Source organism: Felis catus, chromosome C2, assembly GCF_018350175.1.
Source record: "Felis catus isolate Fca126 chromosome C2, F.catus_Fca126_mat1.0, whole genome shotgun sequence".
NCBI classification, from domain to species: domain Eukaryota; kingdom Metazoa; phylum Chordata; class Mammalia; order Carnivora; family Felidae; genus Felis; species Felis catus.
In genome coordinates, this window is record NC_058376.1 from 155,640,753 (window position 1) to 155,918,913 (window position 278,161).

At 46.1% G+C, this 278,161-nt stretch overlaps 5 long non-coding RNA genes and 1 pseudogene across 8 annotated transcripts; 1 reads left to right on the plus strand and 5 right to left on the minus strand.

Annotated features, from left to right (window-relative positions):
- Nucleotides 1-28,376: 28,376 nt before the first annotated feature.
- Nucleotides 28,377-230,529, minus strand: LOC111562325. 2 transcript variants are annotated; one of them, XR_002745522.2, is made up of 5 exons: nt 229,576-230,529; nt 156,554-156,736; nt 117,713-117,901; nt 113,842-113,922; nt 28,377-28,592 (listed from the first exon to the last, which is right to left on the minus strand). It is a non-coding gene; the product is annotated as an uncharacterized LOC111562325 (long non-coding RNA). The 2 variants fall into 2 exon arrangements; XR_006585696.1 differs by lacking the exon at nt 28,377-28,592 and adding an exon at nt 110,529-112,277 and having other exon boundaries at nt 229,576-230,528.
- On the minus strand, nt 45,377-47,567 carry LOC111562326. Its single transcript, XR_002745524.2, has 3 exons — nt 47,404-47,567; nt 46,951-47,042; nt 45,377-45,511 (listed from the first exon to the last, which is right to left on the minus strand). It is a non-coding gene; the product is annotated as an uncharacterized LOC111562326 (long non-coding RNA).
- On the minus strand, nt 87,707-87,830 carry LOC111556496 (annotated as a pseudogene).
- On the plus strand, nt 227,393-229,492 carry LOC123380193. The gene is made up of 3 exons (XR_006585697.1): nt 227,393-227,832; nt 228,059-228,161; nt 228,589-229,492. It is a non-coding gene; the product is annotated as an uncharacterized LOC123380193 (long non-coding RNA).
- A 2,173-nt stretch (nt 230,530-232,702) lies between the features above and the next one.
- Nucleotides 232,703-243,378, minus strand: LOC123380194. Its single transcript, XR_006585698.1, has 3 exons — nt 243,275-243,378; nt 242,709-242,769; nt 232,703-233,907 (listed from the first exon to the last, which is right to left on the minus strand). It is a non-coding gene; the product is annotated as an uncharacterized LOC123380194 (long non-coding RNA).
- Nucleotides 243,379-249,423: 6,045 nt separating this feature from the next.
- On the minus strand, nt 249,424-258,562 carry LOC109491608. 3 transcript variants are annotated; one of them, XR_002145100.3, is made up of 4 exons: nt 256,878-258,562; nt 256,597-256,727; nt 250,700-250,807; nt 249,424-250,115 (listed from the first exon to the last, which is right to left on the minus strand). It is a non-coding gene; the product is annotated as an uncharacterized LOC109491608 (long non-coding RNA). The 3 variants fall into 3 exon arrangements; XR_006585700.1 differs by having other exon boundaries at nt 256,859-258,562; XR_006585699.1 differs by lacking the exons at nt 256,597-256,727; nt 256,878-258,562 and adding an exon at nt 256,315-256,504.
- Between the last annotated feature and the right edge of the window lie 19,599 nt (nt 258,563-278,161).

Consider the following 278,161-nt stretch of genomic DNA (forward strand, 5'->3'; position numbering starts at 1 on the left):
GCCCAGAAAATTTGTCTGTGGTTGCAGACCATTTTGCTCCTTATGTGGCAGATTTGGGCAGAGCCGGTGAGAATAATGAATGCATCTGCACGTCCAGTGTGTTGGGTGGATAGAGATTCGGACCCAGAGTGAATTAGAGACGTTGGAAACCCAAGACAGAGGCACGACCCAGCTCACTCAAGCTTTGTCAGTCACTGTTTACATCACGCTCGCCCATAAAAGAGATAATGACAATATTTCCACATATTTCTAAGCTGCTGCTCTCTGGGGAAGTCTAAACGTTCATAGTGGCCTTGTAAATAAGTTCCAGATCTTGAGCAGACAATGAAAGAAACATGAAACTGGCATTTCCCCAATCACTAGATCAGCCTCCCTGTGCCTCCAGCAAGGGAGCACCTGTAAGGCTACCTAGAAGCAATGAGCCACAGGGACAGCTGTGGAGCCCACACAGCCACTGGTCCTGCTCTCGTCCTGCCCGCTTATTTTGCCTTGAAAGCCTGCTGTAAGTCCCCTGGGGAAAGCTGTACCCACCCCTACCCCCCGCCCCCCAAAATCATGTCCTAGAGTGTTCCAGAAGAAAAAAGACTGCTCTTCCCCTTCTGCCTCACCGAGGCCCTTCTTCAATGACACCAGAAGAGAAGCATCTCCTCACCCTACCAAGGTCCCAGTTAGCAGAATACAGGATGAACATATTCGATTCCATTGACACTCTGTGTGCTAGGCTTTAGAAAACAATTTTGACATCTGTGGAGCACTCTAGAGTTTACAGATACCTTCACACCCCTCACCACAGTGAGTGCTTTCAACAAGACTCTGGGAGAAGCAAAGTGGGTATCACTCTCCCATCTTATAAGCGAGTAGAGAAGGCTCACAGTTAAGGCAGCACAGTGGCCAAGGTCAGTGGGAAAGGCTGGCAGCAGGATACTAACTGGAGGTCCCTGAATGGAGGTCCATCTGAACAGACTATATTGCCTTATCTTTCATTATGAAGAAAAAGAACTCTGATGTCAGATGGACCTGACTTTGCCCCTCAGGCAAACTTATGAATTCCTCCAAGTCAATTCACTAATCTCTAAAATTGATTTATTGTCCCTGCAAAGGCTATTATGATTCAGGGAGATGGAACACTGCAGGCACCAGGCACGGAGCCGGCCACGCGTTCTGGAAATGTTAACTCCCGTTGCACCTCTTCCCTCTGTCTGTGCCAGCTTCAGGACCTGCACTGGTATCTCCACCAGAATGGTCGCTCTGACGGCAGCGACGTGCCCACTACGTACCCGGCGCCACGCCAAGTGCATTCCAGACGCCCCTCTATTTAACCCTCACCACAACCCTATGAAGTAGCACTATTATCTACCTCATCAGGAAGCCCGGAAAAAAGACCAATTCTCAGAGCCGTCTCGAGGGTGGAGGGTCCCTCTCTGGCCTGTGCGACTCTACTGTCCCAGTCTCAGCCCCAAAGGTACACTGCCTGCACACGCAGGTCTCCTACTGAGCACAGTCCCCTCTGCTGGCCTCAGAGATCTGCCCTCCCCTCTCTGCTCGCGCGCCCTGGTCCTCACTTGTCATGAACCACCGTGTAACTAGACCACCAAACAGCTTCCAGGACCTGGGCCCCGGTCCTGTTCTCAGGGCTCTCATCAAGGGGCCGTCAGATTTAGCAGATAAAAATTCAGAACACCCTGTTGGGTTTGAATTTCAGAAAAGCAACAAACTATTTTGATATAAGTATGTCCCAAATATGGAATGCCGGCTGACTTGCACGGGACCCGTTTATACTTAAAAAAAAGAAAAATTTTCGACTGCTTATCTGAAATTCCAACTTAACTGGGTGTCCTGTGTTTTATCCGGCACACCTAGGCACCTCCCATACCACAGGAGACTCTGGCTATCCTGTGTGCCCAATGTCTGTCAACACTCTCCCTCAACCACACTGCGAGGGTCTGTCACATCAGATTTTAGGGGGCCAGGCCTCCAGTATTCACATCTTTGTAGAGTTCCCTTTTCTTGAATCTGGACCACCCTATGACTTTAGCAAGAACATAGTGACTGATTCTGAAGCCCAAGCCTTCAGAAGTTTCTGGGTTTGCACCCTTGCAGGCTCTAGGCTCTCATGGAAGAATTCTTCCCACCCTGCTGGAGAGACAGCATGGAGAGGCCGTATCATGGAGAGAGAGGGGCCCCCAAACTACATGAAGGAAAACCAAGGATAGCAAGAACCAAAGCTAAACATGTGGTCCTCGTGAAGCCATTCCATGCAGGCCCCAGCTGTTTGAACAATCCTTGGCCAGGTGACAGATATGTGAGTGAAGAAGGCATTCCAGCCCCGGCAGACTCAAGTGAAATGGTGATATTCAGTCTCCACTGTGCCCTGTCCAAATTCCACACACCCTCGTAACCATGAGAAAGTAACGCTACTTTCTAAGTTCTGGGCTGGTTTGTTACGCGGCAACAGATAACCGAAACACATTCCAAAGCATTCTCTTCCATAAAGTTTAGGGGTCAACATAAGCACCTGGTTCAGTCCACTTATTACCATGGATTCCCCCCAACCCAATCTTTCAAGCTCTGATTCTAGATCCAAGCTCCGCCTGTAGCTGTAACTTCGAAGGCTGCTGGAACCCCCATTTTCCGGTTACAGCTGTGAACTCAGATGTGACAGGGCACAGTGGGCAGTGATCCTGTTGTGAGGCATAGCGGAAGCAAGCCAGCACCAGCCCACACCCCGCGAGGCATTAGCAGAGCAAGGCTGAGAGAAGATTGCCTGGCACCCGCCTGTTCTCAGCTGGGGCTCCTGCCAATCCCATTAGTTTTGTGCTTACGTAATCACAAAGTCCACCTACATACCTTTCAAAAGAAAAATTCCAGGAACTGTGGGCCATAATATCCAGCTGAATTATTACCCGGGTTGGTTCACTGAGGGGAAGGTTGATAAAAAAAAACCGTGAGAAAAAGTGCTAGCAGCATGGACGGGAAAACACAAGACCTTCTCATATTGATTCATGGTTTAAAAAATAATAATGCCTTTATTTGACCTCTCAAATTGGCGAAGCCATATCCTCTGCCTTATGTTTAACGTCCAAAATACTGATTAGGCCTGATTTTAGTGGAAGATTTCTGTATAGAATATTAAGAAGAGGAATTCATAATTCTCCAGAATTAGGGTTGATGTCACGGGGCCCTTAAAATACGTATATCATTAGAAAATGTATCTAGGGTAAAAACCTTTTGACAAAATTAGTTAACACTGTTGGAAAGGAAACCTCAGAGGGAAGACTCTCAAAAGAGAAAGCATTGGCTCGAAGTCTTTGCATTAAGCCACAATATAGGTACTAGAGAGTAAGAAATTAACTCAAGATACGGCAAGTTCTTTTTAAGGAATCAAAATCTCCCTTCATTCTGATTTAATTGATTTCTCCAGAGTAGAGTTCTCATAAAGGAAACTGCCCTGTGGCTGGAGCCTTTAATTGAAGGTATATTCATTTAAGTGCCTCTTATTTGCCAAGCACCACGGTGTTGGGGATTTCACAATAAGTAGCACATGTTCCTGGTCCTCGACGGGCTCACTGCCCCCCCCCCCACAAGAGCCACAGGTGAAAGCGACTCTCCAGGCAGACAGCTGACAGATGCCACATGTGAAGAGAAAAGGGAGGAAGGGGGCAGTCGGCAAAACCATCATAGAGTTACAAGGCCAATTCTGCACTAGGCCAGAGACCTCTCAGACATACGCAATTCCCTTGATTCAATTCAGGACCCTGACTCTCCATGTGACCTTGGAGTCTGAGTCTGTGAGGGGGCCCATTGGCTAGCTTTATCTAAATGCTGATTATTTCCCACGGCATTGAGTTCATGGTGTCAGAACTGGATTCAAATCACTAGCTTTGGTCATATTACCACTTTTTGAGACTTGGCTTCCTCCCCTGTAAAGTGGGGATAATGCCATTTACTTCACAAGTTTTTTGTCAAGGGCAGGACAATTTATATCAGGTTCCTCAGAAGCAGAATTCAAGCCTAGGATTCATGGACAAGTGACTTATGAAGAAAATGGTCCCAGGGAGTCCAGCAAGGGAGTGGAGGAGGAAGCAGGACAGGAGGAGGAAGAAGTCAAGTGAGATGCCATCTTGGGGAGAGACCTGCCAAAGGTTACCTCAGCCTGACTCCACAGAGAAGATCTGGAATATGAGTTATGTGCCAGAGTTTGTCCCCACTGGAGGCAAGGGAGCGGGACATTCCTGTTCCTGGTTCTGTCAGTCACCAGCTAAGAGCCGCCACAGGGCTGGAAGGGAACCCTACACTTTCAGGCACTTCCAACTCTGCACACTTGAGCCAAGCAAGTCCCACACGGGGCACAGTCTTCCAAAGAACAGTCTGAGAGGCCCCCTGTTGGGAAGAAAACCCCCACTGAAGCTGGGGGATAGACACACAAACATGGCGGAAGGTACCCAAGGAGCCCGGGTGCAGAGCCAGTAACATCCACTTCAGTCTGTTCTTCCAGACACAATAGTTATTCAGTAAACGGCCCTTTCCCTTTTTCCCTGAAGTGAGGGGGAACCATCTCCACTTTTTGCACATTGCAGTCAAGGTAAGTCCATGGCTTTCTCTTATTTGCAACTCAGAATCATGTTTTACGGCAATAAATGGAGATTTCCAGGGGATTTTGCAGGCAAATCCACCCAGGTCCAAGGAGAGAAAGGGAGCGTGAATCAGTGACACACTCTCGTGGGCTCTTGCCCTTCAATCCCTCAGTTTCTTCTCTGGAAATTCGCTAGTTGAACCAAAGAGTCTCTCCCATGGCTGTTTTGCCTGCAGGACAGAAAGTAGCTAATGAGGAGAGAGGGGAGGCAGCGTGGGCACAACCCAGGCACTCATGGGTTCCCTGCCCCAGGGAGAGGCACTGGTTTGGGTACCACATCCTGCAGTGGCTGGGCTTCCACACGGCCAGGTGCCCTTTATCTCCCACTCCGTCCAGAGCCACTGGCTGGCCCCATCTACTTCTCGTAGGGGTAACTGCTTCCCCAAAGCGAGGCCAGACCTCTCATAACTTGGGAGGGGTTGGTACCCAAAGGAATGATGGCATATAGTTAGTTCAAAGGAGCCCTGTGTCCTAAACAAGGAAGGGAGGGAGGGGTCGACACAGATCAGGCTTCACCAAAGGGGCCTGAGGAGAACCGAGGTCTACTGAGAGTCCAGATTGGGCCAGGATCTCTATTGCTTGGGGTTTGAAAACTCATGTTAGTAGCCGTAACCAAACATCTTACAAGAGAACAATTTTTGTTAGGAAAATATTTTGATAGGACTACATTGTCAGGGGAGGTTAAGACACGAAGAGCTTGGTCCATAAGAAGGCAAGGAAATTAAGAAATCATTCAGTCATTCTACCTGGGAAGTTAAGCGTTTGGAGAGAAGAGATGGGAAGGATTTGGAAAAGAGAGAGAGGGGATAAGACACAAAGCTGAGTCTACTCCTCTCCAGGACTAATGTCAGTCCTTTCCGTCTCTTAACCTTCAGGCTCCTCTCACTGGGATGGTCTTGCCCCGAAGCCTGTAAGCATGACCCCTCCCAAGACACTCCTGCCCTGCCCCACCTGCAGCCACAGCCTCCTGTGTCCGATGCATTCCCATTACAGCAATCTGAGCCCATCCTGCCTGGCCAGGGCCCAAGCTGCCCATGGCTTCTAAGCAACATCAGGAACCCCACCGTCCATGGCCCCGCACAGTCAAGCGGGCTACTAGTCTTGTTTGTCACTCTGGACACCTGATGATAAACAGGGCACCTGCCTCTTGCCATTCACATCACACATCTGTAGAGGCCTGTCTTGTCTTCCTTGCAACAGTACCTTGAGAAATGACCCATGTCCAAGCCCTCCTAAAGACAAGCATCCTGTCCCTGTCTTCCTGCTCTACTACTGATATTTATTTTCTGCTCTGCCTTTGCTTTCAAAAGAGGTGTTTATAAAATGTTTCTAATCCCCAAAACTCTAGGTAATTGAAAGCATGAACTGTATTGTTTTCATCTCTGCCCTGCCACAGCCCTCATGCCATCAGCCAGTGGCACTGCTCCCAGGGCAAGCCATGGTCTCTGCCCCGTTCTGAGCAAGTGGGCTCATGGATCAAACTGACATCTTCTTAAATTATAATTCCACCTGCTGGTGAGAATGTGGGGAAACGGGCACGATCATACACAACTCGTATCAAGTACATTAATTCACCTTCTCTAGAGGTACTTGGCAATAATTATCAAGAGCCCTAGTGTGCATGCCCTTTGATCTCATCATTCCACTGTGGGAAATGCCCCTACAGGAAAGCGCAAAGTTTCATGCACGAGGAAATTCTCATAGGAAATATTTATGATAGTGAAACCTGGAAATAGCCTCCAAGTCCAATGATAGATAAATAAGTTGTATTATGTACAAATGAAATATTTTATAGACATTATGAACCAATGTTTAAAGAATAATTATTATGAGAAAGAATGAAATCCTGCCATTGGCAGCAATGTGGATGGAACTGGAAGGTATTACGCTAAGTGAAACAAGTCAGTCAGAGAAGGACAGATGTGGATCTTGAGAAACTTAACAGAAGACCATGGGGGAAGGGAAGGGGAAAAAAAAATAGTTACAAACGGAGAGGGAGAGAGGCAAACCACAAGAGACTCTTAAATACAGAGAACAAACTGAGGGTGGATGGGGGGGTGGGGGAGAGGGGAAAGTGGGTGATGGGCATTGAGGAGGGCACCTGTGGGGATGAGCACTGGGCATTGTATGGAAGCGATGAACCACGGGAATCTACCCCAAAACCAAGAGCACAATGTATACACTGTATGTTAGCCAATTTGACAATGAATTATATTTTTAAAAAAAGAATAATTATTAGTGTAGGAAAATGTTCATGTATATATGTAAATATTAATATATTTGTATACATGTAATAATTATAATTTTATTTCTCCAAAATGACACAAATTTATAAAGATACCAAGACATGACACTGTGAACTTTTTTATTGTTTCGTAATTAGAAAAAATAAATATTATGCATTTTTGTATCAAAAAAGTAAGCCTTTGGGTCAAGGTCATCAAAAGGCGGATATAGTATTTACTTGATGCCAATTACTGAGAAGGTCCTACTTGGTCAGGCAGTGTGCTAGCTAGAAGCTGGAAACTCTACAATTAATAGAGCTCCCTTTCTTTTTTCCCCCCAGCTTTACTGAGGTATAACTGACAAATAAAAAATGTATATATTTTAAGTGTACAATGTGATGATTTGATACACATGTGAAATGATTACCACATTTAAGCTAATTACTACACCAATCACCTCACATAGTGAACTGTGCGTGCGTGCGTGTGTGTGTGTGTGTGTGTGTGTGCGTGTGTGTGTGTGTTGAGAACACTTAAGATTACTCTCTCAGCGAATTTCAAGTGTAAGACACAGTGTTACCAACTATGGTCACTACCCCTCCCATCAGACTCCCAGAATTTACTCACCTTCCAACTGAAAGGTTGTATCCTTTGACCAATACCTGCGCTCCTTCCTCCCACCCCACTCACAAGACCCTGGTAACCATCATTCTACTCTCTGCTTCCGTGAGTTAAAATTTTTAGATGCCACATATAAGTGATGCCATACAGTATTTGTCTTTGGCTTATTTCACTTAGCATAATGTGCTCAAGTTTCATCCAGAGTGTCACAAATGACAGAATTCCCTTCTTTTTTATAGTTATTCCATTGTGAGATATATATATCTCACATTTTCTTTATTCATTCATCCTTTGATGGACACAGGTTGTTTCTATGTCTTGGTTAGTGTGAACAATGTGGCAATGAATGTGCGAGGGCAGATGTCTCTTTGAGATTTGGTTTTCCTTGACATACACACCCAGAAGTAGAGTGGCTGGATCATATGATAGTTCTATTTTTAGAATTATCCACAGCCTCACCAACACTTATGTTTTACCTTTTTTTTTTAATAGAAGTTAGTTAACATATACTGTAATAATGGTTTCAGGAGTAGAGCCCAGTGATTCATGACTAACATGTAACATCCAGTGTTCATCCCAACACGTGTCCTTCTTAATGCCCATCACCCATTTAGCCCTCCCCCCACCTCCATCAACCCTCAGTTTGTTCTTGTATTTAAGAGTCTCTTAGGGGCGCCTGGGTGGCGCAGTCGGTTAAGCATCCGACTTCAGCCAGGTCACGATCTCGCGGTCTGTGAGTTCGAGCCCCAAGTCAGGCTCTGGGCTGATGGCTCGGAGCCTGGAGCCTGTTTCTGATTCTGTGTCTCCCTCTCTCTCTGCCCCTCCCCCGTTCATTCTCTGTCCCAAAAATAAATAAAAACGTTGAGAAAAGACATTTACAAAAAAAAAAGAGTCTCTTATGGTTCGCCTCCCTCTCTGTTTTATCATACTTTTCCTTCCTTCCCCCTATGTTCATTTGTTTTGTTTCTTAAAGTCCACATTTGAGTGAAATCATGTGATATTTGTCTTTGTCTGACTTATTTCACTTAGAATAATACATTCCAGCCTTTTTGATAATAGCCATCCTAACAGGTCTGAGGTGGTATCTCATTGTGTTTTTGATTTGCACTTCCGTGATGATAAGTTGCTATTGAGTTGTATGAGTTACTTACAAATTTTAGATATTAGCCCCTTATCAGATATATGGTTTGCAAATATCTTCTTCCACTCTGCAAGGATGAAAAGGTTGCCTTTTCATTTTGAGAATTATTTCCTTTGCTATTCAGAAGCTTTTTAGTTTGACGTATTCCCACTTATTTGTTTTTGCTTAATAGAACCCACTCTCTACTTAATAAAGTACACTCTGTGCACCAGAGGTTGATTTGTCATCTGACAATGACCGTAAGGTGTGGTTAGCATGGTGGGAGCACACATGAGGGAATTCCGACTTGCTGGGGGAAGTATTAGAAAAGCTTCACAGAGGACGGATACTCCTTCAAGTATCTTCACTCGCTCCTTCATTTGTTTGACCAACAACTATGTTTCGAACATCAACGATGTCCCAGGAACTGTGCTGGATGTTGAAATACAAAGACGAACAAGCTCATGGCTCCTCCCCTCGAGGACGTCACCATCCAGTGTAGGACTGAAGGCCTTGACGGGTGAAGGAGCATTTACCTCCTTGCAAGTGACCTGGTGACCACCAGTACCCCTGCCCATCCCATGATTGCAGCTTGAGTATCCAGGCTTCCTTCTTCATATCCAAATCTCCCCTCCCCCGTGTCCCATATATGTAACTAGTGGCTCCTGTCAATGACAGCTCTGTTCCCTCAGGTCCCATTTAAAATCCCTCATCCCTAACTCTGAACATCCCTTTGAGTCTACTCTAGAGCTTCCAGGCACGCCTTCCCTGTACCCTCATTCTACCTTCTGTGAGAGTCACTCCTCACAGTCCTGCTGAGAGCATGGTGGGCTACAAAGCCTCACCCCCGGTTATGTCTGATGGATGGGAAAGGACCCTAGAGACAAGCTGAGCCAATCAGGTTCTCCCTTCCAGGAGTCTAGAATAGAACACGCAGGCTGTGAGCAGTCTCCTTTGACTACTCGTGGATGGCACTATCCAGCAGGGTCTGAAATGGCCTTTTTTGGCCCGAGGCACTGGGTGTTAGAGGAATCAGGCCCAGGGGAAGAGAGCAGTCGTGCCCAGAGAGCATGGCACCTTGTAGAGAACTACACAGTGAGCTGCTATGTTGCCATCTCCTGAATTTGGATTCTGGAAAATGTCTCCCCTGTTGTCCTCTGTTTTTAAAAAGCTTGTCTGAATGTGTTTCTCCTTCCTACAAAAGATGCTCTTTGATTAAAATGATCTCCAAGAGGAGGTTTCCCGAAACCCTTAGAGGACTGCAGAAACTTACCGGAGAAACCCTTCAGTTGTATCAAGGCTGGGTCAGGCTCTGAGCCTTGCACAAGGCACGTGCTCAATAAATAATTGTTAGCTGAATGACTGTAGGAGTGAAGAGCTGCCCCAGAGGGTCTTCTCCAGCTACCTGAGAGTTCTCATTTACCTGTCTGACATCCACAGCACTATGAGGAAAGTGGTCACATGGGCTCATGCACAGCTTGGATTCTTGCCTCGAACTTATTCCAGTAATCACTGAACACCTGCTTCTTTGGCAGTCCGGGCTGCACTGAGCCATGCCAGTGGATATTAAAGTTCTTCTCTGTTCCCAGTCTCTAGTGAATGATGGCTTTTGTGACAAGGAAAATGCTCAGTGTTCTCTTGAGTCCCATCGGCAGCCCGAACTGTAAGGACTGGAGCACAGAATCAAGCACAGAGAGCCCACAAGTGAAGATTTAGCTCCTGGTTAACAGGAACAGGCTTCACAAGTAGTTTTGGAAATGAGGTCAAACCCATTTGTTTCCAGATGGTCCCAGACTACAAAAAAAAAAAAAAAAATTCAAAGGGTAATGGAAAATTTTCAGGCATCATATGGCCATTCATCATTGCTAACCAGCACCTTGATTCCCAACATGTTGGATGTATCTGTCATGGAAGCTGGCTGTCCCATAGAAGTGGACTTTATTTTTTGAAAGGAAAGTGATCCCTTTCTATTAGAGGATTCATAAGCCATTATCTCCATTTCCAGAGTAATTACTCCTTTCCTGTTGTTGTCAAACCATATATATATATATATATATATATATATATATATATATATATAGGCATCCTTTTTCTCCTTCGTATTATTCATTTACAATATTTATTGAGCACCTACTATTTGTCAAGCTCTTTTTCCGGACATGAAGGTAGAGGAGTGAGGAAAAGCAAAGTCCCTTATTTTCACAGAACATATATTCTAGTTGGCATCCAGAAGAAGAAAGAAGAAACAAACAACAACAAAAGAAGTAAACGTTTATGATTAGGGAGAAAAATAATTCAGAAGTATGGACATACAAAGTTCCCCGAGTAAGAGGGAGTTGCTACCTCATATAGGGTATTCAAGGAAGACCTCGCTGAAATTGTGACAGCTGGAGGGCATCTGAAGGAAGTGTGGAAGTCGACCCTACATGTATCTGGGTAAAGAACCTCCTGGGCAGAGGCAACAGCAAGTGCGAAGGCCCTGACGCAAGAGCTGCTTGTATGTTTCCGAAAAAGGAAGGAGTGAAGAGAAGAGGATAGAACATGGAGTCGTAGATGTGTATGCAAACACAGTACCTTCTATAGACTGTGAATTCTAAAAATCAAGGACATGTCTTGTTCATCTTTAGACCCTCCCTAGCTCTTCCTGCAGCTACTGGCATGTAAGAGTGTTTTAATAAATGTTAGTTGTGGTTATAAATGAATGCACAGTTTACTTACGCTCTGTGTCGTGTCTAGTGCACTCCTTTAATTATTAGGAAGTAAAGACGTTTAATTTAACTTGTATTTCCTTTAATACTGAACTAGGTTTAATTCCTGAGGCAGTAGATATAGCTCTATTTAGATGATGAGTGGCTGGCTGGCTGGATGGCTGGTTGGATGGATAGATGGACCAACAGACTTAGATATACAGATGTCAGATTTGAGCAAAACCCTGGAACCTAGGCATGATGATACAACTGTGCACATGACCACGATCCAGTGAGCTTCTCAGTTTACCCTCGACCTATTTGCAATTTTATCCATCAAGTGATGCAGACTGAGGAGTGTGAATTGCCAACCTAAGGAGGTGAGATTATGCTTTGCTAAAAGCACCGCTATCTCAAGCTCAAGAATGTTGTGCTGTTGTCACAAATATAAGCCCAGTTCTGGGCATCTTTATCTCCCTGACCTTGAAAGGTTATCACTCTGACTCAGTAATTCTGACTTGTCTCCTGATTGTATCTCTTGTCTTTATTTTCTACCTTCCTGGATGATTTATAGGTAGCTTCAGCCTGTGTGTTCCAGCCTAACACTAACAGGTAGGGCTCAGCTGACATAATCATGCATAGACCCACTCCCCCCACCCCTGCCATAAATGCATACAGATCATTGGGACCCACCAGATTCCTGACCAAGGTTTCTTCCCTTGTTTCTTTTGTCTTGATGCTGGTCAAGCCTAAGGCCCTCCTTAACTAATATGGGACCAAATTAAGAGCCAAATGAATAAATGATTGAGCAAGCTGAGGTCCTGCCACGTCTTGCAAGGAGAAAATAGAGATGGTTAGAAATTGTTGAGATGAAGTTGAACAAGTTTTATGTTGGTTTTCACGTTTTTATTTCAATACTTCAAGAAGAAGACAGTTAGCTCTTTGTACATAAATAAAGTCATTTCCTTCTATGAAATTGGTGAACACATTTACCCATGTAGTTATTATGACAGCTCAAAGGGCATTAATTGACATGTTGTGCTAAACTGTGAGTTCTAATAAGGACGTCAGAAATGAATATGGTACACTGTCCTTCCAAGATACTCTGGAAATACTTCATCGATTTCACATACGATAAAATCCTAATCTGTATCCTTCACCAAGCCTTCATTCACGCCATTCTGTGTATCATGGAAGCTCCTTACAAACCATGACTGGTGTCCAAATACAAGACTTAAGTAAAATTTCTCTGGACTTTGAGTGCTAGGGAAGGTGTGTGTCTTCTACCTAACTGGTCTGACATTTTGTCTGACAGTGAGAACTATACAAACTAGATGAACTGGATTCCATTTGGGTTTGGTTTTCTTTTGTCTGTTTGCCTCTTGTTTGTTCACCTTGTCTTTTAAGAAGTTCAAAGCCTGAGCATTAAACTCTATTTCATTACCTCTCATCCCAGTGTCCTGGCATAATTACCCAGTCCCTGCTGACAGAACATGATTTCTGATCTTCATTTAGCTTTATTTCAGCTTTCCCATTTTTATAAGCTTTACACTCATGTTCAGGGAAGTTTGATGGCTCCATGAGAGACAGGAAAAATATGTATTTATGGTTAGGAAGCAAAGAGTTATGCGATGCATCACACTAAAAGTCATGGAGACTCCATGAGTCACGGAGACCGGAGTTCAAATACCAACTTTAACAATTACTCAGAGTGTGAACCTGATTCAGCAGATTGCTTAAATTTTCTGAACCTTAGTTTCTTCACCTGATAAATAGGGTGATGATAGTAAAATACTGTAAGGATTAAATAAGGTTGCACACAGAAAATGCTTAGAATCTGATCCAGCGCTTTGAAAATGTCCAATAAATGATATTCCCAGGTGAACAAATAGAAGCCATTGAGAAGCAACTCTGATTTACACAATGTATGGAAGTGTTTCTTGAATGTGGGAGAAGAGCTCAAATTTCACACTTTGTAACTACTTTATATGGCTTTAAATCCCAGCTCCATAAGCTACTATCTACAATCTCAGGTAACTTCTTTATGCCTAGTTTCCTAACATTAAATTAAAATAGAAACAATGTCCACCTCACAGGGTTATTTGAAGGAGGGAACACAGTATGGATGCTTGAAAAAGTGTCCGGCATACACTAAGCACTCAATAAATACTACTACAAGTGTTACAACTAGAAGAAGAAGAAGCAGCAGCAGCAGCAGCAGCAGCAGTAGTAATTAGTAGTAGCAGTAGCAGCTGACTCCTAGATTCAAACTAAAATTTCAGAAACATCTACTCCATTTTGACCCCAAGAAACACTGAAAACAATAAACATAGAAAACTGACTTGGCCTGGAAACACAGAGATATTTCTCCTGGGATTGTTTTCAGTTGCACATTGGGAGCTTTTCTGATAACAGCATGAGAGACAAATATTTGTGTGGAAATCCATGTGCAACCTAAGCCCAGAAAGGTGCACACTGCAATTCCTCTATGATGATGGAGATGCCTCTCTCTTCTATCTATCTCTTCTAGAGCCAAGAACGAAGTGAACTGAAGAAGCCCAAAGCTCCTTATTATTGAATCCTTGTGTTCTCATTTCACTTCCCTCCTTGCAACATGTTTTCATATTGAGCCACCATTTCTTTTGATCCTTGGGGTGAGCCAAAAATGAGAGCTGGATGGGTGCAATTATTATCAATAATAAAGTGAGTAATACAATGAATTGACTCTCTCAGAGCACCCAACTGGTGACTGGCATGGCTTCAAAGCCAACTATCTCCTTTCCTCAAACTATGCACATTGCCCTAAGTCGGACATCCACACCCGAGCACTTTCATCTGTAAGAAATCATTCCACAGGGATCACCGGCACATCTATAGAGAAGACTCCAGATGCTTTAGCCTCAGCTTCCGCTTTCCTCCAGAAAGGTGCCTCACTCTGCACCTCTCAGAAAAGGGGCACTTTGGGGGAACAGGGTGCCTCTTTCCTTCTGTTCCTTGTGCATCTTGTTTCCGCACATGGCCCTGCCATCCCTAAGCTGTCCACTAAGCACCCACCACCAGCAATAAATGAGGTACATCATCACCCCGGGTACTTAAAATGGAAGACCGAATGAATTCAAAAACAGTTGAATCTAGGTAGGGCTGCTGAAAAACCCTTTAGAAGAAGTTGCCAAATCATTTTACTTTGTTGAAATCTCTTTTCTCTCTATTTAAACCCTTCTGAGTTCTAAGAGAAATGTAATTAAAACCATGACTTTCTCTGTTCTAATGAACAGCTTCTGCTGTCTAAGAAAAGAGGAGAGCCTCAATAAGATGCCTGTGGCTATTCTAGCCCTTGGGAGGAGGGAAGGGCCTCTGGCGCCATCCAGACCCAGATTGTTTGGAAACTGACCATGCACGTAGGTTGGGATCTGGGCTGGTTATTAAGCTACTGTCTCTCAGTGCCACCCACCCTTCTGTTTCCTGGTTTATCATTCTGAGGCTTGACTCCACAGACAAAATCCTCCTTTGCCATCTGGCTTCCTGTGAGGATCTGCCAATAAAGGGCATGAAAGGGAGACTGCAAGCCTGGAGGAAGAAGAAGGGATTTGCTCCTTGCCGCTTGCTTCCTGTGCCGCCAGTCACCTCAGCAATGGCTCTCCAGCCCAGGAGCAGTAGCTGGTTCCAGATCCCTGTTTTCCATATTCCTGCACATCTGATCCAAGCTTCTGGGTTTTAATAACCCCACCTCTTCTCTTTGCTCCGCCAGCCCTAAGGGTGGTAGATGGTTTCCGCAGTCGCTTCATCTTTCTTCAGTTACAGTCCTCCAAATGCCAGTTCAGCAGTTCAGTTCCCTAAGTTAAATGATCTCTGTTGAAATAACTAGTATGGTTGGCTCCTCTCTTCCTGGTGAGGCACTGCATTCTGCAATGCAGCTACAGATCAAATTGGTGAAATCTAGTACCTTCCATGATTTCACTGGGGGCGTCAGTAGGTGGTCCATGAATAAAGGACTCAGTAAACAACTTGGGGAAATGCTGGCCTGAACAAAGATAGCTTCACTTAACTACAGGATTTCCCAGAGCTTTTGACAACCTAATAGATTTGTGAATCCCAAAGACAGAGTTACAGAATCAGGGAATGATGTAAGTGTATAAATCCCTTTCTGAGGATACAAAAATGTCCACTAAATGGTGGTCAAACAGAAAGAATGACTAATTTTGTTAAGGCAGAATCACCAGGTAGGAAGGGATAGGTACAGACTGACAAATATCTAACAACTGGCTTTCCAGGAAACGTGGAAGAGGAGGAAAGAAGCCCTGCCATGTAGCACTTGCTGATTTTTACAATGTGAATACTCCCACCATGCTGATTTCACGTTACCAACGTGCCATTACTCAATGCAGACTTGGGAGGAGACATGCAATGGGCTTTCAGTGTAGCATGCCAGGAACTGGGTAGGACCCAGTCCCAGATCTCTGAGCTTCTATACCCTGACCCCTGAGGGGAAAGACCGAGCCACTTAGAGGGGTGATTTGGAGTGAAGTCCGCAGCTGATCCTTGGTACCAGTCTGAAGTTTCAGAAAGTATGTATTCTGCTCTCTTTGTGATGCCATTTCTTCCTAGGAATCTCATTTCACCTTGTCCTTCTGCTGAAATTCCTTCAACTTCTACCAAAGATATGCTCTTAAGAGATAAATCAAGGAGGGGCACCTGGTGGCTCGGTTGGTTGGGCATCTGACTCTTGAGGTTGGCTCAAGTCATGATCCCAGGGTCATAGGATCAAGCCCCACATCAGGCTCCACACTAACCATACAGCCTGCTTAAGATTCTCTCTCTCCCTCTGCCCTTCTCCCCTACTCCTGCTCTCTGAAAGAAAGAAAGAAAGAAAGAAAGAAAGAAAGAAAGAAAGAAAGAAAGAAAGAAAGAAAGAGATGGGGAGGGAGGGAAGAAGAGAGAGAGGAAGGGAGGAAGGGAGGGAGGGAGGGAGGGAGGAAGAATTTAAGAACATAAACTTATCTACGCCACTGGGCCAAATGCCTGATGTCCTGGAGTCACATTTTGTTAGGAAGTGAAAAGGGAAGAAAACCTGAGGACAGTGCTTCCTGGGACAGGCATCAGAAAGAAGAAAGTAGAAGGAAGGGAACTAACCTCTATCAGGTGTCTGCTTTTTGCTAGATAAGAGGTTCAGAGGTCCCTGAACTTGGAAGGAATAAAATTCACCTTTTTTTTTAAACTATTCCTTAACTAATATCTAGCATTTTCTTCATTTCCAAATGTAGGCTGCAAACCCACAATATGGCTTTGTCAACAACAGAGGTCACAGATATTTTCTTTTTTAAATAATTTTATGTTTTTAACATTTATTTATTTTTGAGACAGACAGAGACAGAGTGCGAGCAAGGGAGAAGCAGAGAGAAAGAAGGAGACACAGAATCCAAAACAGGTTCCAGGCTCTGAGCTGTCATCACAGAGCCTGACGCGGGGCTCGAACTTGTGAACCGTGAGATCATGACCTGAGCCGAAGTTGGACGCTCAACCGACTGAGCCACCCAGGCACCCCGACAGATATTTTCATGTATTCGTTTGGCAGATACATTAAAATACTATTTATGTGTTTCACTACTAGTTATAGTACTTATAGATCGGCTTGATATTTTCATTTTTAACATTAACAAAGAAATACGTATGGTATTCTATCACAAACTTGCTTTAAAAGTTTTTTGGTAACTGTAATATAATTGGCTTCCTTTATAGTTCTATGTATTTCGTTTTACGAATTTAAAGTGATTGTCCTGAGAAGTCCATTAGGGCTTTATGAGAGCACCAAAAGTATACACAGTCACAAAAGGTTGCCAAAGTATTTTAAGTATGTTATTCCACTTAAACCCCAAAATGATGCAGATAGGTTTTCTTGTTCCCCTTCCACTGATGGGAATACTGAGTGTCAGAGAGGTTAAATGACAATCCCAAGCTTATTCTGTCATTACCTGGAAGAACCAGCAACTGAACCTCACAAAAATCAAGATGAAAAAAATAAAAACAAAAAATGTGCTGTATAGTTTCTATTTTTTAACATTTGACTAGTTCCATTTGAAAAATACAAATCAATAAGGAAAAGACAAATGTCCCAATAAAACTATTTGTGATTAAAAATGACACATCACGTTGTCCTTACCTATCTGTCTGACAATGGGCACTTAGCTTGTTTCCATGTCTAGACTATTGTAAATAATGGGGCAATGAACCTAGGGGTGCAGCTCTCTCTTCCAGATACCGATTTCATTGCCTTCAGATCATACCCAGAAGTGGGTCTGCTGGATCATAGGGTAGTTCAATTTTTAATTTTTTGAGGAACCCCCATATTGTTTTCCATAGTGACTGCACCCATTTGCATTCTGAATTCTGACTATTCTGAATTCTTCGCCAGACAGTTCACAGATCTCCATTTCTTAGGGTCTGTGTGTAGATCTTTATTAGTTTCCTTTGGTTGTGTCATGTTTGGTTGTCGTGATGATTCCTGATTCCTTGCGTTGGCCTCTGTGCACTTGAGTGAGCAGTCTCCTCGTCCAGCCTTTACAAGTTCACTTTGGCAGGGACAGTCCTTCACCATAGCTCAACTTGGGGTCTTGGACGGGTCGGCTGGTAGTGTCTGTGTGAGGGCTGGGCTTGCTGTCAGGGTTTCTAGTTGGGTGAGGCCACTGCCTGTGCTCTGAGGTTAGCTGGGGGTTCCGCTGGCTGGGCTCCCCAGTCAGGTGGGGCCACCAGCTGGGCTCTGCAATCGCCTCTGGTCAGACGAGGTCACAGGCTGTGTTCCCTAGCAGAGTGATGCCACAGTTGGACTATGTGTTTGGGAAGTCTACGGGCTGGGCTCCACATCACTCCGGGTCAGGTGTGGTCTCAGGGTGTGCTCCCCAACTGGATGGTACTGTTGGCTGGACTCCACATTCAGGCAGAGCTAAAGGCAGGGCTTCACAGTTCGACGCCCCTTCCAACTAGCTGTGCTCTGCAATCAGGTGGGACGATAGACTGTGTCCTGAAGTTGGTGGGGGCCACAGGCCAGGCTTTGTGATCAGACAGACCCATATCCGCGCTCTGCTTTTGAGCAAGGTTGCTGTCAGGGTGCCCCGGTCGAGAGGTGCCTCTAGCTAAGCCTGCTATTAGGTGGGACTAGAGACTTTGCTACGTAACTGAGTGGTCACTGTCTGGGCTATCCACCCAGGGGAGGCCTCAGGCTGTGTTCAGCAATCAGGCAAGGCCATGGGCTAGGCTCTATTGTGAGGCAGAGCTGAAGGCTGGGCTCCGTGGCCAGGTGGTACCATAGGCCATGTTCACATGTGTGGCCAGAGGCTACGTTCATCAGCTGGGCAGGGCTGCTGGCTTGGCTCTCCACCCAAGTGGGATTATGGGATGAGCTCTGTGGCTACCCAGGTTCCCTGTCCAGCATTCCTGGTCGGTTGGGACTTGCGTCTATACTCAGTATTTGGATGGGGTTAAGAATCTGGTTCCTTGCCCAAGTAGGACTGCAGAGCGGATTCCTTAGATGGTCAGGCTCATTGACTGGGGATCCAAGTCAGGCAGAACTGTCAAGCAAGTTCCCTGACCAGATGGGGGCACCAGCTCAGCTCTGTAGATGGGCAGAGGCACTAGATGGGATCTCTGTTCAGGTGCCGTGGCAAGCAGGAATGCAGTCTGCCAACATCTGGGCATTGGTTGCTGTAAGTCCCAGCCTCCTCCTCCATCACTATCTGACCCCCGGTGGTCAAGATTCCCCCAGTGATCCTGCAGAATCTCCCAGGGATCCCCATGAGGCGAGATCCAAGTGGGCCTCTCCAGAAGTGTCCCACAATGCTGGGGTGGCTGGATGTCCACTGGGGGTCTCGTTCCCGCAAAAGCTATAGGCCTGGAGAGGCCCTCTTGGTATGTGGCTGTGCTGTCCTGGGGGACGGGCAATGCAGTCAGAGTGCAGACGCTCCTCTTGTCCTCCGAATGCAGTCATTCCCACTCCCAGTCTCTGAGATCCGGGGGTTCTGGGATTTTCACAATGGTGGCTCGCCTATGGATGATGGCTACGGAGGCTTCTCATGGAAGGGACAAAGGTCAGGAATGACCTATGTTGCCATCTTGATGGTGTCGCTCCTCTACAGGAAACTAAAAATCTTCCATCATGATACTGCAGCGCATCCTTCCCTGATTTATAACTGCCTGGAGATGAGGCTGTTCAGACAGTCCGATGCATTTATTCAACAAATGAATATGGACCGTGTTGCCTTGTCAATATTCTGTAACTTGCCTGTGTTAGTTGGTTATTTTCCTCATCATCCTTAAAAGAAATATCAAGAGATTGAGGCTCAGATTATTCTTCTGTGGTTTGATAAATTTTTCCAAGGAGTTACATTCAAACATGTTTGCTGCTTAACACATTACGACATATAGTTTGCATACAAACACACGTGTGCACGTATATATGATCACGTGGAAATGCTTTATGTGGCCTCATTTCAATCATTCAAGGTATCAAGCATTATGTTACAGACAGGAAATATCCACATTGGACTCTTGGTTGTGAGACTGACATTCACTGAGTAAAAATGAATTTGGGTTTTACTAAATAAAAAAAAAAATTGCTTTATAAAGAACCATAGTTAGGATACACTTAACCACAAACTATTTACCACTTAAATTAGGGTTTCAAAATGACCAGAACTGTGACAGAGAAAAGCCCACAGGAAGAGGTCACGCCTGGAGGCTTTTTGTTTTTGTTTTATTGGTTTTTAAAGGGACATTTTTAAAGCGATTTAAAATACAGATTTTAGAAACGATGCGGTTACTGACGCTGACAAGGTCCAGAGTTTTCCACGGGTGCGGTGGCTGGAAAGGTGAGTAAGGACCGTAAGCTGCAACCGAGGAAATGACAATCGGAAGATCTCCAGAAAGCCAGAGGATAAGGTGTTGGAAGTTTTGCACAGAGGGTTGCTGACGTTACACATAATATTTGGGGTTAGAAGAACCAGCTCGTGGCTCCAGCTCTGCCTTTCGGCTGCTTACCCCTTTTCCTCAGCTATAGGACAGCAACAGCGGTGGTAATGACGGTGACGGCTGACAATGAAGTTGATGATACTGGCGGTGACGGCAAGGGTGATGAGTCACTCACCTACTTACAGCCCCAGGATTTACTAAAGATCATTTATGTGAGTGCATTTGAAAACTATAAAGCTCGATATAAATGTAAGGTATTGCTTTCATGGCTTGAGAAGAAGTGACTTCTGGGTCACAGTATCAGCCAGGATTCAACCAGAGAAACAGAACCAGTGGGAAATATATACTAAGAGATTTACTGCAAGAAATCACCTCATGAAATTATGGGGAACAGCCACAGATGGGGCCAGAGGAGAGGCAGGCAGCACCCTCAGGCATGAGCTGAAGAAGCCTACAGGCAGAATTTCTTCTTCTGGAAGACTCAGTCCTGCTCTTAAGGCCGTTCCGCTGGTTGAACCAGGCCCATCCAGGTTGCTTGAGTAAAGCTCCAGAACCGTTTCTCAGTGAACAGGAACAAAACTGCCCCCTACCTATCTAGCTCACTGATAGTGCACGTGAGTTGGTCACCTCCCCTGAGGCTGTGAGTGATTATAATTGGTGTGATTACACTACAGTTCCTTAAAAATGATCCTCATTTAAACACGGTTTTAAAATGTGTCACTACCTCCAGTCCGTCATCCAAGTGGACACCTTCCCAGGATCCTGGAACTAGGTTCCGTTCCCTTGCTTTCCCCTTGGCGTTCAGAGCAGAACAACTGCGTTGAGGTCTCGGGGTTTCCTGAACCAATTCAGCTTCTTAATACTGACATTTAAATCAAACACCTTCAGTACGTGGCTGAGCCGTCTCCTTCATGAAGGAGAAAAATACCCAACACATATCATGAGCTTCACATAAACGAAGATTTGAAAGATTCACATCACAGGTGAACAATTTCCAAAATAAAGATTTCTTCTGCACGTAATAACGGTGCTTTGGAATTTTGTCAAAATTGTATCTTACCAGGATGTTCTCTGGGCCAAGAAAAGTAATTGCAAATTCACCACAGCAGAGTGAGACAAATTCAGCGATTCAGCGTCAGAAAATACTTTTGCTGTTTGCAGAGGATGGCATCTGGGAGGATCCTGGGTTCAGCGGTAGTTAGAGTCAGGCATTAACAGCCCTTTACAGGCAGAGCTAAAATAATGCTACAGCTGATGACAGAGACAGCTTGGTGAATTCTCGAGAAGGCCAGTCTCCCCAAATAGAACTTCATTAACCTGCCCAATTTCCACTGGGTCAGATCACATCACCTATTTTCTACTCATCAACTCCCAGCCAGCCAACCTACTGAATATCATGAAATGTTTAAATATCTCCCTTGCTTGTGTCCTATAATTTAACTCCATCTTTCCCCTCTCTCTCCTTTCCTTATATACCTCATCCCCAATGAAAGAGCAGTTGGTCCTAAATATTTTAATCAACAACAGTCTTTGGATGCCAACTATGTGCCAGGTCCTTTAATAATAGGCTGAGATTACAGCCTATATGAAAGGTCAAATAGAGCTGAGCAGGGGGTGGAAAAGCTTCTTGGAGACGAAGACACTTGAATTCCTCCTTGAAGATGAGGAGGTGCCTTCCACACATAGCTGATGTTCAATGAGTATTTACTGCGTGTCCTAAACTGGGGAAGCACTTCGTGTGTTTTGGGAAAGAAGCATAATTACCCTCACTTAGAGCGATTTGTTTTTAGGTCACGTCTAGTATGGAGTGACACCGACAGTCGCTAGAGTCCACGAAAGACCTCACAGTGTGGATGTAGGTAAAAGCAGGGATGAGGAGCGTTGTCCAGGCCAAGCAGCAAACAGCAACCAAGAAGAAGCAGAGCACCGAAGAGCACGGTCAACTGGCAAGCAGTGCTGAACATCTTAGGAGTCCTGTTCCCTTGAAAGTCAGGAGTAAAAATTCAGCAAACCTTTCAGCCCTTTCGAAACCGTGCAATGTACCTGTGATTCAACTGAGCTGATATTTCCCATTCCTGTGGTTTTTCTCAGACCTTCCAACAGCCTGGTAACCCCAGAGTAGACATATCCATATCATTTTATGGAAGCCAGCCTCCAGGAAACAATCCTTAAGAAGAGACACAGTGTTTTATGGATATTTTGTGTCCCCTGAGTACTAAGCCCAGAGATGGAAACATAACACACTCAATACATGCTACTTAATTGATGAACTTTTTGGCCAATACTTTGCTGCTGGGATTTAACACCATATCTGACTTCCAAGGAAAGATCACTTGGAAACATTACCTAGCCAAATGAAGATAACCAGATATTAAGTTCAATGCATAGAATTAGGATGTAGAAGAGTTAGGTTTTGATTTTAGATAATTTGCTCTTTTCCAAAAAGTACCCTAGTGATAAAACCAAAATTCTACCTCCCAAGTCGGATTTAAATCCAACCACTAATTAAATTGATTTTCTTTATTCTTACCCCCATTTATTCGTTGGTTCCTAGCACTAAGGAGTCATGATGAGTAGGAGTCATGAGGAGTAGGGATGAGCAGAGGCCATTAAGCTGATGCAAAGTCACGAAGGTTAAAGAACATTTCGGAACTACGACAGGAGCAAATCTCTTCGGAGAAGTGGAAGGCAGATGAGGTGAGTAGATACTATCAAATAAAGAATCTGCTGTGAAGCTCAGAACATGACCAGCATGAAAACAGTTAAAACATTTTTTTTTCCACAATACTTAACCTTGTACCTTAATAAAGTTCAGAAATATTAGAAAATCATTTTGACTGCGGTAGGCTCTAAATAAGGGTGTCACAAAAATTTCCCCCAGAAAAACTTAGGGAGCTATATTAGTTTGCTGGGGCCGCCATAACAAAATACTGCACACTGGGCGACTTAAATGTATTTTCTTACAGTTCTGGAGACTAGAAGTCCAAGATCAAGGTATTGGCAGGTTTGGTTTCTCATGAGGCCTTCCTCCTTGATTTGCAGGTAGCCACCTTCTCACTATCTTCACATGGCTTCTTCCTGTGAATTCATGTGCCCCTTGTGTCTCTTTATTTTCTTACAAGGACACTAGTGCCATAAAGTCATGCCCTTCTCGGGACAGCCTGTATCTGGTGACTGAGAGAGGGAGGTGTAAAGGCCCAGCCATTTCAGCCCAACACGGGGTATTTGTGAGTAGCACTCAATCCAGAGCATCCAGCCTGCCATGTTGGCTGAGGCTTGTCAGGCCTGCAAATCATGCAAAGCAGCTTCAGCTCTCAGTCAGCCTAATCCTGCCCTCCGCGGTGTTGATCTTTAATAAATATCTTGCTCTCCAAACTCCATCTCCACTTCTCAAGGACCCAACCTACCACAAGTAGCTTTCAAAGCTCTGCAAGAAAATACGCTTAAATAGCAATTTTATGTCCAGCCAAATTGTCACTCAAACGTGAAGGCTGAGTATTGAATCATGCAAGATTCATAGAGTTACCTCCTCATGTCCCCTTTCTGGGAAAGAAAAATTAGAAGAAAATATGCTTGAGGAGACAAAAAAAAAAAAAAAAAAAAAAAGGCCAAGAAAATGGAAACCATGAAAACAGTAGGTCCAAAGCCACAAACACATTAAACAGGAAAACCAGACCAGAGATACAACTGTGCAACAGGCCGTGAAAAGTAAAAGGTCCCAACCAGAACATTAAGCTAGAGTATCAGGAGAAAACTCTTCACAAAAAGGTAGATTCATATTCGACAGGTAATGCGATCAAGTGAGAAAAAACTTTGTAAAGTGGTGATGGGATTGTGTTTCAATAAGAAAAAGAAAAGAAAATTAGAAACTTTAGACACAACATCTGTATGAATAAAATACATACATAAAGCCCATTTAAAATGTCATTGTTTTGAGAAGCTGAAGTAAGTGAAAAGTTCTTAACACTTTGAAAGCTTATTTTGAAAAGCCCAAATCTACACGACACAGGATTCATGTCATTTCCTCCTCCCAGAAGGCCACTCTGCTTGATCTTGGGGTGAATAATATGTAATCATAACATTGCTAATGACCCGTAGAGATGCTTGAATTTTCAATTCAATCTACGGGCAAAGCAAGGAAGGCTTAAGCATATTTATAAAATAGAATGAAAAAGTAATAAGCCTTGACGATATTTAACGATGTAGTTGGGAGATCATGAGAATTGCAAGGAGGAAAAGTGAAAGGAAGTTCAGGGCTTCTAATTTCATCTTCTATCTCTCAGAACGGTGAGTCCAATTTGTGTAAATGTGATGGATCAAGATGAAGCACTTGAAGTATACTTTTAAAAATTATTCACGTGCCCACAGAAGAGCCCACCCAATAACAAAAGAGTGGGATGAGAGGAGGGAATGTGGCGGGGAGGGGGGCAGTGACACAGGTCTTTTTTTTCTTTTTGATCATGCAGAACAGAGAGTCTGCAGCTAATGTTTAAAATTAATCATTGGAGAAATAAAAGTGTCACATTCTATTGAGAATTTTGAAGATAACTGTTGGAAGAATCAAAAGCAAGAAGAACCTACCTGCGGACGTGAGTCAGAGGAACGCAGGGACGGGTTAAGGAACGGGTGCTTTTCACTGTATGCCTTTCTGCACCGTTTGAATTTGACTCTCCACATGCAGAAATATTTCACCTGGCTTCTGCTCTCCCTCTGCCCCCTCCGTCAGCCCCTCCCGATTCATGACTGTCTACCTGAACTCAGGTTTCCTTCACCTTCGAAACACAGTTTCCTCTTTACGTCTACCTGTTCCACACAGCAGAACCCTCGGACTCAGGAATAAGGTGGCTCAGCCCTCCATCGTTCCGTTTTCTGGGCACTGGCCTCTGCCTGATGGGAGGGGGACAGGTGGTAAAGTCTTATCTCCCCAGCTGGCTTGACTAACTTCCTCCGTGTACCTAGAAATTCCAGCAGCATTGAACATGCACGGGTCAATGCAGATTTTTTGAGTGCCCTGAGCCACTCACTAGCCATGTGACCTTAAGCAGGCCACTTGACCTCGCGCGGTCTCCATTTTCTCATCTGTGAAATGAATGCATCTAAGGCCCAAATTCTGAAAGTCAACCAGGTTTTGGAGTCTCCAAGGTTTGGAGTCTCCAACCAAGGCTGGGATTCTAGAAGGCTGCCTGGCCCAGCTCCACATCCTAACAGCCCCCAAGCTCATGGTCCAGCAGTGCAGCCCTAGAAATCCAGGAAGGAAACCACCCCGCTTCCTCCACCCCTGGCAGGTCCGGGATTCTTCCTAAATCTGACCCAAAACACATGATGACGCCTCTGGCCAGTTCTCTCCTGATCCTCACCTCATGTCCAGATTTTCTCTTTACCTGCTTCCTAGGACTCTGTTCCCCAGGCTGTCCCTCCTTCCCCGGCCACTATGTAACAAGACGCGGGTGCCAATGCACTTTTGTCCCATGCCATGGGCCAGTAACAGGGTCACCCCTAAATTAAATTAAATTAAATTAAATTAAATTAAATTAAATTAAATTAAATTAAATTAAATTAAAGGTATTTTTCAAGCCATGAGAACTGTAATAAAACACCCATCGAAAGAAACCCACAAGTGATGTGCTCAATGCATAATCTGTATCATCTTTAAAGGTCAAAAATCAGTTCTCGGTGAGGAAAGGAACGACCCGTGTGGAACTAAATCTCCACCAGCCAACGAGGACCAGGAAAAGGGGGCTGGCATGCCATCAAGGAGTAATTTGGCCCAGAGAGCTCACTGCCCTGGCAAATGAGAATTAGAGTCTAATTATCCCATTGGCAGGTTTTAGAAATTTTTAAAATAATACTCTCTACAACTGTCACAGTGTCAAAACAATTATTTGCCTGCTTGAGCAGGTGTCAGGCATTGTAAAGTGTATACGTCCTTGTAAAATTAAATGAGAAACTTTCAGAAATTGGTGTAAGCTGGGGCCCCTGATTATAGCATATGCAGATACCTGAAGTCAGGAAGTGGAGAGAGAAGAACTCTGATTTTCCTTTCGCTTCTTCTTTTCCCCAAGGCACTGAATTCTAAGCACACACACAGTAAAGGCAGAATGTGCCACTTGAACTTCAGGGAGGGATTCCTAGCCCTTTTGCCTATCATTCTTGCCTTGGAGCCGCCGACGGTCCTTAAACATGTATCCATTTGGTCTGCACGGTCTGTAGGCTTCGCCTGCATGGTCTCCCTTGGTCCCCTCCACAGCAGCCCTGCACGTTTAGCCAGGCAGCGTCTTTGCCCCGTTTTACAGACGCAAAGCCGGTGGTGTTTCAAGTCTCCTAATCCCAAGACACCCGTTCTTTCTCCCACACGCCTCCCTGTGCGACTGCCTTTCTTCCTGGCCCAGTAAGTAAACCTTCGCTAGAACTACCTCAGGCCTCACCCTCCCATTGCTGTTTCTTGGCCTCTGAGACTCTCAGACAGATGGGTAGGAAACAAAACGGGCGCCACCACCGGCACGATGCCCCTTGAGCTAGTCACAAATAACAGACGCTGAATTACTGGTGAGTGATTGGTTGACTGAAATAATAACACCAGGAGGGGTAACCCCCACCCCCCAAACTGAAGGAGCAGTCAACTCAACCAGGGTTCATTAGTAGTCGACTACAGACGAGGCATGTGCGCATTCAGGTATGTTGCACACGAAATAAAGCAAGATTTCTGCCCTAGGGACTCTGGCGCTCGAAAAGACAGGAACGGTACTTTCTAAATATAATGGCGGCTCTCGCGAAGGTACGACACGCTAAAATGTCAAAGGGGAGAGGGAAATATTCACAGCTTGTTGCCAAGGGACTCCTCCTCTTCTCCATGGCTATCGAGTACCCCCCACGTTTGCGACAACCTTCGCAATTCTACAAGAACAGAAGTGACCCCCGCCCTGGGTCGCCACAACCCTCAGAGGCATCTTTAGGTTCCAAAGGCAAGGAGTGTGGATCGATCACAGATTAGTGGGTGCAGGGGGCACCCTACCGGAGCCTCTTCACCCGGCGGTACCATCATCCCCCAGCCACCGGGAGTGTCGGCTGTCAGTGAGCTCCAGCTGGCCCCTCGCGTCAGAAAATTGCCCTCGGCAGATGAGAGCCTCCTGGCCTGAGGAGCCATGTCATCACCCCCAGGGACGGCCCACAACAGATGACTCGGAAGGGTTCAGTCGGCTTCTTGGCCTCAAGGTGGGGACCGCTCAGTGGCGTGGTTTATGCTCCAGACTCCCCCGTGGATCAGGCCAAGGCTGAGTTTCCTGAGACCACAAACTTACTCGCCCTTCCCTTTTCCCGCCTGCCCCCCTGCCTCCTCCAGGCTTCTCCTGATAGCCTCCCTTTCATAAATCCCAGGTATCCAAGTCACGGTCTCGGGTTCTGCTTCTTAGATCTAAGACACTTACCTGCTCTTTTGGAGCCCCATTTCTTCACCTGTGAAACCCTGGCAATTCATCACAAGTGGTGGCGAAAACTGGGGAGGTGATGTCACGCACGTGCCTTGCAAATTCCTGGGCTCCGTAAATCACAACAAGGATTTTTCCTCTTTAGTCACATTTAGGAGAATCTCGGGTCTCTGGGATAACGGGACAAAGAGGCCCCGGGCAGCATCGGCTGGCCACAGGGACTGAAGAACCAGAAGTAACCAGAAGTTTGTAAATGTGGGAGAAGCCGGACCGCCCAGAGTGCCGGGACCGGTCAGGAACTTGCACCAGCAAAGTGCATTTTGTCCCCAGTTCACCACAGTGGGGGGGTGGGCGGGCAGGGAACCGTCGAGGACCCGGCGTGGGGGGAGCAGGTGGCAGGGGCGGCAGGGTGCCCCTGGAGGAGTCCCAATTCAGCACGTCTGCAGGTCAGCTGTGCCGTTCACCTTTGAAGCACAAGGGCAAGTGGATTGCGCACCGGATGAAACGGCTTTCTCTGAACTATTGCTTCCTGACTCCACCGTTTCATCTGCCCCGGCTGCGGCCTCCCTCCACCTTCTCCTTTCAGCCTGGCTTCCCACCATCGCTGCGGGGCGAGCCCGAGCCGAGGAGGGCACCTGGCTTTTGTGGCAGCGCTTCAAAGCTGGAGGCCAGGTGTGTTTCTAGGATTTAATTAAGCTGGAAATGAAATCCAGCCCCGGAGTGGCTCGTCGCCTTTATTATCACATTTCTTACCGCTTGTCAGGCCACGGCGGCGCTGGGTCTTGAAAAGGAACGGGCGGGGCTGCTTCCCAGGCACGGGCTCGGTGAATCCATTTCACGCGGCATTTCGGGTCCCTTCTTCCCTTTCGGCAGGATGGCAAAAAACTCCCAGCATTCCCCGAGCCTCCTGGGGGAAAGAATCACCTTTAAAGGAACAAAAGGAAAACGCGGTTTGAAATCGCACGTTATTTCAAATATATTGTCGATTATACTATAATATAATATGGGCCAGCCATAAAAATGTAGAGAATTAAAAACACAGAGAATTAAAAAATCACACGTAACCTTGCCAGCTAGGTAGATATAGCCGCCGTGAATATCGAATATCATGGTCTCCTTCCTGCCAAGTGCTGGTGCGTGTTCAGGGCTTAGCGTGGAGGCAGTGAGAGACAGAAAGGAGTCCTTTCTTGAGGATGGGAAGAATGTGATCACACAGGGGTTGCGATTCACTGTATAATCCCTCTTTATTATTTATGTATATAGTCACTAACGTTAATTCATACAGGACACGAATTCACTGAGACGAGAGCCCCCCCCCCCTCCTTTTGCAAGCAAACTAGAACCAAGGAAAACAAACAAGAAAACACAAGACTTCAAAGAATTTCCGGGCTCAGCAATGCCACAGACTATCGCACTGCAGTCATGTTTTCTGCGCCTAATAAAATATTCTGTAGTCGCTCAGATTAATCAAATGAGATGAGGGGATTTGCACACTGCTGAGCACTGAGAAAGGGGCTTAACGGTCTCCCAAAGTAATATCATTTGACATCCGGAGCTGTTAGACTGCATCAGTAGAGGGTATTCACTCCGTGGCCTGATTTGTGTTCGGCGGGTGGCAGTCCCCTTGGCGTCCCCTTAGTGCGGCGAGGGCTGGCAGCCACAGGGCACTGACCTTTCTCACTCTGGATATGTGATTGCTTTCACACTGATCACACAGAAACACTTAGCAAATCTCAGACTGTTAACTCCATCTCACATCGGCAATGCTGGCATTTTATGATTATCATCCAGCTGAAAACTCACTAAGAGGGGGAAGCCGCGCCGAATTAATGACTTCCGAGGTAGCGATGTAGTCAGTTTCCATGCAACTAGTAAGCACCACTTGGGCCCAGGGCGAAAGTCACAAAATCACGGACTGTCGAGCAAAAAACGGAACTTCAAGAACTTCTCATCCAGCACCCTCATTTTACGAGTAAAGGAAACCAGGGATCAAAGAGGAGGAGGGATTTTTTTTTTTTTTTTGCAAGGTCACAGAGCTAGCAGGGAGCAGTGGCTTTCCACCTGCATGTTAGTAGCATCAGATCGTAAATGGAATACTGCATGTATAACTACAACATGCATGAAACATCTAAGAGAGCAGCACCATGACTGAAACAGGTTGGCATCCAAAGCTTTGCCCTTCCTTTGCCATCTCAGTTATGAGATGTCTTGGAAAGCCCTGAATCTCCAGGAAGCATAAATTAAAACCACCTTCCCTTAGCATTCTGGCTCCAGGAACATTTCTTGCACCTCCAAATATTCTTTATATAAACAAATAATCTGTGTTAGACGGATAAATAATTTACATTGTAAAAGTGTGATCTCATAGTCTCATTTGCAAAAGGAAGACATTAATGATATCTGCAACAGCAAGGGAAATATCCATCAGAAGTTGAACAGACAATGAAAATGAGTAGACACTGTAATAACCGCTCCCAGCATCAATGCTAGCCATGGTCCACTGTAGATGCTGTGTGGTTTTGGAGGAACTAGCCTCAGCCCCAGCCCCAACCCCAGGAACCGTTCGGGACTGGCCTTAAACCAATTAGCTGTGGGTAACCACTGAACTGGTAAACGTCAACAGTTGACTCAGATCCACTGAGTAAGAACAAACACTGACTTTGACTTGGGCAAAGCAAACAAAGTTTACAAATTGAAGGATACAAAAGGAAGTCACGGTGGCAAAAACAAACGGGTGGTTGCCAGAGGAGAGGGTGGGGGTGGGGGGTGAAATAGATGAAGGGAATTAAGAAGTACCAATTTCCAGTTATAAAATAAATAAGTCACGGAGATGAAAAGTACAGCAGAGGAAATACAGTCAATAATGTGGTAAAAACACTGTGTGGAGACAGATGGTAACTATACTTATTGGGCTGAGCATTACATAATGTATAGAACTGTTGAATCACTGTGTTGTACACCTGAAATTAATATAACATTGTATGTCAACCACGCTCCAGTAAAAAAAAATTAAACAATATAGCAGAGAGGTCGACAATATTCTCCAAAGAACTTGTAAGCTTCCAGGTTACGATAATTCTAAACAATAGCCCCAAGAGTTACAGATCATAAATTTGAGAGTAAGGTCGCATCAGACATCTAGACAGCCAACTTCCCCCTCCATAAATAAGACTGGAACTGTTCTGCAGTTCACCTAGTCTGAAGAAGTTTTGGGACTTCTTCATCTGGATCAGTTACACACCATGACTTTCAAGATTATATAACTGAAGGGTATGACCCAGAGCAATGCACTTGGACGCAAATATAACTCTATTAGTAATTCTCAGTCTTCCCAGGCTAACGTAACCCCATCTGCTGGATGTCTGAACCAAGGACTGGCAAATCAAAACGGGGCTCAGTAACCCTATCCTTAGGAGTCAGGCCTACTCGCCATTAAACCAGTTATATTCTTGCAGTGTAATTATACCTCATGGCCGGAGTGATTGGTTCAATGGTAGGCATGTGCCCTAATTGGCCCAATTAGAGGAATGTTCTCCTGAAGAACATTTTGCTTGACAGTTTAGGTACAGAGAGTCTTTCCCGGGGATATTACCCGACAAGCATTAGTTGCCTCTCATCCTGTCTGCCTTCCTAGAGCCACAAAGGGATCCACCTACTCTGTGCCATGGCCTGTGTGAGGCAGCGGGCTAAACAGAATGTCTGCTCTCTAGGAAGTCACCTCTTACCAAATATCGACAGCAGCAATGAAGTTAGAGGGGTCTGCGAGTTATTTTTCAATACCTCAAAAGGTCCAAGAGAAAAAAATAATCACACCTTTAACCAGAATAAGACTTAACTCTGTGGGGGGCTCTGATTACTTGTGAATGGGGTAACACTGGTTATTCCAAAATGATAAATTCTGACTGAAAGTTAGAAACGGAAAAATGTGGTGAGCACAGCATAATATACAGAACTGTCGATTCACTATGCTGCATACCTTCTGAAACTAATGGAACATTATACATCAAGGACAGATAGATAATAAATAGATAGATGATAGAGATATATACATATGTATACATCTATATATATATACATATATATTCTTTAAATATTGAAAAAAAGAAATGGAAAAATAAATTTAAAGCTAATTAATTGTGTTTTTATGGTGGGAAATCCTCCAATAGAGAGAGATTTTGTAGTGAAAAAAAAGGATAAGGAGAAAGAGGGGGAGGAGGAGGAAGGAAGGAAGGGAGGGAGGGAGGGAGGGAGGGAGGGAAGGGAGGAAGGAAGGGAGGGAGGGAGGGAAGGAAGGAAGGAAGGAAGGAAGGAAGGAAGGAAGGAAGGAAGGGAGGGAGGGAGGAAGGGAGAAAGGAAGGGAGGAAGGAAGGAAGGAAGGGAGGAAGGAAGGAAGGGAGGGAGGAAGGAAGGAAGGGAGGGAGGGGGGAAGGAGGGAAGGAAGGAAAGGAGGGAGGGAGGGAGGGAGGGAGGGAGGAAGGAAGGAAGGAAGGAAGGAAGGAAGGAAGGAAGGAAGGAAGGAAGGAATTACATGGGACAGGGTGGTATATCAACCTATAAATCAATCACTTGTACACTTGCTCAGGTGTCCTAAACTTCATTCTTCTGAACTACTTCATTCTCACCTCTCCTGACTTGCAAGAAAAGCCACCTTGAAAATACCCAGAAACGAGATGCTAATAAAGATGAATAAATAGCTTCATTTTCCCTCTACTTCACAACACAAGAACAACATCATTTGAAATATATATATATATACTGAGCTCTCGGAGGAGGTGCTGCATTAGTTTCCTGGAGCTGCCACAATAAATTATCCCAAACTGGGTGACTTAAAACAACAGAAGTTTCTTCTCACGCTTCGGGAAGCCTGAAGTCTGAAATCAAGGTGTCAGTGGGGCTCACCTGCAGGGAGGAATCCTTCAGGGCCCTCCAGCTCCTGGTGGCTCCTAGAGTTCCTTGGCCTGTGGCAGCCTAACCCCAATCTCTCTATGTGTCCTCACACGGCCTTCACTGTGTATCTCTCTGTGTCAAATCTCCCTGTCTTTTCTCTTGTAAGAATACTTGTGAGACATAATCACTCTAATTCCAGGATGGTTTCATCTGAAGGTCTTTAACTCAATTCCATCTTCAAAGATCCTTTTTCAGATAAGGTCACACCACAAGTACCAGGGCTTTGGACTTGGATATACCTTTTTAAGGGACACTACTCAAGGTACCAGGTGGGTGAACGCATACTCCTGATGCTTTGACGTCCGTATTTCTGACTGCATGAGGAAATCATCACCCAAACCCACACCAGCCCCTCAAAAGCAGTACCACTGAAACTAAACTCATTCTTCTTCCTCCCCCAATGTGTTTAGCTCCCTGAATCTCATTGAATCGGTTGCTATCCTCCACTTTACACGTTCAATTTCTCTCGCAATCACTTCCTTCACTATCCTACAGCCACCATTTCAGGTGGTGGTATCCCTTCCGTGCACCAACTTAAAGTTGGCCTCCCTGACTCTGGCTGCACCATCCCCTGCCCCTACTCCAACTTCCTCACCACTAAGGATGAATTTCCTAAAATAACAATCTGTTCAAAACCCAACAGGGGCTTTCCCCATTTATCGCTTCTCAAACATCACAGGTGCTACAAGGAGCATTTCAGCTGCTCAGATGCCACCCCACTGCAAGAAAGACTCTGTAATCCCCCCAAGTAGAAGTTTCCTCTTCTCTGAATTCCCATAGTTGCTCCTCTTCACCTGATGTTATTTTAATAGTTGGTCATTTGGGGCAGCAATCTACAGTTCTTTCCATCAGAGACTCACCTTTGCATCCCTAGCAATGGCCACACATCGAGTCATTTGTTGGCCACTTCCTGGATTTATCTCCATCCCTGCTGCTCTAAGAACTAATGTTCACTCTTGGATTGGGCCCTGGCATGATTCTGCCTTCTCCACCCCACCATAGTGGACCAGACATGGACAAAGTTGGGAGAATCAGATGTTCTTCCTTGGACTAAAAATTGAGGCTGAGACATTACAGTTCCTCCAGGAATTGCTTGTTTAAACAAAAGAGGAATTTCTTTTCATTCACGTTCACACCAGTGTGGTCAGTGGACCTGTTTGTCACCAGTCCACCACAAAGTGAGTACAGAAATTGAGATTACGCATTTAAAAACTTTTGTAAGAATTTGACAGTCATTGGATATCTTTGACTTTAATAACTTAAAATGTAAGAACTGTGTATTTTGCATTTATTTTCATTTTCTAATACTTGATCCTTAATGACCTTGTTGAAATAAGTTGACTCACAAAAACTTACCAAAAAGTCAGTGTTTCCATGTACCCTGTGTCCTGTGTCCCCCAATTATAGCATCTTATTTAACCATAGTACGTTGTCCAAACCAGGAAATCAACTCTACTGTTTCATTTGTATTATATTCTACAAATACCCACGTTTGACACATTAGAATGTTTAAAAAAAAAAAAAAACTGGCTATTCACCACAGATAATTTGGAGGAAGCTTGTTTACATAACCTTTTACAAAAATAATTAAAGGTAGCAACAGAAAATGCCAAAAAGAGTGGAAATGCCACAGGCTTGAAACCAACCGATTTGATCAAGCCCCCACCTACCCCCAGTGTAGCTGTGGAAAAATTCCATACCTAGAAAGGGGGTTAATAATTACTAAGTAGAATACGGAGAGAGTAGATATTCTGTATCACAGAACCACAAGGATCAGAGGCATTTTTAAAACATTTTCAAACATAAGCCAGTGTTGTTTCTACACTACTAAAATTATATTTATGTCCAACTTATGTGTGCATCGTATTAATTCATAGATTGTGTCCCAATGTAGCACAATGATTAAGAACCCTTTATTTTACAAGTTCTAGATAATTTTCAAACCCCTTCCACCTGCATTATAAACCTCTTTCATTTTTATAAAGGTGGTTCTCCCAGTTTTACCCACGAAGCTTAGGAATGTGGAGAGGCCTGTGCTGAGCCAAACAGCCAGGATGAGAGTCGAGGGAGGAACTCAGGCCCTCCTTCCCGGAACAAGCTACTTTTCACTCCACCCCTGATGCCCTCTCAACCCTTCAGTAACCCGATAACCCGAGGGAAGAAAAAGATAATTTGCGCAGATCTTACAAGCTACATTGCTAACTTCAAGAGCTAGTTACAAAAAAATACTCAGTGTTTTATGAGAGTCACATATGCTTTCTTTTCATTTATATGTAACTGTGTCCTTTCTTTCCCTTTCCCAAAAGTGGCACCATAGAGGTTGCTAAGCAATCGTCCCTGACAGGGTCTCAGTGCCTGTCAATAAAACGGAATATTCTCCCATTCTCTCTTCCATTTTAGTGCTGAGGAGGGTGTCAATCAAAGAACATCAGTAAATGCTGGCTTTTGAGAGAAGGCAGAGAGGCCCTGACAGGCAGGGAATAAAAGATGACTATTTTTAAACTAACAAGTCCTTTCTTAAAGTAAGGCAGTTGAGTAAGAGGCAGACAAGTTTCACTACTCCACTTTTCTGGGAGGGGAAAGGGCTTCTTCAGGTCGGGCCACCGTCTTGATTTGAGAGGGATGTCTTGTTTGTCTGGAGAGCAATTTTCAAAAAACAAAGTGCCACCTCCCTTTGTAAGTAAATCAAAGAGAAAATACCACCCAACACCTGCGTATCTGAAAATAACATTTTTGACAAAGGCTCAGAGATTCAGAAGATTCTCAAAAGCTTGGCCATAAAATTTAACTAAAGAAGACCTTCAGAGAACAGAGAACTGAACTGTGGTGTGAGTGTAATGAAATCGGATCCAATGTGTCAATCTATATTAGTACGCAATATATCTATCTATCCAAGTCATTGTGTATATTCCTCCACAATGGCTACCATCCAGGTACACGCCATCACACTATACAAAGACAAATACACAGAGATTAAGACAAAGGGGCATTGGCGCCCCTACAGTACGTCCAACTACTTTGACACAGAATTGACACCGCAGATAGACGCGCAAGGTAGAGCATCTAGGTAAGCCAGAGAAAATGTGTCTTATGTTCAAGATTGAAATAATCAATCAAACCACCGTACTACCTGCCACCTCCCTAAAAAAGGAGCCTTCAAATGGTCTTACCCAACTGACCTAAGGTCAGAACATATAGCTCTATTACTTTAGAACGTGTCAACTTGCTCTTGAGCCCCTACCTGAATCATTTTTCTGAACAGACTCATTAACCTTTGCTCAAACATATGCATATGTTCCTAGCAGGTGGCAGAATTCTTTAATCCCTGGTAATATCAAGATAATTCTAGCACAAATACAGAAATGTCAGTGTTGCTAACCTTTTTAATTACACAGCCATATTATCTTCCTGTGACATAGGAAATGACACGCTGCAAAGTTCTACTTCAAACAGCCTGTGCTGAAAGCAAACGCATGTAAGGAAGATAGTAGCAGTGAACTCAACGCAAAAGCCCATGACGGTAAAATGGTGAGATAATTGACTTGGTAAGTCCTTGAGAACAGAGGTGGTAGGAAAGAGCGAACCCAGTGACAAGTGTTGAATTCCCTGCCAAAGTAGCACAGAAAAGCTTCTGATTTCCCACACTGGACCAAGCCAGGAAGTGTGACACCAGCCACTGGGAATAAGAAGCACAGAACACACTTTTATAATCTTTCCCTTGAGATGTTTAGGAGACCTGCTGGCTTACATATTTTTCTGAATGAGAAACAATGCATTCTCTATAACAGTTGTGGCTGGTTATTAGTTTTTAATCTTCCTGGCAGTAAGCACACGGAAAGTGCTTAATCCCTTAAACCCTAATTCCCTTCCAGCCTACTCTCCAGGCTCTTGATTCAGAAAGAAATTCAATGAATAGCCATAATCTTGGGACCTAGGTTTAGATGGCACCTTGGCCTTAAATTGGGACTTAAATTGGGAACCCTGAGGCTACCTTGTTTGATTGCCAGTCCCTTCCCATCTCCTCCCTGTCAGAGAATTGTAGTCATGCCTGTTCTCTCTCCTGAAATGTAATCAGTGCGGAGCAGTAGAAGAAGTCATCAATCCAAGTCTGGGCTCTATCCCTTCACTGAGCCTCAGATATCTCCTCTGTAAGACGGGGCTAATAACACCCACATACTAGAGTTGTTTAATTAAAGAAATTAATAATAAAAAGAAAAGAATAAAAAAATAAAATGCCTGGCCCAATATTTGCCACATAATAGGTATTTAACAAATGCTGGCCTACTGCCCTCCATTATCATCTTTGTATCCACAATACCGACATGTATATACTGGAAAGTGCTCTTAATTTTAAGAAATTATCTTCATATGGGGCGCCCGGGGGGCTCAGTTGGTTAAGCATCCAACTTCAGCTTGGGTCATGATCTCAGGTTTGTGAGTTTGAGCCCCATGTCCGGCCCTGTGTTGACAGCTCAGAGCCTGGAGCTTGTTTCCGATTCTGGGTCTCCCTCTCTCTCTGCCCCTCCCCTGCTCTCTGTCATGTGCTCTTTCTCTCTCTCAATAAATAATAAACGTTAAAAATTTTTTTTAATTTTCTTCCTATTTATTCCCATCACTACTCAACCCATCCCCCAACCATTTCTGCCTTCAGCATGGCAGACAATAACCCAGAAAATGTACTAGAGTGCTGCTAAGCAGCTAGGTGACACTGGAAGATAATAATAAAAGGAATACATAAATAACCTTGTCCTTGACATTCAAAGATGGTGAAAGTGATGGTATAATGTCATGTGAGTGAAAAATATCAAATCTCGTGGAATGCTTATACCTCCCAGGCTACCCCCAAATAAAGACTATTCTCCATGTCGTGGCTTAGCCGTTCTCTGCAATCCTCACTGACCCTGTATCATGACTTGCAGTTTTTTTTTTTTTTAATTTTTTTAATGTTTATTTATTTCTGAGACAGAGAGAGACAGGGCATGAGTAGGGGAGGGGCAGAAAGAGAGGGAGACACGGAATCGGAAGCAGGCTCCAGGCTCTGAGCGGTCAGCACAGAGCCCGACGCGGGGCCCGAACTCACGCGAGATCACGCGAGATCATGACCTGGGCTGAAGTCGGACACGTAACCGACTGAGCCACCCAGGCGCCCCGATGGCTTCCGGTTTTAAAAAGGGCCAGCCTACTACCCACAGTTATTCACCAGCACTCCATGGCTATGTCCACGGAGAAGCAAGTGGAGACATCAAGATGGCGTGAAACGGCGGGGGCAAGGCCGTCCCCACATATACCAGGCCACACAGAATGTCACAGCACCTGCCTCACTGTCCCTCACGGCAACTGTATCGTCTGAGCAACGCAGACTTAGAAACATAGCCCTACCTTCGGGTGTCAGAAGCAGCAGCCAGAATTTAAGGTGAAGATTGCGTAAGCTTTCTCACACCTCCTCACATTTTCAATTGCTCCTAAGTGTGTGGGTGAAACGGTGTATTTTAAAACTTGCAGCTCTGTTTCCCTTTGCCCCTGACCTACGCTTCTGAAGGACTGGTGTGCCTACCCTAATCTCAAAATTAAGTCAGAATTCTGGTATACATACCTCTTGTGCAAATCTTACAAAAGTGAGAATTAATGAGGCTGCACAAATCCCATCGTCAGTGCGATCAGGACACATATAATCTATAGACTCAAAAATCTACGAAAGGGCTCCCAAAGCAGTCGGGACGAGGCCGCGGCTGTGCCAGGGGTAACAGGGAGAAGCGTGCGGGGCCCTATAAAGGCCCAGCCACCGGATCGCAGGAAACGCCAGCCAAGGATAGACTTCCTGAAGATGGGGCGCTCATCCTGAAGCAGGCCAGCTCTCTTGTTCATAAAATGAGTATAGGAACCGGGTAAAGCGGGCAGCAGGGAAAAGTTTTCCAGGACTCGGTTTGATTTGGAAAGAGGAAATAAGGTGAGACTCCAAAAAACGAAGCAACGCAGAGACGAGCTCTACTTTCCGGAAGTAGTCGGTCTCTGGGAGTCAAAGCCAGCAAGCCCCTTCGAGGGTGAAATCTGGAAGGCTTCTCTGGGCATACTGCTCCCCCTCCCACCGTCACCAAAGAACAACCCCTTAAGGAGCTCATCCAGGAGAATGAAACCGATTAAAGTACGAGCAATAAAGAGATATAGGAAAATATCGGTGCAAATTTAATAGAAGAAAAACAGAAATTCTTACCAGAAAAAGGGTGCCAGGGGGGCAGATTGAAATCCAAACCAAGTGTTTTGCCAGAAATTATCTTCAATATGAATGACATAAATACCTCCTGGAATGAGGACCTCAATGCAGAAATGCAGAAGTTCAAGGGAAAGATGGTGAAGCACCAGGAACATTGCTGTTCCCGGGAATTCTTGCTAACGACAAGAGGACCAAAAGACTAATTGCTAAGACATAAATAAACCAGGGGTCACCATATTAATACTAGGTACGTTAGAACTAAGGCTCCAAAGCATTTAATGAAACAAAGAAGGGTGCTTGGTAAGGCTAAATTTCCTGTTCAAATGGAAAATTTTCAATTTATGAACATCTACAGACCCGATAATTTATCAGCAATATTCATAAAGCAGAAATCTCATCAGCCAAAGCAGAAATCTCATCAGCCATGAAAAGAAATAGAGATACTTTAGTGATTAGAGACAAAGTCATTTTTCTTAGCCCTTGACATCAGTCATTAGACAAAACAAACAAACAAAATACAGAACAAGGGCAAGGGTACAGAAGATCTAAATAACATTGGCCCAAAGCTGATGAAGTGGAAATCGTCCTGGTCCTGATTGACATGTATCAGCTTTATTCCTCTGACATAAAAGCGCATTTTATTTCAGTTCCCATGAAATAGTCATAAAAATTGGCCCTGTATTAGGCCACAAATAAAACCTCACTAGATTCCAAAGATAAAAATGGAACAGATAGCTTTTTCCCATCACAATGGAATTAAACTAGAATCTGATTACAAAAGAAGACAAAATGGTCATTCCACCCCTAAATATTATTTCTTTTCTTAAACTGTTCTGGAATCAAAGATTCCAGATGCATTGATGCATTGATGCATTGATGAGGAAAACTATAGTCATCAAAAATTAATAAAAATCAGCTAAAACAGTTTCAGACAATAAATTAATAACCTTAACCATCTATTCAACCAAAAATAGAATAAAATCATTAATCATATATTCCATTTTTATATGATAGTAAAAAAGGGTAGCCTGGGTGGCTCAGTCATTTAGGCATCAGAGTCTTGGTTTCGGCTCCGGTCATGATCTTGAAGTTTATGGGACTGAGCCCCACGTCAGCTCTGTGCTGACAGCATGAAGTCTGCTTGGGATTCTCTCCCTCTTTCTCTGCCCCTCCCCTGCTTGCTCTCTGTCTCTCTCTCTCTGTCTCTGTCTCTGTCTCTCTCCCCAAATAAACATTAAAAAAAAAAAAAAAGAAAAGGAAATGATAGTAAAATAAACCAAGGAAAAAATAAGAAAGCTAATAACAGAAATCAATGAATTAAAAACTAGGAAAAATTTTGAACCAATAAAGTAAAAGATGATTCTTTGGCAGGGAGGGGAGGATAGTAAAAACATATAAATAATTCTCTATTTTATTTTTTTAAGGAGGTATAAATATAAAAAGGAAAAACAACAAGATGCATAGAAAATTAAAGAATCACAGAGAGTGCCTTATTAAATTCCATACAAACAAACTTGAAAATCTACATAAAATAATTTTCTAGGGAAATAGAATTTACCAAAACTGACCCCAGAAAAAAATCAAAAATTTAAACATATTTATTTCCATAAAGGAAATAGAAAAGTTGAACTCAGGGGCACTTGGGTGGCTCAGGTGGTTAAGCGCCAACTTTGGCTCGGGTCATGATCTCAAGGTTCTTGAGTTTGAGGCCTACATCAGGCTCTCTCCTGTGAGCATGGATTCTGCTTTGGAACCTCTGTCTGTTTCCCTCTCTCTGCCCCCCCTGCCCCCCTCCCCCCCCCCCCCGCTCGTGCATGCTCGCTCGCTCTCTCTGTCAAAAATAAATATTAAAAAAAATTTTTTTTTAAATTTTTTTTTCAACGTTTATTCATTTTTGGGACAGAGAGAGACAGAGCATGAATGGGGAAGGGGCAGAGAGAGAGGGAGACACAGAATCGGAAAGAGGCTCCAAGCTCCGAGCCATCAGCCCAGAGCCTGACACGGGGCTCGAACTCACGGACCGCAAGATCGTGACCTGGCTGAAGTCGGACGCTCAACTGACTGCGCCACCCAGGCGCCCCAAAAAATTTTTTTAAAAAAAGAAAAATTGAACTCACTCTATGGTCAAAAATCCAGAAGTTTAATAACATCCTCAAACACTGTTGGACATTACTGGTGGGACTGTAACCCTGGTGTTAGACAACATTACAACATATTTCAAAAATAAAAATACATACACACTTTGACCCTCATATTCCTTTTCTCAAAAATTACCTCACAGATATACCTACACAATGTTTGAATTGAAATATGCATAAGGTTAATAATGAAGGTTTGGAGACAACAAATGTCCTTCAATAGAGATTGACTGGGTAGTTCATCCTAAGGATGGAATGTCCTATAGTGGTAAAAAAAAAAAAATAGAAAGTTCTCTATGTATTGATATGGAAACATTACTTAGATATGTTGCTCAATAAGAAAATAAGATAAAGAGAAGTAGTAAAAATCTACGTGTAAAAAGGTAAGGTGTGTTTTTGTTTCCTTGCATATGGATAAGAAAATTCTTAAAGAGAACAGGAGAAACTAATAACAGTCATAACGCATGAGTAACTGAAAAGGGAAAATAGGGAATAAATTTCACTGTTTGTCTTTATTATTTTTAATAAACAAAAAATATTTTAAACAAAAAAATAAATTTGGTTCATTTAGTAAAATTGGATTGTATACTTGAAGCCCCAGATCCTTATAACAAATCACTCCAATAAAATAATTTTCCTAATATTGTGTAAATCTGGGTTTTCTTTATAGTATCCCATCATAGACCAAAATTTGTTCTAAAACAAAGAGCAATTTTCCAACCAAGCTACGGAAGTAAATTATATTTGAGACAGTTATGTAGGCATTCACACATTTACATCATTTTCTCAAAGGCAATGTTTTTTCAAAAATCATAGAAATTTGCGATTTGGTACTTTAACCTTGATATATCTTCATTAAAAACTTTTCATTTTTTAAAGTGTTTGTCACTAATGCTTGTTTATATTTTTAAACTCTGAATTGTCTAACGAGAGTTCTCTGCAAAAGAAATCTGAAATTGTACAGAATACTTGCCAAGTTAAGAGGGTGAAATTATGGAAATCACTAGACTTGGAATCAGAAAATATGGGCTTGAATCTCAATATAAATTCTTAACTTTCCTTTCAGAGCCAACAGCCTAAGTGAATTGAGCTATTGCAGCTTCCTAGAGTCTTTATTGCCTCTCCTCCCAAGCCAAACCTCACCCTCGCACATGCTATTGTCCTCAAGACCTAGGGGACAAGAGGTGTGCTGTCCATTGGCTTGTTTACCTCAAAGCAAGATGTCTCCACCTTGTCACTACCGATATTTTGAGTCTGATCATTCATTATTGAGGGAGCTGGCCTGTGCACTGTACGATGTTTAGCAGAATCCCTGGCTTCTACTCACTACATCTCCAGTTGGGATAACAAAAAATGTCACCAGATATTATCAAACGTGCCCGGTGTAATAAAAGAGTGAGATTCTCGTGGGTAAAGTCTCTCCCCAAACCTCTCACTAACACAGATGAAGAGCCAGAATCAAGTTCTAGTTCTGCCACTTACTGGCTAAGTGACCTTGAACAAGTCATTTCATCTCTCTGAACCTGTTTACTCAACTGTAAAAACCTTGTAGCAATATCTGCTCCCGGGAGTGAGAAGTAAATGACATGTCATGCCAACACCTAGAAAGTACCCGTCCCTAAATAATCTACCCAGAAATATAGTGACATCTACCCCTGCAGCTTATTCTTCTTTGTGTTAACACCATCTGAAAAGTGAACCTCCGGTATAGCTCCCCCCCCCCCCAAGTAATTGCTGTCTGAACAACTGCGTTACTTAAACTGGGTAATGGGCATTTTGTTTGCATTCTATTTGTTTAACCATACAGGTATATATGGTTCACATTAAATCACTAGAGAGTAGTGACATATGCAGCTTTGTTGAGGTTCACCCTAAACTTCTGCCCACTTAAAAGAGCAGAATACCAAAATTTGAAAGGAGAGAACAGAAAATGCAGCAGCTTTAATGAGGAGTTGGAGATAATATAACCACACTGAAGTAACTTGCTGTCCTAGTTCACTCCTCTCACCCCTTCCCCCACATGTTAAAAAAGCAAATTAAAGGGGCGCCTGGGTGGCTCAGTCAGCTGAGCGTCCGACTTCGGCTCAGGTCATGATCTCACAGTTTGTGAGTTCAAGCCCTGCATCAGGCTCTGTGCTGACTGCTTGCTCAGAGCCTGGAGTCTGCTTCAGATTCTGTGTCTCCTTCTCTCTCTGCCCCTCCCCCGCTCATGCTTTGTCTCACTCTGTTTCTCAAAAATAAATCAATGTAAAAAAAATTTTTTAAAAAAGCAAATTAAAGACCCAAATAAAATCATCCCCACTGAAAAATGAGAAATCATTAGACATGAAACAGCATTGGCCATTGCTTAATATTCCAATAAAAATTTGAAGAGCAGAAAACTGGTATAATACAATTCAGAACAAGAATCACTTTAGAAAACCTTTCAAACACATTGCTCTTTATTTCTAAATAAAGAGAACAAAAACTCCTCAAATAAAAAAAATTGAAGAGAGAAGAAAATATAAGAACAAAAAGAGAGAGCTGTCAGGTCTCAGGAAAGAAAGAGATAATGGCTTAGCACTTGATAGAATGGAACATTCATGATCCTTCCAGTAAGGTAGTTTCATTGACTCTCAGTACTACCATCTACTAGTTGTGTGAACCCCGAGCAAAGTGAAATCCCTCTCTGACCTGTTTCCTGGATATAAAATAAAAACAAAATCTACTTCACTGGGTTATTATACGAATTAAGAAACAATAACCTAGCCTAGTAATAGGCTCACAGGGCGCACTCAATAAATGTCCCTCCTTGTATTCCTCTGTTCATCTCTGTTGGTCCCTTCCTTTGTCCCTCTCCATCTGTCTGTCAGACTCTCATTTTTTTTCTTTGTTGCTCATAAAAATATATACCGAACTCTTGGTTACCTGTGATAATGAGAAGAAGATGAATAAGAAAAATTGAAATCTACAAATTATTCAAAAGATTCCCTGAACCATTCATTTCAATCAACTTTCCCAACCAGAATTTTTCCACAGTTCATAATAGAATCTAGACTAATGTACCAAATTCAGATATTCTACAAAGCCAATAAGAGAAGGAAGCAAAGAAAGTATATAATATACAAATGTAAGCCCATACATTTGGCTAATGGGGAAAATCTCCCTTATTCTAAAATAATTGGGCAAACATGATATGTTTGTACTGGCTCAATCAAAACTAATAATATAATGGGATAAGTAAAGCCAAGAATGGAATAGAAAACATCCTGATACATCGCTCTGGAAAATGGACTCTTGACTTCATTGTTTGGGTCATTCCTTCTTTGTTATGCTCTAGACCAGGACTATCTTGCAATCTAGGAAATCCTACTGATTCTGCAAGGAAGGAAATGTTCTATATCTGGGTTGTCCATTATGGTGGCCCAATAACCACATATGGTTACTGAGCACCAGAAAGGTTACTAGTATAACTAAGGAACTGGGTTTTTAAAATTTCATTTAATTTTGATTAATGCAGACACAAATGTAAATAGCCTCATGGGGCTAGTGGCTACCATATTGAAAGGGTAGATCTGGGCTAATTAAGTCATATAATCTGGTAAGTGGAAATAATTTCATTTAGACTTATTTGGGGGGCACCTGGCTGGCTCAGTCAGTAGAGCAAGTGATTAAGAATCTCAGGGTCATGAGTTCAACCCCCACGCTGGGCATGGAACCTACTTAAAAAAAAAATAGACCCATTTTCTTCATCTTAACAAGTCTCTTCTCATTAATGGTGATTCTCCTTCTGATAGTGACCAGGTTGTAATGGTGGAAGATCTCATTTTCCATTACTCTCTCTGCTCCTGCACTTACTACCATAGGGGGATAAATACACTCAAATGTCCAAAGAGGGAGTTATTGTCAATAAGCAAGTCTAGACTATTGACTGAGCAACTTGCCCAATAAATTTAAACTCCTCTCCATGCTTTGTACCATATGATAGAAGATATTCTCAGGCACATTCTCTCCACAGCCCCAACAGGGGATGTCCCAGGCTGTCTCTCATACCGTTCCTCAGCATAGGCTCATGACTCACCCCAGAATACAAATCTTGAGGGAGGCATTATTATCCCACCCAAGTTCATAGGTTTTGGGGTCTAGAAAGAAATATTTGGGGGTCACCTGGGTGGCTTAGTTGGTTAAACATCCGATTTCAGCTCAGGTCATGATCTCGTGGTTCATGAGTTCGAGCCCCACATCAGGCTCTGTGCTGACAGCTCGGAGCCTGAAGCCTGCTTCAGATTCTGTGTCTCCTTCTCTCTCTACCCCTCCCCTGCTCACGCTCTGTCTTTCTCTCTCTCTCTCTCTCAAAAATAAATCAAAACATTAAAATTTTTTTTAAAAAAAGAAAGAAAGATTTGGATTTCAAAAGAAGAAATTAACTGCAATCCTTTATGCATTATATCTTTATTTCTCAGCTATGATTTTAATAACTATTGGACAGCTGTAGATTCTAGAATGTTCTCCTGGAAAGTACTTGAACACAGGCGTCTATGCTTCCATATAAGTGTAGAGCTGTAACCCTGCAAAGGCAGCCAAATTAAAAATAAGAACAATACCTTCTTGGGAATCTTGAGGACTCTTCCAAGGACTCATGCCTAAAGGGAACATCTTACCTCTCCTAGAGGGTAAATAACACTGATGAACTTCCCTGACCTAAGTTAATGCTACCCTACACAGCTCTTGACCTCCAAGATGTTACCACAATACTTCTGAATAGTAGATGTGCCGCCCCCTGGGCACAGAGCACATATGGCTCTCGGTTGTCATCACTCTGTGTTAGAGTATTTCATCATGGGATTTAAAGCAAATGTCCCTTAAAGCAAGAAACCATCTTATTATGTTTATTCATAATGCCTAGCAGTCACCTCATACATAGTTAGTGCTCATTAGGTATCTGTCAGTTATATAAAGATAAACACACCATAATTGGGATATATGGAACTCCAACCATGCCACATTACCCTTGAATCATTTGAAAAAACAAATTTTTAAATATGTTTAAAAATAGTGATGCTTAATTTACATGAGCCCTTCAAATTATTGTCATCCTTAAATGAAAATATTTCAGAACCGTAGCTTCTCTCCCAGGAAATATTTCTTTTAGTGAGTTCTCTTGCTCAAAATAAACCTCAATAGCCATCCCTTCCTATATACTTCATTTCTTCTTTGATTAATTCTTATTTACAGAAATCTTTTCCCAAATTCATCTAATATTAATTTTCTCTCCCTATAATCCAATCGCTAGCTAATGATTTTCCTAATTCCACTTCATTGCTGAATGTCAGGTCAGACTAAGTCAGCTCTATTGAGAAGGGTTATATGTGCCTGTAGCTGGTCTATAAGGTGGCTATAGGAAATTAACTTCAAACCTTGGAATAAGTGTGACATCGGAGATTTACATTGATGGAAGAGATTGGCCTTGGGTTTCCCACATTCAGAGCAGTCAAGTTCAGGGCTTCATGGGGATCCAATTAAGGTAACTAGAGTACATAATTTTTAACTCTTATTTAAACAACTTAATTAGTGAATCTAAAAAAAGGAATAAGATCTATATGGAGTCTAGGAAAAGTGGCACTAATGAACAAGAATCTAGCAGATGAGAAAGTTCTGGTCACTAAACATAGAATAATCTCATTTGTAGCCTAGAGAAAATACTCCCCTATGGTCATTCAATTTCATTCCTTCTGAGTCTACTCATTATTACACCCCCCAGTTACAAAGATATATAGCCATTATCTCAGCGCCAAGAAAAACGTTCTTGGGCATCAGGCACCATTCTACGGTCACAGGAAATGAAATCTTACTTTGTAAATTAATAAATAGTATAGAGTCAGTTCCCTGAACCTCATCAAATCTGAGGGAGTGGCAAGTTTGGTTTCTGGGATCGCCCACTACTGTTCTGACTCTGCAAACCCTCTGTAGGAAGTCAGCCAGCCCCTCTTGAGTATCTTCAACTCACCATCTCTGTTCTCAACATTCTATCCGAAAACACCTTGGAAAGTCCCATTCTTTTCACCACACTTGCAAATATTTTCTTGTCTGTCCAAGACGCTAGAAAAGCAATGAAAGATGGCCATTTGCCAACTGCCAATAAATACAATGCTGAAACTCCTCATGTCTTATTTTGGGGATAACTGTTCTACATTCAAATAACTCTCCATTTGACTTTGAAGCAAAACATCTTCTGAATCAAATGCATAAGCCCTACAGGCACCTGCCTGATGGAAAGTGAATACATTCTGGGGCTAAACAGACATGGTTTGAATTCTAGACCCATTTGCATTCACTTGCTATATGAGATTAGACGAATCCTTAATCTCTCCTTTCCTCAATGTCTTAATCTGTAAAAATAATAATACTTACATCATAAAATTATGATAAGTATTCAAGGAGAGAACTTCTATTTAAGTACCTGGAACATAATGGTTATTATTCATTTCCGTTTCCTCAAGCAACCTTCTCTGGCTGATGGCTTCAGTAGCCAGTAGCATCTGCAGAACCTGTAACATCTTACTGAAAGGAGTTCCATTCTAAAATTCTGTTCTAGAATTATTATTCTAGCAGTTTTTCCTGGAACTGCAAGCCATAAGTTGATTGTCTGGTGTCTAACCTTAATGATATCCTTATTATCAGCTGGCACTCCAAAAACATGGGTTTTATTTTTTTTTATCGTTTATTCATTTTTTGATAGAGAGAGACAGAGCATGCGTGGGGGAGGGGCAGAAAGAGAGGGAGACACAGAATCCGAAGCAAGCTCCAGGCTCTGAACTGACAGCACAGAGCCCGACGCAGGGCTCTAACCCACGGATCGCGAGATCATGACCTGAGCTGAAGTCGGACACTTAACCGACTAAGCCACCTAGGTGCCCCTATTTTTATTTATAACTAAAGCTTTCTTCTACATTCCTTTAAGAGCACTTAAATTTATTACATGCATAGCCTATATTTACACATCTAATACAGGGCCTAGCATAAAGCTAATTTTCCTTCTTTCCAATAATTACTTATAATAAGGTTGTTAATATCAAGAACAGTTGTAATTTGTGTTATATATATATACATGGTGAGGTCCAAGAGGAAGCAGCAAATTTGACCATCCATCTATATGTATTAGAATACTTCCCCTAGTGGCTGCTCCACCTGAAATCTGTTCTCTAGCTCCAATCCTGGATGGTCTATGCCCAGGCTTTGGAATCCAACTCTCGCTCTTGACTTATAGCCTGTGTCCTTGAACAGAAAAGATCGCAGACTGTAAAATGCATAATAATGCAGACTTGCAGATAAGCACACAAGTCTAAGATCTGGAGAAAAACTGGGACAGAATGGAAAGAAATTATATTCTGGGAAAACAAGCACATTTCTTGCATTAATTTTAGATTTCATCCAGCTTTGACCTATCCCTGCTGCCAGCTATGTTATTTCTGAGCAAAGCACCAGGATTTGTGCAGAAGGCCACTAAATATTTTATAAGGCAATAACAATGTTAGAAGTCCAAAGTATTCTTTTAGAAATCTGGGGGGGGGGGGCGGAAAAGTCAGACCTAAAGATTATATTTCACAGTAATTTGGTTAAATCAATCTTGTTCCAATATCTGAAACAGATTGTAAATAGAAACAATCACAAATAATGCACAAGAGACTCAGCTGAACTTGTCCAGACTCCCAGTTCCATTGTCCATAACGATAAATATGCCTCTCCACAACGTCTGGAAACTCAAAAGTCCATTTTCTCCTGTTTCTGTTGCCTCTGAATCCCTCGCTGTTTTGAAATCCATAGCACCGTGACCTCCTTTACCAGTTTCCAAAGGAAAGCCTGGTGGTAGACTTGGGCTACACATGGAGACACATTACCTCCCAGAGCTCACAGATTCCTGGTTTCACTCCCAAGCACGTCTAGAACAACCAATGAAACAATGTCTCCCATTAAGCACACGAAACAGATTTAGAACACACCCTGGCCCCTTGGGGTAGAGGAAGAAGGGGTAACTAGTTCTGCCCTAAGCTCTTGTAAAAATGCTTTCCCTTAAAGATACCTTTCATTTTCTCCAGAGAATTCCAGTGAATTTTATTTCCCCAGTTCATTACACTATGACATTCAAAATGGCAGTCTTGGACAGAGTTGGAAACTAACATTTGTGAGCGTTTATTGTGTGCCAATCACTTTGTGTTTATCTTCTACACTCCTCACAAAGCCAACCCTGTGCAGTCTGCATCATACAAAATAGGAAACTTAGGTTCAAAGAGTTTCCATCACACTCCAGTTCTCAACATAAGCAAGTGATGGAACTGGAGTCTAACTCAACTCAGACTGATGGCAAAACCCAACTTGCCCCTAAAGTCCAACTGCCTTCATACCTAATCTCCTATCAAAAACCATCCACTCAACCAGTTCCAGATTAACACCTCAAGTTGTGGAAATACACCAAGGAGTAGGAAAGGTAGCAGGGGAGGTCCAACCCATATCAAGAGATAGCTCCATTCACTCTTCTTTTCTTTCCCAGTAAAGAAACCTCATCTTCCAAAGTGCTTCCTCTGAGCAACATTGCTACTGTCCTGTGAAAAGTTTCCAGGTGACTCCAGCAAGCAATGTCAAGAAAAGAAAAGCCCATATTTTACTGATCTGCAGTTAACAAAAAGCAAGGGAGTCTTTTTGGATCTTCTGCTTAGAGAAAAAGGAGAAGTAGAGGAAGGGGAGGAGGAAGAGGAAGAATGAGGAAGAGAAGGAGGAGGAGGAAAACGAGAAGAAGGAGAAGGAGGCTGGAGGGGGGAGAACAGGAAGGGGAGAGAGGGAGGAGGGGAGGAGGAGGGGAAGATGGAGAGGAGGGGGAGGAGTCGATGCAGGACAAAAGAGAAGGGGGAGGGAAGAAGAAAGAGAGGAAGAAGGAAGAGAGCTTTATCTATGTAAATACCCTTTTATGTCCCTTTTATGTCCTCCATTTTAGAAAATCTAACTGGGGCGCCTAGGTGGCTCAGTTGGTTAAGCATCCGACTTCGGCTCAGGTCATGATCTCGGCTCAGGTCATGATCTCGCACTTCGTGAGTTCAAGCCCCACGTCGGGCTCTGTGCTGACAGCTCAGAGCCTGCAGCCTGCTTCAAATTCTGTGTCTCCCTCTCTCTCTGCGCCTCCCCTGCTCACGGTCTGTCTCTCTCTGTCTCTCAATAATAAATAAATGTTTAAAAAAAATTTTTTTAAGAAAAAAAAGAAAATCTAACCGACTAGCTGCCCCGACCATTTTTATTTCACATTTATGCTGACATTTCCTAATTGCAAAAACCATAGGGGATATATTTACAAATACAACAGTAAGGGAAGGCAAAACCTTTCATGTCTGGCATAATCTACTTTCCAAAGCATCTTTAAACGTTTCTTTCCTGGAGGAGATGTTTGCTTTAACCCTGCACAATGTCTGAGAAAGAAAAACCCTAACTTCCTTTTGAAAGCATCAAATCTCAAGATCCCATTTTCTGTGGAATTTCCCTGTGTGTTATGCATATTTTCCCGTGTGTGTGTGTGTGTGTGTGTGTTTATGGATCTGTTGGGGGCAGGCAGAACAGACCTAAAGAATAAGGGACAACCTGTTAGCAAAGTCCCTGGGATGTACAAAACAAGAAAAACATCAACCAACAGCCAGCTTAAATCACTTAAGCACTATCCTCAGGTGATACAGTATGATTTGTACAATAAAAGTATGTAAAAGTATAAACACCCATCAACAAGGGAAGCAATAAATTACAGTGCAATCACACAGTGAATCTTGTGCAATCAGTACAAATAAATTAGAGCTATATATAGGCATGGAACAATGTCAACGATATTTGGTAAAAAGAAAAATACATATATGATGTGACAGCATGATACATATGTCTACGAGTTTTATTATAATTAAACATTTATAACTGGGTCATGTGATTCATGCTCAATAAAGGAGGTTTGGGAGGTGTTAGCAGCAATTGTCTCTGATGTCTGGGACTACAGATGTCTTGGTTTCTTCCGTTGGCTCATCTGTATTTTCAGTTCCTACTGTAATGAATATGCATTGTTCCTTTAAAAATATATATTGTGTTGCTGGAAGGGAGGTAGGGGGATAGGCTAAATGGGTGATGGGTAGTGAGGAGTGGACTTGTGAGGAGCACTGGGTGTTCTATATAAGTGGTGAATCACTAAATTCTGCTCCGGAAACCAATACGTGCTGCACTATAAGCTAACTAATGAATTTAAATAACATCGTGGATGATGAAAAATTTTTAAATATAACAAGAGATGTTTCTGGCAAACCCAAGTGTCTGCGGACTGAGATCCCCACAGTAGGTAGAAGCCCTCCTCAGGGTTGTCAGATCAAGCCCATTAGGGGCAGTGTCACCTCGACACGCATGGCTTATGCTCCTGCACAGCCAATGACAAGCATGAGCTCCAACGGGCAGGGGAGCAGCGGGCTGGAACTCACATTATCTTAGGGGCTCCCATGGCAGTTTTGTCACCAGAATGAAGCTTGACTTCCGGGACAAGAAGAAGTACACATCCTTTCCGCAGTATTCGGGTACCTAGTGCCGAATAGCAAACATCCTGCAAATTTAGTGACTTAAACAGCAGGCATGTTATTAGGCTCATGGATGCTGTGGGTCAGGAGTTTGAGCAGAATAGAGCAGGGATGGTTTGTCTCTGCTGCGCCGTGTCCAGAGTCTCGGCTGAGAAGACTCAAATGGCCGGGGACCAACTCATCCGGAGTTTCCTTCACTTACACGTCTGGTACCTGAACCAGAATGGCTCAAAGTCTGGGCTCCACGTGCACACCCACACGTGGAAGCACCCACATGTGGCCTCTCCGTACGACTTGGGCTTCTTGCAGCAGGGTGACCGGGCTGCACAGAGGAGTGTCACAAGAATGAGCCTCCCCAGAGAGCCAGCAAAATCCGCATGGCCTTTTATGACCTAGTCTTGGGGCTCACGTGGTGTCATTTCCATCATACTATTGGTCAAATAATGGCTAGACTATCTAGATTCAAGGCGGAAGGACATGGATGCCACCTCTTGATGGGAAGAGGGTCAACAAATTTGTGGCCGTTTTTCAAAACCCACACGTGGATTAATCACGCCTCTGCTCTGTAACAGCCACTGGAACTGGAGCTGGAAATAGGAAAAGTAGACACAGCGCTATACTGGGAATCAGAAGGGCTAGGTACCTCCCTGCCCTGTCTCTCCAATGACTCAGCATCTCAGTAAGAAATTCCATTTGTCCCTCAGCAAGATGGGAATAGTAGGGTTAGGGTGAGCCATATAAAATCACCTACACTCAACTATTTCTGACCTAAAAGACATTTCAATCGGTTCTGCCTGATGCTTGATCTAATGCTACATTGAAATGTAAGACCAAACCATGATAAGATATGAAATGCTCCTGAAGGAGAACTATTTCATGCTTATTTGTTTAGCTTTCTTGCACAGGATTTCGTAATATTTCTACTAAATTTAAAAAGAAATTGATATCCCCTGCTGGCATATTTCTTAATGTTGTTTTTTTAATGTGCATTTGTTTTTGAGAGACAGAGAGAAAGACAGTGAGGGAGAGAAAATAAGTGGGGGAGGGGCAGAGAGAGAGGGGGACAGAGGATCCAAAACAGGCTCTGTGATGACAGCAAGGAGCCTGACGTGGGGCTCAAACTCACAAACCATGAGATCATGACCTGAGCCAAGGTTGGGTGAATAACCAACTGAGCCACCCAGGCGCCCCTTTGCAGGCTTATTTTTTTTATTAAAAATTAATGCCTAGGGGCGCCTGGGTGGCTCAGTCGGTTAAGCGTCCGACTTCGGCTCAGGTCACGATCTCACGGTCCGTGAGTTCAAGCCCCGCGTCAGGCTCTGGGCTGATGGCTCGGAGCCTGGAGCCTGTTTCGGATTCTGTGTCTCCCTCTCTCTCCGTCCCTCCCCCGTTCATGCTCTGTCTCTCTCTGTCTCAAAAATAAATAAACGTTAAAAAAATTCTTAAAAATTAATGCCTAGTCCATTACCAGAGTATATGTCCTGTGAATATGGTTCTACTCTAATACATCCTGGTAACTATCTTTTCTAAAACCTTCTCAGGGTTTCATCTATGGTATTATAATTGATACTTACCTTTTTATTAACAAAATTCTGGATCCTTACCAATTTTACATCATATTTGAGGGGTTTTTTAATTTTTTTAATGTTTATTTATTTTTGAGAGAGAGAGAGAGAGAGTGAACAGGGGAGGGGCAGAGAGAGAAGGAGACACAGAATCTGAAACAGGCTCCAGGCTCTGAGCTGTCAGCACACAGCCCGACGCGGGGCTGGAACCCACGAACCATGAGATCATGACCTGAGCCAAGTCGGATGCCCAACCAACTGAGCCACCCAGGGGCCCCAACAACTGTCTTCATTTTAAAACTGAAAGTCCCATGACCTCCCTCAATCCCAAGAAAATAGAGCCCGTTCATCACCCACTGACTAGTCAACCTTGGGTGAATCATTTCTCCTTTATAAAATGCAATTTCTTCAGCTGCAAAATGATTTAAAACAATTTTTTTTTTTAAAAAACCTGATTTGTATACTTGCTGTGAGAACAATGGAAATAATGTTTCAAAGCACACTGTTTCATGTCTACAGGCCTTTTGTTACCTGACCCAAGGGCATCCAGACAGCTGCCCGGCCCTCGGTCTTGGTCAATAGCCTTTGTTATAAAAATTCCATAAATAATTCCGTGAGCGATGTTGTTCTCCCTTCTTTTCCAAAAGGGCTCTGTATGTCCACCGAAAGGCAGAGGAATCTAGAAGACCCCTGTATCTCAGGAAAGGTGACCCAGAAAAGGTGAGTTGGAGGAGCCCTGTATCTAAAAAATGTTTCCAGTGAGGACTTACTGTGCATTTCTCTTGCCAGATAAGAGTCTCATTAGCCATCCTTTTATTATTAGAACTGAATCTCCCTTTCCGCCCACCCCAAACGAAAAAGCAATAGCTGGAGAGGAAGGGGGGGGAGGGAAAGTAGGAAAGCTCTGTTTTCAGCAACTTTTGAAAATATTTTCCTTGCAAGAGTATCAGACACTTTGCCTTTCCCTAATGCAAATTAGCAATGGAGAAAAAAAGAAAATGCTTTCAGACTATTACACTAATAAAGAAGACATCAAGCCTCTGCAGTCGGAAAGCTGAGCAAGAATAATAATGAAATTTTTCCAGCCTATCGTCTAATTAAAAGTTGCCAAAATTAGCATATGTGCCCCTCCTCCCTCACTGTCCTCCAGCTCCCACTGCGCCTCTCTCCTTCCTTCGCCCCACGCGCTGCCCCACCTTCTCTCTCTCTCTCTCTCTCTCTCTCTCTCTCTCTCTCTCACCTGGAGACAGTAACCATATGCGGCCCCGATGAACGGAGAAAATGAAAATTACCTTCCTAGAGGAAGGAAAGTGCATTTGACATCCCCCTTGTTCCAGGACGCGAGAGATTCTGATACAATTACCTCCAAGAGGCTGCGGGCAGATGGCGCGCTCGGCAGCCCCGTGTCCTCGGCCAGCGGGACACTGCCGAGATGCTCTCCGTGACATTTTGCTCAAGATGTTTCCAGCACGCGAAGCCCGGAGCTGGCAACCGGCAAAGGAGCCTGCGGAGCGTTCGTGAGCCTGAAACGATGGCCAGCTCACACCCGTGCTCTGGGGGCCGCGCCCCCATCCCGGGGCCCGGCCCGCAGGCAGAGATCGGGGACGTGATCGATGGCCCCGCACCGTATGGACAAGCTCAAGAGGAAGCGTACGGCGGGAGGGGACGCCGAGGAGAAGTGGGTGAAGAGTGTGCCGGGCCTGACTCTGGCCCTGGCGGAGCCACTTTTTCGTCTGCGGGAGCCATGGCAGGAAGTCAGTGCGAGCTGCTGACTGCCAGACAGGTGCCGGGGTCATTAGCAAAGGAGAAGGGGGGCCGGAAGGCAGTGTGGCCCCGCCAGGGAGAGATGACTCTCCCTCTTGACTTTGCATCTGGGCAACAACCACTTTCCAGGAATTTCTGTCTACAGCCGCCAGGGTAACACATTAGCTGCTGTGACAAACAGCCCCAAACCCCGGTGGCCTCTGGTAATAGGGGCCCATTTCGCTCCCCTGGGTTTATTTCAGTCCCCGCTGCCCTGGGTGCCTCTTTTCAGAGAGGATCCCGCCTCCTTCTCTCAAACACACGGCCTCTGAGAACAGCCTGGGAGGGAAACCAAGAGCACGGACAACTGCACAGAAGGATTCGCGCCAGGCCCGGAAGCGTCCTTTGAATGTGAGGACACTGGGAATTTGCTGACCTTGGTGAGGGTAAGTGAGGTCGAGCATGAGAAGCCAGATAGAAGTGTGCTTAGTCTCCGTGATTAGTGCTCTAAAAAGACAACTAAGACTTCATTAATGTGTCCCTACTAACGAGGAATTTCCGATAATTGAAGCAAAACTGAACTTACTTTTGTCAGCACGTCTCACAGATGCAATTAGGGTGTAAATTATGCAGAATGGGGGTGCTGGCATATCTAAGAGGCTGTGCCATTTTTAGCCAACCTCAGGATTCCCCCCCAACAGGAGATCCTCTGAGCCCAGGTCCAAGTCTTGGTGTACGATGTTTGCACGTGGGGAGAGTTAAGTGAGGTCGAGCCTGGGCTCAAGAATGGCCTTAAAGGGGCAGCAAGCCCCGGAAGGGAGAGCTCAGCCACAGCGGAAGGGAGGAAGGAGGATGGGCAGAGGCGTGGCCCGCTGGGCTGACAACTGCCATGGCAAGCATCAGTGGGCCATCTTCACTCACGTGTCCACCGATTTGAGTGACCACAGCCCAGGGACCTCATTCTCTCCCACAAGCTGCCTCCAAGGGTCTCTACCCAGCACTTGGAGTTGCTGAGGGAAGTAAAGAGTCAGAGGCCAAGGCTGGCAACTGACTGGGGCAAAGGGCAGATTAGATCTGACTTCCGCCATCTCAGAAGCTTATCTATATACCAGAAATTAATAAATCTACTTAAAATCTTGGGGCACCTGGGTGGCTCAGTTGGTTAAGCATCCAACTCTTGGTTTGGACTCAGGTCATGATCTCATGGTTCATGAGTTCAGGCCCTGGACTGGGTTCTGCACCCTGCTTGGGATTCTCTCTCTCTTCCCCACTCACATTCATATTCTCTCTCTCTCTCTCTCTCTCTCTCTCTCTCTCTCAAAATAAATAAACTTTTAAAAATCTATTTAAAATCTCTTCTAGATATAAATTATGTAAGTCATATGTAAATTATATAAAGTGATTTCCTTTAATGTCTTTATACATTCAACCAACATTCATTAAGCACAAACCAACCATGTGTCTCACTCTGTGACAGGTGCCAAGTAAATATTCCCCTGGTTTCTTCCAAGAGTTCACAGCCTGGGACCTTATTGCAGGCTGCACTGAGTCATGTCATTTCACTAAAGAAGGAGTAAAACAGGGAAATGTGTGCTGCCTCTCATTGCAATAGGAGATAAACCACTATTAATCACTGTGTCAAGAGAAGCAAAGCAAATTTCTCAAGGTCACACAGCTAGGAAACGGCAGAGGCAAAATTCACATGGAAAGTAGAAGTCAACTTGCTGAAATCCATTTCACCTTAGACTTCATGCCTCATCAGACACGCCTCCCCACTGTTAAGTTTGCTGCATTTTATTTTTGGTTTCTGGAGTTTTTCAGTCCATACGTACTCCACACAGGGCCATAATTTGAAAAGTTCACTCCCTTTGCCAGAATGTCATAAAAGCTAACAAGATCATGTCTTTCAGTGCTTTGATCATATAGAAGACAAACTCAAGCAGAAGTTCATATTGTTATAGTGATTAGAGTGATTATAATTAATACGAGACAAACTAATGATAAGAACGTGATGTATTTATAATGTCTAATTAGAGCCATTTTATCATTATTTTCTTCCTATGCCTAATGATCATGATCATCATTATTAATAACGATCATAACCACAGGAAGACAATAACAACAATGCCGACGAACGGTTCAGTGCCGGCTCGGTGTTCTCAGAGAACAGTACTCCTCCAACAGTCTCTTGCCGGTCAGAATGACTTTTTTAGTTATGTTTAATTATAAATGACAAGCAGCATTACTTTTACAGAAGGAAGAAAAGGCAACTTGGGCCACCATCACAACACTGGGATGGCACCTCCCTCTTCTCCGGCTGACCAAGGTCAGCAAACACGTACTCAGCCATAAACCCCAACCCAACCTCTAAGCTGGCACCAAGGTTCCTCCATCAAGAAGCTATATGGCAGGAAGGGCTGTGTCCCCGCTTGCCCAGTGGGTCTGGTTCCTGGGACCACGAAGAAGGTACTATTCTGTTTTCATCCAGACTTGCAGTAGGACCCAGTTTGGTGGATAAATTTTTAGTTTAGACACTCAAGTGTGAACTTGACAGGGCTAAGGGATGCCTGGACAGTAGCTGTATATATATATATATATATATATATATATATACACACGCACACACACACACACACACACACACACACATACACACACACACACACACATACATATGTATATCATTCGTTCTGTTCCTCTGGAGAATGCTGGCTAATATACCTAGCATACCTTGGACACCCAAAGGAAGAGATGCTTCAGGTTCAATCCACCTATGCCTGAGATGTGTCCAAATATGTCAGATCCCGGAAAATACTAGGTAAGGCTTGGGTATATTTGCCGAGTTCTACCTGAACCCCACAACGGAAAGCACACTCCCAAAGAGAAACACGGTGCTTCTTTCACTGGCAGATGCTACGTGCATTGTCCACCTTGGGCAACACCAAGGCCACGGTGCTCTAGCTGAAGAATTCCCTAGCGCGTATCACTTATGAAAGATGGGCATCCCTTCTTATTCCTGCCCTCCTCTACAGCTGCCCCACTTGTGCTGCTGGAAGCCATTCTCTCTCCCTTTGCTGAACAGCTACCCCCACCCCACACCTCCCACCAAAAAGACAGAACAAGTGTGAACATTAAAATAATCGCTAGCCTCTAGCTCTCCAATGACATGGTCACCAAAAAGCAGGCTACAGAGAAGGACAGTAAGACCATCTATGACAGGAGAGGGCAGCAGAGGGTGGAGAGAGAGAGAGAGAGAGAGAGAATGGCAGCCACGTCCACAAGAGGAGGAGTGTCAACACAAACACCCAGAGAGGCCCTTATTCCTGTGGTCCAAACATACTAAACAGAACACAGTGACCTTACAAATCCTGGAGGTATACAGACATGAAACCATACGTATTCATGGACTCAGAAAGATGCCATTGAAATTCATTCATTCATTCATCCCTTCAGCAAATATGCATTGAAAGTACCAGGCTGTGGGCTAGACTGTGAATATAAAGCAGTAGACGAAACACACAGCGCAGTCCCCAAGAAGCTCACAGCCTAGACAAGACAGGCAATAAATAAACAAGTTATAAACTGTGGTCAGCCCTCTGAGGGAAGGGGGTTGAGACTCAACCATATAGAACAACAAGCGATCCGGGTGTTAAGAGTTTAACTGGTTCAGGTCCATCGGGCATCATGACAGACATTTGAGTCCTGTTTGTGTTGTTCCCAAATAGCAAGACTCTTAAGTACAACGTTTGCAGCAAACATCAAGTGATGCTCAGTGTACAAAACCAGCATCAGTATCAGCCAAAGTGAGCACCAAGCTGACTCTAACACTTTGGACTTTGTGGGGACTTTGCCGGTGCTCTCTAGCAGAACTGGTTTGAAGAAACAGGGAGCTGTCACAGCTCTCACTCCTCCCAGAATCTTCTTATGCTGATGAGGAGGCCAAAACTGTGCCACATGCAGCAGTCTTGTGCAATTTTAACCTCAAATTAACCCCAGAGCTTTGTTAACAGTGTAGAAGAGATGCACAGGTAGAGGCCATAATGGGGAATAAGTAGGCAGCCATCAACATTCCTGGGATTCAGGAGATGGGCAAAGCATGGCTCTATTTTCCCTCCAATTTGCTCTTCATCCCCCACATAATTCACCTTATATGAACACCCAAGATGTCCTCTCTCTAATGTCCCTTCTCCTTCCTGTTTCCGTTTCTACCCTCCAGCCCTCTATTCTCACCCCCAGGGTCTTGGGTTTACCCTTGTAGACCACAGGGCAATGCATAGTGTCATTTGTAAGAGGAGGCTTAAAGCTTCCAGTCTTCAAACTGGAAAAGCTACAAGCTCCTTCTCATGATACTGTTGACCCTCTCCTTCGACAGAGCTTGTATGTACTCCTAGGAGTCACTGCCTCTTTGCCAAGAACGGGGCGAGGGGAGAGGAAACTTACCCTGCCACACTTGATTCTGCAGAACTATCTACGATTTTTTTTAATGAAATTCATCACTAATGGGTGCTTCCACACCTAAGACTGTGCACCTTCCCATTCCCCAAAGGCTGGGGCCCACATATTCTTAAGTTTGCTTCCTTTTTTTGTTTTCTCATTATGGTTCAAGATTAGAGATTTAATACTCAGTTTTGTTTTAGGTCTAGAAATACGCTTTTGAATATGCGTATTTACATGAAGATGATTCCAGAGTATCTAGAATGAGGAAGTCTTTGATAGATTAGCAGGGGAAACATTTTTAGCCCAGAAATATTATACCCCAGTTACTGCCACTAAATTTTAAGCTACCTTGAGAGCAGGAATTTGATTCCTCTTCTTTTTTTTTTTTTTAATATAATTTATGTCAAATTGGCTAACATACAGTGTGTAAAGTGTGCTCTTGGTTTTGGGGATAGATTCCCATGGTTCATCACTTACATACAATACGCAGTGCTCATCCCAACAAGTGCCCTCCTCAATGACCCCACCCATTTCCCCCTCTCCCCCACCCCCCATCTACCCTCAGTTTATTCTCTGTATTTAAGAGTCTCTTATGGTTTGCCTCTCTCCCTCTCTGTTTGTAACTATTTTCCCCCTTCCCTTCCCCCATGGTCTTCTGTTAAGCTTCTTAAGATCCACATATGAGTGAAAACATGATATCTGTCCTTCTCTGACTTATTTCACTCAGCATAATACCTTTCTAAGCAGGCTCTTCCCAGAATGCTCTGAAAAGTGTGGACCAGCCATATACTGTCCTTATTCTCCTGAGTGTCAGGGTTCAACTCCCAGATACAGTCAGAAAAAAAAGTAAACTTAATGGGGGACTTGGAAACCAGCATCTATGCCATTCTGAAATCCAAGTGCTATTCTGAAAGAAAGAAACTGTTGAGTTCTTTCAAAGAAAGTAAGGAAGATATGAAAGAAAGATACAAGAAGCCACTGTCCATCCAACTCGCCATTGACTTTCCAACTCATCATTGACAAAGACCTTCTGCTTGGAACCTTCCCATATCTTCCCCCATTAAATACCTAGCAATAACTTTAGGCTTAGCTAAAAGGTTGTTTTGTACAGGAAGCCTTCCCTTATTTATTTTCTTCATTAACAATAATATAATAGTAACATATATTGAGTGTTTATTCTAATGCCAGGATTGTGTGTATTTTTCCCCATACAATTCTCAAAAACATATTATCAATATTATTATCTTTATCATTATCCTTATGTATTATTTTTGTTGCCATTATTATTAAACTCATTTTTCAGATGAATCCTATGAAGATAATTTTTGTAAGGTCACACAATCTGAGAATTATGGAGCCACAACCCTTTGCTATCCATTATAACACTTGACCATCTGCCATCTGTAATAGCTACTTGAGTAGATGGTTATTGAAATTTCTATAGGACTCTATGCCCTCGACTTTGATTCTGCCCCCCATTCTATTATCCAATTAATAACACCCCCACTTCCTGTCCTTACCCCAAGGGAAGCCTGTAATACAGTAAATGCTCAACAAGTATGGTTTTGACTTGAACTAAACTAGTTAAGGGGCACCTAGGTGGCTCAGTCGGTTGAGCGTCCGACTTCGGCTCAGGTCATGATCTCGCAGTCTGTGAGTTCGAGCCCCGTGTCGGGCTCTGTGCTAACAGCTCAGAGCCTGGAGCCTGCTTCTGATTCTGTGTCTCCCTCTCTCTCTGCCCCTCCCCTGCTCATGCTCTGTCTCTGTCAAAAATAAATAAACATTAAAAAAAATTAAACTAGTTGAGCAACAAGAGGCAGGATGCAGATAAAGTGATGGACGCAATCCTAACATAAGTTTAGTCATTACTTTGAAAGTGTGGTCTTGGGTGAGTCACATCGTTTGTCATTCCACTGAAAAGGAAAAGAAGCCTGCTGGCTAAACAGGTGGTAATTCCAGGATCAGAAATGAGACATACTAGCCACACACCCTGAGGAGACATCCTCAAACAGATAAGAAAAGCCTAGAATGGCATCTAACTGGCTGCAGAAAAGTGTCTGTGACACCATTGGCATCGGTTCCGTTGTCCCGCTCTCCCACCAGAAAGGCTGCCGTGCACAGCAGATCTCCAGCTGCCGTATTTAAGAATAAATTTCTACATCTGTTTTCTGTTGCTATGGAATAAATCACATAAACTTTAAACAACAGTCATTTTATTATCTCAGTTTCTGTGGGTCAGGAGTCCACGCATGGCTTAGCTGGCTTCTCTGATCAAGGTCTCAAGGTTGAAATCAAGATGTGGACCAGGGCTGTGATTTCATCTGGGAGCTCAACAAGATACGAATCTGCTTCCAGATTCCCTTTGGGTTGTTGACGGAAGCCGTTTCCTTGAGGCTTTCGTGGCAGTTTGTTCAAAGCCAACAGTGGAGAGAGAGACTCTCTTGCTTGGAGCCTCTGACTTCAAAGAAGGCCTAAGCCCTGTTTTGAGAGGCCCACGCAGTGAGGTCAGGCTCACCCGTAATAATCTTTCCCACGATAAACTCAGTCGGCTGACAGGACCTCAATCACCTCTGCAAAATTCCTTCACCCTTGCCATTTATACGGCTACTTTGTAGTCGCACAATTATGGGAGGGATTCCGTTGGAAGTGAGACACAAGTTCCGCCCACACTCAAAAGGAAGAAATCATATAGGGCATAACACCAGGAAATCATAAGGGCTATCTTGGAATTTTGCCTACCGCGACTTAACCTCCATCTTCCCCCAGAATAACTTCTGTTGCCTCAGAATTAAAGAATTCAGGCTCAAGTTTGAGACAGGCCAATATAACCTTATTTCCCTCAGGAAATTCAACTTCCAAGTTAAGGTGCCTTCTAAATGATTGACTCTATCACCCACATACTAATTCTCCCCTATGTTAACCATCGAGACACAAAAATGTGTATTTGGAGTCCTTACGTTCTTTTCTTTAACTTTTCTTTTTAGATGTTCCCATTATTTCTCAATAATGATTTGGGTCATACTCCAGATTTCCTTTCCCTCCCCCCTGTTGTCTCCAACACAATAACAATAATGACAATGACAGCAGTGGTAGTGACAGGGTCAGACAGTTCTGACAGAAGGGAATCGCTCCCCCCCCCCCCTCAAGACTTCCACAATCACACATCTGTCAGGGGCTGATGGGAAAACAAACCAAATTAAGTTTAATGTCAAGTTGCATCACCTCCTACTTGTGAACTCTCTATTTCTTTGTCTCAGAATCCCTTGAACGTGATGGACAACAGCGAACCTCTGATTAGCATATTTACCATTGCCAGTGCAGGTAAATGAATCTTCCCTCACCAGGATTTCAGATTCCAGTCAGATTCTCAATTCCATCTGGCGAGTCGTTCTCATTATTATGCAAATGTCAGCTTTACCTGAAGGCAAGAGCTTTCTTCTTAATATTTAAATTCCATCTCATTTTCATTGATCTCTAAACAACAGCTCAGCTAGTCTTTAAACTTTCCTTGGAGAACTTTTTAGGGGTGAGATGTCCCTGGAGATTGCTCGGTTCCCTTTTTAAAATAGATTGGCATTGTTTGGAAAGAGGTGGATGGAAGTGGCCAGGAGGACTATTGCCCCTTCTCTGCTTCCAGAACAGGGGTTTTGAGTGACTTTGGATGAAGTTTCGTGCAGGATGCCCTGCGGCTAGGGCAAGGCACTCAGGGAGAAATCAACTGGCAGAGATGAGACAAAGTCGACACGCCAGGCCAGCCTCTACTTTAAAGAAGACACAGGAACCAACGAGAGAAAGCAACACAGTAGGCAAACAGTCCACATGAGACAAGTAAGAGGAACCAAGGGCCTGGCAGTCAATGGACTAAACCCTGGGAATTCAGGCCAGCAGGTGAGCAGGCTCTGGGAACTGGGGAACTGGGGAACTGGGGGCAGGACGATGGATGCTGGTTTCCTCCGGCACGGAGACCCTGGCGTTCAGAGTTCATTGCCACATCAGGTACCAGTTACCAGACTGGGGCCTGACATGGCAATTTAGCGGCTAAGAGATCCCAATCATTCTCTCCACCAATTATTTTCTCCTTTGTCCAAGTCCTCCTCGGAAAGGTGGTACCCTCAGCAAGTACGTCATCAACGTGGCAACCTTTAGTTGTACCCATGTGGACACCTGACCAAAGCCAAACCTATCAGTCTCTCCAGCAGGAAATGTGGAATTAGGGTTCAGAGACTAATCGGTGTCCCTCCCTCCCTCCCTCTGTCTACCTACCTACCTTTCTTTCTATCTATCTATCTATCTATCTATCTATCTATCCCTTTCTCCCCTTCTCTTCTCTTTCTCAGTGTTTAAAGGAGAAGTCAGTCCAGACGCAGACCAACGAGTCCATTTTATAGTCTGTGCCCCTGCTCCACGAAAAAATCTGCAGAATGAGAGCGAAGTAAACACAGGGAGAAAAACGTGAAGGATGGGAAAGGTGACTTGCAAACACGGGTCACTAAGTCTCCAGTTTCTGACCGATTCTAATATCTGAAAGCCAGAGGTAGAAACCACGACGAGGTAAGGAGACAGTGCTCGCCGCGGCGGACGATAGCCAGGATCCTCTCCACACAAGAAAAGGACACCCAACACCGCTCCACCTTTCCCCTTTCACATACGAACTGGCCCGGGCATCATGGCCCAGTGCCTCAGAGAGGTTCGGTGGCCGCTTCCAAAAGTCATCAGTCATCGGTTCCTTCCCTTCTACTTCGTCCATAGCTCTTGAAAACACTGATGTGTTTTTGAAAACTGGCCCAAAGACTAAAAGATAAAGCTTCCTTATCATTTCCTCATGTATCTCGAATACAAAGGTCCATATTTTAGGCTTTTCTTCAGAAGAAAGAAGCGTTTTCAAACGCTCGGCCTATGCTGGACATTTTTGTCGAACAAAATGCCAAACCCTCACTTTCTCCTACGTATCACTAAAAAGTATGAATACAGGAAGGAGGAGGAGACGGACGAGAAGTAGGATGATATGGGGGCAACTGGGTGGCTTAGCAAGTTAAGCGTCCAGCTTTTGATTTTGACTCAGGTCATGACCCCACGGTTCAGGGGATTCAGCCTCGTGTCTCACTCCATCTGACAGACAGAGCCGGCTTGGGATTCTCTCTCTCTCTCTCTCTCTGCCCCTCCCCTGCTTGTGCACACGCATGCGCTTTCTCTGTCTCTAAAAAATAAACAAACTTAAAAAAAAAAAGACAAGAAACAGGAAGCTATGGCGTAGGGAGGAAAAGGAAAAACTTCTCACTCTCCACATGCACTGTTCTTGATACTTGAGCTGTGTTACCATTTTAATCCTCTCAGCGGCCTCATGAGGTAAGTACCGAACTCCAGAAGGATTATCGTGAGGTGGACAAGCACAGGTTCTGGCCTAGGTTTGATTCACAGCTCTGCCATTTATTTAACAATCTTTGTTTCCGTTTCCTCCTCTGAAAAATGGGATGACGGTAACAGGTGAGACTTACGTGGGCTAGTACGTAAGAGTGGGCGCCCTACGACACCTTCGATGATCGCTATTACTGCCACTTTACAGATGAAGACAGAAGGGTTGAGTTCCTTGCCCAGAGTCACACAGCTAGTCAGGGACAGAGTCCAAAGTCCGCTGTATAACCATTCTGTTCCATAACTTCCATATCGCTTTTGCTCTCTCGGTGCTCTGTTTTGGGAAAGTGGGAGGCCATCAACTGCTCAAAAAAGAGAAGGAGAAGAGAACTGAGGTAAATACGACCACCCCGACTCCCACTGTAAGGCCCTGCCTCATTTTCCCGAGGAAGTCACCCGACATCACCGAGAATGGAAAACAGAAGCCCAAAGTCTACCTTCAACGAGCTAGAATAGACTTTCGAAACTCTGAATCGTGCTGAGAGAAGGAGCTGTCAAATCCAGCGAAGGAGTTCACGAGGACGGAAGCAGGTGCAGATCTCAGACGGAACTGGCAGAGCGCAGTTGTCCACACAAGATGGCTCCTCCAGACAGAAAAACAATCTCTCATCTGGAGCTACACAAAAGGACCAGTGAGCTGTCAGAGGACATTTTCTAGGACCCATTTAGCACCAAGTGTTGCACGGGAAAGGAGCTCAGTGAAGAAACACACAGACTCGGCAGCAGGCAGACTGTGACCGGTACAGATAGACTCGCAATTGCAAACGGCCATGCATCGCTTCTTTTTTCTGGAGATAACGAAAGGCTAAAATAACTCATCCGCTCTCAGGTGCCTACAACCCTGTATCATAATGTCCTTCCTCATCCAAACCTAATGGAAAAAAATAGGTCCGCGATTAATTTGTTTTATTCAAAGATGACCTAATAAAAAAGAATCAACACAGATGTGTATAAAAAAAGACCATACGAAAATAAAAGATACAAATTTTTTAAAAATGAAATGAAACACTGACCAGAAAAAAAAATACAAAAACTGTTGACAAATAACAGGGAAAAAATTACTAATATCACTAAGCGTTTAAACATTAGAAACAACAAAAAGCAGGAGGAGAAAAGATAGGGGGAAATCTTCATGACATTGAATTTGGCAAGGATTTCTTCAGCATGACACTGAATAGCACAGGCAACAAAAGAAAAGTAGATAAATGGGACTACGTCAAAATTTAAAACTTAGGTGCATCAAAGAAAACAACCTGCAAAAGACAATCCATGAAATGGGAGAAAATATTTGCAAATCATCCATCTGATGATGTGTTAATATCCAGAATATATAAAGAACTTCTACAGGCTTTCGGCAGGACCTGCCATCTTACCGTAATTTGCGGAGATGACCAACACAAAGGGAAAGAGGAGAGACACCTTCTCTATGTTCTCCAGGCCCTTTAGGAAATACGGCGTTGTTCCATTGGCCACATACGTGTGAATCTACAATAAAGGTGATATTGCAGACATCCACGGAATAAGCACCGTTCAAAAAGGAACGTCCCATAAATGTCATCATAGCAAAATTGGAAATGTCTACAATGTCACCCAGCATGTTGTTGGCATTGTTGTAAACAGAAAAATGAAGGGCAAGATTCTTGCCAAGAGAATTAATGTATGTATTAAGCATATTAAGCACTCTGAGAGCCAAGATAGCTCCCTGAAGTGTGAGGGGAAATGGTCCAAAAAAGAAGGAAGTCAAAGAGAAAGGTACTTGGGTTCGACTGAGGTGCCAGCCTGCTCCACCCAGAGAAGCAGTTTGCAGGAACAAATGGAAAGGAGCCTGAGCTATTGGAACCCATCCCGTATGAATTCATGGCATGACAGGTGTCAAGTAAATAGTCTCCAAACTATTAAAGAGAGAGAAAGAGAGAGAGAGGGAGAGACAACCCCTATAATTCAACAACAACAAAACAACCTGATTAAAAAATGGGCAAAGGACTTGAATAGACATTTCTACAAAGAGGATACACAAACAGGCAAGAGACACACGAAGGATCAACATCACTAATCACAGGGAAAAATACCTCAAGAGAGACAACATTCGCACCCATGAGATGACAATGAGATAACATTTTGTACCCATTGGGATAGCTGCAGTTAAAAAAAAAAAAGTGTTGACAAGGGTGTGGAGAAATTGGAACCTTGTTGGTAGGAATGTAAAATGGTGCAGCAGCTTTGGAAAACGATATGGCAGGGCCTCAAAAATTTAAAAACAGAATTACTATATGATCCATCAATTCAGTTTCCGGGTATGTACCCAAAAGAAACGGAAGCAAGGCCCCAGAGACATGTTTGCACAGCACACCCGTGTTCACAGCAACGTCATTCACAAGAGCCACAAAGTGGAAGCCGCTAAAGGGTCCAGCAGTGGATGAGCGGGCAAGCGAAATGTGGTCTGGACATGCGGAATATTCATCCTTTAAACGGAAGGAAATTCTGACACGTGCTACAACATGCGTGAACCTTCAGGACATTATGTTCTGTGAAATAAGCCAGTCGCAAAAGGACAAATACCGTATGATTCCACTTAAATAAAGTACCAAAAGTAATAAAAGTTAGGGACAGAATGTAGAATGGTAGCCGCCAGGAGCTGGGGGGGGGGGGGGGGAGGGAGGATGGGGAGTTGTTTAATGGATATAGAGATTCAATTTTATGAGATAAAAAGAGTTTTGGAGATTGGTAGGACCACAGTGTGAATGTACTTAGCACTACTGAACTGTATATTTAAAAATTATTAAAATGTTAATTTTTTTGTTACATGTATTTTACCACAACTAAAAATAATTCAATTAGAAAAATCTTTTTATAATCTTAAAGCTCAAAGCTGAGTTACAATGTTTCTGCCATGATATGTAATAGCAGAGAGCAGGAAACAAAGCATGTGGTAAGAGAGCCCAGGGAATACGTGGAAAGTGATCACAAATATGAAGTCTATATTGAAAGGGCCACAAAGGAGAAATGATATGCAACGCAGAAAGCAACAAGCAGGACGAGATGACAAAAATGACCAAAACAAACAAAATTTTAAAGGATTCAAGAGAAAGGTGATATGGAAGACATAATGGTAACCCCACGCATGTGTAATTCCAATATTTACTCTGATGCAGAGAGCCAAGTAACTGGAATTCAAAAAAATTAAAGATCTATTTTTAGAAAATTTAACACCAATAAAAGAAGAATGAACTTACGTATTGAAAGTGCCACTACTGGGGCTCCTGGGTGGCTGAGTTGGTTGAGCGTCCGACTTCGGCTCAGGTCATGATCTCGCGTGATCTCGCGTGAGTTCGGGCCCCGCGTCGGGCTCTGTGCTGACAGCTCAGAGACTGGAGCCTGTTTCAGATTCTGTGCCTCCCTCTCTTTCTGCCCCAACCCCTTGCATTCTGTCTCTGTCTCTCTCAAAAACAAATAAACATTAAAAAAAATTAAAAACCAAAGAAAGTACCCACTATGTCCATGAGAAAATTGTTACAGAACGGCCCACACCAAGACATCTCCTGGTATAGCTACTACACTTGAAAAAAAATAAAAGATATTTTGAGCAGCTAGGCCAAAGTGCCAGCCACCTTAAAGTGAAGAAAAATTCTGATGCTTCAAACTACCAACACAAAATAAAGGCAGACCATGGCAAAATGAATTTGATCAAGTCCTCAGAGAAAGTCCGACCCAGGAATGCTATATCCAGCCTTACTGCTGTGTAAGGATAGAGGCAACCACAAGTATTTCTCAAACGCACAAGAACTCAAGGAATGAATTCCCATGAACCTCCTGGAGAAACTACAAGAGGTCAGAGTTCAACCAGCCAAGAGATGACAAGGGAAACTACTGTAAAAGGGCTGACAACAGACATTGATCCGTTTCGCGAAGCTCTGAGAACGATGGGGACTAGAATGGAATGTACGTGTTATACGATACTGTAGAAATCATACTACTAGCAAAAATTGGGAGGAGTTGGGGGAAGACAAAGGTGGAAGGTCATGTAGGGAAGCTGACTTTGTCATCTTTTCTAGGCTGGGGTCAAAATACAACGTTTCAGTCTGATAAAGCAATTGGGAGTAAGATACGTATACTGAAGGGTATGAATGTGAGCCCTGGAAATTTCACAAGCAAGAGAAACTGGGTACGGGATGGGGGAAGGGTGGAGAGAGAGAAGAGAGATGGAAGCAAAAGCGATTGCAGCTCAAAGCCAGCAGTTTCTCTGAATGAAGACAAGTGTGAAATTACCAACGAAACATAGAAGAAATTCAAACGGACCACAACCTTTCCAAATCATCAGAAGGTACACACGGACCACCACCCCCCCACCACACACATACAAGCAAAACTGATCATACAGTCAAATACTATGAAAAAGCAAACAAAATTCGAAGGCCTAATGCCAAATATGATAACAGAAGTAGCATGCAACTTCTTTTTAACAATGAATGTAAAGCATCTAAAAATCTATTAAAAGACCATATTCGTGTATTGGGTCATGAAATAAAAAAAACAACCACAATAATGCCAGAGACGCATCTGCGACAGCCTAACTGAGAAAGGTTGAGAATGCAAGGCTGCCAGAGCTTTGCAGGCAAATGCAAACCACAAGACAGCGGAGGCTCTGAAACTCACTCTCAGGCCATAGGAGGAGGCATCAAAAACAAGGAAAAATAAACAGAAGCACATTAACAGGAGACCTTATTCCACGTCTGTCAACCCGTGACTTGAAGCGAAAAAGATATAGGCAACATATTTAAAAACCCTAAAGACAAATCAATCACATAGGACGAATCGATAGGCTAAACTCTATACTTTAAGAGACAAAAATGCACAACCTTTGCAGGCATTTGATGGGCTCAAACCAAAAGCTTTGCGAACGACTGATCTTTGCAGCCTCGGAACAGACTAAGGAATTAGGTCTGGAAGATGCTGGCAGCAGATATCTGAATCCCACTTGTGGGTCCCTCGGCAAAGAGGAATAGAGTGGGAGAAGCACCTCCCGGGACATGTGCCCGCCTCCACCCTTCACCTGCTGCTATTCCGTCTGGCCCGAGTAGCCTCTTGACCCCACAGATGCTACCAGTTCACCCATAGCCCCGGCCACTCCAGACAGTGCCCAAGTTAGTGGGTACACCACAGCCCTTCCCCCCAGAATGGTTCAACCTGCTGTAGACACCACACCCTAGCACCCGTACGGATTCAGGTCAGAGCCAGACAGGATTCCATAGTCAGTTTGTTTGTTTGTTTCCTTGCTGGTCTTTTTTTTAAAAACATTTATTCATTTTGAGAGAGAGAGAGAGAGCAAGCAGGGGAGGGGCAGAGAGAGACAGGGAGACAAAGAGTCAGGCTCCACACTGTCAGCACAGAGCCTGACGCAGGACTCAAACTCACGAACCGGGAGATCATGACCTGAGCTGAAATCAAGAGTCTGACACTTAATGGACTGAGCCACCTAGGCGCCCCTTTCCTTGCTTTTTTTTGTTTGTTTGCTTCTGGCTTTTTTTTATGTTTATTATTTATTTTTGAGAGAGAGACAGACAGAGGCAGAGTGCAAGCGGGGAGGGGCAGAGAGAGAGGGAGACACGGAATCCGCAGCAGAGCCCAACGCGGGGTTCAAACCCACGAACTGGGAGATCACGACCTGAGCCAAAGTCAGACGCTCTCCCGACTGAGCCGTTCAGGAGCCCCTCCTTGCTCGTCTTTGATGAGGGAAGCAGTTACGGGGGTAGACGACAGATTTTGGATTTGGACCACAGTGTTTAAACCACAGCTCGGTCACTTACAAGCTTTGGGAGCTTGAGTAAGTGCCACGGCCTCTCTGGACTTCAGTTTCAGAAGTCACCAGGCAAAGAGACATGTCATAAGACGGGGGTACTTAGCAGGGCCGCTGTCAAGGTTGAAGATAATGAGCGTCAAGTATCTGCTACAGCACCTGACGAGTGGCACCTGGTCAGCGAGTGGTGGCTGCTTCGTCATTACCATTCCCCTCAAATCTTGCCCCGGGAGCCCTCCTGCTAGACGCAGGACATGAACCCACGTCCTCTCGGGTCATAATAATGCCCGTTGGCATCAGAGAAGGATGAGAAGTGATGAAATGGCAAGTCTCCTCTGCCCCTCCGTGGTTTATATCACAGCCCAGACGGCGCATGCTACCAACAGAGGCTTCACATACATGCACATACACACACACACACACACACACACACACACCCCTTTCTAGGGCACTTTGGTCCAGGAAACCCTGAAACCTTTCTTTGTTCATTTAATGTGTGTGACCAGGGCCTCTCATGACTACATGGATGCACCTCTGAAAGACCACAGAATATGGGGGGTGGGGGGGGCTCTCTCCTGGGAGTCTCTCATCATTAAATCTCCCCCCCCCACCATCTTTTTGTGCTTTTTACCAGCCCAACTCCACGAGGTGTTATTATCTCCATCTGCCCTTGCAAACTTCCATCTCAAGAAGCCTGTCTGATGGTTAGCCATGCAGCTTGGGTGATAGCCTTGGCAAATAAACACAAGCAGAAAATTTTACCCGACAAACTAGAGGTTACTCAAATGCTCACTATCTGCAAAAGCCAATTATCTCCTTTTACAGTTTCTTGGTCTGTTTGCGAAGGGATAGAAATATGGATGGATAAGGACATTGTATCTGGGACATGAACGACAAGAGCAATGAACGTTTAGTGATCACCTACTATACCTTAGGTGCTCTACATAAGTCGTCCCAGCGACTCCTCCCGCTAACCCTAGAGACTATGAGAAATTTCATCCCGGCAAGTACACATGGGGAAACTGAGGCTCAGAGAAGCTATATAATATGCGCAGTTAGTTGTTGCGCAGTGGGCAGCAAAGCTTGCCTTCTGTTGACCACAGAGCCCAGCTCTTCAATTCCAGGCCTTGGGCACCGTAGTCGTCTGTTGGAGTCTGAGTCCCTATCCCCTAAAACAAGGTTAGGTGCTGTTATGAGCCATGTAAATGTGTCCCCTGAAAATTCCTGTTGGAATCCTACCCCGCAATGGGATGGTCCTCGGAGCTGGGGCTTTGGGAAGGTGTTTAGACTGAGAAGTCATGAGGGCGGAGTCCCCATGATGGGAACGGCGTCATAAGAAAAGGAAGAGATTATAGCTCCATCTCTCCTGGCCACGTGTGGATACGGTGCAAGGCAGCTGCCTACAAGCCGGGAAGTGAGCTCTCACGAGGACCCGGCCGTGCTGACGCCTTGCTCTCAGACTTCCCAGCCTCCAGAACTGCGAGAGAAAAACGCCTGTTGGGTCAACCACCCAGTCTATGGTATTTTGTTACAGCGGCCAGAGCTAAGGCAGCCGTCTACTTAAGTGTCTGCATCTCCAGGAACAGAGTATAAGCTGTGTTCCTGGTCACAGGCAAGGTCTGGGACAGGTGGGGAACAAACTCTAGGACAAAAGTGGGCATGCTCCTCCCTACATGGAAGGGTTATTCCAAAACAGAGGAAGACTAAGCAAGCCAATTCCCGAGAAAAGACAGAGTCATCTGCAAGACGTCAGGGAATTGAGACAAACGCCAGAGTGACTTTATAAGGAAAGAGACCTATTCCCAATTCTCGTCCTCAGAGGCAATTAGTTTCCTCCAACTTCCACTTAGGTAAGTTGTTGTCACACGCAGATCTTTAGACCCTCATTTCTACCACCACTATCTTCTTTATTTTTTTTTTAATGTTTTTATGTATTTTTGAGACAGGGAGAGACAGAGCATGAACAGGGGAGGGGCAGAGAGAGGGGGAGACACAGAATCGGAAGCGGGCTCCAGGCTCTGAGCTGTCAGCACAGAGCCCGACGCGGGGCTAGAACTCACGGACCACGAGATCGTGACCTGAGCCGAAGTCGGCCGCTTAACCCACTGAGCCACCCAGGCGCCCCTATTTTTTTTTATTTTTTTTAATGTTTTTATTTATTTTTGAGACAGAGAGAGACAGAGCGTGAGCAGGGGAGGGGCAGAGAGAGAGGGAGACACAGATTCCGAAGCAGGCTCCAGGCTCTGAGCTGTCGGCACAGAGCCGGACGCGGGGCTTGAACTCACGGAGTGTGGGATCATGACCTGGGCTGAAGTCGGACGCTCAACCGACTGAGCCACCCAGGTGCCCCCACCATCTTCTTTAAAAAAAAAAAAAAATGCTTTTACGGGAGCCCTTTGCTCACGCCCGTATTCCTACCTGCAGTCTCACGCCGCTACATAAGGAAGCAGAAAGCCCGATCCGCCCGTGTCCACAGCTTGGGAGGAAGGCAGGCAGCCTGCTGGCACCACCACCTGCTACATCCAGTGCCTCTGAATTCCGATCTGGCCTGGCAGCTGAGGCCCCTCTCTCCGGCCCTCTGGTCCTCAGATTGAGTTCACGTTCCGCGCCCGCAGGCTACAAGGCAGTCTTTCTTCAAAAGCCAACGTTGTACAACAGCACGAAGCCTTCCCGTTTCTTCTGCACCGACTCTGGGGATTCCCTCCTCTGAAGTGCAGTCCTGAGGGCTTCCCTTTCCTCCAGGCCTCACTGCGCTCCGGGCTGCAGGCCAGGGTACCCACCGGCCTAGGGCCTCAGTCCTCCCTCTGAAGTTGAGGGTTTCTCTGTGACCATGCCAGCTTTGGGTTTCTGGACTTTCCATAACCCTCGGGATGGCTCTCTGTAACAGTTCCCGCCACTGAATAATGTCCAACCGGATTGTCAGTCTCAGGTTCATAATAACAGTTCCCTTTGTTACATCACTCTGATTTTCCAACAGTAACAATAATAATAATAGCATTAATGAGAGCTGATGTGTAAGTGCCAGACAAGTAGCTAGGATCACATGTGCGTTAGCTCAGTGAATCTTCACTGAGAAAATGAAGTTCAGAGACATTAAGAAACTTCTCCAGGACCACAAAGGTAGTAAGAGAGGAAGAGAGCTAGAATCCTAAATTAAATCTGCCTGGCCCCCAATTTTTTTTTAATGTTTATTTATTTTTGAGACAGAGAGACAGAGAGAGACAGAGTGCGAGTGTGGGTGGGGCAGAGACAGAGAAAGACCGAGAATCCAAGCAAGCTCTGAGCTGTCAGCACAGAGTCTGACGCGGGGCTCAAACTCATGGAAGTGTGAGATCATGGCCTGAGCTGAAGTCGCACGCTTAACCAACTGAGCCACGCAGGCACTCAGCCTGGCCCCCAATTTTTAAATACGAGTAATAAAATAGTATAGGTATATAATGTTAAAAAAGAAAGAAAGGAGGAAAACCTTTTCCCCCATTAAATCCTCCATTAAACCTTCAAAAGAGAATACCACACAAGTTGTGGTTTTCCCAATCTTTGGGGCTTCTCTTAATCACTAGCCTCCCAGAAATTCATTTCTCAGCCCAGCAAGTCAACAGCAAGGTGTGTGCCCTATTGTTATCATTTATATCACCATACTAGAATTAACTGTTCCTATGTCTGGATTCCAAACGAGACTCTGGGCTCTTCAAGATGAGCCTCCACACCCACAGGGTCTGGTTTATAAAGGCCCTCGATAAGGTCTATAAAATTGCCATAACAGCAGGTTCTGCCATGCTATCTGTGCTATGACATGGTTCCCAGGACTTTAAGGTTCATGGTCCACTCCCTTGCTCAACCCAGGAAAGGGTTGGGGATGAGCAGGATGCCTCTGCCGACAGCAAGTTACAACCTTGATAAGGGAAGTCAGCTTTCACCTCCCGCAGCTGTGTGGAAACTTACAACAGACGACGACCATCTCAGGCATGAGGGAGGAAGGAAATCTCGAGTTCAAAGAAGGCCCAGTGACACCAACGCTTTGCCGGCCCTCCAGGTGGGACTGGGCCTCAGCCACCAGGCTTTACACAGAGAGCACTGACACTAAGTAGAAGACGGGCCACAGGCAGAATTTCAGGGAAAAGTACTGTGATCTGTTGAGTTTGGAGCTGAAACCATGGCTTCTCCAAGCCATCCTCTGGATCTTGTTGGCCATCGGAGTCCCTGATCTACAAGGGAGGGAACAGTAGCTGGTGAAGAGGCAAAATATCAAGACTTGTCAGTGCATAAAACAGAGGGGGAGGGGATCATTTCAACAGGATCCACAAGGGAGTATTTCCTGAAGAAGCCAAAGCATCGGACTTTATCTGAATCTTGAAGACAAGCCTGTGAGGTTGCTCCTTCTGGCCTCCACAGCAAGCCTTCCTGTGGAACACACCCCGGGAGATCCAGTGTCAGGAGACCAATGCGTTTTGAATCCTGTACGCCTACCATTTAGAAGGGGTGTCAGGGCCCATCGTCACTACTTAGAGAATTCTGAGGCTGTTTATGAGCTCGGGGGCTGAGATGAGAATTGGCTCACAAGGTCAGAGACGTTTCTAGAGTGAAGGGTCAAAAAGAACTTTGACATCCTAAGTGTTACTCCAGAGTCAACGTAGAGGGGGAAAAATGTGGGAATTGAAATAATTGGTGCTTTGTTCCTTCTTCAAATGGAATTGGCCTTCTTTCAAATTTCCATGAGTTTATAAGTTGAAAGATCGAGTCCAACTCCCCATATTACAAATAAGAGAACTGATCCCCTGAGGAATCACATCACCTCTTCGCCACCCTATGGCTCAGCCCAGCTCTCCACTGAGGCTGGAACCAGGCCTATTTCCCAATTCAAAGACCCTTCTTCCACATCACAAGTCTCCTTCCAACATGAATATCAAACTCAGAAGGAGGTGGTCACAAGCTGCAACCTGCTGAGGTAGAAATTAATCAATCATTTGGAGACAGGGGCTGTGCAGGGTCCCTAGGCAAGGCCTCACCTCTCCACCCCAGGCTCATATGCCACTTCCTTTTGCCAGGGCAGCTCCTGGACTGCTGGGTGTCCTTCTGCTCGGGACACTGAGCAAACTAGGTCGAGTACCCAGCAACCTTTCTTAAGCTTTGAAGGTCATCTCAATGCTCAGCATTTTCTCATCTTTTCAAGTAAGTGGTGAAAATGGAGATTTTTCAATATGGCATCCTGGGCTGATTCCCTGGGAGCCGCGTCCGCACAGCCCCATGTATTGCCAGCGTATGTTTCTCCTTGTAGAGTGGATGCCAAATTAAGATTACATTTGGGAATCAATTTTCACAAAGAATTAAGGACGCCAAGCAGTAGCTTGTTAGAAAAATGTACTAGGGAGGAGTATGGGCAGAGGTCCTGCTCACAATAGCACCACACAAACTAGAAGTGTAAGGAGCACCTGTCCTGCTAGCACAAGAGCATAGAAGTTTAAGGAGTGCAATTAAGGAGAAAGGGTCTTCAAAAACCACTAAAGGAATCCTGAAAATGTCACCAGGTGATCACTTACTGATGGATGGGAAAGTGAAATACTGCATAAATACCAAATTCATTTAACATATATTTAACATAATCCCCTTAAAAATTCTGACGCTACTTTTTGTGGGCAAATTATGTTTTTAGAGATAGAGGGAGCGAGCAGGGGAAGGGCAGAGAGAGAAGGAGAGAGAGAAAATCCCAAACAGGCACCACACTGTCAGTGCAGAGCCTGACGTGGGGCTTGAACTCACAAACCATGAGATCGTGACCTGAGCGGAAATCAAGAGTCAAGACGATTAACCGACGGAGCCACGCAGGTGCCCCCGTGGGCAAATTTCATACCCCACGAACGTGTCTACATTTTACATCTCAGTACCTATGAATATGTTGCCTTACGTGGTAAAAGAGACTTTGCGGAGGTGACCAAGGGTGAATACCCTGCAATGGGGGGAAACTATCCTGGATTATCCAGAGCTTGATCTATTCACCAGGGTCGTTAAAATTGGAGAATATTTTCTGGCTCCTCAGAGGGAAAAACAGAGGGAAACAACATTTGTTACCTTTGGCAATGGAAGAGGGACCCATGAGCCAAGGAATACAGGTAGCCCCTAGAAGCTGGAAAGGACAAGGAAGTGAATTCTCTCCTGAGACCCTCCACAAAGGAATCACAGCCCTACTGCACTCTGATTTTGGTCAGGTGAGCCCAGCATCAAACTTCTACCCTGCAGAACTATAAGGTAACTAATCTGCATGGAGGTAAGCGATTAAGTTTGGGGTGCTATTTTATAGCAGCAAAAGAAAACTGATATACTATTTTTAAATCTAACCAAATTATGAAATTGTAAAATATTATTAAATTGGCCTAAGTTGCAAAATATAGGGGCGCCTGGGTGGCTCAGTCGGTTGGGTGTCCGACTTTGGCTCAGGTCATGATTTCACAGTTCGTGAGTTTGAGCCCCGTGTCAGGCTCTGTGCTGACAGCTCAGAGCCTGGGGCCTGCTTCAGATTCTGTCTCTCCCTCTCTCTCTGCCCCTCCCCTGTTCACACTGTGTCTCTCTGTCTCTTGAAAATAAATAAACATTAAAAAAAATTAAAAAAGAAAAAAGAAAAATATAGGGGCAAAAATGGGGGGGGAATTTTAAATGTTCTCAAATTATAAAAATTGAAAGTGAGTGGAGGAGACCATCCTGTCAGGTATTGAAATACATCTGGCACCACAAAAAATAAAAGTGAAAACCAAATAAATGCTCCAGATATAGACTCTATCACATTAAATATTTTTATACACCCAAAGGACGCATTTCTATACAATGGAGAAAGGAAAACAAATTTAAGAAATAGCTTAGAGATATCTGATCAGCAAATTTAAAAAAAAATTAGTTTATATCCGCAACTTATACCATAAGTCAAAATAAATTCTGCATCACTAAAAAAGTAAATATTTTAAAATCCTATAAAATATGGCAAAAAATAAAATAAAATATAAAATTTACATATATACAGGAATTAAAACTTTCTAAGCTTTCATCGATGGGAAAAATTCAGATATAATGCAATAAAAGATTATAACTTCTAAAATAATATAATAAAACTTAAGAGAAAAAGGATTAAAACGTGTTTAAAGGAAGATAAACGGTTACTATCTATGTTATATCAGATGCACACGATCATCAAGTAAGATGCCCGATAGATGAATGAGCAAAGAATATGATCTGATCATCTATGCAGGAGGAATTGAAATTAGTAAACAAACATTTGAAAATGCTCTACCTTGCTGTGATCAAAGACAAACAAATTAAAATATTCATCAAGTACCATTTTATACCTATTATATTATCAAAAATGATAATACCCAAGGCTAAGCAGGTCCTGATGAAGTTAGTACACTTATACACTGTTGATTGCAATTTAAATAGATTCTGTCTGTAAATTTAGCTATATATATACCAAAGGATAAAATACTAATTTTCTTGAATCCAGTAATTTCCATCACTAGGAATTTATGCTGAGGAAATAATCCAGAGAGGGAAATATTTGTGTAGGAAGGCATTTGTTTACTCCGGTAAAGAACAAAGGATAACTCAAATAGTTAAGAGAACTTACACTTTATGGAACATCAGACATTGGATGACAAGAAGGCTATGTAGCAATATGGGGAAAAAAAGGCTAATGCAAAGTACTGAATTAAAGGTGAAAAAAATATTAGGTTGAATCGCATCAATTACCATTTTCATTGGAAAACTGTAAAATATTGAAAACTCCACATGGTTCAACCTAATAGTTCTGTCATGGGTACAGATAGGTAAACATAGTGCTTTCTAGAGACCGGAGCTATGAGGAAACACAAAAAGAAAAACAGGTGAAGGGATGGTAGTTTTCAAGGACAAACGTTTTAGCCTCTGTTGGTTTTCATGCTGTGGTAATATTATTTGAAAAATCAATTTTAATGTTAAAACATTAAAGACACGATTCCAATACAGATGGAGATATCTCCGGAAATAAGTTAAAAGACATCATTCCAATATATCTTCCATTTCAAATTCTTTAATTTGCTGTACAAGAATTGAGGTATTAAGTGTTCAACTAAGGTAAGAATTTGTTTTGAAAAACCCTGGTGAAAAGATGTCAGCATTAGTAATAAGGCAACATAGGAGAGCACCAGGTTTTAGAGTCAAACCCCATTTATTAGCTATAAGACGTTGGAAAAATTACTTTACCTCATTTAACCTCAGTTCCCTTACCTGTCAAATGGGGACAGTAATGGTATTTACGGCAAGGCTGTCATAAAGATTGCTTGAGATGATGAATATCAAATGCCTCTTTGAGTCTCTGGCAAATAGTAAGCATTCAACAAATCTGAGCGAGTACATCATTATTAATGAACCAGCATAAATCTTTAAACAACGACTAAAGTTAGACAAGAATATTCACAGGAGGGTACTTCTATATACATTAGGTTGGAAATTATTCCGACCTCATTTTTTTTCTCTTGTCTTTTCTAAACACATTCTTAATCAAAACGGACCAGCCCACACTAGGCTATATGTAGAGTTATCTCCAAAATTAAAATGTAGAATACAGATTTGGGAGTGAGCGCAAATGTAAGCTAGAAACAAGGTTTCCTTCTCTATCTTAACCTGTAAAACAAGAAGACAAAGTGGTCCCGGGCCGTAAAAGTACTCGGAATCATCACCTGTGGATGTGCTTTCTCGTTCTCTGGTGCAGTAAGATCCTGAAGGCCATACGTGACACTGGTCCTTCTCTGTCTGTGCAGCATGTATTCCCTTGGGGGACTGCCCCTCCCACATATGGGGGGATCTGTCAACCACATGACATCCACCTCCTCCATCACAGGGGCAGTAGGCACCCAAGCTGAACAGCGAAATTCCCTCTTCGCAAACATCTCCTGAAAAGAAAGTCTCTCTCCTGAAATACTGAGTGAGAAGGTTCTAGGGTTCGGCCTTGAACTGGCAGGACCATGTCGGCTGACTTCAATGGGCCTGTACTACTCTGTCCAGCTACCCCTTCCAGGGTCAACACACTCCTCTCCCCAGCTGCCAGAAGTGTTGGTGGCCGGTGACTCAGAACTGGGTCTTTCACTGGGACTTGCTTTCTGCCACAAGGAAATACATCATCAAGTTACGCTCCCTCCCAGAGAGTGACCCTAGCCACTACCATGGAGTTAGTGCTGTGACCTCTGATGGAGGAATAGAAAGCCATAGACTCTTTGCTTCCATGTGGCCGCAACTCTGACGGGTTCCAGAGCTTCTTACAGAATTAGCTGTAATTAGCTAATTACAGAATTAGCTCAGGATTAGCTGAGGCTTCGGTTGCAACCACTTCAGGGTTCATGCCCAATCACATCCTTCTCACTTCCCCACAGGTGTAATACCCAAGGGCTCTCCCCAGTAAACTCCCCATTCAAGAGTCTGTTTCCCGGGAACCCAAGCTAAGGCATTTGGCACTTGAACAGAGCCTGTCCCATAATGGTACCAAGAAGAGACAAGAAATAGAGAAATTCGCCAACGTCACTCAGCATTGTTGAATGTGCATTCAGCAGTGAACACCTCGATAGTGCTACACCTAAAGCTAGCCCGCTTCTTGGTCTTCCAAGATACGTGAGTCAATATACTCCACGTTTCAGTTTAACTGGCTAAAACTGGGTCTTAATCTCATATGACTGAAGGAGTCCTGACTAGTCTCATTATCTGCAATACTTAACACAGTCCTACGTACATGCACAGCGAGGAACAATGTTTGTTGAATTTAACTTCTGCACGGCTTTACGGGGTTTCATATAATGATGGCCTCATAAGGTGTTCTACCGAAAAGAAAAGTGGGAAAAGGGATTGTATCATAAAACAAGCTCGGTAAGGGGCGCCTGGGTGGCTCAGTGGGTGAAGCGTCCGACTTCAGCTCAGGTCATGATCTCAGGGTCGGTGAGTTCGAGCCCCGCATCGGGCTCTGTGCTGATGGTTCAGAACCTGGAGCCTACCTTGGATTCCGTGGCCTCCTTCTCTCTGTGCCCCTCCCCCACTCATGCTCTGTCTCACTCTGCCTCTCAAAAGTAAATAAATATTTAAAAGAACTTAAAACAACCTTGGTGCTACATACCATATGTACCCCCAGATTTCATATATATATATATACACACATATATATATATATGTGTGTGTGTGTCTGCATATTAAACATTCTGACCAATGTTGCAATAAGTTCTTTAAATTATAAATAAAACCTTTTAAACTTCCTTTTAGGCAGAGTTTACTTGGCCACAGAACATCGTGAGCACAGGTAGAGCACCCAAATAGGCTTAGTTTTGCTTACAGTTTGGAGACCACCAAATTTCAAACTTCCTCAGTTTGTTCACCGGCCCTCTTGTGTCCTGGGAAGTAGCACAACTTGCACAATATTTATTACCAGTGACAGAGGAAGAGAGCAGCCTTGACCTTCTTCGAACTGATTGTTTATTCCAGCGACCGTATCCAAGACTCTGACAAGCCTTACTCCTCCTACAGTACATTCCTTACAGTCTATAATTCATACAAAAGGAGGCTGAGCCTGGAGGTTTGATCATTTTCCCCCAAAAAACTTCTTTTAAGCCTGGTTCTCCTGCCTCCAGATGCCCAAATAATGTCAAACATGCCATTCCTTGACAATTCCTTAAAGCCCTACACCCAGATGTCCAAATAGAAACGTCAGTCTTGACGACATCGCTGTCATCACCTCTGAACCTCAAACACAAATCATTTCTTTTATCGGATGGCCCAGAGACTCAGGGTGCCCTGAGTTGGAAGATATACTAGTTCGCTGGTGGGAAGCAATAAACGAGGTATCCCTGGGCTCGTTTGCATCATAAGCCCAAAACGAGCCTAGGACACTCAACTCTGTACATGTGCCCCCTGGGAAATTACTCTGGGTTATCGGAGAAGGAAAGACAGAAGCATGCAAAGATTAAAGGTGAAAATGAAACACAAGCCTGTCTGACTTCACCATTGTGGTCTTTCTACTTCACGCTACTTCTTGGATACCTGCAAATCCACGAAAGCAGCGCCCTGGGGAAGAATTGGAGAACGGAAGACCCAGCCAGGGTCTAAAGCCCAATCTCTAATGCGTGGGGCTAGAGCTACTCCCTCCGGAAATGCCAGTTCAGGACAAAGCACTTTATTGGCCCAGAATTGCTGCCATAAAAGTCAGCCTGTGTTAAACACCCGAAGGCTGAGCCACACCCTCGCTGAGTGATCAGTTGGCTTCCGTTTGATACCCTAGGTGTGAGGCTGCTTTGCTGGACTGAAAGACACCAAGGCTGGAGACGGGATGAAGAATCTGGAGTTGATACAGGGCCGAGGTGGACAGAAGGCTCTCGGGGGCACTGAAAGCTTGGAGAAATGACTGTCCGTGGCTTCAGCTATTCACATGACTCCCAGCTGCAGTGGTTCTGATAAGCAAATTTACAAAACTGTGATTCTGTCCCTTCTTTGGTAATCTATCAATTTACCTGCCCTTTCAACATCCCATGTCAGATACTCCTTTCTAACCAACAGCTTCAGGCCAAGTCACTTTTCCCCCTTAGCGACAGTGAATGGAATCAATTCAAAGGTAGCCATCCCATTGGCTGGCCACGAACCGATAAATTTCCTAGATAATGTGAACTGAGACACAGGGACTGTTGCAAGTCAGGTGTTGGCACTGCAGCATGTGCTGAGGGCAGACGCGTGACGCAAAGCTGGATGCCAGCCAAAGCTATGGAGCTTCAGAGAGTGAGGGCCTCGCAGAGAAAGCGGGTATAGAAGAGGAGGACGGAGAAGATGTGCAGATAGGAGCAGACAAGGAAGAATGAAGCCCCAGAGATAGACAAAGAGAACGACTGCCTGACAGCTCTCTGATATTCTGCAGAGCCTGCCTGTACTGCATACGGTTTGGGTATCATTTCCAGAAGCCTCAACATAAATCCTGTTTACACAAATTAGCCCAAGTGGGGGGGTTCCTGTGGCTGACAAACGATCACCTCACTCAATGTAAACATATCCATGTGTTTAAAAACCGTTGGTTGAGTGCCAGCCAGGCATGATCGTGCTAAGCGTTGTAGCTCCCCAGGTGAGGCAGTGGGCCCCCTCTCCTGGGAATCCAAGATCAAAAATAGGTCCTTACTTTAGAACAAGTGTATACCATGTGTGCTGGGGACCTAAGAGAAGCGGTGTGCAATCTGCCTTAAGGGAGGGGAGCAAGAAAGGCTTCCCAGAAGAAGGACATGATGTCAGGCTGCTGAGCCAGAAGGACAGGAAAACATTTGCTAGGTGGGCAAGGAGAGCATCCCAGGAAGAATGAAGAACATCAACAAAAACAAAGGCACAAGCAAGTCGGGCCACACATGAGCACCATGGGAAGGGCCTTTGCTGTGTCGGGAACAAAGAGAGGAAGGAGACGGGACAAACAGGAAGAGAGGACTCTGAACCTGTTAGCAACAATCAGCAAGAAAAGAATGCAAAGGAGTGTACGATTTTACCTTTCGCCCAAACAGGAGACTGTTGAAACTTTGAGAAGGAAACGATACGCGTACAAGTATTTTAGAGCAACGACTCCAATAGTGAAAGGGAATTAGGAGGCAGTGTTGGTGGTGTCAGAAGCACAAATTCGAAGCTGTTACAGTATTTTGAGCAAAAGAATTCCTTTACTAAGATGGGGAAGGTGGGGTTCAAGAGAAGGGTGCACATACGTGCGATATTGAGATAGAAGCTAAAGGACTTTAGTGCCTAAGTGTGGTGGGAAATGAAACAATCAAGGATGATTCTCAGATTTCTAGTGGAGTGACTGGGTGGACACAGAAAGCATCACTAGATTTAGTGAGATGGAGGTCCCTGGGGATCCCAACCAGACCTATTATGGTGGGGACCAGATTAGTCGGCTGAGAAGTGTGGGTGGGAGGTGGAAAATGGAGACAGCAAGCACCCAAAATGCCCCAGAGAAGTTCGTACACGAAGGAGAGAGGAGAAATGGGTCTGTGGTTGCAGACAGAAGTGGGTTCGAAGATCATTTGAGGAAGCTTGTTTCTTGTTTTCATTTTTTAGTGGGAGACATTTGAGCATTTTCAATGTTACTAAGAAGGATTCACAGGAGAGGGAGAATTTAGGGTTCAGGAGCAGGAAGGGACAAAGGCCAGTGTGTGACTCCAGAGACAAAGAGAAAGGGTGAGATTTGTGAGTCAAGATACTGTCCTTAAATGGATCTGGATCTGGGAGTGAGTGTGGCTACAGATGCGAATTTAGAAATGACGGCAAAAGCATGGTGGACAGAGGCAGGTGTCACCCATGGGAGCACGAAGAACAAGAAGAGAATAGAGACCACGGCCAAACACGGAGAGATGTCCATGTCTAAGGAGTGGACAAAAGAAAGGAGGCCCCTTGGGAGACTGCGAAACAATGCCCAGAGGGGTCCTGGAAAAGAGGGAGGATCTATAGTCATGAACCCTCCCCCCCCCCTTGTGTCTGGGTCACCAAAATAGCCTTCCGACTGATTTCCCAACTACTTAATCCCTGACCCAGTGTCCCTGCCAGGACCACGGCAGGGGTGATCAGAGCAAACGTCAGGAGCAGTAGACATGGAACGTTATCTTTGATGGGTAGAAACATAACAAGCCACCTGAGCCTCCATTTACCCCACCAGCTGCCTGCTGTGTGACTTTGGGCAAGCCTTCTGTTTCTTTCCGTTTCACCTCTCCCATGTATAAAATAAGGACAACAACATTTTCTTTAACAACCTCACGGGTTGTCCTAAAAATTACATGAGTTACTGGCTGTGAGAACGTTCTAAGCTCTGCAAAATCACAACACAGGCACGAAGAGTTATTATTAATCTTGCTTCACGGCTCATCTTTTCTCAAATAGTTCTACTGGCTCCCTGTCTTGGCTTCCAGCAGTGTAATGGATGGTTCTGTCACCACCCAAACACTATTGCCCTTTCCTTTTTGGGTCGTTCCAAATCTGAGTCACAGTTAAGCAAATGCAATGCGTTTTGCAGGTAGAGTTGGCAAGATGTGCTCCATTTGCTTTTGGCCCAGTCCTTTAATTGCGCTTGGAAGTAAACAGCAGATTACAGAAGGAAGAGGACAGTGGGATTTGGAAAAAGAGAGAAAAACAGAAACTGAAGTGGGTTTGGCTGGGAAGTAGGGAGTATGTCACACAAACTTAATTGGGAATATGTGCAGTTGCCTAAAGGCATTCAGAGCTTGAGCCTCCTTGCTAAGGACACTCGTATGCCTAGGTTTCACTGCCTTCCATGATGTGACCCCATCATGGGTCACCGTTGCTTTCCTGCACTCATCATAAGTCTCCCCACTGTCCACCAGCATGCCTATTTCTGCCTCCACACCTTCCCCCATTAGATGCCTCCCAAGAACAGCCTCTTAGCCTGCCCCAACTATGCCAGCCCAAGCCTCTCCTTACTCAGGAAACCTGACCTCCTTTTCTGAATTTTTCCAGAACCTAGAATCCAAACCACATTTTAGTGCATCGCTGGAGCCTCCCTGACGGCCATTATCTCATGTGCACTGGTCTTTTCTAACATGGACATTAAACAACCACTATGTTCGGGCTGCTTTTATTCAAGATGCATACATTTCCCAGTTTATACATAAGGAAATGAAGTCTCATGGAGCTAAACTGCCCAAAGTTGGCAGGTGTTGAGGCCTCCTGGGTATGACAGTAAAGTTCAGCCTCGTATTTCTCCTGACTTTGTCTTCCCCGTGGTGCCTCCCACAGCACCGGTTCCTGAGGAGCTCTGGGCATCTGGGAAAGAAGATGCCAACATATAAGAAGCTGCTGAGAGGGAGATAAGAGGACCCTAAAAATCGATACCTTGTTTCCCCAACATCTCTTGATTACAGAGGATACCAACCACATTGCAGTCATAATACTAAACCAGAGTCCCAAATAGCTTTGGGGGAAATGAGGATGTCCTTTTCCCATTCACCATTAAGTAATGTTTGATTTTCTATATTTCTCATGTGACTTTAATCAGAGCGTGCAAATGTGTGCAGACTGATTTTCACAACCTTTTAAACAGAATAATACTTTCTGTATCCCAGCACCTTAGCCCACCGGAGTGTTATTTGTGTTACTGTGAACTAAGATGCGGATTCACCACAATTAGCCATCACCATGGTAATTTTATGCCTTTTGTGTTCAGTTTCTGTTGCATATGCTCATCAAGGAGATTGAAGCTTTACTGATGAAGCAAAATTCATGACCTGCCTTTGGATGTAAGTGCATCAGATTTAAAGAAATGTTTTCAAATCCTGATGGCATCCCGTGTCTGGCTTACTTTTGAGAGAGAATTAAAATGTGCTGTCTTTTACTCCTTCGTCTTTGAGCTGGGACTGGCAGATTCTCTGGCAAAAACATCATGGTTTCAGGGGGAACATAAGCCCCTAAGAGCTTTCAAACCCTCCAGGGGATCCCTTCCGTTTGCTTGAATGATCGCAATTACCACAAGGTTCAACTGAACCTTGTTTCTTACATCAAGTATGAGGACAAGGGTGCAGCTGTCGTAGACCATCTGCAGTGATGACCCGCCAGTATACATGTGCTACTCCTCCCTGCAAGGAATCGATTTCCCTTACCCTTACATCTGGCCCTGGGACTTGTCTCGACTAATAGAATACGGCAAACACGATGTTGTACAAATTCGAATGTCAAGGCCCTAGGAGACCTGACAGTTTCCACCTTTATTCTTGTAGAACCCAGCAGCCATGAAGAAATATGATGAGGGCCCATCTGGAGATGGAGTCCCAGCCAGTCATTCTAGACACCTGAACTGAGGCAAGAAACATGTCAGGGAAGCTATTTTGGACATCCTAGCCCCAGCCAAACTCCCAGCTGAATGCAGACATAGGAGTGACCCCCGCCAACATCATGTAGAGCAGGAAAACCTCCCAGCTGAGCTCAGCCAGGCCACAAAATCAAAAGAATTGTTAAATAGAATGGTGGTTGCCAGAGGATGGGGGAAGGGGGATATGGGGACTTGTTCAATGGGTATAAAGTTACAGTTGGGCAAGAGAAATGAATTAGAGACTTGCCATACAACAAAGGGCCTATGAGTAACAATACAGTGTTGTGCACTTAAAAAATCGTTAGCATGGTAGACCCATGTTAAGTGTTTCCACAACAACAACAAAAAGCAAAGAGATACAAGGAAACTAAACTTTTGGATATATTTATCACCTTGATTGTGGTAGTGATGGTATCTCGGGTGTATTTATGCTGGAACTCATTGAATCATATCATTCAATATGTGTAGTTTTTGATGTATCAAGTATACCTCAATAAAGCTGAGAAAGAAAGAAAGAAAGAAAGAAAGAAAGAAAGAAAGAAAGAAAGAAAGAAAGAAAGAAAGAAAGAAAGAAAGAGGAAGGGGATGGGGATGGGGATGGGGATGGGGAAGGGGAAGGGGAAGGGGAAGGGGAAGGGGAAGGGGAAGGGGAAGGGGAAGGGGAAGGGGAAGGAGAAGGGAAGGGAAGGGAAGGGAAGGGAAGGAAAGGAAAGGAAAGGAAAGGAAAGGAAAGGAAAGGAAAGGAAAGGAAAGGAAAGAAAGGAAAGGTGGTGTTTTAAGCCACTTCATTTGGGGGCGGTTTGTTACACAGCAACAGCTAACTGATACAGCAGCTAAGGGAAGGAAGATGCAACAAGATCCCTGATCATCACTGTTACTGGGCAGAGCATGTACAGCCCCCACTTATTCCTTGCACAAAATTTTCCCCTCCAACCAGACTCACCCACTGCCTCCATAATCTGCTTTGTTCAGCCTGCAAGATACATCTTGGATCTCACTCGTGTGGTTTTCGTTGTGTTGTTGTTGTTTACCCCTTTGCTCCCTCTCTCCTCTGTCCAGTGGGATTAACCCCTCTCCTCCTTTAAGCTCCTTTTAAGCTCTGTAGCTTTCTTAATTATTTCTTGGGTCAGTATATGGTCAAGCTCTGTGTGCACCCATCTGCCTCTTCCATTTGTCCACACTGTTACTTTTAGTTCCACATTTTCAGTTTAAGAGCTGGTGTAGAGTCAGTTCTCAGTCATGATTGCTGAATGAATGAATCAGGGCTTCCCACCTCTGTACCCTTTCCCTCACCTGGCCTCCCTTTGTTTATCAGCATCTTACATTTAATTTCCTCCATGAGAGCTTTCCTGGACCCTATTGCCACAGTGACCTCTTATCCTGGAGCTTATTTTATACGTGTGTAAGACTCATTTATTTCAAGTCATCACGGCGGGGGTATTGGGAAAAGTGTTCAATTAGCAACAATTGCGCCTCGGATAAACCTCGTTGGCTACGATACTGTCACTGCGCAAAGCTATGTAAGACTTCTTTAAAAATTCAACGTTAAAATACTGTTTAACACACCTGGTCCAGTCGCATAACGCTGCCACTTAGCCTTCACGGCCACCGGGCCACAGGGCTCAGCCCTTCTTCCTACAGGGCCGCCTCTGCTCTTCCCACTGCAGGGAACCCTACCGTGTAAGGGAGTTGCTGACCTAACCCATCAGAGACCACATCATTCATTCAGCGTGTCGCCATGTTGCCAGTGCGGGATCCCAGGCTCATTCCTTTCCTCCTGCCTTAGGCCTGGCCCCTGGAGTAAGTCTGCCCCATCCACCTTTTCCTTCCATCAAATAAGCCAGCGATGGATAAGCAGACCACTTGAAGGCTCACACCCCCCTCTCCAGGTACACCTCGGCGAATGGATCCCAAGATTTAGATTTTATAGTGTGGGTAAGGGAGAGAAATGTGGGAGTCCCCACTGGAGACCCAAGTCCCAGTCATATTCTTTATCCAGCTTGCATCCAAGAGCCCTATAGCGGTAAGCAGCTTCTGAGAGGTCCCCGGTGATCTCCACCCCTTGGCGTTTGCACTCCGATGTGATCCCCTCCCAGTGAGGACGGTTGCCCCAATGGTGACTTGGTTCCAGCCAGCAGCACATGGCAGAGGTGATAAGATGCCCCTGATGAGGCTGCGTAAAAGTGTCACATCATCTTGCTAACGGACTGTGCCCTTTGCTGGCTTTGATGACGTAAGCTGCCCTATTGCAGGGGTCCCCGTGACGAGGAACTGAGGGTGACCTCGGGCCAACAGCCGGCAAGGAGCTGAGGCTCTCAGTGTAACCTCATATGAGTAGCTGAATTCGGCCACCGGCCACGTGAATGAGCCACGCAGACCCTTGCCAGCCAAACCTTCAGATGGGAACTGCAGCCCTTTGATCGCAGCCTCACGAAAGACCGTGAAACAGGGGACCCAGGTAAACCATGCCCCAAATCCTGACCCATAGACACCGTGAGATAATAAACGGGTGCTGTATTAGGCCACGAAGCAATATAAAATCAATGCAACCACACTGAGGGTTTGAGGTACCTGCTGAGAAATCAATAAAGCTCTATTTTGATTCCCATTGCATTATTTTGGGGATACTTTCCTTAAAATGGTATGAGGGATACCCTGATGGATATGAGGGATGATAGGGAAGGGAGAATTTGGCCATGCATGGATCCTAATATTTTCAAAATCACTCCCAGTCTAGGACAGTATTATTAGTATCCCCATTTTAAAGTTAAGCAAACTCAGGATCACACAGGTTGGTATTTGCTCAAGTTTCTCACTCCTGCCAGTCCCCTAACTCCGGATACAGTGCTCCTTCCCCTCCGACATAGCTGCAGCCTGGTACTTACTGTTGCTGCAGGATCTTTAAGCAAAGCCCTGCTTTCATTAATTACGCTGGAAGCAGTCCGAGAGCGGGCACTCCCTCGGGCATGTTTCTGTTCTCGGTGGCAGCACACAGGTGGCGTGGGGGGTGACACTAAGGCAGAATGATGCCTGGAGCTGCCCTGGAAGTACCCAACCCGGGCAAGCCTCTCCCGTGCCACCCAGCAGCATCTTTTCTGGGAATATACTTCAGTAGCCATCCAAATAAAGCAGTTCAGAGCTGAGATGTCTGCGAATATGCAGTGACCCAGCTATTTAACATGGATTGTTTTCATGGTATGAATAAAATTGAGTGTTCTGGGAAGTGCCTTTTAAGTGAACGAGGTCTAAGTCCAAGGTTCTAGAAAGCTTTTAGTTTCAATGCAAACTCACGGGAAGGGGGAGGGACACCAGCGTTAAGGAGATGCCCCGCAGAAGGTGAAGGATCCAGACAGCCACAGACAAAGTTCAAAGCCCAAGGGCCAAGGGCAGGGCAGGCATGGTGGCAAGCCAACAGGAAAACGGTAGGTAACTACAGCTGGCCGGCAGGTGCATTCAACTCGAGACAGGCCGCAGGGGAAAGAGGAAGAACCGGGGCGACAAACGTGAACTTGAAACCAGCCGTGTGCGACTCACTAGGACCGCGGGCAAGTCCCTCTGCCTCTCTGGATGCCGAGGCGCGGCTAGTACAGGCCGCACAGAGCCGCCGTGGGGACCGGCGAGAAGGGGTGGCCTGCGTGTTTCGGGAACCAAAAGGACTGTTACCTTCCTAGAATATTGGTAATGAGATAACCGAGGTCAGGGAGGGAGGGCAGGGAACAGGTGACGCACCTGCCCGATCGGCCCGGGGCTGCGCAGGGAGCCGGGCAATCGCGTTTTGGGTACTCCAGAACCCCGAACACCAGGGCGAGGTGAAACCCCCGGGGTTGGGGCAACGTTGGAGGAATGCTGGGACCGTTAGGATGCCGAAGTTGGGGGGAGGGCCCCCGCAGAGACGGGGCCCAGGCTTCCGGGGGAGGGGACGTCCCCTGGCCGGCGCTGGTGTCTCCGAGGGGAGCAGCGAGGCTGGCCCTGAGCACTGACACAGCCACGCTGGGCATTCGGCTGCTGCCGCGGCCCGAGAGGGTGCTGCCGGTGGGGGGAGGCATTGCTGGGGTGCTGCCCTCCGCCCATCGGCAGGGAAATGGCAGCGAGCAGACCCTTCCTCCCTCTTGCGCCCCTGCTGGCAAATCCTGGCAGGGAGCCAGCGGGCAAGGCAGATCCGGGGTTCCAACGCCCAGCATCATCCCACCGAGCGCGGCATACGGGGTTCAGAGCTGGGAGTTGATGGCTTAGTACCTGGCACAGCGGCTGTCGAGCAAAGGTGGGGAAGAGAATGTCTGTGGTAACAGATTTCGTCGAAGGACTTGCCTCTAAGACCAGAATTCTTCCCAAGCTCCAAAGTCCACCTGGGCGCGTGGGAGGAAGAGAATTCCTGCAGGGCCCTATTCTCTTGGCTCCTGCCCTGTGACCCAAGAGGCGGGCAGAGCCATTTCTGTCCCCTCCCCGGCACGGTGACGGCACCCAGGAGCCAGCCGGGGTGGGCAGCCAAGCCGACCCTGGGGCGAGTCTCGGGGCCTCCTCCCGCGGGGCCACGTTGCCAGCTTTGCAAACGTTTAGACAGTTGGGCTGTGAGGAGCACTGGGCAGCTTTAAAAATGGATGTGGGTCATTATTCTTTCATGAGCCACCACAGCCCAACAGCACAAGGCCAAAGGCATGCACGTGGGAGCCGCTGCATGGGTGGGTCTGCTCCAGTGCATTGGAGTCTCTGAAAGAAGGTTTAGAGATGGTCCCGCAAACGCTACACACGGCCGGCCACCAGAGCAGGTGCCATGGTGCAACAATGACCGCGGAGGAGGGTCAGAGAGAGAGAGGGAGCCAGAGATCCAAAGCGGGCCCTGCCCTGCTGATGTGGGGCTCGAACTCACCGGCCGGGAGATCGTGTCCTGAGTCCCCGCCACGCTCAGCCGCTCAACAACTGAACCACGCAGGCTCCCACCCTCCAGCGCTTCTTACTCACCTGCTTTCCCGTTAGCACATTCCAGAGCCTTACTTTCCGCTTTCCCGTCTCCCGCCTTCCATTCTTTTCTCTCTCTCTTCTTTTTCCTTGTCGTGCATTCCTGCTTCCCTCAATCCCCTTTTCCCTTTCTTGTGGGTCCAGTCCCTCTCAGTCTGTCTGTTATTCTTCCTCTATCTTTTCTCTATCTGCATGTGGACCTGTCTGTCCACATTTCTCTGCACGTGCATGCACAAGTGCGTGTGTGTCTGTGCGTGCGTGCACGCACGTGTGCGTTTCCCTAGTGCTTTCTACCCCCTCCGGCTTCTCCGCCTCCCTGTGGTCACCACTTTCAGCTCCAGTCTCTCCGGATGGAAGAACGAAGTGCCTTTTCCCCCTGGTAGAGGGGCAGGGGGTGGGAGGGTAGGGGTCTCAGTTTTATTTCCTTCCTCCCTCTGCCAATGAGAAGAGAGTGGGGCAAAGACGAGTTCAAGTCAGGACCCGAGTATAGAGTCCCAAGCATGTGCTTCACAATGAAACACAGATGCATAATTCAGTCCAACACATATTTGCCATGTGCCAGGCCACACGCTCACTCATTACTAGGGACTTGAAGATGAATCACATGGGGAGTATGTGCCACGGATCCCACGGTCTGGGGAGGGAAACAGCTCGGCGAAAGATGTTGCAAAGGGGCATCTGAGTCGGGCTGGGGAAGGGGTTAGTCAAGAAAGGCTTCCTGGAGGAGGTCAGGCTGAAGTTTGAAGAATGTGTAGGCGTTAACCAGATGGAGAAATGAGAAAAGGGCACCCAAGACAGATGGCATAGCGCAAGCAAGAGCATGGGGGCAACCAACCAACACACAAGCCAACAACCCGGCCAGGGTGTGCAGGGCCCCGCACGCAGCCCGGGGGCTGCTGGACCCAAGAACTGGTGCAGGCGGAAGAGGTGGGAGGTGGCTGCCTGGCGCGAGGCCTCACGAGCCAGGCTGTGGGCATCCCGCCAGCGCCCCTCCCGCTGCCCTCGGCGCGCGGCGCTCCACCGACAGCGGCTTCTTGCACACACCTGCACTCTGCCTGGGGGCAGCCTCTGGCCGATGGAGCCCGCTGGCCCCTATGCAGGGCAGACCACGGCGTCAGATAATTAACACTCCTGGGAGCAAACTCAGCCAAGGACCAGTGGGAGCCTTGGAGAAGAGCTGGGTTCGTCACCCCGTTCGTGGCAATTCTGAGGCCCGTTCTCGGCGTCTCGGGGCCCCTGCGGGATCGGGCTCCCGTCCTCCACGGTGGTCGTCTGCTCACTGGCACACCCCGTATCAGCTGCCTGCCCTTCCCCATGTCGCATCCACAGCCCCTCCATCTCTCCAGTAAACCCCTGACTCGGACTGGTGCAGTCCCCGTGGGCACGAGGGAACCCACTAAGGCCTCTGGGAGGAAGGGCAGTCCCACGTGCATTCTCGGAGGACACCCTGGTGACCGGTTTGGAGGGTAGGTAACAGGCCGCTACAATAACCCGTCCTAGGGATGAGGAGGACCGCCCGGGGGCACCCAGGGCAGGGAGGAGAGTAAGGAAGGGTCAGGTGCAGAACACAGAGAAGAGCTAGGGTTGACGTGTCACAGCCTCTCCTTCAAAGAAGTCAACACGCTTTCATAATGCAGGATGACGGAAACCGAGAAGGCAAGGTCTGCACCGAGGAGGCCCAGAGCAAGCTGCCTTGCATAGAGGGGGCCTGGAAGGAGGAAGCACAACCATCCTAGGGGCGGTAACTCCCAGAAGAGCTGCGAAGAATGAGCTAGATCCCTGCAGGAGGCAGGGGTCGGAGGAATGTGGGGCCAGGTGGGCCTGACTGCTGAGCATCCACGAGCGGCCAGGATGGTTGGGGCATAGAGCAAAGAGTGGGGCGCCCCCGGCGAGGGCAGGAGGCACGTGCCACAGAACCCACTCCCCGGCTGTTCTTGTTCATCTGAGTCCAAACCCGCCCTGGGCTCTACCTGGGCACAAGCAGGGCTGAGTGAGGGGTGAGAGGCAGGAAGCCACAGGCCCGACCCCCAGAGAGGCCTAGGAGACGCCACCGGCTGTGCGTGGGAAGGTGTGTAGGTGGCTGCGATGCCAAACCCTCCCCACATCAGACCTCCCACCTAGCCAGTGGAGCCAACTCCATCCCCCGGTTTGTGGGGATACGGCTGTCAACGGATGTCAGGGAAGTTCCCAGAGCTCTCGATGGAGGTGAGGGCAGCATTCCCAGGAGGAAACCCACAGAGTTTAAAATGTTCAAGCAAACGTACACAACTCCTATCCGCCAAACCCTCCCGCAGGGTGGCTAAAATAGAGCAACACTGATTTATCGATTGGTCTCCCATCATTCCTCTGCTCACCTTCTACGGAGGTGACCTAACGGACCGAGATGGCCAGGAAAGGGAAAAGCAAAGAGAAAGCTAGGTGCCAGGGGGATCGGGGTACAGAGAGCATCCCCCGAAAGAAACTCCATGGGTTCATCGTCTGTCCTCCGTTGGTGTTCTGGCAAACGGCTCCTCATGTTTTCACCCGACTTGGAAGGTTTGCTTCTGAGAAGCAAGGAATTCTGAGGAAGGAAGGAACTAGCATCTGTCGACACCTCCCTGCCCCACACGGTTGCCAGCTCTACAAAACGGGGCTCATTCCTTTGGTCTCGTAGATAAAGAAACTGTCCCAGAGATTTCAAGAACTTGCTTTCGACCAGTGGCGGCCAGAATTCACACTCACACCTGGCTGATTCAAGTATTCAATATTGTTGTTTACCTAGAAGGCCATATTTGACTTACTCTGGGGTTAGAACGCTCTTGACGGTCTTTCCCACCCTGTTCAAAATGGCCGGTGTAAGGGGGAGCCAAGATGGCAGAAGAGCAGGAAGATTTTTTTTTTTTTACCTCTCACGTCCATGAAATACAGCCAGACCAACGCTAAACCATCCTGCACGCCCAGAAAACTGACCTGAGGATTAACACAACAATCTGCACAACCTGAACCACAGAACTCAGCAGATACGCGGCACAGAGAGGTGAACTGGGGGAGAGAGAAGCCCCGGAGGGCAGGGAGCTGTTTGGGGGGGGGGGAGGGTGGAGATGGGGGCGGGGGGGGGGGGGGGCGGTGGAGAGTATGGGGAAAGCACCCCTCCCCAAAAGCAGCTGGAGGGAACGTGGAAAAGTGGAAACAGCTGCAGGGACTGAACTAAAAAGGGAGAAAGGAGACAGGAGAGGGTTTAAGTTCCATTCAGACTCTAAAAACGGGATCGCAGAGTCTGAAACTCCGCGGCTGGATACCTGGTGGTGCTCTGGTGGGAAGGGCGAGTCCCCAGGAGCAGAGTCAGAGTCGAGTCCGGGGGTCTTCGGCCACGCGGGAGAGGCGGTTCCCCTGCCGGGAGGACACCTGGTAGAGGCTGTGTGCCCTCCCCGCCACAGGCAAAGGTGTCAGCGGACCCGGAGAACAACCGCACCCGCTGGTGCTGGAACAAGGCCCCTGGGGGTGAAGCCTGGCGCCACATGTGTGTTGTGATTTCCCGGAATCCCTGAGGCGCTGCTGCTACACGATCGCGTCGACTTTTTCTGGGGCGGCTGCAGTCTCTGGGCGGCGGCGGCAGCCGGGTCCCGCGAGGATTCCTGGGTGCGGCCGGCACCGGCCATTGCTCGGCGAGACCCTCCCGCAGAGGATCTGGGAGGGACAAAGCCGCAATCCCTCAGAAGTGAGGGGTCGGGAGACACAGCCGCGTCTGAGATCAAACTCAGCAGGGAGGTGCCGCCTGGCAACCTGACGGCTTGGTCACGGGCAGTATAAAAGTGGGGAGTGGAGGGAAGCTGGAGACAAATGACGCGTGCGCGATTGCAGGTCGCAGAGAGCCGAGTTCTGCTACTAGAGGCTTGAGTAGCTGGGCAACACCATTTTCACCGCTCCCGCGCATGCGCGTACACACCTACAAGTGCCACAACAACCCACCGGAGTAAGTGAAGCAGCGCCATCTAGTGGAGAACAGAGCTGTTACACTAAGCCCCGCCCAACAGGGCCAACTTTGCGCTTCAAGGAACACAAATCTCTCCACCTGCTTGGTGCGCGGACTATAAAGCGCTTCGTAGTTGGACTTCTAGAGGAAAACAATGTAATCTCAATCGTATTTCAGTCTATTCACTGATCCATCTATTCAATTTTTTTTCTTTTTCCTTTCTTTTCTTTTTCTTGAATACAGAAAGAGAAAAATTTTATTTTTATTTTCCATTTTTATTAAAAATATTTATCTTTGTTTTTTCTACTATATTTTTTACTTTTTGGTAACTTTTTCAAATTCCATTTTACCCCCATCATGTGGTTTTATTCTATTTCATTGTATTCATTTTCTCAAATTTTCAAATGTTATCTGTTTTCCCCCTTTTTTCTCTAATCTATCAAGCTCCTTTCAATAACCAGACCAAAACACACCTAGAATCTAGCATCATTTATTTCATTTGTGTGTGTGTGTGTGTGTGTGTTGGTTTTAATTTTTTAATTTTAATTTTTTTACCTTATCAATTCCTTTTCTCCCTTCAAAATGATGAAATGGAGGAATTCGCCCCAAAACTTTCTTTCAGCAGGAAGAAACAACAGCCAGGGACTTAACCAACACAGATACAAGCAAGATGTCTGAACCACAATTTAGAATCACAATAAGAATACCAGCTGTGGTTGAAAATAGATTAGAATCCCTCTCTGCAGAGATAAAAGAAGTTAAAAACTAGTCAGGATGAAATAAAAAATGCTATAACTGAGACGCAATCTCGAATAGATGCCACGGTGGCAAGGATTGATGAGGCAGAACAGTGAATCAGCAATATAGGGGACAAACTTATGGAGAATAATGAAGCAGAAAAAAAAGAGGCAGACTAAGGCAAACGAGCACAATTTAAGAATTAGAGAAATCAGTGACTCGTTAAAAAGGAACAACATTAGAATCATAGAGGTCCCAGAATATGAAGAGAGAGAAAAAGCAGTAGAAGGGTTATGTGAGCAAATCATAGCAGAAAACGTTCCTAACCTGGGGAAAGACACAGACATCAGAATCCAGGAAGCACAGAGGACTCCCACAAGATTCAACAAGAACAGACAATCAGCAAGGCATATCATAGTCATATTCACAAAATACTCAGGCAAGGAAAGAATCCTGAAAGCAGCAAGGGAAAAAAAGTCATTAACCTACAAGGGAAGACAGATCATGTTTGCAACAGACGTATCCACAGAAACTTGGCAGGCCAGAAAGGAATGGCAGGATATAGTCAATGTGCTGAATTGGAAAAATATGCAGCCAGGCTCTCATTCAAAATGGAAGGAGATATTAAAAGTTTCCCAGACAAACAAAAATTAAAGGAGTTTGTGACCACTAAACCAGCCCTGCAAGAAATTTTAAGGGGGACTCTCTGAGGGGAGAAAAGATGAAAAACAACAACAACAAAAAGTCCAAAGGTAGCAAAGACTAGAAAGGACTAGAGAACACCACCAGAAACTCCAACTCTACAAGAAACGTAATGACAATAAACTCATATCTTTCAGTACTCACTCTAAACGTCTGGACTAAATGTTCCAATCAAAAGACATAGGGTAACAGAATGGATTAGAAAACAAGATCCATCTATATGCTGTTTACAAGAGACCCTTGTAAAGGTGTTAGGTGTCTTAGACCTAAAGACACCTTCAGATTGAAAGTAAGGGGATGAAGAACCATCTATCATGCTAATGGTTGACATAAGAAAGCCGGAATAGCCATACTTATATCAGACAATCTAGACTTTAAAATAAAGACTGTAACAAGAGATGAAGAAGGGCACTATATCACAATTAAGGGGTCTATCCACCAAGAAGACCTAACAGTTGTGAAATTTTATGCTCCAAATGTGGTTGTACCCAACTATGTAAATCAATTAATCACAAACATAAAGAAACTCATTGACAAGAATATCATCATAGTAAGGGACTTCAACACCCACTTACAGCAATGGAGAGATTATCTAAACAGAAGATCAACAAGGAAACAATGGCTTTGAATGACACACAGGACCAGGTGGACTTAACGGGACTTAACAGACTTATTCAGAACATTTCATCCTAAAGCAGTGGAATACACATTCATCTCCAGTGCACATGGAACGTTCCCCAGAATAGATCACATACTGGGACACAAATAAGCCCTTAACAAGTACAAGAAGACTGAGATCATATCGTGCATATTTTCAGACTACAATGCTATGTAACTCCAAATCAACCACAAGAAAAAATTTGGAAAGATAGCAAGTACTTGGAGAATAAAGAACATCCTACTAAATAATGAATGGGTTAACCAAGAAGTTAAAGAGAAAATTAAAAAGTACATGGAAGCCAATGAAAATGACAACACCACAGCCCAAAAGCTCTGGGAAGCAGCAAAGGCAGTCATAAGAGGGAAGTATATAGCAATCCAGGCCTTTCTAAAGAAGGAAGAAAGGTCTCAGATACACAACCTAACCTTACACCTTAAAGAGCTGGAAAAAGAACAGCAAATAAAACCCAAAACCAGCAGAAGACAGGAAATAATAAAGATTAGAGCAGAAATCAATGTTATCAAAACCAAAAAAAAAAAAAAAAAGTAGAACAGACCAATGAAACCAGAAGCTGGTTCCTTGAAAGAATTAACAAAATTGATAAACCTCTAGCCAGTTTGATCAAAAAGAAAAGGAAAAGACCCAAATAAATAAAATCAAGAATGAAAGAGAAGAGATCCCAACCAACACAGCAGAAATACAAACAATAATAAGAGACTATTATGAGTGATTATGCACCAATAAAATGGGCAATCTGGAAGAAATGGACAAATTCCTAGAAATATATACACTGCCAAAACTGAAACAGGAAGAAATAGAAAATTTGAACAGACCCATAACCAGTAAAGAAATTGAATTAGTAATCAAAAATCTCCCCCAAAAAACTAGAGTCCAAAGCCAGATGGCTTTCCAGAGGAATTCTACCAAACATTTAAGGAAGAGTTAACACCTATTCTCTTGAAACTGTTCCAAAAAATAGAAATGGAAGGAAAACTTTCAAACTCTTTCTATGAAGCTAGCATTACCTTGATTCCAAAACCAAAGACCTCACTAAAAAGGAGAACTATAGACCAATTTCCTTGATGAACATGGATGCAAAAGTCCTCAACAAGATATTAGCCAACCAGATCCAACAATACATTTAAAAAAATTATTCACCATGACCAAGTGGGATTTATATCTGGGATGCAGGGCTGGTTCAATATCCGCAAAACAATTAATGTGATTCATCACATCAATAAAAGAAAGGACAAGAACCATATGATCCTCTCAATAGATGCAGAGAAAGCATTTGACAAAATACAACAACATTTCTTGATAAACACTCTCAAGAAAGTAGGGATAGAAGGAGCATACCTCAAGATCATAAAAGCCATATATGAACGACCCAATGCTAATATCGTCCTCAATGGGGAAAAACTGAGAGCTTCCCCCCTAAGGTCAGGAACAAGACAGGGATGTCCACTCTCGCCACAGTTATTCAACATAGTATTCGAAGTCTTAGCCTCTGCAGTCAGACAACACAAAGAAATAAAAGGCATCCAGATCGACCAGGAGGAGGTCAAACTTTCACTCTTCGCAGATGACATGATACTCTATATGGAAAACCCACAAGATTCCACCAAAAAACTGCTAGAACTGATTCATGAGTTCAGCAAAGTTCCAGGATATAAAATCAATGTACAGAAATCTGTTGCATTCCTATACACCAACAATGAAGTGACAGAAAGAGAAATCAAGGAATTGATCCCATCTACAGTTGCACAAAAAAAACATAAAATACCTAGGAATAAATCTAACCAAAGAGGTGAAATATCTATACACTGAAAACTATAGAAAGCTTATGAAAGAAATTGAAGAAGACAAAGAAATGGAAAAAGATTCCACGCTCCTGGATAGGAAGAACAAATATTGTTAAAATGTCGATACTACCCAAAGCAATCTACATATTCAATGCAATCCCTACCAAAGGAACACCAGCATTTTTCACAGAGCTAGAACAAATAACCCTAAGATTTGTATGGAACCAGAAAAGACCCCGAATAGCCAAAGCAATCTTGAAAAAGAAAACCAAAGCAGGAGGCATCACAATCCCAGACTTCAAGCTATACTACAAAGCTGTAATCATCAAGACAGGATGGTACTGGCACAAGAACAGACACTCAGATCGATGGAACAGAACAGAGAACCCAGAAATGGACCCACAAACGTATGGCCAACTAATCTTTGACAAAGCAGGAAAGAATATCCCATGGAATAAAGACAGTCCCTTCGGCAAGTGGTGCTGGGAACATTGGAAAGCAACATGCAGAAGAATGAACCTGGACCACTTTGTTACAGCATACACAAAAATAAACTCAGAATGGATGAAAGACCTCAATATAAGACAGGAAGCCATCAAAATCCTCAAGGAGAAAGGAGGCAAAAACCTCTTTGATCTTGGCCTCAGCAACTTCTTACTCAACACGTCTCCAGAGGCAAGGGAAACAAAAGCAAAAATGAACTACTGGGACCTCATCAAAATAAAAAGCTTCTGCACAGCGATGGAAACAATCAGCAAAACTAAAAGGCAACCGTCAGAATGGGAGAAGATATTTGCAAATGACATATCAGATAAAGGGTTAGTATCCAAAATCTATAAAGAACTTATCAAATGCAACACCCAAAAAACAAATAATCCAGTGAAGAAATGGGCAAAAGACATGAATAGACACTTCTCCAAAGAAGACATCCAGATGGCCAACACATGAAAAAATGCTCAACATCACTCATCATCAAGAAAATACAAAGAAATATCACCTCACACCTGTCAGAATGACTAACAATAACAATTCAGGCAACAACAGATGTTGGCGAGGATGCGGAGAAAGAGGATCTCTTTTGCACTGCTGGTGGGAATGCAAACTGGGGCAGTCACTCTGGAAAACAGTATGGAGGTTCCTCAAAAAATTTAAAATAAAAATACCCTATGACCCAGCAATTACACTACTAGGTATTTATCCAAGGGATACAGGTGTGCTGTTTCAAAGGGGCACATGCACCCCAATGTTTATAGTATCACTATCGACAATAGCCAAAGTATGGAAAGAGCCCAAATGTCCATCGATGGATGAATGGAGAAAGAAGATGTGGTGTATGTATGTGTGTGTGTGTGTGTGTGTGTGTATACATGTATATACATGTACATATACACATATGTGTGTGTGTATATATATACACACACACACATACACACACACACATATACATACAATGGAGCATTACTCGGCAATCAAAAAGAATGAAATCTTGCCATTCGCAACTATGTGGATGGAACTAGGGGATATTATGCTAAGTGAAAGTAGTCAGAGAAAGACAAATATCATATGACTTCACTCATATGAGGATTTTAAGATACAAAACAGATGAACATAAGGGAAGGGAAGCAAAAATAGTATAAAAACAGGGAGGGGGACAAAAACATAAGACTCTTAAGAGGGTTACTAGAGGGGTTGTGGGAGGGAATGGGCCAAATGGGTAAGGGACATTAAGGAATCTACTCCTGAATTCATTATTGCACTGTATGCTAACTAACTTAGATATAAATTAGAAAAATAAATTAAAATTTAAAAAAATATAACCACCCTGTGATCCAATAATTTCACCACTTGGCATTTACCCAAAAAATACAAAAACACTAATCCAAAGGGATACATGCACCCCTATGTTTATAGCAGCATTATCTACAGTAACGAAGCTATGGAAACAGCCCAAGTGCCCAACAATAGATGAATGGATAAAGAAGTTAAGATATGTACATACACACACAATGGAATAATATTCAGCCATAAAAAGGAGTGAAGTCTTGCCATTTGAAATGACATGGTCGGAGCTAAAGAGTATTATGCTGAGTGAAATAAGTCAGTCACAGAAAGACAAATATCGTCTGATTTCACTCATGTGAAGTTTAAGAAACCAAACAAGCACTCAAAAGAAAAGAGAGAGAGACAGAGAGGGGCAAACCAGAAACAGACTCAACTACAGAGAACAAGAAGATGGTTCCCAGAGGGGCAGGGGTGGGGAGGTGGAGAAAAGAGGTGATGGGGAGTAAATAGTGCACTTGTTGTGATGAACACTGGGTGATTATAACAAAAACTTTTTTAAAAAAGGAGTAATGGAAAAGGCAACGTAAAGACATTTGATAAACCTTAAAATATAACATAAAAAATAAATAAAGAAAATGGCTTGTGTAAGGGACACAGGAGTGCTGGTGCACAGGGGCACTTGTACCCCAGTGTTTATAGCAGCACTTTCAACAATAGCCAAATCATGGAAAGAGCCTAAATGCCCATCAACTGATGAATGGATAAAGAAGATGTGGTTTATATATACAATGGAATACTACTTGGCAGTGATAAAGAATAAAATCATTCCATTTGCAACAACTTGGATGGAACTGGAGGGTATTATGCTAAGTGAAATAAGTCAGGCAGAGAAAGACAGATACCATATGTTTTCACTCATATGTGGATCTTGAGAAACTTAACAGAAGACCATGGGGGAGGGGAAGAGGAAAAACATAGTTACAAACCAAGAGGGAGGAAGGTGAACCATAAGAGACTCTTAAATACAGAGAACAAACTGAGGGTTGATGGGGTGGGGGGGAAGGGGGAAAGTGGGTGATGGGCATTGAGGAGGGCACTCGTTGGGATGGACACTGGGTGTTGTATGTAAGTGATGAACCACGGGAATCTACCCCCAAAACCAAGAGCACATTGTACACACTGTATGTTAGCCGATTTGACAATGAATTAGATCAAAAAAATAAAATAAAACACAATGGCCTGTGGAAACCAGCTAATTGTTTAGTGGATATTTACAATTTCAAAAAGTCTTTTGTTTCTGAAAATAAATTTTAAGTCCCTCAAGTGGTATTCCCTCCTTTGAAAGGAAAAACCGATGAGAGATATAGTTAGATATGTATCTAACTATATAGTTAGATAGGGTATCTCCTAAAGTCCCCCAGTAGTAGAATCCTCTAGGAATTTGTTCTAAACTCCTAAGAAAAGTGTGGGCTTTGGACTCAGACTTGGAGGAGGTATTGGCTCTGCTGCTTGATAAGTGCTTGAGACATGGACTCACAAGTCACACACCGGCCACATGTAAACCTAGTACTTCAGAAGGTTTGCTATGAGATTGAAATACAGGCGCCCGGGGGGCTCAGTCGGTTGAGTATCCAACTTCAGCCCAGGTCACGATCTCGCGGTGCGTGAGTTGGAGCCCCACGTCGGGCTCTGTACCGACATCTCGGAGCCTGGAGCCTGCTTCGGAGTCTGTGTCTCCCTCTCTCTCTGCCCCTCCCCTGCTCACGCTCTGTCTCTCTTTCAAAAAATAAATAAAAATGTTAAAAATAATAATAATGAAATTAAAATGTTAAAAAAAAAATACAATGGTCTAATAAGTATGGTGCCTGGCACATAGGTGAAAATCCATCGATCCCGTCCTGGCCTCCTCCTTCCTCCCACACAACTTCGCCCTCCCTGGAAAACATTACCACTTCCATGAGCCAGCGGCCTTAAAGCAAAGACAACATATCTATTTGTCGGCTTGTCCATGAATTTAGGCTCTTGGCTCAATCCTCTGTTCCACTCTGTGCCTAAATGTGTCTAGAAGGTGTTCCCTTAAATTCTCTTTGAGCTGCCTAATACTGGCTGGGTGGCAGAAGGGAAAAGCAGGTGTCAGCCTGGGTGGGCAGGAGGGAGAATCCTCCTTTGCCGAGAATTGTTGTGCGTCCCTGGGGCCACACGAAAGCACACGACCAGGCAATAAGCTCGCTTTGGCTTCTGATAGAAAATGAATCACATAACTTTGCACCCAACGGTAAAATCTAATAGAGAAAGTTTAATTTAAGTAATTGGTCAAATCCTGCTTAAGTAATATAAATAAGCTGCATCAAAGAAGATGAAGTTGTCCACAGAGGTACCCTAGCTGTGGGGAGGGGTGGGGCGGCATGTTGGCTGGGCCCTGGCGAACTGGAGCGTTGGGGTGCACTCCAGAGGGCTGAGCACCCCCCTGGCAGGGGCGCTGCTCAAGGACACAACAAACTCGTCGGGGGAAGCTTTGAGACCCACTGGAACCCAGACAACTTCTTCCCAAAACTAGCCAAAAATTAGGAACCTAGCAGCTTGCGGGCCGTAGTCCAAAAGGGTCACTGTGTCGCATGCGTGGCTGGCTACCCCGCTTTCTCAAACCTCAGACACTCCCAGATTGACTCAAGATCGGGAGATGAGGAAGAGCACTCTATCTTCTATCCCTCCCTTTTCATCAGCAGTACCTAAAGAAATGGGCTTTTCCTGTCCTCAGCATGAGTCAGGCAGACGGCGCAGGGAGGCTAGGGGCTGAGGGCCCCTCTGAGGCCGTCTGCAAATCAAGCTGACCCCAGGCTGCCGCCCACCTTCTCCCGCCATGCCCCAGAGGCAACTCTGGCACCCACGACTTAGGCTTCCGAGCCTATCCCTCAAAACACCTTCTAAATTGTTCTAAAGGAACACCTAGGAAAAGCCAACAACAGAGAACCAGAAGGACACCACCTGGGAACCAGAGAGACCTGAGTTCAGATCTCAGCCCTGGCTTATAACCTGAGGCAGATCACTTCACTTTTGGGTGACGGACTGTCCCCATTTGCCTGGGACCGATGGGGTTCCCGGGATGTAGGACTTTCGGGGCCAAAACCGGAGGAGTCCTCGGAAAACCAGGACGAGTTAGTCACCGTACTTAAACTCAGAGCTTCCGTCTGCTCGTCCGTGAACATGGAATGAGGTCACCGAACCTTCAGGTCGACCGTGAAGACTGGGGCCTCGTGGGTGCCAACAGCACTCTCGGTGAATCCTACGACCTCTTCCAAGAGACGAGGCCTTGCTTGAAAAAGCAAATCAAGAACCATGAAAGAAAAGCCAAATGAGCCGGAAGGCAATAGAGATTGTGGGGGCAGAAAGGAACAGTGCGGACCAGAGAAGAGCAGAGGGGTCGCCGGCAGCCAGAAGGGCCCGTCGTGGCCAGGCCTCCCTCAGCTCTGCGGACCCTGTCAGGTGGGGATTCCCGCCGCTTCCTTTTGAAAGAGACTTAATTGTGGCTGCCACCTGAGTGTGGAGTGCATCTCTGTGCTTGGAGGGCCACTGGGGAAACTGCCCTTGTTCAGTCGTGAACGGGTCCCAGCTAAATGAGGTGCAGGGTCTCAGCGATCAGGAAGGCAGTTTGGTTACCAACACAAGGGGGTGGAGAGGCCCCCTGACCTGGGCTCGGGATGTCAAGAATTTCAGCAGCAGTGCTAGCAGGGATCTGGGAAAGGTCACTGGACCAGCAGTCGAGAGACCAAAGTTACCGTCCTAGCTCTGTCCCCACCATGGCTGTGGGACCTTAAGGAAGTCCTTGGCACTCCCTATGAAGGTTCCCCATCTATGCAATGAAGAGGAGGATACAAAACCGTATCCTATAGAGCGTGCAGGCTTTTTGTGGGAAAGGGGTATTGAATCAGTTTACAGACGCTGAGATAGTTTTGATAATATAAAATAGCCAAAAATCAGAAGCAATCCGGTAAGAGTAGAATAGACAAATCGCGACCGATTCACACAATGGAATACCGACCAGAAATTTTTAAAGGACAAAGGATGGGACATACAGTTGCGTGGAGGAATTTTCCTGACAAAATAAGAGATCAAAGAAGTCTAATACAGAAGGCTGGAGATTGTACGATTCCATTTACATAAAGTTCAAGACCAGGAAAAGGAATGGATGGCGATAGAAGTAAGAACAGTGGTTACTTAGGGTAGGGATGAGGACTGACAGGGAGGTGGCACCAGGGAACGTTCTAGGCCGTCGAAAATGCCCTGTGCCTTGATCCGGGTAGCAGCCACAGGGACATCCACGCATGTGAGAATCGCTGCAACTGTATACTTAACACCAGGGCACTTTAGTCTGTAATACTCCAATTTAAAAGAAAAGTAGAAAAGATCCAACAGATACCTGAATCACTCTGCTGGGCAGAATTCACAGAACTTTGCTCACCGCCCATTCATCCTTCTCCATGACCTCCATTCTTCTTGAAAATCAACGTGCGAGACAGACAGCATCTCAAAGGAGGAGGCCGCGCCGTCTACTATGTAAAAGCAAAATGCACACGAGTAGTCACACGCCAGTTCAAAAGATGCCGCCAGCCCTTGGCTACTAATAGAGATGAAAATCTCTAAATGATCTACTGCCAGGCTTCATCATGCTGATTTGTCCCTGATCCGAGGGGAAGGGAAGCAGAGACTCTACAGCAAGATGGAAAGCGCTGCTAGGTTTGACAGAGGGAAATATGATTAGAATGCACCGAGGCGGAAATAATGACTCGCCTCCCCCAAGGACCAGCCCGCCCTCCCGCCTGTACCCACAACAAGCCTTGCATTGCTAACGACAGGGTGTTGGGAGGCCGGTGGCATCACAAATCCATCCCGACTCATCGCGCAATCAGATAACAGGCAACCTGAAAAGCCCAGAGGCTTCCAGAAGAATGGCTCGCACAGGCACGGAGCACACACATCCCCACACTCCAGGAGCTTCAAGGAATTGTCTCGTTAGATGAAGTGCCCTAGAAAAGCCCAGGGGAGAGAGTGGGGGCGGGGGGGTGGCTTATTGAGAGGGTGCTCTCAGAAGAAACCTGTAGGGAGTGAGGAGCAGAGGGGTCGGGGGAAGAAAGGATGTCGCGGTCTCAGCTTGAGACAAGGTCCAGCCTGACCGCATGGAAAGCTCTAGAGCATGAATCGTGTGCAGCTGGTTAACCATTCACTGCAGACCATGCCATGGCAGGGCTGGGGTGGATGGGTTCCTCCTCTACCAGGTGAGATGGCCACATCAGCAGAGGGAAGTTCTCCAGAAGAGGGGACGCCGCAACACTCACAGAAGCTGGGAAGGTGTGCACCTGTCCAGCGAGGGGATCCACGTGGCATGCCTGCCGACGTTAATTACCCCCTCTGTGCTGACAACCCCAAGTTCACATCTGTAGCCAGGCCTCTCCCCCCAGCTCCAGACTCGTACATCCAATCACCCAAAGGACATTTGCAAGCAACGTCTAACTGGCGTGGCACAACCCGTCTGTCCTACACTGAGCTCCCAGGATTCACTACAAAGCCAACTCCCTTTGCCATCTCTCCTTGTCCGCAAATGCCTGATTCTACTCTTCCAGCTGCTTGCTCTCGATTTCTCTCTTTCCCTCATTCTCCAGTCCAGCAGCAAATCCTTCTGGATCCACCTTCAAAATAGAATCCAGAACGGAACTACTTCTCAGCATTCCCACCACCGCCATCCTGGTCCAAACCACTATCGTGTCTTGCCTGGAATACTGTAGCAGCTTCCTGGATCTCCTTGATCTAACCTTTGTCCCCCTAAGATCTACCTTCAACGCAGCTGCTACAGTGGTTCCTGTTCAGGAAATCGAATAATGGAACGGTACCACTCCTCTGTTCCACTCGTCCCCACCTCATGCAGAGGAAAGCCAAAGCCCTCACTATGACCCCTAAGGACCTGTGTGATCTGATGCCTTACCCCACAGCCTGCTCCCCACCTGCTGCCCCCCCCCAGCCACCCTGCACTCCTGCTTTCCTCAGACACTCCAGGTGGAGCCCCCCACTCCAGGCCTTTGCCCTGCCTAGAATCTTCTCTTACCCAGTGGCCTAACCTCCTACAGGCCTCAACTTAAAAATCACCTTCTCAGAAACAAATTCCCTCATCATCCCAAACTCTCTACACATTTCATATCTCCCTTTCCTGAATTAATTCTTTTATCCTTAGTATTTATCTCTACCTAAAATATTACGTATTTTACTTATATCGTTGCGTATGGTCGGTTTCTCCCAAGAGAATGTAGGCTCCATGAGGGTGGAGATCTTGGGGGCTTTTCCCCCATTACTACCACCCCAGTGCCCAGGGCAGCGCCTGGAGCACAGCAGGCACTCACTAAATGTTGGTTGAGCAGGTGTATGAATGAATAAATGAATGAAGTATAGAAATACATGTGGACATAAATATATGAAATATCTGGAGGAACTATACCAGAATTATAAATAACTTTTATGTCACTTTAACTATCTCTTTCAGGATTTTTCTAAATGTTCTGCAATCAACTTTGATTACGTGATATAACCGTAATGTTTATTTATAAGATTTTTAAAATTTCTCTTCCCAAAAAGACTTCCCTTCTAATACTTCCACGAGTTAACAAGGAAATCCTACTCCCAAAATAGCCCTGGGAGCTGCCAGATATCAGATTACCCCATTTCGCCCTCAGCTCTAGGGAATCCAGAGGGAGAAACGTGAAATGAACAGGTCAGAGATGTCACTGGGGTAGAGAGAGTGACTGCTCTCCTGGGACCTTAAAGGAACCCCAACCTACGTTGGTCTCATCTGGGAACACATCAGAAAAGCAACTTCTTGGTCTCCACCCCATGGTTTGACCTCCAGGTGATTCTGATCTACCCGAAGCTTTGAGGTCGGTACATCCAAGCCATTCAAAGCAGGATCACTGGCGGGAGCAGGGCCGTGGAAAACAATGTGGGGTCAGTAAGAGCGGAGGAGGTGGAGGCGACAGAAAGTAAGTGTCTTCCTAGGTGCAGGCACAGAAAAATAGGACAACCGCCAGAAATGTGATAGATTTGTCAAAGTATGTGATAACACCTCAAGAATTGGACCCGATTCTGTGTTTGCTCACGTTGTATACGCATTGCCCGGCAAGGAGCCCAGAGGCATATTAAATATTTGTTGACTGAATTAAAAGCGAATATATGAATGAATTAGCCATATAAATTATGTAACATAACATGGTTTCATTTGTGCTATGATAGTAAAAATTGCAGATTTTCCCTCAGGATTGGAAATGAGAACCTCAGAAAACCTCCAGTGCCTATCTTACCGAGCAGCTCCCCACCGGGACCCCCCAAGGCCTTGGGACCCCCTCGAACTCTCCAGCCCCAAGACGCCTGTAGCCCAGACTGCCGGATCAAATACAGGCTACTCGGTTAAATTCGAATTTCAGGTAAGTAGCCTATCTTCTTGTATAGTATATCCCGAATATTGCATAGGTCATACTTATGTTCGAAAAATTATTTGTCGTTCATCTAGAATTCAAATTTAACTGGGAACTTTGCATTTTTATTTGCTAGGTCTGGCAACTTCACTGTGGGCTTACCTCTGTCCTTGGAGCAGGCCAAGAAAAGCCTCTTTATAACTGTGATCTGTGCAGAACAGTGAAGGTTACAGCCTCCCGCTGCTCCTTCTTTACCCCCAGAAACACACAGCCTTGTCTTCAAAGGCTCAAGGCTTTGCTCATTTGAACGATGTGTGCATGCACTCCCCCGTGCACATTTGGTCTGTTCCCTTTGCTTTGGCTCTTCGTTCCATCCCTACCTAGAGCCTTCCATCTTCCTTTTAACTCCATCTCGTGCTTTGAGACTCATTAACTCTCCAGGGAAAGCTTTCCTGGAAAACACATAGACACACACACACACACACACACACACACACACACACACGGAGTCCAAACGAAACTCTTCCCTTCGCCTGTGCACACATCTGTTCCAGCAGTTAGCACCCTCAAGAGGGAAACTCCGGTACGTGTGCCTGTCTCCCCGACCAGGCATCCAGAGCCCTGGGGCAGGACTGTGCTTGTTCGTGGCTCTGGGGCCAGCACTCTGTCCAATATCCGGCTTCCAAACAGCGTTTGATAAATAAATGAACAGGTGGGTACACAGCAGCTTCTCAGGAAAAACAAAAATGTCCAGCTCTTTGGAGAGCAATGAAGAACTCATGGGGAAGGGGGGCGTCCTTGCGGGTGTCTGCCTTAGACAATCCAGGGACCTCGCGGCCAGGGAGAGCATACCTGTCCCGGAACGGCAGCCCTGGGCCCAGCAAAGCACTTGGCACACAGGTAAGACTCGGGTCGTTCTCCCCACCCGGTCCGCCTGTGGACAGGAGACCTGACGACCAAACGTGGCCACGCTCATTGGCCGGCAGCTTTGTTGGGCCCTCTCAGCACTGGTCATGAACTACACGTGGCTTTCCTCCCCCCATTTCATACATTCTCCAGCTCACTCTACTAAGTTTAGTCTAAGTTGGCGCCCATTAAACTAGGAACCAAGTTCTCCTCACTCCGCCTCTTCTCATCTCTCAGCCCGAGAGACCATTTCCTTGCTGGAGGGTAACTTGGATTTCCCTCCTAACTGATGCACGGGTCCCGAACACCTGCATCTCACGCTATCCCATGAAGCATCTCCCAATTAGAGCCAAGGAGGACAATGAAAATCAAAGCCTATATGTACATGGAGAATTACACATTCAATGGCAACAACAATACTGGGTCATGGGCTGGGTTGTTAAATCACTGAACATACCCATCCCGTGCAGAAAAACAAGAACGCACTGCTGAGACATTTATGCTGAGATTTAAAATGGCTGGAGCTGAAATAGCCAGAGGCAAGTGTCCCAGGACACCTTTCACCCTGGCTCCAGTGCCCCAACTCAGAGCCAGGAAAGGCGGCTTTTCTTTTCTTTTCTTTTTTACATTTATTTTTGAGAGAGAGAGAGAGAGCTCTCAGCACAAGGTCCAGCATGGGGCTCAAACCCATGCAATGTGAGATTATGACCTAAGCCAAAGTGGGATACTTAACCAACTGAGCCACCCAGGTGCCCCTAAGGGAAGGAGCTTTCAGCACTTGCCAGGTAATACCCAGGGCAAAAATGTGTCCCAAGAGATGATAGAGCGATCTGTGTGGCTTCAGTATGAGGCTAGAGAATGCAGGGGAAATTTGCTTCTTCTTCTAAACTTTGAGTATTAATTCTAGCCTATAGGGAAGAGGAAGGCTCTGTTATATCAGGAAACAGAAACAAGCTTAACTTCTTTTGCATCCACCCTGTGCTTCAAGCTTGGTGTTGATGGGTCTCACTGCTGAGGGCGGCTCCCATTGGGACTGAGGACAACTATTCTGCACTCTTTTTAGATGACAAGTTGGTCCCGAGATTTAAGCGACCTGACAGCCGCTTCTGAGTCACCGTTTCTTCATGACCAGAACCACCTGGCGAGGTCCACCACCTCTCCTGCCCTGGCACTGTCTGCCTTTATCTTTTCCACCGGCTGACGGGTGCAAACCATGCAAGTCCAAAAGTCACTTGATCTACGCTGCAGAACAAGAGGAGGTGAATCTGAGCCACACCATCGGTGGCAAGATGCCTAGCACACAGCCCTCACGGCTCAAGGGTGCCACAGACAGATGAGCTCACGGAGGGGGACCGAAAGGGACCTCAAGGCCTCTGGCTGCCATACAAAAGCTTCTGCCTCTCACCGTTCTCCCATAGATTCTCAAGGATGGGCAGGGCCTAAAATGAGGAGGGACCCACCCAACAGAGGAACTTACAGAAGCCTCCTTCTCTTCCTTACCCGAGTCTTGTTCAGAATGGGCAATGGGGGAGCCTGGGTAAGAGCAGTGCATTTCCTGACTCCCCACATCGGTCAGTCGAGAGGACCCCGGTAGAACTCCTCAAGATCCTTTGGTTTTATGAGTTCTTCCTTTTTCTCTTCTCCTACGGCTTTAAGTCCCCAAAAGGCCACAGCTGCTTAAGAGCATTGCGCATAACACATCCTTATTTGTGGGTCTTGAGAGAGAGAACTCTCTCAAGCCGTGCCCTGCTCTAAAATTGGAAGTCTGTTGCCATTCTGGAGTGCTCCAAAGCAGGCACAGGCCAAGGGCCTTCTCATAGAGGCTTCCTCTTCCAGTGGGAACAAAATAGAAGATAGGTAAAACTAGCTGAGAACTGTAAGCCTCCACGAATGACTCAACCCCCCAAAGACAATTCAGGCAGAGACACTTTTTTCATCCCTAATGAACCATAAAATTGCTTCACATCTCCATTTCACTCTCACTCAGAGGACATGTTCTCCTTTTGTTCCAGATATGGGGGAGGTAGGGTCAGTCTTCTCACAAAACCAGGCTGTGGACTTCAGATGTCAAAGTTTCTGGAGAAGAGAAATGGCCACCGTCTCCTCCTCCGCAGACAACCTCCAGTATCCCTACTCTTAGTACGCTCAGCAGAGTACAAGGTACACGGCCCATTGCCCCCTCCTCACCCCTAGTCCGCCATAATGGTATCCTGCAACTCCCTACAGAGAGTGCGAGAGGAGGCAATGCTCGCCGAGCATTAACCATGTGCCAAGCAGTGCGCCATTGCCTTTACCCCTTTACCTTACTAAACACCACAACAATGCCAAGAAGTAGGACTTCTTGTCCCCTTTTATGATGAGCCAGTGAGTTTCCAGCTGCCTCCAGCTCACAGCAGTGGAGCCAGAAGGTAGTCTGAGGGGACATAAAGAGACCTCTTTCCGGATGGCTCAAGACTTGCTTTGTGATTTTTCTAAAACTCACTTAAACTCCATGTTGGAGCTATTAATATTATTAGTCCTCCTACATTGGAATAATCTTGGCTGTTCGTCCTCTCCCCATCTCCCGTTCCCTCATGCTGTGGTGCTTCTGAATTAGATAATGTCTACAAGGCTCCCCAAGTTCCTTGAAGGGGAGTTTTTGATAAACACGAGTTATTAACCTTCAAAGCACCCAGAGTTTTGGGTGAAGAAGTTATAAAAATTATCATAAAGGCCTGCTGGGGTTTGATCATGAACAGAAGCTTTATTGAGGCTTCAAAAACTTCCTTTTCTTCCAAGGGCAAAGGTGAACCCCCCACCCCCACCCCAGCTCGAATGGACACTCATTCCAACACTAGTCCCTGGCTCTTCCCTCTTCCGATCTAAGGGAAGGTCAAGTGCCTCTCTCCACAGCCTTCTGCAGGGGATTCATGGAGACTCTGAGCAGCAGGTGGCCGAGGCCCCTGTGCAACACAGCTCCATCATCCTCTGGCTCTGTCTCCTGAGGTGCAGCGGCAGTGATGCTGTGACTGCCTGGCGGGAGAGAAGATGCCACCGCTGAGAAGTCGAGACCCAGAAATCTCAGTATTTGAAAGGTGTCTCATTTCTCACCGCTCTGCCCTCCTCACGCTGACAGTGTGATTATCACAGGCAAGCAGGACTCAAGCTATGCCTCTCCTCTGAGACCGCACCATGCTCGGGAGAGGCGAAAGAGAAGGGAGGAGGGAACGAATGGAAACGGCCCACCTCCTTGGCTGGATGTAGACAGCCTGACTGTTCCGGATTATTCCAATGCTGGGCCAGGAGCGGGAATGGAAGGAAGGGTGTGAGGCCCAATGGCAAAGTAGCCATCCCACTAGCGATGACCCCCTACCACAATGCATAGCTCAGCCTTTGGCTTTGCTCTGGGTTCACGGTGCACCAACGTGGACGACACGGGGCCGCTGACATCTCCGTGGACCGCCCGGTGCTCGGGGCTGTGGTGGCTACAAAAGACCCCGGCTACCACCCCCACTTTCAAGGTTCTGTCGAGCCAAACGACAATAAACTTGAGGTGAGGGTAGGACAGAAGGCACCTAACCATCACTCTAAGACTTGATAGGTCTAGACTGCCTGCACTAGCTGCCACAAATCTTATATGCATAAAACCTATGCCCTCCCAGGAAGAATGGCAAAGGGCAATTTGGGGGACTGGGGCATGAACTCCAGAATTCCAGAATGAAGACTCTTGAAAAAAGAGAAAGAATAAAAATGTCTCCTGTCTTTGGAAGAAATATAAATAAGGGGCTCCTGGGTGGCTCAGTCGGTTGAGCGTCCGACTTCGGCTCAGGTCGTGATCTCGCCGTCTGTGAGTTCAGGCCCCGCATCAGGCTCTGTGCTGACGGCTCAGAGCCTGGAGCCTGTTTCAGATTCTGTGTCTGCCTCTCTCTCCTCCACTCATGCTCGCTCTCTCTCTCTCTCTCTCTGTCAAAAATAAATACACATTAAAAAAAAAATTTTTTTTTAATATAAATAAGAGAGGGGACTTTGTCTAGAGGGAAGAGAAATCCAAGTTGAGGGTCCTGGGCTCTTTCCAAATCAGTGGTTTAAGGTTAGCAGAAAGGACCACTTTTGAGGGAAGTATTTGGTTGGGTTGTTTTTTATTTTTAAGTTGATTTATTTATTTTTGAGAGAAAGAGACAAATACAGAGAGAGAATCCCAAGTCAGCAAACTCACAAACCGTGAGATCATGACCTAAGCCGAAATCAAGAGTTGGATGCTCAACCAACTGAGCCCCCCGGGTGCCCTGAAGGCAGTATTTGTAAATGTCCCCCAATCCCAACCCAGAGCAACTTCACCCAAGTTCCTCGAGCAAGAGAACACTGTGAGAAAATCTAGTGATCCAAGGCTTTCCCTTTAAAAGCTACAACACAGAAGGAGAGCAAATTCTTTGCCGCCCATAGCCCACCCAGGCCTTCTATGGTCCCCACCAAATGAGGTCCCCGGGCCCTGTCCGGGAGATCTGTGTTCACAGTGGCTACAAGAGAGCTGTTCTGGCCTTCGATGCACGTGCTGCTGCTTTAGAGACAGAGGAAATGGGTGCCCAAGTCATTCTACCTGAGAAGGTTCCAGCGAGGAGAGGTTCACAGATCACGGTCGCTAAGCTGTGTGTCGTGCTCCCTCGATTGTGCCGTGTGGCTGCAAAAACAAATAGCACATTTTCGTGACCATTATGATTACTATCCATCTTTGACTAGGCGTGCGAAAACCTAAGAATTCTGTAATCACACGCATGTGGACCCAAATACCTATATGCCTTGAGCGAGGTAATTAGCCTCAGTTTCCTCATTAATAAAATGGGGTGGCAACTGCATCGACTTCATGGTACCATGGTGAGGTCTGACTTTGTGCATGGCTGGTAAAGCACCCAGCATAGTGCCTGGCACAGGGTGAGCAGTCAATACAGACGAGTAGCTCTAATTGGTGACTAAGCAGCAAGCAAGATAATACTAACGGTATAAAAGGAATCTAGAAGAAGGAGAAAGGGGGTGGTTGAAACATCTTCCTTTTCTCAGCTGAGGGCAGCTTTTGCAGGTAAGAAGAAAAGGAGGACCCCAAATCAGAAAGCCTGATAGCCCAGCTACGTGGAAGATGAGCCAGGTTAGAATAGAAAGCGGTAAGCGGCAGGAGAAATGGAGCTGCCTTGCAAAAACAACCTTGAACTTCGGGCAGGATTGGATCAGCTACAAAGGCCACGGGAGGCCCCCGCTGATGTCCAGACTCTGGGCCCTCTGGATTCATCAGTGGGTGGTGGTACACGTCCTGGGATGGAGAAGTTCACTTCTGGGCCACCACCCATTAAAATATATATATATTGTATATTTATATTATTTATATTATATATATATATATATATATATTATATATATGATATATATAATATATATATATAATTTTAGAGAGAAAGATAGAGAAAGAGACAAATACAGAGAGAGAGTCCCAAGTCAGCACGGAACCCGACATGGGCTCAAACTCACAAACCATGAGATCGTGACCTGAGCCGAAATCAAGAGTTGGATGCTCCACCAACTGAGCCCCCCTGAAGGTGCCCTGAAGGCAGTATTTGTCAATGTCCCCCGGTCCCATCCCAGAGCAACTTCACCCAAGTTCCTTGAGCGAGAGGACCACCCCTCCAGCCCCACTCCGGTCCTCCTGACCGTGGCTGGAGCCCTCAGAACACAGTGCTAGGCAAGCTCCAACTCATGCAGGGACAGGAGGCCCCCCCCCCAGAGATCTGAAAATCCTCAAGTCATCGCCTGACCCCCAAAATAATTACCAAACTGCCTTTTCTAGAGCGCCAGCCCAGGGAGCGGGCCGTGTGTGTTCTCTGTTCACTGCACGGCTCACCTTGAAACCCCACTCCTGGAGAAACAGCTCATTTTTCTCCACCTCCAATAAAGGAAGCCTCCGCATATTAAGAGAAATGTCCTGCGGACGGGGGTGCTCGGGAGGGGGCCGTCTTGATTAAAGCAAGTTGTTCTGCCAAGAAGTCTTGAATATGCTCTCTTGGTCTGGGGCCGTTAGTGCAGTGCGGAGGCAGCAGGCGACATGAATTGCCTTTTATCTAATTGGAAAACTCCCACCGCGTTTAGAAGTGCTCATTTAGACAGGCAGATCAATAAAAGAAATGGGGAGCGGATGGCCACGGAGATGTTATGGAGACAAGCCGGTCCTCCATACATCTGCCTAATAAAGATGAACTCATCCTGGTTGCGGCAGAAACAGGAACACCCTCGCGGCTCCAGACTGCAGCGGGTCCGTTTGTTTTCAGTGAGCAGACCCTTCTCACGAGCAGCGGGCAAGAGACCTCTTTCCCTTGTCTCTCTATCGGGATTCGAGAGCTCTGGTGGGAGGGAAGGGAGAGGAAGGAAGAGGGAACCTGACTTGGGTTTTTCTAGCATCTACCCCAAAGGGCATTCCCTCAACCCAGACAACAGCGGAATAGAACAGAAGGCAGAGATCCAAGGAAAAGGACAGAAAGAGAGACAAGCGAGGAGAGGGATCGGGCTCCCTGGCCATCGCCTATCATTTCATCCAACACAAGTCTCACTGCACAATAATGTGCACTTACGAGCTTCTGTGTCAGGAACTCCCCGGTTGAAAGAAACCTCTGTTCCCCATGTCTCTCTTGTTCATCGTTGGGTCAGGGGCTCTGAGATCTCTTCCTCGTTCCCACATCACCACCCTCATGACCTCCGAACTGTCCCTGCCTTTGCTCTTGTCCCCACTCTCTCCCCCACCCCCCGTCCCATACACAGGAGGCTTAACTGCTGAGCCCTTGTCTCATTTCAAACCCCAGCCTTTGTTCCAGGCCACAGCATCGAAGCTGATTCCCTTCAAAGGAATCAAACTGCTCTGTGGCTGAAGGGCCAGAAATAGAAGTGGAGTGTGTGTGTGTGTGTGTGTGTGTGTGTGCGCGCGCACATGCACGCACGTGTGCCGGGCTGTAGGTATTTCATTTACACTGGGGAAATTTGAGCAAACTGGGAACCCCGCTTTTGATTCCTGTGTCCCTCCTCCGGCTCCTGCAGAAGTTCCTCTCTGGCCGAGGGCTGTGGGAGGAAACCCGCTGACACTCAGCTTTCATAATGGCCTTTTCTCTTGCACAGCCCTATGGCGAAGGCACAGACTCGTACCTGGGCCATGGGTCGGTTGCCATGGAAATCACTGCAGAGTCACAAATAAGGGGGTATTATGTTCTCTCAGCAGGACCAGAAGAGAACCAGAAGCTAGAGAGAGAAAAAGGAAGAGGGGGACAGAGCTGGAGAGAGAGTGAGAAAGAGAGAGAGAGAGAATAGAAATGCTTGCTGTCAATAGCAAGCTCGAAAGGAAACAAATAAAGCAACGGGGTGCTGTTTGGGAGAAAGCAGGCTTCGGACAGGGTGGGACAAGAATAGGGGAATGACATTGTTTTCTGTAAGGGAAGTCTTTCATTTTCGGGGAGAGGGAGGGAAGCCCATTCTAAGTGAGCCTCCTGTACTGTCCTCTCTTCTGCTGGCTTTATGCTCTCCCTCCTCCTTGGGTAATGGTGGAAAAGGCCTGCAGACGAATGGCTGGGGGGAAGGAGCAGGAGGCAGAAGGGAGGGAGGTGAGCCAAGCCATTTCTCTTTCCCTCTCTGCCCTCAGCAGAAACCCTGAGGCCTGGCAGTCCCTAGGTCTCTAATAAGTTCCATGCCAAGTTTCCACCCTTCCTCCCAGCTTCCACCCAGCCCGCCAAGATCTCAGCACCCTTAAGATTTTTCTCCCAATAGGGACGCCTGGGTGGCTCCGTCTGTTGAGTGTCCGACTTCAGCTCAGGTCATGATCTCACAGTCTGTGAGTTCGAGCCCTGCGTCGGGCTCTGTGCTGACAGCTCAGAGCCTGGAGCCTGCTTTGGATTCTGCCCCTCCCCTGCTCATGCTCTGTCTCTCTCTGTCTCAAAAATAAATTAAAAAAAAAAACAAAGATTTTTCTCCCAATAGAGTGCCTCTGGAGGGAGAGTGGCCACATTGTCTTCCTAAGGTCACTTTTCATTCAAAGCTACGTTGGTTTCCTCCCTGTTGACAAGAATCTGGGAATCAAGACCTTGATCCAGACTCGACAAGCAAATAAAAAGCACCAAGCTTATTTTGACCAAGCCATGAGACTTGATATAGGGCAAAGAATTCTAAAATTCTGTCTTTTCCATTCTTGTTTTTTTTTTTTTCAATAGATGAATATACAGTAAAGCCTCGGTTTGTGAGCATAATTCGTTCCGGAAACATGCTTGTAATCCAAAGCAATTGTGTATCAAAGCAAGTTTACCCGCAAGAAATAATGGAAACTCAGATGATTCGTTCCACAACCCCAAAATATCCATATAAAAATGATTACAATACCATAATATAATACAAAGCAATAAAGAAAATACAAAATATAAAGAAAAATAAACAAATTCACCTGCACTTACCTTCGAAACCCTTCATGGCTGGTGTGAGAGAGACCAGGGAGAGAAGGGTTATTGTGTAGGATGACGTCCACCATCATCAGCGGATGTTGACTGCCGTAGAGTATCAATAAACTCTTGTCATAGACTGTGTTTAATGTAACTGGCAATAAGGCAGCCGAGGCAAGGGGCTATATCCGCAGGCAGCCTGACCTAGAATGAAGCAAAGCATTCCTAAGGTTACTCGTATCTGGAAAAGCAAAGGACTGTCCGTAGGTGCTTTGAAGTGACAAAAATACATGAGTGGGCACCTTCCAACCTCCTGAAAAATCACTGATTCCTGCCAAACACCATGGCCTGAGACCGAGCATCCGGGTATGGGAGATGATCACCCACAATCCCCCAGAGAAAGGGGGAGGGGGGGTGAGAAGACCCGTTGGCTCAGCTGTGATCATGTGACATTTGGCGTCACGTACTACTCGTATCACAGGACATCCCTTGTTTATCAAGCGAAAATTGTTTAGAGATATTTGCTCGTCTTGCCGAACACTCTCAGAGCAAGTTACTTGCAATCCAAGGTTTTACTGTATACAGATTTCAGTGGACACAATGCTTCTGGAGAACACGTAAAAAGTTTCCCATGATCTCCCAGTCCATTATCAAGATAACCAGATTTTCAAAACCACTGCAATTTTACCTGCTTCCTCTGAGCCTCACATCTTATATGGCGGCCACCACCGCTAGCTCTGCCTGGTCTGGTGTCTATGCAAAGCTTCTTTTTAATACAGTTTGGGTAGCACTAAACGTCTTGCCAGTCTAGAATTTTCTCCCACATCAAGTAACATCGATGCCTAAAATCCCGCCTTCGTGTTATCCCTTTCTCTATTCAAAAAATCTGTCTATTCAAAAACCAAATGTGAGGACAATCTTCCCTAACTTCTCAGTATGAATGTGTTTGCAGATTAGCTGAATAAGTGAAACTTGGGATCAATACATACTGACACGCAGTGGGGGCAGGACAGTCATGTCTGTCTCCTTAATAATGGGAAATATTTGATGTGGAACCCAAATGCATGACTTATTGAAAACATGACCCAATCACATGACCCCCAGACACTTGAGGATTACCATAGGTGCTTGAGGGAAAGAGGAGGAGAAAATATCCCGGGTGAATGTTTTCAGCCTTGGACCCCCATCTTGATGAGTTGAGCTAGACCACATGTCCCCATGTCACTCAAAGGTCTTCTTCAGTGCCCTAGATGTAGATTCTTGGCTGATCTGTCCCTTAATCTTCAACCACCAACTCATCTTGACCTTGACAAAGTCGGGGAAATGATACTCTTCCTCCCTATGGTCTTTCCAAGATGGGTATAGTCTCTAACCGGGAGCAGCCTCAGACTCCCCTCACGGTATTATCACCATGGAAGTCCCAAGAGTCGCCAAACAGGTGAAAGAGGTTAAAGGCTTTCTCCCATCTCTCTGAATATTTCCTGACGTGCACAATGGCTCCAGACTAGCCATGGTCCTCACCCAAACCTGTACTTCTTGCCCTCCAGTGTGGAGTGGGAGATAGAGGGGTGGGCCTTGAACTAACTCAAGAGGCTAACTGCAGAGTCCAGGGGATCATCCTGGGAAGGCAGCCAACAGCCAGTCATCCAAGGCCTCCCCAGGTCCCTGGAGTAATGGAAGAGTAGAGAAACCACCTTTTTGATTGGGACTGGTAATAATTTGGTTAATCAAAAACGTGGCTACAGCAGGGAGTCATAAAAAAAATAAAAGAGATGCATAATACTCATAAATAGTTTATTGTAGCTTCAAATATAAATATGCTCATTCTGCTAACTTTTTATGTAGGGCCAAGATATTTCCTCTGAATATCAGAACATTGATAAAAGTTCTGCCTCGGGGCGCCTGGGTGGCTCAGTTGGTTGGGCGTCCGACTTCAGCTCAGGTCATGATCTCATGGTCCATGAGTTGGAGCCCCACGTCGGGCTCTGTGCTGACAGCTCAGAGCCTGGAGCCTGCTTCCGATTCTGTGTCTCCCTCTCTCTGGCCCTCCTCCGCTCACACTCTGTCTCACTCCCTCTCTCAAAAATAAATAAACATTTAAAAAAAAAAAAGTTCTGCCTCATCTTTCTTCAAAAGCCACATTCATAACTCATCATGTACAATTTCTAGCTTCTATTTCTTTAAAGCAAAGTAACAATTTAAAAACAATTATGAGGTGATCTGAATGCAAAAATCCTTCCATGTCTTTCTATTTCTCTGCAATCATCGATGGCCATCTCGCCCATACCTAATTCAACAGCAATTTTTTAACAACTCACATTTATTGAGTCTTTGCAATGCATGCAATGTTGTTTTCATGGAAACAGCCCTCTTTTCGTGCTCAACGTTTATTGGTTTACATGGCACTTAATTAAATTATACAATTACATTAGTTAACGTAGTGGATTGATTTAGTAGGGGTCGGTTAAGAGAGGTTTAACTGCTATTTTTTCTCTGAAGGCAAACTATCAACCTAAGATGTTTGCCTGGAATTGACCTTTAAAGCAAATCACATTTTAAATGTAGAGGTCAATTATCATAGATTGAAAAGTGTGTAATGAATAAGAAAATAGTTTCTAGACACAAAAACCAATTAAGGTAAGGTGGGACCTCTGGCGTGACAGAAGGAGGAGGTCACCAAATCCCCTCGCTGGAAGCAAATGAAATACTGGACAATATTACCAAAACAGCTCTTTCAGAACTCTGGAAAGCAACCAAAGACATCCAACAAACTGGCAAGATTTATTCGTTAAAAAAAAAAATCGGGGGGCACCTGGCTGGCACAGTCAGTTAAGTTTCTGACTCCTGACTTCGGCTTGGGTCATGATCTCGCGGTTCGTGAGTTCAAGCCCCGCATCGGGCTCTGCGTAGAGCCTGCTTGTAATTCTCTCTCTCCCTCTCTTTCTGCCCCTGCCCCACTCGTTCTCTCTTTCTCTCTCTCTCTCAGTAAATAAATAAATATTTTTTTGAATGACTTTGGGTAAGAACGGTAGGAATCCACAGCTCTGTCTGCCTGTGGCTGATCCCATCAACCCACCGTCCCCGCTAGGATCAGTTAGGACAGGAATTCTAATAAGTGGAACAGGCTGTGTGTGACCAGCAGCTCACTGCCAAAAAGGGGTGACCTGACTTGGAGCTAGAGCGGAAAATCTGGTACTCAGTGTGTGACAAGTGTCAACCTCAGTGATGAACAAACAAAGAAGATCAGTCATCACAATAGTCTGAGGTGGGGGTCCTATTTGGAGCAAACATCAGACTAGAGAACCAGCCACAAATTGAATAGGGACACACAAGAAGTGAGACACTCCTGGAAGAACCTGGCAATCTTTCCACCTACGTCTCTGGCTGACCTGGAGCGGGCATGTGCATGTGCAGGAGAGACCAGAAGGCACCTATGGAAAGGGTGCATATATACATATATATGTAAGTGTGCATATATATATGTACATATTTTTTGAGTGAACAAAGACATTAGCAGCCACACACTACAAGGAAGACCTATTTCGTGGGAAAGCTGCTGAAGGCAAACAAAAACCCTCTGGGCGTAAAAATCAGAATCCACGCTTGCTACCATAGCATGCCTACAATTTCAAGTTTTGGACCAAAAATTGTGAGATATAAAAAAATAAAATGAAAAAGTGTGACCCATGTGCAGGAAAAAAGCAGATGAGAGACGTCGTCTCTGAGCGTCCCCAGATGCTGGACGTAGCAGGCAAAAAGTGCAAAGTAGTTATTATAAGCACATCAAAGAATGAAAGGAAATGGTGTTTTCAAAATTGAAGAAAAACTTGATGACAGTAATCCAAAAATCGAGAATCTCAATAAGTGGATAGAAAATATTATTTAAAAGAACCAAAAAAGTTCTGGAGGTAAACACACACACACACACACACACACACACACACACACACACACTAAATAAGAGTAAAAATTCCCTAGAAGGGTAAGCAGCAGTTATGAGACGGAAGAGGAAAGAATTGGTAAATTTGAAGAGAGAGAGATAGCAATTAATCAACCTAAAGAATCTAAAGAGATGGATAAGAAAGACAAAAGAAAAATGAAGTCTCAGAGACCCATGGGACAACATCAAGGACAACAGCACAGGTGTGAAAGGAGTTCCTTTAAAAAGGAGTTCCTTAAACTCAATAAAATAAAACAGAAACAAAAAGGAAGAGGAAGAAGGAAGAAAAGCAGGAGAAAACAGAGAAATGGGTAGAAAACTTTTTTGACAAAATACTGTCCAAAACTTCACAAATGTAATTAAGAGCATTAACCCATAGATCTAAGAAAAATTTAGGAGAAACTCTTCATGACCTTCAGTTAGGCAATGAGTCCTTGGCTATGATATCAAACACACTCTCAAAAAAGGGGAAAAATGATAAATTAGACTTCATTAAAATTTAAAATTTGTCACTTCAAAAAACACCCCTAAGTAGGGGCGCCTGGGTGGCGCAGTCGGTTAAGCGTCCGACTTCAGCCAGGTCACGATCTCGCGGTCCGGGAGTTCGAGCCCCGCGTCAGGCTCTGGGCTGATGGCTCAGAGCCTGGAGCCTGTTTCCGATTCTGTGTCTCCCTCTCTCTCTGCCCCTCCCCCGTTCATGCTCTGTCTCTCTCTGTCCCAAAAAAAAAAAAAAAAAACAACACCCCTAAGTGAATGAAAAGACAGGGCCGGGAGAAAATGTTTGCAAAGCATGCATCCAGATACATAACGTACTCTTAAAGCTCAATAACAAGAAGACAATCCAGTTTAAAAAGCAGGAAAAAGATTTGAAAATACTTCACCAAAGATATGCAAATTGCTAATAATCACATGAAAAAATGCTGGATATTTTTACTCATGGAGTAAATGGAAATGAAAACCACAGTTAAATACCACTACGCGCTCCCTAGAATTTCTACAATCAGAAAAAACAAACAGAGGCGCCTGGGCGACTCAGTCAGTTAAGCGTCTTCTGCTCAGGTCGCGACCTCACGGTTTGCGGGTTCAAGCCCCGGACGGGCCCTGCACGGATAGTTCGGAGCCTGCTTCAGATCCGATCTCTCTCCCTCTTCCACTCGCGCTTTCTCACTCTCAAAAATAAATAAATAAATCTTTGAAAACCAAACAAACAATACCAAGTGTGAGTGAGGACGTGCTGGGACAAGCACCCTCCGGTGATGCTGGTGGTGATGTAAAACGGTACAGCAGTCCTACTCCTAGGAATCTACCCGAGAAAAATAAAAACACGTGTCCACACAAAGACTTACACACAAATGTTCTCAACAGCTAACAAACTGGAAGCATTTCAAATATCCATCAACTAGTAAATAAATAAATTGTGACATACCCGTACCATGGGATTGTATTCAGAAATAAAAAGGACCAAACTATCGACTTGTCCTAATATATGGATAAACCTCAAAATCCTTATGCTGAGTGAAATCAGCCCGACACAGAAGAAATCTCATCACAAGTTTCCATTTACATGAAATGTCCAGGGGCCCCTGGGTGGCTCAGTCGGTCAAGCACCTGACTCTTGGTTTTGACCCAGGTCGTGATCTCGCGGTTCATGGGTTCCAGCCCCATGTCAGTCTCTGTGCTGGCAGTGTGGAGCCTGCTTGGGCTTCTCTCTCTCCCTTACTCTCTGCCCCTTCCTGACTCGTGCTGTCTCTCTCTCTCTCTCTCTCAAATAGAATAAAAACTTTAAAAAAAAAAATGGGACACGAGCTATTTCCCCATGAGGTGTGCAGACAGGAACAGTAAAGAGCCAAACACTATAAGTCCACGGCAGTGCTACAACAATGGCTCTGGGGACACCGAGAAAAAGGGGGAGGGAGCAGGAAGAGGTAGATTAGAAAGCATTACCAAAAAAAGTCATACAGAAGCTGAGGCTCCAAAGGCACCCTTAGTTTTCATTTTATTTATATTTTTTATTTATTTGATTTTATTACCCCAGGCTCAAGTAGGGTTTATTCCAGGCATAAGAGGACAGTTCAACACTAGAAACACCAGCAATGAAACTGACCTCCCTAATAGACTGAAAGGGACAGAATAACATACAATTGACTCCGTTGACATAGGAAAAGAATTTGATAAAGTTCAGCAACTATTTCTGGAAAACGAAGTCTCTTAGCAAACCAGAAAGAGGAGAGACCTCAGAGTAGACCAAAATGCATTTCCCTGAAGACGGGACAAAGAAGAGTCCCAAGTATGCTCGCTATCTCTATTAATGCTTCACATAATACTGGAAGTCTTGAAATACTGGAAGTCAAGGCAGGGAGGAAGTAAGATGTTAAGATCAGCATGAAAGAGACAAAAGCTAAATTCTCTGTGGATGATGTGGTCGCCCGTATAGAAAAAGCAACAGTAACACACTTGACCAAGGTTGCGGGACACAAGGTCAACCTAAAAATGTAAAAATCAGGGGCGCATTGGTGTCTCAGTCAATACAGCACACAACTCTTGATCTCTGAGTTGTGAGTTCGAGCCCCATGTTGGGGGTACGGTTTACTTTTTTAAAAAAGTTTAAAAAATTGTTTACAAAGCCAAAATCATTTCTTTTTTAAATGTTTATATATTTATTGTGAGAGAGAGAGAACAAGTGAGAGAGAGAGAGAGAGAGACAGAAAGAGAGAGACAGAGAGAGAGAGAGAGAGAGAGAGAGAGAGAGAGAGAAAACAAGTGGGGAAGGGCAGGGGGAGAGAGAGAATCCCAAGCTGACTCCATGCTCAGTGCGGACGGTGAGACCATGACCTGAGGCGAAATCAAGAGTCAGATGCTTCACTGACTGAGCCACTCAGGTGCCCCTAAAATCATTTCTTTCTAACTAGCAATCAACTAGACAATAAAATAAAACGTAAGGTAACCTTCACAATAGCAACAAAAAGCATAAAACATCTAGAGAGTTTAACAATTCAATACAGAGGAAATTTTCACGTTTTCATGAAAAATAAAGAGTTACAGAAAAGGAGTGGCATTCCATAGTTTTGAACAGGCTCACATTAGAAGCGTGTCAATTCTCTACCAATCTCTAAACTCTCTATACTCACAATAAAAACTTGACTTGGTTTTTTAAGATACTTACTCACCTCGATTATCTCTATGAAAGAAGTCCATGAGAACACTAAATCAACTTTGAAAAAGAAGAAAAAAGAAAAAAATATTGAGAATTTACCAAAGCTATAATGACCAAATACAGATTAACGTTAGAGAAAAAGTAGACAAACAGAAATGGAACAAGTATATCTCAGGGATGTGTGTGTGTGTGTGTGTGTGTGTGTGTGTGTGTGTATCACTTAATAAAGGTGATATCACACATCAGTGAGAAAAGAAGAGATTGTTTAGGAGGTGGTACTGGTAAAATTGACTTACTATTTTAGAAAAGAAAACTGGGACTCTATGTAACACCACACACAAAGGTAGATTCTATGTGGATAAGTACCTAATTGTTAAGACAAAATTATGAAATGAATTGATGACAATTAGTAGAATGTCTCTGTCACCTAAAAGATAAGCACTTTTGGATGAGCGCTGGGTGTTGTGTGCAAACCAATTTGACAATAAATTTCATATTTAAAAAAAAAAGATAAGGTCTTCTTAAATAACACCCCAAGTGTACAAACCAGAAGGTGAAAAAAAAAAATCATGAATTTGCTTACTTTAAACATTAATTCTCTCTGGTCAACAAAGACTACTGTGGATGAAGTAGACAGCAGATTGGGAGAAGAAACCTGTACTCTCCAAACTGATCAGAAACTAATACATAAAGTATACAGGGAACACTGGCAAGAAAATCAAAAAGTGGGGCACTCGGGTGGCTCAGTCGGTTGAGCGTCCGACTTCGGCTCAGGTCACGATCTCGCGGTCCGTGAGTTCGAGCCCCGCGTCGGGCTCCCTGCTGACAGCTCAGGGCCTGGAGCCTGCTTCCGATTCTGTGTCTCCCTCTCTCTCTGGCCCTCCCCCACTCACGTTCTGTCTCTGTCTCTCTCCCTCTCTCAAGAATAAATAAACATTAAAACAATTTTTTTAAACATCAAAAAGAAACAAAGGAAGGAGGAAAACGATAGCAATCCCAGCAGAGAAATGGACAGAAAGATGAATTCAGTGATTTACACGAACGGAAACTCAAAATACCGTTGTTGAAGTGACGCTCACACTCAGTCATCAGAGAATACAGTTAAAACAACGATAAAATACCATTTTACCTCAGCTGAGATGGGAAAAAAACAGAAATCTGGGTACATTCTCTCACAAAGGTCCTTAATATCAAAATTCTTCGGGGAGCTGGAGGCCATCCGAATGTGCGTCATCGCAAAAGCCAGTAAGGAAGGCAAAGGAAAACATCCCACAAAGTAAAATACAGCGGTGGCAGCGACAGGTAGAATGTAAAATGGCGAATATGGGTGGGTTTTTTAAAAATGGCCTTAGTGGGAAGAAAGCGAAAGACAGAAGGAGATGTATTCCAAAATGCCACTTACATTAACTTGAAATACAAGCGTACGAAACAATAATACAGAGAATATAGGGCTCGGCACCACACGAGAGGATACACTGTAAAATCCTAGAATGGTTTCTTATGGACCAATAGAATTAGAAAAGGCTGAAGAGAATAAAATAAATAAGTGAATGAACGAGAGAGAATGTCTCCAAATAATCTGGGATTTTGCTGTCTTTCCTTCCGTTAAGTGACTTCACAGGCCACTCATAACTTCCCAGGAAAAATTTCACGTCTTTATTTTGAGTCATTACATCATGGATGACGAGCCTGTGCTGAGCGAGGCATCGCCAAATAACAAAACATAAACCTTTCGTTGAAATGTAATTTTCAAGGGTGCCTGGGTGGTTCATTCGGTTAAGCGTTTGGCTCGATTTCTGTTCAGGTCATGACGTCATGGCTCGTGAGATCGAGCCCCGAGTCAGGCTCTGTGCTGACAGCTCACAGCCTGCTTGGATTGTCTCTCTCCTTCTCTCTCTGCCCCTTCCCCACTTACTCGTGCTCCCTCAAAAATAAAAGTAAACATTAAAAAAGAGAGAAAGAGGGGCGCCTGGATGGCTTTGCCGGTTAAGCATCCACCTTCGGCTCAGGTCATGATCTGGCGGTCCATGGGTTCGAGCCCCGCATCGGGCTCTGTTCTGACAGCTCAGCCCGGAGCCTGCTTCGGATTCGGCATCTCCCTCTCTCTTTGCCCCTCCCCCACTCACACTCTGTCTCTCTGTCTCTCAAAAGCAAATAAACATTTAAAAAAAAAAGGTTTTTTTAAAGAAAGAAATGTAATTTTCAGCGTCATGTGAAATAGAATGATGTCTGTCCCTATAGTTTTCACTTAACCTGAAGAATACTTTGAGTTAGGCCTTGAGAATTCTACGAACTTTAGGAGAAAATTAAAAGGAAACCAACACTTTCTTTCCTCATGAGTTTGCTACCCTGATTTTTTTTTCAAGTATTTTTATGCCTATATTTTCAAACTCTGGACCTAGATTTTTTTTTTTTATAACTCGTCTGCAAGTCGAAGATACACATGTACTCCCTACAGTGTGCCTCCCTTGGAATATGCAAAAAGATTAAACAGATTGCAAAATAAAAAACCCCATGTGTGCCAAACACGTGGGTGTATCCACTTCTTGGTTCTGCGTAACCAACGTGATTTTGTCTAAGACACAGTTTCTAACGTGGAGAAAATACAAATGAGAACTTCAAGGACATCCAGTAAACGTTCATCAGTTTACTAGTAGTGAATATTTCTTATGCCTTCTGCTGCCTAGAACGGGAAGACTTTGACTTCTGTGTAGTGCGTGTCAGTCAGGAAGAAAATATACTCTGACCCCATGTGTTAGAAGCTTTGTGACCAGAGGTGGACATCCAGAGAGCACCAGGGGGCCCAGAGCAGAGCGCGGGCCACCCGGCCCTGAGAGTCCCTCAAGCCCACGGTAGCAGGCCGGCCCGCTTCTGTTTACTGACAGCCTCTGCTTGTGTCCTGCCGGGTCTGACTCCCACCCTGTCCGCTTCCCCGAGCATCCCTGCAGCGAAACGATCCCACCAGCTCTCGGCACAGGCACAAGGGTCCCCAGCTGGGGGCAGCTCTCTGATCTCCCCAGAAGCCTCCCAGCCTCTGCAGCTATTGATAGTTCAACTAGGGCGCAGAAGGCTTCTCTTCTGGGATTTAGGATAATTTATGAGGAGCGTTCTAACACGTAAAGTTGCCAGACAAATGTTTAAGGACTTAGTCATCTGTAAGCAGATGAAGAACATCGTTTGAATTCAAAAGGTAAATGTACTTGTGTTGAATGAGTTCTACGCGATCACGAAAGGAAGCTGGGCCGCTCTTGACCAATTATGGGAAAAGCTCCCAAGCTAGAAATTCCAACTCTCGGGGCGCCTGGGTGGCTCAGTCGGTGTAGTGTCTCTTGGTTTCAGCTCAGGTCATGATCCCACAGTTCAGGAGTTCAAGCCCCGCCTCAGGCTCCGTGCGGATGGTGTCGAGCCTGCTCGGGATTCTCTCTGCCCCTCCCCTGCTCGCTCGCTCGCTCTCCCTGCCTCTCTGTCTCTCTCTCAAAATAAATACATACACTTAAAAAAGAAGAAAGCTCAACTTTTGGCAGCATGTCTCATGGTTCAAAGCGTTCCCCAAGATGGGCCCCTCCCCAGCCCTCCTTCCACCACACAGCCGCCAAAGTTGGGCGAGTCGACCACCTCTGGGGGCAGAGAGCCTCCAGCGTGAACGAATCTACCAGGCGTCCAGGCAGACAGCCTTCCCCAGCCTCCCTCACGGACGCTCTGTCCGGCCTTCCACTTGCCAATGTGGTAGAACGCTCATGTCAGCTAAGCCCAAAGAATTCTCAGACCTCAGGAAAGCCGCCAGCTCAGAAAGAAGAAGAGCTGACTATGCAATCGAGCTACGGGTTTTATTTCAGTCCCAGGGTTCTGCTCAGAGCTTGCCTGTTCCCCTGGGCCCTCCGGGGCCAACTGACACAAATCCCGGGACAGCAATGCCCTGGGCCACTTACCAGAGTTACTGCCTCCTCCACCGCCTCCACAAACCTTGGGGGTGAGGCGAATTTCCCAGGGCATCGGGGGTGGGAAAAAAAAAAAGTGCTTTACACTTTCAGATGTCCTTGCCACTCTCCTTCCAAACACTCTCTATGGAAACGAATCGCGTTCATTTGCAAGTGGAAGTTGTGAAAAGCTTGAACTCTTTAAATTGATGGGGCTCCTAGGAAGGAAGGGCGGCAGGCCTGTCTCCCCACCTCACCCCCCCACCCCCCCTCCCCCGGCCCCTCCAGGCTGGCTGTCACAGGACCCTGGCCTCTCCCACCTCTCTCAGTTTATGATTTATGCAAGCATGGAAATTGTTCAAAACTAAAGAAAGAAAAGCCACCCATATACCTACCGTCTAACAATAACTGTCATTAATATTAATAATGATTAATTCAACAACTATTCCTACTATATGTAATATTTCATTCCATGTGCATATTTGCATTTTCACATACTCTATAATATAGATAACCTACTGTGTTGTTTTGGGGGTTTTGGGGGTTTTTTTTCTGTTTTACTCTAAGTGTAGGGGTACCTGGGTGGCTCAGTTGGTTAAGCACCCAACTTCGGCTGAGGTCGTGATCTCGTGGTTCATGAGTTCAAGCCCTGTATCAGGCTCTCTGCTGTCAGTGCAGGGCCTGCTTCGGATCCTCTGTCCTGCTCTCTCTCTCTCTGCCCCTTCCCTGTTCACACTGTCTTCAAAAATAAATAAACATTTTTAAAAAATCTACTCTAAGTATACTCTGTCACCACACCATGTTATCACATTGTTGAGTATATTTCCTATGCTGTACTTGTCATTTCCATGACTTACTTACTGTATAACTAGAAATTTGTGCCCTCAATCCCCATTACCTACTTGGATCCCACTTTGTTTTATGTCAATATTATTTTCTAAGCATCACATATTCTTCAGAATCACAGATTTTAATAGCCACAAAAACCTCATTCTATGAATATAGCATAATAATTAACTTCATTCAATTATACAAACAATATGTGAGTACAGATCTTCAAAAAAAGAAATAAGAATCACCCACCTTGTCAACACCAAGTTAACATATTGGCATTTGCCTCGCTAATTTGTTTTTAAGAATACATAAATAAAAATAAGTAAAGATGAACGTGGACCCTACCTTATCTCTTACTTTGTCATCTAACTTTGGTGAAAAATTGCATCAAACGTTTTTAATGTTGGTGACTACCTTTCTGCTATTATTTTAATCATTATATTTCTCTATATGGCTATACCATGATTTTCTTAGACAGTTAACGTGTCAGTGACTAGCCATTATTAATAATGCTTTGTCTTAATACATAAAACTTTATATACATACCCAATCAGTTCATTAATAAGAACTCTGAGAAGTGATAGGGCCAAAGCAGACTTTATACTGGTTCATTCATACTGACCAATTTTCCTTGCAAAAAATTACTCTCAGAACCACCATCAACAGTTTTTAAGAATGCTCATATCCCACATTTGAAACAACCCTTGACATAACATATTTAACTTTTTCAATCTCATAGCCAAAAGAAAGTATTTCACTACTGAATTTGCATTTGCTTGATTACCATAAAGATTAAGTTTTTTCATACCTCTATTATTGAATTCATCCCATTTGTTATTGTATTGTTCACCTTTTCTCATTGACTTATAGGTTTCTTTTTTCTGTTAAGGATATTCATATCCTGGGGCACCTGGGTGGCTCAGTCAGTTAAGTATACAACTCTTGGTTTCAACTCAGGTCATGATATCATAGTTTATGGGATTGAGTCCCACATCAGGTTCCATGCTGACAACATGGAGTCTGCTTGAGATTTTCTCTCTCTCTCTCTCTCTCTCTCTCTCTCTCTCTCTGCCCCTCCTCTGCTCACATCCTCTCAAACTAAATGTTTAAAAAGGTACTAATATTCTACATTATGTATATGATATTTTTTTAATGTTTATTTATTTTTGAGAGAGAGAAACACAGAGTATGAGCAAGGGAAGTGCAGAGAGAGGGAGGCACGGAATCCGAAGCAGGTTCCAGGTTCTAAGCTGTCAGCACAGAGCCCGATGCAGGGCTCAAACTCCCAAACCATGAGATCATGACCTGAGCCAAAGTCAGACACTTAACCAGATGAGTCAGCCAGGCACCCCATGTGTACTGTAACTATTTAATTTGCCATTTGTCCTCTGATTTTTTTTATTATTTCTATTTTTTTAATATTTCCATACTAAAAAATAAATTTCATTACTTGGATTCTGGAAATACGGTAGACTGAGCTAGCATCTCCTCCCACCGCCAACCAATACAACCACATGGAAATGATAGAGCAAAAGAAAAAAATTAAATACCTCACTTAGATTAAAGGAAAAGAGAAATGCCTTGGAGACAAAAAACAAAGGGGCAGAATAAAATCATGTGCCAATATCTTGGCACTCCAGATGAATGTCAGAATGAACACAGGCACTACAGACCTGTGTCTTAATAGCTCCATAGGAATGGCAGATGTCACTCTGGATCCAAAGAAGGCATGGGGCAAAACTAGAAATCACTCCCTAATACCAGCCCCTGGAAAAGCTATCACCTTCATAAAACAGAAGACTAGCTCAATCAAGGGAAATTCCACTCGGTAATAACTCTTTCAAAACCCAGCACTCAAGGATTTCCCACAGGAAAAAGGAAAGGAAAAGCAAGAAAAATCTGCTGAAGATGAGCTCACAATCCAAAATTACAAACCACGCTCACTACTCACTGGGACAGTGACCTCACGAATACCAAAACTGGGCATCATAGAGCTTGTGAAAAAGACAATCCTAGAGGACTCCTAAATGATTATCCTTAAAATGATTGAAGACATAAACAAAATCGTATGGAAAACAACAGAAAAACGTGGGGAAAGAATTGGCAAATAAACTTCAGAAATTAGCATTTCACTGTGCAAGATCAACACAACATTAAACATAACTGAAAAGGTAATTAATTGGAGAAGAGAGATAAAATGAAGGAGACAAAGAGGTGGAAAATGTCAAATAGAACTTTTAAAAAGGAAAAAAGAAAAGTAATATTTTAAGAGATAATGGATGAGACTCTTCTAGAATTAATGAAAGACGTGAATCTTCAGTTAAAGTGTCATGAGCTCTAAAAATTATACATTTTAAACCTCTACCCCTAGGCCCTACAGTGAAACTCTGGAGCATCAAAGTCAAAAGGGAACATCATAAAAGGGGGTTGTGGAAAAAATAGGTTATCTCTAACAACCACAATGAAACTGACAGCTAACTTCTCACCAGTGACAACAGAAGACAGAACACAACAGACCAAGAGCTTTAAAGGACTCAGGGGAAATACATACCATCCCAGAGTTCCATATGCAGCTCATACGTGACTCAGGGGGAGGGGGAAATAGTCATTATCAGGCAAAGGATGAGGAAGTAAAAATTCACTGTCATGACAGAAATGTCTATTAAAGGTAACAATGCAGGAAAAGGAAAGAGTGGACCCCCGGTCAGGAGTGGGACGTAAGAAGCAAGGAAATTAGTAAATACATAGGCAAAGCTGTGCAAACATTGAATGAAAAATAAAATTAATGACAGCAATAATGACTTATTTGCTTGTGTTTAAGACGCATAGAACTAATGGGGCGCCTGGGCGGCTCAGTCAGTTGAGTATCTGACTTCGGCCCATTTCATCATCTTGCCGTTCATGGGTTCAAGCCCCGCATCAGGCTCTGTGCCGACAGCTCAGAGCCCGGAGCCTGTTTCAGACTCTGTGTCTCCCTCTCTCTCTGCCCCTCCCCTGCTCACCCTCTGTCTTTGTCTCAAAAATAAACATTAAAAAAAATTTTTTTAATAATAAAAAAAAAAGTATGGTTTAGGGGCACCTGGGTGGTTCAGTTGGTTAGGCGTCTGACTTCAGCTCAGGTCATGCTCTCACGGTTTGTGGGTTCGAGCCCCACGTCCAGCTCTGTGCTGACAGCTCAGAGCCTGGAGCCTGCTTCACATTCTGTATCTCCCTCTCTCTCTGCCCCTCCCCCACTTGTGCTCTGTCTCTCTCTGTCTCTCAAAAATAAATACACAGAAACAAAATTTAAAAAAAAACATAGAACTAAAATACTATAAAAAAGAAACATAGGTATGAGAATAGCAAAGATCAGAATTAAACTGTTCTAAAGACCTTGAATTATTCAAGATAAGGCTACTGTTGTGGTTAACCATGCATCTTAAAAATTAAAATCTAACCAATAAAAGAATAGAAATAGAATGAATAAATTTCAAATGCAGCTGAAGCTAAAAAGGGCAATAAAGAATATTTTATTAACCTAAGAGAAAGTAGGAAAGAAAAAACAAGCGCAAAAAAGCATGGTAAATAGGAACCATTACATAAGATGGCAGCTAGAACTTCAAACCCATTCATAATCATGTAAATTAATTGGACTTAATGTATTACTTCAAAGAAAAACACAGAAATTCTCAGATCGCATATTTATAAATGTAGCCATATGTTATTTATCAAAGATTCACCTGAAACATGATGACATATAAACGTTAGAAGCACATGGATGAAAAACGATATTCTGGGCATATCCAATGAAGGGGGGAAAGAGGCTGGTGCAGCAGTGTGAATATCATAAACGGAAGACTAAACCAAAAAATACCGATACAGAGATACATCCTTGCGGACAGAGATATATAACCATTATATAAGAATAAAAGCAGCCACTCACCAGTAAGAATAGTAACTCATACTCACGAAGCCCTCAGTGTGTGTCAGAAACAGTACTAGGTGCTTTTTATACATATTAATTTATTTAATCCTCAGAGTGATCTTCACAGCATAGCCCATTTTACAGATAAGAATACTGAACTACACGACATAAATCACGTTCCAAAGGTCCAGAGCTAGTAAATGGCAAAGCCGTGATTCAAACCCAGGCAGTCTAGCTCCGGTGTCTAAACTCTGTATTTTTTGCTAGCAACACAGCTCCAAAATATATGAAGCACACATTTACAGAATTGCAAAGAAAAATTAGCAAATCCACAATCATAATAGGAATTTTAATATGCATGCCTCAGTATCAAATTAAGCAAATAAAAAATTGGTGAAGATATAGAACACAATTAAAATACTTGATCTAATGACTCTATATAAAATGCTATTTCCAACAATTAGAATATACATAGTCTTTTTAAGCAGCATGAAACATTTATAAAAATAGATCACATAAAAGGTTGTTAAGCAGTTTGCTATAAACCACAGAGAATGAAAGGCATAGAGGTCATGATCTCTGACTGCAATGAAATTAAATTAGAAATCAATAACAAAAAGATAACCCCAAATAACCCACGCACTTGGATTTTTAAAACACACGTTAAGTATGTGAAGGGTCAAGGACAAATCATAATGCACATAATAACATCTTTAGATGGGGCACCTGGGTGGCTCAGTCGGTTAAGCATCCGACTTCGATTCCGGTCATGATCTCATGGCTCGTGAGTTGGAGCCCGACGTCCAGCTCTGTGCTGACAGCTCGGAGCCTGGAGCCTGCTTCAGGTTCTGTCTCTCTCTCTCTCTGCCCCTCCCCCTGCTCACGCTCGCTCACTCGCTCTCGCTCTCTCTCTCTCTCTCTCTCTCTGTGTCAAGAATAAACATTTAAAAAAATAAATAAATTTTTTTAAATCTTTAGAAAAAATGATGACAAAAATACTGCATGTCAAAACACCATTATGGAAGTTGGTTCAAGTAGTATGTAAAAGAGAATTTTATATTCTTAAATGTGTCTATTAGAAATGAAGGAAGATTCCAAATAAATAAGCTTCATTTTGCAACTACAGGCAGAAAAAGAACGACTCTAGAAGATATAAAGAACAGAGAGGGGGCGTGTGCGTGGCTCAGTCAGTTAAGCGTCCACTCTTGATTTCATTAGGGTCATGATCTCAAGGTCATGAGATCCAGTCCCACATCAGGTGTGGAGCCTGCTTGGGATTCTCTCTGTCCCTGTGCCACTCTCCCACTCGTGTCTGCCCCATTCTCACATTCTCTCAAAAAGAAAAAAATGTGGGGGGAGGGTGGGCTGGAAATGATAAAGAAAAACTAATAAAAATAGAAAAACTAGTAAGTTGTTGTTTCTAGAAGTTTCTGTAAAATGAATTCTAAGAAAGAAGAGTGCAGACTACGTCATACACAGGGCTGGGAGACTTTGTCTTCGTCCCCCACTGTGTGATCTTCAGCAGGGTTCCTAGCCTCTCTGGGCTGCAGTTTGCTCATCTATAAAGTCAGTCAGTCAGATCAGCTCAGAAACCTCGCCGTTCCAGGACTCAGTGTCTCCTCTTTCAGAAACCATTTACCACGAGTAATGTATATGGAATTGTAAAGCAAGTGACAGCCAAGGTGTTGCTGGGAGGAGAAATGTTTTTGGTCTCGATGCAGTAACTTCACAATATGGCCAGGAAGTGAGGCGACACATTCTAAGGACCGTTCCTCTCTTGTGCCACCTGAGATTGGGCAAGGAAAATGCTAGAAAATTCCCAGCTGAGCAGGGAAAATTCCCAGTCTGAAGTCCCAAGTGTATGGCAAGGTCAAGACATGGGCAGTAAATAGCAGGCATCCAACACTATTTTTTGAATACGTGAATTAAGATGAAAATGCAACGTGATGCGTGAAAGGAAATACTAATCTAGATTTTAGGATAATGCTGGTTTAATTAATCACTGAGTTCATTTAAAAAAAAAAAAAAGGTGAACTAAGCACATAGAAGCCTAAGTCTTTAAATTCGATTAAATCATGACTGACAATGATGGATATTCTGAGTAACTAGAAAAATAGACTCCATCCTTTCTCATGTGCCTGTGGGTAACAAGGCAGGAAGGAACCACAGAAATTACAGGTGTGGTCAACGCAGTCCCAAATTTCTTGTGACATCTCTCCCTAGAGAATACCTAAAGCATACTAATAGCCCTAAAGGTACCCGGTGCCCCCCGTTTCGCAGATCAGTGCACTGGAGGGTAAAGAGCTCTAAAAAGGCAAATCTATAACCCTGAACTCCTAACGTAATGTTAGCAAGAATCGAAAATGTAGGCACCTACACAGACACAAAGCTGGCCTTCCTGCCCCTTTCAAAAGCACGAGGAGGCTCAAGTCGGCCGGAAATTCTTCAGCTAATGGGGCCCTTACCCAGCATGACTTGCACACGTGTGCTTCTCCAGAGCGGACCGCTCTCCAGCTGCCAGTACTCACCGTGGAGGGTAAGAGAAGCCAAGCTCCTTGTACCCTGAACGTCACTTTCCCCGTGTCCCCTCGTTCCGAGCCAACTAATATTATAATGGAACACTTGGGGTAGGGCCAGAAGAATAAATCTGAGCAACAGTTCTTAGTTTCCTGTTTCAGGCCCAAACCGGAAAGTCAGAAAAATTCTCTCAGGGAGGGAAGGCGGTCTAATTGTGTTGAAGACAGTGTGGCAAGCCTCCCAGAGACTTAACCGTTTAAAAGAACATCTCCAACAGGCCTTGGCCATGCTGAGCTTTCCTGAGCTTTCCTGAGTGCTTCCTTTTTCCTGAGCTTTCCTGAGCGCTCCAGGTGCAAACGAGTCAACTCCTCTGGAATATTAAGCCAAGGCCAAAGCCTTTGCAGGCGTCCCACGGTACGCTGCCCTTTCCGGAAGCCCCAGGACCACCTGCTGCTTGGTGACATGGGTCTTGGCTAAGAAACCTGAGAGGATTCTTCTTCCCTGGTCCCTTTTTCTTTGCCAGCTCCCCAAGAGAGGGGCTCCCCACAGCCAGTGGCGAGCCACCTGCATTTAAACATCGCCGAGCCAACCAACGAAAACAAGACCCAAGATCCAAAGGACCAGGAGAGGACAAGAAAACCCCTTACGTGTTCTTCTCCAATAAAAGCCCGTGAGTCCCCCTTTACCTTCAATTCCCTCAATATCCCTTCAAAATGCCAGAAACTAACTTGAAATCATTTTTACACAGCTCATGTTCTCATGCCAAAAAAAAAAGTTAAGTGTGAAAACATAAAAGAAGAATGTTTCTTTGTGCCTCTCTTGCCTCTTTTGAGGCTTTCCGCCCCCCTCCCCACCCCTTTTATATCCAGATGTGTGTTGGGCAGCTAGAACAGCTCCAGATTCCACAGTCATGTATTTTTAAAGTGTCAGCCTTTAAAGGGAGCTACTGCCAATGGTTGAGTCACGTTGCAGGGATTTAAAATGAAGTGCACTCAAAGAAACGCATGTCGGAGGGTTTTTTTCTTTCCACAACTCCAATTTGTATTTTTCCCCTTCTAATTGAAATTAATTTCCCTTGCTGTTTTGTGTTACAAAACACCTGGATGGGGTTATTATTCTGGAAAGGTAATTATAAAATTAGAAGGCTAACCACGAAGCAGATTTCCTAAATCGCAGGTGGCAATGGTACCAAGCACCGACAACAGGGAAAATACTCGCAAACGTAAGCTCAATTTGCTTGCAGAGAAAACCCCACAGGCCTAGCACCCCAAACCAGGTGACGCCTAAAGGCTTGCACTGTCGAAGAGAATGTGCTGGACACCGTAATACAGCGTCCAGATCCCCCTGTAGGCCTAACCAATGCATTTCTCCACCCGCTTGGAGTGATCTCGGCAGACCACCCTCAGCAGTCACCCCCTCTGTCCATGGCCTTGCCCAAGGTCACGCCTGCTTCTGTGAGCCGCTAGCTCCATTGACTGATTCTCCAGGGTCTTTTCACCCCACTTTGGGACAACTTGAAAGGGTCAGCCCAGCTTCAGAGCTCCCTGTGGAACCATCTTGAGGATTCCATCAAGAATACATCAGGCCCAGCTTTTCCCTCTCCCCAGTCCTGCCTCATTCCCTTCCATTCCCTTCCATAGGTATGGATCCCAAGAGCGCATCCTAAGAAGCCTGCTGCATGCTTAGTCTCAGGGTTGGCTTCCAAGGGAATCCAACCTGCCACAGAGAGTGAAAGAAGTTGGATTTAAAAAAAAAAAAAAATTTGGCCTTGGGTGGCTCAGTCGGTTAAGTGCCTGACTTTGGCTCAGGTCATGATCTCTGAAAGTTAATTTGGCAGCATTTATTAATAGCCTCAAAAACATTCACATTTTTGACCCAATAAATTATATTTTTATTTATAGGATGTGCCTATATCTCATCTAATTCCCAAAATTACTGGAGGTGGCTTAGAAAACTGCTTACTATTCAGCAAACCAAACTACATAAATAACGTGTGGCAAAATAAAGACACAGCTAAGGTGAGTCCAAAAGAGTGGCCATAGGTCAAACAAGATTAAGGCCTTTAAAGGTACCCATCCCCATGTAAGCAATTTAACAAAAGCAATATGAGACCAATCACAAAATATGCATCTGCACTGGAATTAAAATATCTTTTTCCCTAGATTTCCCCAAGCAAAACTCTCCATAGGTATATTAAAAATGAAAAAGTATAGCAATAAAAGTTTGGGACACCTAATTGTGTATTTGAACTGCCTGTTGGGTAATCCAGACTGCAGAGATATTATACCATTGCTGAAGATGAGCTGACTGTTGGCTTTGGGAAGAACTCTGGTTAGTTAAGCAACACTGTCCATAATCAATGAAAAACAAGATGGCGCCTGAGAAGTGGAGCTGCTCATGGGACTGTGCCAGAGAAGAAGCCTCATGAAGAGCTGTGTGTGAGGTGGTATGGGAGAGCTACGGAGAACATACTCCTGTCCCGCCACCTTCTAGAGCATCCCCTCCCCTGGGAGGCTGAGAGTTGTATTCCAAATCCAATTCATAAAAAGGCATTTTAAAAGGCCCAGAATAAGTTGGTCTAAGCACTGGTAGATCTGGTCCAGCGAGATCCAAGGATAAAATGGAGGTCTAAAGGAGCAGAAGGCCTATATACGCTACTTTAACAAAATACCAAGACTGGGTGACTTAAACAACAAACATTATTTCTCACAGCCCTAGAACCTGGAAAGTCTGAGATCAAGGTGCAGACACATTTGGTTCTTGGGAAGGGCCCTCTTCCTGGCTTGCAGATGGCTGCCTTCTCACTGTGTCCCCACATGGCAGAGAGAAAGGGGTCCGGTTTCTCTTTCCCTTCTTATACAGGCACTGAACCCACCATGGGGACTCCACTCCCATAACCTCATCTAATTATAACAACCTCCCGAAGGCCCCACCTCCAAATACCATCACATTGTGAGTTAGGATTTCCACATATGATTTTTGGAGGGACACAAACATTCGGCCCATAACAATATGCTTCAAGCAATCCTCTGAACCTTATTCTCCACACCGGACCTTTGACAGGAGTTGGGCTGCAGAATTTGTGATTATATTCGCTGCCAAATAGCTGGGGGCAAAATGCTGTCTGTTTAGACAGACCCTTGTGCATTGACATCTACCGACATGCAGGAGGGCTTGGGGATTCCAAGGGGCAGAGCCACCTGGCCAAGAAAAGGTACTCTGCGGAAGGAATTTTTCCGGCACAAGGATGAATGGACAATCAAGGTCTTTATATATTTGGCCGTGGAGTTCCCCGTCACTGTGATTCTTAGTCTCAAAAAAGCTTTCCCAGCAGGAATTACAAATTTTTAAACATAGACTTTAAAAAAAAAAATGTTTAAAGCATCACTAAAGCACCTATAACATCTAGAATATCAAATTTTTAGCTCTAGAGATATATCCTTCTAAAAATCATCCTAAATGTCATAAAATAGCGGACATAAAGATATCCACTACAGGTTCTTTATAATAACAGAAGCTACGTGAATGACCTTCAGTAGAGGAACACTTAACAGAGTAAAGTACTGCCACATAATGACTGGTAAATCGAGAAGAGTCAATAACAAATATCGATTAGCAATTATGTTCTAATGTTTGGTAAAAAAGTTACAATGAAAATTGCACTTACTTCAGGGAATATAATTGTGTCTTGAAAGCTGACAAAAAGCCACACACATAAAAATGACTAGAAGGAGGGCACCTTGATGGCTCAGTTGTTTAAGCATCAGATTCTTGATTTTGGCTCAGGTCATGATCTCACAGTTCATGGGTTTGAGCCCCGTGTCGGGCTCTGGGCTGACACTGCAGAGCCTGCTTGGGGTTCATTCTCTCTCTCTCTCTCTGTCTCTCTCTCTCTCTCTCAAAATAAATAAACATTTAAAAAATGACTAGAAGGGGGCGCCTGGGTGGCGCAGTCGGTTAAGCGTCTGACTTCAGCCAGGTCACGATCTCGCAGTCCGTGAGTTCGAGCCCCGCGTCAGGCTCTGGGCTGATGGCTCGGAGCCTGGAGCCTGTTTCCGATTCTGTGTTTCCCTCTCTCTCTGCCCCTCCCCCATTCATGCTCTGTCTCTCTCTGTCCCAAAAATAAATAAACATTCAAAAAAAGAAAATTAAAAAAAAATGACTAGAAGGATATATATAAAAAAGATGATGTTTGATAACAATAATTGTATCATTATTTTTATTTCTTTTTTGGCAAAAAATTATATTATCTTTCTCAAACTTTGGTTGTAAAAATATTTATATGATCAATTTGCAAAGGAGAAAACCAAACAAGATGCGGAGAATATCCAAAAGTCCTGACGGAGTCACAGAATTTCCAAAATGGCATCCAAAGAGGAACACATGGCAGAAATCAGGAATGGATGTGCTGATAGACCAAGGTCAGCCCTGGTGCCTGGACAGGCCACCACCACCATGAGAGAGCCCACACTCAAGTGAGAGCTGGCAAACTGACCAAGACAGGAAGCTTCCTTCCCAAAGAAATTTGATCCAAACTCAGCTGATCCAGGAATCCTATTTCATTTCTTAAGTCGGCATCTGAATGGAACCACTACTGCACGGCAGGCTCACCAAAGCCCCCATCCTTCGGGGACAAAAGTGCAGTAACTCTAGAAGAAAAAATAATGGGGGCTCAGGCTTGGATCTTTCTTGTGATGTAAATACTGGGTACGGTACTAGCTTAAGCTGTCACTAGCCCCTGTGTTGTGTGTGCTCCAGAAGCTTCCAGAATCAAGCTTTGTGAGAGGAGAAGAGGAGATAAAATGTGGACACTGATGGCCTGAGAGTATGGTGAAGAGAGAATCACGAGGCAGATACAGGGTCCTCCTGAGGGGCAGGTGGGTCAGGCCCAGGCTGCTGGGTTCCATCACCCACCTCCTTCCCTCATCACCAGCAGGGGAAGGACAGCCGGGCTCCATCACCCACCTCCGCAAAGACTCTGTGCTGCTCCCTTCAAACCTGGAGGAACATCTACATCAGGAGCAAAGTAAACAGAGGACAACTAAGAAAGCCTCTTGTGATTCTGGAGTGGGTCAGTGAAGGTGACAAGGACCCCTTCCCCAAAGGATTGAGCAGGGCAGGACTAGATCAGGGGGAGGGGAGCACAGCCTTTCCTGGGATCCTACTGTCACAGGCCCACATCCCCGCAGTCAAGCATGAGGACACCTGTAAACTAAGCGGCCATAAACTCAACTGCCCATGAGGACAGGCATCACACTCATTCACTCACCACGGTATCCCCATCGCAGGGCCCAGTGTGGAGTAGGAGCTCTATAACGACTTGTTGGAGAAAAGAATAAGCCTTCAGGGTTGATTATGATGTCCCTGTTCTCCCCTATGGCCCCTATCTTCCCTCCAGAAGCTCTTAGTGTTGGAGAAAATAGGTGATCTTTGCAGAACGTAAGTCTGCCTTTTTGCCCCCAAGGAGAAACCAAGTCTTTGCAAGGGGGGGGGGGGGGTGCAGGTGCATTAGAGAAACTATGGTACTACAATGTAGAGTTACCGGGGCAGGCTGATAGCACGGACCCTGCCCCAAGCCCAACATGGGACCTGCAGCCATCAGAAGACAGCCCCACTCTCAGGGCTGCCCCAGAAAGTGTCCTCGAGGCTCCAGTCTCCCACCGTCTCCCGGGTCATCCCCATAGCCACCAACCAGCACCCCAGTGATGCTCTGTAAAGTTCAGTCAACAAGACTTTGCCTTTTTTTGTGTTTTCCCAATTTTCTGTAATAGGCCAACACCGGTTTTATAATGGGAAAGGCCCACTCTATTTTAAATTGTTTAAAATAAATTCAGGTTTTCTAAGGTGAAAGAGAAACTTTGCTCCAGCCTTGCTGCTCAGAGCTGTGAAACCATGGGTTTATTCTGGCACCACAAACACCCACTCCAAAGTCCCATATGGCTTGTGCGGAAGTAAATGCATTCGACTTCTTTAAAGGGCTGCACACGGTTTCACTCTGCATTTCAAACAGAAATATAAACTTGTCACTCTTTGTGAGGAAAAAAAAAAAAAAAAAACACAACCATCTACCCAGGATCCATGGAGCTAACCTTCCCTTTCCCCTGTGTTTCATCCTTGGGACATGGAAACCATTTTTTAAGGAATGGGCCATCGATTTTCTGAACTCCTTCAATCTTACCCCACAGGGCCATTTACAAACTTGTAAAATGCCTGAGGCTGGCTCTCCGTGTTCTCCTTCTGCACCTGTCGCCCTTAGGATGCCTGCTGCATTCTTACATTGAGCAGGTGCCATTTGCCAACCCCCAGACTAGGCTCTGGGGATGCAGCAGGGAAGAAACCAACCAGAAACTTCCCAGTCCTGATGGAATCTGTGTTAGAAACTAAGGAAATTTCCCAGAGATAAGTCCTCTGGCATATTCAAATATGGTCAGCAGGCAGCTGGGCAAGACCCAGATCCGGCCAAGGAGGTTGGGGGCTTCGTGGAAATCCTCACCCAGAAGACTGTGTCTGCAAGGGAGGAATCTCGGGGCCGGTGGCTTCCACCAGGGCTAGTTTTGGGGGCAGCCGGTCTTGCACACACACACTGCCAGGCGCCTTTCCAGGCCAACTAAGCCCAGATATTAAGTCTCCCCCAAAGCAAGGGTGCCAAGACTTCACTTCTGAAAACAGTCACAATTTCTATATCAAAAGAAGGATCAAAGCATTATGGGAAAAACCAGACCCTTGCTTGACCTCTTAACACTAATTTTATAATTTAATTTTTTTTCTTTTTTTTTATGTTTACTTATCTTGACAGAGAGAGAAACCCAAGCAGGCTCTACGCCGTCAGCATGGCATCCAACCGGGATCAGACCCACCAACTGTGAGATCGTGACCTGAGCCGAAATCAAGAGTCGACCGCTTAACCAACTGACCCACCCAGGTGCTCCTAATTTTTTTTTCTTTTTAATAAACCACATGGGGTTAAGAGCCATAAACATTTTCATTCTCAGGGCCTCCAAGACTACTCTGGCTGGGGCCTTGGCTTCCTATGGCCCTGGCTGCATGATACCCTCTGCTCTGAAGTATACAGCTGGCACCCCCAACCGCTGACATGGAAAACATAACACTTCCGTCTCCACACGTCCAGACCCCCTCCCAGCTTAAGCTTTGTCCTTAGCCTGGCAGGGAGGCTGCGTGTTTTCCAGCCTGCGGTGGGGACTATAAGCCCTTCTCCCCCTCGAAGTCCCTCTTCTAAGGAGCTTATATCCCGGTTGTTTTCATTTGCATGCAAATCTTAAATAAATAGCTTGCCTCGAATAAATTTGGCCTTTAAAATACACACACACACACACACACACACACACACACACACACATTTTCTCTCGGTCTCTCTGCCTCACCCCCTCTTCCTCCTCCAAACACCTTTCTCTCCCTCTTTTTGTCCTTCACACACACACACGTCTCCCCATTCTGAGCCACCTCCACACCTGAGCCATCCCCCTGGGAGAACGGTCCTCAGATGGCCTTGCTGGCCCTCTCCCCTCCCACCCTCAACTAGTCCAATTTCTGTCTTCCTGCGGTTGAACTTCTCAAGCCGTGTGATGCTCTCCTTGAGTCACCACCCACTCACTCCTTACCTCCCGCACGCAGGCTGCCTCCACCGCCCCTGCCCGCCCAAAATCGAGGCCCCCACTGTCTCTACAAAATCACCTTGGTTCAATCCCTAATCTCTCTCTGATGATTCCTATTTTTTTTTAAGTTTATTTATTTATTTGAGAGAGAGCGTGTGAGCATGAGCAGGAGAGGGGCAGAGAGTTGGGGGGGTGGGGAGGAGGGGCGGAGAGAATCCCAAGCAGGCTTCCAACTGTCAGCACAGAGCCCGACATGGGGGTTCAAAGCCACGAACGACGAGATCATGACCTGAGCTGAGATCAAGAGTCAGACGCTCACCGACTGAGCCACCCAGGTGCCCCTCTCTCTCTGATAACTCTGACACTGCCTGTAATAAAGACAATATTAAGGTCCTATATATGGGACTCTTAAGATGTGCCAGGTGGTATGCTAAGGCTTTCGTGTTCATCATCTTATCTAATCTCCAACAGTTCCATGAACTAGCAGTTAAAGGGGCCCACTGCACTGAGAGGTGGGGGGTTCTTCCCCTGAATCTAGAAGCGCCTTGAGCAGTAGAAAACCGAGGAAGCGCAGCTGTGCCAGCCTCCAGGCCTCGGCCGTCACAGCCCAGCAGTCTCAACTTTCCATCGCCTGGAACGCTGGCTCTTGGAAGCATGAACTGCACAATGGAGAAGAACGTCTGGGGAGACGACACGGAGGGGCCCCAAGACGCCATGCAGAGAGGGATGCCCCACCGCTCACAGCCCATCCAGCTATCCCAATGGGTCCCAGGCCTCCCGGAACACAGACGAGCTGTCCCCACTTGGTCCTGCCCAAATGGCAGATTCGCAAGTAGAACCAGTGAGGATTAGCCTCTGGGGACGTAAGCGCTGAGTAGTTTGTCATGCAGCGATGAATGACAGAACACAGGGATTACTGTTATCATCCTTATTTTGGCTGAGAAAACGGAGCCTCCGAGAGGCGAAATTAGTGGCCCAAGGTCACCCAGCTCGTCCTCTCGCGGAGCCCCGTCCCTGGGCACACACTCTCCGGGTTGACCCTTTCCCCCTCATCAGCCTCTCCTCTGCCGGTGTGCTGCACTTCAGGGTGGTGGTCTGGGTGCAGACGAAGCAGGATAGTGCCTGCAAAGTACTTATCCATTGATAAGCAATGGATAAAAGAGCTGCAAATAAATGCTGTTCCGGCCCTTTCCGATTGCACACTGTCCCCTGGCAATCTGCGTCCAGGGACGGACAACGGAGGTGACAGTGCAGGTGCCTGTGCTGACCGCGGCCCCACAGCTACCTCCAGTCCCACTCTCAGCTAGATCTCAGCCCTCTCCTGCCAACAGATCCCTCCGAGGGTGGTCAGGTCTCAGCGCACAGACAAGACTCCACGCTGAAGTCAGGAGCCCCCATTCCCATCAGACGGCAGCCCTTCTGTCTGGCCCATGTCTCCAAGCAGCAGTACCAATCTTCCCATTCCCATGCACAAAAAGGAAGGAAGTGAACTCTCATAGGTGGCCCTGACACCAGCCCCAGGTCTCTTTCGTACCTTATGTGGGGAAGTCCATCCCTCCCTGTCTGTCCATCCATGGCTACCACACTGCCCAGGCCACCTTCACGTCCATCGAGGGTGCCCGGGTCTCCGTGCTCCTCTCTCCGCCTGGTCCAATCCAGACCCTGCACGGTGCCACCCAACTAATCCTCCTAAAGCGTAAGGTTTCAACCTTCTGGCTGTCTTCTGTAGGTTCAAGTTCACAGTCCACAGATTGGCACTGAAGTGACTCCAACATGTGGGCCCCTCCTATCTCACTGCCCACCGTAGCCCCCACCACTCCTACCTCATCCACGAGGCCTGCTATCCACTCTGTACCTCCCCGGTCAACCTACCTTATGACCTCGGGGAACATCTAATGCCTGAAGTCACTCATTTTGCCGTTTGGCTTACACTGTCTTATGTTTTTAATTAACCGGGCCACATGCTCGTGTCTCATCTCTCTGGACAGACTGCAACCCGTGGGTTTCTCAACACAGCATCAGCATCTCCAACAAAAGGACTATGTGGACAGCAGATGGTCAACATTAAATGACATGAAAATAGAACAGTCCGTTCCTAGTCTTGCCCTGACCCCTAGTCTTTCTTACTTAGGGATGTGAAATAAGGTTGCGAACGCACGTGCATCTGGTCCAGACTGGCAATTTCTCAGGTGTTTTGCTGGAGGTGCTGGGTTGATAACGAAGCATGTTTTGGAAAGAAGGATGGTGTGCTTTTGTTCTTCAACCACTGTGTCATCTCAAGGGTAAAGGGGTTGTCATCGGGAACCAAACGCATCAAAAGGCAAACAGAACAGTAGTCAAGGGAACCTCTGTCAGATGTGTTGTAGGTAAGGATCCTAAAAGGCAATTTTGGCCAATCTCCTACGTCCAGAGTATGTGAGCTTGCTGTGTCTCTTCCTAACTCCTTGTTCAGTGTTACAGGGCCGAGAGCTTGAAGTCAGCCACAGTGGGAGTATTTATAGAACAGAAATCGGCAAATGCCCCAAATCAGGACAATTTCATTCAGAAAGCCAGTTGTTAAACAGTTACCAACACAACGTCGACAGCCCAGCATCACTATATGGCACAGCACGGGTGTTGAATGAACGATTCGAAAACAGAATGAATGTGTGAATGAGGGAGGAGGAATATCCTTCCAAGGCAGAGACAACACCTGCAAGTAACTCTATTCCCGGTGGGGTTTCGGTGCACTTGGCCCTTTTGAGGGCAATCACTTCATCCAACGATCAAACCGTCAAAAACCCAAGTCCTCAATTCCACACACAGATACAATATAATCTCATATCCCAGTGAAAACACAGCTACCTGGCGTAACTGTGGAGTAGGCAATCCAGATTCTTTTTAGCAGCCCTTTGGAGGCTGAGGATGTATCCTTGGGTAAAATTTCAAATACCACAGGGGGCCAGGTAAATAAGGCAAATGTGTGGAGGGGCCCCCTGAGAGCCCACTGGAGCCCACATGACCCACACAGAGGCATTCGAAGTCAGACCAGTATTATTAAGTTGATCACTGCACTGACCAAACAGGAAGCATCCATGGGCCTTCCTGAGCCAGCCAGAAACCCCTGGAGCCTTGGCGGCAACTTCAGGCTCTTTGCCTGAAGTTTGCCTGTCATTTCACTTTCTTCAAAGCCCTGCTCTTCCGCAGCCATCACGGCACTGGAGGCTTGCCATATCAGGTCTCCAGGCTTTTCTTCACTTCCTGTTCCTCCACTTTTCTCTCTCTCCTTTTCCCTTGTCTCCCATTGTCTTTTTCATATTCCTCAGCACTTAAGAAAATGAAATCAGAGCCACAGAGCTCTCCCCACTGGTTGGAAACAAGGCAAAGATCCTTGCCACTCCATTTCTATTCAAGATTGTCCTGGGGATTTTAATTAGCTCAAAAGTATAAGAGAGAAAAATAAAAGGCATAAATATTAAGATGGAATGAATAATACCGTATTTAATATGCATTGTTCACAAGTGCTATGATTGTATACCTGAAAAATAATCTATGGACTTTAGAATTACTAAATGAATTTAGCCAGATTACTAGGTTAAAGGTCAATATTCAATTTATTTATTTATGCTAACAATTAAAAAACAAAATTTTCAAAGATACCATTTTAATAGTACCAAAAAATACTAAATATCTAGTAACAAATCAAAAGAAATTTGTGATACCTTTAACAGAAAAGTACAAACATTACTGAGAGAAATTAAAGAAGCCCTAAAGAAATGAGGGCAAATGCCATGCTCATGGATTAATAGCTTCAATATTATAAAAATCTCAATTTACTCCAAAATGGTCTATGGATCAATACAATCCTTATCAGAATCTCAGTGTGTGTGTGTGTGTGTGTGTGTGTGTGTGTGTGTGTGTGTGTGTATGAAAACTGACAAACTGATTCTAAAATTTATGTGAAAAAACAAAGGACCAAAAATTGCCAGGCTAGTCTTGAAGAACGAAGATAGAGAATGTATACACTAGATATCAAGATTTATCATAAAGCTACAATAATGAAGACAGAGAGGTATTTGTACAAGGATAGAAAACAGACCAATGGAACTAGAAACAAACAACAATAAATAGTCTAGAAACAGGTCTATGACAGGTGTGATAGAACAGTGGGGAAAAACCATTTCAATAAATGGTGCTGGGTCAGAGGGATATCCATATGGGGAACAAAATAAACCTTGACCATTATCATAGAGAAAATCTCAGGTGGATTAGAGATGCAAAGGTAAAAGGTAAAACAATGTACATTGATATCTTCTCCATAAAGGATCCCCACACTGGCCTCCATGAGTTAGATGTTCTCCTTCAGTTTCCTTTCCATGCAGCCAACCAAGTGACCGCATGTCATAAACTGAATTATACTGGGCTATGTACAACAGTTCCCCAATGCTCTAGAAATAAAGACTAAAAGACTTAGAATGGCTTATAAAGCTCTGTACGATCTGGCCTCTGCCACATTCTCCAGCCTCATCTGCCTGTTTTCGTCCTCGCTCATTCACCTTATTGCCTGACTTCTTCCATCCCTCAAATACACAAAGCTCTTTTCTACCTCAGGGCCTTTACACCTGCTGTTACCTCTGCCTGGAATGCTCTTCTCTCCATCCTCCTCAACTGTTAGCTTAGTTGATTCTTTTTCCTCCTTTGAATGTCAGCTGAAACACCATTTCCACAAAGGGATCTTCCCCAACTTCCCAGTGTAAAACAGGTAACGCTACTATACTCCTTTATAGCTTCCCCAAATTTTCTTTAATTGTCTTTTGGGTTCTATGTCTGTATTCCTTAGTAGACGACTAGCACCATGAGGACAGGGACTGGGCCCTTTTGGATCACCACTGCGCTCCCAATGCCTTGCACAATGCCAACGTTAACCTACATGCTGAGTATGTATGTGTTAATTAAGTGAATGGGTCATATCATTCTTACTCTGGGATAAGGTAAAAGGTAGAATTGGTGACAATTAGTTACAATTAGTTCAATTTAGTCATAAGGGACAGAAAACACAAAATGATGTCTCAAGACAGATGTTAATTTCGCTCTCATATGAAAGCAGCCCAAAGAGAAGTCTTTTCCAAATCTTACAGCCACATACACATATTTCTCACTCACATAGTAGTAGATTGGCTGCTCTGACTTTGCTCTGTATCTTTTCTTTGGCCAAGACCCCTGTTTGGGACATGCTGTCTTATGACAAAGAAAGAGCAAGAGAACTGGGGAAATGTGCAATGCTTTTAAAGCTTCTGATTGGGAGTGCCTGGATGGCTCAGTCAGTTAAGCATCTGACCCTTGATTTCAGCTCAGGTCATGATCTCATGGTGTAGGATCTAGCCCCTCATTGCTTGGGTTCTCTCTCCCTTTCTCCCTGCCCCTCCCTGCCTCATGTGCTCTCTTTCTCTCTGTCTCTCAAAATAAATAAGTAAACATTAAAATTTTTTTCCTTAGGGTGCCTGGATGGCTCAGTCAGTTAAGCATCCAACTTCGGCTCAGGTCATGATCTCATGGTTCCTGGGTTCGAGCCCCACATCGGGCTCTGTGCTGACAGCTCAGAGCCTGGAGCCTGCTTCGGATCCTGTGTCTCCCTCTCTCTCTGCCCCTCCCCACTCATGCTCGGTCTCTCTCTCTCTCTCTCTCTCTCTCTCTCTCTCTGTCTTTTCTCTCTCTCTCAAAAATAAAATAAACATTAAAAATTTTGTTTTTAATTTTTCTTTAAAGAAAAAGCTTCTGATTGGATGTGCCATACATCCCTCTGCTCATGTCTCATTGGCCAAAACAAGTCACATACTGAGGCCTAAAAATAAAGTGGGGAGGGGCACGTGAGTGGCTCGGTCAGTTGAGCATCTCACTATTGATTTTCGCTGAGGTCATGATCCCCGGCTCATGGGGTCAAGGCCCATGTGAGACTCTGCTCTGACAGTGCGGAGCCTGCTGGGGATTCTCTCTCTCCCCCTCTCTGCCCCTCACGTGTTCACACACATGCACACACTCTCTCCCTCAAAAATACATAAATAAACATTCTCAAAAAAGAAAACACAAAAAGAATTAAAATGGAGTGGGTAGGCCTATAGGCAGGTGTTGCTAATCACACGTCAATGAGTGAGAATAAACGATTCTCCTACAGGTAAGGGGAAGTGAATAATTAAGAGCATTGACCACAGGAAGTTTCATAAAGGCATCAGGGACCTGAGATCCATATCCCTGCAGTGGCACCCTCAGCATATGGTTTCTACCCCACTTTCCAACATGGTTGCATTGTATCAGCTATCACGTCTGCATCTCAATGAGCAAGAATGAGGAAGTGGGGTGGGGGGGAGAGCATAACCTCTCCCCTTCACTTCTACCCCATTGACCAGAACGTGGTCATATTGACAGCTATGGAAGAGGCCAGAAGATGTAATCTTTATTTCTGGGAGTCATATGTCCAATTAAAAACTAAGGGTCTAGAACTAAGGAGGAAGAATTAAGAGCGTATACTGTGGGACAATTACCATCTCTGCTACAGAATCCGTCCCTCTCTTATAGAAATCCCATGGTTTGTGAAAGTAATAACTGTCCTTCTAGCAGGGCCAGCAGAAAGGCCTCCAACTCAGAAAGCCAAACAAATCACATCGTACTCATGAATTTAAGAATAAACATTGGGGTGTCTGGGTGGCTCGGTTGGTTAAGCGTCTGACTCTTGATTTCAGCTCCGGTCATGATCTCACTGTTCATGAGATCGAGCCCCGTGTCGGGCTCTGTGCTGACAGCATGGAGCCTGCTTGGGATTCTCTCTCTCTCTCTCTCTCTCTCTCTCTCTCCTCTCTCTCTCTCTCTCTTTTTGCACCCCCCCCCACTCACACTCTCTCTCAAAACAAACATTTAAAAAATAATAATAAATGCCTATTATGTGCTTGAACTCCTAACAACCAGAGATTCAGACACAAACCCTTCCCTCAAGAAGCTCCCTTTCTTATGATCCTATCTGTCTCAGCTAGCTATCACTGCATAACAAACCACCCCACCACTCCGTGGTTTAAAACACTAAGTGTTTATTATTGCCCTTGAGTTTCTAGGTTGGATAAGTGGTTCTGCAGAGCTGACCGAGCTTAGCTGGTCTCAGCTGTGCTTACTCGTGGTCTGCTGTCAGCTGCTGAGGAAAGCTTTGTTCATCTCTGGAGGCCTTGTCCGAAACATTTGGACCGACTTGGTCCTGATCCACGTTCCCCCTCACCCTCCGGGAGCCTCGCCTGGCAGGATCACACTGGTAGAGGATGGAATCCCAAGGGAGACAGGTGACTGTGCAAGACTTCTCGAGGCCTACGTTCAAAACCAGCAACAGCCACTGCCACCAAATTCTACCAGCAGAGCAAATCACAAGGCCAGCCTAGATTCAGAAGTACGGGAATTAACTTCATCTCTTGATAAGAGGAGTTGCAAAGGCACTTTGTGAAGGGCACTGACACAGACAGACATAGACAAGAGGGAGCATGTGGGAGCAATCTCCCACAGCGCCATATTTCCTCATTTTCAAGGTCTTCTGCCATTGGGACATAATAGGACAAAAAGGCTTGTCTGCCCCTACAGGAACCCACTTTTTCTTTTTTTTAATTTGTCCTACTCTGTATATAAGAGTTATCGGGATTCTCGGGGGAATTATAGAACCACAACAAAAAAATTGGAACCATTGTCGTGTGTAGTGTGACCTCCTATTCAGCAACAAAATACACTGGAGTGGAACTAATGATTTCTTTTGGAAGTCACTTAGATATTTCAACCAAGACCGTTATGTTCCACGAGGGACCAGTTTTCAAGTTCATACATTTTATGCATGCTTATTAAACATATTTTATTCATGTACATATATATAAGTAACCTTATTCAGTATAACAGTACAAATATACAATCAATATAAAAGCCAAAGGAGTAAACAGAAAATCGATCTCTGGTGCTAAACCTTGGCCGAGATGACTATTGATAAGATTCCAGACTAAAGAGAAATGCTTGAGTTCAAGATAGACTTTGTTGCTATAAAAATCCTATTAAAGTTGGCATCCGTAATGAAATATTCATTCCAGTTTCAAGGCTGGGATAATCATTTTTTCCAAAGAAAATGTTTAAACACTAAGATTAGCAGGCCCAGCACAACGGCCATATATATAAACATTCCAGAGAAAACTCTCTACCCTGTTTCTCCCTGGGTCACATCATCATCATTTTTGACAAATAGTCTATTGATTATAAAAGAGAAAGATAATACATAAATTTTAAACCTGTAAAGGGTGAAGTCTGCTTAGAGAAATGACTGGCTTCTGGGCACAAGCAGGATTAGGAGAGCACATTCTAGAAGGAACGAACTGGCCCAGAGGAAGTCGAGAGAATAATCATATTTGCAGGCTAACCTCCAGTACAATGCCCAAAGTGCCCCAAATCAGAAGTCGCTTAAAACATAGACAACTGGAAGTTTGGGGAAAGACTTTACAAGTCACCTACAGTAGCCAGAACTAGGTCCTTGCCTGGACCCCGTCTCCTGGCTGTCCTGATACAGGCTGGAGCATCCACTGCCCCTACCCCCATCCTTCCTTGCAAATGTGAATTAAAATGATGCGTGGTTGATTGTTCCCAGTAATGACCCAGTTTGCTCACATAACCGTCGGGTAGCAGCTCCGCCTCCATGAGGGATGCGAGCCTGGCCACGTGACTTGCTTCAGCAAATGAGACAAAGCAAATGCAATGCAGGCAGAGACTTGCAAAGCGCTTTCTCACGGACACTTGTTCTCTGCTCCTCTTGCCACCAGAGAAACAAGCCCGGCTAGCCTCCTCGGGAAGGAAAGACACCCCCCCCCCACAGTCACCCCCATCGTCCCAGCTAAGAGCCAGCCAATGGCCAGATCTGTTAATAAGACCATACAAAACCACTTAGGGTCCAGCTGGCCCACCAACTAAGCACAGAGTCATGAGCAAACTCAAGAAAGTCAATCAGGGTCAGAAGAACAACAAACTTACAGGACTGTGAGTTAAAAAAAAAAAAAAGGCTATTGTTTTAAGCTAAAAGTTCTGGAGTGGTTTGTTAGGCAGCAAAGGCTACCTGATACGGATGGTTACGTTGTGTCACAGGCCGTCCATCCACGAGGGGACACCCACCACTCCATTGCCCATGCAGCTGGGCAGAGCCGGGAGGGAGGCCTGATCGGGCATTCGCTGTGGATGAAGGGGCCTGGGGGGGCTTCTCCACAAGCCCGGTTGTGACAGAACTCACTGCAGTCACACACGGCTGCTCACCTATGCTCCACTTTAACCTTTTTCGGCCACATCCCGGCTCCCCGGAACACATCTTTATGTCCACCACACCGAGGGGGCCGAGAGGAGTCTCTTTAGCTGCCTGGAGAATTTAATCTTCCAACCACCCCCAGGACCAGCCGTGTCTGACCACCAGGTACACAACAGGAGCCTCCTGCTACTTGCGGCATCAGGCAAGCTCACACTCCGTTGCTTCTTGGCTGACTGAGCTCAGTCCTTGCTGAGCACACGACCGAGGTGGCACTCACAAGCTCTCAGCTCAGCTCAGACCCTCCATGGCACCGAGCCCCCTAGACCCCCTCCGGCCACCAATCCGGCCACTCCTTCTCCCCCAGATCCCTCCTCCGCCAAGCGCACCGGGGGCCAGAACATCTTCCTCACCTGCTCCTGGCCAAGAAACATGTTCGGCGTCTTCACTCACTGTGCTCTTCAAGTTTGTGTCTCTTCCCAGTTCGGTCCTGAACTGACTTCTGCTTGCCCAGCCCGCCTCTCTCGGCCCTAAGCTCCACCTACCTGACCCTGAATTGACTTGGGGTCTTTCTTTGATGCTGACCTAGTACCACTGACCCCGAGCTTGTACTTTCATCCTCATTAGTATGGCCTGAACCTTTTCAACAGGAAGCTTTTAAGAGGACTGACCCACAATACCTCCCAACTCATCTCCTACCACGGCACAAAGGAAAAATGGAAGCGTCTGGCATCCTGGAGTAAACCTGAGGGGTCTGGTGCAGGAGGTGCATCTCTATGGGACCTGAGGCGTTAATCACCGCCTTGTTCCATAAATATAAAAAAACGGAAACATGGAGCATCATGGAAGGTACTAAGTAGGACTGGGTATAAATAAACGTCCAAGACCTTTTAGGCAGGAAATGGCTCTGCTCAATTCCTGATCAAGGCAATTTGGAGATGTTCTTTTCAAATTCCTGATGGCCAACAGTGAGAAAAAATTCTTCACTCGTACAGGGATTCATACAAGTTCACACCTGATGAAGAAAGATGCAAATCTATTTCTTATGATGGTCCAAAACAGTTCCAACGGTTGAAATTCCGTGTTAACAGTCTAAGACCATTCCCTTTTCTTGTATTGGCAAATAAAAGCATTGAGATCTCTTGGGACGATGTGAACGGATTTCACATCCAGTTACACCTCCTCATACCGACCATAAAGGCCCTCTTTGCACCACGCACTCACGTCATCGGCTACAAATAGGCAGAAGTAACTGATGCCTCTGAGGGCAGAGATTCAGGGCCCTGCCTGCATCTATCCCCACCCCTGACCGCCCAAACTCGAACTCTGTACCACGGTTCCTGGGCATCCAGCCCACTATGGCCACCTTCCCCGTGACCACTGAGCTTCCTGCAGGGACCGGGGTTGTGCTTGCGTATCTCACTATACTCTCACCACCAGAACCCCTTCAAAAAACCCAAAGCTACTAACGACCAAAGACAACCCACCCGGGGGATGAGTCACTCCAGACGCTCTGCCAGGCTATCGTGAGGGCACCGTTGACAACCTCTGTGGCACAGCCAGATTCCAGGGGAGCCACCCTGAACCTCTGCTGTGATGGCCTCAGCACATAGTAGACGCGATGTGTTTATGCCCCCCTCTTCCCACTTCCCTTAATGTGGGAGCTGTAGGATTTAAACCTTCTCTATTAACATATGACACCATTGATTCATCAAATTAGCATAAAGGTTAACAGCACAGAGTCTGAGGACAGACACATTTTGGTTTCAAATCCTAGTACCACCATTAAAGTAAGCATTTGACCTTGAAAAAAACAACTTAATCTCTACCCTTAGTTTTCTTGTCTGTAAAATCAACTTAATGATAGTTTCCACATTTTGAGGATTTAATGACCTAAGTATCACACAGCAATTTGCACAATGCCAGGCATATGGTAAGGATTCATTCTATAAAAGTTTGCTATTGCCTTTTCACTGCTGTTAGTAGTCTCATTTTTATTATTTTAATTATTAGCAAAACTGCACAGATAAAGCAGAGAATGAGCTCCTAAAAAAAAAAAAAAAAAAAGGTGAAAGAAGGGAAAGTCACATACCCAAGCCATGCCCCCTTTACCATTGTCCCCAAGGCCTGCTCTGGAAGGCAAGAGAAGCTTCCAGCTGGCCCACACATCCCCCCAGGCGGTGACCTCAAATCTTGCTTTGGGGGACAAGGAAAGGTGATTCAGATCACCTCACCCCCTGCTTAAATCCTCCAATTTCAGCACACTGCAGTTAGGATAAAATCCTGGCCCATTTTCCCTGCTTTATTTTTTTTTCAGTGACCTTATCACCATACACAATCATCTTATTTGTTTCCGTATATAAGGTCTGTCTCTCCCCTCTGGAATGCAAGTCTGAGATTTCCATGCCCTTCCTCTGGCTGTAGCCGAGCACGGGGAATAGAGTTGGCTCACAGGAGGTACTCAGTATGGAAATGTTAAATGAGTGAATATTAATTAATATAAACAATGATCCGCTAAGACTTCTGGAAATTTAGAGTTTACAGGCAGTTTTGCATCTCGTTAATATCATCTCGTCTTTACCTAACGAACGGTCCGTGAATGAATGAATTTGCATGTCCACAAAGGAAAGGAAATTGTCAAAGGCTGAAAAAGCCAAAGTCTGGAGGACTTGTTCCACACGCTGGTTTCATCCCCATTTTAAGGAGGGACCTGGGAACAAGCAAGCCAGCGGTGATCCAATCAGTGGCCTTAGGGGTACTAAGCGAGAATCTGGGAAGCAAGTCCTGGTTCAAGACTGGCCACCAGCCGACTTTGAAACCTCAAGCAAGTTGCACGTCTCCATGAGTCCCCTTCTTCACCCGAAAGCAAGAGCCCTAACCCACATTATTTCTGAAGTGCTTTCCACCACTGAAAAGAAACGGGATGATTCCAACCACTCATAAAATCCCATACCTTGACTGAAAGCTGCTCACTGTTCTCTGAAGGAACCCCCACCCGGCAACCAGGAGCCTGGAGCCCCAGTCTCACTGCCTAACATCGCAGCAGGGCAGGGGCTCCCCAGACGTGCAGAGCCTCCACTCAGAAATGCAGCTCCTATCCCCCCCCCCCCCGCCCCGAGCGCCATGGCCCCCAAATGAATTGATGCGTTTGTCTGTTTGCTTGTTTGGCTTGTATTTCCTTTGTGTGGCTCTAAATAGCACTGAAAAGAAAAGAAAAAAGCCAAAGTCAATGACAAAGTTTTCTTTCTCTCTGGTGGAGTGAAACCGTCTCCCTGTTTTTCAGCTGACCCAGAATGGCTAATTTTGCTGATTTCCTACTGTAACTGCCTCCTCATTTACCACGCAGTGGAGATCTGATTCCTTCCTACTGAGACAAGTAGTTTTCCCTGCTCCTTTGGGTTTTTAGTATTCTTCCAAATTATTCTGATTGATATAGACCTCCATCCATGCTAATTATGCATAGCTTCTCTTATAAAGTGTGGTTCCCATGGCAACAGCGAAGGGAGAACAGGTGTGCGGAAAGCTGTGATGTATTAAATGAGTTACCCTCTGCCTCTGCTAGGCAGATTGCTTTTCTCTGCGTTTATTTATAGCAGGCAGTAATTAATCTGTGTGAATCTCGTTGCTGGGGGGGGTGAGGGCGGGGGCGGGGGTGGGGAGAGGGATAGAGAATGATTAACAACAGTCCTAATTATCCTCATACCTTTGAATCTGAGAATTTCATCACCAGCGGATAATTCCAAACTAGAATTGTTGAACTTTCACTTGAACAGAGACGCTGTTGCGTGATATTTGGGGCTATCATCTGGAGAAGGAAGCCTCCTTGCAGCTGCCGTGGCATGTCACAGAGGGCTCCAAAGCGGCCCCCCGGGCTCTCTCAAATGACCTGTCAAGGTATAATAAAATTAGAGCAGGCCAGTGACCCAGACTCTGAGGACAGCCCAGCCCCACGCGCTCCGCAGCAGAAATGTTACCACGGAGCAGACAGAAAAAAGCAGGGCAGCCTCACGCAGAGCCCAGCATGCTGCTGAACAGAGGAGAGTGCTCGAGAGAGACGGCCGACCTGGGCTCCCGTCCAGTGCCAATACTGACTCTATGACTTGAGGCATCTCCCTGGTCCAAGGCTCAGTTTCCCTACCTGCAAAATGGTGGTGTTAAACCAGAGAATCTCTGACTTTCTCGAGCCCCCAGAAGTTGCAACCTATCTCTCCCGCGGGGGAGCTAAGATTTGCTGCGGTAACCCGAGAGACCCAAAATTGTAACAGCTTAAAAGAAAGCTTTTTTGTCGCTCCCAGTTTGCGTCCATCACTGGCGTCTGGAGGCTCTCTGGTGTCACCATCTCACTCAAGTACCAAGGCTGATGGCATAACCAAGGACAAAGTGCTCTGATGGATCAACAAGTAGCTGGTGGTTGGCCAGGACTGGTCACAGGTCCCCGCTGAACTGCAGGGCGCTGGGCAGTAGGATCTTGCCAGCACTGCGGAAGGCTAGAATTGTTGGAAAGCCGCGTTAATGGTTACAATGTAGCCCTTTGCATCATTGCTGAGAAACTCCATGTGCTTAAAAAAAAATAAAAAGAAAGTCCGTGCTCTGGGTGGACTTCTGGGGTAACAATGACAACTTTGTAAACCATAAGTAAAAATAGGAGTGGGGAAATAGACCAAATAGGAGGGAATATACCAAAATGATCCTACAAGCTAGGGTGGTAGATGGACGAGTGATTTTTTTTCTTTCTTTCTTCTACTTTCAAAATGGTGACAAGGCAGTCAGGTTGTACCTACAATTTAAAAGATTCATTTCTTTGCGGCGCCTGAGTGTCTCAGTTGGTTGAGCATCTCTGACTCTTGATTTCAGCTCAGGTCATGATCTCGCCATTTGTGAGTTCCAGCCCTGCCCTGGGCTCCGTGCTGACAGTGGGGAACCTGCTAGGGATTCTCTCTCTCCCTCTCTGTGACTCCACCAACCCTCGCCCCCCAGTCTCGCTTGTGCTCTCTCGCTCTCTCTCTCTCTCTCAAAATAAATAAAAACTTTAAAAAAAAAAAAAAAGATTAATTTCTTTTAACTCAACATATACGTATTAAAGGCCTATTTAGCATGGGCACAGTGATAGTCACTGTGGGAAATGCAAAAATGATGAAGTCCGGCTCACCAATGGCTGTTTTCAATAACACATGGCGGGGGGGGGGGGGGGGGGGGGCGGGGCCTGGCAGAGAGTTGAGCAAATATACAACACCAAAATTGACCCTCAAGGGTGAGGGTTTAGACAGAGGGGAAAGAATAGTGGAAACGCTTCATAAGTAGACCAGCAAAAACACGAAAGGTGGTCTTTTGAGGGGAAAACAACCAGAAGAGAGGTGATTTGTGGAGAAAGGGGATGGGTTCTATTTGGGTCCTATGGATGCGCAGAAGTCAGAGGAAACGCTAAGCCTGGAGCACACGTTCCGGCTGGATATGCAGACGTGCAACCCGGCCGTGCCCGATGGTAGATGAACCCGGCAAGTGCACGAGGTTCCCAAGGGAGAGGAGGAGACAAAAGAAGATATCCAGGGGTGGCACAGAGAGGAAGCTGAGCATTTAGATTCAGGGATGGGGCCAGGAGAGGGCTCTGTCGTGGGAGTCATAGGAGGTGACCGTTTCATAAAGGGCATCGCAGAGTTTGCATGCTGCACGAAGGTCAATGAAGAAAAGGAACAGGCGCAGCCTTTGGCTGATGCGATTCCAGAACTGCTTGAAAACAACCGAGGCCACTTTAGGAGAGGAGAAGACAAGGAGGGCCAGGTGGAAGCTACGGGAATCACTAGGGGTGACTGGTGTGGACGCAGAAACACCGCATGTGGACAGTTCTTTCCGAAAGTTTGGGACTCGAGGGGAGGCCGTGCCCAAAGAAGGAAGAGATGTGTTTACAACGGGTGGGATAAACCTTGGTGTGTATAAACAGAGAGGGAGGAACCCAGGAGATGAACAGGATGAAAACGCTCGTGGGAACGTATACGTGGGGGGAAACGTACATTTGAAATGCTGGTATTCAAGCAAGTTTGACTTACGAAAACAGCAATTCCACATGGTTCGATTGAAGAAAAAAGCGTTGAAAGCTAACTATTCACTCAGACAAGAGAGCATTATCCAGATGTGTTTGGGACTGGCAATATGACAAACATCTACCCAAGATGTTCCTGTTGGGCTCTGGAGATAATGGACAAATAGCATCCAGTCCTTGTTCTAGAGAAGTTCAGGAAACAGACATGAAACAAATCCTTTTGATTCACCACGACAAATGCCCTGTGTGTGTCACTTCAGATGATGAGGAAGCAGTTCCAGGAAGCCAGGAAGAACCTGGAAGGGTCAAGAGAATGCCCAGCAGGGCATCTGGTCAGTCTGGAGGGACAGACAGCATTACCGTGTGAAGGGTGCTGCCACAGGCCAGCACCTCAGACAGCAGGAGAGCGTGATGAACTCAGGGAACTACAAGATCGTTGACGTCGCTGAAGCCAACAGTACAAGGGGAGACTGTGAAGAAATGAAGGTAGAGAGGGGCGCCTGGGGGGCTCAGTCGGTTGAGCGTCCAACTTCAGCTCAGGTCATGGTCTCACGGTTTGTGGGTTCGAGCCCTACATCGGGCTCTGTGCTGACAGCTCAGAGCCTGGAGCCTGCTTCCGATTCTGTGTCTCCCTCCCTCTCTCTGCCCCTCCCCTACTTGTATTCTCTCTCTCTCTCTCTCTCTCTCTCTCTCTCTCTCTCTCTCTCTCTCTCTCAAAAATAAATAAACTTAAAAAAAATTAAGGTAGAGATTAGGTTGGGTGGAACATGGAGGTCCCGTGAGTCATAGGAAGGAAGTTTGCAATAGACATTCCCCAATACCGTACCCTCAGTGGGTGCCCCAAAGATTCTACTCTCAAAGCCTCCACGGCGTCTGTGACCCTCCACATGTGCAGCCCCAACCAAAGCCACCTGAAAGGGGCTTGGACCGGTGGCAGGAATATGAACTAGTTGGAAGTGTTTCCATCCCTGTGATCTTGGCGGCCAGACCCAGACGGGCCATGTGTGTCCGTGGTGATGGGACGGCACGACATTTAAGAGAAAGACCCGAGAGGCCAGCTGGCTCCCTCCAAGCTACGTTTCTGCCACTCACCGGCTGGGCAAGCAAGACAAAAGAAGCCTGTTGCCTCAACTTCCACACTGGCCAAGTGGGTATGAGGACGCTACCTGCCGCGAAGGGTTGTTTTCAATATTTAAGTGAGGTGATAAACAGAGACACACGTTTCCTGGCGCCAGTAAGTACTTAATAAATGGCGGTTGGCAGCAATGGGCATGGTCATAGTATCACCAGTAGGAAGGGCAAGGGCACGTGACACTGCGCCTCCTGCTTTGGGGGGACACAAGTCCTCATCTCCCTCCATAATAGTGGCCCGTGGACAAGCCACGACACCCCAGGCTTCAATAAAGTACGCAGGATGTGAGCTCCAGTCACAGAAAGCGCGTCCTGCCCACGTGTGTTTGGAATTCTCCCAGGAAGCATGGTCACGGTGCTCCTCCCTCGCCAGATAAGCAAATCACGTCCCTGCTCGCCCGATCCTCCCATTCAATACCGCCTAAATTGCACTGGTCACTCCTGTTTTGGACTCCCGCAAAAATTACACCGAGGAGTGGAAATGAGCTGTCTCCCCCCCTAAATTCACAGAGTGTCCCTAATGGGGCGACACTGCCTCTGTCACCAACAGGCAAGTGGAGAATTTGGACCCGAAGAAAGATCGGTTCGGTACTCCACCCAACAAACCCATGCAGACCCACGCGAAAGTAAAGACCAGAACTGAAAGACTGCCAAGGCTGAAAGGCAACTTTGACCTCGGTTGTCTCGCCTCTGTGCACCCCGAACCCCGAATCTCCTGCTCTTTCTGTAAGACCGATGCTAACCATCGTCAGAGTCTTGCTTTGTAACTAAAACGCACAGCAAGCCAGACAGACAAGCAAGCCCTCTGCAGCTCCCCGCCTGGGATCCCAGCCCCTAGAGGTTCATCAGAGGAAGAATCATTGAGCTTCATGGGGGACGAGGCATATATTATTTCCAACTTTTTCAAAGTCTTTATACAAGTAGTGTTTGCTTACGATAAGACCGCACAGAACCCTAACATTTCCTTTTCTTTTTTTTAGAAAGAGAGAGAACCACAAGCAGAGGAGAGGGAAGGAGGGAGAGAGAGAAAGAGAGAGGGAAGGAGAGACAGAGAAAATCTTAAGCAGGCTCCACACTCAGCACGGAGTCCAATGTGGGGCTCAATCCCATGACCCAGGGATCAGGGGGGACCTGGGATAGGGGGACCCGGTGCCCCCCTATACGTTTTAATGTTTATTTATTTTAATTTTATTTATTTTTGAGTGAGACAGAGCACAAGCAGGGGAAGGGCAGAGAGAGAGAGAGAGAGAGGGAGACACAGAATCCGAAGCAGGCTCCAGGCTCTGAGCGGTCAGCACAGAGACCGATGCGAGGTTCGAACTCACGAGCCGTGAGATCATGGCCTGAGCCAAAGTGGGACGCCTAACCGACTGAGCCACCCAGGCGCCCCAGTAAGAAGCCTCATCTTTGGGCGAAGAAAGCAAAGCCCAGAGAGGTGAAGTGGGTTTTCCAAGGCCACCCAGCTCCTTAGTTGTAGAATTGAGCCCGGCATCCAGATGTCTCCACACTCCTCCAAAAATCTTCTATTCCTCTGCACTGCTTCCCTTAAAGATTGAGCTGCAACTCAGTGCTGTTATCACATACCTACAATTCCTCTGTTACTCTCAAGCTTTGGGGAGTTGGGCAATGGAGCTGATAAGGTTTTGATACCCTAATAATCAAATAACATCAGGTAAAAAGGCACTAGAATCCCGCCACAGCCACAGAGCAACTCCCACGGGGAGGCGACGCTCAGATTGTTTGAATCTCTGACTCTGGTAGCTTTATTCCCATATCTTTTTTTATTTCTGAAATGACTTGGGAAAAAGTAATAAAGAACACTATGGCAATAAAAACAAAAGTAGAAAATAAGGAACCGATACATGCGCCCTCTAAAAAGGAAACTTGACTTCAAAGTTATCCTGCTTTGTGCTTTAAAAAAGGGCGGGGGGGGGGGGGGAGAAAGAAAAGGAGAAAATAAAAGTCACGTACGATTTTAGCGCAGAGTTTTAGCACAGAACGGGGAAACACTGAAAAAAAATATATATCATTCTCAGTGGGTTTCCCAAGCACCAAAAGAAACATCAAAAAATTATTAAATTCCCAATTACTGCCATCCATACATATGTTTTTCACAGCTAGAAAACAAAGTTGGAAATCAACCAGGGCAAGGGAGCAGAAGAGAGATGTACCCGAAGCCTTTACCAACCCACGGCCGCCAGAGGGGCCAAGCAGTTGAAAAGCTGAGCTAACCAGGGAAGATTTCCCACGGGGAAACGCCTGCCTCAGAGAGGTCGTCCGTGGTTACTCAGAGCTCCCTCAGTGAAACAACGGTCTGGGGGCCAGGCTCAGAGCTGGTGGACTCTCCACCAGGGGACCCTTTATTGACCAGAGTGGCTGCCAACATCATCCCTCACTTCCCAAATCACTGACACACGCAGCTTTTGGAAACTCTCAAGGAACACGTTTTGCTTTAGGTCTGTGCCCCCAGTGCCTAGACGGGAACAGGCTTAATAAAGGTTCTGAGGACCCTCAGACAAACAGCCGAGGTTCTGGCAGGCTAAGTGTTTTGTCCAAGACCCGCGTGCTCCTGAGTCTTGACTCCTTGGCCGGTGTTCTCCCTGCCGTTTCCACCTGCCTCTCCCCTTGGCCAAGGTCACACACACCCACGTCACGCACCCACATCACCAGCTTATGTTAAGCACTTATTCTCCTTGAAGCTCCCAGAACAAAAACTAACCCAGGGTGGCTTGCTTGCGATGAGTCTCCTGCTTCTCCCCTTACGATTTCACAATGCTACTCTGCAGCTCCTCCCATGGGGCTGGCCTTGGGACTTGCTCTGACCAAAGGAAAGTGACAGAAGAGGCAATGAGACCTGGCTGCTTCCACCCTCTGTCTGGGAACCTGTGCATGCCACGTGGACAAGCCCAGGTTAGCCTGAAGGCCCTCCACTCCCAACAAATTCAGATTTGGTGGCTCAATTCCGGAATCAGAGAGGCTTCGTGGCTCTCCCAAGGGCAAACAGCAAGTGGAAAGGCAAAACTCGGTAGAGAGCTCGTCCTGACTCCCCTTTAGCACGTCTTCCACTGCAACCTAAACAACAACAAAAATACACTTGAGGTTAAACAGAGCCTCAGATAAAATAAATAAATGAAGCCCCAAACAGGAGACTCTCACAATTAAGTCTCCTCTCGGCACTTGTCAACCCCGCTCCAGGCCATTCACGGTCGTTTGCCAAATTCCCACTGTGACAACCCTCCATTCCTCAAATCCAAGCCCAATCTTATATCCAGAATCAATCTCCTTGGTTTTGTTTTTGTTGTTATTGTTATTTGGGGTTGTTCTTCATTTTCCTGTTATTTCCTGCCATGGATGGTGACAGAAAGACCCAAGCTCAGATCCCAACTCAGCTACTGAACTGGCTGTGGTAACCTTCCTAAGCCAAGGGCAAAATTTCCTGCAATGAAATACACATCCCCTTGACCTAAACTTCCCTACAATTAATTTGCTGCCTAAAAATAGTTTCCACTAAGAAAAGAGAGGGGCGGGGGGGGCGTGTTAGTCTAACCAGCATCTCTGGAGACAGAACCAGTGTGGCTCCACAAGGACAGTTCCTAAAAATGTATCTGCAAGTTACAGGATGTGGTTTTTTCAGATGTGACATGCCACAGGAAAAGCACCGAGAGCCGTTGTGTTTCTGCAACTTATTATACTGTTTAATTAGAATTTGTCTGTCAAAGAAGCCGCCTAAGCTGCAGTTATCAAAAGGGCATAAATATCTCAGCATCAACACTTCTGCCCCAGAATTTAAATAGAACTAAAAAAAAAAAAAAAAAAAGGCACAGGAAAATGCCAGGGTGTGGTGGCTACCTTATCATATGAGCTGGCGAGGTAGACAAAGAGCCACCGGGCGCCCACCAGCCCGGGACAAAGGCACGTCGGCCGATGTACGTCTGGGGAGTTCCACACACCGTCACTAGGGCAATTAGTCTGGTGTTTCACTCTGTTGGCCCCTATTTTTCCTTAAAGTTCATTATCTGATGTATTCAAATTTGCCGAACCTGCTCCAGCCAAGAAAATTCCTAGGTGACAATAACAGATGATCTTTTGCCTATAGTGACGACGTTTTGCCTTTAGTAGCTATAGCAACAATAAGCAACATGGCCACGGATGGCTTGTTGATGCAGCCGTGTCGTTGCTGATCCTCAGACAGGGGAGTGGGTCTTTTCTGTCCCACGGTGCACCACAGCAAGGGCAGCCTAACAACATCTTGTCTTAAGATGACTTAGACATCTTGACAAGGTAGCAAAAGCTGCTACCTTACTGGGTTTGCAGAGCCTAACCCTATTGACCAAGTTTGAATAAGAACACTGGGATATTCTAGGTGGGAAGAGAGCAGGACCCCATCCCCTACAATTGATGCGTCCGATTCAAAGACAGGACTATTCATTAGGATGTCTTCAGGGGCTGCAACCAAGACCCGCAGTAGGGCAATAAGACCCGAGATGAAATTTCCTCTGGAAATGGAGAAGCCAGTCTAGCACAAGAGCCGGAGCGTTCGTAAGGACACGCTGGTCCCCACACAGTTAGCTCCAATAGTGGGCATCCCTCCCTACAAAGAACCAGGCCCATTCATGTGCTTGTTGTCTACAGATGTTTTTGTCTTTGTGTCCCCACAAAGACACAGGTGGATAGTTGTGACAAAGATCATGTAGCCTGAAAGGCTTAAAATATTTACTGCCTGGCCCATTCCAGGGAAAGCATGTTGACTTCTACTTTGGGGAAATGGTGGCTGAGCCTATGATGTGACAGGGGAAGCTATGACTTTGGAGGCCAATCCTGGAGCACCATTAGGCACCTATTAGTATCTGAACTATCAAAGACATGACTGCGGAGGGTCTAAAGTCATACAGCTGCTGAGTGGCAGAGCTGGGGACAAACTCATGTTGTGATCCCAAGTCCGTAAACCGAATGGATATTAACTACCTTTCAGCAGGGAAGGGCTGAGTCCAAATGATTGCTACCAACCCAGGCCTGTATCCTCGGTCTTCCTCTTGGAGGGATGATAGGAGAGTCATCTTTTCTTAAGAATTTGCTCCGTGGAACCCTTTGTACAACTTTCCAGCCTTGCAACCCACGTAGCCTTTTGGGGATGGTTGTGAGAGTCAAATATTTTCAATAATTTTACAAGATAAACCCCAACCAAGATGGCAGGCCAGTTATCGATTGATTACCTCTCAGTTCCAAATTCACCCTTCAATACCTGCTCTGTGGCAATGGATGAGACTTGAAGCATTTCTCCTTCACGGTGAATGCAGGGCTAACGTTTATCAGGACAGGGTGCTGATGGGACATCAAGGCTTCTCTTCCTGATCAGGCTTGCTCTGTTTTGCTTTTCCTAACTCCACTTGTACTTTGTCATCCGTGGTGCACGTGGGTGGGACATCCAACGGCAATCTGCCCCAAATGCGTTTCCAAAGTGGGCAGATCCCCAGGGATCTCAGGCCTCTGCCTCCACCCAGAGATCACCTTCCCACAACCCTCTGGTTGCAGACACTGAGTGGCCCCAGCCTCCGTGCCGCAGGGGCCCCTCCCCAGCCCCCTCTGCACTCCTAGCTCCCAGCCTCAGCTCACACCCCATAGAGTTGGTGCCGTTTGTCCAGTTACTGTGGACGAGTTCCGACTCCTACAACCCAGCAAAGCTCTCGGCCATCCAGGGCACTGCAACCAGACCCTCTTCAGTGAGGTCTAGACGCCCCCCTTCCGTGCTCGTCACTCCGCAGGCACCTTTTAGAGTTCTTTTTCCATCATTACACATACTATCATATCATGGTTTAATAATCGTTTATATTAAACTTCCCCAGTGTTGCAATCACTGAATACAGTTATTGAATGCTGAATACGGCACTGAATACATTTACTGAATACAGTTATTGGCCAGTTGAGAGGGAAAAGTCAGCCAGTGACAGAGATGTGCTACTGTTCTTGTAAAATCACTCTGAGAGACCATGTGTTTTTCTTTGAATATCCCTTAGAATGTGGGTATGTATGTATCAAAAACTATCAATTGAAGAATGAATGAGTGAATGAGTGAATGAATAAACGAATTCACCTATGATTAAGAAATAACATGCAACAGGGGATTAAACGGGTAATCTCGAAAACAGAGGCCAGTCTGACCCAGAAACTCAGGACGTTTTGTTGACACCATAAACCACTCTACACAACATCTCAACCCTGTTTCTAAAATGCGGTATTTTTTTCTAATTTGTAAGAGTATGTAAGGTGTATATAAGCTATGCCTGTCTATATTAGAACACCTACTTCAATTCTTTTCAAATTCAGTACCCTCTGTTCCCATAGCAACCCACAGGCCGTAATAAACAATCAGCTTTTGTTCAAAGAATTCTAAAAAGGAAGCTTTTGATGTTTTTCTTTAATACCCTTATTTTTCCATTATGAATATCTGCTATTTCATAATGCGCACCGCCATGAATTAGGTCACACGAGCTCTAGACGCCTCCGAGAGTCCAGTGTTTCGGTGCTGGGATATACTTCGGTCCAGTTGCATCCGACCCCAACATCCGATGACTGCATACCGAAAGTCTCACTTGAAAGTTGCACACAGCAAATAAGGGAAAGTGAGGGATGCATCGGGCCCTCAGCGAGTGCTAATTACCATCCCCAGAGGCCATTAGCATAGGAACTTCCCTCCAGGTTTTAAACAAGGAAGTGTGATGTCAAGGGGGAGCAAATGGTTCCTCCAGCCATAGCACTGTCACCAGCTAACCAGCCACAGTGCCCATGCGCGTGAAGACTCTGCTGTTAGCAGCACGTGCTTTCTTTTCTTCCCCTGAAATGAAGCAAACTGATGCTTGTTGAGCTCTTACTAGACCCTAGGCACGGTGCTCGTGTTTTACGTAATTCCTTCTAACCTTCACGTGTGCCCAAACTAGATATTATTGTTTTCATCTTGCAGATGGGAAAACAGGGATTCATGAGGTGAAAGAACCACCTGATGAGAGACAAATCTGAACAGCCCTGAGCTCCTTTCCTCCCCATTCTTGGTGGCTTGACAAAGAGCAAGGGCAGCGGGACTGGGTTATCCCAACAGAAGAGTAAGTTGCTACCAGCCCAATGTTGGACTCCACAGGCTCCCCAGTAACACCAAAGAGCCCCCACCGCCCTGTAGTTGCATAAAAATTCTCTCTTCGCCTGGGTGACGGAGTCAGTCGAGCATCTGACTCTTGATCTCGGCTCGGGCCGTGATCTCACGGTTCACGAGATCGAGCCCCGCGTCAAGCTCCGTGCTGACAGCATGGAACCTGCTTGGGATTCTCTCTTTCCCTCACTCTATGCTCCTCCCCTGCTCATGCACACTCTCTCTCTTTCTCTCTCGCTCAAAATAAATATTTTGAAAAAACAAAACAAAAAGAGTAAATTGACGTGGCACTAGACACCTTCCAGAAGGCCTAAAATTTTTAAAGATTGAAAGTATTGTGTGAGAAAGGATCGGCAGTGACTGATAGAGCTAAAGGTATGCCTGACCCATGCCTCAGCAATCCCATTTCTGGGTATGTACTCAAGAGAAATGAAAACACCAGTCTTCAAACACATGTGCGAGAAAAACGATCGCAACCGTGTTCCTAGGAGCCACTTTGGAGACAGCCCAGGTGCCCACGAACAGGAGGATGGATGAACAAATTGTGGCACATCCTTATAACGGAACACGCTCAACAACGAAAAGGAACGATCACCGTGGAGCGCGACACCGTGGAGAAATCTCACTAGCGTTTTGCAGAGCCACAACGCCAGACGCAAAGAGCACCTGCCCTTTGACTCCTTTTGGATGAAATTCTTGAAAAAGACACAACGACTCCATGGCGTCAGAAATCAGACGAGCGGTAATCCGAGGGGTTATCGATTGGGAACAAGGGCTCCTTCTGGGGCGGTGACAGTGTTCCTTGACCTGGGTGATGTTGACTTGGGGCATATGTGTGGAAAATTTCATCAAGCTGGACGCTTCAGATCACACACTTTACTATGTAAATAAACGTGTAAGGGCTGTGAGGAGCAGGTGAGAAGAGAAAGCCCACAGCAAGCGGTAGAGAAAAGATAAGAGCCCAGATCTTCGTACACGCCATTCTCCGTACACACATTTCTGCCGCAAAAAGTAGGGCTTTCTCGTCCCACAGAGGAGGCAAGTGGTAAATCCGGCTTGTTTCCCTAACGGAGTCCAGAGGCCCTGCTCAGCAGGCTCTGTGGAATTTGGGTGTTCATTTGGACAGTGAGTCATAGCTCACGGGGATGAGAGAGTCCTTCAGCAGCTCAGGGTTTAAATAATGGTGCGTCAACATCTGCCTCCGATGACTCAGATTTAATCTCAACAGTGACCTTGTAAACTTGCTGGATTATTAGAGCCAGCAAACAGACACAAAGAATATTAAAGTTGTTTGTCAAAAACCTCTCTACTTCTGTCAAGAAAAACTTCCAGAACACAGGAACACACATGCTCCAAACAGAAGAACCTCCAAATGGAAATGGAAGGAATGAGATGCCATTTAAGTCTATTTTGCCAAGAACAATCAATTGGATGGAGTAAACTTCTGGAGTTTGCAGCCTGGAAGACATTCAATATTTTTCTTGTTATCCAGGGAGTCACGGTGTTGGAATGCTTTAAGATTAAAATTACACGCCTCGCGGATACTCTCTTATGGCCTCCCCCTTGTGCTGACGTCAGAAATTCTAAGTGATCGCCTTAAATCGTATTGGATCTGGTGTCCAGGATTCTGACTTTGTATCTTAGCTCTGTCACTGCTAAGAGAAACCGCGTCGGCTTCTCTGAACTTCAGTTTCCCCATCGGTAAGATGGACAGAGGTATTAAGGGAGTGGTGTTAAAAGAGGGAAGCGAGGTTACAGAGGGGTCTGGCACGTCATCGTCGGGACTGAGCAGTCTTGAGCTACCTTCAAAGCCTCTACACTCTGCAGGTGTCTCCTGCCCATCCCGCGAGCCGGCCCCAGAACGCAGCAGCCTCGGTCACTGCCGGGAAGCAGCCTCACCGGGGCCGCGGGATGGCCGGCAAGGGTGGCCCGGAGCTTGGAAGGACCTGTGATTCCCAGCGCGTGCCTGACAGTGTACTGAGGGCCAGGCCCTCTGCAAGCCACTTCCGACCGGCTTGGCTCATCGCAGCCTCACCAACGCCTCTGGGACGCCTCTCGAGGCCCTGCAACAGGTAAGAAAGCTAAAGTTCAAAGTGGGACATGAACACACAGCGAATCGGTGGCTGAGTCCAGATGCCTCCACCCGACCACCTGGGCTGGAAAAGCCTGTGATTTTTCTCAATTCGACACAATTAACGAGGCCCTGGGGGAAAGGCACGCCAACCCGGGATAGGAACAAAAGACTATTAGAGTTTTCTATTGCTGTGTTACCAACTACCGCCAAATGTGAGTGTCTTAACTCAACCTTCCCCCTCCCCAACCCCAGAATTCAGTGGGTTGGGAATTCAGGAAGCCAGTTGGGAATTTAGTGGGCTGGGGCTGGCAAGTTCCCTTCCAGGATGGGTTCTTCATGTAATGTCTCATGCCCCTTTCTGTTCCTTGGCTTTCTTTCTTCATGAGGCACGTTATCTGGATAATGTGGTCTCGGGATAGCCAACACGGCAGCTGGCTCCAAGAGTAGGGAAACAGACATTGGCCTGAGGGCTACACCCAGCACTGACACAGTGTCCCTCTGCCACACCCCATCAGTCAACGCGGGCGTGGGGTCAATCAAGGCTCAAGGGGATGAAGACACAGGCCACACTTCTTGAGTGGCGAGTGGTAAGGTCACGTTGAGGAAGCACACGTGAGATGCGAGATAGGAGATTTTGTTACGCCACCTTCGGAAGACATAATCTGCCGCAGATTTCGTAAGCATTCTATATTTGCACAAGTGGGAACCAAGGACCTCATTACTACCGTAACCAAGAATGGCAATAAGTTCAGCGGCTCACTGACCATAAAATATTTTTATGAGGCATGTATCATTAAATGCTCATAAAGCTCTGCGAGATCAGCATTGTTTACAGAGAAAGACAGAAGACGCTTGTCTACAGAGCTACAGTCATAAAGGTCTTCCGGGCTCCAGGCCGGCGCTGGCCACGATGCCGGGACTGTGGGGAAGCATCAGCGTGGGGTCTCAGGAGCCTCTGTGACTGCAGGGTGGTTGGAAAGAGCTGGGGGCGGCAACCTCATGCACGTACATGTTAAATCACCGCGCCACAGACATTAGGAACAAAAAAATGTAGTGGCTCTTCCTACCTTGCTTCTAACGTAAAATGTCAGAACCTTGTCCTGGCAGGTGGAAAGCTCAGGTTTCCAGGCAAGGACTGCAGCCACTGGAAAGATAACAAAACCACTGAAACCCATGAGAGCAAGAGTCCCAGCTATGACCACGATCCACTGTCCCACGGCTGGCCTTTGGCTTTCCAACAACGCAGACTTGAAGAGCCCCAGTTAAACAGCACATTACATTGGCTGCCCCCTCCCCCCACCACCCAACTGGCCTTTGGGTCTTCTTGGTGATGAGGAAAGGTGGCCAGTGACGGTACAAGACGTTAATATGAGATTTGTACTTCCAGTAGGAAGAAGCCCCCTGTTGAGAATGGAGGAAGGAGGAAGGGTACATTCGCCTTGTTGCAGACAAGTCTGCAATTATTCTAGTACATGAATGTGCATTTGCGTAGTTCAAGGTTGAACATATTCATGAAGCCCAAGCCAACGAGGAAAGACACCTACGTGGACTAGACCACTAAGCCCCTTCAAACTACATGAACTTCTATGTTCGACATCTCTCCCCACCCAGATTATGACCTGCAGAGAGGCAAAGGCAATCTCTCTCTCATTCACCCCTGTATTCCCGATGCCTAGAGCAGAGACTCAAATATCAGATGCCACGTGAATGTTTACTGAACCAGTAAATGACTGAATGCAACTTCTCCGCTTCTATACCAGACGTATACGGACTTCTCCTGTCCTGTTTACCCAGCTGGTGCATAACAGTTGCTCAATAAATGTGTGATGAGTGAGCGAGGAAGGGCGGCGGGGAGGAACAAAGAAACTTGGACTAAGGGGGCAGCATTGCCCTTGCACGTTCAGCAATAACATCTGACGGAACTCGTTCACTCACGCTCCTGGATCTCCGAGGTTCTGAGAAACCCACTGGCCACCACCACTGTGAGCCATCTGCCTGTTACCCCGAAAGAAAATACAATCACAGCAACTGAGAAATGCCATTACCAGAGAATTTAGCCTCCTTGGCAAAATATCTCAGCAAGGACAAATACGACCAACGAAACAGAACCAGAAGCTTGTCAGTTTCAAATAAAATATGGTTTTGAGAAAAAAAAGCCACGGAGCTCTTTGCATGCTTAGACTTAATAATTACATCTCTGCCTCCCTGTCCCTCCCCCGGGGTCCTGTCTTTCTGCTCGCTTCTCCTCTGCCCGCTTCCACGTCGCCCCGACCGGCCTGGTGAGATCTGGGTGTCCCCCCTCACATTTCATCTCCGAGCTGCTCCTCCTCGTCGCTTCCGTCACAGCACCGCCGTCCTCCCGTGTCACGCACCTACCACCTTTGCTGGCTGCCTCCCAGGGGGACGTGCAATGGTCCGGCTAAAGCCCCCTGCTCTGCTCGGCGCAGGGAAAGGGCACCCGGTGCGACGGAGCCTGTTCCGAATGAGTCCCCGTTGCCCGGAGACCCTCCCGCAGGCTGGGAGAGCTGATGCTGACCCAGTGCCGACTGACGTCCCTACGTCCCAGCTGCTGAAGGCTCAGCCCAGTCTGGGCCCAGCCTAACTTTCTAGACTTCTCTCCCGTATGCCCTCCTCCGGCCACACCGTGCTATACTCCAGTATCCCTAGAGCCACCTGCCTCCCAGTTTTCGCTCTTCCCAGTTTGGCTATTCCCCACCCCACCTCCTTTTCCTGAAGCCTCACCCAGCCTGCCAGGATCCTGATGAGTTCCACAGAGCCTCCGTGGAGCTCCTGGTCACACGGAACGTTTCCCCCCAAGGAGTCACAATACACACGGTCCCATTGACCGTTCAAGAGGCTCAGCTTGGTGCTTCTGGATATGGGGAAACTTAAAGCAGGCAGCGTGAGGGCACCGGGGGGGGGGGGGGGGGGAGGGTGGCAAGGCCGGTCCAGGCAGCTGGAGATCTCACGTTCTGCCGCTCTTTGCTTACGTCCAGTCATTATCAAACATCACTGAGCGGCAGAATATCCTGGGGAGCTGGTGAAAATGCAAATGTCCCGCTCCCCAGAGACCTAGAAAGTCCAGAGCTGAGGCACATCGTGATAGATTGAGCACACCGGCAGCCCCAAGTCCTCACTCCTTCCTGTGTCCTGCCCTTTGCCATGTGACTCTTCAGCCCCTCCCACCAAAGCCACAGAGTCTGTGTCTTGCCACATCCCTTGAGGGGCCAGGAGGGTGGCCATCTCATTTCCGCACCTGTGCAATGTCCCAGGAATGACACATCCAGGTTAGCCAACGGGAGGGTAACAGATGGTAGGGCAGTCCCTCCGGTCAGCCCCGCCAAGGATAGCATACATGGCCAACAGCCAGCTGACCCCCAGACGTGACAACACAACACGCTGAAGCCAGAGAAACCACCCAACTGAACCAGGTCTAAAGCACCAACCGGCAGACTCTTGCATTAAAGAAACGTTCATTATACGAAGCCACTGAATTTTAGGTTGGTTTGTTACACGGCATCATCTTGGCAACGGGTAACTGATACACAGAGGAACCCGTCTTGTATCAATTGCCCCACCATTTACTAAGTGGCTCACCAAGAACGCCAGAGCCTTGCCCTCTTGTCACACTGCCGTAAACGGTGGTTTCCTGTGGTTACAGATGGGCCAGCCTCTACCCTTCCCATGCAGATAGCACCCCCCCACCGAGAGTAGAGACCCACGTGGGGCACTTGTTTCTTGTACCTTCCATAGCTTTAGCGTGGTAAGGCCCGAAATGCCATTTAAGAGCTGATGGGGCGAGCGGCGGTCCCTCCCAGACTGCAAGGAGAAGGGAGACCAAAAAAAAGGGGGGGGGCCAACTTTGGCTGACACCTGAGTAGTTAGCAACTGTGAACAATGCACTGGAGGAGAGGGAGGAGGGGGTCATAGACAGAGAGAAATTAAAACGGAAATTTAAAAGGGAAAAATTTCCCCTTTTATTGGCAGTGTAATTAGCCAGAGGAGCCCCAACTGATGCCGTTATGACTACTCAGATATGAAACTGAAATCGAACAGGGGAGAATCGGATGCAAAACAATAACACTTAGCATTTATATGACTTTTTACACGCGGTACTTTCTGTTCCTTTGTACCTCACAAACATTAACTAATTAATTGCCGTAACACCCCAGAGTAGACAGTCGGTTTTCCCGCCTACATTTAACGAGGAATAAAAATAAGCAAGCTAGAGGTTGATTCTAAGCTCCAGATACTCTTCCTGGGTCTTTGGCCACAACCCTCAGGGCTCACACTCCTTTTTTTGGCTTTGAACCCAGAGTTCTAGAGATTCCTATTTATAGACTTAAAACATTAGTGTATTTGAACTGGAAGGGACATTAGGAAGCACTGATCCAAATCTCTTATCTTACAGATGCTGAAAAGAGGCTTATTTCAGCCAAGGACTGTGTAAGGTCACAAAACAAGTCAGGGAAAAGGCAAGATCAGATCAGTTTCCCTCAGCCTGGTGCAATACGCACATCCCCAGATTTTACGGACTAGTTATGCTTGTGAGACCCACAAATGCCTTCCAGCCGACCGGTGCTCACAAATGATTTTGTATGTACCAGTCAGTCGGTCACCAAACCTTTACTGAGCTTGTGGCGTGCGATTCCCGGAGCTTCGGGGATTTCGGATGAATGTATTTAGGAGTGATTTAGGATTCTGTGCAGGTGTAGTCTTGGCAACCAGCAGAGCACAGAGAAGCCACGTCCCAGTGGAGCCACAGGACCCCAGGACTTGAGACGCTTTGGTATTTCTCCGTTGGTAGAGTGAGAGCTCAGCACAGAGCAGGTGCTCAGTAAATGCACGGTGACTAGTCAGAGTTGGTGTATTCCAGAGCTAGTTCAGAATCAGCCTAAAGTAGAAGCTAGGAAAACTTCCTTGCCCAAGAAAAAACACCGCCCCCCCCCCCCCCGCCCTCCCAGTGCAGCGACGACTGAAATCCCACCACTGGGAGCTCTAATTTGCTGCAAATTACAATGGAGACATTTCACACTTGAAGCCTCGTTGCACCTTTGTGCCTTTTAAGGCCCTTTATGACAGGGTCTCTACCAAGCTCTTTAGCCACATCCCTCATCTCGAGCCAAGTCCATACACCCTGACTTCAGGCTGCAGCATATCAAACCGCTTGGACAGCCCTGAACCCTGATGTCGCTTAGACTTCCACGCCTCCGCTCAGAAAGCCTTCGCCCTACCTGTTTGCTTATCAAACTCCCCAGACTCCCCTGTCTGCGCCCCCAGCCCCAGCACAGCCAAGAGTGCCCTCCTCCGTGATATTGTGCGTCCCATGCCCACGTCTACTATTAACACATCTGTCTCCTCTAGAGACCTGTGATCTCTGACCCCCCGGCAATTAGTCAAGGGCCTCACACAGGGAGGTGCTTAACACATTTGAATTTTATTTTGGAAAGGAATCCTATTGTAAAAATAATCTTTAAGAGGGAGGCACTGAGCAGTGACAGAAGACACGTACGGGCATTGAGAGGGGGATACTGACACAGTCTAGAAGCTCCTCGAGGTCTCACTTTACTTCCTTCTTACTTACCCTGAAGTGCCACTTACAGAATATGACGGACACACGGCCCCTCAGAGTCCCTAGACCCTCATCTGGCCGTTCAAAGGGCATACTATCTCATTTGCCACCGTGCAGCTCCAGAGCCCAGAGAGGCGGCCGGGGAAAGTTCAGGCACCATCCCCCCGCCCCGAGTTGCTTTCCTTGCAGACCAGGAGAGGGGTTCACTGGGGAGCCATCTCTCACTCCAGGAAATGATCACAGCATGTCCCCAAAAGGTTGACATATCCTGGGTCTCACCGGCTTCTCCGTGGCTCAGAAGCCTAGTGGGGAGGGGAAGGGCGGCCGGCCATGTGTGTCTCTGGGCTCCCAAGCAGTTGCCAAGAAACACTGAAGTCTCTCTCTCAAGTATCACCCGTTCCCCAGCCTTCCGAGTCCCTGTCACTTCTTCCCGTTGTCTCCACGGACTGAGCTGTCACTCTCTAACTCCCAAAGCGATCCTGTCAGCACCGAACACATGCAAATGGCATTTTAAGGAAATTAAACAGCCAGGCTCTCCCAGTACCTGTTGAGTTCAGACTCAGAGTACCGATTTCCTGCTGATGGAAATAATTACTCAGCTTTAAGATCTCCTAAGTTTGCTTCTCTCTCCAAGAGGGGCGCAGCAAAATTGTCTTCCACTGCACCATTCGGGGGGTAGGGAGAAGCAATTTACCATACAATTTGTCTTAAACTTTTTAAAGGCATACATAACCAAAAAATAAGACTGGAGACTCTCAGTTTTGCTGGTTATTGCCTGGTTCTCACATGTGGTCCATCAAAGTCTCCCCAGGTCGTGATTTAGCCGGGAACCCTGACTTGAGCCTGTGGATGGAGCAGAGGGTAGCAGCGAGTGCATAAGCAAGAAAGATCACGGAGGCAGGGGGGCCAGGCCTCCTCCGGGCCAAGAACAGTACTAGCCTCCAGGGCTCAAAAGGACATTGGGTGGGCAAGGGCAGGTTCCTGCCTCCAGGAGCTCTGTCCGATGGCAGGGGGACAAGCAAGCAAAGAGTCCGTCCCAGTGGGCCACCAATGGGATGACTAAGGGACTAAAGAAGGGAGGGCCAGCTCAGACGGGATGGCCCAGAGAGGCCTTCGCACAAGAAGAAGAAGGAAAATTTGGCTTTGAGGGACATCCTCACTAGGGACGGGAGCTACCACGGATGCGCTGGCACCCATCCAAATCTTTTTTTTCTGTACAGGTGCACCCACGTCTCTGCTTCTGTGAATATTGGCTGCTAGCTGTTCACAGCTTTCCCTCCCCTGGCGAACGGCTCTAGGCCAAAGAACCTCCATTATCCAGGAACGTAAACTCCATACTGCTCTCCCAGGAGCAAACACTGCCTTAAAAGCTGTATGAGACATTACTCCATACTTCCTTCCTGTCATTCCCTCTTAGCTTGACACCTCCAAGGACACTTTCCTCTTCTTCCCTATGAAGATTATCAAAATTTTGATTCAGAGAGGAAGGAAGAGAATGTAGGAACCCCCGCCCCCCCCCACCATCTGCTTGGTTTTTGTTTTGCTTTCTGGGACATCCCCACAAAGAGATGCCCCTAGGGCGACATCCTCCAAAATCCTGTTGGAGACAAAGCATCCACACTGTTCTGCTGAGATACCAGAAGAGGAGGTGTCCACCAGGGCCCAAAGATACTTTGAGTTTGTCACCATGTGGCTGTCCAGAGATCAGCTCAACCTCCCAACCGCTGTTTTCCAGAAAAAACTGCTGGTTGGGCCAGAAATCCCAGGATTGGGGCCCTGCTTCTCTCCCCAACCTCTGGGGACCCTTTTGGATAAACTCCAGCTGCAGATTTCAAAGAATGGGAACAAGGTTATTGATTCACTTTTATTAAAAATCAGAAGGGGAGTCACAAGACATTTGGTTCAGTAACATACCCAGTAAGCTAAGACAAAAGACTGAATCTTTGAAGGGATATAACATTATTAAATCAATCTCTAATGGGTTCAGTTGGAAGAGTTCAAAGATAATTATTCCGCCGTTCCAAGTGTCAGTACGGTCTCTGGTGTTCCTCCTGTTATTTTTTTCCCTGAGTTACAAAGAGTTATTGAACTCTTCTAAGAAGCAAATTCCCGGCCCTTTATAAGGGAGCCAAGTTCATGATGGGAACCACCTTGTACCGACATTTAGCAAACAGGAGACCCTTTCTACCGTGCAACCAAACACAGAATATTAATAGCTTAATACAGTGACTGGATTATTACATACATTATGAAACAAACAAGAAAGTCCGTTTTTAAAAACTCAAAACAAAAAGCTGAGTAGGAGAATATCACATAGGAAGCTGACTTTAAGGGAAAGAGATGGAAATGCCTTGCTAAAGAAATGACATTTAAGCTGAGAATTAAAGGACTAGAAGTAGCCAGCCAAGCAGTGAGGGGTGAGAAGAACATCTAGAGAAGAGTAAGCAGTCTGTTCGGGAAATTAAAGGAAGACCCGTAGAGCTAAGTTGAGACAAATAAAGACAAGGGTCAGATATCATAAGGCTGGAGCAAATGGCGGGGGCCAGAGCGTGTAGGGTGTATGCTCACGGGAAGGGGGGGAGGGCATCTAGATTTTGTTTTAGAGACAAAGCAGTTGAAGGATTTAAAGCAGGAAGAGCAACATGGTCTACAACGTATTTATTTAGAAAAGCAGTCTGACTGCTGTCCTCCAGCCAGGACAGCAAGGACGCACATAGAGCAAGAATGGGACAGGGCCAGCTGGGAGGCTCTCACAATAATGCAAACCAGAGAAATTAGCGATGTGGGCCAAGAAGACGGCATTGGACAAAGAGAGAAGATTAGACTCCACTTACGTTTTGGAGATTGAATCAGTAACACTTCCTAATGGATGAGGAACAGGAAAAGAGGGCAAGGGGAATCAAGAGTGAGACTTGAGTCTCTGGCCCAAGCAGCTGGGTGAACGGTGGCTTCATGAACTGGGAAAAGAGACAGCCGGGGAAGGTGGCAAGGCAGGTGGGGGCAGACCAAGACATCTGCTTTGTGCAGGTTCGATCCGACATGTCTCGGAAATATTCCGCTGCAGATGTCAGGTGAGCAGTTAGACGTGTGAATCTGGAATGCAGAGAGATCTGGGCTGGGAATATAAATTGGGGACAACACCAGAATAAAATCACATTTAGCCTTATGGTAAAGAATGACATCAAGGAAAAGAACAGAAAGAGAAGAAAGCCCAACATTTGTGGTGTGATAGAGAAGGAAGATAAGGGATGGAAAAAAGACAAAAGGACAACAGGAGAAGAGGCATAGCCGGAAGCCACACCAGTCCAGTGTGCACCATTCACACCACTGAAGATGACCTGTCAAGGTCACCTGTGGCCTCTGCGTAGCCACATCCTGGAACGACCTTCTTCTCATGCTCAATGCTCATGCTCAATGCTCATCTTCTACAGAATCAATCACTCCTAGCCTTGAATCAATCTCTCTCTCTCTCTCTCTCTCTCTCTCTCTCTCTCTCTCTCTCTCTCGGCTTCCATTAGGTTTTCAGGCACAATTAACAACCACCTCCAACCAAATAAAGCAAATTATTATCTCCCATAACAGGAAGCATCTCCAGAGGTAAACCAGCCTTCAGGGCCGGTCAATTCATCGGCTTGACAATGTCTTCAGGGACACGGGCTTGTCTACTTCTCCACTTTGCTATGTTTGGTATAGAAACCTCTGAAAGGAAGGGATGAAGGAGAGAAGAAAGAAAATGGATTACACATTCACAAAAAAGTCAGACTCCTCGGATCTTTCCCCAGTTTCATCTGACCATTCTCTAGAGCAATGTTTCTCAAATGTTTAGTCTCAGAACTATTTCAGAGTCTTCAAAATTAGTGAGGACTCCAAAGAGATCATATGAGAATTGCGTATATTGATAGGTAGCAGGTGAGAAATTAAAACCAAGTCATTTAAAGAGATTTTTATTAATTCCTTTTTAATAATAATAAGCCATAATTATACATTAACTAAAGAACATATTTTATGAAAAATGCTTCCACATTTGGCCCCTTGCAATATCACATGTCCTGTAGCCACTGGAAAATTTCACTCTACATTAACAGGGAAAATGGGAGTAAAGAAGGCAAACGAAGTCTTGGTATTATTATGAAAATAGTTTCAACCTTTCTGACCCCCTGAAAGGATCTCGGTGACTCTTAACTGTCCACAGATCATACTTTGAGAACCAGTGCTCTATGGATAGTGAAAGCAGGAATCTCTGGATTGAAGCACCAGGAACAATTAAGGGACAAGCTTACTATACCCCCAAATATGGCATTAACTAAAAGATCCACACTGGCTGTTGAAACTCTACCCTCCTTCCCCATACTTCTCAACCTGCCTCAACTCCCAGGATATTATCATTCAGGATAAATCCTCCAACCAGGAGGCTAAAACACCTTCTCTAAGGAACCTAACTAACCTGAGAGAAAATATCTAAAGATACTGACATCAGGGGTTCCAGTGAATGGTACAATCTTCACCCCATGATGAAAGCCATGATGACACAGAGCTTCCAATGAGCTTTTTTACATGTTGCTCTTAATTACCAACAGACAACCAAAGATAACAAGATAATTGAGGAAAGCTTCTAAAATGAATACTAAAAGAGCAAAACAAACATACAGGAGAAAAGTTAGAACAGACTATGCAGGAAGAAGTAAACTTTGAAAAATGCTGTTGACGTCTCCAGAGAAAATACTGTATCTATAAAACAAGACCAGAATGCTTTGGGAAATATTCAGAGAACAAAGAAACCCTTTGGAAATTAAAAATATGACAACAGAAATGAAAAACCCACTAGTAGTGTTGGCAGGTACAGTTGAGAAAAACCTCCCAGGAAGTGGGGCAAAAAGACAGAGATGGAAAAGCCAAGAGGTCCAACTCCAAACAGCTGGCACTCTGGAAAGAGAACACAGATGGAAAGAAATCATCCATAAAATAATTCAAGAAAATTCCCCAGCACTGAAAGATTTGCATTTCCATACTGAGTGGCTCACAACGTACTCGGCACAAGAGATAAAAACAGACCTACAGCAAGATGCCTCACTTTAAAATCTCAGAATACAGGAGACAAAGGTAACATGCTCGCTCCTGAGCAGGAAAAAAGTTCTATCCAAAGCTCAAGGGGTGCCTGGGTGGCTCAGTCGGTTGGGCGGCCGACTTCGGCTCAGGTCACGATCTCGCGGTCCGTGAGTTCGAGCCCCGCATTGGGCTCTGTGCTGACAGCTCAGAGCCTGGAGCCTGTTTCGGATTCTGTGTCTCCCGCTCTCTGACCCTCCCCCATTCATGCTCTGTCTCTCTCTATCTCAAAAATAAATAAACGTTAAAAAAAATTAAAAAAAAAAACGAAGCTCAAGAATCAGAGTGGCCAAACTTTTCAACAGCAACACCAGAAGCTACATAACATACTTAGAAATATATGATAGGTAGGGGGATTGAGGTAGAAATTGGAGATGAAAGGGGAAAATACTATATTTAAGAACTTTTTAACGAGTGGCCAAAGGCCAGCAATGATCAACTGCTGAGAATGATCAACTCCATTTCGTGCAGATAAGAGACAACCAAACCAAAAGAGGCACACGCATACACCACACAGATTTATGAGATCCAATACCCCACCCCCACTCACAGCTCTAGCCACTCATGCTGAGTTTCCATTCCATGGACAGCCCAGGCTCATGACCATCCCAAGGCCTTTTTGGACCGATGGCACCTTCTTCCTGAATGGTTCCTCCCCTGGGTCTTTGCACAGTCGACCCCTTTCTATCTTTCAAGTCTCAAGTCAACATTTCACCATCCCAAAGAGGACTTTCCTCACCCTTCTAAGCAAATTCATTTCTTCTACCCTCTATTCCTTATCTGCAACAGCCCACTTATTCCTTGAATCGCAGCTATCAAAATGAAATATTCTTGTTTGCTTATTGTTTGTACCTCTCCATCCTTAATAATGTAAATTCCATAAGGGCAGAGATCATGTCTATCCCATTACTCCCGTAGCACTTGGATCACAAATAGTGCCTGGCAAGTAATCAGTGCTCCATCATTTATTTGGAAAATTAAAAGGTCCATGAAGATGAGATCAGGAACCGAGAGGCCATGGTGTTGGATGGGTCATCAATATAGACACTAAAGCCAGTGAGAATGATGACAGTGTTTAGAAGAACAAGAGAATAAAACTAGGTACTGAATTCTCCCATGAATGCAGAAGAAAGATAGGGTATTCAATGGATGATGCACCAAGGAGTAAAAAAGCATTAGCAGATGGCATGACTTCAAAAAGAGCAGATTTTTGTAGGCGGGATGGAAATGCCTGTTTCAATGCAACACTGGAGAACAAAAAGACACCTATTTCACCTCCTAGTCTTTAGGTAGAAGATAAGATATGGGAGAAAGAGTCTCCATTCCATTTGAGACAGCCAAGGGATAGCCAGATTTCAGTTAGAGAGATGGGAAAATTCAGGAAAGATAGAGAGGAGTTTCCTAATGACATTCCCAGAGGGCGCAATGGAAGGCATAGGTTACATTACAAGAGGATCCTTAACCAGGGGCAATTCCTACCTCCTCTCCAAAAACATTTGGAAGCATCTAGAAACATTTTTGGTTGTCATAACTGAGGAGATGATATTGACAGCCCATGAGCAGAGACCGGAGGCGCTGCTAAACCTACACTGAACAGCCCCCCGCCCCCATGACAAAGAGTTACCCAGACCTAAATGTCAGTGGTGCCAGAAACCCTGGGTCATGAAATACTGGAATACAAGATGAAAAGAACCAGATGGGATAAAAGTCCAGTTGGGAATAGAATGCCTGGAAGTTCGGGCATTTAGCAGTCACTGAGGCAATCCGGGTCAGGTGACATGATGAGATCAGTCCTGATAGATTCTGAGACGGAAGTGGGAAACCACACTGTTTCTGAAGTAGAAGTCCAACATATCTACAAGATCATGACTTGAGCTGAAGTTGGATGCTCAACTTGCTGAGTCATCTGGATGCCCCAAGGGCCACATATTTAATGGGATGGCAGCTACCCAAGGAGATCCTGGGCAGCAGCTCCAGAGACCAGCCCGGTGTAATGGAATGCACAGGTGATATCTCATGGATGTCTGGCTTGGCCAAGTACACAGGATTCTCCAGTTCTGAGTGTCGTCTTCTGAAGAACTGAGGAATCTTTGGAAAACATTAACATTCAAGCTGCCCTGAGCCCTTGGGGCACCTGGGTGGCTCAGTTGGTTGGGTGTCCAAACTCTTGATTTCAGCTCAGGTCATGATTTCACAATCATGGGACTGGCCCTGCACCTGGCCTCACATGGGGTCCACATGGGGCCTGGAGCTTGCTTGAGATTCTTTCTTTCCCTCTCCCTCTTCCCCTCCCCTACACACATGTGAGCTCCCTCAATCTCTCTTGAAGAAGAGAGAAAAAGAAAGAAAGAAAGAAAGAAAGAAAGAAAGAAAGAAAGAAAGAAAGAAAGAAAGAGAGAGAGAAAGAAGGAGAGAAAGGAGAGAAAGGAGAGAGAGAGAGAGAGAGAAAGAAAGAAAGAAAGAGAAAGAAAGAGAAAGAAAAAGAGACAGAAAGACAGACAGAAAGAAAAGAAAAGAAAAGAAAAGAAAAGAAAAGAAAAGAAAAGAAAAGAAAAGAAAAGAAAGAAAAGAAAGAAAGAAAAGAAAGAAAGAGAAAGATAGATGCCCTGAGGTCTCTTATTTGCCACAGTGTTTCCTGTAATTTTCTTCAATTACTTCTCTTAAAGTGGCACAATGGGAAGGTCATGGTGAGCTCCATTTTAAAGTAACTTTTCTTAAAGGTGTGTATCAGATAAGGAAGACGAAAACAAGGGGAACAACTAGTATTTATGGAACTTTAGGTACCAGGCATTGTTCCAGGTATTTAGCAACCACCTGAGGGAGGGATTTGAAAACCTGTTACAGGGATGAACAACGAGAACCTGGAGAGACTGTGAGCTTCACAGACCACACAACCAGGATATATTTGTAGTGCAATTCCTGGAGTCATGCTTTCATGTGTAGACACACTAAATACCGGATGGATGGATGGATGGATGGATGGATGGATGGATGGATGGATGGAGTGATGACAAACAGAGCACACCTATACAGCTCATATGCATTTTTTTTCCTCTTACCTTCTCCCCTAGTTGTGTTTCATTGTTTATTGTGCTCTGTTTTGGCTTTTTTTTTTTTAATATGATCAACTTCTGATTACCCATGGTAACAGAAGAGACAGATAACAGAAATAATTGAAAGCAGAAGTCAATCCAGAAATAATTTCTATTTAGTCTGGGGATTTTGTTCATGCCCTTTTAAACAGCAGATTTACCAACCTAATTATATTTTACTTTGGCAAATATTAAAATTATTTTTCATTCCTTAAACACACACCAACTGGTGGTAGGTAAGGTAAAGTGAGACACAGGTGGATGGCAGAAGAAGGCAAGCAGGGACATAAAACTTGACAGCAAAAATTTACAAGCTTTATTACCTTCAAGTGAGTGATGAAGAATTTATTTATAACCCCAGAAAGAGTCCTTTAAATTTAATAAGAAATAATGAGTCCTTTCTCCCTGGATGTTTTTCTATAGTATAGTCTCTAAAGAGATTCTTAAAAATAACTCTGTACAAAGATTTTTGACTTGCCCATTTCCTTAGCAGTAGGTCCTATCTCAATCTTTGGGTGAGAACAAGAGATGATAAAAAAAAAAAAAAAAGACAAGTTGGCTCAAGCTGCCTTCATGGGTCCCCTGGTCATCCTGACTCAAGCTAGTGCCCCGGTAACACTTTCCACTCCCTATCCAACCAAAGGGTAAGTCGGAACCATCCCAACATTCCTACGGATAGGCCAGCAGAATGCAGTAAGATGCTGGGAGAGAGAGTCTAGAACAGCTTCCTCTTTGTAGAGGACTCTCTCAGGGGCCCCTGGGAACATTTACACAACACTGTAAATGAGGTGTGGCGGTGGAACTGAAATAATGGAACGTACACAAATTAACCACCAAGAGCTGGGGAAGAGCAGTACCCTGGGAAAGCAGGATGTCATGTCCTCTAGAAGAAGGCAGAGGAGGATCATCTGGGTCCCGAAGGCTGTGAAAAAGTCCAGCAGACAGTGTGGTCATCCATCTTTTTCCCACACTGCCCCAGGGAGCTTATGCCATTCCATTCCCAGCGCCTCTGCTCAGGACACGGATAATTTCCATGCATCCAACTCTTCCTGAGAATCAGGCAGAGAGGAAAGGAGCTGCCCCCCTTTGGTACCAGGGTTGAGAGTTTGACTTCACATACCCTAACCCTACCCTAACCCAAACCCTACCCCTAACCCTAACCCATGGCACCTGCCCAACCCAAGAGCCTGACCATGGTGTAAGCTCAGCGAAGACTTACCAAATGTCTACTATAAATCTGGGTCTTGGCCTCGTGAAGTTAATGTCCCCTTTTGTGGTGGTTTCTTTGAATGTGTTGCACAGCAGACGTGAACTAGCCAGACCCAGGACAGATGCAAGATGATTCCCGTCTCTCCCTGGAGAGACGCTCCTTGGAGGTGACATGTGGCCCAGGACACCCACTCACCCACTCACTCATTCTCCTGCTAGTGGAAGAGAAGACCTTGCCAAACAGGGCCAAGGCAGACAACAATGAACACTCGGGCAGAGCAACGCTTTTGGGGTCCCGAGAGGCCATCTGTAGGACTCTAAAAAGTCCCCATGGTGTGAGCAGAGGTGGAAAGAGAAAATACAACACGTACCACAAGGGCATACACACTGCTCCTAATTACGTGTTTAATCTATCGATCGAACTTTTAGGTTGAAGATGAATCAGGCTGTGCGCCATTGTGGGGGCTGTTAACCGCTTGCATTCCAGACCTCCCGCCAAGCCCCTGACCTCCGAATGTTGTCCACGACGGAACAGCCTCTGTCACCCAGCCAAGCAGCCATTCATCGGGGAGAGAGATGTTCCGGTGAAAAGATGATGGACAAGGATGTGGCCTGGACTGGAAATGGAGACTGGTACTGGTCACGGCATCAGCCACTTTCCCAGCTGTGCCTCAAGTCCCCCAAGTCACTGAATCACTCTTTTTTTCCAAAGATGGGAGGCGGGACACAATACCCTCCAGGCTCCTGCTTTGTTTGGTGCCTTCTTTCTTTAAGTTTCTTTCTTTATTCAGCTTCTCTTACGCTTCTGTGTCATCACGGCCAAAACTTACCCAACAGCACAGCACATCCCAGATGTGACCATACAATCGAGGGGGCAGTGCAATGGGAGTCCCCTGACTGTGACTCTTTGGGGAAGCAGCACGAGAGCAGGACCGGGAATGGAAAGAGCTCAGAATTTAGAGCAAGAAAGCCTGCATTACCGTCTCCCATTTACCGGCTGTGCAACCCTGGAAAATCCCCTGTCCTGCCTTCTCTAAGCCTCCTTCCCTGATTTATAAACTGGAGATAATAATGCCCGTGAGCAGGTGACATCCTGAGGGCATCTGAAAGGCTGGGCTAAATTATAAAACCAATAAATAATGTATGAGGTCAGTTGTGCAAAAGGCACCTCGGGGACAAAATGCTTCCTGTGCCAGCTGCAAAGAGAGAAACCAATTAGCTTCATTTGTATCCATGGTATTAATTCAGAACACAAACAATAGCGTGGACCAAAGAAGTGTCCGGGAGAAGGGAACACCACTGGAAGGAACCCCGGAAAGTGAGACGCAGAGATCCAACAGTAGACAGCCACATCCCAGGAAGGGGAGACCCACCCCTGAGAACGTGCCAGCTCGGTGGCCACCCAACTATTAGCCCAACGTCAGTGGCCACTGAAACTGTGGAGGCAGGAAGGAGTCATCTCTTAGTCCCCGGTCCCTGCGTGGCTGACCCTCAATCCATTCTGCCCGGACGTCGTTGAGCAAGACATTTGCCTGGTCCTGTTAATCGTTCACCACTGCCAGCGGTCAGTCACGTGCCCCGCCTTCCAAACGCCACCCTAACAGTCCTCCTGGATTTGTGACAGTCTGTAACAGCCCCGCAATCTCTCTTCATGGGTTCTGACACCCCAATTGCTTAGACGGTTTTCTGAAGTTCTCCGTAGTAACGAAGTCTGTTTTGCAACACCTGAGAACAATTTACAGAGCTCTGCCTTCCCTCCTGGATCCTGTGCCTGAAATTCAGGGTTCCCCCTGACGATGAAATATAACTTCGTTTTATTTAACCGCATGATAATGTATTTATTATTTAGATTGGATCGAGGCCTAAAACCGGAGTTTGGGCAAAAGCAGCTATAGGGTGACCCAGGCCTGAACCCATTCATCCGTTCATTTAGCAGCAGTCAGTACCCACAGGCTCCTATGTCATAGAGCCTGCGCTGAGCTTTAAGAACGAATAGGTGAAGAAGGTGACTCCCGTCCCAAGACAGCACCACCAGGGCTCAGATCCTGCCACTGCCACTTGCCTTTCCCTGAACCCTTCTGTGCCTCTAGCTACTTAATCTCTCAGAGCCCTAGGATGGAAATTCTGCTCAAAATGAATTTCTGGGTGGATTGCATGGAAAATGTCTTAGCAGGATGCCAGCTACATAGCACCTCCCCAGTAATTGTTACCCATAAATACTATTTGCGAGGGCCACCCGGGGGGCTCAGTCGGTTAAGCGTCTGCCTTGGGCTCAGGTCACGATCTCACAGTTCGTGAGTTCGGGACCCACATCGGGCTCCGTGCTGACAGCTCGGAGCCTGGAGCCTGCTTCGGGTTCTGTGTCTCCCTGTCTCTGTGTTCCTCCCCTGCTCATGCTCTCTCTCTCACTCGCTCTCAAAAATATACATTAAAAAAATTTTTTTAATACTATGTGTGGTCAGTGGCCTCTGACATGACTCCCGATGAGCCCCACCTCCTAGCGTTCACGTTCTTGCACAGCCTCCTCCCCTTTGGGGTCTGCTCACCCTAGTGACTTCCTTCTAATGAACAGAGAGAGAAAAAGGGTAATGGGATGTTATTTCTGTGATTAGGTCACAAAACAACTTGACTTCCATCTTGTGGGTATTCATTCTCTCTCTCTCTCTCTCTCTCTCTCTCTCTCTCTCACCCTCCCTCCCTCTCTCCCTCATTGTATGCTGTCTTCAATGAGAAGTCAAGGAACTGAAAGTGATCTCAAGCCAACACCCAACAAAGAGCTGAGGCCGAGAGGAAGTGAAATCCTGCCGACAACCACATGAGCGAGCTTGGAAGTAGGTCCTGGTCCAGTTGACCCTGGAGATGATCGCAGCCCCAGATGACACCTTGACTGCACCCTGTGGGAGGAGAGTCCCTGAAGGAGAAGACCGGCTAAGCCATGCCCAGATTCCTGACCCACAGAGACCATGAAATAATACCTAAAGCTTTGAGGCAACTTGCTTTACAGCAAAGGAACAGAGAGTGTGTGGCAGGACAGTAAGAAGGGGCACACTGACGGCCAGATCATCGAGAGCCCAGTAGCCCACACTAAACGTTTGGGCTTCCTCGTGGGGACAATGAGAAGCAGCCAAGTGTTCTTTAAGCAGAGCAGAAACCCCTTCTTAAATCATAAGACAAATATGGAGTCATAAAAAAACATCGTTCAGGAGAAGGAGCCGCAGTGACTTCTTGAGCTGGTATATTTTCCAGGACATAACATTGGAAAACTTCCAGAGAAGGGGGATCTCTTACTTTTAGTCCCTCCGGCTGTTAGGGGATTCATGGCACCAAGTTTAATGGTGAAGAAAAGAAACGAAAGTGAAGTTACTGAAATAAACAATTTCATTAACTTCAAAATCAGTGACTTCAAAATCAATTAAATTTGTAATACCCTTACTGAGGACAGAAGTAGCGAATTAATCACAATGAAAATGAGTTGTTAGGAATACAAAAGGAGTGAGACTTTTGTAAATAACTTTTGGCATTACTGTTTCCTAAATCAATAAAGAGACATCATTTTCTCTCTGCACACCTCTTTCTAAATCCCAAATCAAGATTTTGCAGATACCTGCCTTTGGACTGATCCCATCAATCCATTTGAAAGTGACCTAGTTTTTGCACATGAGCCATAGCATCTCTGTATTTAGGTCTTGTCATTGTAAGACAAAGGCACAGAGATAAGAACACGGTCTCTAAAATAAATAAAAGGAAAACATCTCTGAAGTATTTACCAAAAGGCTCAGTGAGGGGCAATGTGTGCTAGGTTGGGATCAATGAGTGAGGGGCAGTGAGTGCTAGGTTGAGATCAATGAGACGTGCCGTGGGCCTTACTGTTGGAAGAGCATATAACAATTACAGCTCATAGAACTGGATATACCCATTTCTTTGATCAGCATTTTTTGAGCAGTTGCTGTGTGCTGGGCCCCAGACGGCCTCCTCAATACCGGCATTGGAAATCTACGGAACTTTTTTTTTAATTCCAGTGTGATTAACATACAATGTTGTGTTAGTTTCAGGTGTGCAATATAGTGATTCAGCAATTCTGTACCTTACTCCGTACTCATCACTGTTAAGTGTACCTGATGAAATACTACTCAGCCATAAAAAAAGAATGAAATCTTGCTATTTGCAACAACACGGATGGAGGGAGGGCATAATGCAAAGGGAAATAAGTCGGTCAGAGAAAGGGAAATCTGTAGAACTACGATTCGCTTTTTTTTTTCCCCTTGAAGTCATCAGTAGGCCTAGAATAGGAAAAAATTCCCATTTAAGTGACCAGAATCCAAGCCTAACCATGAATTTGCTAAGTTGCGGTTCATTTCAACTCTTAGGGCTCCCAAGAAGAATGCAGGGGCTGTACTCCATCATCCCTAAAACTGACTCCAATTCTAAAAGAGTCAGGATCAACAGCCCCTTGACTGCCCAAATTCAGTTTTATTCCAACTGTAGGAGGATCCCACAGAGCTCATGACTAAAAGGTGGCTCTCCCCATCCTGACAGCCTGCTTCAGAAAACAAGCATCCCCAGCATCCCCAGGACCATGCCGAGAATGTCCTACCACTGATCTTTGCCCAGCTAATCATAAAGGATCCTTGCTCAGCAGAGCAGCTAATGGAGGACACATTGGGAAAAGCAGCCACTGTCTCTTCATTGTAGAGAAGAGTCAAGTGCCCCCCAGAGAGTTACTGACCTGCATCAGGTCACATGGGGCACCCATCTCCACTCTGCCATCACACCAGCAGAGAGCTGGCCTTGAGCTAACACACGTCTCTAAACACCGCCACATCTGATGACCACAGTTCTCATTCCTCCATACGGAGCAATATCACAGAACTCTGGAAGGCCGAGGGTCCCCAGGCTACCTCTGCACCTCCCATTTCCCAGAAAAGAACATCAAAGCCACAGGAAAAAGTGCTGGGATGCTTAGCGACAGGTCAAGGACCAGACTACAGCAGTCAATCCAGTCCCACTCCGCTTCCCAGCCCCCCACCGCACCTGCTCACTCCACAGTCATCTACCGACTGTTCCCTGTATGCCCAGTGTTGTGCCTGGTGCTTTAACCTGACTCAAGCCAAGACGCTGGGCTGAAGTGTCCAATCCTGCACAACTGGGCTGGCTGGGCAGAACCCAGTCTGAGCAAGACCACCTCTCACAGAGGTCTCAGCGGAAAATACGAGCAGAGAAGATAATGACAACAACAAAGCAAGCAACGTCTGTTCCTTTCATATCCTGGATAATCCCTTCCAAGAGCTGAGGACTCCGTACTCTAGTTTTTACCTTTCTCCTTCGCGAGGTATTGCTCACAGCAGCGGGTCCAGTCTAATCTTTGCCGATTCCTCCAAGGGAAGTAGTTGGAGAGGAGGGTGATATTAGCTGATGAGCCGGAATTACTTTAGCTGACTCCTCGGGTGTATAATGCACTTTACTAAATCAGAGATAATGAATTCCACAGAGAGCACATGAGGGGAAGGGAGAAACAAGCACAGGGTCTAAATACACTTTATTTCAAGGGACGCCAAGGGACAGTCAGAGAAAGTTCACCTAAGAAAGGGCCTGGTCCCCTGAATGGACAAAGGAGAACACGGACCTCCATGGTCTGTCTGCCTGACAGTGGTCTCTCCTGGACTTCTTCTCCACTTAGAGTTCCTTTGTCCTTTCAATTTTTTTTTTTAATTTTTTTTTCAACGTTTATTTATTTTTTGGGGGACAGAGAGAGACAGAGCATGAACGGGGGAGGGGCAGAGAGAGAGGGAGACACAGAATCGGAAACAGGCTCCAGGCTCTGAGCCATCAGCCCAGAGCGTGACGCGGGGCTTGAACTCACGGACCGCGAGATCGTGACCTGGCTGAAGTCGGACGCTTAACCGACTGCGCCACCCAGGCGCCCTCAATTTTTTTTATGTTTTTATTTTATTTTAAGAGAGAGACAGGGCTCCTATATCATCTGTGTTGCTCACACCTGGCAGTGTCCTGCACTGAGTGGGCAAGACCAATGGGTAAAAGTAGCAGGCCAATTGTGACCCAGTACCAGAAGGAACATTCTAGGAGCTTGTCAAGCAAGTTGTGGTGGGGCACAAAGCTTCAGATGGGTGCCGATTCTTAGAGATTCTAAGCAGATTCTTTGAGATGGCAGTAGACTTATTACTATTACTTTAGTGGCCCCCAATGAACCACACGTCCAAGTATTTATGTCTTTATGTAGCCCTCTACCACATGGTCTCAGAACTTGGTCATTTGACTACCTTTGTCCAATGGGATGTCCGCAAGCATGACACAAGTGGAGGCTTGGTAAGTGCTTGCACATCGAGGCTTGGAACACTCCCTAGAACCCAGCTACATGCTGTGAAGAAGCCCAGCAGCCGTGTGGAAAGACCCACATGGAAAAGGACAAAGGCCCCCAGCCAACCACCCCAACAAGCCTTCAATCAGCAGGGAGCACCAACTAGCAGCCATGTTGGTGAAGCCACTTGGGGCCTACCAGCCTCCCCATACTCCAGCCGATACCACATGAAGCGAGAGAACTATCTGGTCAGCCCACAGAACCGTGAGAAAGAAACTGTCATTGTTTTTAGCCACTAAGTCTTGGGGTAGTGGGTTACATGGGATAAGCAAAACGAAGCTTAGTCCCGAATCTGGGGTAGGCCCGTTTCCCCGCCCATGCAACTTGTTCAGCCACAACTCAGAAATGGTCCTCAAACCAGAGTTCTTTCTACCACTGCCTCCCAAGCCATGAGAGTCAGTGGCTATGAAAGAACATTGCAAACTCCAAAGGGTCTTGCAGATGTTGTTACTGGCACAGATATCCAGGGTTGCCATTGTTTTCCTCTCCTTTCTACCTGTAATTTTTATTTTTGCCTTGTGTTTCCTCCTGTCTCTCCATGTTTCTTGCTACGATCTTTCAAAATCCTAGTGCTCACTCAAGCACCTCTGGAAGCCAGAGACACTGCTGGCTTCTGATACAGTCCACCTCCTTCTCAGGCTTGAGTTCCAGGCTCAAGACACAACCACACAGCCTTAGAAAATTACTCTGAGTCTTGGTTTTCCCATCTATAGAGTCTGGAAATCACAGCCTGTCTCACAGCGTTCCTCGGAAGACCCCTACCCATCACTTAGGAAGATTCCTGGTAAGGAAGTTTCTGGGAAGAAGGTTTCTCCCCTTCTTCCCCTTCCGCACTTTTTTTTTTAAACTTTGTTTAATGTTTTTGAGAGAGAGACAGAGTGTGAGTGGGGGAGAGGCAGAGAGAGAGGGAGACACAGAATCCGAAGCAGCTCCAGGCTCTAAGCTGTCAGTGCAGAGCCCAATGCGGGGCTCGAACCCATGAACCGCGAGATCACGACCGGAGCTGAAGTTGGCCACTCAACCGACTGACCCACCCGGGCGCCCCTCCCCTTCCCCACTTTTAGCTGCTCATCTGTAACGCATTTCCCGGTGCTCTGGCACCTTACTAACAAGACTCGGGCCACTGGACCCGCTCCTCACTGGACCCAGGGAACAAGCAAGTTGCAACTCTAGGTGAAATGATACTTGAAGTTCTTTGGGGAATTGAGACGATGTGAGCCATCCTGGGTCCTATCCCCTTTCTGGAAAAAAACAAAAACAAAAACAAAAACAAAATTGTGTCCGTTTTCCATGACCCCAGAATACAAATAAGCAGCACCTTTCTTTCACTCAAAAAATAAGACACTTGGTGACAGGACAATAACGGGAAAGGAAGACAGAGAGAGACGCAACGGATAAGAAACATTCACAACAATCTATATTATGAATATATATGTATACTTATATCTCGGTAGGCCCTGTGGAGTTACAGATGAGCTAATTAAAATGCTTATGCTTTTAGCAATGATGTTTATTGAAATCATTTTATAACCCTCCAAATTGAGGTTTGTTTCCAGCTATAATATAATGCTACCTGGAATATTCTGACCTAAATTATTTATGTGCCTAAAAATAGACTGCCTTCCCCCATTACTGACTTTGTGGATGTATCTCAGGATGTGGAAATTTTTGGTGAGCTCAAGCGGCCCTTGCAGGCTTTGCCTGCATCCTCTGTGCCTACGGAGATAGAGACTGAGGATACTGATATAGTAGGAAGCTGTCTCAGGCCCCAGAGGTGAAGTAACCCTCTGGGCAAAGCTGGGTCCGGTTGGATGCTCCTGAATACGGAAGGACTATCAGGAACATAACTGGGATCTAAGTGGATATTCATCACGTCTGGGTTCCGATTCCCACACCACATCCAGCTCTGTTAGGCCCGGAGAGAGACGGTGTGACTACAGAAGTAGAACAAACACTAGGAAGACTTTGGGGGTGATGGAACTGTTCCGAATCCTGATTACGGTGCTAGTTCCAAGAATCTTTAGGTATTTAGGGGCCCCTGGCTGGCTCAGTCGGTTAAGCAGTCGACTCTGGATTTCGGCTCAGGTCATGATCTCAGTCTGTGGGTTCAAGCCCTGTGTTGGGCTCTGTACTGACAGCACGGAACCTAGTCAGGATATTTTCTCTATCTCTCACTCTCTCTCTCTCTCTCTCCCTCCCTCCCTCAAAATAAATAAATAAACTTTAAGAAAATAAAATAAAAATAAATTAAAAACAAGCAAAAAAAAAGAATCTATAGGTATTTAAATTTCTAAAACTGTGCGCCCCCCCCCAAAAAAAGTCAATTCTATTGTATGGTAATTTTAAAATAAAAATAACTAACTAACATTCTGTAGGTTCAGTCGCTGAGAACTCTACCTCCACAGGTTAACCTGAACGGGGCCGCTTGCCCCCAGCTCGGTTACAGGCAGCATCTGCTGTGCACTTGTGCAGGGGCCTCGTAAATAGTGTCACTCCGCCCCCATCTGCCCAGTGGATCCGTTCTCCAGGCTGTAGCTGGGGAGGTCACGTCACGGCCACGCACACAACTTTCAGAGGCGTCCCAGGGTACTTTGGTTTAAACCCACCACCCTTTCTTTCCCTGCCTGCCGGGCTCAGCACGGACCTGGCCCCCGCTGCCCTCTCCAGTCTCACATACCCACAATCCCACGGGCTCACCATGTTCCTGCCATCAGCCACGCTCGTTCTGGAAACACGCACTGTTTCCTCCTCCCGGGATGCTCTTCATGCCTCTGGTTCCTCCCTCTCCTTGCCTGAGTGACTCCCTTCTATCCTTCAGGTCCTAGCTTAAAACGTCCCATCTTCCTTAGCCAGTCACCAGATTAACATTACCAATATCACTTTCCCATGACACGCTGTCCTTTGCCTGTACTGTGCTTATCCCAACCTGTAAGCAGGGGACTGCATGTTTGATGGCTGACTCCGCCCCTCTGGGCTGTAACCTTCACCCCGTGCAAGGCTGTGTGCCACTCGCCCACTGGAGCCAGCCGGCTAGAGCTCATCAGAGAGCATTCAACGAGGTCACCAGCTTGAAAGCAAACCAGTTTGCCCAAAGCCACACAGCTTAGTTAGAGATACACCGCCCTAATTTAGGCTGACTCCCAGTGTAGTGCTCCTTGCATCGCACCCTACCAAAACAAATGCGTGCGTATGTTAGGAATGTGTCAAGTGAGGCGCCCTGGGGGTGGCCGAAGCAAATTCTGAGAAAAGGAACCCTTGAACCCAGTTCACAAAGGTGGAGATTATTAATCATCCTGATTCTCTATTCCTCCATAGAAAGGACTCTCCAAGCTATGCCTAAAAACCAGAGTACAATACAGGAAGTGGAAGCCACGTTAGATGCTTCAAACTAAAAGATATTTAACATATTAAGTCGCTTACCACATATTGGAAAGGCTGGAGAAACGGAAGAGACCGGCATACCACAAGACTATTGAGTTCAAAGACACACCACTGTGACCCTGTGACCCAGAGGTGAGGAAGCTGCTGCTGCTGCCCCCACTATTCCTGCCATAGCTGCCTTGGGGTACCCATGAAGCTGATGACTAGAGAGCGAACTGGGGAGTCCAGCTGCCATAGATGCCTCTAAGCACCCGCATCTTTATTACCTTGCTTGCCAGGGCAACAGAGGTAGGAGGGTGGACTCTGAATCACTTCCACCTTCCAGTTTTGCGTGAGTGCGTGCAATTGGCAGAACCCCATTTATTCACAGAACACTGGCTGCAAAGGAGTCTTGGGAACGTAGTATAATAGCTTCCCAGCCTCCACGTCTGGAAGGAAGATAACAGCAGCTGAGAGAACCAATTCGCTGCGGCTACCACAGTCTACCCCTTCGGCCCTCGTCACCCAAATACACCTTCTGCACAAGTGAATCCCCCCAGCACCACCAGCAACAATGGCCAACATAAGCAACCATCTCTCGTACAAACGGAAGCGTTTCACCTCTCCCCGAGAGGAAAGACCCAAAGTCCTGTGACCCACTGAGTGGCTTTCATTCACCCTCCTAATTCCATCATTCCCATCTTGGTAGCCCATAATTTGAGGATTACACTGTGCAGTTAAGCACCAACAAGGCATCTTAAAATAGCAAAAGAAAGAAAGAAAGAGGCCAAAAGTTAAGTTAGGTGATGCATATAAATAAATGTCTAACAGAGCAAGGAAGAAAACGTGAGAAGCTACCGTAATCCTTGTTCTGCCAGAAGTGGGCTTCTAACTTCTTTCCTGTACTACCTATCCCATGTTCCTTTAACTTTCAACCAGTACTGGTTGCTTTATCTGGTGAGATTGCTCTACCGACTATATATATACACAAGAAACATGTATATGTACATAATACACATACATACAAGAAATATACCTCTATGTGTATGGATCTATAATACACACGCATACACATACACTTACTAGCATACATTTGTTTCCCTTGCTTTAATCAATACATTAAAATGTGTACATAATAATCTCTGGGCCAAAGTATTGCAAGGGCCCAAAGAATCCCCTGGTTTATGGACTCACTCTGCCCTGCCCCTATCATGTAACAGAAATGTTATTTCCCCTGGATAGCCTGGATCAATCACCCAGCCAACTATCTGCCCAACCACTGAAAGGTTAAGGGAAGGAGAAAGCAAACTCACCCTCTCCAGGCTAGGTATGTGGGGGTAAAGGCAGGGGTGGGGGCACCTTGGAAATAACTCCTCTGCCCCAAAATGCTTCAGGTATAGCCCTCATGATACCTGAAACTCAGCCATTAGAAAATAGCTTCTTTTTCAAAGGCTCTCTTTGTTTGCAAGCTTTCCGACAGAAACAGCTTCCAAAAAGGAGCTATTGTATTGCCGCGGGATTCTACGCCCAAAAAATTAAAACAGCAAAATGGGCAGGTCAAAACTCGGGAGTGGCTTTACACGGACACCCAGGAGAATAGAGAGTACAGCTGCGGGCCCCTTGGGGCAGAAGCCCATGGGTGGAATAATAGATGTCAAGAGTAGGTGAGGACAGAGGAGAAATCCTCCCTTTATTTCCCTGGAGACAGCAGCTCCGAGGCCTGGAATTAAAGGTGACAAGCCCAGGTGTCAGATGGCAGGTTAGCTTTGTTTGAGGGATCCAGCAGGACTAAGGGATTTACATAGAGTGACAGTCTGGGGGCAGTGGCTGGGACCGAATGCCATCTAGAGCTCTCGCTATTTTAAAAGCAGACTCCAGGGAGGAACCTGCAGCAGGAAGCCTGAACATCAGTAATGACCATGATCGTGGATTACAGAAGACTGGGTCCTCTGCAGGCCCCTCAGATTCATCCAGAATTTGATCAGAAATTCCAATTCCAGTGACCTAAGACATTTCTCAAACTTGCACTGTTAACCTGGGAAGTTTATTTCCTGGTTAAGATTTTCTTTGGCAGATGCAATTTGCAGACCTCTCTTAGGGTAGGAAAGGGGACAGTGACCCATAATTAGGAATAGGGAACCTCTACCAACAGTTCAACTTTACCCCTTGGTCCCTTGCCCGAAGGTTCTACTCCCAAGGGAAACAGATCGTTCTGTTGGTGGTGATAAGGGGGACCTCACAATTCCTGCAACACAATCACCCCATTCCTGGGGTGCCACGGCATTGGTACCCCAGCTGGCCCAGGTTCTGCTCAACTGCCCGTCAGCTCTGTGACTTTAGATTAGCACCCCTTCCCCGCATTATCATGTACAAAGCACAGAGCAGCGGATGCTTAATTCCCTACAAGGGCCCAGCTACCTCCGCATTTCCCTAATTCTGTTTTATTGAAGTGTCTCCACCCCCACTCCCTGTACTCCTCCGCGTCAAAGTATATTCAACCATTCTGTTCCAGAAACACAAATCTGACCCTTTAAGAAACAGAACACAGCAAAAGACCCATACCCCAACCCGCTCTGCTTCTTACCTTTGGCAACGTTAATATAAGAAACAGTCCATGGCAGCAAATTAGGCCATTACTTAATGGCCTAGAATTCCAATTAAAGGAAGGATCTTTATGAGGCTTCCTGACAGTGGGGAGGAGTGTCTGACCTAATCTTGGATCCCAGAAAGGCCACCTTCAAAGAGAAAGCAATTGCCCATCTGATCTGCCGTGGGTGAAAAGAAGCCGTAAACTACGGGGAGACTGGGCTCGTTAAAATGGTAATGGCTCTTGTCTCCACCATGAAAGCACTCCCTGGACACCTCCAGAAATGAACTTTGGGACAATCAGACAACCAAGCATTTCCTCCCCTCATGCAATCTAATTATTGTCACTTTATGTATTGATGCACAGTGAGGCCCATTAAATCTGGACTCATCACTCCTGAGTATAGCCAGACATCAAAGACTTAGAATCTCAACTACAGGTTACCAGATTGGGAGATCGGGGAGTAATCCACAGATCTCCTTCTCACGGACACTGTCTTATGACTCATTTGGAACGCCCTGAAGCTCTAGCCACCTCAAGAAAACCAAACTAGGTGTACTTGGGAGGCGGGGATACAACGTCTAGTCAGGGGCTATGTACACGGCCCGGAGTGAGGACTAAAAGCATATAATCAAGGCAATAAATGTCAGAGAACTTGTAACATCTAAATTCATCATATTCCCCCCCCCCCAGTTGCCCCTCATCTAATCAATATCCAAAGCCGGAATGGTGGTAGTCATCCTTGACTTCTTCGAACCCATCACTCATTCGTTCACACAACAAGTATTTACTGAGTCTGTGTTAGGTGCCAGGCACCGTGCTAAGCACTAAGCCTACAGTAGTGAACACTCATCTGCTCTGTGCACAGACGCCATTAATCTCTGTCTTAGACTGGGCTCTCTAGACTCAGACTCCCGGGTAGGGAATCACAAGCAGAAATTGTATTGGTGAGAACTCTCGAGAGATGTGCCCGCTAGAAGGGACGATGACAGATCTGGGCAGAGAGAAGCTGGCCCACAATACAGTTGCCACTGAGGCCCGGCTACACAGGGCTCTAGAGCTCAGACGGCCCTTCAATGTTGCCCCAAATTGAGACTGTATCCTCACATCAGCCTGAGTGGATCCTTAGAAAGGAGTATAACATCAAGCAAGGCAGTTCCTTGTCACTGAGGGTAATTCCCAGGGGATGAAGCTGGGAACCACACCAGACATTCCCAGCAGCTGCACTGGCCTAGAGAGGGGATCTGGGTGGGGCACCCCAGCACACCCTGCAGTGTCCCCCACCCATCCCCTGCCAACCTGGGCACAGTCACTGTTGGCCTTTAGGATATCTTGTCTCAGTCTTCTCGCTTTTTTTCTGCCTCCACTCTGGTCCCCTCCTCTGGTATCCTTCCAGTTTGTTACTTGAAGTACCCTAAATACTAAATCATCTTTGGGATAACGGATGCGCCCTCGACTGGAGACTCGGGAGGCTTTCGGACATATTGAGGAAAGGCTTCAAAATCTCAACAAGATTTTTCCTATTTTCATTTCAATGATGTTTATAATTTTTTCATACAATTATATTCTGGATTGTCTGGATTTCCATTTTAAAACCAAGTACCTGAAATTTTAGTGCCTGCATTTGCATTTCCTAACAACTACATGGGCTCCAGGTAATTTCCCCAGACTAATGAGCACGAGACCAGAGACAAACACTGGATAAATGATGCCTTGGGCCAAATGCAGGTTGAAGTACTTCACATCACCGCACAAATTAAGGTTTCATCATGTTTAAATAGAGAAAAATGGTCCTTGAGTCGTTTCTGACACACAACACAAGTAGGTCAAACTCAAAACACTCTACCTGATCGCAGTGCTATTGTCGCATGGAGAGACATTTTGCTTCCCCAAAACAACTTGATCTGACACCCTGAAGCAATTTTTTACTTGATCTGTTTAGTTTGCAGTCTTATTTGAATACAATTTATAAATCTGCTTTGGCTTCATGGTTACACAGAAGCTATAAATATAAGGACCTAAGCCTGGTTTTATAGCTGTATGTATTTAAGTAAAATTACAACGAAATCATTTGAAGTCAACACCGGGAGATTTTGAGAATTTCTCACCAAAAGATAAAGTTGGAGGGTGTCATAAATTACTCATGTAGGAAACATGGATCTAAGCTCCTTCACTTGGGCTCTGCGGGTCCTCATTGCCTGGTCCCGGCTTCTTAAACGACTGTGCCACCCAGGCGCCCCCGATCCCGGCTTCTTTATCCAACCCCCACCTCCTTACACTGCTCCAGCAGACAGAAGATATCTGTCATATCTGCACTGACTTTGGCCACCTTTGCCTTCTGGTGGGAAAGGGATCTGCATTATTTGTAAACAAAGGGGCTAGACCTTTGTTCTACACCATCTCACTTCAAAATGCTAAGGCTACAAAGAAAACGGAAAGACTGGAAATTCAAAGCCCCCCTTCTATGTTTTTCCATGCTTCTACAAAGGTGCAGCCCAGGGCATATGGCCCATTTTGTTGAGCTCAGTTCACTGGATTTCTATAACAGGCCTCTTCCCCAAGGGGAGGGTTGATATCACAGTAACTCTAGAATAGAGAGAATTCGACCATGTAGTAATCGGGAGGTTGAGATTTTAAACTGTCCAAGGAGGATAGGCAACAAGGTCAACGCAAAGGTGTGTCGTTGGAACAGACACCCTCAATACCAAAGGTCCTCTCACCGTCGCAGGCACAGCGGGAAGAAAAAAAATGAACTAATACATAGGACAACGAAGAGGCTTGTTTCCGCTCAGACTCGGGGTGAAAACGTCTCCGGTTCAGTATCAAACCTGCAGTGGCTGTGCTTTGCATAGTCTGAGAAGCCCTGTTTTCACTACCTACCTTGGCTAGTTCAGATTCCACGTGTAAGTGGTATCATAGGTATTTGTCTTTCGGTCTCACTTATTTCACAATGCCCTCAGGGCCATCCACGTTGCAAATGGCAGGATTCCCGTCTTTCCCATGGCTGCATAGTATTCCATGGCATGTGTGTGTATGCATGTATGTATGTGTGTATGTAGTACATCAGTATCTATTCTTCCGTTGAAGAGCGCTTAGGTGTTTCCATATCTTGCCTTCTGTGATAATGTTGTAATGAACATGAAAGCATAAATACCTCAAAATCCTATTTTCATTTCCTTTGGGTCTATACCCAAAAGTAGGATATTGGATAATAGGCTAGTTCTACTTTTGATTTTTTGAGGAACCTCCACACTGTTTTCCATAGCGGCTGTGCCAATTCACATCCCCCCACTAACCACGCACAATTGCTCCCCTGTTGTCCCCCCATCCTCGCCAGCATTTGTTAGCTCTTATCTTTTTTCATAAGAGCAATCCTAACAGGTGTGAAACACTATCTCGTTGTGGTTTAAATGATATGGCCCTGAGGATTACTGATGTTGAGCATGTTCTCATGTACCTGGTGACCATTTGTACGTCTTCTTTGGGAAACGGTCTATTGAGTGCCTCTGCCCATCTTATAATCGTGCTTTTTTTCCCTCCTATTGAAGTGTAGGAGTTTATTACATATTTTGGATATTAACTCCTTATCAGATATACGATTTACAAATATTTTCTCCTGTTCTGTAGGTTGCCATTTCATGTTGTTGATGATCTCTTTTGTTGTGCAGGAAGTTGTTGGTTGTTGCCCCCCCCCTTTTTTTTTTAGTTTGCTGCAGTCTGACTTATTTTTGGTTTTGTTGTTTCTGCATTTGGTGTCACATCCAAAAAATAATTGCCAAGGACAATGTCAAGGACTTTTTTCCCCAATGTTTTCTTCCCGGAGTTTCATGGTTTCGGGTCTCACATTTAAGTCTTTAATCCATTTCAAGTTAGTTTTTGTGAGCCCAGTTAGAAAAGGGTCCAATTTCATTCTTTTGCATGTGATTATCCAATTTTCCCAACACCATTTATTGAAGAGCCTATCCTTCCTCCGTTGAGCATTCTTGGCTCCCTTGTCAAACATTAATTGACTGTAAATGCATGCCCTCAATTCTTTCTCAGGATTGCTTTGGCAATTTGGGGTCTTTTGAAGTTCCATATGAAATTTGAGAGTTGTTTTTTCTGGTTCTGTGAAAAACGCTATTGGAATTTTGATAGGTATTGATTGCATTGACCCTACGGATGACTTGGGGGTGGTGTATACATTTAACAACATCAGGTCTCCCAGTACATGAACACAGGATGTATTTCCACTTAGTTGTGTCTTACGCAGTTTCTTTCATCAGGGTCTTATACTTTTCAGTCCACAGGTCCTTCACCTCTTTGGTCAAATCTATTCCTAGGTATTTGTTCTTGATGCTATTGTGAATGTGAATAGGACTGCTTTCATTATTTCTTTTTTTTCAATGTTTTTTTTATTTATTTATTTATTTATTTTTGGGACAGAGAGAGACAGAGCATGAACGGGGGAGGGGCAGAGAGAGAGGGAGACACAGAATCGGAAACAGGCTCCAGGCTCCAAGCCATCAGCCCAGAGCCTGATGCGGGGCTCGAACTCACGGACCGCAAGATCATGACCTGGCTGAAGTCGGACGCTTAACCGACTGCGCCACCCAGGCGCCCCTCATTATTTCTTTTGTGGATGTCTTGCTGTTAGTGTATAGAAATGCAAGTGATTTCTACACAAATCAAAACCACAATGAGATACCACCTGACACCTGTCAGAATGGCTAACATTAACAACTCAGGCAACAACAGATGTTGGCAAGGATGCGGAGAAAGAGGATGTCTTTTGCATTGTTGGTGCCAATGCAAGCTGGTGCAGCCCACTCTGGAAAACAGTATGGAGGTTCCTCAAAAAATTAAAAATATAACTATCACCCAGCAATTGCACTACTAGGTATTTATCCAAGGGATACAGGTGTGCTGTTTCGAAGGGATATATATATATATATATATATATATATATATATATATATATATACACACAATGGATTATTACTCCACAATCAAAAAGAATAAAATCTTGCTATTTGCAACTATGTGGATGGAACTAGGGGGTATTATGCTAAGCGAAATTAGTCAGAGAAAGACAAATATTACATGACTTCACTCCTATAAAAACTTTAAGAGACAAAACAGATGAACATAAGGAAGGGAAGAAAAAATAATATAAAAACAGGGAGGGGGACAAAACAGAAGGGACTCTTAAATATGGATAACAAACAGAGGGTTACTGGAGTTGTTGTGGGAGGGGGGATGGGCTGAATGGGTAAGGGGCACTAAGGAATCTACTCCTGAAATCATTGCTGCACTATATGCTAACTAACTTGGATATAAATTAAAAAATAAATTTAAAAAAATAAAAAACATTAAAAAAAAGAATATGCAATGGGAAAAAGACAGTCTCTTCAACAAATGGTGTTAGGAAAACTGGACAGCAACATGTGAAAGAATGAAATTGGACCACTTTCTTACACCAGACACATACGCACAGGCACATGTGCGTGCACCCTACTACACACACACAAATTTAAAATGGATTAAAGACCTAAATGTGAGACCTGAAACCGTAAAAATTCTAGAAGAGAAGACAGGCAGTACTTTCTCTGACATCGGCCTTAGCAACATTTTTCTAGTTACATCTCTTGAGACAACGGAAACAAAAGTAAAATATACTACTGGGACTACATCAAAATAAAGTTTCTGCATAGCAAAAGAACAATCAACAAAACTAAAAGACAATCTACTAATTGAGAAAAGATATTTTCAAATGACATATCCAATAAAGGGTTAGTATTCAAAACATATAAAGAACTGATACAACTCAACACACACACACACACACACACACACACACACACACACACACTCACACAAATAATCCAAATAAAAAATGGGCAGAAGACATGAACAGACATTTTTCCAAAGACATACAGATGGCCAACAGACACATGAAAAGATGCTCAGCATCACTCATCAGGGAAATGCAAATTCAAGCCACAATGAGATATCACCTCCCACCTGTCAGAATGGCTAAAATGAAAAACACAAGAAACAACAAATGTTGCCAGGGATGTGGAGAAAGAGGAACCCTCATACACGGTTGGTGGGAATACAAACTGGTGCAGCCACTGTGGAAGACAGAATTGAAGTTCCTCAAAATATTAAAAATAGAATTACCATGTGTTCCAGTAATTCTACTACTGGGTATTTACCCAAAGAATACAAAACGCTAATTTGAAAAGATATATGTACCCCTATGTTTACTGCAGCATTATTTACAATACCGAAGATACGGAAGCAACCTAATTGTCCATACATAGATGAATGGATAAAGAAGACATGGTGTGTGTGTGTGTATACATATATGTATACATATATGTATATACTATATGTATACACTATATGTACATACACTACATGTATACACACACACACACACACACACACTCAGCCATAAAAAAGAATGCAATCTTGCCATATGCAACAACATAGATGGATCTAGAGGGTATAATGCTAAGTGAAGTCAGTCAGAGAAAGACAAATACCATATGATTTCACCCATATGCAGAATTTAAGAAACAAAATAAACGGACAAAGAAAAAAGGAGACAAACAAAAAACAGACTCTTCACTTTAGAGAACAAACCAATGATTGCCAGAGGGGAGGAGGATGGGGAATGGGTGGAATAGGTGGAGATTAAGAGTACATTTATCTTGATGAGCACTGAGTAATATATAGATGTGTTGAAGCACTATATTGTATACCTGAAACTAACATAACACTGTATTAACTCTACTGGAATTAAAATTTTTAGAAAAGAAATGCAACTGATTTCTATATGTTGATTTTGTATCCTACAACTTTACTAAGTTTATTGATTAGTTGTAACTTTTTTGGTGAAATCTTTAGGATTTTTTCATATATAAGTTCATATCATCTGCAAAGACAGACAATTTTATTTCTTCCTTTCTGATTTGTAGGTCTCTCTTTTTCTTGCCTGATTACTCTGGCTAGGACTTTCACCATACTTTTTCATTTGTTGAATACAAGTGTTGAGAGACACCTTTGTCTGATCATAGAGAAGACGCCTGAAAGCTTTCACCATTAAGTATGATGTTAGCTGTGGGCTTATCGCATACCGTCTTTATCAGTATGTTCCTTCTATACCCAATTTGGTGAGAGTTTTTATCATGAGAGTATGTTGTATTTTGCCAACTGCATCTATTGAGATGTGACTTTTATCTTTTATCTTTCATCCTATTAATGTGACATATCACATTTATTAATTTGTGTATGTTGAACCATCCTTGCATCCCAGGGATGAATCCCACTTGATCATGGTGTATTATCCTTTCACTGTTCTGTTGAATTTGATTTGCTGAGTTTTCTTGAGAACTTTTGCATCGACATTCATTGGGGGGTTTTTTTGTAATTTTCTTTTCTTCTTTGGACTTTGTCTGGCTGAGTATCAGAGTTGTGATGGCCTTATAAAATGAGTTTCAGAAGGTTCCTTCCTCTTCAACTTTTTGGAAGAGCTTGAGAAGGATTGGCATTAATTCTTTACATGTTTCAAAGAATTCACCAGTGAAAACTATCTTGTCCTGGGTTTTCTTTCTTGAGAGATTTTTTTATTGAAAACTCAATCTCCTTACTAAATATTATTGGCATGTTCAAAAAATATTATATTTCTTCATTATTGAGTCATGGTAGGTTGTATGTGTCTAGAAATATCCATTTTTTTCTAGGTTGTCCAATTTGGTGATATATAATTGTTCATGGTCATCTCTTAGGATCCTTTGTATCTCCACAGTATCAGTTGTAATGTTTCCTTTTCCACTTACAATATTATTTATTTGGGTCTTTTTTTTTCTTGGTTAGTCTAGCTAAAGGTTTGTCAATTTTGGTTACCTTTTCAAAGAACCAATTATTACTTTTGATGTTCTTTTCTATTGTTTTCTTATTCTCTACTTCGCTGCTCTATCATTTCCTTCACAGGCTAACTTTAGGTTTTGTTCTTTTTCTAGTCCTTGAATAAAAAGTTAAGGTGTTTACTTCAGATCTTTCTTTTTTGCTAATACAGATGTTTATTGCTATAAACTTCCCACTTAGAACTACCTATTAATTACTTTAGTGTCCCTTTTTGCTACCAAAATTATCTCTGCTTGAATGATAAATTACAGAGTCATCTTAATTATAAGGGATGAAGAAGGATATTATATATCAAAAGAACATTTCACAAGGGAAACAATCCCAAAACAGTATGTACCTAAAAACAGAACTTCATATACAAATAAAACAATTACAAGGAAGATTAGATCAATGTAGCCAGGCAGAAGACGTTCATAGGTCTCTCTTGGTAATTTATAGATTAAGCAGACTGAAAAGTTACAAAGATAATAAGGTTTAAACTGAATAATCGACAAGCCTGATATAATTACATATATAGAACTTTATATTCAGTAATTCTAGGATAAGATATGTATTTGATAAGATATGTATTTGAAACGCGCACAGAACACTTATAAAAAAAATCAATGACAACTAAGTTATAAAGCAAACCTTAACAAGTACCAAACAATCATGATCTTAAAAAATAGTTTCTAACAACAACGTAATAAAATTAGAAAACATAGGGGCACCTGGGTGGCTCAGTCGGTTAAGCGTCCAACTTTGGCTCAGGTCATGATCAAAAGGTCCGTGAGTTCGAGCCCCGCATCAGGCTCTGTGCTGACAGCTCGGAGCCCCGAGCCTGCTTCAGATTCTGTGTCTCCCTCGCTCTCTGCCCTTCCCCCACTCACACTTTGTCTCTCAAAAATGAATAAACATTAAAAAAAATTTTTTTTAATTAGAAAACGTTAATCAAAGACAGAAAAGGCTTTTGGAAGTTTGAAAACACACTAGTGATAAAAGAACTCATAATGAAAATTATGAAATATTTAGAAATGAACAATAATGAAAATACTACATATACAAATTAATGGTTTGAAACTAAAGCAACAGGTAGAAATAAATTTATAGCCATTAATGCATCTTTTCAAAAGACAAGCACCATCACTCACATCTTAGTGACATTTATATATGGTCCCATTACATACTATAGAATCCATCCACATGTCCAAATATGCTATGTGCCTTTCCCATTAAAGTGTAAAGAACCTGAGACCCGAAATTTTTCTTTTTATATTTGTTTTCCAATACATAATACTTACTAACACATAGTTGGCACTCAGTTTGTATTTGTTACTTAAATAATAATATTCAAAGGAAAAATAGATGCTCTAAAAGACAACAAACTCTAGCAAATAATTCAGGATAGTAAGTATATTATCAATATGCAGGAAAATCCCCAAAGAAGCAATACCATTCCATTGATCTAACCAGACTCAATGGGCAAACAGAAGGGCAACTTTCTTCTTTCCCCCAGTCTCCCTTTAAAGTCAGTTAATGGCGAGTTGTTCCTCTACAATGGGGTGGAAAGGGTGCCAAATGGCTGACTGATGTTCAAAAACAACTCTTTCTGACTTGGGGTCCTGGGGTTCTTTCATGAATTTCGAGAGAATGTCCCCATGTGGACACTTGATTGTACTTCCCTTAGTGCAGGCAGTGGTCCTTCTGCTCCTGACTGCTTGCAACTTCTTCCTCTTCCCCTGGGCACCAGTCTGCCTACACCTTACCCATGGTTCCATAGTACACATATAAACCCATTCACTCTCTTGAGTGAAATCCAAAATCTCACTCCCAAGTCAAAGCACTTTTGATTACCATTGACATTGGTGGAAAGGTCACTAGTCCCCGATACCACCATCTTTCTTCACTCCAATGCCACGTAGGCTGGTCCACCGACTGCTCTTCTGGGGACCTTTGAGGCAGGAGTCAGCCACCAGTTCGTGGGGTCCCTGAACTCCAGAGAACACATAGCAAGGCTCCAAGGGGTTTCCTGAAATGGCCTCTCACTAGACATAACCATCCTCTCCCTTTCCCCCATAGGTATGTAGAAAATACCAGAGCATTCCATCGCCTTTCTTCTAAGATATTCTCTCACTCAGCCTTTTCAAACTCATGTTTTATTCTTAAACTGAGGGGTGATCAAGGGTAACAACACTGGTTCCCAATTACCTCTTCACAACCCTGCCTAGGTGGTCTAGCACCTCATTTTAGAAATTAGTGTAACACCTAAATTTCGCGATTAAGTTTTTGCAGGCTCTACTGAAACCAAGATAGAAAGAGTCCTATTTTAACACCCTGTTAACAGAAGTGTAAATTCTACAAAACCTGTATATAAATTGAGTAACAGACGGCTGTCCTCTATAATTAAATAGCAGATGATCTCAGAAGGCTTAAGATTCCTTTCTCTAACTCAAGATGAGAATTCTGTTTCTAGGAGGACATGAGACCCTGCCATCAACAGTCAACATAAGGACTCCATCAGATCATCTGGGAAGAAAAAATTGTACCAAGATGATGGTGGGGTGATAGAAGGAAAGGGAATCATTTGAGCAGAAGGTAATTTCCTGCTGGGCTCAGAAAGAGGCAGCAAGTATGGCATATAAGCAATGAGAGTTCAACATACAAACAGCATTTCTATACACAATGTGCCTTCTAATGATGCACAAAACAGAGTAGAAAGGGATTTATGGCTGAGTTTGGGATGACAGAAAGCAAAATAGGCTTGGAGAAGGATGTGCAAAACTGCCCTGAAGAAAGGAATCTGAACAACAGATGTTCTTCTGCACAGTAAATAAAATAAAGAAATTGAACTTTATGTGATCTCTAACACACGACTACAGCCATTGGGATAAACAAGCCCCCCTGACTTTCCTGGAATATACATCTGAGCTTCAAACATGCTCAATAATGACAACTTTTCACAATCCCTAGGGAGCATCCAAGTTTGGGTGTTGGAGGTGGGGGGGGGGGGCAGGTAGCAGGGGACAAATTTCTATATTGTCAAGGTCCAAATTTCAGAGCTTTGCAACGGGATCTAGGGACTTTTAACTTTATTTGTCCTATTTCTAATTGCTGTTTTGATCTGTTAATGTTATAAGGAGCTATTTGTTTCCAGTAGAAGATACTGCTGTTCCCCCATTTCTTTGCATTTCTAAGGAGAAACAAGAGTCTTATTGAATTTGAACATGGGCTTTTATCAAAGACTCACCTGAGCTAGAAGGAATGGGAGAGTTGCAGCCCAATTCCCACCATTATGGAATCATATCACCATATCATCATATCATCGTTTTGGAAGGCACAGGGCGAGTGGTAGAACATTTGCTGGCAAAACATTTCCTGAAGACAGGGCCACGGTTCAAACAGAGAGTCTACCTCCTTCTCTAGGAGGACAACAGCGAGAAAAGAGGACGGAGACTCGTACACGGACTCTGAAAGTGTGTACCTGGATGTGGCCTATGTCCCCTCACACTTCACTGGCCAAAACGAGTCACATGGCTATCCCAGCCTCAGCAGGAGTGGGGGGGGGGGGGGGGGTTCCGTTCTACTGGGCGCCCTTCCTTGTGGGTCCTCTGCAATGAAGGGGATGTTGCGTTTCACATTATGATTCCCATGTGTGGTAGTAAATAAATGTTGCTGGCAGAAGGGTTCAAAGTCTGTTCCGGCCTCGGTCTGACAAGGCCTCCTTGTCTGAAGTTCTCCGTTCGTTCTCCCAAGCCTAATTCAAAGTCACTCACCAAAATATCTTCCTTGCTACTTTCACCCCAAAGTGACTTCTCAAGCCTCCGAACTGCTACCCAGTGTACGTGCTGTGAGCACTTGCACCAGCCACCTCTGCAGACTACCTCATTTTGGTGGTCGTCCCCTTGCCCAGTTAGGAAGTAGGCTTCTTTAGGGCAAGTTGCCTTCTCGCACCGGAGAAAGCCATCCAGGGAGCAGAGGTAACGAGTCACAGTGTGGGATGCCCACGGAGCTCCTCGGAAATACTCAATTTACCTTCAATGCAGGCAACCAGAAGTTCTAAGTTTCAATCAGATCTATCACGTACAGAACTAATAGTCGTCAAGACCAGAGAGGCTGCTTTGTCTCAAGCGTATTTTTAAACTGAACTTTGGACGCTTCTCTAAAGAAGACATCCAGATGTCCAACAGGCACATGAAAAGATGCTCAATGTCGCTCCTCATCAGGGAAATACAAATCAAAACCACACTGAGATACCACCTGACTCCAGAGTGGCTAAAATGAACAAATCAGGAGACTCTAGATGCTGGCGAGGATGTGGAGACACGGGAACCCTCTTGCACTGTTGGTGGGAATGCAAACTGGTGCAGCCGCTCTGGAAAACAGTGTGGAGGTTCCTCAAAAAATTAAAAATCGATCTACCCTATGACCCAGCAATAGCACTGCTAGGAATGTACCCAAGGGATACAGGAGTGCTGATGCACGGGGGCACTTGTACCCCGATGTTTATAGCAGCACTCTCAACAATAGCCAAATGATGGAAAGAGCCTAAATGTCCACCAACTGATGAATGGATAAGGAAATTGTGGTTTATATGCACAATGGAATAGTACGTGGCAATGAGAAAGAATGAAATGTGGCCTTTTGTAGCAACGTGGATGGAACTGGAGAGTGTTATGCTAAGTGAAATAAGTCAGGCAGAGAAAGAGAGACCATAAGGTTTCACTCTTATGTGGATCCTGAGAAACTTAACAGAAGACCATGGCGGAGGCGAAGGGGAAAAAAAGAGTTACAGATGGAGAGAGGCGAACCATAAGAGACTCTTAAAAACTGATAAAAAACTGAGGGTTGATGCGGGGTGGAGGGAAGGGAGGGTAGGTAGTGGGTATTGAGGAGAGCACCTGTTGGGATGAGCACTGGGTGTTGTATGGAAACCAATTTGACAATAAATTTCATATTTAAAAAATAAATAAGTAAAAAATAAACTGAACTTTGGGACCACATGGAATAAACTACAGCCCCTTCACTCTGAGAATCAATAGTTCCCTGCAAGTTCTCTGAATCAGCTTCACATGGACCTGGTGAAGGTAGGTTTCCTCAAAGCAGAGAACGAGACAGCAGTTTGCGTCCAAGTGAGTTACTGAGGGAGTGCTCTCAGAAGAAATCCGTAAGGGAGAAAGAGAGCAGGATGGAGACAAGGAAGAAACTTAGCAAGAAGGAGACTTCCGGGTGAAGTCCAGCCTTCTCTCAATCCCACAGGGAGCTCTGGAACACACATTGTACCTTGGGGGCTGTCCTGCCTTAAGATGAGAGAGCTTTTGTAAACTCCCTCCCACCCAACCTGTTACTACAGTTGTCCCGCTGGCCAGAAGGGGGGGTAGAACCCCAAGAGATCCCCAGGTGAGGCTCCAGCCGTCCAAGAGCGATCCCCAGTGGGGCAGCACACACCGAAGCTGCGGAGGAGCAAATCAAACTGGAGAGGACACCACCATGGTCTACTGGGTCTTAAAATCCAGACTACACGCAGACAGACCATAACAGTATCCTTCAGCTCCACAGGTACATCAGGATGAGCAAGTGATCTAGCTGTGGCTGGGACTGTGTGCAACAGTTTCACTCTCCTATAAAGAGACCCTCTAAATACGTTCATTCTTAAGAGTCACTAATTTGAGGGGCGCCTGGGTGGCTCAGTCGGTTGAGCATCCGACTTCGGCCCAGGTCATGATCTCGTGGTCTGTGGGTTCGAGCCCCACATTGGGCTCTGTGCTGACAGCTCAGAGCCCGGAGCCTGTTTCAGATACTGTGTCTCCCTCTCTCTCTGACCCTCCCCTGTTCATGCTCTGTCTCTGTCTCAAAACTAAATAAACATTAAAAAAAATTTTTTTTAAAGAGTCACTAATTTGAAATCATGGTGTTACATCACACCCAGATAACTACACCTGGGTGAGGTCATTCTGACCCCGATATCCCATCCTAATTTCTAAGACGACAGCAGAGGGCTTTAGATGGGAAATTTGGCGAAGAGTGGGATGAATTTTGCCTTTGGGCAGCCACAAAGGATTAGTTTCCATCTCAGGGCTGTGCTGAGGGATGGTGTTTTGAGAAAATGCCTTGAATTGATACCTCAAATGGCTTCTTTCGAAAGGATGATTTATACATCACAAGACAAAGAAGATTTATATTAAAGAAAATGGATTCCTTTTCTGAACTGTTTTGAGGAAGATGGATAGCTTCCTGTAAACTGCAGTTCCGTGTCTGTGAGCAGAGTGCTTCCAGAAAATTTCTAAGGTAATGCTGCCTCTGGGATTCACTACATTGTCCTTGCCACCACCCACTGTGTGTGTGTGTGTGTGTGTGTGTGTGTGTGTGTGTGTGTGTGTGAAAGAGGCCATAGAAAGAGTTACCCGATCAGACTGCCCTCTACTAGACTGCCCGCCAGAGAAAAATTCATATTATCCAAACTATGTGAATAGAAACTGATGATGATAATAGTGAAAAAATTTAACTTATTGAGTAGTGGTAGTTTTGTTGTTGTGACAGATTTGCCCACCAAATTCCTCCCCCAAGAGTACTGCTCTTATCTTCTAAAAATCTCATTATAAGGGTCATTCTGCATATCTTAAATAGCTCTGATGGGATTCCCACATGGTTTTTATGCCAGCTTTCACGTACATGTAATACAGAAGCATCCAGTAGCATCTAAGATTTGTCAAAATGTGAGTAAGGTAAAGGCTCATCGTTGCTTCTAGGGCCTCAGATCCCTGACCACTGGGGTGACTGGGGGTATCAAAGAGACAAAAGAGATCATAGTCCACGATAAAATTTCTCAGAAATAAGAACAACTTCCATTGAGCAATCTACAAAGGGGTCTGAAGGATCCACCTCACCAGCCTTCAGCACCCAAGAACTGCAACTCCCTTTCACGGAGACGCCGACTACTGGGCCCCCAATTTCACTTAATCCTTACAGTGACTTTCATCATGCTACTTGTCCTGCAAGCCAGGGCAGGAGAAAAAAACGCTCCGATTTGTGGTGTTTGTTGACTTCATAGCGGCATTAGTCACAATAGCCAAAAGGTAGGAATACGTGGGAATAACCTAAATGTCCAACAATGATTAATAAACAAAATGGAGCATATACCTACAATGAAATAATAATTCAGCCTTCAAAAGGAAGGATATTCTGATGCCTGCTGCGACACAGATGAACCTTGACAACATGATGCTCAGTGAAGTATACCAGTCACAAAAAGGCAACTATGATGTGATTCCACATATAGGAGGTCCCCAGAGTAGTCAAATTCATAGATACAGAAAGTGGAACGGTGGTTGCAGGGGCTGGAGGGAGAGTGGATGGGGAGTTAGTGTTTTAATGGTTACACAGTCTCAGTTTGGGATGACGAAAAAGTTCTGGAAACGCATAGTTGCACAACAATGTGAATGTGCTCCATATTCCACTGTACTGTGCATTTAAAAGGCTTAAAATGGCACATTTGAAGCTATGTATATTTTATAACAATAAAAATAATGATTAAAAAAGTGTGGTTTGGGGCACTGGGCTCGAACCATTCCAAGGCTTCTCCCCTAATAACCAAAAGCATCATAAAGCTAATATGCTTCCCTACGATAGAAAGAAGCACAGATCACACATTAAGTACTCAACAAAAGTTACTCTTCTCCCCCTAGAATGATCCTCTCTCCATTCTGTTTTATTGTAGAGAACAAGGCAATAGCCAACTCATTTATGTCTGTCACCCCTACTTATATCAAAATTCCGTGCTATTCTATAGAAATTACTTCTGGAAATGATATCACCATGTTGTTTGAAAAGTGCAGTCTGAGCTTTAAATGTGCCATCCAAGACCTCTATGAATCCCTGTCTGTGCATTTCTTCCTAAATACTAAGAAACTTTGAGTGTTGCTCAAGAAAGGGGAATGAGGGAGGCATTATCCACACCACCATACAGGAGTGAAGTTAAAAGATGAAGGTGTCTTATGGAACAGCTCTTTTAAGCAGGAAACAATCCACTTGGGGCTCAACCAAAAAGGCAGTATTTTTAGTTTGAAACTTTTTGTAGCTTGTTCTTTAATATCATGGTCCTTTGTTATACCCAAACAATGCTGGAATAGCCTCCTGCAAGCATGCTCAGAAATTCTAGCAAAATCTAGCCTAACTAAAGTAACTGTTTAAAAAGAAAAATGCAATCCAACCTAGTGTCAAATACTTTGCTAAAATATTCCATTCAATTAACTTGGCTTTCCTTCATTTCTCTCTTTCTTTTGTTACCAAACTTCAAATCTATTAAATTTCTTTTTCCTTTCATCCACTAATTATGTAATGCCATCAGTGAGAGGCTCCCGGGGGGGTCGGCATGATTGTTTGCAGACCTGAATGCTCTTTGCTGATGATTCTATGGTCTTCCATGTGACTACAGATTTCCTTTCTCCTGGCATTTGTTTCATTATTTCACAAGGGAATTAAAGTCTATTCCAATAGATACTCATTCTCAGTGTCCAATATCTTCCCCGTTTTTCAAAAACTGTCATTACATCTACCATGATGGCAGAGCTGGCCGGCTAGACCTAGAAAAAAACTGAAACTGATCAGAAATGAACTCCAGAAATGAACCCCCCGCCCCGGTCCCCTGTCCATACCTCCTTTGCTGTATCCACAGAACTCTGGAGGCAATACTGGGCTATGGGTTTTTTTGTTGCTTTATTTCATTATTTCTTGTTAGTTTTTCTTAAGGGAAAGAGTATTCAATAAATGGCACAAGTTCCTTTTTTGTCTGTCTTTACACAGTCTAACAAGATGAAGTTCAGTGCTTAATTCTAATATATTCATTTACTTCACGTCTTCTCTCTTTTTTTTTTTTTTTAAGCAGGCTTCACACCCAGCAAGGAACCCAATGCAGGGCTTGAACTCATGACGCTGAGATCAAGACCGAAGCTGAGATCAAGAGTTGGACACTTAGCCAGTTGAGCCACCCAGGCACTCCTTCATATCTTCTATCTTAATGTAGTTACTCTTTAATTTTCCCTTGAAGAGGGATAGGAGAAAAACTTACCAGAACTCTGTTTGTATAACATTTGGAACTGGAGCAAGCTGGGTTCAAACCTCAGCTCTACCCCGTACTAGCTGAATAACCTTGGTAAGTTACTTGCCATCTTTGGCGGTACCTGCATGGCTCAGTTAAGCATCCAACGCTCGACTTTGGTCCAGGTCATGCTCTCACGGTTCATGAGTGCAGAGCCTGACGTGGGGCTCGAACCAACAGCACGGAGCCTGCTTGCAATTCTGTCTCCCTCTCTCTCTGCCCCTCCCCCACTTGCTCTCTCAAAATAAATAAACATTTTTTTTTTTTTAAGTTACTTGACATCTCAGAGCATTGATCTCACCCATAACACAGAGACAGCACCATCACCCCTTCAGGGCTGTCTGAGGTTAGAGGAACTAGCCTACACAAAAGCCCACAGAACGTAGGTACTTAACACTTACCCTCTTAATCCCAGTCCATCTTCCCCTTCAACTGCACACACCTCCACCTCATCCTCAAATCCTCACCAAGGCAGCAAAGAATCCTTTTAGAAACCTCCAGAAAACCTCTGTGTAGCCACCGTCTCTCCAGTCTGTCTGCACCCCAAACACCACCTCAATGTAACCTGAAACACCCGCCAAATACCAGAAATTTCTCAGGGGCCGCATCAGTTGCAGAACTTGGCCACAACCTAGAACTGTGAGAAAAGATGGCCCGAGATGTCCCTACAAGATTCCTGCCCCACCTCTCAATTCTTCAGTTCCCTAATCGTCTGGGTCCTTGAGTCATCGGTGTCACATCACCCTACAGAAGTGAATCCTGCTGGGGCACCTGGGTGGCTCAGTCGGTTAAGCGTCCGACTTCGGGTCATGATCTCGTGGTTCGTGAGTTCGAGCCCTGCGTCAGGCTCTGTGCTGACCACTCTGAGCCTGGAGCCTGCTTCAGTGTCCCTGAAGACACTGAAGAGTGTCCCTCCCTCCCTCTCTCTCTTTCTCTGCCCCTCTCCCCACTTACAAGTGCTCACTCGCTCTCTCTCCCAAAAATAAATAATCCTTAAAAAAAATTTTTTTAAATAGTGAATCCTACTTGTCTGAGTCTTGTTTTTGTTCCTTCCCCCCCCCCCTCAACAAAATTCAGAGCCTTAATTCTTTATTAAAAATACTTTTGGTTCCGTCTTGATCCCACTCGTCATCATTAACATAAACAATGGGCACCTACCTGGCTGACTCAGGGGAATGAGCGAGTCTTGATCTCGGGGTTGTCAGTTCAAGCCCCATGTGGGTGTAGAGATTACTTAAAACTAAAATCTTAGGGGCGCCTGGGTGGCTCCATCAGTTGAACTTCCAACTTTGGCTCAGGTCATGATTTCACTGTTCATGAGTTTGAGCTCCACATAGGGCTCTGTGCTATCAGCTCAGAGCCTGGAGCCTGTTTCGATTCTGTGTCTCCCTCTCTCTCTGCCCCTCCCCTGTTCACACTCTGTCTCTGTCTCTCAAAAATAAAGATTAAAAAAGAATTAAAAAAAAAAACTAAAATCTTAAAAAAAAAAAAAGAAAAAGAAGAATCCATTTTTACATAATGAATTTTACATTTCTGCAGTGACCATGGGTTTTTTTGTTTTTTGTTTTTTTTGTTTTTAAGCTTCATGCTTATTCTCACATTTCCAATGGACCCTTTCCTGTCTTTTTGCAGTAAAGTTCAGAGGACTTTCCCTAGAACTGATTTTTCTTGCTTCTGGAACACACATTTGCTGTATTTATTGCTCATTATTTATAATCCTCTTCTGCTTTCCTAGGAGATGAGCAATCGAATTACTATAGGAGGCCTTCTGGTCATGAAATGCCTTAAAATATATTCAAGGGGACCTGAGAATTATGATTTGAAGGAGAGATCATGATAGTTACAGTAAAGAACTAATTGAGGAAGGCAGCTCAGTTTGCTAAGTTAGGCAAATGTCACTGGAGTAATCAAATCCTAGCTGGGAAATAATTAGATCTCCAATAATTAGATCTCCCCCAATATCAAAGAAAGGAGTACTTACTATGTCTGGACATCCTACTTTGTATCTTACATGCACCACGTCATTCTAGCCTCCTAAAAACTTTATGATCAAACTATTATTGCTACATCAATTTTACATATAAGGAAACTAAAGCCTTAAAAGGCAAAACAGGGGCACCTGGGTGGCTCGGTTGGTTAAGCATCTGACTTCAGCTCAGGTCATGATCTCGCTGCGTGAGTTCGACCCCCACGTTGGGCTCTGGGCTGACAGCTGGGAACCTGGAGCCTGCTTCAGATTCTGTGTCCTCCTCTCTCGCTGCCCCTCCCACATTCACGCTCTCTCTTCCTTTCAAAAAGAAATAAAAAACATTTAAAGAATTTTCAATAAAAAATAAAAATAAAAAGCAAAACAACTTGCCTAGTGTCACAGAGCAAGTGAGTGATGGACCCAGGATTCAAAGCCAGACCAACCAGACTCCAAAACTCAAGCCCTTAAGCCTCACATATCCCAGTTAATTCAAACCTTTTCATGAGGACATTCAGGAAGGTCATGGAAATCTACTTAATGTTGTATACTAACAATAAGTCTCTCACTTGCAGAGAAAAATAATAACTTCTCTTTAGTTTATTACATGCAAGAGTCTATAAGGCAACTTTAGGCACCTGGAATGAATTCTAGATTGCCCTCAGAAGACAGTGATCAAGTGATGACACTGAATCCACTTGATGTGTTGAAAGTAATGCAAACAGCTAACAGAGGACACTTTTGCAGCAAAATCCAGAAAGTTCTGGGGCGCCTGGGCGGCTCAGTCGGTTAAGCGGCCAACTTCGGCTCAGGTCATGATCTCATGGTCCGTGAGTTCAAGCCCCGCGTCGGGCTCTGTGCTGACAGCTCAGAGCCTGGAGACTGTTTCAGATTCTGTGTCTCCCTCTCTCTGACCCTCCCCCATTCATGCTCTGTCTGTCTCAAAAATAAATAAACATTAAAAAAAATTTTTTTTTAATCCAGAAAGTTCTTTTCGTTACTTTCTTAAATGCCCCTTCCAGGAAAAAAAAAAAGTTGGTTTATGATCCAGACCAAATGAAATGCTATGTGACAAATATCATGAGTTTTTCTCCAGGCGAAAGAACCCCAACTTTTTTGCTGAATACACAATACTTTTTATTCATCTGAGGCAAGGCAAATGTGAGGTCAGGAGGCAATGGCAAGTCTAGCCCATGTGTCTAGTCTCCGCTAGGAATTCCAGAAGACAAGAAGAGAGGGTACACAACAGCATCACGATCACAGGTGGGTCACAATCGGCCATTTGGGAAATCCTTGCATCGGGCGTTCATCAAGGACATGGAAATGTAGGAACAATTTCGACCAATCCTTTTCTGTGCCTCTCTAAACCAAGAGTTATATTGGAAAATGGCAGTACATATAGGACTCGCATCTCATGGCCCATCTTGCAATAAAGTTTCTGCTTTGTAATAAAGTTCCTAAAGCGCCCTTCATGGAGAATTTCCTTTGTCTGTTGCTTTTGCCTTCCTACTCTCAGCGGTGACATGTGGTGGCAGGGCCGACTGCACAGCTAACAAAAGCATCGCTTCTCAGGTGCTTGAGGGACTGGAGTGGTGTCCAGGCTGCTGGCGGGTTAAGGTGGCACAGTTCCAACACAGCCTCGAAAAATAACAATAATGGGACTTAGGTCTAGTGTCATTACACTTGATTAGCTGAGTGAACTCATGAAAATCCATAATTAACTAGAAAAACAAGAAGACAGATGCTTTTGCCAGGAAATGGAGAGAACCTGGTCTTCTCTTCTTCCTAAGTAAGGCTCGGCAACTGCACACCCTTTTCATATGCAAGGGGCAAACAGTATCCCCAGACAGGACTCCTCCTCTCTAGTTATTGCCTCTTTTCACGGGGAGGCAGGAGGGAGAAGGAAACGTAGTTCCTTCAGATGTGTTGGAGCTCACAGACAAGTTGGTAATGACCCTGAAATACATCCCCAACAGCCCAGACCCACCCTTCACTCCCGTGTGAAGTTCCCTGAGCCCACTGGCTCTTAACCAGGGGTGTTTTGCCCCCTGAGGGGTATTTGACGATATCTAGAGACAGTTTTGATTATTACGACTAGAGACGGTGCTGCTGACATCTGGTGGGTAGAGGCCAGGGATCCTGCTAACCATGCCAGCCAGGTACAGGATGGCCCCCAGCAAAGAATCTGACCCAACAGGTCAATGGAGCCCATGTCACGTAGACAAAGTCAGCCTGCACCAAAGGCAAGTCCGGAGTGGGAACGTCCTCCGATACGGAGCGACTGAGCCCCCTCAGTGGGGAGTGGGACCCTCGGGTCCCAGGTCAGCCCCGAGCTGAGCATATTGGCCACTCGGAGACACAGGAGGCACGAGTAGCTAGCAGGCGGTGGCCTGGCAGGGGTTCACACAGACCCTGAGAAAGCCGCCATTTAGGAGAGCCGGCATCAGCCCAAGAGAGCGTGCTTAACACGAGACCCACTCCTTATGACGGTATTTGTCATAGAGGCTGCGACCTCTCCTATGACACTCTGCTCAACTCCCGGGGAAAGTGGCTTTCCATCACATTCTTCCTCCAGCTTCTCATTTTCAGCTTAGGCCCTTAAAGAGCCAGGCAAGGTCAAGAAACCCCAGACTGAGCAATGGGAGGACAGGTTCCACACATGGATTTTTATACCACTTGTCACAAGTAACCTTGGACACCTAGATTTCCCTGGGCACTAAAATATGGTTGCTTCTAATCTTTGTCTCACCGGGACAGTTCAGAGAGAAGAAGAGAAAGACTTTCCAAAACCTCGTATTAATATATTAGGTCTAGGCATACAAAATGGCCATTTTCGTAGGACACAGTAGCTTGACTATTGGCATTTTCATTTGGCTCAATGATTATACCAGTCAGCATTCTCCAGAGAAATAAATCCAACAGAATATATAGAGAGAAAGAGATTGATTATGAGGAATGGGCTCATACAATCACGCAAGCTGTGAAGTCCCACGAGCTGCCATCTGCCAGCTGGAGGCCCAGAAATGATGGCAACGTCGTTCTCGTCAAAGCCCAAAGGCCTGGGAACCAGATGAGCCAATGGTGTAAGTCCTAGTCTGAAGGACCAAGACCCAGGAGCACGGATGTCTAAGGCAGGAGACGATAAAGGTCCAAGCTCAAGTAGAGAGAGGGAATTCACCCTTCCTCCACCTTGGTGTCCTATTTGAGCCTTCACCAGATTAGGTGATGCCCACCCACACTGGTGACGGTGATCTACCCGATTGAGTCAGCAAATTGCTGACTTCTTCTGGAAACACCCTCACGAGACACATCTGGGAATAATGTTTTACTAGCTCTCTGGGCATCCCTTGGCCCAGTCAAACCAGCACATAAAGTTAACTCTCATGCTGGGCGCCTGGGGGGGCTCAGTTGATTGAGAGTCTGAGTGTTGATTTCTGCTCAGGTCATGATCCCAGGGTCGTGGGATCAAGCCCCGCATATGGCTCCATGCTGAATCTGGAGCCTGCTTAGGATGCTCTCTCTTTCTCTCTCCCTCCCTCGGCCCCTCTCCCCCCTTTGTGCACTCTCTCTTAAAACCAAAACAAAACAAAGTATCGTGCTGATACTAGAGATATCTGGGAAATACCATGGGCTTTTACGTTTCCCTAAATGCACAATCCATCCCATCTGAATTCACAACCACCCTGTGAAAGAGATGTTAATTTAAATTCATGTTCTTTTTTTTATAAATGGGGAAACTGAGGCCCGGGGAGGCTCCATAACTAGCCCGGTGCAGCAGTTAACAAGCTGTAGAACAGGGACTCAAACGCAGAAGACCCTAAATCGTCCCCACTGGCTGCTCAGCCCTGAGCAAGAACAACATGCTGCCATCTGCCATTTGAGGAGACCACTGTACCCTGCGCGAGAAAGAAGTTTACAACCGTGGTGGGCATTAAAGTCCGGGTACGAGTTGGCTCTGTCCTCCCCCGAGAACCCTTGCCAAGAGGGAAGCCGCATCCAGGCCAGGCTCCCGCAAGGACTGCATTGGCTCAGAAGGAAAGGGAGCCCAAGCGTGGTCAGGAAAGCCCTCCGTGACCGGCACCAGCATCCTCCCAGCCTCGGGCCTCACGTGCTCCCCTCTCCGGCCTCCCCGGTCCCCAGAGGCGCACGCGGATCCTTAATGAGCTTGGGGTCCCACAGCAAGCGTCACGAGAGCAGGGCCCGGGCCTCTGATCGATGTGAGCAATATTGAGCCTTCCCCCAGCCCTACCGGTCCCTCTCCTCGTTCAGCAGTTCTGCAGTGTTATTTTTGGCGTGTCAAGTTCACAGAGCTCCCTGGAGTGATGTGGAAAGCGGAAAGTCACCAAAGGTGCACTGCTCAATTCGTAACCTGAGAGGGGCCTGCGGCTCCACGGTTTCGTGAGGGACACCCCCCGGGGGGGGGGGGCCTGGACGGACAGCACACCACTGCTTCGCATCTGAACGGGGAGATACCGTGTGAGGCCGCTCCGTGTCTGGGAGGGAGCAAGGGAGGCCAGCACAATTCTCCCGCTGCCCCAATGATAAAATAAAGAGACGAGAAAATAAAAAAAGAGCACACGATCAAATAAAATGAAAACGAAGGTGGTATTCAGGAAGGAGAACTCAGCCAGGAAGTTTACGTTACAGTAAAAGAGGTGTTGGGAAATAAAAATCATTCACTCTTAACTGATGTCAAACCTTTGGTTTCATATTTAAATAACCTCTACCCTAACATTCCTTCTGAAAAGCTGTCAGTATAATTAGAGCTGTAACAAAGGACATACAGGCTTACCCAGGAACAAAAATTATGACAGGCCTGATCAAAATTACCCTATAAATATCACTTCACGGTTTTAACTACCACGTTTTAGTTCTAGGGCCATGAAGAAGAGTCCTATGCTACCAAAAGTAGGCAGAGTTGAATTTTGATTCATTCCTTTGATGGCAGTGACACGTACGGGTGTGCCCACTAGATTTCCCCTGTGATTAACGTATCCGAGGCCCCTCGTAGGCATGGCCCATAAAGGCGAAAGGTATACTAAAAGGAAACAGGAGAGAATAAACAGAGAGACCGAGAAACTTTCCTCCACCTTCTGCCACTAACCCATGAACATGCAAGTTGAGGCTTCCCCAGCCACAGAGGTGGCACAGGTGGCCCCAGCCACAGAGGTGGCACAGGTTGGCGTAACGCTGGACCAAAGAAAGTCCTCTTGGTGGTACAATCCAACTGCTCAACAGTGTGCAGCATTCTGGCTTTGTATTCCTTGATAACTTTTTTTTTTAATTTTTTTTTCAACATTTATTTATTTTTGGGACAGAGAGAGACAGAGCATGAACGGGGGAGGGGCAGAGAGAGAGGGAGACACAGAATCGGAAACAGGCTCCAGGCTCTGAGCCATCAGCCCAGAGCCCGACGCGGGGCTCGAACTCACGGACCGCGAGATCGTGACCTGGCTGAAGTCGGACGCTTAACCGACTGCGCCACCCAGGCGCCCCTGTATTCCTTGATAACTTTAGAAGGTGACAGCTGTTAACCAAACTTGGGAACTACACCAACAAACGCAAAGGCCATTTGGGGACAAAGGAAAAAAAAAAAAGGTAAGAGAAAGAAAAAAAATCTATAGTTACATCTGCCTTCTTGGAACAATAGATTGCCTAATGAACATTTTTCAAATGATGATTTTTGTCATTTTTGATGCTGTTTATTGAATGTCACTATGAAGATTGAAGTTACAAAGTAAAATGTTTCATGAAGGAGAGAAATGACATATTTCCATCATAAAACGAAATGAAGGGAGCCTCTATACCATTTCCTAGATTTTTCATATAAACATGAATCGTTTTACCTTGTTTCTGGACAAGGACACGGTCATAGATCACTTCTTCTAGAAGTGGGAACCAGAAGCTCTGAAATTTGTTCACTGATGCAGGAATTGATTTTGGTAGACTTCCCAGAGGAAAACAGGAAATTTGCATCTCCCTCTGTCCAGAGGGAGCAATGGTTAGATTCTTTCATAAAGGCTCTTGTTTAAAATATTAAATATTATTAACTAAATTGAGTGAGATGATTGTGAAAAGCAAGACTTAGAGTTTCCAGAACCACTGGTTCAAAAAAAGTTGGAACCTAAAAGATCAATCCAGGTAATTTACTTAAAAAAAAAAAAAAAAAAGTTTATGTTCAAGAGAGAGAAAGAGAGAACGTGAGCAAGTGGGGGAGGGGCAGAAAGAGAAAGAACCCCAAGCAGACTCTGCACTGTCAGCACAGAGCCCCATGTGGGGCTCAAACCCACAGACCACGAGATCATGACCTGAGCCGAAGTCAGCCACTTAACCAACTGAGCCACCCAGGTGCCCCCAGGTAATTTACTTTTGAACAACGTTTTCCAGATTCATTTTGATTCTACAGAGACACATCATCTACTCAATTCCTCTTTGGTATGTGGAATCTGAGAAGCTAGAAGGGGACAGGTGGACAGAAAATGTCCCAGAACCCATGGTCATGTACATTCAGCCTCATCATCAAGAGGTTGCTGCTGCTCCTGCCGGTTATGCTAAGGAACACCAGCTAAAGAGGTTGGGGGGGGGGGGCGGATAAGAGGATGCAAGGTGGGATGGCACGAGGACATTCTCGGGGGCAGAAAGATCTTCAAGTTGCCAGAGGAGGTCTCATCCAATCCCCCTCAGAAACTGCGGGACCGGGGCACCTGGGTGGCTTAGTCAGTTGAGCATCTGACTTTGGCTCAGGTCATGATCTCTCCATTCTGGAGTTCGAGCCCCACGTCGGGCTTGCTGCCGTCCGTGCAAAGCCCACCTTGGATCCTCTGTTCCACTCTCTCTCCGCCCCTCCTCTACTCACTCTTTCAAAAATAAAAAACATTTTTTAAAAACAGAAACTACAGGAGGGTAGGATTCATGATCAACACATCACTCTCAGCTGGAATCACCTTCAGGTTGTGCCTTTAGCACCACAGGGAACACAGCTGTTTTCCAAAGGTCATCCAGGCTTACCATCCGTCTACGCCACTGAGGAATTACTGGTTCTTACCGCCCGTCTGAATACACTGTCTGTCCCCATCATCAATTGGCTTTTTGGTTACAAGAGCTAATAAAAAAAACCAGGCATCAAGTTTTTCTAAGCCAAGTCCCACTAATGTCTCATCAGAAGCTTTGTGACAAACACTGTGCCTGAGGTGCACTCTTTTTACAGTGAGACATCGGGAGGTTTTCGTTTTCCTGGAGTCCCCAGCGAAGCCATCTGAAAAGAGAAGAAGCTTGAGAAGGATAATTCTGGGCTTTTCCTAGCTTCTCAGCCTCCACCGTCTTGGCACATCAGCGGACTAACCCATGCTGCAGATCCAAAGGCAGAGATCTCAGACCTTCTGGGCTCCATTCATATAATGAAAAGGACCTTTTGTAACAGATGGCTTGAATTCCCCTGACCACAACTTAAATGGATTCCCTCTTGTCCTCTCCCACTGAAGCACGAAGCCAAAAAGCCAAGGAGATACAACCCAAAATGGCCACACTGCTAATCTGACCTTCGGTATTTCATTTGCAGATTTCTGTCTGACTCTCAAATCTAACCGAGGGTGGGGGAGAGGCAAGCAGATTAATAAGATTCACAGGGAAATAATGATTACCTAATTTAGCAGTGAAGGGAGAATGGGAGCAACCTTCAAATGTCATCATCGGAGGCAGTGTTGAAATGCCTCCTTTTTCTGACACAATTCTGTCAATTAGCTGAGCAGAGCAATTACCATTCCTTTCTCTTTTTTATTTGCAAAGCACCAAAACTTTCTAAGGATGATAAATGACTCCCTGGAAAATTCAATGCTAGTTCTGCTAAATTTGCACTTTCCGTATTGTAAGGGTCTGGGTGGACTTCTTCTCCCCCTAGTTATTTTTCATAATCAATGGGGCAAACCGCTAAGAAAGCGCCCTATGTAAAATTCAGCGATGGGGGCCTTCCAAGAAACCAGACACACTCAGATCTGTCCAAATGGCCAGCAAATGAATACATATCTCGGTGTAATTCGTACAGTCGAGGACATTGTTAGCCAAATGATGAAGTAAATTTCATTTTAATTGTTTTGAATCCCATCCCCATCCCCCTAAAAAGAAGAAAAGGCAGCGTATTCAGATTAGGACCTTTGAGAATTCTGGACTCATTAGCATTTCATATAACACCGCACAGAATTAAAGTGGGAAACCGATCCACGACGTCCCCCTAACTGCAGCATGTACATCATTAATGGCACATAATTAAGGAGGGGTCCGGGTCGGTCTCAGGTCTCAGTTGACAATGGCTCACAAACAGCATTTGCAGGCCAATATAACAGCCAGCTTACAGTGGCTAAACCTGTTCATTAAGAGAAAGACAAAGGAGACCTAATTTGACTCCTGTGCTAGGATAGGCGACAAAAGGAAGGGGGGCAGTAATGCGTATCCAAGTCTCAGATGTTTCTGTAGCCTTGAGGGCTCCCCACAGCTATACGACAAGAAGAAGCAGGAAGGAAAGGAGGAAAACCAGGTGTAGATTCAGGCCACGGGAGACATAGGGAAGGGACAAGGAGAGACCAGGGAGACGGGTCTGCCCTCCCCAAGGCTGCCCAAGCCTCCCCAAGGCTGCCTCCCCAAGGCACAGCCTGCCCTCCCCAAGGCTGGGGCTCAGGACAAAGAAAGAAGTAACAAAAGAAAACTTCTTGGCGGAGGGGCCTGAGAGAGTTCCGTTTTGAAGACTCTACCCAGAAAATCCCAACCGTAGCCTGGTTCCCCCACTTTAATCTATCAGAAGAGGTCTGTTTCAGTTATCTGTTGCCGTATCACAAACCACCCAAAACTAAGTGGCTTAAAACAGCAACAGCCTGGGGGCACCTGGGTGGCTCAGTCGGCTAAGCACCTGACCCTTGATTTCAGCTCAGGTCATGATCTCACGGTTCGTGAGTTCGAGCCCCACATCCAGCAATGTGCTGGCAGCATTCTCTCTCTTTCTCCCTCTCTCTCTCTCTCTCTCTGCCCCTCCCCTGCTCATGCTGTCTCTCTGAAAATAAATTAATTTAATTTAAAAAATTATTAAAAAAAAAAAAAAAAAAACAGCAACAGCCTGTCCTTCTTCCTGGTTCTGTGGGTAGACAGGGTTCTGCTCCAGGCGCTGTGGCAGTGGTCACCTCTGTGGCTGCACCCAGATGGGAGCTTGGCTGCGGCGGAATTCAAGATGGCCTGTCATCACACACGGCGCCTCTCCATGCAGCGTCTCATCATGCAGCGGTCTCCCCGGGCCTCTTTACAGCCCGCAGCCAACTTCTAAGCCATCTTGACTTCCAAGCCCCAAAGTCAAGAGCTTCCCTATCCTCGGCTTGCTTTGTGTACCAGTGTCCCATTGGCCAGAATAAATCACATGACCAAGCCCAGGGACAATGTGGGAGGGGCCATCCAATGGTGCGTGCCAAGATCCATGGTTTACTGGAGCACTCCAGCGAAGCACACGTGCACAAGCCTTCTCAGATCAAAGCCCCGTTCAGAGGCTTCACCTCTTATTTCCGCTGAGGCCTGTGGAATGGACCTAACAGCCATGCAGCCGAAATGGTCAGATTCAAGGTTTGCTCCCACCCCCCCCCCCCCCACACACACACACATGCATACACACGTCTCCGATGGTCTTCACTTTGGGAATGGTACCACAATCCATTCCGTTGTGCATGGTAGAAACCTGAGATTTCCCCTTGAACTTATCCCCTCCTTCTCACCCCTACCTGGAGTCCATCACCAAATCCTGTCCATTTTGAACCCCGAATAGCTCCTGATTTGGTCACTTCTCACTAACTCCAGGCAGTTCTCCAGACAACCACAACGGCCTCCTAACTGGTCACCCCAAGGCACTGACCATGCTGTAGCCAGAATGTACTTTGTGAAACACAAACCAGATCACGCCATGCCTGCCTCTCTTCCACTCTTGGTCCCTTCAAAGTCTTCCCGTCACTCAAGATAAGCACCAAGGCCCTTGCATCACCTGCAGGGCCCTGGATATTCTGGCTCCCCCTCTGCCACTCAGTCGCTCTCTTCCTGGCTCCCAGCCACACTGGCCTCCTCAGACATGCCCATGTTCCCTCCCGCCCCACAGCCGTGGCACTCCCCACATGGTCACTTCCAAGCCCACAATCAAGCCTCAAGTATCCCTCGCTCAGGAAATCTCTCCCTGGCCTCCCAAACCAGCTGAAATCCCACTCACATGCTCTCTCCTTCCCTTAACCCCAGCTATTCTTTACACCTGTACGTCTTAGTTACTAGAATTCGAGTCTCGTGAGCTCAGGAGCTGGGTTTGGCTTTGGTTACCTGGCATGGGTAATGTTAACAATAACTATTTATTGAACACTTACTATTTGCCAAGCACTATTTAGGTATGCAGCAGTAAACAAGACGAGGTCCCTGTCCTCACAGAGCTTCCAACCGGGCTGGGGAAGCAGGAGGGAAAAAAAAAAACCCACAAATATGCATACACGTTGCGATGCCTACGAGGGATACGTACCAGGAAGAAAATTAGCAGAGTAAGGAGTCAGAGGCGGACAGAGGAGATGCGGTTTTAGAGAAGATATCAGAACAGCTCTCTCTGAAGAGGTGACATTTGAGCAGAGAAGGGAGTAAAGTCTGGGAACAAGACATGGGACTATCTGGAAAGAAGTTCCAGGCAGAAAAAATAGCAAATACAAGGGCCCTGAGGATGAAGGGTGTTCAACACGTATGAAGAGTAGTCAAGAGGCCAGACTGAGGGGAGGACGGTAAAAAGTGAGGCTGGAGGGGCGCCTGAGTGGCTCAGCCAGTTAAGTGTCTGACTTTGGCCCGGGTCGTGATGTCGCGGCCCGGGTCGTGATGTCGCGGCTCGTGGGTTCAAGTCCCACATCAGGCTCATCAGGCAGAGTCAACTTTGGATCCTCTGTTCCCGTCTCTCTCTGCCCCTCCCCAGCTCGCACTCTCTCTCAAAAATAAACAAATATTTGTTTCCTTTAATTTTTAAGGAGGCTGGAGAAGCAGCCACGAGCCTTGCAAGCCACCACGAGTGTACTGGTTTCCGAGGGCTGCTCGAAGTACCACAGACTAGATGGCTTAATGTAAGAGGATTTCATTCTCGCACAGTTCAGGAAACCGGAACTCCAAAAGCAAGGCGTCAGTAGCGTTGGTCCTCAGGGGCTCTAGGGAGGATCTGCTCCGTTTCTCTCTCACTTCTAGAGATTGCCAGGGGCTGGTGGTGCTCCTTGGCTCATACCCACATCCCCCGACCCCCCCCCCCCCCCCGCCAGTCTCTGCCTGCCTTTCTTCTGTATTAGGAGTCTCTTCTGTTCTCATAAGGACATCAGTCATATACTGGATGAAGGGCCCACCCCGCTCCACCGAGGCCTCACCTTAACTTTACCAATTACATCCGCCAACGACCCTGCTTTCAAAGAAGTTCTCACCCTGAGGTTCAGGGAAGGACATCAATCTGGGGAGGACGCCATTCAGCCTAGTACAATTAGGACCTGGGGTGTTAGTCGAAGCGTGTGACAGCAACGAAGGAACAAAGGAGCAGGCCAACACACGAGCGCAGGAGTAAGTGGTAAACCACCCCGTCACCCGCCGAGGCCACCAGATGGGCCTTTGTGAGTCACCGACGGACACCGCTCTGGCTCTCTGACCTCCCTCTCTGAACGGATATTCTAACTATCCTAGTTTTTCAGAACCTTCCGGAAAGCGGGAAATGTCTGCTTTCCCGAGTCAAAAGGCAACAACGTTCACAGTGGTGAGCTTCCGGATCCCACGCAGGGGGATTTGGGGAGCACACGGTATTTCTGACAGGGGAGGGCCTCCTCCCCCGCCTTGTCCCTCGCACCCCCAAAGTCAGTTCTCCCAGCGCTCGGTGTTTTTTGTTTTTTTTTTTCTTTTCTAATTAGACCCGACTTCGGGTCCATCCAACATAATGACAAGTTCCCAGAAAGGGCCAATCTTCTTTCCCCCGCTCAGCCCTCATTATAAGTCTCAGCTGATAAGCTGCTGAGTCCTGACACTGCACATTTATTTAGAATTGCAAACACCTGTGCACTAGAAAACCAGGCCAGCAGAAAGCCTTCCTCCTCGCCCGCACCCCCTCCCGGCAGCCTCCACTCTCAGGGGCGGCCTGTCCTCCTGTCCCCCTCGCAGCCCGAACGGGAAGCCAGAAGTCACAGTGATTCGTGCCCCTCACGACGGCCTGCCTCCCCCACCCCCGCACCTGGGACGACCTCATTCAGCTTCCCTGTCAGTTCAGTCCCGTCCCCTGCCAGGGCGCCGTCGCACCAAGGGTTAAAGAAATAATTATTGTGGGGCCAGGAGACTTGGTAAATAGCGTTAGCCTAAGGAGGGAGCAGATTTCCCGAGCCCAGCTGAGAAATACAATTAAGTTGTAATATTTTGTCAGGGCTTTTTCCTCCTCCTTACTGTTTATCAGTGTTAAGAGACAATTTATACGTTGCAATTCTCTGGGATGGTGAGTGTCCCTCACAGCAGGCAGGTAAGATTAGACTGTCTGTCACAAGGCACTGCCCTTCTCGTTTTGCCACACAGACACAGCTGGGGACAGGAGAGCCTCCGGCGCTGCAGAATCTGCCGACTTGCAACTCCAGCAACCGGAGTAGGGCCCACCATCGCCTCCTCTGCCGTCACTGTGGTCTGGAAACCGGAATCAGGATCCCCGACCCACCCCCCACCCCCAAACACACACACACACACACACACACACGCAATCGCCACCTTACACACTAGGAGGGAGGCAGCCTGTGGTCCCTCTTCACAGAGTGAGATCTCTTAACTTTACTCCCAAGAGTCTCTGGTTCCCCAACAAGTCAAAAGTGAGGCCCATGGGGGGCGGGGGGGAGCTCCCTTCCTGTAGGGAGATCTGCGACTAAGCTGAAGGCACCATGATTAATTCATTTCCTCACACGGCCTCATGTGAGGAGCACACTCAGATGAGAGAGTGCCTCTCAGAGGGGACACATTTAGCCTGTGTCAAAATCCAGTCAGCCTTGGGTTTCTGTTGTAAAGGGTTTCATCACATCGAATAACTGAAAATCTGTTGACTCTCCTGATCTCCCTAGGTCTCATTCACTTCAAATTGAACGCTTGTGTCCACAAAAAGACTTGTACGTGAATGTCGATGACAGCTTTATTCAAAACAGCCAAAAGCTAGAAACAGGCCAAGTGCCCATCAGCAGAAGAAGGGATAGGCAAACCAATACTCACACGATGGAATACTGTCCATCAGTGAAACGGGACAGGATATGGATACATGCAGCATCGATGGTCTCACAGATGTTGTGTTGAGTGAAAGACCAAAAACATATATGCCATTCGACGCCATTTCTCTGAAGCGTGAGATCAGCCAAAACCGATTTTGGTAACAAGTCAGAATAGTGGTTATCTACGGCAGAGGGTGACAGGGGTGGGGAAGATTGACTAGAAGGGCGTTTTCTGGGATGACGGAAATGTTCTGGTGGCCGCATGGGTATCTACACTTGCAAAAAAGTCACCACGCTGTCCTCTTAAGATTTGTTCATTTTACCATATGCAAATTGAATCTCAATAAAGAACTTCTAAAATTCAAGCATGATGTCATTTAATTTAAATTATATCCTCCCCTCCAACCTACCAAACTGTCCCAAGCCTCCAGCAGTCTGCTCAAAATAAATTCTCTCAACACCCTGGCACTGTTGGCTCTTCTACCAGACTGTGAACTCCCAGCTCTTTATGGGGACCTCAGAAGTTTGCTGGACAGATGGACGGGTGCACGAGCACATTACGACCTCTAACACACGGAAAGAGAATGAGCTGTCCCACAAAGCTCTAACGCTCTCCCAGAAGAGAGACCAGATCTGTGTCCACTCAACTAGCCACAACACGGAGATGACCAGCCAGAGTCAGGCTAGGTGATCAAAGGGCAGACTTAGGTTAATGGGTCCACGTTTAGAAGACGCAGGAGGGTCAGTAATGTACCCTGCAGACAGAGAGGGCATTTTAATACTGAAAATCGAAGCAAGCCACCCCATACCATTCACATAGAGTCTCATTCAGGGTAACTTACTGACCGGGGGGATCGGGCAGATGGACTGATGATCCAGGGTCCTAAGCAGCTCTACTGCAGCTCTCCTGATGCCCCTATCCTCTGTCAACCCCCTGCAAACCTTAACCCCCAGCTTTTATGGAGTGAGGGGCATGGTGGTGAGATCACAAGCTAGTTAGTTACCTAAAGTGGTACCACCTGTGCGCTCTACTAGTTATCTAGAATGATTCCACCTGTGTGCTGGAGGGGAGCCCAAGATGGAGGGCGGAAGATGGAGTCAGTGTTGTTAGCACTCCTACAGTCCACAAGGTGATGAAACCATAACTCGCTCCATTCATCTGAGCCACCAGGAAACCGCGTCTATAAGCAATGATGACAGAAACGCACTAACTTGAAAAATCCCGACTTGGTCCGGAAACAACATGCATGCATCTCAAAAATCGTTACTGCTGCCTAGTTCAAGATTTTCTTACTTGCTAAGTGGCTACAAGGAGCAGGAAGTGCACCAAATTAGCTAAGGAGACAGCAGGCTGGGAAAGCAACTTTCATAGGCAATTCATGTCTGAGCATCTAGCAAATGCAGTTTATCTCTGGGTCTCCATGGTTGGGAGTATCTTGTTTAGGCTGAAAATTGCCCAGGTCAGATCCACGTTTCTGCTTTGTACCAGATTTGGAGTCTTTATCCTTTTAACTCTGAATATATGCACAGGATTCTTTCCTCTGAGGAACAAGAAAAAAAAAAAAAGTCTTGGCTATAAAATGTATTCTTCATTACTTTACAGAAGGAGAGAGAGACAGAGATCCCAAGGGAAGGGGCGAAGGGGAGACTACTCCCTTGCTTTAAACAGGGGTTCTGTTAACCTTCCACAGTAGAGTTGAGACGGAACAAAGTTTACACATGTGGAAATGTTAAGAGATCTTAGTTAATTGTTTAAAGTGCTGAGGTAACACAAAGATAAAATAAAAAATCTTTTATTTTTTTAATGTTTAGTTTTTGAGAGACAGAGAGAGACCGAGCGTGAGCCAGGGAGGGGCAGAGAGAGAGAGACACAGAATCCGAAGCGGGCTCCAGGCTCCCAGCTGTCAGCACAGAGCCCAACATGGGGCTCGAGCTCACAAACCCTTGAGATCATGACCTCAGCTGAAGTCGGACGCTCAACCAACTGAGCCACCCAGGTGTCCCGAAAAATATTTTATTTTTTACAGATTAATTCTGAACCAAATTGGCCACCCATTTCTTTTTAAGTACTGGGCCTCTGATATTTTGGACACAACCGGCTAGGCTTTCAGAAATGAAGATGATGTTGATCTTTAAGGCAACTAAGCTGTGCAGCCATAATGGATTCTATAGCTTCCAGAGGCCTGACCCTGGTGAGGCACTGCCTGTGTTGACAAAGCTACCCTATGCAGGGTACTATCCTCAGACAGCCAGGACTCCCGGCCTGCAAGGACGGAAGTCAGTCAGGCGACCGATGTTAGCGATCCCCGTTGACAAGCCCCCGCATGCACACACACATGCCCTCGACACTCCTGCCCAGCCCCCGTCCCATCACCAGGAACCAGAAAGCTCCCACCAAGAGCAGAACCCTCGGTCTGGACACCCCACAGACAGCTTAGGAAGACCTCTGAAGTGTGCATCCCTCCATCCGTAGACCCAGTTTCCCACACAGCCTTCCTGCCCGGGACCCGGAGAACCCCCACATCTGGTGGGGGGGCCGCTGGTGACACAGGCCTCTCCCGCTGCTTTTTCCCCATTTTGCAAGCTTCTGACAGGCACAGCTGCAGAGTGCCTGCTTGGTCTGCTTCACTCTTGTCTACTTTAGAAACAAATCCCACCCTCTGCCATTTGTCGTATTCCCACAGGGGATATGAGGGTGTGGCCCACAATTGGCGCCTGAGGCAACCATGGGTTTGCCTGCACCAGCTGGGCTGACAGAGCCAAACTGGACGTTGGGGCCGGCGGTCTGGCTCCGGGTAGAGCCGCTCCCCTCTAATGAGCTGAGCAGTCAGGACGCCACAGGAGAGCTGGCCCCATGCGGCAGGGACAACAGGAAGGGAGACGCCAGGTGGCCCCCATGAGAACAGAAACCCAGCCTCAAAGGCGGCGCGTGGCAAGACCCGCTCCAGATCGGGGGTCCTGACGCCGGGACTTCAGCTCCGGCACTCACTGGCCAGGTCACACTTAGGAGACTGTGCTGCTTTGGGCCTCAGTTGACCCGTCTGTAGAGTACAGACGATAATGGTCCCAACCATAGGCTTGTCTTGGGGGCTCAAGGCGTGATGTGTGGAAGGCCCAGAGCATCACGCTTAGTGCGTGATAAGTACTCAGAAGTACATCACAGATTCACGCAAAGGTAAAAATGGGCTTCGACGGGATTTGCAGGGCTGCTGTGAGCCCAGAGCTACCACTGCTGATATGGTTTCCCAGAGAAAAGGCATCCTTCCCATCTGTGGGCTCTTCTGTTCGCACTTTCTGAGGGCAGCAAGTTGGACCCTCCTCGGGCTCAGAGCTGGGTCAGGATGTCCTGGGTCATCACTACCAACATCTCTTGGGAACAGGGAGGAGGGAGACGTGGGGAACTGCTGTTAACCACCCTACTACCCGCCATCACCACATTCTCACTCAGAACCACCTACTGGCCTGCCATTCAGGGCTCAACACTCCCCTCCTGGAGAAAGCCCCAGGTTCAGGCCTGCCCTCTGACCCCGGGCCAGCCTCCTCGGTGGCGTTCTCTGCCTGCCCCTGCCCCACCACCAGCCCACCCTTGGGGCCTCGTACACGCACAGCCCAGGGAAGTGATGCCTCTATAGGCAGGACACCTGACAGTTTCCAAGCCCTCAGTCAGCGCCTTTTGATGGGATCGATTCTGTTTTAATTCAAAATGGAGCGGAGAGAGCCATGAAATCCCCCCAGCCCACCTCTTTCTTCTGCACAAGGGTCCTACCGGGAAAAGCGCGTCTTGTTCTCAACCTGAAAAGATCTAGTGTCGGATCCTGGAAGTTCACGGGCCTGAGAAGATCTGAAGCTGGCAAGAGGGAGAGAAATGGTGGCACACGGCAGGTTTGCGGTGGGAAACTGAGTCTGAAGTGTGAAGCAGAACAGGAAAAGGAACTGGGGGGGAGGGGGGGAGGGGGGGCAGGGAGGGTGAGAAGTCTAGGGGCCCAGGACAGGCCAGGGAAGGGAGACAGGAAGATAAACGTTAGATGGAAAAGCCCGAATCTCCATCTCACATTCCTTGTCTGAAAAGTGGGGTGCTGGCCCGCCGCCCTATCCTGATCTTGGCAGGGAGCACTTCCGAAGCAAGCCATTCCATAGGGGGGGCTGTAACACTGACCGCCCGTCGCCAGGCCTCCTCCCAGCTCCCTCCTCTCTTAATCACCTAAAGCAGGGTCATTCTGTTTCCCAGAAAAGCCCCTTCTGAGTGCTCTCAGTGTTCAAGGATTGATGGCATGCCTTCAGGTTTTCATCCATAAAGGAACATTTGTGAACGGCAGATAACATAAAAAGGGGAAATCCTGAAGGCAGAGATTAAGAGGGAATAAAGGGAGGTGAGTGAGTGAAACAGCTTCTCCATCCCAGTTTCTTCAATTAACTAGTTTCTTCAATTAACACTTGGGTGGTTGAAACCTCCCCCAAATGCCCAGAACACTTGTTCCTTAGGATCCACACACTTATGCCCCCTACAACCCGGGAAGTGGCACCCCGTGCAGAGGGTGCCGGAACGTGCCAGAAGGTGCTGGAAGGTGGGCGCAGCCCCTGTTGACTGCAAGGCACCAAGATGCCTGGAGGATCCTCAAGCTTTTCGCTTCCCATCTTCGTGATCCTGCTTAACGGAGTTATCCAGGCGCACCCCACGCCGCGTCCGCACCTTCATCCTCAGAGCCCGTCACTGGGTACACACCTCTGAGCTCAGGGAGTTCTCATGCACCGTTTTGGAAAAGGGGGCTCATGAATTCAATTTCACACGCCCCAACAGGGTACCAATGTAACAGGTGTGGTTACCTAGTTAACCCAGCAACTTACAGTCCGTCTCTGTTATGACTGCAGAAGCGTCACAAAGAGCAGAGACGGGGAACAACCACGTAATCTGAAAACACAGCAAAAGGGGAGCGAAGGGAGAGAGACACACATCGCAGTCCGGAGGCATTTGGTGCAAACCTGAGTGCCGTTGCTCACAACGTCTCCGGAGCGAAGCTGCCAGGGCTGGTGCTGAACCGCAAAACGAGACAAGCCCCATCGCGCACGTGCCGTAGGTGATGGATTGGGTGCACCTGCAAGTCCTCATTTACGTCTCAAAATCTTCCTCAAAAATTAGTGGTTTTCCATTTCTTGGCATCGATTAATAATGACTTCATTCTCAAAAAAAAAAAAAAGGCACACAGCGTGATAAAACACTTGCATTTTTAAGAGACAAAAAGTGTTAAACCTCAGTCCTCCAGAAACAGCCTGAGAAATCCCAAGATAAGCCCAGTGTTAACATCTAGGAAAGATGGCACCCGGCTGGCTCAGTCAGTGGAGTGATCCCCGGGGTGTGAGTTTGAGCCCTATGTTGGGGGTACAGCCTACTTAATTAAAAAAAAATGTTTGTTTGTTTGTTTGTTTGTTTTTCAAATCCAGGTAGGAAAGGCTCTCTCAAATCCCGTGGGCTCTTACTTGATGCAGGATTTTAACCACCATAGCTATTATGCCTTCTGAGACTAGATTATAGGAGACAGACTGGGGGGTCCTTGTAAAGGCAGGGACAGATACAATAAATACACGGAAGGGAGGGTGCATTACACATGCTACGTCGCTATAGTCATAATAATGACCCTAGGTCAGCACAAACAGGGTGAATTTAAATAATCTGAGATAGAGGCAAGTAGGGAATAGAGACGAACAAGGTTGGTCATGAACTGGTCACCATTGTTGAGACTGGCTGTTGGGTCCATAGGTTTTATTCCAGGATCCTCTCACTTTTGTATATGCTTGCAATTTTCCATAATAAAGAAAGATATTTTAAGGCTGCATTGATCTTAGAGTACTCTACTTGGAAAAGGTGGAAATCACATCATGCATTTTAAAACCCATTTCTTTCCAAAACAATGCAGCTAAAATGTGAAATATGAAGGTACTTTAAAGGATGTACTCTAGAAAATACACATGTATCTAAAAATGCCTCATTTCTTGGCAGTAATCTCTTTATGTGGGAGGGGGAGAGAAGCGTATGTGTGTGTCACACTCTCTCTTTCCCTCTGCCAGATCCCCAGTCTGTTCTTTCTGCACTGATAACCTCTCTCTCTCCGCGTGACCGTGTCAGGTGAAGAAGCTGGGCTTTTGCCAGATCCCGCCTGAGAGAGACACAGCGCCCGTCACCCCAGGCTGCTCACAGGTGCCTGAAACCAGGATTTCGATCTGCCGCTGGGCGCCCGGGTAGCCTAGGGAGGGCCCAGCTGGATTCAGTTTCCGAGGTTTGGGCTCAGGCTCGTATGCATCACCACCGGCCTCCTCCTGGAGCCTGAAGGGTTTCACCTTACCCCCTGGGGGTTGGCCATTCCAGAACATCCGTGCTGGAGAGAGCAGTGCCCTCTGTGAGACCAAAAAGAAATTGAGTTTTCAGGAAATACAGGCAACCCACTCTGAGGAGGGGGGCATGCAATCATTCATTCCAAAACACATTAATTTAGTCTTCGTTTGTTCACATCAATGATGTGTCGATGGTTTGATCTCAACAGCCCAGGGCTGAGGAGAGCAGCCAGGCTTGGCATTCCAGGGGGTGCCCTATGGTGGCTCCACATTATTTCCTGTTTGTGAACACTTCGAGCTGGCAGTCTTCTCTGTATGCTACTGTCAAGGACCATTTGAGGTAATTATTCTTGAGGAAACAGAGCATCAAGATGGCTAACGACTTATGGACAGTCACTCAAGGCAGTAGCGGCCGTCCACGACTTTTACAGCAGCCCCCATCCCACCAAATGGCACCATCTGCCAGTTTATTATTCACAACAAACCTGGGCCCTAGCCCAGAAGTACCCTTCCCACCGCCCCCACATCCAGTACAGTCCATCTGAATTCCTAAATATCTCTCAGATCCATCCAACACTCCACTTCCGTTTGCAATAACGCATCCGTTCTCGTTTCCTTAGGCTTAGCGGTACCCGTGAGGAAGTTCAAAACGGGGCCAAGGAAGGCAGGAAGCATCTCTGCACCCCGGAAGGAAGACGTGCCATCCTTGCAGGAGGCGCTTGGCGTCATGGGATGTCAAATTCTCCCTGTGTCTCAGCGTCTGGCTCGACCCATCCCCCAGATATGGAGCCAATTGGACCCAGAATTCATGAGGAGCATTCACTTGCGGGGTTGTCCCTGAAAGCCACTCAAAGTGGGGAGCAGAAAGTCAAAAGTTCGATCCAAAGGAAAATGGGAAGGGAGTCAGGCGACCCAGGTAAGAACCTCTCAAAGGGTTGCTAGGAGAAAAAACTAATGGGTGCATCTTCCAAGAAGATAGGCTGGCTTCGTGTGAAACTCATTCTAGCCCTTAAGAGACTCAAAGAGGAGGCAAAAGCAGGTTTTGGCCATGGTGTTCTTCCAAATTGGACTTAAAAGGCCTTTATCTGGGACACACCATCTTCATTTCTCCAAGGCCCCACCACACCTGCAGCATGGCATGTGGCCCAGGCCACATATTTCTGCCACTTTCTGAACCCTCAGGGAGTTGAACTGTTTCACCCTCGTGACCTGAGCATAGATGGCAGCAGAAAGCACCAGGGGAGCATCCCCATATAGCTTTTCTTCCTGGAGCCCGAGGTGCCCACACAGAGGCCACCATGGGGACAGGTGCAGTTCGCCCACCAACCATGCTCCAGCCTGGGCTTCCTTGCCACTGAGGGTAGAGCAGCCCAAGTGAAAGGGCAACTGAGGATTCCGGCTGCAACCGACCACCCCCGGGCTCGCTCCACAGGAGATGCCACTACCAGCGGACCTCACGGGGCAGGAGGCCATGGTCAAGTCCTCCCCATCCCGAATGGAGTCCCTCACACCCTGTGAGCCTCTTGCATTTCCGTCTCCCATCTTTATAAAGAATGGGGCTCTGTCCAATTATGTTTTTGTTTTTGAAACCCTTTTTAGAAATCTCAACTATCCAGAAGTCCTGATAAAACAAACCTATTCCTGGTGGTCCTGGAGGAGTTAGCGACGCCTCGGCAGGCAGAAGTGTGGCTATCCAGGAAGCCCGGAGGAACCATCACAGACTTGAGCACCAGAAGGAAGATTTCATATCATCCATAATGAAACCGAAGTCAAGGACAGTTAAGTGACTTTCACAAGGTCACGCATCTTTTTTACAGCAGACCAAAACTAGAGAGTATGCCTTCTTATGGAACAAGGCTGGAGCTCTCTCCCCAAGCATCACGTTCTCGTCCTAACTTTAACAGCACGCTCGCCTCTCAAGGAGGGTCATAGCTTTGCTATGGTCTGAGACAGGCATAGAAGTATGAGTCTGACTAAGGATAGCATAACTGTGCATAAGTGAATCATGCTCTGTTAAGAATGTTAAAAGGGCAGGAAAATTATTTGGCGAATTATACATGATCATCATATGTCATCATACTTTCCAAGGAAAGTTATTCCCAAAAATATCCACCTATAATTATTTGGCAAGTTATTTGCAAATTATACATAATGGTCATATGTCATCATACTTTCCAAGGAAAGTTATTCCCAAAAATACCCACCTATGATTTCAATTACATGCAACTTGCACAGATAAAATCATAAAGCTTTATGCCAGCCGTATGAATTAGCATAGCCCCACCCCCCCCCGCCTGGAAGAAATTAAGCAAATTTAAAAACAATCCGTTTCTCAAAAGAATGCTTTCAGGTAAAAACAAACAAATAACAACTCCCTCATACTCTGCAATGGACTGTATGCAAAAATAGTCATGAATTTAAAAAAAAAAAAAGTCACAAATTCTTTGCTATATGATTTCAAGTTTCCTCCCATCGAGAGGTGGTACCTTCTGGCCCCCTCCTTGAATCTGGACTCGTCTCGAAATTGGTTTCGGCCAACAGGACATCGACAACCAGCATTAGGTAAGCAGAAGCTTGAAAAGACTTGCACGTTGGGGCTTTGCCCTCATGCTGCACAAGGAACCCAGCGGCCACACCACCATACGAATGAGTCCAAGCACACATCCTGGAATATAAGAACCCACATGCCCCAGCTGACAGCCGGCCAACTCACTCAGCCCGTGTGAGTGAGCCCATGCTAAATCCGTCTCAAGCCCACCCGCTAACGGCCCACACACTATGCGAAAGCCCAGCTGAGATCAGTCATACAGTCCCACCTCAGGAGCATCAGGAGCCATTAAATTTTGAGATGGTTCGTTGCCAGATTCATTCTCCAGCATTACGATACCCTCATGTTATCAAAGCCCAATAACGTCATGAGGATGTTTCACTTTGTTGCAGGGAAGCAAAATCTCTGTTGAGTGGGCCAGCAAAAATTTGGATGTGGGACTGACAAATAATTTCTTGAGTTTTCTCCCACATCAGCCCAAGGAGCCCCATGGCAGAAGGCCTCCCGTTTGTTTGCTGATAACAATGACTGCACTGTGGCTGAACCCTCAACGTGAGTATCAGAAATCAGTAATCAATATCAGAGTCAATCTGATGTCCCCCTGGGGATCCCGAACCGGAACAAAAGCAACAGAGATCAGATTACACGGTACCCACCGCTTGGTGTCTGTTTTCTCCAGCTCTGTCCCTTCTGCGCTGAGCCTATCAAACCACAGGATGGGCTTTGCTCTCCTTGGAGTTTCAAATCCCAGATGTGCCAACCATGGCAACAACAGCTGTTCACTTGATCTGTTAGGAACCACGCTCTTTCATTGTTCTCGGTTAACCATTCACGCCTGCGTCCATCTGTTTGCTCCTTTGTTCATTCATTGCTATCACACACTTAGAATAAAACTTGAAGCTCTCCTCATGGCATTCGAGGCTTCTGGCTACTTCTCCAGCCTCATTTCTTAGCACCCTCCCCCCAGTCTGGCCTCTGGACTGCCCTTCATATGCACCAAACATCCTTGGCCCTCAGGCCTTTGCACTTGCTAGGATGATTCATCTGCCCCATGTGTTTCCCGCCGCCCCCGCCCCCCAGCAGACCAGCCTGGGCTTGCTTACATGGTGCCTCATAGACTCTACCTCTTGACAGAACAGGTGTCAAGGTCACAGAGGAAAGAGGTGGGCAAGGGAGCAAGGGAGGGAGAAGAACTATGGCCATCTTTGTAATCTATCACATTAGCTTCGCTTTGCTTTCCCATGAGGAGGCCCATAAGAAATCTCCCAGGGTGGGAGATGGGCTTTTCTTTACATGTCTTCTTACGTCTTTCGGGTTTGGAACCCATTGGGCAATAAATAAACAATTTCAACTAAATCTTGTTTGAAATGCCTAGGCAGGAAGAAGGTGGAAACTTTTAGCTAAAGAAAGTCTGAGGGTTCGTGATCCCTGTACCAGGAGAGACGGATAACCACATGTTGGCTGGGCCTGTGTTCCCCACGGTCCAGTTTGTTAACGTCTTTGTATTTTGGTTCTTCCTAAACTTTGGTGTGTCCTTAAAGTGTGAGGTGGCTGCAGGGTCACCCCAGAGGGGGGGGCTTGGGTGATGCTCTGCACGTGTGCTCTGAGGTCACACTTTGTGGTTTCAAATGCTGCTGATACCATGTCTGTAGATCCTCCGGCAACCCGGATTCATTCTATTTAAGTCCCGGTTTCGTCCTCCGTAAAATGAAGATAATAGCATCTATGCTGCAGGGTTTGGGCAAGAATTCGAGGAAATATATATACAGAATATATATTAGCACATAATGTAACAGGTGCAACAGGTGGTGGGTATCGCCAGAAGTAGAAACGTGTGTTCCCTTTCTGCAAACCCTTTCCCACATTGCTTTCGAAACAAACCCTTTCAGATCAGATCACCGGCTAGTGCTCCCACAGGAATCCCCGCTTGCCAACCCTTAAAAAAGACATGACAATCTTATTGGTTATGATTTTCCAAAACCCAGGTCTACTTAAGGTAAATGATGCCAATGTTAATCACTGCCACTCAGAAAGCAAAGCTATCTCCCCATCCATTAAATACGCCATCAAAAGACAGTGGGCATTTTTTTTTTATATGCCTCTGGATGAGTCAGGCCTTCAGTAACCCACAGAGAAGTAACCTCTTTCCAAGTGAAGTGTGGGGTTTGGAGGAAATTCAGAAATTGGATGGCTAATAAGAGAACCGTATGAAGCCGCTGGCTCCGAGTGGGGTGGGGGTGGGGGGGTGGCTCCTGTTAACCCCAGAGAAATGAGACTCAGGTAGACAAGATGCCTCCTGGGATTTGGATGGATAACTGGGACGGATCAAGTGGATTATCAAGGCTTTAACTAGGCTGATTGCATCCTTACCAGCTTAATCACAAAGGCACTTCTCCGGAAGGATAGGGCTCCACCCTTGCTGGGAGCTTAGAAACAAAGCTTCTGGAACCCAACCAGTGGGGTCAACATGGCCCCGGGAAGCCAAGCCGTGGCTAGCTGCACCGAGGGCCTGCCTGGCGGCTGAAGGCTGAAGACAATTGCTTTCCAAAGACAAGCTCCAGCTCACACTGGCTCACACACACAGATTTATTACCCAAACATTGTCTGGAAGCAAAATTTTATGTCTTTGACAAAGAAAGAGCACTTTGAACTGGGGATTTACAACGACCAAGGAACAACAGAAAGATCCAGTCCTTTGCATCCAAGCAGTGCGGCAGTCTGAGAAATGATTATCACTGCATTCCTTGAGGGCATTCATCAGAATTACAATGAGAAACTGGAAACTTCCACTGTGGAAGGGCCAGGGCTGGCAGAAGGGTGAAGAGGGCTGAAGTGCTCCTCCAGATTTCTGGGCCATTCTCCCCTCCCAGCTAACCTGCGCTGTGACTCACCTGTACCGTTCTGTCTCCGGCATCCCACAACCCCCCAACCCTGACATCAAAAGCTAACCCTAGCAAATGATCTACTCCAGAGGATGGCTAACTTCCTGTAAAGGGCCAGCTAGCAAATATTTTAGGCTTTACAGGCCACGCAGTCTCTATTACAAAGATTCAGTTCTGCCACGGTCGTGCAAAAGTTACCGAAGACAATATGTAAGTAAACAGCATAATATTGAGGAGGCCACCTGTTGGGATGAGCACCGGGCGTTTTATGGAAACCAATCTGACAATAAATTATATTAAAAAATGTAAAACATAAATAAATAAACAGCATCATTACGTTGCGGGAACGCTTCTATCTAAGGACACAGAAATTTGGATTTCATATCATTTCCGTGTGTCATGAAATATTCTTCTTATTTGGATTTTTTTTCCCCCCAACCATTTAAAAATGTAAAAACCATTCTTGGAAACAGGTTGGAAGGCAGAACATGGCCCTGGGTCACTGAGAATCCTGATCTAATCCATTCCCGCGCCCTGCAGAGTAAACAACACTAAGGTTGAAAAGATTACCTCTCCCAGGGTGACTTACATGTAAGGGAGTCAGTGGAATCCATTCTTTCAGTAACTTTGAAATGGAGCACCTTCTAAGTGCCAAGTATCATGCCACACACTAGAGATATACTGGGTGGCCGCTCAGCAGCCTGGTCTCTGAATCCCTGCAGCTGACGGCTTAGCGGGAAATGTCCCTAATGGTGCTAGGTAAACGACATATCTGAGAGAGGGAGAGGCTACCTTGGCATGACCAGGAAGTTCCCCAGGGTGCCAAACCCACACCCCTGTGCCCAAAATGGCCCTCTGACGAGCCCAAAGGCAGATCCGGTGGCGACACAGCCCTGACATGCCACGTCTTCTGGCTCCAGGATCCCCCGAACAAGCCACGTCTGCTTTCTCCCTGCGCCGCTGTTGGATTCCAGGCTGGCTTTAACTGTATCTTAGAAAGACAGATGCTTTTTGTTTGGGGGTCGGAATGCGGCAGAGAGGTGAAGGGACCAAGCCAGTGAAATAATCGAATGATATTAAAGCTCAAGCCACAGAGTTATGACGGGATTAACATCTGTTCCCAGGCAAATTTACCGGTGATAATTCAGAACTTTTCATTTGCAAAGCAACAAGACTCATTTACGCAGAGCGTTTGAAAATTCTGTTGTTCTATCTCCCCAGCCTGTGAAGGGCACAGAACGAAATCTGTACTTGCTTATTTTGTATCTAAGCAACTGTCAGATTCCATATCTACTAATAAGAAAGGGTATAATTATACCCTGATACTTTAATTAGGAGCAGATGCCTGTGTTTGGGAATAAAATGTAAGATTTTTAGAGGCCCAGAAGCTCGATCACATGCAAACTTCAGGTGCCTGATGTTCAGGCTTCTACTTCGTTCTGTCGATCAGCAAAGACACAGACGCCCAGACGGTGGCCTTTACCAGATTCGGCCACAGTGAGAAGGATGAGGGGTCTATTTACAGGCAATTTTCGTACCACTGAATATCACTGTGTAACATGTGCAGACATTCTGTAGTGATTTTCCAGTTATGGTCATGTAACGTCTTTATTTTTAATTCACGATTTCCTTCTACTCACAAAATCTACTCAAGTAATATACCCTAAAAGAGAGGAAAAGTCAGAACTTGGAAAATTAGGGCAGTCCACCATAAACCGTAGTTGGATTATAGTTTGGATAGCATCATCCAGAGGGTATTTTTGAGCTTATCTATCACAGAAGGTGTATTTCCTCAGGCCACAAAAAAAAAAAAAAAAAAAAAAAGCCTTTATGTTTGCTAGCTTGGTTTATTTTCCCCTCTCAGAATTCAAGGCAAGTTCCTACAAATAAAAAAATAAACTTTGCTTCCTCAGGTCTGAAAGCACTATGTCTTGTATTGAGGCCTTTCAGGAAGGAGAGAAGTGATCAAACACGTCCTTGGAATTGTTAGTATTACTGCTTACTCACTTCCACCTGGTAAATACAAAGACCCTAGGGCTTAAAAACTTGTCAGAATTCAAAAAAAAAGAAGAAGAAAGAGAAAGGGAAACTAACATAATGTAAAAAAGGAAGGAAGGAAGAGAGGAGGGAGGGAAGGAAGGAAGGGAGGAAGGGAGGGAGGGAAGGAAGGAAGACGGACAGAGAGAAGCCATCCTCCTGTCCCTCCATTTTTGCCCACTTACCAGCAGGGTGATCTGGGCCATAAGCTGATCCATAAACAGGATGGATGAGCTGGTCACTGATCTGTAAACGATAGAGACCGTGTTTCATGCTCCTTGTATTGCCTTGGTCCGGGGCACAGTGCCTGGCATAGAGTGGGCTCTCATTTAAGATTTGCTCAAATAAACCAAATGGAATTCTCTAGGCCTCAGTTTTTCCATCTGAACAAGACAGGAGAGGGACAGGGCAATCCCCAATGTCCATTCTATATTCTACAGCCCTATTACCAACAGGCTTACAGACTTCTGCAGAAGGTAGCTGTCCAGCCAAGCCTACATTTTGACTAGAGATAGAGAATAACTAGAAAAAGTCCAGACCCTGAACTTAAACTCCGAAATCTCTAAGAATAATGGCTCTCCGCCCACCTGACATGACTCCAAGAGGTTTGCAGATAGTCGGGAAAACATTACTATCTCTTAAATGAATTTCAAAAAAAGTTCTCCCACTGGAACCACCTACTACAGGGCAAAAGAGGCCTGGCTCTACAGGGTGATCTCATAACTGGGAAATTTCAGGAAACTTCCTTTACCTCGTTTTCTTGGAAGCCAAGTTCACCAAGTCTAAAGATGGACTCCAGCCTCTCCAACATGGGAGTCACAGGGCTCCACCCTAGAGGTTAGTCCTAGGGAACCTATGGAGAATAAAGAAGAGAGAGCCTTAGGAGCCAAGATAATTCTGCATATTCTGTTCCCAGTCTGGGTTCAGCCAAACGGCTGGACACAGGAGGAAAACAGAGCTGTGATCTAAACACTTCTCCAAGCCCTACCCTGTCCCCTTCAGAGCGGACAGGGTGTTTCCGGGGCCTCTGGGCAGCATGGCGGCATATCCTGCAAGCCCAGTGTATGGTGGGAAAGGATGCTCTCCTTCTTGACCGGCCCGCTTCGACTCACTCATGCTGCCGACGGCTGCCCCCACTTCCCCTGACCTCAGGGGGCAGAACAAAGTGGATTGGGAATTTTTACCCACACTTAATTCCCTTCAGCTTCACCATCCCAGCTGCTGAAATCCCTCCCCTGTGGGGAGACTGTGTGTGTTTAACATAGCTCAAGGCAAAAAAGAAGCAATTACTCCTGCCCAAATCTCTCATTCCACAAAACAGCCTTCCCGGACTTGCTGGTGAAATCTCGATTTCTTTAATATCATCCCCCCAATCTCCTTCCACGACCCAGCTGTGCTCGGCAACCACCCCCCCCCCCACACACACACACACACACACACACACACACCTTTATCATTTCATCTTGACCCTGGGCAGTGATGGAGCCTCGCCTGCTTCCTGCCAATGCCTGTCCATCCATTGCCATCTAGCGTCTACACGCTGTCAGGACTGCCTCACCCTCAGGCAGCTGCTGCGTGCATTTCCCGGGGCCACTGTGTTCCTTCCCCTGGAAATAGATACTCGGAGCGGGTTTGGCCTCGTCCGCCGCTTACAGGGGACTTCCTGACCTGGGACACAGCAGCCTGCAGATTCTTGGCGTTGCGGCTGCCCGAGGCCCCGTGCTGAAAGAAGCCCCTTGAGCCAGCTTTCTTGAGCTTTGACTTGAGGAAGAACGGTGCTTCTCAAGACTTCGCGTGCGTTCGAATCACAAGAGGCTCTCGTGAAAATTCAGCCTCTGCCGCAGCAGGACCGGGGTGGGGCCTGAAAGTCCGCGTCCCTCGCAAGCTCCTGGGCAATGCCGATGCCTTGGTCCAGAGACCCCTCTGGAGTATGGAGGAGCTGGAGGGGCAGTGGAGCCCCATCAGGCCACGTCTCCGGAGGGGCCTCAGCTGTGTCCCGCGTTGCGCCGTGTCCCCCACGCCCAACCCACAGTCCAGAGGACCCCGCTCTAGCCTGCTCCGGTGACGGGGCGGCTCGCCCTGGTGGGCTGTATGAGGAGGGCTTCCGTGCTTGGGCTTGGGGGTTAAAACCTGCCTCCACCACTTACAGGGCGACCTGCAGAAGCTCTCCCGTCCTCGGTGTTCTCCCGTGTGAAACCAGGATGGCAACACTCCTCAGGGATAACTCAACAGGCAACGGTAGCAGCCCCGTGGCTGCTACTTAGTGGCTCCGTGTCATTCTCATTCATTGGCAGGAGAGCGCCAAGCTGTCCCGCTGCCCCTTGACGTTTACTTTGTTCCATGAAAGACGACAAGTGCTCGATCAGACAGGGGCTTCCAGAGGCCAAAAGAGCAGACCCTCGTAGTCGGGACGGTAGAGAGGAGGGAGGTGTGGACCAGACCAGCTGACCCCTGCCGCTGCCTTTCGGTGTCTGCTGAAGCTTCTGGAACGCGCCCGGCCGGTGGTAAGCGGCTCCCCGAGGGGAGGTAACAACACACAGCCCAGGGCAGGAGCTGTCGTCGGGATCGGGCCATGCACACACGCCCCCACACCATTCTACTTGGTGGCAATGGGCTTTTACTGCCTCACGACGGGCCTCGCTGCCCCCCTACTGGGCGCGAGGCAGTCCCCCGGCCCGGGGAGCTTCGTGCCCCACGGTGAACAGCAGCAGGCTGGCACCGTGGGCAGTGGGTAGACAATCCTGCCGGGTCCCCACGCTGGGGTCCCAGAGGGCTGACGGTGTGAGGGGTTGGGGGGCACAAGAGATATTTTGCTTATTCAAATGGTCATTTTGACTCGACTGACCTGTGTCAAAATTCCCGCAAAGGGGAATCGAAATTACAGATGATTTTTAACAACGTTTCTCATTCCCGATTTCCACTTCTGCAGTCTGATAGCTAGAAAGTGTTTTCTGCCTGCTAAATCTCTTTGTTGTTTGAAGCCGTAATCGGCCATGAGAAGCAGCCAGAAGCCGAAGCTTTAGAAGCACTGAGAGGTGAATACATTTGCATTGTTCTAATTCTTCCCAAGGCCTTTCCATTCTGTTTTGCTATAGTTAAATGGCAAATAGATCAAATGATTTTTTTTAATGTTTTTAAAGGCATCAAATCTTTGGAGGGCCAGGAACATTTTACCATAAAACTCTAGAAAAGCCTTGGGGGGAAAATGACTTCAGGGTTACAAAGAGGACACTGAGGCAAGTCCTTCAAAGCAGTGGCGTCAGAACTTCTGTTCGAGGTAAGCTCAGAGCTGGCCAGTCTTGTCTTCATTCCAGAAGAGGTCGATGGGCGGTCTCCTACTGATGATCTGGTGGAGGCCTAGAACTTTCCCTTTATGTCCTCCCTGCCTGCTCCCCTGTCTGTGGAGCCGAAACGGTGTTCCTACTGACCCTAAGACCCCTTCCTCAACCTCACCGCCACGGACAGCCTTCTGAAGACATTGTCTGGAGGATGCTGCCCGTTGTCCCTCCAAAAGCGGCCCCATCCTGAGGCTTGAAGGACAAGAGGCAGCTGCCAGTCCACGCAGTGAACAGCGAGGTCAGAGGGGCCCTGGTGCCCACCTCGTAGCCCTTCCGGGGACAGAAGAAGAAAAGAGGTCGCACAGGTTCACGCTGTGTCACAGGCAGGAGGCCACTGGGGCTGGCACAGAGAGAACGAACAGGGCAGCGGGAGGCGAGGAGGCCATGGAGACCAGACGTCAGATTATCCAGGGCCAGCCGGGAGGAGCAGGGATCGTCGGACCTGTCAGACACACCTCTCTCTGCCTCCAGCCATTTGCACATGCTACAGTGGGTTGGTTACAAAAGGGCTCTGGAGGAAGCCTTCCCACTGACACCCCTAAGGCTCACTCCTTCAGAAATTTCCTTCTCGGGGAAGCCTTCGCTGACCACCCACCAACTCTTTATAGCCACCTTTCCTCCTTGGTTCTTCCCTCTAGGCATTTATCATTACCCACCCTACTGTATTCAATGGTGTCTATATTCTATATATATATTCTATGTGGGTCTCCTCTACCTTAAGATAAGCTCCATGAGGGCCGACACTACTGATTCCTATGTGCCTAGAGCAGTGCTCAGCACACAGTAGATTCTCAATACGTTTGTGTGGAATGAATCAATAAATCACTGGGCTCACATCAAGCATAAACACCCAACCGTATCAAACAGTCATGGAGCCTTCACCATCGGCAAAGCCTTGCGCTGGGGGCTGCAAGGAATTCAATGAGCAATAATGCCTGACTCCTGTTTCAAAGTACACTCAGACTGGGGCGCCTGGGTGGCTCAGTCGGTTAAGCAACTGACTTCGGCTCAGGTCAGGATCTCACTGCTTGTGAGTCGGAGCCCCACGTCGGACTCTGTGCTGACAGCTCAGAGCCTGGAGCCTGCTTTGGATTCTGGGTCTCCCTCCCTCTCCACCCCTCCCCTGCTCACGCTCTGTCTCTCTCTGTCTCTCAAAAATAAATAGACGTTAAAAAGAAATTCAAAGTACACTCAGGCTTATTTGGAACACAAGTCAACAATATTAACAAAGGATTTCACCCTTTGTGACCTGTCAGGAATATTTGGTCTCTCTGAGACAAAATCTCTATGGTCTAGGATGCTGGACTTCTGATCTAATGGAATTCACGATCTAATGGAATTAGTGGGGAATTACCCACTGACGGGGCCTCTGTCCTCACCAAATGGTGAAATCCTCTTAGTACGGGAGTGAGGCAGTCTTACAGACACAACAGGACCAGTGTATCAGCCAAAACAGTGAAAGGAAGATACACAGAAGCTCAGTGTATTAAAAGTTAAATAAGAATTTTATTTCTTTTAATTTTTTTTAATATATATTTATTTTTAAGAGAGACAGAGTGTGAGCAGGGGAGGGGGAGTGTGAGAGGAAGACACAGAATCTGAAGCAGGCTCCAGGCTCTGAGCTGTCAGTGCAGAGCCCGACACAGGGGCTCGAACCCATGAACCATGAGATCATGACCTGAGTCAAAGTTGGGCTCTTAACTGACTGAGCCACCCAGGAGCCCCAGGAGAATTTTAAATCATCGTACAAGGTATACCATGAGTAGGTATGTTCAAGTTACCACGTGGGTTCCAGAAAAGATTATTACCAAGAGAGTCCGGGTGGTATCTTGGGATCACCTAAGGCAGGGCAAGTCAGACAGGAAGCAAGTTTGAGCCAGGGTCTCAGCTTACAAAGCCAACTTGAATACTGCTATGGAGAGACCTGGGCTCCCTCAGGACAGATGGAGGGACTTTCCAGAGAGGAAAGGAACCCTCTGACCCACTAAGGACCCCACTAAACCCCAGAACACCATGCTTTGGAAGCATCCCCTGAGAAGCCCTGTCTCCCTTAGGAGTGCCTCATTGAAGATCCTGAGCATTCCCACCCCTTCGGAGCAAGGATTGGTTGATGTCAAGGATAGCAGCCTTCATTTCTCCACAGATTTCCCTCTTGTCCTCGTGTCTAAGTAAAAAAAAGCTGAGCCTCAGGGAATTCTGAGGACTAACTCATAGCTCATGTCTGGTAGAACGGGCCTATCTTCTTACCCCCTGCTCCAATTTCCATCTTTCATTCATAAGTGACTCTCACCCTCACCTCCAGGCTCGATGAGTTGCAAGTTGGCGAGGCTCTGTTGGGTTGGAAGTCTCCAGATGTGAGCAGGTGTCATGCTCGGGGGAGGGAGAAGACAATTATCTACTGAAATGCACAGCCACCAAAATAGCAAAGTGGTGAGTCACCGACACATGCCATCCAGGAGGATTATGACAGCGATACCATCACAAAGAAAAAATGAGGAGGAAAGAGGAAATATTCTCGACAAATTCATCTCCTCTTTTAAAAAGTTGGAATATGAAATGGGGGTGAGAGCAAGAAATGGCCCTCGGCAATGAACATGGCAGCCTCCCCACTCCCACCTGCCCATCCACACACCCCTCCTAGACAAGGGGTCCTTGCTGCCCTAAGGAAAATTCTTGGGATGACTCATTCAGCAGGCATTTTCTGAGCACCTACTATGTACCAGGCTCCGTGTTCAAATAAATCAAGTGAGCATTTAAAACTGAGGAGTTCAGCCTTTGCAAGGAGCTCAAGTCTGATTTCAAAGTTCTGCTCACAATGTCATCTCTTGACCATTTGTTTTTATCTTAAACCTGCCATCTAAAAATCAACCCTACCCAACTCAGTCTCCAGAGAGCAGCCTCATTTGCCTCTTGGAAGAATCTATTACATCCCGTATATGACAACATGTGAGCTGCGAGGGGAAAAGAGTGTTCCTTTAAACTGTAAACTGCAAACATCACTTGGCCGGCTTAGTTGATGGAAAGTGTGACTCTTGATCTCAGAGTCATGAGTTCGAGCCCCACTTTGGGCATGGAGCCTACTTAAAAAGAAAGAACCCTGTCACCCCAGAAAAGCACGCTGTGGTAGGCCTTAACACCCTGGGGAGTTGGAGAGTCCACCTGCATCCAGGGGCCCCTCTCGGGGGTCAAGAGAGCAAAGACAAGAGCAGTGGCCACATTGCGGGGCCTTGTAGAGCCAAGGAGAGTCGTTTCCCAGGAAACATTAGACCTCGGGTCACCACCCCCTCTTGGGAACAGCCTTAACACCCTGTTGAATCCCTTATGAATTAATGAGTCAAATATATCTTTTGACACATTTTCATTCCATATTTGCATGAATGGCATGTTTAACATCCCCAAAATTATATTTTGCCAACTCCGATTGCATTAGGCAAGCAAGGAAGTTCCAGTTTGGGTGTGATCCCATTCACCCGAAGGTTCGGGAACATTGTTGGTGGGGGAGGGGGCAAAGGTGATGCAGCAGGAATGTATGGCTGGGACGGGGGGGGGGGGGGGGGGGGGGGGAGGGAGGTTGGCCTGACCGGAGCAGCCCCTCGCTCTAGTTTGGGATTCACTCGTCAGGCCCTACCAAGCTCCTTTTTTTATCCCTTCCTACCCTGCAAACATCTCAATTCATCCTCTTTCACAAAGAAAACTTATCGTAAGGTCTTGCCCTCTTTTCACCGAGGAGAAAGGAAAAATGATATTGCTTTCTGCTTGGAGATTTATCAGGAAATTCTAGAAGAGAAAATTAAATCTGAGATCAATCAAAACCTCAAAGAGCCAAACCTGAGGGCTAAGGCCTGGAGAGAGCCCTGCCACCCCGGTGGGGAGAAGGGACACGCAGAAGAGGGAACTCAACAGCCAGGAAGCCTCCCCAGTGGCCCGGGCCCCGGCGGCCTGGTCTGGTTCTGTGTGGGGCCTTCCCTTCTGGACAATGTTAGTCTTCCCGACCTTGCTCTGATTCATGGCTCCTGATGTGTTCGCCTGGTCTTCTCTCGCCACCTTTCCCTCAGCAGTGATGTCATGGTTAGAAAGTGAGGAGTCGAGAAAGTGCTTATTTTAAATACGTCGAGGACAGTCTGGGTGGGCTGTCAAAGAATGGCCATTAGCGGCTCTGTGTCCTTCCTCTGCCATTTTCCTTCACTCGGGAACGAATCGGTTAGGTTGATTTGGGATTTTCTTTTTTCACTTTCAGTCGCAAGTAGCTGAAGCCTAAAATGTCACAAATACAAAAATAACATCTCTTTGCATTTCGCAGCTTAAAGGCATTTCACGGGGAGAACTATATGTTCTGTTTCTCTACATTTGTTTAAGCTTTACAGCATCCTTCCCCGCCCATGTCCTGCCGAAAAAAGTCACTGCTTCCTTTCTGTCCTTCTGGCTTTGCTTGCTCGCTTGTCTTCCACAGGACTTTTCCTCTCTCAACCTCCCTCTCTCCTCCGGGTTCTCAACCTGCCCCCTCAAAGTCTCCCCAGCGATGGCCAACAGCCCAGGAAGGGTCGCCATCTTGTATACAGGACCCAGTTCCCTTCACTTGTGGGGAGTTTCTTCCTGCTCTCAGACCTGCCCCGCCACTCTCGGGGCTGAGGCCTGGCGCACAGTGGCTGAATCTAGGACCACTTACCCTGGGCACCAGGGGTGAGTAAGACCGAGTGGCTGCTCCCAAGGCTAGTGGGAGAGACAGACAAGCACCAGGTGGGATGGGCCGCGAAGGAGGAACCGAGAGGGGTAACTCGGGCAGGGAGCTTGGGGGGACTGTGCCCATTTCCTTGGCCATCTGAGGGGTGGCCACTTACTTTCTCTCTCGGAGTGCTGAGAGCCGACCACATGAAACCTTGAGGTGCTTGGAGGAGACAAAGCCTAAGGCTCATAAATAAGTCCACCGTGTCCTGTCACCCAAAACCCTATTAGCAAAAATAAATAAATCAAAGACTAAAAAAAATTTTTTTTAATTAAAAAAGGTTCTAGGCGTCAGGAGGCCTACACACCCTTGTCAAATTGAGACACCGAACAAACATTCTCTCTCTCCCTCTCCCTCTCCCGATCACTCCCTCACACACACACACACACACACACACACACACGCACTCACTCTAAGGGAATTTGGCACATCATTCACAGGCAAGGCTTTAGTCTCTCTCCCCGTGCTGTGTTAGTCATGGCTGAAAGGGGTCGCAGGGGTTTTCTGGACGCAGCTGGAATAAATTCGGGTCATATCCCAGCCTGGCACAGAGCTGCCGAAGCTCATACGGAGGATATCACGGCGTCGGGAGGCGACGAAGGCCTTTGAGCTATTTATAGACTTTTCAATATGCAAAGCTGTCGCTTCACAATTTCCATTCACCCCTCCGAGGTTTTAGCTGTCAGATTAATTTCCCAGTTCCCCGAGGAAGGCTGACCTTTATTAAACCCATTAGACCATTTCCTTTTGGGGTTCATTTCTCTGTATGTGGAAACACCCCTGGCTCTGCTATCCCCCATCTGCACACCCTTGGGCACAGCTGTCTACATCTTCGGGCTTCGGATGCGTTTGTGTACAACAAGGGAGTAGGACTCCTTCGGTGACTTTCCACGTTTTGAGCACCGGAATTCTTCAAATGATTGTAGAGATGCTCCATATATGAGATGTCCTAATGAGTAAAGGAGATGCTCCGAGGGGGCCGTGTGGGTCCTGAAGCCCATCCGATTGGCTCACGTGTTGGAACCTTCAAGGTACCTCTTGGAACCCTTTGGAAGGAGCCTAGGGTGAAGGCCCTTGAACTGAGTGAGTTTGAAATCCCCACCAAATCCCGAACTGTGTTACTCTCATTGCCAAGTTCTTGCCTCCGTTGGGTGAGCTCACCCACCATCTTAGCATGTTCTGCCTTTTTAAACAATCAAAACCTGGGGCGCCTGGGTGGCGCAGTCGGTTAAGCGTCCGACTTCAGCCAGGTCGCGATCTCGCGGTCCGTGAGTTCGAGCCCCGCGTCGGGCTCTGGGCTGATGGCTCGGAGCCTGGAGCCTGCTTCCGATTCTGTGTCTCCCTCTCTCTCTGCCCCTCCCCCCATTCATGCTCTGTCTCTCTCTGTCCCAAAAATAAATAAACGTTGAAAAAAAAATTAAAAAAAAAAAAAAAACAATCAAAACCTATAATAGGGAAACCTCCAGGACCAGAACTCCCACCGGTCATGTCCCTTGGGCAACCACACATGACTCAGCTCTCTCACCCCCAAGCACCAGGGGTATGGGTAAGAGACAACCAACAAGCGTGACCCCACTTCACACCAAGAAGCTGCAGACGGAGATTGGACAAACTTCCAAGACCCAAAGTGATAATCCAGACCGCCCCCTTCCCAGCCCACTACAGAGCACTTCTCCAGTACATGGGTCCACCAACTTCACACTGCGGAAGAGAATGCAAAGACGGGGGCGGATCCTCACAGAAGTCACATCCCCTTGGGACACATTCGGCTCTGAGGATGAGTAACCCAATGAGAGGGTCCCGGCAGCTGCTGGCAGAGCATAGTGTCATCCTGAGGCCCAGGGCTTCAAACCCAACCCTCCTGGATGGGGAGGGGCCGCTCTCACCTCCATTCCAAGGGCTTGGCGCACAAGCGAGAGCCTCCAAAACTGCAAAGCTCTACAGCTGCCAGAGCCCTCAATCAAGAAATCAACCGAAGGAAGAGTTTGCAGGCTCCCCTGAGTATTCCGCCCATTTCCCACCAGACCTAGTAAGGAAACACAGCAACACATCCCTTCCTTCAACAGATAGTCAATGTCTACCACGTGCCCTGAGATGCACCAGCAATTAAACAGGAAGACCAACGTATTCCCGGCCAAGCCACCAAATCTAACAGACATTTAATCAGTCTTCGTGTCGCGGAACTTTCCACCATTTGACGCAATTGATCACTCCCTTCTCGGATCACTTGCTTTCCACGACTTTTACAGACAAAACCCTCATTTTCCCACCTACCTCTCAGGGCTCTCTTCTGCCCCTTTTCAGCCTTGCCTTCATCTGCTTGGTCTGAGACTCTGTCCTAGCATTCTAAGCACCCTCTTACTCTCGCTGTAGACCAAGGGTCTTAAACTTGGGGTCCCAGGCCCCTTGTCAGTGAAATGGGGCCTTTATTCTCACCTTTATTCTCACCTACGTCTTACTGTAATTTAGCAATTCCTTCGATTGTGAACGCAGGCAACAAACCACAGCAGGATTAGCAGGACCTGTGTCTTTGTCCCCAGTGAAAACCCCAGGTATCTCCATCCCACACAACAGTTGTTGCCAGGGTCTCAAAATCTATATTCACCACTATTTTGAAATTATAGCAGCTATTAGAGCTGGCATGAGTATTGTTATTTAATGAGTTAATAAAGAAGCATGTATACTTTCATATCACAAAATTATTTTTAATATTTTGATAACTACATGCCAGCGTAATTGGTACCCATTGTTATCGAATGCATTTTATTTCACACATTTAAAATCAAAGGTGTTCCCGGCTGCCAAAGGAATCCAAATCACATGCATACACACACACACACACACACACACACACAAAGAACAGCTGCTTTCTAGAGAGTCTTATGTGTGATTGTGGCTTTAGTTATCACCACTATCTTCACGTAAACATCTTCAGCTTAGACCCCTACCCTGAACTCCAAACCTGTACACCCACGTGCCTCATCCAGATCAACCTTTGACTCTCTCAAAGTGGCCCAGACCTAGCATGTTCAAAGCCAAGCTCATGGCAGGCCCCCTCCCCAATTCCTCAACTCAGCAGAGAACACCCTGCATGATCCAACCCTAATTCCCCAGCCTCGTGCTGTCTGGGTGTCAGGTCCCCTACTCTCTGCCCTCTGTACCCCAACTTCGTCCTCCCACCAGAAGTCTGGTCACAGCTGCCTCACTCAAACGCCTCCTGCCTCACCCCCACCTAGTGAACATTTACTTTCTATACCTCAGCCCTCAGCAAAGCCTTTTCCGACCTCCTACGGCTCCCAGTTGATCCACCAGCTGACCCCACACTCATGAGTGAGCCCACACAAGTCCAGAAGAACCAAGTTACAGCCACGAGCCACAAATCATGGTTTGTTTTGGCCACTAAGTTTGACACGGTTTGTTACACACCAAAAGCTAACTATGTAAAACCACATGTAAAAGCCAACTATGTAAAACCATGGCCTTGAGCCAAGATCACGGGATGCCATTACAGAGATTTAAAGAGCTGAGTGACAAGGGTGGGATGTGCTTTTTGTAAAAGTTACTCTGGCTGCTATGTAAACAATGTATGGAGAAGGGCAAGACCAGCTCAGAGACCAGTTAGTGGGCACTTCCGTCACCCAGAGGGAGGTGATGACCGCCAGCCCAGGAGGTGGCGGTGGATGTGATGAGAAGTGGAGGGACGTGAGAGCGCCACCAGAAGTGATGTCAGGAGGCCTTGGTGACTGATTTGGTGCTGGGGTAAAGAGAGGGTTGTCAATAATGGCTCCTCAGTTTCTGCTTGAGCGACTGAGAGAATAGCTATATTAGTCAGAGTTCTCCAGGACGTGGATATACATAGAAAGAGATCTATTAGAAGAAAATGGCTTGTGTGGTAACAGACACTGGCAAGTACAAATCTGCGGGGTGGGCCAGCAGGCTGCAGGCCAGGAGAGCCGATGGTGTGGATGAAGTCCAGATGCAGTCCGCTAGAGAGAGTTTTTACTCTGGGGAGAGTCCATCTTTTTGTTCGACTCAGGCCTTCAACTGATTGGATACTGTCCGCCCATATTATGGAGGACAATGGAGGGCAAGGTGCTTTGCTCTACCGATTAAAATGTAAATCCAGGGGCACCTGGGTGGCTCAGTCAGGTGAGCACCTGACTTCAGCTCAGGTCACGATCTCATGGTTCATGGGTTCAAGCCCCACTTCAGGGTCTCTGCTGTCAGCACAGGGCCCACTTGGGATCCTCCGTCTCCGTCTCTCTCTCACCCCTCCCCCACTCACTCGCACGCGTGCTCTCTCTCTCTCTCAAAAGTAAATAAACACTTTTTAAAACTTTTTAAATAAATAAATGAAATGTAAATCCATCTAAAACACCTTTGCAGAAACCCCCAGAATAATGTTGACCAAATATCTGGGCACCCCGTGGCCCAGTCAAGTTGGCACATAAATTAACCACCAGAATGGCACCACCAGCTACTGAGATGAGGAAGCTGGGAGAAGCGGGCTTGTGGGCTAAGGTGATGAGTTCAGAAGGCACAAGGCCCAGTGGACAGAGGGCACCCTGGGCACGCCCAAGGTCCCCGGGACTCCTGAGCAGTGAGGGTTGGTTTCTTCCATTGCAGCAGTCATTCCATCATTAGGTCATGGTGTGACCCTAACACCACGGCAGCCACAAGGGACCAAGGACAAGCAGGTGGCACAGCCCCCACCCTGACAGACCTCGAAAATCTCAGAGGGAATAAAATGGAATACAAGGAGAATGGACCCCAAGTGGACCAATGAAGGAGACCCTAGGGCTGCCCTTCTGAAGCAGCTTTCTGCCACAGCTGTGGGCAGCCTGATGCCAGGACTGTCCTGCCCAACGGTCCATGGGCCCGTGTGCCACACGTAAGGCCCTTTGGGGTCTGGGGCCTACCTGTCTCCTCTAGACCCACCGTCCCTTCTCCACCCTTCCAGGGAAGGACACCAGGGAAAAGGCAGCACTTAAGAGAGCATGGCCTTTGCCTTAAGGCTGCCTGGAATCACATCTCTGCCCCACTGGTTATGGGCTTCTCTCCCTGGGCAAGTCACTGAACCATTCCTGGCCTCCTCGTCTGTGAGGTGGCAATAGAACAAGACAGACTTGCATGTGGTAGGAATCGACTGAAGCAGTGCTTAGCAAAGTGCCCGGTACTTGGCGAGTAGTAGGAAGTGTTAAGTCCCACCGTTAGATTACTGCCAACATCATTATCGTCACCAGGGACTTTAAAGCCCAACAGCCCTGTCAAGTCCACTCCTTATCAACTACTTAGTAGCTGTGAATCTTGGATACGTCACTTAACCTCTCTGGGCCCCAGTTCCTGAACTGTGAAAGGGGACAGTGTGTCTTACATCTCAGGGATACTGTGAGGACGGAAAGTGACGAAGCAGAGAAAATGCCTAGAACGTTCCCTGGGCCGAGGTAAATGAGCAATACGTTTTAACCAGGAGGAGCATAGTGGTGTGCTGGTATTCACAATGGGCCATGCTGGGCCGTGCCACTCGGCACCTTTGTGACTTTCCTGTCGCAGAAAACGGCCGTGTCCGTCTTCCAACCATCCATTCATCATGCGGTGCCTGCTCATGCCCCTATTCCCCTGGAAACTTCTGCGATCCCCACCCCGCTTGGCCCACCAGCCCCTCTCGGGTTCACCTGCTGTCTTGGGTATGCCTTTACCACTGCCCGTGTCTCTCCACACGGCGGGTACCTGCTTGCGTGTCCAATTTCCATGAGTGCCCCCCACGGGGCCTGGAACAGAGCAGGAGTTCAGTAAATATGGGCAACACCGAGCAACCCCGGAGAACCTCCTGGACTCATAGGTCTACAGCTGCAGGGTGCACCGCTCCCCGGACACGCGGGTCCCTGAGACAAGGGTGGAGAGACCCTGAGACACCTTCTTCTCCCCGCCACCCCCCCACCCCCTTCCCTCCAGCCTCCCCTGGAGCCTCCCCGAGACAGAAAGAGGGGAGCCCTAAAAAAGCCACACCACCTGCAGGTGTGGATATGCCGGTGGGCCTTCTTCTCTCCTGCTAAGTGGCCCAAGTTTGCGGGTTTCCTGAGGCTCCAGCCCAATCTTTAATGACTTGGCAAGAAAAGATTTCTCAGCCCGGCTTGCTGCTCCTGCCAGAGTCAAATAAAAAAAAAAAAGGCTAAATAGCATCTCTCCGTTCCGCAAGGCAGGAGGGTCGCGCCGGGCCTGCCGTGATAGATAACACGCCAGCAGGCCCGGACTCGTGTGAACCCGGGCGCACCTTCCCGCCACCTGCACACCCGGTAATTGGCCAGGTCTCTCCAAGTGGGCCCCGTCCCCTGTGCTGATGGCCTCACAGCCCGGCACCACCAACGGCTCCGTGCACTCTACGCGGTGCTGTCTGCAACGGCTCTCGAGGCTCTCCTCCAGCGTTAATTCAAAGTTCCTCGTGTCCACGCAGGCCCCGGGAGGTAGGCCTGGAAGCTGCAGCCTGACGCGAGAAGCCACCCACCTGTCCTATTAACTGTCTTGTCGAACGGCTGCCCGTGGGCGGGAGGGATGAGCTGGGCGGGAGGGGGCAGAGAGGTGTTCGCCGTTCTCTCCCTGGGAAACCCGGAGCGGAAGGGCAACGGCTCCTTCGTTCACTTACTCTTTGGAAATTTACCGAGCACTCACTATACGCCACGTTCTGTATCGGGTGCCGGACCCCCCAGCGGCGAGCTGAGCAGACACGGCCCCTGTTCGCTCTCGGGGGTCCACGCTGGTGGTGGGCCCGGATCTGAGTCAAGGAGTCACCACGGCGAGAGCTTAATGATGCTCCGCAAAGGTGCTCCAAGCTCAGAGCGGCGGGTGCAAGAGGCTCACGCGGAGTCAGGTGCCAGGGGTTCCTCTTGTCCAGAGATGCTTAGGAGGCACTTAATGAAATTATATACATGCTCAGGCTGCTTTCATCCTCCGTTAAAACAAATTAAAAAAAAAAAAAAAGGAACCATCTTACTATCTTACAAGCCTTAGAAACTGCTAGTTGCCCCTGATATTCATCCTTTCCGTCTACAGTAACTCAACACCTGATTATTAGCTGGGTACTTGGCTACCGAGGCTAGCAACCACATTCTCTCCGCTGGTTTGAGTATGTAACTCAGTTCTCCACGATGCGACAGAAGCAAAAATGGTCTGAGCAACTTCCGGGACATTTGGGAAAGACCGTGTCCATTTTATTCCCTTCCCTCCTTCCGGCTCGTGGAAAAGTGGGCACCGCTCCTGGTGCGGGGGCAGCCGCCTTGGGCCACAAGTGGGAAAAGGACCCTGAAGATTATGAAACCGCAATTAATCCTAACTTAAACAGAACGTTGTACCCACAGGTGGGGCGCCTCAAGCAAAACGTAAAACGAAACACTGTCCAAGTGGGATTGGGACAACAGCGGATGGCAAGGATGCAGACGTGACATTGCAGCACATCTGAAATGCACATATTTTCCCCATTTTAACATCTCTGAAATTGATTTGCATCTCACAGCTGAGAACATATTACAATTGCTATGGGCCATTTTCTGCGCTGTGACAGTGTTGAATAAGATGTGCAGAGCAATCACTCACATCTTACGTACAACATGGTACCACGGGCTGGTCATCTGACGATTCTGGATATTCCACACAAAGCTCTTGGGTAGGCCATCACCGGGGGAAGACAAACAGCCTGCCAATGGAGATGACACATTGGGGAAATTTCCAAATTTTGGTGGGTATCAACTGCCTTTCTTTTTCTTTCACCCAACGTTGCCAGAGAGGTGAACTCAGTCTAGAGACAATCACAGAGATGGGAAGGGACATAATTCTGCTAAGAAAGGGACTCTCTGTCTGTGGCCAGCAATCTATCTGATTGGGAGTCTAGTACCTCTAAAAAAATTTTTTTTTACTTTAGAGATGGAGAAAGAGCATGAGCAGGGGAGATGGGAAGAGGGAGAGAAAGAGAGAATCTCAAGCAATCTCCATGCTCAGCACAGAGCCCAACTCGGGGCTCAATCTCACGACCTTGGGCTCATGACCTTAGCCAAAATCAAGAGTCAGAGGCTCAACCAACTGAGCCACCCAGATGACGCCAGGAGCACTTTTATGACCTTGAAGAATAAAAGACAAGGAAGAAAGTCCAGGCAGACCTGGGGACTTCAAGAGACAATGACCAGAGACATTTTCCCCAGGGAACAGAAGCAGGTGATCTGAATGAACCAACCATAAAATGTGTTCTACAGCCAGAAAAGAGGACATTTGCCATTACAGCCCAGTGTTATCTCTGTCATCGACCAATGTCTACAGAATTTCCCACTTTCCCCTTTCAAGATGGAGTTTGGGTTGTGTGATTCTCCTGTGTTCACTGAGTCATATATATTGGCCATGTTGTGACTAGATCATTTTCTTTTTAGTTTAAAGACCACCAGATCGAGGAAAGCCTATTGTGATCTGATGGACAGAACTGTGCATTATCCTGAGATCCTGGCCTTTGACCCAGATGCAGGATTCAAATGGGACTCTGTTCTCTTCAGGGGATGGGTAAGTAGGTTCTACATAAGGAAAAGGCATGCAGATACTTGGCTATCACAGAAGCCACTAATGATGGATGTGTCCCTAATGTAATAAATCTATCTCAAGTTTTTTAAAACCAGACCCATGTTTAATGGAAAAAAACAAGAAACCTCCTATTAAAGCCCAGGACAAAACAAAAACGTCCACCAACACTCTTATTATTAACATAGTTCTGGAAATACTAACCAATGAAAATCAACAATAAACAGAAATAGTTTTAAATATTTACAAAAAAAAAATTTTAATGGAGGCAAAGTTATCAATATTTGGACTTGGTGTGATTAGCGACTAATAAAAGTCCAAGAGAATTAAATGAAAATCTATTGCAAACATCTATGAAATGAGAATGGATTTATGCAGATAAATCTATTACAAGTAAGAACTCCAGTAGGTTGACTAGATACAAAATAATACAGAGAATTTAATAATAGCCAGTGAGAAGGGATCCACAAAGAAAAATCTCATGTGCAATAACCAAAAAGGATAAAATACATAGAAATAACCCAATATGTGAAAAGTCTATGTGAAGAAAATTTAAATCACCCCTGAGGGACACAAACAAAACAGGGCTTGCATTAATATGGAAAGGTATACTATATCCTTAAATAGAAAATGCCTCACACACACACACACACACACACACACACACACAAGAAGAAGAAGAAGAAGAAGCAGCAAAATTCTTCCAGAAAAGTCTTGTTTTCAAAAGCACTGTAAGGAGCACCTGGGTGGCTCAGTCAGTTAAGCATCTGACTCCAGCTCAGGTCATGATCATGCATTCGTGAGTTCAAGCCCTGCATTGGGCTCCAAGCCTGCTTGGGATTCTTACTCTCTCCCTCTCTCTCTCTACCCCCCCCCTCGAGTTTTCTCTGTGTCTCTCAAAATAAATAAATAAACTAAAAAAATAAATAAATAAAAGAAAGCACTGTGAGAAGACAGCCAAAAATGAAGATATATTCCAATACTATAGGAATTAAAATAACAAGGTACTGGTGTCTGAAAGGACAGACAGATCAAAGGAACAGAATTTCAAATCCAAACAGAGATCCATGAAGAAACGTGAGTGTACATGAACACTTCACATATGATAAAGATGTTTTGAATCAGTAAGAAAAAAGGTTTCTTCAACAAAATAATGTTGGGAAAACTAAATAACCAGACAGCAGCCTGCCATGTTACAAACACAGCAAAACTTTGGTTTGCAAGCATAATTCGCTCTGCAAACATGCTTGTAATCCAAAGCACTCGTATATCAAAGTGAATTTCCCCATAAGAAATAACAGAAACTCAGATGATTCATTCCACAACTCAAAAATATTCAGATAAAAATGATTACAATTCCGTAATACCATCTCACTGCCTTTCAAACCTTTAGAAACTGTTAGTTGTCCCTGATTCACACCAGCTGTCTGTCACCGGTGGTCCTGCGTGGCCTCCACAACAAAGGTCAAAGGCACTGAGGACCCCACCCTGCTTTTCACCCTGGTCTTGCTTTGGCTCGCTCCCTGCCCCAGAGCACCCCCATTATCTGGGATGAAACGCCTTGTGCTTACGGGAATTCACTCTTCACAACTGTTGTGCTGCTGACTCATTTTTCAAATCTAAACCCAGCCATCACCTTTCGGCTGCCTTGCCTTACACAGCACACATTCCCCACCCACATCCCTCCGGGCTGCAAGTCCGTGCCCCAGATCCTTCACACACACCACTACCAAAGCCGAAAATTCTGGTCGTGTTCACCGTTGTGGGTCTCCTCTCCTGGACTGCCAACAAATGTGTCTGCTGCTCCCACTACCCCTCCAGCCAGGGCAGAGGGATGCCGCATACAAAGGGCTCCCCAATGAGCGAAGATCTCCCAAGCCTGCTCAATTCTTAAGTATTTTTCTAAGGCCAAGAATGGTAAAATCATCAAGAGGAATGTGATGGTCATAGCGATGGCATATAATGTCCCCAAACATGCGAGTCATGAAGGCTTCACAGAGCCAGTCATTCTGGTATTCAACAACATGGTGCTTTTCTGCAAAAAGGGCCCACGTTATTCTCTTCCCTGTAGAGTTACCTCTTTTCATTGGGATTTTGCAGCACGTTCCAACCAGAGGCGGGGTCTGTCTCCTTGTCCTTGAGTCCGACCTTGGGACTTGATTTGGGCAGTTCAGTGTGCCAGAAGGGGGCCTTGTGTGTCTTTTATTTTTTTTAAGAAGATTCTCTTAAAAAGAGAAATAAGTTTTTAAAGGCTGAAAACTTTTATTTTTAGGATGTAGGAGGCATTTCCCCTCATAATTTTGTTCCCCCTCAACTTGAGCCATCTCATGGACCACCATTTGAGTTTTCTTCAACAATTTCGGGCTCATTTTTATCTTGGTCTGATGTTTATAGAATTCTGTGTCTTCTTCACAATTCAAGTGGATGGATTGTAAGAGGAATAGAAATTGTGACCTGGTATGAATAAATAGCGTTTGGAGAGGGGTCAGCATCCAGCAGCTCTGCTCCTAGAGCTCCTATTAGAACTTTCAGACAGCTGGGATGTCCCTGTGTCCTCAGATTGACAGAGTAATACCTTGTATATCTTGTATATGGTTGACCCATGAAACCCAAGACCTGTCATAGGTCGAGGCACATGTGTCGGAGCTCTGTTCTCTTTTCTCAAGCCTCAACACTTACACAGCCAGTGCTGTGAGAAGAGTTACCCAGCCCAGATCTGGTATCAAGCTGGCGTGTGTGTGTATGTGTGTGTATGTGTGTGTATATGTATGTGTGTATGTGTGTGTATGTGTGTGTGTGTGTACGTGTGTGTGTGTGTGTAAGGATTCCTCCACCTACTTAATGAACACATCCATCACCTCACATTTTGTGTGTGTGTGAACATTTAAGTTCTACTCTTCTAGCAAATGTCAAGTTTACCATACAAGGATATCAACTATAACCACCACGTTTTACATTGTACCCTCAGATCTTAATCATCTTATAGCTGAAAATCTGCACCCGTTTACCAATCTCTCCTTATTTCCCTCATCTCCCCCCGTCCCTGGCAACTATTTCTCGACTCCCTGTCTCTACGAGTTTGACTTTGTTTTTTATTTCACACGTAAGCAATACCATGCAATATTTGCCTTGCTCCGTCTGGCTTATGCCCTCAAGGTCCACCCATTTGTTGCAAAGAGTAGGATGTCTTCTTTCTCATGGCGGAACAATATTCCGTTGTAGACACATACCACGTGTTCTTTCTCCATCCATTCATTGATGGCAACGTAGGTTGTTTCCATATCTGGACTATTGTGAATAATGCTGCAATGAACACAAAAATGCAGGTTATCTCTTCCAGATCCTGTTTTCATTTCCTCTTGATATATATCCAGAGGCGGGATTCCAGGATCATATTGGAGCTCTATTTAAAAAAAAATTTTAAGGAATCTCCACACTGTTCCCCATAGTTGGACCAGTTTACATTCCCACCAACGGTGCACAGGGGGGTCCTTTTCTCCCCATCTTCGTTAACACTTGTTACCTCCTATCTTTTTGATGATAGCCCTTCTAACAGGTGTGAGGTCATATCTCACTGTGGTTTTGATTTACATTTCCCTAGTGGTGAGTGAGCATATTTTCATGCACTTATTGGCCACACGGATGTCTTCTTTGGAAAATTTTCTTTTCAGTTCCTCTGCCTACCTTTTAATCGGGCTGTTTGTTCATTTGTTTGTTTGCTTTTGCTATCGAATTGTATGAGCTCTTTATATATTTTGGGTATTAACCCTTTATCAAATGTATAATTTGAAAATGCTTTCACCCATTCTGTAGGCTACCTTTTCATTTTGTGGATGGTTTCCTTTGTTGTGTTCAGCTTTTTAGTCTGATGTGGTCCCACTGTTAATTTTTGCCTCTGGTGTCAAATCCAAAAACTCATCACCAAGACTGATATCAAGAATCTTCCTGCTTATGGAGTCTTATGGCTTCGGGTCTTATATTCAAGTCTTCAATCCATTTCGAGTTGATTTTTTATGGTGTAAAACAGTGGTCCAATTTCATTCCTTGGCATGTGCCCGTCCAGTTTTCCCAGCACAATTTATTTAAGAGACTATCCTGTGCTATATATGCATGTGCACCTGGGCATGCACACACACACACACACACACACACACACACACCCATTGGTTCTGCTTCTCTAGAGAACTCTGACTAGTACAACTGATATTTTTGCTAGAAATAGAATTCTGGCTTAAGTTTTTTTCCTTTCAACAATTTAAATGTGTCACACCATTTTATTCCATTTCCTTTTTGCTTGCATGGTTTTGGAGAAACGATTTCTGTAATTCTTATATTTTTTCTTCTGTAGTTAACATGGTCTTTTTTTTAACCTCCCTCTGGCTTCATTCATAACTTTGCCTTGCGTTTCTGCAGTTTGTATGTGAAATGTGTGTGTGTGTGTGTGTGTGTGTGTATTTATTTTGCTAAGCGTTTTATGAGATTCACTGATCATTTGTTTAACATCTACCACTATTTTGAAAAATTCTCACCCATTATTTCTTCCGCTTCTTTCCCTCTTACTTCTTCTGGGATTCCAATTATGTGAGTGTTACGGTGTTGGCTATGACCCCACTCCTGGAAATCATGTTCTCTATTTCTCTTCACATATTTCTCTTTGCATTTTGCTTTGATTTGCATTAGCCAGTTCAAGCTCTATTTCTTTCTTCAACTGTGTCCAGCCTAGTGATGACCCTATTGAAGGCATTCTGTTTTATATTTCTATGCTTTTGATTTCGGAGTGTCTTCCTTATTATTCTTATATCTCTGTCAAAATTACCTCTCTGATATTGCATGTTGTCTGCATTTTACATTAAAGGCTTTAACAGAGCAAGCATTGTTATTAATTCCCTGTGTGGTAGTTCAAACATGTGTGTCCTATCAGAGTCTGGTTCTGAGGTTCGCTTTTACTCCTGAAAATATGGCTGTCCTGACATTGGACTATTCCTTGTAATATTTTTGTTGCAGTTCAAGATGGAGGTGCTATCTTCATGCTCCTTCGACATGTTCCAGGATGTTCCGGGGCACCGGTATCTCCCAGAAGGGAGCTTTTCTATGCAGCTGGTGCCCTGATTTTTGCAGCTGCCACCTAGGGGACATCCCTTGATTGCCTAGCTCTGAAGGCCAAGGGAGTCTGGATTCCTGGTACCATGAAACCGTAACGATCGGTTTTACCCAGAAAGGCACTCATACCCGTCTGGCACCCTGAGTTTTGCAGCTGTCATCTGGAGACACCTCTACATCACGTGGCTCTGGTGGCCAATGGGGCTTACACTTGTGGGTCCCCCAGGACCGTCACCAGTGAAGAAAGAGTTCTTCTTTCTTTAACGTTTATTTATTTTGAGAGACAGAGAGCGAGCGGGAGCGGGAGAAGGACAGAGAGAAAGGGAGAGAGAGAATCCCAAGCAGACTCCTGCTTGGCAGCACAGAGCCCAGTGCAGGGCTCAAGCTCACAAACCGTGACATCATGCCCTGAGCCTAAATCAAGAGTTGGATGTTTAACAACCGAGCCACCCAGGCGCCCTGAAGAAAGAGTTCTTAAATAGCTCCCACCGGCAGGGCACAGAGGAAGCCACGGACTCAGGGGTTCCGACTTTCTGTGAAGAAGATCCATTAGCTAATCATGATGAATGCGGTTTGAGGGATAGACTTCTAACTACATACATATCCAGGGGCTGACTGTAATCCTTTCCAGAAACCTCAAATGGTGGGTGCCGTCTTTACCCTGACCACCTGCCTCACCCCAGAGCACTAGTGTCCCTGGAGGAGAGCTTTACACATAGCTGCCGCCCTGGTTTTCATGTCTGGCACCCCATTTTGTGACTACCACCCATGGGCACCCCTTGATTGCTCGGCTCTGGCCAAGGGGCGCTTGCATTCCTAGGTCCCTGAGGACTGTGGCAATTAAAGAAATGGTTCTTAGCAGGCTCGAATGCCAGGGCCCTGCGCACACAGCAGAAGGCACGCTCCCCAGGCCTTCTATGAGGAACACTGTCCAGGAACACTGGCCTGAGGGACACGCTTCGAGGTTGGCACACATCAGTGGTCCATGGAGAAGCTCTCCAGAAACTTAGGCTTGGCTGTCATTGCAACACTCTCTCTGCCTCATCCCAGCTCACTGATATCACCCAGAAAAGAGCTTACAAACTCATCCAGAGCCCCGATTTCTGTAACTTCCAGCAGGGGCCACCTCCAGGTCACCTGGCCAGTGGAGCTTATACTTTCAGTCCCACAGGATTGTACATAGTCGCACTCTTAAAAGCTGTTGCCCGAGGGTCTGGCGTCCCGTCAGCATGAATCTAGGTGCAGAGATCCTCCGTTTTGAAGCACTGAACAGGTCATAGCACACCCTCAACTAATAGAGTACTGGGAACTATTAAAAGTAGCCGCTTGGACAAGCAAAAGGTTTGAGACGCAACAAAGAGCTGAGGCAACGTTGAACAAGATTCATCTACACGAAGCCATTCCATCAAGACTAGGAGAGGCGTTTGTTTCATCTGCTGTCCAGAAACCAACACAGAGAGTCAAGCAAAATGAAGAAAGAGAAGAATATGTTCCAAATGAAAGAACGAGGTAAGACCTCAGAAAAAATAAGACCTCAGGGAAAAAGCCTTAATGGAACAGAGAGAAGTAATTCACCTGATAATAGGTTCAAAGTAATGTCCTAAAGGTGTTTACCACACTGGAGAGAAGAATGGAGGAACACAGGGAGAACTTCAACAAAGAGATGGAAAATATAAGAAACCACCAAACAGAACAGGGCTGAGGAATACAGTAACTGAATTGAAAAATACACTAGTGGGCTCAACGGCATTCTAGATAAAGCAGAAGAAAGGCTCCGTCAACTCGAAGACAAGACAGTAAAAGTCACCCAACCAGAGCAGCAAAAAATTTAAAAACCGATGAAAAAAGTGAAGATAGCTCAAAAGACTTATAGGACAACATCAAATGGAATAGCATTTGCATCAAAAGACTCCTAGGAGTAGGAGAGAGAGAAAAGGGGGCAGAAACCTGACTTGAAGAAACAGTGGCTGAAAACTTCCCTAACCTTGGCAAAGAAACAGACATCCAGATCCAGGAAGCCCAGAGCATTCTAAATTAGACGAACCCAAAAAGATCCACACCAAGACACATTATAATTAAAATGTCTAAAGCTAAAGGCAAGGAGAGAACGTTCGGAGCAGAAAGAGACAAATACCTTGTTACCTACAAGAGAACCCCCATGAGACTACCAACAGATTTTTCAGCTGAAATGTTACAGGCCGGAAAGGGGAGGCACAATACACTCAAAGTGCTGAAAGAGAAAAAAAGAAAACTGTCACCCCAGCAAAAACGCTCATTCAGAATCGAAGGAGAGATAGTATTCCAGATAAGCAAAAGCTAAATGAGTTCAGCACCACTAAACTGCTTTCACAATAATGTTAAAGGGACTTCTTTCAGCTGAAAAGGAAGGGCACTAATTAATAACAAGAACACATATAAAAAAAAATAAATCTCACTGAAAAGGTCAATATATAGTAAAGGTAGTAAATTAACCATTTATCAAGCTATTATGAAGGTTGAAAGACAAGCGGTAAAAGTAACCATGATTACAATAATTAGTTAAGGGATACACAAGGTAAAAAGATGTAAAATGTGACCTCAAAAACATAAAACTTGGGGGGGGGTAGTAATAATGTTTAGCTTTACAGTAGTATTAAACTTAAGTTGTTATCAACTTAAAATAGACTCTAATAGATATATTTGATATCATATAGATAAGCCTCATGAGAACCACAAAACAAAAACCTATAGCAAACACACAATGATAAAGAGAAAGGAATATAAGCATACCACTAAAGAAAGACATTAAACTACAAAGGAAGACATCAAGAGGTGAAAAGGACAGGAAGCAACTACAAAAACAGAAAACAATGAACAAAATGGTAATAGCACATACTTAATAATAATTACTTCAAATGTAATCAAAAAACATAGTGGCTGAATGGGTAAAAAAATAAAACAAGAACCATCTATGCTGCCTACAAGGGATTCACTTTAAAGACACACAAAGGGAGCACCTGGGTGGCTCTGTTATGTCTGACTTCGGCTGGGGTCATGATCTTGATCACGGTTTGTGAGTTCGAGCCCCACATCAGGCTCTGTGCTGACAGCTCAGAGCCTGGAGCCTGCTCTGGATTCTGTGTCTCCCTCTCTCTCTGCCCCTCTCCTGCTCACACTGTTTCGCTCTCAAAAATAAATCAACACTGGGGCACCTAGGTGGCTCAGTCGGTTAAGCGTCTGACTTCAGCTCAGGTCATGATCTCACGGTCCGTGAGTTCGAACCCCGCGTCGGGCTCTGGGCTGATGGCTCAGAGCCTGGAGCCTGCTTCCGATTCTGTGTCTCCCTCTCTCTCTGCCCCTCCCCCGTTCATGCTCTGTCTCTGTCTCAAAAATAAATAAACGTTAAAAAAAATTAAAAATAAATAAAAATAAATCAACACTAAGAAAAAATTTAAAGACACATGAAGACTGAAAATGAAGGGATGGAAAAATATAATTCATGTAAATGGAAACCAAAAGAAAGCTGGAGAGGCTACACTTACATCAGATAAAACAGACTAAAACAAAGACTTCATACAAGACAAAGAAGAATGTTACACAATGACAAAGGGGTCAATCCAACAAGATGATACAACATTTGTAAAGAGCTATGCGCCCAATATAGAAGCACCTAAATATATAAAGCAAATATTAACAAATCTAAAGGGAGAAATAATAGTGGACTTTAACACTCCACTTAATAACAGTGGACAGATCATTGAGATAGAAGATCAGTAAGGAAACATTGGTCATACGTAGCACCTTAGACTAGACAGACTTAACGGACATTTACAGAACGTTCCATCCAAAAGCCACAAAATACATATTCTTCTCAAGTGCACCTAAAAAATTTTCCAAGATGATTTGTATACTGGTGTGAGGTCCCCAAACAAGTCTTAACAAATTTAAGAGAACTGAAATCATATCAACTATGTTTTCCAATCACAATGGGTTGAAACTAGAAATTAATTACATAAGTAAAACTTGAAAATTCACCAATATATGAAAATTAAATAACATGCGACTGAAAAAGAAGAAATAAATAGAGAAATCAAAAAATACTTTGAGGCAAATCAAAATGAAAATGTATCATACCAAAATTTATGGATGCATCAAAAGTAGTTCTCAGAGGTAAGTTCATAGTAATAAATGCCTACCCCAAGAAGCAAGAAAATTCTCAAATAAACAACGTAACTTTACATCTCAAAGTTCTAGAAAAAGAACAAAGCCCGAAATTAATAGAAGGAAGGGAATAATAAAAATTAGAGCAGAAATAAATGAAATCAAGACTAAAAAGACAATAGAAAATATTAATGAAACTAAGAGCTGGCTCTATGATAAACATAATTGACAAACCTTTAGCTAGACTCACCAAGAAAACAGAGAGAAGACTCAAATAAATAAAATCAGAAAAGAGATGTTACAGGGCACCTGGGTGGCTCAGTCTGTTGAACATGACTCTTGATTTCAGCTCAGGTCATGATCTCACAGTGCGTGGGATCCAGCCCCCCTCATCAGACCCTATGCTGACAGTGTGGAACCTGCTTGGGATTCTGTCTCTCCCTCGCTCTCTGTCCCTACCCTGCTCACTCTCTCTCTCTCTCTCTCTCTCCCTCTCAAACATAAATAAATATTTTTTTAAAAGGAAAAGAAATGTTACAGCAAATACCACAGAAATACAAAGGATCATAAGAACAATTATACACTAACAAATCTGACAGATGAAATGAATAAATTCCTAGAAACATACAACCTACCAAAACTGAATAATGATTAAATAATCTGAACAAATCAATCACCATAAGAAGATTGAATCAGTAATCAAAAAACTCCCAAACAAACAAAAGTCCGGGACCAGATGGCTTCACTGGTGAATTCTACCAAATATTCAAATAAGAATTAATACTAATCCTTTACGAACTCTTCCCTCCCTCCAAAAACTGGAAGACGAGGGAACTCTTTCAAACTCATTTTCCAAGGCCAGCGTTACCCTGATACCAAAACCAAACAAGGATGCCACAAGAAACAAAAATTACAAGCCAATATGCCTGATGAACATAGACGCAAAAATCCTCAACAGAGGGGCACCTGGGTGGCTCAGTCAGTTAAGCATCCGACTTTGGCTCAGGTCATGATCTCACAGTCCGTGGGTTCGGGCCCCGTGTCGGGCTCTGTGCTGACTACTCAGACGCTTCGGATTCTGTGTCTCCCTCTCTCTCTGCCCCTTCCCCATTCATGCGCTCTCTCTCTCTCTCTCTCTCTCTCAAAAATAAATAAACGTTAAAAAAAATCCCGAGACCCCAACACCCCAAAGGGGCACGGATAGGCCCCCAGGAATCTCAGCACCGAGCACCCACCTGCTCCGAGCTGTTCCTCCCCTCGGTCCCCACCTCGTGCGGAACCCCAGGACGGGAATGTTCCAAAGTTGCTCTTCCCCGCACTTCAGACGCCGTTTCTCTAGAACGTCTGCCTCATGTTCTTAAGTTGGCCAAGTGGCCATCGCAGGGAGGCCACCCCTGGGACTCTCGCATCCCCCAACAGCGCTGCGCCCCTTGATGGGAAGCAAGGACTGCATCGGCAGGCGAATCACGGGAGCACGAGTTCATGAGCTGATCACGCCCAGATCCCTCACCGGAGGGAGGGAAGGGAGAGCCTGAAGGTCGGAATCACCTCCGTAAAACACGGGCAAAGAGGAGTCGGGGGCCGCCGGGCGCCCGTTCCTATTCAACACGCACGACCGGCCTTTGGGGAAGCAGCCTCTCGGAGACAGGTGCGTCCTGCAAGGTGCCCTTCTGTCGTGTGTCATCCGGAACCCGGCGGCCCGAGGGCAGGCCGCGTGGCCCGGGCTCACGCGCCCCGCGCACCCCTCTCCCCGCACCCAGGCCGCAGCCCGTCCTCAAAGGCGTTCTGGAAGCAACGGCGGCGGCTTTTCCGAGGAAGATGCGATTCTTCTCCGCTTTCCTGAACGTGGAGCACATCGTTGAAGCGCCCCAGCAGAACAGGTTTGCTTGGCGTTGCTTTCTTTCCTCTCCAAAAGGGTCCCTGGACGGCAAGGGGGGCGCACGTACCCCCCCTCGCTCACCCGAGTTTCAGCTGACAGTTTAACGTCCACCCTTGTGTGTCCCCTGCTCATGCGGCAGCCTCGGTCCTCGGCCCAGGACCTCGCTCCCGTGGGGCAGGGCCTGGGTTCACACGCACACGCACACACGCGCGAGACAAGGTGCCCAGCAGGACGCTGAGAAGGAAAAGACAGAGCTTTCCTTCTCTCTTTTTCCATAGTTGAGGGGAGGCTGAAAGCAAACAAAATGGTCCCGTTTTTGCAACGAAAAGTAATCCTGCAGGGAAGCCTGTCGGCCAGATGCCGGTTCTCAGCGTTTAAGAAACTCGGGACCCGGACAATCACAGCGATTCGGCCACCCCGCCAGAGGAGTTCTTTCATCTGACCCCAGCATCGAAGGGCTATTAAAAGGAACATTTAGGGGCGCCTGGGTGGCGCAGTCGGTTAAGCGTCCGACTTCAGCCAGGTCACGATCTCGCGGTCCGGGAGTTCGAGCCCCGCGTCAGGCTCTGGGCTGATGGCTCGGAGCCTGGAGCCTGTTTCCGATCCTGTGTCTCCCTCTCTCTCTGCCCCTCCCCCGTTCATGCTCTGTCTCTCTCTGTCCCAAAAATAAATAAACGTTGAAAAAAAAAAGGAACATTTATAGGGGCGCCTGGGGGGGGGCTCAGTCAGTTAAGCATCCAACTCTTGGTTGCAGCTCAGGTCATGATGTCACAGTTCGCGAGTTTGAGCCCCGCGCCGGGCTCTGTGCTGACAGCGTGAAGCCCGCTTGGGATCCTTTCTCTCCTCTCTCTGCCCCTCCCCTGCTCACTCTCTGTCTCTCCCAAAATAAACAATCAAAACTTAACAAAAGACATTTCTGCAATACCTTTAAAGCGTTTGTGGTTTTCAGAGGGGGAAAAATGGCGGATAAAGTGACGCTATGAAATGAAGCATCGGAAGATGAACCAAGACAAGTTCTTAGATCACATGCCAGAACTGGTCTTGCCATTTGGGCTTCGGCACCCCCGAGACGGGTCCTGGCCGAGGGCACCCTGGGTTCCCTCTGGGAGCACTGCCAGGGACACAGCTCCTTCCCGACGTCAGTCACAGCACGGACGGCCTCTGAGAGGCCACAGAAGGGTCCGTCCTCCCGCCTCGGCCCCTGCTCTTCCTGGCACCCCCACTGCTCCGTCACCCCCACCTCGACGACCAGCAACTGCCCCCCACCACCCTTCCAACACCCATCCGCCATCACGCCCGGCCCTCAACCCCACACGAGGGCTCGCGGGCCTAGCAGGGAGAGACTGAGGAAAGAGGCTGGCCCGCCAGATTGGCAGGTGACCCTGGTGACAAGTGAGGAAACTTACGAGAGTGTCTTGGGCGGCCGCGAGGCGAGCGGACCCCCAGGCGAGCGGACCCCCACACCTGTCGCCTGAATCTTAAGGCTCGTCCGGAGGCCTTGGCGGGGTTCGGCCACGTGTGCCATCCAGAAGGTCTCAGAAATACGTTGTTCTCTCAAGGCTGCGTCCTCGAACACACAGCCCCGCCGTGGGCAAGGGGGCCGGACTGTATGTTCCCGGGACGGGGAGGAGGCGAGGCGTCTCCGACTGCCCACGCGCAGCTCGCAGGCCAAGCTGCGGTCACGTCCTCTCCGTGACCCCCTGCAACACCACGCGACCATCACTCATTCCCTGCTGCCACTCACCGTGGAATATTGAGGCAACCGGGGCCAGGGAAAGAGACCCAGTCTAGGCTGCGCGGTAGATTCTCACGACCCTTTACACCTGTCATCAGGAAACACTGAACAAGTTGCCTTGAGCAATAACAGTGACAATGGCTCCTAATTGTGAGCCTTACTACCTGCCGGGGACCAGCGAGGGTGCCCTTCACGCACGCATTCATAACAAGCTGATGCCGAAAGCGTTCTCGCTGGTCCTGTTCTCAATACGGGGAGACTGACACACCGAGGGGCTGGGCTACTTGCTTAGGTCTTGCAGCTGCTAAGTGTCAGCCCTGGGACCTCAGCCCCGGCCACCCGCGCGCTTGGCCACTTTGTCACACTGTCACCTCACCAAATGATGAAGAGCGTTCGCTAAGAGCACCGGCTTCGTGCAGGTACCACGGCACGGGCAAGGCGTTAGGCCGCCACGGCTCACGGTCCTGGCAGCTGACACCCGCCCCGCGCGCCCCAGGCTCAGGCACCCTCGGGAGCAACAGCCAGGCACGGCGCTCACGGTGTTCTCTGCTTTCCTAACTCTCAAGGGGCAGATCGGATCACTCTCGTTTTGCAGATGAGGAAACTGAGGCTCAGAGCGGATCCACAACTTGCCTGAGGGTCACGCAGCACACGGATTGGAGAGGACCCCATTCGGAAAGGTCACATGTACCCAACACGTGCCGAGCACCCCGTAGATCCACAGCGTTCGGGGGCACGGGGGGCCTCTCCTGTGCCCCAGCACCGAGGACGACGGAGCCTGACAGGACAGCTTTCCATACACGAAGTCTTCAGTAGATGCTTGCGTGGATGCACGCGCGTGGATGCACGCGGGAGGGAGTGAACGAAACAGTGTTGCTCGTAATTAAAACTGCGAAAATAACGGCCGACAAGCCTTAAAGGTCAGAGAAGCGGGGAATGGAACAAATGTTAATTTCAGGGTTGCTGCCGAGGTCGGAGGCTTCAGCCACGGAGTGGTAGTGACTCCACCCCACGTGGACATTTCCTCCAGCCCAGTTCAGTGCTCGTGAGGGTTTGCAGAGCCTCTCCCCGGTTCATGCTGACTTGTAAAAGTGGCTGCTGCCCTTTGCAATTAGACACCCTGGACCTCCATTCTGAGCCTTTAAATATATACAGTGACCTATGCGCTGATGTGGCCAAAGGACAAGGAGCGTGTGAAATGGTTCCCATTAAAATCAGCCCCGGGGGCAGCCACTGCATAAGCAAGTGGCAGGTCTGGCCAGGTCCTCAGATTTGTGTTACGGGATCGTGGCCTTTCTCTGCCTGTTGAGTTCCGTGGGCTCCTCCCTCCCACACACTAACAGGCACCTTCTCTTAACAGCCGTTGGTTTCATGGAAAACCTGATGCTACATTTCTGATAGAGCCTCTGTACCTACAAGAATAACAGGCCAAGGATACCGTCCGCTTTACAAGGTGGGGGTGTTCTGGGGGATGCCGAGGGTGGAGAGGCTGGAAACACAACACACTGGATGTGGGCACTGAACTTCAGGTCTTCTCCAGGGCCTGGGAGACTCGGTTTCTCATAGCACGTCTTCCTGGGTTCACAGCACGAGAATGCTTCAGCTCTTGGCGGGCTATCAGCCGCAGAGCCTCATGACAGGGCCCCTGTTCCATTGCTAACAGTAAAGAAGAAAACTCGAAGCAATTTTAGAACTAGAGTTAAAAGGGAATGCGGAAAATTCCCTGCTGGGCTCTTTTAAAACATTAGTGGGGAAATATTTCCCTCTTGTGGTCTAACTGGAAATTGCTGCTCTTACCTAGAAAGTTTTCCACGGCTTGAAACTAGCAAAAGCTTTGGGGCCACACACCCTACCGGCAATCAGGTAAAGTCAAGGGACCCAAATTCATTAGGCAAAATGCATAGAATAATAAATTAGACAGATAGATAGATGATAGATACATAGATTTATATTCTCCATTATTAAATAAGTGGGGGGCTATATGAATATATGTGTTTCTTCATGAAAAGATGCTCAACGTCGCTCCTCATCAGGGAAATACAAATCAAAACCACACTCAGATATCACCTCACGCCAGTCAGAGTGGCCAAAATGAACAAATCAGGAGACTCTAGAGGCTGGCGAGGATGTGGAGAAACGGGAACCGTCTTGCACTGTTGGTGGGAATGCAAACTGGTGCAGCCACTCTCGAAAACAGTGTGGAGGTTCCTCAGAAAATTAAAAATAGACCTACCCTATGACCCAGCAATAGCACTGCTAGGAATTTACCCAAGGGAGACAGGAGTGCTGATGCATGGGGGCACTTGTACCCCAATGTTTATGGCAGCACTTTTAACAATAGCCAAATTATGAGAAGAGCCTAAATGTCCATCCACTGACGAATGGATAAAGAAATTGTGGTTTATATACACAATGGAATACTACGTGGCAATGAGAAAGAATGAAATCTGGCCTTTTGTAGCAACGTGGATGGAACTGGAGAGTGTTATGCTAAGTGAAATAAGTCAGGCAGAGAAAGACAGAGACCATATGTGTTCACTCTTATGTGGATCCTGAGAAACTTAACAGAAGACCATGGGGGAAGGAAAGGGGAAAAAATAGTTTCAGAGAGAGAGAGGGAGGCAGAGCATGAGACTCTTAAATACTGAGAACAAACTAAGGGTTGATGGGGGTAGGGGAGGGGGAAAGTGGGTGATGGGCATTGAGGAGGGCACTTGGGATGAGCACTGGGTGTTGTATGTAAGCCAATTTGGCAATAAATTATATTCATTAAAAATAAATACGTACATACATACATGAGAATATATGTGTTTAACACAATAAACAAGGCCTAGTGGCGAGGCTTATTACTATAAATAAAAAGTAGTGATGAGAATAAAAGACATTATGAGAAATCAGGGGCAACTCTAATGCAATATGGAAATAGCTAGGATTTCCAGAAGTGACAAAGTCACAGGTTCCAATAATACTAAAAAGGTCAGTATTTGACCTTTTATTGCCATTTATAAAGGAAATTCTTACTTCAGTTGGAGGTCAGGCTCCAATCTTTCCCCATCCCAGTACACGGTCTCCTGAATCCATCCATAGACCCCTTGGGGTGGGTGGAGTCCAGCTTTTCTAACCCAACTTAGTCTGTTCAATGAACGGGTTCCCCATCTGAGGCCAGGTTACCAATCTGTACTATTCCAGGGACAAAAACGCATTTGTTATCTCCAGGGTGTGTGTGAACTAGAAGATCAGAATAAAAGGGCCATTCCAACACGTTTAATGTAACAGAAACGACAGTGATCTAAAAGGCAGGAGCCCTAGCTTCTGACCCGTCCTGGCTGAACACACAGGAAACGGAAGCCGGATAAAGTACAGATAAACCTGAAGTCATGGAAAGGCCAAAAGCCCACCTAATTCTCCACAAGGAAGGGGAAAGTTTCCCTGTGCGAGTAATAACTGAAACAGCCAAGCGTTTGAGCACGTGGATCCGGGGCCAGTCTTCGAGGCATTCTGCCATTATGCGGAAGGGGTTATTACCTCGGTTTCACCAACGAGGGAATGGAGGCTGACGGCGAGAAGGGTCTCGCTCATGGGGCGCCTGGCAGCTCCGTTGGGTAAACGTCTGACTTCAGCTCGGGTCATGATCTCGCGGTCCGTGGGTTCGAGCCCCACGTCAGGCTTCGTGCTGACAGCTCAGAGCCTGGAGCCTGCTTTGGATTCTGTGTCTCCCTCTCTCTCTGCCCCTCCCCCCTCATGCTCTGCCTCTCTCTTTCTCTCTCTCAAAAATAAACATTAAAAAAAAAAGTGTCTCGCTCAGCATCACACGGCTGGGGAGTGGTAAGTCCAGGACTGGAGCCCAGGTCAGTCTGCTTCTAACTACAAACTCTTCAACCCCTGTTGGTTTGTAAAGTCAGGAGTTTCCCCGAGTGAAATCTGAAACTGGCCCCCTATAGTCATAGGACAAGGAGAGACGGAACAAAGAGGGAGGCCACTCCGGATTGACAGGTGGCAGGTTAACCAGCAAGGGAACTTAGGAGCCTTGTCTCGGGCGGCTGCAGGATGAGTAGATCTCCATACTCATCCAGGATCTTAAGGCTTGTAGAGAGGCCTTAACAGGGGTCAGCCGTGTATACCATCCAGAGGGTCTCAAAAACACATTGCTCTCTCAAGGCTGCATCCTTGAGAGATGGCTCCCACGGTGAGAAAAGTGAGAGGAATGTACACTTCGAGGACAGAAGAGGAGATGAGGAGCTTCTGACTGCCCTGTCCAGCTCCTGGGTCAATTCTCGGTCACATCCGCTCGATGACCTCCTCCAACACTTTACCCCGCGTGCCTGGTTCTTACAATCCTACAATCCCCCTCCTCTACGATGGGCCCTGACCTGTTGCAAGGAGTTTTATTAGCATGGAAATGGCTTGTTTGCTGGCTCTGTGGCTGCACTGGAGGCAGAGACCATAGCAACAATATAGGCACGTGTAAGAGAAAACACAGAGTAAGAGAATGACCCCCAAAATAAGTAAGATTATTCCATCAAGAGCTCCAGGATCCAAACCACTGATTTATTAAGTCTCCTAAGGGTAAGAGGGGGTCGGATCCATCGGGCCATTCACTGGCGTCCTCTTGTGACTTAATGAAGAAGATACGTTAGCAGATTCATCAGGGCGGAACACAACATTCTGTTTAGATAGCGGCCCAGGTGCCTCCTCACAAGGTAGCAATGACGTCCAAGGCCACCATATTTTGGAGGACGGCTTTTCTCTTTGGAGACATTTCAGCGTTCAGTAAAGACAGGTTTTGTGGGCTTTCATCTAAGGCTTATTGGGTGCATTCGAGCAAGGGCTTCTATTTGTGCTGCGAAGTCCTTCCAGGGCGACGGAGGGAACAAAGACAGCGGCCAAATGGTTGTTAGCGGTGGAACACAGAACGCCCCCCTGGCCTCGGGGAGGGGGAGGCGGGCAGCTTTAGAAAGCTGACCAGGTTGTGCAGACCATCCACGCGGCCAGAGGAGACAACACCGTCAGGCACGAGGAGGACGCACTGGGGTCAGGACGTGCCAGACAAGCACCCCCCTCCCCCCGTCGATGTGGGCGTGCATTCCGGGTACAGTGTGTTTCAACGGGTCCGGTTACAGCAAGACACTGGGATCCCCGGGGAGACCCAGCTGTTCCGTCTCTCCCAAGGGCGCAGAGTGATTCAGCCATCCCGGCAGGACGTCCCGCGGCAAAGTGCGCGGATACCTCCTTCCGAGGAGCGCAGGCAGCCGGGGTGCTCAGCAGCACAGCCCGTTGATCCCCGGCGAGAGCTGGGCAATGGCGGCCTCCCTCAGCTTCCATACCTTCTTGGTGTTGGGTGCCTCAGCGGGGCTCTCCAGTGTGGCCTATGAGGTGACAGGCTCTCCTGGCTGACCCTCCAAATGCATCAGAGCCTGGGACTACACTTTCGTCCTTCCGGCCAAGGTGGCTTTACCTATTCATAATTCAACATTCTATCTTAACCCCTTAACGGTGGCCTGGTTTACATGGCGGCGGGGGAGAGCCTGGGTCGGTCGAGCTGCAGGGTGCACACACCCCAAGGGGTATGTAAAGTCCTCACTCAGACGGAGGGGCCGGTACAATAGATTTGCTGCCTGAACAGCCGCCTCAGTGGAAGGGACCCCTACCCCAAAAGATCCCAGTGGTGGCTCCCCCTGGGAAGGATGAGTTGAAGGGGAAGCCAGCACACAGGGCAAACTTCGGTCCCATCAGTGCTTCTGGGAAAGGCAACACGTGAGCAGGACATAACAGGTCCACTGAGGGCCCCACAGCCCGGGAGAATGACCCACACAACATGGCAACCGAGGACCCCCTGGCTAGAGTGCCTGGCCCACTTTCCACGAGCCTCTCTAATCGACCAGGCAATCCCACAGCAAGTCCAAACATGTCCCTTCTCCCCCCTGGGCTGTCTGAACTTCCTCTGACCACATCACTCCTCCGCCTACAACCCTCTCGGGGCCTTTGACTGCCAGCTGAGGTCTCTCACACACTGCCCTTTCTCACCTCTAGAACTTTCCACATATTGCCTTTGTCTGCCCACCCAGCACCACCACCCCTTCCCCGGCCACACGCGCGCACACACACACACACACACACACACACGAAGGGAAGTCTCTCTTGCTCGTCTAGACATAATCGGAAGGAAC